This window comes from Melanerpes formicivorus, unplaced genomic scaffold, assembly GCF_026170545.1.
Source record: "Melanerpes formicivorus ecotype bairdi unplaced genomic scaffold, bMelFor1.0.p_v2 SCAF_6, whole genome shotgun sequence".
NCBI classification, from domain to species: Eukaryota; Metazoa; Chordata; class Aves; order Piciformes; family Picidae; genus Melanerpes; species Melanerpes formicivorus.
The window spans coordinates 29358983-29567283 of record NW_027142358.1 but is presented as its reverse complement, the minus strand read 5'-3'; the positions used below and the strand labels follow the sequence as shown (position 1 = coordinate 29567283).

At 53.3% G+C, this 208301-nt stretch overlaps 4 protein-coding genes and 2 long non-coding RNA genes across 35 annotated transcripts; 1 reads left to right on the top strand and 5 right to left on the bottom strand.

The window, feature by feature from the left end:
- Positions 1 to 1217: 1217 nt before the first annotated feature.
- On the bottom strand, positions 1218 to 23491 carry DPYSL4 (dihydropyrimidinase like 4). Of its 2 annotated transcripts, none has more exons than XM_068140268.1 (14): positions 23020 to 23491; positions 19287 to 19375; positions 17583 to 17767; positions 16065 to 16229; positions 13602 to 13663; positions 13426 to 13506; positions 11267 to 11335; positions 11051 to 11171; positions 9888 to 10044; positions 8746 to 8887; positions 7188 to 7358; positions 4499 to 4678; positions 3269 to 3434; positions 1218 to 2282 (listed from the first exon to the last, which is right to left on the bottom strand). In XM_068140268.1, exons 1-14 carry the CDS (start codon positions 23308 to 23310, stop codon positions 2191 to 2193), a joined length of 1971 nt encoding a protein of 656 aa, XP_067996369.1. In that variant the 5' UTR covers positions 23311 to 23491; the 3' UTR covers positions 1218 to 2190. The 2 variants fall into 2 exon arrangements, with proteins under 2 accessions (XP_067996369.1, XP_067996370.1); XM_068140269.1 differs by lacking the exon at positions 23020 to 23491 and adding an exon at positions 22071 to 22155.
- Positions 23492 to 25105: 1614 nt separating this feature from the next.
- Positions 25106 to 134549, bottom strand: JAKMIP3 (Janus kinase and microtubule interacting protein 3). Of its 29 annotated transcripts, XM_068140235.1 has the most exons (27): positions 134472 to 134549; positions 133843 to 134042; positions 103498 to 103643; positions 90439 to 90578; positions 87711 to 87952; positions 84774 to 85271; positions 73655 to 73870; positions 70867 to 70986; positions 68469 to 68615; positions 67282 to 67413; positions 66518 to 66553; positions 66242 to 66301; positions 65006 to 65134; positions 61863 to 61991; positions 60499 to 60582; positions 58906 to 58968; positions 58447 to 58545; positions 57884 to 57982; positions 57735 to 57794; positions 53536 to 53601; positions 52243 to 52311; positions 51859 to 51936; positions 48809 to 49012; positions 47562 to 47627; positions 46571 to 46612; positions 44288 to 45639; positions 25106 to 27872 (listed from the first exon to the last, which is right to left on the bottom strand). In XM_068140235.1, exons 5-26 carry the CDS (start codon positions 87843 to 87845, stop codon positions 45463 to 45465), a joined length of 2709 nt encoding a protein of 902 aa, XP_067996336.1. In that variant the 5' UTR covers positions 87846 to 87952; positions 90439 to 90578; positions 103498 to 103643; positions 133843 to 134042; positions 134472 to 134549; the 3' UTR covers positions 25106 to 27872; positions 44288 to 45462. The 29 variants fall into 29 exon arrangements, with proteins under 29 accessions (XP_067996336.1, XP_067996343.1, XP_067996340.1 ...); XM_068140242.1 differs by lacking the exon at positions 134472 to 134549 and having other exon boundaries at positions 48809 to 48970; positions 133843 to 134253; XM_068140239.1 differs by lacking the exon at positions 134472 to 134549 and having other exon boundaries at positions 57741 to 57794; positions 133843 to 134253.
- Positions 134550 to 141176: 6627 nt separating this feature from the next.
- On the top strand, positions 141177 to 150740 carry BNIP3 (BCL2 interacting protein 3). Its single transcript, XM_068140234.1, has 6 exons — positions 141177 to 141325; positions 144811 to 144988; positions 145958 to 146042; positions 148171 to 148277; positions 148382 to 148531; positions 149811 to 150740. Exons 1-6 carry the CDS (start codon positions 141289 to 141291, stop codon positions 149860 to 149862), a joined length of 609 nt encoding a protein of 202 aa, XP_067996335.1. The 5' UTR covers positions 141177 to 141288; the 3' UTR covers positions 149863 to 150740.
- Positions 150741 to 152631: 1891 nt separating this feature from the next.
- Positions 152632 to 185042, bottom strand: PPP2R2D (protein phosphatase 2 regulatory subunit Bdelta). Its single transcript, XM_068140233.1, has 10 exons — positions 184901 to 185042; positions 184455 to 184547; positions 168024 to 168121; positions 165144 to 165309; positions 162932 to 163044; positions 159698 to 159875; positions 158797 to 158961; positions 156897 to 157066; positions 156722 to 156813; positions 152632 to 154912 (listed from the first exon to the last, which is right to left on the bottom strand). Exons 1-10 carry the CDS (start codon positions 184905 to 184907, stop codon positions 154633 to 154635), a joined length of 1362 nt encoding a protein of 453 aa, XP_067996334.1. The 5' UTR covers positions 184908 to 185042; the 3' UTR covers positions 152632 to 154632.
- Positions 185043 to 190171: 5129 nt separating this feature from the next.
- LOC137442051 (uncharacterized) lies at positions 190172 to 195694 on the bottom strand. The gene is made up of 3 exons (XR_010987573.1): positions 195042 to 195694; positions 192993 to 194878; positions 190172 to 192830 (listed from the first exon to the last, which is right to left on the bottom strand). It is a non-coding gene; the product is annotated as an uncharacterized lncRNA (long non-coding RNA).
- An 8842-nt stretch (positions 195695 to 204536) lies between these two features.
- LOC137441627 (uncharacterized) lies at positions 204537 to 208057 on the bottom strand. Its single transcript, XR_010987455.1, has 3 exons — positions 207922 to 208057; positions 207560 to 207762; positions 204537 to 205027 (listed from the first exon to the last, which is right to left on the bottom strand). It is a non-coding gene; the product is annotated as an uncharacterized lncRNA (long non-coding RNA).
- Positions 208058 to 208301: the final 244 nt, after the last annotated feature.

The following is a 208301-nucleotide window of genomic DNA, read 5'->3' as shown; positions in this document are numbered from 1 at the left end:
CTTCCTGCTTTACCTGGGTGAGTTCAGCTGCAAACATTCAGCCCTCTTGATCCCATGGGTGGTGTCTCCAGAGCTGCTGAAGGGTACAAGTCCAGCTTCCACCAATGGAGCTCCTCTTCCTTGTCCCCTGCTTTCAGACCCAGCTGGAGACCAAAGCCTGACATTGCCAGAGGAGAGGCTGTGTCTCTCAGATGCTACAGCAGCTCTGGTAGCATTTGTGTCACACAGGGGTGGGGGTGGCTTCATCTGCAAACAGGTTTGCCACTGACCCAGCAGCCCCTGGCAGGTATCGGCTGCAGGGTGGGACTGATGCCCAAATCCAGGCACGGTGGGGTTGGAAGGGACCTCTGGAGATCATCCAGTCCAAGCCCCCTGTTAAAGCAGGGACACCCACAGCAGCTTGCCCAAGATCACCATGGCCTGCTGGGGTTGGAATCTCTCCAGACTCCACAACCTCTCTGGGCAGCCTGCTCCAGGGCTCCAGCACCCTCACACCAAACAAGTTTCTCCTCCTGTTCAGAGGGAACCTCCTGGGCTCCAGTTTACGCCCATTGCCCCTTGGTCCCATCACTGGACACCACTGACAAGAGCCTGGCCCCATCCTCTTGCCCCCCACCCATTATCTCTTGCTGAGCATTGATCAATTCCCTCTCAGGGGGACCTGCTCTTCTCCAGGCTCAACAGCCCCAGGTCTCTCAGCCTTTCTCCTCACAGAGATGCTCCAGGCCCCTCAGTATCTCCCCAGCCTCCACTGGACTCACTGCAGTAGTTCCCTGTTTCTCCTGAACAGGGCAGCCCAGAACTGGACCCAGGACTCTTAGATGTGTAGCAGGAAAGTAGAGTGGGAGAAGAACCTTTCTTGACCTGCTGGTTCACTCTTCTTCATGTACCCCAGGACACCATTCTTGGCCACAAGGGCCCATTGGGGCTCATGGGGAACTTGTGCCCCAGCACTTCCAGGTCCTTCTCCACAGAGCTGCTTTCCAGCAGGTCACCCCTTACCTGTACTGGTGCAGAGGCTTATCCCTCCCCAGAAGCAGGATGTTCCTACAGCACTACCACTCATCCTCTTGCCCTCCCCACCAGGCAGTGTGGTCACCTACCTGCTGTGACCTCATTTTGCCAACCTTGGTGCACAAAATCCCCCAAGCAAGACACCACCAAGGTGGACTCAGCTGGCCCAACCACTTCCATCTTTTTCTGGTTTCCATCAAACTTTAATCAAAGCAAGGAACAGAGAGCACATGGCGAGCCACTGCTGGAGGGACATGCATGGCCTGGTGGCACAGAGGGGCACCTCTGCTGCTCTGACCTCAAGCAGAAAGGGGCTGTGAGCACCTGTGTGGGAGGCTGACACACAGCTGGCCTCCAGCTGAGCTGTGGTGCTGCCTGCAGGATGTGCACTTGGGCCTCCAGAAGCTCTAGAAATTGTCCTTAAAAAACATCCCCCCAGGAGAGAGACTCCACAGCTGGCACAGCCCCCAGGGCCAGGGGACTGGGAGCAGCCAGCACCCGTCCTGCAACCCGGCACCGAGGTGGTAGCTACTGCAGGCACAGGTGGACACCATGACTGCTGCAGGCACAGGTGGACACGCTGCTGACCCCACTCACAGGCACAGTGATGGTCACTGCTGGAGCACAGCCTGGTGAGATGGTGGAGACCTGCCTGAGGATGATGGAACCGCTGGAGATGCAGCTCCCAGACCCCACAGACTGGGAGTGTCCATGAGGCAGATGTCCCTGGGACAGGCAGGGCAGCAGGTCCTGCCAGGGGAACACGTCCCAGGGAGGACATGGGCTGCTGCCAGGAGGATGTGTCCCACCCAGAGTGCCCCTTCCATCGTGTCTGGTCCACTGGCCAGAGCCGGGGCTGAGCTCGCTGCCCAGGTAGATCGAGGTGGCCACATGCACAGGGTCAGGGCTTTCCAAGCAGCTACTGGAAACACAAACTGGGAGAGCTGGAGGTGGGAGTGCTACCTCTCAGGGGTTACTCTACTTTCTAGCTATGAGAAGAAGGGGCTGAGGCAGCTGACACAGGCTCGCTGCTCATCCTCAGCTTCCTCAACCCGCTGTCCCCTGCCCGGCTGGCGCGGCCCCAGCAGGACCTGACCATGCCCTGCTGGTGGCGCTGGTGGCAGTGCAGACAGCCACGGTGGCACAGGGGGAGAGCACAGGCCTCAGGCTGCTCCCTCAGGACAGCGAGGTGATGTTGGACCGTCCCCCCGGCGGGGCCATGATCTTCTGGGCCGTGCGCCTGGCAATGTGGTCATCTGCCTGCGAGCCTGGGGGAGCAAGAGGAGAATCACAGAATCAACCAACCAGGCTGGAAGAGACCTCCAAGATCACCAAGTCCAACTGATCACCCAACCCTATCTAATCAACCAGACCACAGCACTAAGTGCCTCACCCAGGCTTAAACACCTCCAGGGACGTCAACCCTACCACCTCCCTGGGCAGCCTGTTCCAATGGGCAATCTCTCTTTCTGTGAAGGTCAAGCCTAAGCCTCCCCCTGCACAGCCTGAGACTGTGTCCTCTTGTTCTGGTGCTGGTTGCCTGGGAGAAGAGACCAACCCCCACCTATCCACAACCTCCCTTCAGGGAGTTGTAGACAGCCAGAAGGTCTCCTCTGAGCCTACTCCTCTCCAGGCTAAGCAACCCCAGCTCCCTCAGCCTCTCCTCACAGGGCTGTGCTCCAAACCCCTCCCCAGCTTTGTTGCCCTTCTCTGGACATATTTGAGCATCTCAAGGTCTTTCTTGAACTGAGGGGCCCAGAACTGGACACAGGACTCAAGGTGTGGCCTGACCAGTGCTGAGTACAGGGGCAGAATGACCTCCCTGCTCCTGCTGGCCACACTGCTCCTCATGCAGGCCAGAGGTGTGGGTGTGCTGGCTGCAGTGCTGTGGGGACTGAGACATCTCCTGCAAGGTGAGGCTGAGAAACCAGGGGCTGTTGAGCCTGGGTAACAGCAGCCTGAGGGCAACTGACTGATGCTCAGCAAGAGCTAAAGGCCCTGTGGGGGGCAAGAGGATGGGGCCAGACTCTTGTCAGTGGTGCCCAGTGACAGGACAAGGGACAGCGGGCACAAACTGGAACCCAGGAGGTTCCACCTGAAGATGAGGAGAGACTGGTTTGGTGTGAGGGTGCTGGGGCCCTGGGGCAGTCTGCATTTCCCCTCTGGGTCGAGAAAGAATGACCTTTGTGTTCCTGTCCTGCTGCTCACACAACCCAGGACTCGACCCAGCCCCAGCCGCCCCCCGGGGCCGTACCGGACAGGCTGAAGCCGGACTGGTGGAGGTTGCGGACGGGCGGCGCCGGAGCCTTGCCGGCGCAGGGGGCGATGCGGGCGGCGGCGCTGGGGGCCCTGGCGCTGGCCAGCACCTCGTGGACCGGTCCGTCGTAGAGCCCCCGCGGAACACCGTGGACCTCGGCCAGCTGCCAGGGGAGCAGGCAGAGAGGCGTCAGGCACGGCAGGGAGCTCAGGGGAAGGCTCAACGCGTGGGGCAGAGAATCACAGAGTTGTCAGGGTTGGAAGGGACCTCAAGGATCACCCAGTGCCAACCCCCCTGCCACAGGCAGGGACACCTCACACTGCAGCAGGTTGCTCACAGCCACATCCAGCCTGGCTGCAAACACCTCCAGGCAGGAGGCTTCCACCACCTCCCTGGGCAGCCTGTGCCAGTCTCTCACCACCCTCATGGGGAAGAACTTCTTCCTGACATCCAATCTCAATCTACCCACTTCTAGTTTTGTTCCATTCCCCCTAGTCCCATCATTCCCTGAGACCCCAAAAAGTCCCTCCCCAGCTTTCTTGTAGCCCCCTTCAGATACTGGAAAGCCACAAGGTGGTCTCCTTGGGTCATGAGTTGTCCTCCTACAGGCTTGTGCCCCAGCTGATGTCACCCAGTGTGGCCATCATGTCCCCCTGAGGGCAAGGTGAGGGTGGCTCTGAGTGCTCAGGGCTGCCAGGGCAGCCAAAGCCCCTAACGGCTTCATTACCATCATCATTTCATCATGGACTTGCTCATGGCTGCTTCTGCTTGCCAGGCAAAGAGTGACAGCCACTTGGCAACCCCAGGGGCACAAGGGACATGTTCTGAAGATGCAAAGGGCTGGGTTGCAAATTCAACCAGCGTGGACTGAGAGATTCATAGAGCAAGGGTCAGAAGGGACCTCGAAGACCCCTCTGGCATTGGCAGGGACACCTTCCACCAGACCAGGCTGCTCAAGGTTATCAAGACAGAGCATTTTCTGCAGCTGCTTCTCTCTCCTGAGACCTTCACCTTCCTCATGTTGCACATTTTGTGATCAAACACCCTGCCTGATGTTCCCAGCCCTCTTTCTGGCCATAGCTCTGGTCAGACCAAGGATGGCACGGGCAGGCTGTTGGGTGGTTGGCACGGTGCTGCTGCCTGTTCCATGAGCAGGTTTGTCCTAACACAACAGTGCAGAGAGACTGTGACCAAAATGAGGGCCCATGGCCAAGAAAATCTCCTTACCCTGTTCCTTGCCTTTATCCTTTTATAAACAAAATCTGGGAATGTCTTCCTAGGAATGAAGCGCCCAGACCCCTGGGTGACACACAGGTTTCCATCCTCAAGGACAACTCTTCCTTGGCTGATGACCACAGTAGGAACTCCATGGCACTCTGTGCCTTCAAATATGTTGTACTCCACGTTCTGGGGAAAGCAAACCAAGAGATCCAAGGTGAGGGCTGGAGAAGATGGTGACAATGAGGCCAGCTATAGCTACAGCCCTGTGTGCTGCTCCTCATTCGCCCTCAGCTGGACCTCACCAGACTTTCATGCTTCAGATTAATGAAGTTCTTCTCACTGGAAGGGAGAAACTAAGCCCTCAGAACACTGTGTGCTTGTCCAGAAGACAAGGGGCAGGCTCCTGGGGCAAACTCATCTTTACAATATAGGAAGAAGAGAATAGGAAGAAGAGAATAGGAAGAAGAGAATAGGAAGAAGAGAATAGGAAGAAGAGAATAGGAAGAAGAGAATAGGAAGAAGAGAATAGGAAGAAGAGAATAGGAAGAAGAGAATAGGAAGAAGAGAATAGGAAGAAGAGAATAGGAAGAAGAGAATAGGAAGAAGAGAATAGGAAGAAGAGAATAGGAAGAAGAGAATAGGAAGAAGAGAATAGGAAGAAGAGAATAGGAAGAAGAGAATAGGAAGAAGAGAATAGGAAGAAGAGAATAGGAAGAAGAGAATAGGAAGAAGAGAATAGGAAGAAGAGAATAGGAAGAAGAGAATAGGAAGAAGAGAATAGGAAGAAGAGAATAGGAAGAAGAGAATAGGAAGAAGAGAATAGGAAGAAGAGAATAGGAAGAAGAGAATAGGAAGAAGAGAATAGGAAGAAGAGAATAGGAAGAAGAGAATAGGAAGAAGAGAATAGGAAGAAGAGAATAGGAAGAAGAGAATAGGAAGAAGAGAATAGGAAGAAGAGAATAGGAAGAAGAGAATAGGAAGAAGAGAATAGGAAGAAGAGAATAGGAAGAAGAGAATAGGAAGAAGAGAATAGGAAGAAGAGAATAGGAAGAAGAGAATAGGAAGAAGAGAATAGGAAGAAGAGAATAGGAAGAAGAGAATAGGAAGAAGAGAATAGGAAGAAGAGAATAGGAAGAAGAGAATAGGAAGAAGAGAATAGGAAGAAGAGAATAGGAAGAAGAGAATAGGAAGAAGAGAATAGGAAGAAGAGAATAGGAAGAAGAGAATAGGACCAGACCAGATTGGATCTCCCTAAGCCCCTGAAGAACCCTGTTTCACTTCTCTACTTGGAGACAGAAGTTCTCACTTCTTCCAAGTCTTCCCCAAGATTTCCACCAGAACAGGTCTGGAAAGTCAGGTCTGTTTGGTGGTGGGCAACACACAATCATGTGGCTTCCTTCCAACGCTCTCCCATGGCCCCCGCTAACAAACTGCCCAAGCCCCAGAGTTCCCAGTGAAAAAATGCAGCATTCTTAAAGAGCAGAAGGGAATTTTCTGTACCAGCAGGAAAGCTGCTGAGGAAACAGCTGAGTGCTACAACCCCAGAGAGAACTTCCTTCAACAGACACCACCCTAGCAAAAAACACCCAAACCCCAGGGCTCAAAATGTTTCTGCAGTGGCTTTGCTCAGCTCTGTCACCAGTATTCCTCACCCCACCTCACCTCTTTCACCTGCAGCTTTCTGTCCCAGAATTATGTGGGACATCAGACTGGGGATGTTCATGGCTTGGAAAATTGTGGCTAAAATGCCTTTGGGATGCACCCAAATGTCTCCTGACCAAGTGACCCCTATGGACAGGCAGTGCCCATGGAGCCTGCCTGGGATGCGTTTGGCTCTTTGGAAGGACAGAGCCACAGAAGGGCTTAGGTTGGAAAAGACCTTTCAGATCATGGAGTCCAATCATTCTCTAGCTCTGCCAAGGCTGGGACTATACCATGTCCCTCAGCACCACAGCTCTGCCTCTTTGAAACACCTCCAGGGATGAGGATTTAGCCAGCTCCCTGGGCAGCCTGGGACAGCCTTTGTCAACCCTTTCAGGGAAGAATTTTCTTCTGAAGTCCAATCTAAACCTTCCCTGGTGCAGCCTGAGGCCATTTCCTCTTGCCCCAGCACCTGTTACAAGGGAGAAGAGACCAACCCCTACCAGGCTCCAACCTCCCTTCAAGGAGTTGCAGAGAGCCAGTAGGTCTCCCCTCGGCCTCCTTTTCTCCAGGGGGAACAACCCCAGCTCCCTCACCAGACCTGTTCTTCACCAGCATCATTGCCCTTCTCTGGGCCTGTTGCAGCCCCTCAGTGTCCTTCTGGGAGTGAGGGGCCCAAAACTTCAAGGTGTAGCCTCCCCACTTCCCACTACAGGGGGACAATCCCTGCCCTGGTCCCTCCTGGCCATGCCAGATGCAGGATGTTGATGTGCTGACCTTTAGCAACAGCTTCCTACCTCACACAAGTCCAGCACTTACATTTCCCAGCCCACAGTGATCCTGCAGCTCCTGTACCAGCTGCAGACTCTCTCAGTGGAATCACAACCACCCAGTTCCAACCCCACCTCTCCACAGCAACCAAAGGAGACTTTCATTTGCTCCTATTTTTAGAGCATCAGCATCTCCTTGCTGCACTCCTGCTGCTTTGCAGGAGCACACTGCTGTGCTCTGGCTCTACAACCAGCCCAAGCAGATGAAAACTGCCATACTTTACCAGGTTGTGAGTCTTTGCCGAGATGATTTTGGTAGCCTTGGGGTTCCACAGGACCAAGTCCGCGTCAGAGCCCACTGCCACGCGCCCCTTCCGGGGGTAGCAGTTGAAGATTTTGGCAGCATTGGTACTGGTCACTGCCACAAAATCGTTCTCATCCATCTTCCCAGGCACCTGGGAAAGAAGAGGGATGAAGGACCAAGGCTGGAGATGCATCCTGCTCCCAGCAGCGGGCAGAGATCCATCCCCAGGCAGGACCTGCACTCTCCCAGCAGCGGGAGAAGAAACCACAGCACCCAAGGCTGTGACCGTGGGAGTGTGAGGATCTACACTGGGGCTGGGCTGCAACTAATGGGGAGAAGGGAGAGGTGGGGCCTGAGCCCTGTCCCTGAGGGATAAATGATGCACCAGATGGGTCTCTGAAGAACAAGGTGTTCACTGGTAGGCTCCAGCTCCCTGGACAGGGGTCTCACATTCGCTAAGCATCACAGAAGAGCATCACAGACTACTTTGGGTGGGAAGGAACCTTGCAAGGTCATCCAGTCCAGCCCCCTGCCATCAGCAGGGACATCTGCAACTAGAGCAGGTTGCTCACAGCCCCTAACAGCCTGACCTGCAATGGTTCCTGGGATGGGACATCTCCCACCTCTCTGGGCAACCTGGGTCAGGCTCTCACCACCCTCAGGGTCAAACATTTCTCCCTTCTCTCTAGTCTGATTCTCCCTCTTTCATTTCAAACCATCACCCCTTGTCCTGTCACACAGGCCCAGCTCAGAAGTCTGTCCCCAGCTTTCTCATGACCCCTTGAAGCACTGCAAGGCCACCAGAAGGTCTCCCAGGAGCCTTCTCTTCTCCAGGCTGAACAACCCCAACTCTCTCAGCTGACCTCACAGCACAGGACTTCCAGCCCTCCCATCACTGCTGTGGCCCTGCATGGCTAAGGATTGTTCAGTGAAGACTGAAAGGGAACCTCAGCAGTACTATTTAGCATCTTCATTTCATATTTTCAGATAAATCCTGTTAGCCTTTGAACAAAGCCTACCCAAGATGGGGGCTTCAGTGGAGCTTGGTTCCCAAGCTCCTGGGCAGTCCTCACAGAGATGCTGCCTCCATGGGATGCAGGCTAGAGCCTTCCAGGGATGCTCCTTGGGAGAGCAGGGTACACCAATGGGCAGAGACACAGGACCTGAAACCCCTAGCCCTGTGGTGGTGCACCACAGCTCTCCTCAGCAGTAAAGCTCCACTGCCCAGGAGTCATGGAGGTGTCACAGGAACCAGTCCCCACTGGTGAGGCCTGAAGCCAGGCAGGCATGGCCACAGCCACCGAGGCAAGAGGAACCCATCTGCCCCTCAAGAGTGACATGCAAGTGACTGCAGGGTGGATGATGCCACAGAGAAGCCTTTGAAGGCACACTGAAGGCATTCCAGTGTCACGTCTCCCCTCCCCAGCAAGCTCCTGTGAGGCAGCAGCCCAGGCACATCACACCTCCTGGTTCCTCAGCATTAAGGAGGACACTGCCCTGCCCCAGCAGCAGCCCTGCTCCCACAGCTCAGTACCTACCACACACTTCTCCCAGATGATGGACAGCCGCTCTTCCACGCCGTTGGTGCCCTCGGGGATGAGGGTGAAGTTGTCCTTGCCCACAGCCTTCTGTGCGGTGGTGAAGGTGCAGTGGGCACTGCCGGTCACCTGCAGGTCCCCGCTGGGCAGAGAGCGGCAGAGGGCTCAGAGGGGTCCTGCAGGCCCCGCTGGACACCGTCTGCCCCCTTCCCCTTCTGGAGGAGGGACTGGGCAGTGAGAACCTGATCTTTATAGACCAAGCCTGGTAGCTACCACCTGGGTTCACCAAAGCAGAGTGAGGCTCTGGTTTAGAGTCCCTTGGCTCCTCACTCAGGATCGTTTGGTAGGGAAAACAGACAATGGATCACAGAATCCTTTGGCTTGGGAAAGACTCACCAAGCCCAGCCATGAACCCAGCACTGCCAGGTCACCACTGCACCATGGCCCTCTGCACCACTTCTCCACAGCTCTGAAACCCCTCCAGGAATGGGAACTCCACCACTGCCCTGGGCAGCCTGGGCCAGGCTTTGACAACCCTTAAGGGGAAGAAATTGTTCCTCATCTTCAGCCTAAACCTTCCTGGGTGCAGCTTGAAGCCACTTCCTCTTGTCCTAGCTCTTGTTCCTTGGGAAAAGAGACCAACCCCCACCTTACACCAACCTCTTTGCAGGGCATGATAGAGGTCTCCCCTCAGCCTCCTTCTCTCCAGACTAAACAACCCCAGGTCCCTCAGCTGCTCCTTACCAGCTCTTCTCCAGACTCTTCACTAGCTTCATGGCCCCTTTCTGGGCATTCACACAAAACATCAGGATGGAAGAGACCTCAAAGACCATCCACCACCTCCATGTCCTTCTTGGAGTGAGGGCCCCAAAACTCAACCCAGTACTCAACAACTGACCTCAGTTCAACACCTGACAGATTATTTTCCTACTTTGATTACACTGTCATCTAGGTGACCCTGCTCTAGCAGGGGGGGTTGGACCAGGTGATGTCCAGAGATCCCTTCCCACCCTCCCCAAGCAGCGATTCCAAGGCTGAGCTGTGTGCCAGCCTCTGCTGTGCCTGCTGCACCCCACAGTGCCCAGGAGAAGAGGAGGGTGTCCCCAGGAATCACAGAATCGTTGGTGCTGACAGGGACTCACCAGGAGAGGAGGGAAGTGAGATGGTCCGGCGTGGTGGGGTCCGGGCTGATGGGGGGGGAGGTGACGAAGGCGGCAGCCTTGGCCCAGTTTTTGCTCCAGTAGTGGGAGCCATCGGTGCCCAGGCTGGCAGTGATGGGCTCCCCGTACACAACCGTGCCTGTGGGCAAGGGACTCGTCAGGGCACACAGACCAGCTGTCCTCCAGCCTCTTCTGACACAAGATTCACAGATTCATGCAATGGCTTGGGTTGGAAGGGGCCCTAAAGACCATCCAGTGATTGCAGGGTGGGTGACCCCACACAGAAGCCTCTGAAGACACACTGAAAGCATTCAGGGGTCACATTTCCCCTCACTAGCCAACTCCCCTGAAGCAGCAGCCTAGACATGCCACACCTGCCATGGGCAGGGACACCTTCCACTACCCCAGGTTGCTCAAGGGACCTCAAGGATCATCCAGTTCCAACCCCCCTGCCATGGGCAGGGACACCTCACACCAGAGCAGGTTGCTCACAGCCACATCCAGCCTGGCCTTCAAAACCTCCAGGCTGGAGGCTTCCACCACCTCCCTGGGCAACCTGTGCCAGTGTCACACCACCCTCATGGGGAACAACTTCTTTCTAACATATAACCTGAATCTACCTACTTCTAGTTTTGTTCCATTCCCCCTAGTCCTATCACTCCCTGACACCCTCAAAAGTCCCTCCCCAGCTTTCTTGTAGCCCCCTTCAGATACTGGAAGGCCACAAAGAGGTCTCCTGGGAGCCTTCTCCAGACTGAACAGCCCCAGCTCCCTCAGTCTGTCCTCACAGGAGAGGAGCTCCAGCCCTCTGATCATCCTCTAATCATCCTGAACCTGAAGCTTGCTCCAGACTCTTTTCCCTTTTATTTCATGACAAATGATCCCAAGTGAATGATTTCTTTCTTTTCTCAGCTGCATCTACTGATATGCAGGTGTCAAAGCTCTGAGCACATCTCAGACCCTTCCAGCTCAGAGCAATTAGCTCTCACACACCACGTGAAGCAGTCTCAACACCAAGTTTTAGCACCCTCAGAAAGTGACAGACCCTGGGTGCTAACGAGTTCTCAGCCCCTGCAGCCAGGATGCTATTCCTGGAGATGTTTCTGCAGGCTCAGCTGGGGTGCAGACATGGACCAGGGCTTTACCTTTCCTCTTGGCTTGAGCTAGGACATCTGCTGCGCCTCTGCTCATGATTTTGGTGATGTACAAGGGGCAGTTGGCCTGCTTGGCGATGGTAATGGCACGGTACACGGCCTCTGCTTCCACCTATGGACACCAAGACACAGCCAGAGAACATCTCAGGGCACCTCTGCTCCAGGGAAAACCCCATGGACATTGTGTGGAAGGGCTGGAGATGTTACCTCCTCGGGGCGACTGAGGACGTGTCCTTCTGGCCCAGTAATCCCAAGCTCCAGCAGCCTCTTCTGCTCCTAGGTGGATGAAGATGAACAAAAGAGCAGTCAGTGGTGTGAGCAGCAAGGTGGAGGACAAAACACCTTGTTCAGAAGGGCTTGAAGGGTGATGGAAACTCATGAACACAACCAGACAACGCCACCTGCTCCTGAGACACGCCATGAACTGCTGCAGCTACTTCCCAGCAGACCCAGCTCATGCTGGGGAAGCACTTCCAGACTGGGAGGTGCTGTGTTCCAACAGTACTTTGGGACCTTCCCCACCCTTCCACCCAGCTACAGTTCTGGAACACCTGGGAAGTCATGGTGGGCTGCTCCTTTGTCTCCCATCTAGACCAATCCCTGCTCAATCTCCAGCACCAGCTGAAGGCTCACAGGTGCTGGCAATGCTCCACCTCCCACCAGGCACTTCCCCCACCTGCTGAAGCCAGCACTTTGACTTCCATCCCAACACTCTGGTCAAACAGAATCACAGAATTATTGAGGCTGGAGAAGACCTCTGAGATCAAGTCCAGCCTCTGACCTAACAACACATCAGCTAAACCCTGCCAGCCAGGGCCACAGCCAACCTTTTCTGAAAGACCTCCAGTGATGGCGACTCCACCACCTCCCAGGGCAGCCCATCCCAGTGTCCAATCAGCCTTTCTGTGAGGAATTGCTTCCTAATATCCAACCTAAACCTCCCCTGGAGCAGCTTCAGGCCATGACCTCTTGTCCTGTCACAAGTTGCCTGGGAGAAGAGCCCGACCCCCACCTGACTACAACTTTCTTTTATGTAGTTGTAGAGGGTGACAAGGTCCCCTCTTAAGTCTCCTCTTCTCCAGGCTCAACATCCCCAGCTCCCTCAGCCCTTCCTCACCAGCCTTTCCCTCCAGCCCTGCCACCAGTCTGGTTGCTCTCCTCTGGACCTGCTCCAGCACCTCAAGATCCTGCCTGAAGTGAGGAGCCCAGAGCTGCACACAGTGCTCAAGATGAGGCCTCACCAGTACCTAGTACAGGGCAGAATTCTATCCCCAGTGCTGCTGGCCACACTGTTCCTGACCCAGGCCAGGATGCCCTTGGCCCTCCATGCCCCCCGGGCACACAGCTGGCTCGTGTTCAGCTGCTGTCACCCAGCACTCCCAGGTGCCTCAGCCAGGCTGCTCTCCAGCCACTCATCCCCCAGCCTGCAGCACTGCATGGGCTTATTGTGGCCAAAGTAGAGGACCCTGCACTTGGCCATGTTTAATCACATACTACTGGCCTCAGCCCATGGACCCAGCCTGTCCAGGTCCCTCTGCAGCATCCTCCTGCCCTCCAGCAGAGCCACACCGTATCCCATCCGCAAATTGACAAGCGGCTGACTCCATCCCCTCAGCCAGGTCATCCATGCAGATGTTGACTGGAACTGGAAGGATCTGGACATGCTGGAGTGTGTCCAGAGAAGGGCCATGAGGATGAGCAGAGGGCTGGAGCTCCTCTCCTATGAGGACATTCGTCATTGGAATGGGTTGCCCAGGGAGGTGGTTGAGTCATCGTCCCTGGAGGTGTTCAAGAGGGGATTGGACGTGGCACTTGGTGCCATGGTCTAGTCATGGGGTCTGTGTTGATAGGTTGGACTCGATGATCCTCGAGGTCCTTTCCAACCTAAGTGATACTGTGATACTGTGACAGACAGAGAGTTGGGGCTGTTCAGTCTGGAGAAGAGAAGGCTCCCAGGAGACCTTCTTGTGGCCTTTCAGTATCTGAAGGGGGCTGGAAGAAAGCTGGGGAGGGACTTTTGAGGGTGTCAGGGACTGATAGGACTGGGGGGGATGGAACAAAACTAGAAATGGGTAGATTCAGATTGGATGTTAGGAAGAAGTTCATCTCCATGAGGGTGGTGAGAGCCTGGCACAGGCTGCCCAGGGAGGTGGTGGAAGCCTCCTGCCTGGAGGTGTTTGCGGCCGGGCTGGATGTGGCTGTGAGCAACCTGCTGCGGTGTGAGGTGTCCCTGGGCATGGAACTGGATGATCCTTGAGGTCCTTACCAACCCCAACAGTTCTGTGGTTCTATGAACCGGGGCCTGTACTGATCCCTGGGGGCCAGCAGTGGTCGGCAGGCACGGCCTGGCCGCGGCACCACTGTACCTCATCGATGATGTCTCCGTTCTCAGCATGCACCTGGGCGATGGCCCCCAGCTCGCGAACGGTGCAGAAGATTTCGTACAGCTGCCAAGACACAGAGGGTTGCCCCACGTCAGCCCCACCGCCGCTCCTGCTCAGCCTGGGGCTGCTGCCTGCCACCCAGCACTGCCTCTTCCTACCTGGGCATCCGTGCACTGAAGCTTGTCTTTGTAGGCCATGAAAACCAGGAAGGAGTTCACACCTGGGGAGAAGGAAACGTCACATCTCTTTATTACAGAGCCATCAGCCAGGTTGGAAGAGACCTCCAAGACCACCAAGTCCAACCAATCACCCAACCCTAACTAATCAACCAGACCATGGCACTAAGTGCCTCATCCACCTCCACGGATATCAACCCCACCACCTCCCCGTCCCAGCTGAGAGCTTGGTGACCTGAGCAGGGGCTGTCTGAACCTGGGGTTTGTGCCACCAAGGCTTACACTAGACAGCAAAGCATATGAGAACTGTCCCCACCTCAAAGATCAAGAGCCATGACAGACAACACACCTCAATCTCTGGATGCAGCTCAAGCAAAGAAACCCCAGAGTCCATTTTGGACTGAGGATCTTCTCAGAGCTGCTCAACACCTAATGTGGGGAGCAAGAGGATGGGGCCAGACTCTTGTCACTGGTGCCCACTGATAGGACAAGGGGCAAAGGGCACAAACTGAAACCCAGGAGGTTCCACCTGAACAGAAGGAGAAACTTGTTTGGTGTGAGGGTGCTGGAGGCCTGGGGCAGGCTGCCCAGAGAGGTTGTGGAGGCTCCTTCTCTGCTTTAACAGGGGGGCTGGACTGGATGATCTCCAGATGATGTCCAACCCTTCCATGCTGGGGTTCTGGGATTTAGATAAAACCATTCAGCATGGGGCTTACAGAACAAAACTCAGCTTTAGGCTTCCCATAGGGATTCCCTTCCTGGCTGCAATTCCTGCACATCCCGAGGCCTCTGCTGGCCAAGGCTGCCTGGAAAGCATCAGGAATTCATGCATCTCATTAACACTAATTCCCATGTTTGGAACCAGATCTTCCCTTCAGATATGCTAACGAGGAGCTCAGTGACTTCAGTGTAATTTGCAGTCTTGTAAGCAAGGGTTTAATTGGTCAATTAGCAGAGAAATGTGCAGTCAGTTTCCTGTTACAGTGCTGAGTGGTTGAAGGGATGGAGCCATCCCAGCTCACCCTGGATGTTTTCCATGTGTGCCTTCACATGGAACACAGTTTGGTTGTGCTTTGCTGGTGCCTCTCTCCACAAAGAGCACAGCAGCAATTCTCCAGCTTTGGCTCCATGCATCATCCTGGATGTGAGGGAGAAATCACAGAGAGTCCCAGAATCCCAGAGTGGGCAGGGTTGGAAGGGACCTCTGGAGATCATCCAGTCCAACCCCCTTGCTAAAGCAGGGCACCCACAGCAGCTTGCCCAGCATCACCATGGCCAGCTGGGGTTGGAAGCTCTCCAGAGAAGGAGACTCCACAACCTCTCTGGGCAGCCTGCTCCAGGGCTCCAGCACCCTCGCAGTAAAATCCTCTCTTTTGTCCCTCAGACAGTTAGGATCACAATGCCCAATCCCATCCCTTTAGTTCCCCAAACGGATTTCCATCACAGGGCTGTGCATTGCACCCAGAGAGGGAGCACATGAGCAAGGGGTTATCAGAGAACCATAGAATCATTATGCTAGGGAAAGACCTCCAAGATCATCAAGTCCAACCTTCAATATGGCACAACCCGGTGACAGAGCCCTATCTAGACCTTTCCCCAGGGTGGCAGAGGATAAGGAGTTCATAGAATCAGAATGCTTTGGGTTGGAAGGGACACTAAAGATCATCTAGTTCCAACCCCCTGCCATGGGCAGGCATACCTTCCACTAGACGAGGTTGCTCCTCATCCAACCTGGCCCTGAACACCTCCAAGGAGGAAGCATCCACAACCTCCCTGGGCAACCTGTTCCAGTGTCTCACTGCCCTCATGGGGATGAACTTCTTCCTAACATCCAATCTGAATCTACCCATCTTTATTTTTGTTTCATCCCCCCCAGTCCTATCACTCCCTGACACCCTCAAAAGTCTCTCCCCAGCTTTCTTGTAGGCCTCATTCAGATGCTGGAAGGCAACAATAAGGTCTCCTCAGAGCCTTCTCTTCTCCAGACTGAGCCCCAGCTCCTTCAGTCTGTCCTCATAGAAGAGGTGCTCCAGCCCTCTGATCATCCTCGTGGCCCTTCTCTGGACACCTCCCAGCACCTCCAGATCCTTCCTGTTCTGGGGGCTCCAGAACCGGACGCAGTACTCCAGGTGGGGTCTCACCAGAGCAGAGTAGAGAGAGAGAATCACCTCCATTGCCCTGCTGGCCACACTTCTCTTGCTGCAGCCCAGCTTCAATCCATTCCCTCTCACCCTATCACAAGCCCTTGTATAAAGTCCCTTCCTGGCTTTCTTCCTGGCACCTCAGCAGCAAAGCAGCGTGTTCCTCCCCACATACCCACTCATCACTGGGTCAGGGGAGCACCAACCATCAGCACTTACCCTGGAGTGAGCTACTCATGTACCTGCACTTATGGGAGAGGGAGGCTGGGGTTTATGGCCAGATTATGGCTCCTGGTGCTCTTACCCTTGTCCTTCACCAGGGCTTCCAGCTCCTCCCTCAGGCTCTCGTGCCAGCGCGGGATGTCGACGTGCAGGGAGTAATCGCAGCAGGCCTGGCTGTCAGCCACCCCCCGCCACTGCTCGTAGGCAGCCAGGAGACTGGTCCCAGTATCTGGGCAGATGTGGTCAACTGGGGAGACACTGCACAGAGTTAGCACAGGATGGGAGAGGCCACAGAAACACCGCGAGACTGCCCTGGCCGCCAGCGCTCCCGTGCCTGCCTTCGCTGCTGCGAAGCGGAGAGCGTTCACACCCACTGGTTTGGTAGTGCTGCCTAAATCAGGACATCATGGAATGGGCTGGCTTGGAAGGGACCTTCAAGATCATCTAGTTTCAACCCCCTGCCATAGATCAGATCCACTAGATCAGGTGGCTCAAGACCCCATCCAGCCTGGCTTTTAACACTGCCAGGCTTGAAGCCTCCCCAGCTTCTCTGGGCAACCTGTTCCAGTGCCTCCCCACCCTCATGGGGAAGAATTTCTTCTTCATGTCTCATCCAAACCCAGCTTCTTCCAGTCTGAAGCCATCACCCCTCACCCTATCACTCCATGCCTTTGTCAAAAGTCCCTCTCCAACTCTCCTGTAGGTTCCCTTCAAGATGCTCTACAACAAAACACAAATGGTGGCATCTTCCTCGCATCTCATCTCCATCCCACTTCTGCTGGACTTGAGATACAGATGGAAGATTTCCAGACAAAGTGAAACAAACAGAACAACCAAACTCCCAGGTGAGCCTTTTCTTTTGTCACAGCCTGCCTGGAGCAGCATTTGAAGGAGGTTGTTCCCCAAAGCACTTCCATGAACGTTTCTGCACAGCTCTCTTGAGCCCCTCGGTCACCTCCCCTCCCCTCATCTTTGTTCCGAGGAGGTCAGCACAGAGCTACACCAGCCGTGGGGAGACTGGTCCCTCACTCACACACCTGGCCTTTAGGAGCAGGAGAAATGCAAAACAAACATCAAAATGATTTCATGGACTTATAGAATGGTTTGGGCTGGAAGAGACCTTGAAGATCATCTTGTCCCAACCCCTCTGCCATGGGCAGGGACACCTCCCACTAGCCCAGGTTGCTCAAGGGCCCCATCCAAGCTGGCCTTGAACAGCTCCAGGGAGGGGACATGAACACAGCAGTGCTCACAGAGCTGGAAAAACTCTTTCAAAATGCTAAAAGCTCCTTGCAAAGGCATTAAAAATACATTAAAAGGTGTCACCAAAAGTTTCCTATTGAAAGTTTTCTTCTTTTCTCTTCTCCTAGGAGGTGAGGCAGAAGCAGCTCTGCATTTGTCATGTGTGTGTGCAGCAGCAGAAGGAGGTTCTGCAAGGGACATGATGCATTTTAATCAGCTCCAAGGCTTTGATTTCCACAGCACAAATCAGCATTTCCCTTCCAAGAGGGTAAATCATGCCTGAGATGTTAAAAGGACCCAGGTCTCCTGCTAAACAATGTGCTACTCAGAAGCCCATTTGAAAGCTCTTCCATCTTACTGATCATGGTGGTGCCTCCTGCCAGGGCTGCTTTTGTGCCTTGGAAGAAGTCATCGGCTGAGGTCATCCCCATGATGGGCATCTGCAGCCTGGTGTGGACGTCGATCCCCCCGGGCATCACCATCTGGCCATAGGCATCAATTGTCTTCACACCACCAGGAACCAGCAGGTTTTCCCCAATTTGCCTGCAAACAGGATCACAGGATGCTGGGAGTTGGAAGCAACCTCCAGAGATTGCTGAGTCCAGAGCAGGACCACAGAATCCAGCACAGGTCACACATTCAGATGGGTCTGGAAAGGCTCCAGAGAGGGAGACTCCACAACCTCCCTGGGTAGCCTGCTCCAGGGCTCTGTGACCCTCACAGTGAGGAAGTTCCTCCTCATGTTGAGGTGGAACCTCCTGAGCTGTAGTTTCTATCCACTGACCCTTGTCCTATCCCAGGGTGCAGCTGAGCAGAGCCTGTCCCCTCCCTCTTGCCACCCAGCCCTCAGATATTGACAGACATCTATTAAATCCCCTCTCAGTCTTCTCTTCTCCAGACTAACCAGCCCCAGGTCTCTCAGCCTCTCCTCACAGGGCAGTGCTCCAGTCCCTTCATCATCCTGCTAGTTCTCCATTGGACTCTCTCCAGCAGATCCCTGTCCCTCTTGAACTGGGGGAGCCCAGAACTGGATGTAATATTCCAGGTGAGATCTCACCAGGGCAGAGTAGAGGGGGAAGAGAACCTCCCTGGATCTGCTGAACACACTCCTCTGAATGCACCCCAGGATTCCAGTGGCCTTCTTGGCCCAAGGGCACATTGCTGTCCCAGACAATGCTCAAGTTCACAGACAACAGCTTGTAAGTGAAGATGCAACACCACCCTAGAATGCTTTGGGTTGCAAAAGGCCTTAAAGATCATCAAGACTGAGCCCCTTGCCATGAGAAGGGACACTTCCTACCAGACCAGATTGCTCAAGGCCCCATCCAGCCTGGCTCAGAACACTTCCAGACTTGGAGCCTCCAAAACTTCTCAGGGCAACCTGTTCCAGTGCCTCACCACCCTCACAGAGAGTTTCTTCCTCATGTCTCATCCAAACCCAGCTTCTTCCACTTTGAAGCCACCCCCCCCTTGTCCCAGCACTCCATGCCTTGGTCAGAAGTCCCTCCCCAGCTCTCTTGTAGCCCCTTTCAGATACTGGAAGGCTGATGTAAGGTTTCCCTGGAGACTTCTCCAGGCTGAACCACCTCAACACACTCTGCCTGGCCTCACAGCACAGAGCTTCCATCCCCTGGATCATCTCTGTGGCCTCCTGCAGACCCACTCCAACAGTTTAATGTCCTTCTTGTGTCTGGGGCTCTAGAGCTGGACACAGAAAGTCCAGGTCAGGTCTCAACTTCTAAGAACTGCTGGAGGATACCAAACCTGGGCCAGGTTCTCCTCCTCTTCTCTCTCCTGCTCCTGATGTACTCCTAAGTGGCTCCTCACCTGCTCCCTGCACAACTTACAACAGAGCACCAACTTCCAGCACGTTCTCTACCCTTCCAGCTGCAGAAAGACACTCAGGTGGCTCCTCCTTGCCACCACGCTGAGCAGCCCTCCTTGCTTTGCAAGAAAGGAGCATATCTCCCAGAGGAGAATGATGGAGAGGAACCTCCTTCAGATCCCACAGCCCCAAGCCACGCTGGGAGGCTCCATCACCACCCCCTAATCTTTAACTTACTTTATGACCCCATCTTCCACGTAGAGGTCTGCATAAAAGGACTGGTCATCGTTGACAACCTTCCCTCCTTTGATCAGCAGCCGGTCACTCTGACGGGAAAAAACACACAGGACAGGACAGGTGAGTTGAGTGAGATGGTACCAGACCCATGCTGAGTTTCCTGAGATCCAGAGCTTCAGGTTTGGTACTTCAGAGACACCAGTTCAGTGCTTTCTGCCACCAGGCAAAGTCCTCATGGAAGAGGAACACTCTATGCAGCGTGGTACCAACCTGGGGGCATGGCCAGCACCAGAGCAGGCCCACCACCCAGCTCTGAGCTGCTCTGGGCTCCAGAGCAGCCCTACCACCCAGCTCTGAGCTGCCCTGGAGACCAAAACAGCCCCACCACCCAGCTCTCAGCTGCCCTGGAGACCAAAACAGCCCCACCACCCAGCTCTGAGCTGCCCTGGAGACCAAAACAGCCCCACCACCCAGCTCTGAGCTGCCCTGGAGACCAAAACAGCCCCACCACCCAGCTCTCAGCTGCCCTGGAGACCAAAACAGCCCCACCACCCAGCTCTCAGCTGCCCTGGGCTCCAGAACAGCCCCACCACCCAGCTCTCAGCTGCCCTGGGCTCCAGAACAGCCCCACCACCCAGCTCTCAGCTGCTCTGGGCTCCAGAACAGCCCCACCACCCAGCTCTCAGCTGCTCTGGGCTCCAGAACAGCCCCACCACCCAGCTCTCAGCTGCTCTGGGCTCCAGAACAGCCCCACCACCCAGCTCTGAGCTGCCCTGGGCTCCAGAACAGCCCCACCACCCAGCTCTGAGCTGCTCTGGGCTCCAGAACAGCCCCACCACCCAGCTCTCAGCTGCTCTGGGCTCCAGAACAGCCCCACCACCAGCTCTGAGCTGCTCTGGGCTCCAGAACAGCCCCACCACCCAGCTCCAGAACAGCTCCATTTTCGAGGTCTGCACAGCCTCGTCTGCTCCTTCCCTGCCTGGCAGGAAGCATACAACCCCCAAGAGGTCCAAGAGTTCCTTCAGAGGAGGTCCAGAGCCTGGCCAAGGTTCCCAGCAGCTTTAGACACTTGCAGGGCAACACCCCACAGCTCAGCCATGCACCTGCCTCCTCCAGCAGCTCTGCTCACGAAGACTTCTGTGTGCATCTCATTAACCTGGTAATTTATTGACATTCATTAGTTTGCACAGTCTTGTGGGAGGCAGCTAATGCTGTAAGGACTTTCCTCACTTCAAAGCAAGCCTCTGGGAGCTTTGTCAGGCTGGCAAGAATCTTTACCCAGACAGACTAGAGAGCAGTGGCACGTATGCAAATGCAGCCTAGTTTTGGAGGATTCTGTTCCTGCTCCCTCGGGCTGCTAGGGGAGTGCTCACCAGTGGCCACACAAAGAGCATGGCCAAAGCTCAGACACACCTGAGGGAGCAGGTGGAGATGACCTACAGCATAGCCCTGTGTGCTGATGGTACACAGCCTGGACAGTGAGGTGGGGTTCTGGGTTAAAGAGCATCACTGGCTTGTTAAGAACCCCCACAGACAGAGTGAAGAGCTGCAGTGTGGCTGGAGAGGTGTCCAGGCTTTCAGTGCATCTGCATTGTTTTCCCTTGTCCCATAAAAACCAATCAAAGCAGCTTCTGGGCTGGCTGCCCCAAGGGAGACCCTGTGGCCCCTCCCCCTGTGGGGCCCATCCTCATCCTTATCCTCACCCCATTCCCATCCTTACCCCTGCCCCACACTCATCCTTATCCTCACCCCATTTCCAACCTCATCCTCTGCCTGTCCCCATCCTCTTACTCACCCACCTTTATCCCATTCTCATCCTCACTCCATCCCCATACACAATCCCATCTCCATCCTCACCACGTTCTCATCCTGTCCCCTTTCCCACCCTCATCCCACTCCCATCCCTGTCCTCAACCCACTCCCATCCCTGTCCTCAACCCATTCTCATCCTCGCTGCACCTCCATCCTCATCTTCACCCTGTCCCCATCCTCTCCTTATCTCCATCCTTTCCCCATTTTCATCCCCATCCCCACCCCATCCCTGCCGCACCTCATCCCCGCACACCGCCGCTCCGGCTCCCGCAGCCCCGGGATGTTTTCGGGGCACTCAGCCATGAGCCAGCAGAACGAGAGGAATCCCCAACCCCGTCTGTCAGGCGGCTGGCAGCGGCAGAGGGAATCCCTCCCACGCCAGCTCGGGAGCTCCCGCTGCTCCCGATCCCGGCAGCGGTACCGGAGCGCGGCAGCGGGCACGACCCAGGCTCCGTGCAGGGAACAGGCGGACAGATGCCATCCTCTCCTCGAACCAACCCGCCGGATTAAAACCCAAAACAAACCAAAACAAAAAAACACAACAAGCGGTTTCGAGCCACGAAAGGAAGCCGGGGCAGCGGGGGCAGTCCCGCAGCCCGGGGAGGGACGGTCGCGCTGGCTCTTTGTCCCGGGAGGGACCCCGGCCACCGGCAGACAAAGCGCCAGGTCCGCCGGGCTGGGGGCCGGGCCGCGGCCAACAAAGGGAGAGGCGGCCCCGCGGGGAGGGGGCTGCACAGCCCCCCGCTGCTCCGGAGGGACGCGGCTCCGGCGGCACTGACCACCCCCGACGGAGGAACCGAGACCGCCGGGAACCCAGACCCCCGGGCGCCCGACCCCCGCTAGGCACAAAACCCCAGCAGCGTGCCCCAGGGGTCCAGCTCCGCTCCGGCTGGGAGAGGCAAGCGAGTCCCGACCCCCACCAGCCTGGTCTCGGCTCGGGCCGTGCCCGCACCCCGCGGGGGTCCCGCTCACCGTGCCGCGGGGGAGGCTCTTCTTGCCCGGCTGCGACATGACCCCACCGCTCCGCCAGCCCGAGCCCTTCTGTCCCGCTGCCAGCGCGTGTGCCCGCCCCTGCGCGGCTCCGCCTGCGTGCGCGCTCCCGCACCGGCGCCGCGCTCCCGGCGCCTAGACAAAGCGGGGACGGCAGGGAGAGACCGGAGCCGGTGAGTTCGGTCCCCTAGCCCCTGCCCGCCCTCGCTGTCTGGTGCCTGTAGCCCGCTGCCCGCTCTCGCTGCCTGGTGGTCGCTCCCGCAGGCCCTGTCCGGTCCCGCAGGCCCTGTCCGCTTCCGTAGCCACCGGCCGGGGGTCGTCGGGGGCCAGTGGAAATTGTGCCCCCACAAGGACATGCGGCCGTTCGCCGCCGCTTCGCCCGTCACTTGCAAGCAGCCGGCCCCCGAGCTGTTCCCGGTACCGGCTCCTTGTTCCCGGCTGCGAGGCTCCCGCGGGGCTGAGATGGAGCGGACGGGATGGGACGGGACGGGACGGGAGGAGACGCGATGCGAGGAGACGGGATTGAGAAGAGACGGGACGAGGTGGAGGGGATGGAAGAGAAGAGAAAGGACCGCACAGGGACGACGGGAGGGGACGGGGCACAAGGGAATGGGAGGAGACGGGACGGGAAAAGACGAGATGGGATGGGGAAGACAGGACTAGAGGGAAAGGAGCACGCGGGATGGGATGAGGAGGAGCGGACTGAACGGGATGGGGAGAGACAGGACTGGAGGGACCTAGACGGGGAGCACAGGACGGCATGGGAAAGGACGGTACGGGAAGGGACAGGACGAGACGGATGGGATTCGAAGAGGTGTGATGGGGAGAGACGGGACGGGATAGGGCCCTTCCTACCTATCCGGCGGGGGCTCGGACAGGACTGCTTCGTGATGGAGGGAAAGTGGATGCCAGTCCCCCGAACCATCCTCACCTGCGGGCAGCCGTCGGGCTGCTTTCCTGGGGCAACAGCTACTGCCGGCAGCGGGACCGCGGCGGGGCCGGGACCTGAACCTGGACCTGGGTCTGGAGCGGGACCACGGCGGTGCCCAGCGGGGGGTGTCCCGGGCTCGGAGGAGCTGAGCGAGGGGAAATCCAGCGTCTTGTTGTCGAAAGCATCCTCCACGCTGCAGAACATCCCCCCGCGCTTCTGCCGCGGCCGCGGGCTGCCCGCGCCCAGTCCCGCGAAGCAGGCGGGCAGAGCCTCCTCCCGCGGCACCGACATCGGCTCCGGGGCGGGAGGGCCCGGGCAGCCCCCACCGCCGCCGCCTCCCTGGTGCTGGTCCCAGTGCTCTCCTCAGATGGCTGGCCCCGGGGACCGCTGCAAAGAACGTTGAAAGCGGCGCAGGCACCCCCGGTCCCGCTGCCACCGGAGAGCCACTTCTCAGCCCGGGAATTGGCACCGGCAGCGCAGCCCCGGCCGCTCCTCCCGCTCCCCACCCCCTCCCCACCGGGGCTGCGGGGTCGGCGCTGGGTCTGGGGGAGGGTTCTGTCCCCCCAGGCGAAGTGTCACCGCCTGGCACTGTCACAGCTCGCCTGGCATCGCTCCCGACAGCGGGGCCACTGCGCCTCGCAGGGCACCGGCTGGGCTTGATCCCAGTGGCGGCTGGAGAAGAGAAGGTTCCAGGGAGACCTTCCAGCGGCCTTGCAGTGCTTAAAAGAGACGAGAAAAAAAGCTAAAGACGGACTTTTGAGCAGGGAGGTTCAGACTGGAGAGAAGGAAGAAATGCTTGAGGGTGGTGGTAGATGCCCCATCCCTGGAACCTTTGCAGGTCAGGTTGTCTGGGGCTGTGAGCAACCTGCTCTGATTGCAGATGTCCCTGCTGACTGCAAGGGGTTAGTCTGGATGAGCTATAAAGTTCCTTTCCCACCCAAACCACTCCATGACTCCACGATTCTCTAATTCAATGGCAGAACGTGCCCTCCAAGCAGGAACAATCCCCCCACCCCTATTGCCATACCTGGCTTCAAGTGGGCTTGATCCCAGCAGTGGCTGAGTGGTGGCAGACTGGCAGAAGCTTAGCTCAGCCCAGCAGGAGGCCCTGGGGCTGTAGGAGTCTTTGTTACTTCCCCATTTAATCTATGTTTTGAGGTAGAAGTTAAGTGGTGAAAAACTACTTCAACTCCAAAAATCAGCACAATCACTAAAATCAAAGGTTTCCCTTTGTCCCATGGCACCTGGGGACACGGTTTAGTGGCCACGGTGGTGTTGGGTTGATGGTTGGACTTGATGACCTTACAGAAGTCTTTTCCAACCCTAAGAATTCTATGATTCTAACCTGGGGAAAGAAGCAACCCAACCTCATTGCCCCTTGGGGAAAGAAGCAACCCAACCTCTCTGCACCTGCAGAAAGAAGCAACCCAACCTCTCTGCCCCTTGGGGAAAGAACCACCCCAACCTCTCTGCCCCCTGGGGAAAGAACCAACCCAACCTCTCTGCCCCCTGGGGAAAGAACCAACCCAACCTCTCTGCCCCCTGGGGAAAGAACCAACCCAACCTCTCTGCCCCTTGGGGAAAGAACCAACCGAACCAATCGAACCTCTCTGCCTCTTGGGGAAAGAACCAACCCAACCTCTCTGCCTCTTGGGGAAAGAACCAACCCAACCTCTCTGCCACCTGGGGAAAGAACCAACCCAACCTCTCTGCCTCTTGGGGAAAGAACCAACCCAACCTCTCTGCCACCTGGGGAAAGAACCAACCCAACCTCTCTGCCTCTTGGGGAAAGAACCAACCCAACCTCTCTGCCACCTGGGGAAAGAACCAACCCAACCTCTCTGCCTCTTGGGGAAAGAACCAACCCAACCTCTCTGCCACCTGGGGAAAGAACCAACCCAACCTCTATTGTCCCCTGGGGAAAGAACCAACCCAACCTCTGTGCCCCCTGGGGAAAGAACCAACCCAACCTCTCTGCAGCCTTGGGGAAAGAACCAACCCAACCTCTCTGCAGCCTTGGGGAGGAAGCAGTCCAGCTTCTCTCAACCTGGGGAAAGAACCAGCGCAGCTCCTCTGATGTCAAGGGTTTAAAAGGTCTCTTTTTATTAAAAGTGGACAATACTTTAGGTATTTTACAAATGAATAGAAAGTCTCTTGCCATATATATATCATATGAATCACCATACAAAAATAGCTGTAAAATTCTGTAACTGCTGAGGCCAGCCCCTCCGTGGGGCTGACTGCTCCCCTCCAGCGCCCAAGCCACCACGGAGCAGTCAGGGCAAGGTCTCTGGGGCTCTCCGAGAGGACAGGGTCACAGCGTGCCAGCCCGGGGGAGACAAAGGTGGTCTCTGGGGTGGGGTTTGCATAAGGTGGCGGCAGCTCCTCTGCCACAGGGGTAGGTCCAGGGTCTATCACACAGGCTCACAAGGCTGCTTCCTGAGCCTAAAGCGAATCCACACCGCTGCCCCTCGCCCGGGGCGGGGGCGGTGGCGCCGGCACCCGGGCTGCGAAGGGAGCTGGCACTAGGCCCCCCTGCAGGAGGTGTGCTTTCTCTTCACGGCCAGGAGGTTTGCTCAGGAGCTGTGTAAGGCACTCGGGGATAGGCTGAAGGCTACGGAGAGTACAAGAGAGGAACACTTTGAGGGACGGCCACAGGTCCTCCGGCAGCTTGGGCGACGAGCGCAGGCCTGGAGCGGCCAGCCTGTGACCGTGGATGAAGCAAGCTGCGGCTCCAGCGGGGTTCGGCTCAGCTGCGCTGTGCCCCCGGGGTGGTGGGACACGGGTGGGAGCGTCCCCACCGCTGTGGGGCTCCATCAGGAAGCCTGCACCTCTGAGGTGATGGATCCACAGGTGCTGCTCCTGGTCTGGGAGGTGAAACGCAGCGGCCGTGATGCATCAGAAGCGCACCTGGGGAGACACTTGGTTTATCTGGCCCCATCGTTATGTGCAGGACAGCTGGGGGCTTCATCACAGGATCCCCAGCTCCCAGCACGCTGGGGTTGGAAGGGACCTCTGGAGATCATCCAGTCCAACCCCCCTGCTAAAGCAGGGTCATACCACAGCAGCTTGCCCAGGATCACAATGTCCAAGCGGGTTTGGAATCTCTCCAGAGGCTCAACAACTCTCTGGGCAGCCTGTTCCAGGGCTCCAGCACCCTCACACCAAAGAACTTTCTCCTCATGTTCTTACAGGTGAGAAACTGGAGTGGTTGGCAGCCACTGACTTGCACCTTGGTGCCTGAGGAGCAGGCACTCACCATTTGGAGCATGGCTGGGGTGCCTCCCCAGGCTGCACACCCCTCCTTCCCTCTGCTGCTTTCCCTCTGCTCTGGGGGCAGGAGAGGCTGCAGGAACCCCCCCAGGTTTGGGTAACAACCCCCACACCATGGACCTGTGGCTGAGACCATATTATGACAAGATGCACAAGAGCCAGAGGTGAGAAGGCAGCCAAGGAGACCTGCCCCAGCCCATCTCATGGTGGCACCAGCTCCAGGAGGCTCCGTGCCACGCTCCAGCACTTGCTGTGCAAACCCACGGCACAAAAACCTCAGTGGGGTCAGAAACAGAGTGGGGGGACTGAAAATGGAGCAACCTCCTCAGGCTGGACTCCAGCAGCACGTTTGGGCAACTACCCAGCTGTGCACTGCTGGGAGAGAAACAGCTCTGGAGACATTCTTGGGGCCACTGCCTTCTCCCCTATGTACAGCTCTTTTTACAGATAAATATTAACATATACACAACACAGTCCCTTATTTACAGCCACACCTGGCCTGTACAGTTAGCTTCTGAATTAAAGGCCATGATGAAGTCTAACTAATGAGGAAATGGAACTCAAGCTCTAGACACACAGGGCTAAACAGTGATGAGATGGACCCTGGACACTTCCAAACACACTGGAGGTCCCCATGCCCATCCCCAGCAGTGCCCTGGGTACCACAAGAGTATTCCCAGTGCCCCAAGATGCTTGGCTGCACCCCAGTCATCCCATTAGGGCCCTTCCAGAGGTGCTGGCATGGCCCATTCCTGCAGATTCCCAGCGAGGGATCAGTCATAGAATCATCACAGAATAGTTTGGGTTGGAAGGGACCTTAAAGACCATCCAGTTCCACCCCTCCTGCCACGGGCAGGAACAACCTGCCACTAGAGCAGGCTGCTCAAGGCCTAGACCAGGTTGTTCATGCCTTTGGCTGCAGCTCCCTCCCTACTGTTCAAAGGTCTTCCAGGGAAACAAAATCGTTTAAGACATGAAGTATTGAAGTAGGACACGAAGTGGAGACATTTTGAGCTTGAAATGCAGGGGTTAAAAGTGCAGCTCCTTGATGTAACCCTGGTGCTGGTGTCTGGGGGAACTGCAGTTTGTTCAATTGCAGAGTCACAGACTGCATCAGGTTGGAAGGGAGACCCTCAAGAGTCACCTTGTCCAATCCCACTGCAGCCAGCAGAGACACCTCCAACCAGAGCAGGCTGCCCAGGGCCACATCAGGCTTGATCTTAAACGTCTCCAGGGATGGGGCCTCAACTACATCCCTGGGCAGCCTGTTCCAGTGTTTCACTACTCTCATGGTGAAGAACTCCCCCCTCATGTCCAAATGATTTCTATAATCCCACCATAAGATGACAGAAATCCACAACCTCTGAGTTAAACACCAGATCACTCCAGCAGCAGTGTAACCCTTCCTGACCAGCTCATCTCCTCACATCTTGGCAGCTCAGCTCCTCTGCTGCTCACTGTCCAGTTGAAAGCAGGTGGTCCATGGACAGGCCTCCAGAGTGTTTGTAACATTTCAGTGTCAGGAGATTCTCTTCACAGCTTTTCAGAACCAGCAGAAGCTTTGGGGGTGGTGCAGGAACCTACAGAAGAAGATAAAGACCAGGATAGGATAGGATAGGATAGGATAGGATAGGATAGAATAGAATAGAATAGAATAGAATAGATCAGACCAGGTTGGAAGAGAACTTCAAGATCATCAAGTCCAACCTATCACCCAACACCAACTAATCAACTAACCCATGGCACCAAGCATCCCATCAAGTCTCCTCCTGAACACCTCCAATGATGGTGACTCCACCACCTCCCTGGGCAGCACATTCCAATGGCCAATCACTCTCTCTATGAAGAATTTCTTCCTCACCTCCAGCCTAAACCTCCCCTGGTGCAGCTTGACACTGTGTCTCCTTGTTCTGGTGCTGCTTGCCTGGGAGAAGAGACCAACCCCCACCTGGCTACAGCCTCCCTTCAGGGAGTCGTACACAGCAAGGTCTCCCCTGAGCCTCCTCTTCTCCAGGCTGAGCAACCCCAGCTCCCTCAGCCTTTCCTCACAGGGCTGTGCTCCAAACCCCTCCCCAGCTTTGTTGCCCTTCTCTGGACACCTTCCAGCAGCTCAACATCTTTCCTAAACTGAGGGGCCCAGAACTGGACACAGGACTCAAGGTGTGACCTATCCAGTGCTGAGTCCAGGGGCAGAATGACCTCCCTGCTCCTGCTGGCCACACTGTTCCTGATGCAGGACAGGATGCCACTGGCCAGAGGGCTGGAGCTCCTCTCCTACAAGGACAGACTGAAAGAGTTGGGGCTGTTCAGTCTGGAGAAGAGAAGGCTCCGAGGTGACCTAATTGTGGCCTTCCAGTATCTGAAGGGGGCCTACAGGAAGGCTGGGGAGGGACTGCTCAGGATCTCAGGCTAGTGCTAGGACTAGGGGGAGTGGAATGAAGCTGGAGGTGGGGAGATTCAGGCTGGATGTGAGGAGGAAGTTCTTCACCATGAGAGTGGTGAAGCCCTGGAATGGGTTGTCCAGGGAGGTGGTTGGGGCCCCAGCCCTGGAGGTGTCTAAGCCCAGGCTGGATGAGGCTCTGGGCAGCCTGATGTAGTGTGGGGTGTCCCTGCCCATGGCAGGGGGGTTGGAACTAGATGATCCTTGTGCTCCCTTCCAACCCTGACTGATACTATGATCTCCTCGCTGTGCCTCAAGGTTACTTGTCAGGGAGATGGGAAATGCCTGGTGATGGATGAAGCCCCAGCATTTGTGCTCCTGAGCCTTCCCTGCTCCTGAAGCACTCCAGCTTGCTGGGAGACCAACCCAGGGTGGGCATCCAGCAAAGATTCAGTTTGCACTGAGATGGAAGGCACCCTCAAAGATCAGCTTGTCCAAGCATCCTGCAGCCAGCACGGACAGCTGCAGCTAGAGCAGGCTGCCCAGGACCACACCAAGTCTGATCTTGAATGGCTCCAGGGATGGGGCCTCAACCACAGCCCTGGGCAGCCTGTTCCAGCATTTCACAACACTCATTGTGAAGAACTTCCTCCTGATGTCCAACCTAAAGCTGCCCTGCTCCAGTTTCAAACCACTGCCCCTCATCCTATCACCACAAACCCTTCTAAACAGTCCCTCCCCAGCCTTCCTGTAGGTCCCTTTCAGACATTGAAATGCTGCTCTAAGGTCTCCCTGGAGCTTTCTCTTCTCCAGGCTGAACAGCCCCAATTCTTTCAGCCTGTCCTTGCCCCAGCTCTCTGATCATCTTGGTGGCCTCCTCTGGATCCACTCCAACAGTTCTATGCCCTTCTTGTGTTGGGGGCCCCAGAGCTGGACAATGATTGATGTGAGGTGGGGGTTGGTCTCTTCTCCCTAGTACCAGGTGATAGAGCAAGAGGAAAATGGCCTGAAATTGTGCCAGGGGAGGTTTAGGCTGGAGATTAAGAACAATTTCTTTCCTGCAAGAGTGGTCAGGCATTGGAAGAGGCTGCCCAGGGAGGTGGTGGAGTCACCATCCCTGAAGGCATTCAAGAAACCTGTGGGCATGGCAGCTGGGGACATGGTTCAGTGGCCATGGTGGTGCTGGGTTGAAGGTTGGACTGGATGATCTGAGAGGGCTTTTCCAACCCAAACAGTTCCATGATTCTATGTGGAGAAGGAGCCTTTGTGAGCCCTGACCTGGGCTGCAGGGCAAGGAGATGTTTAGCTATTCGTGTTTGGTTAGTCTAAGCTGTGCTAAGGGGATTTGCTGGGGGTTTGTTCAAACACCCCACCCTGAGCTCTAAATCCCATTTCACACCCTCTGGCCTGCCCTATGGCCCCAGCAGGATGAGGGGTGGCTGGTGGCTGTGGGGGATGCTCAGCAGATGGGCCATCTGCCCTCATGACCATATGGCTGAGAGAGGCCAGCAGCACCAGCATGGGACATGCAGCTCCTGCAGCTGCTGAGGAGAAGATGAGGAACACTGAGGGAATAACAAAAAGGAGCTAAGCCCAGCAGTGATTCAACTCCTGAGTTAATGCTTTGTGATGTCTTGCACTGCCGACCTTCAGTGGAGCTGATCATCAGCTGAAGCAAGTTGAAAGTGGCTGAAAATGTGGAATAAGGTTTGCCTGGGCACCCAACAAGCTGCAGGGACTGCCCGTGGGAGGCTGCTTCATGGCGTGCCCAGTGTCACAGGCAGGGACCTCAGTGGCTGCCAGAGAATCACTGGGGTTGGAAAAGAACTCCAAGATCACCAAGTCTAAGTCCAGCTGTTAACCCAGCACTGCCAGCTCACCACTAAACCATGTCCCTCAGCACCACATCCTCTCTGGGGATGGGGACTTTCAACACTGCCCTGGGCAGCCTAGGCCAGACCTGGACAATCCTTCAGGGGAAGAAATTGTTCCTCATGTCCAATCTAAACCTCCCCTGGGGCAACTTAAGGCCATTTCCTCTCCTCCCATCACTTGTTCCTTGTGAGAAGACACTGACCCCCACCTGGCTCCAAGCTCCTTTCATGGAGTTGTAGAGAGCCAGAAGGTCTCTTCTCAGCCTCCTTTTCTCCAGGCTGAACAACCCCAGCTCCCTCAGCTCCTCTTGCTGAAAAGCCTAAGATGGGATCAGTTTGGGGTCTAAAATGGTCTTTTCTAGCCTGGAGGTGTCCTGCTTAGGGCCAAAAAGGGTGACCTTATTGCTCTCTACAACTACCTTAAGGGGGGTTGTAGCCAGGCAGAGGTTGGTCTCTTCTCCCAGGCTACCAGCACCAGAACAAGAGGACACAGTCTCAGGCTGCACCAGGGGAGGTTTAGGCTGGAGGTTAGGAGGAAGTTTTACACAGAGAGAGTGATTGGCCATTGGAATGGGCTGCCTGGGGAGGTGGTGGAGTCACCATCCCTGGAGGTGTTCAGGAGGAGACTTGCTGGGGTGCTTGGTGCCATGGGTTAGTTGTTTGGGTGGGTTGGATTGGTTGATGGGTTGGACACGATGATCTTGAAGGTCTCTTCCAACCTGGTCTGGTCTATCCTATCCTATCCTATCCTATCCTATCCTATCCTATCCTATCCTATCCTATCCCATCCCATCCTATCTAAATGGCCAGGAATTAAAAGAATCAACCTGAGCTGGTGGCTTCAGCTCCCAGCAGCCATCAGATGAATGCCTTTCATGAATCTGGGCTCATTCCAGTACCCACCCCAGCCCGGTGCCACACAGTGGCACTGCCAGCTGGTCTTCTGGGCACTGAGGAAACACTCCAGGAGCCATTCCAAGTCAGGTTAGAGCACTCTCAGCAACCTGCCCGACTTTCACACATCCATGCCCACGGCAGGGGTGTTGGTCTGGATGATCTGTAAAGTTCCCCTCCCAGCCAAACCAGTCTGGGATTCTGTGATTTAAGAACTAAGAGCAATTTCTGGAACTCCCAGGGAATGTTTCTGGATTTATGGTCAGGAGAAGATGCCCATACCCAACATTCTGGGGTTTTCCCTCTCCTTTATAACAGCCAAATACACAACTGAAGGGAAACCAGCCAACACTCCCCATCTATCTCGACACCCGTGGTGAGCACACACTGCTCAGCAGAGCCATGCAGGAGCATGAAAGCATTCCACTTCATCAATATTTATAGACCTGCAATCTGAAGCGCTGCTGCTGGGGCCCTGGACCCCCCCCACCCCCCACCCCAAAGCTCTCCAGCATCTCCACAGGGCTGGGGTGAGCCTGGGGCCAGGCTGTGTCGGGGCAGGTTGGGATTTCAGGCGTCGCCTCCCTAATGCGAGCTGCCTGCACCGAGCCTGACCTAGATCTGAGCCTCCCCTCACTGGCAGGAGGCTGAGGCAGGGACTAGCAACCACCACAGCTCATTTTTAACCATTTCTGCTCACTTCAGTATTTCATGCCACAGACAGACCCAGATGTAGGGCAAAGCTGGATGCCTGGCATCAGCAGCAGCACCAGGTCTTGCAGCAGGCCCTTCCACTAAAGCCATGGCCAAGTCACAGAATGACAGAAGCACAGATTGGGTTGGGTTGGACCTCAAAGATCATCTAGTTCCAACCCCCCTACCATGGGCAGGGACACTTTCCACCAGACCAGGCTGCTCAAGGCCCCATTTCAACCTGGCCTTGAACACCTCCAGAGAGGGAACATTTCCCAACACCTTACCACAGACAACTTACCTTCAGTTCAATCATCACTAACCACAGAGCTGCTGACCGTGTCCCCCTGATGCAAGCTCTGCCTGTTGGCTCACAGGTTGCTCAAAGCCTGATCTGAAACACTTCCAGGGCACCCACAACTTCTCTGGGCAACCTGCTCCAGTGCCTCACCACCCTCACAGTAAAGAACTTCTTCCTAATGTCCAACCTAAATCTGCCCTGGGGCACTGCTATGATGACTGCACACATAGGAGCCATTGAGAACCACTCAGCCTAGACAAAGAGTTACTCATGGACCCTTTGGACTTCCAAAAATTCATCTCTAGAAAATGAAGCCTTCAGGTGGCAGCAATAGGTGAAGCCTGGTCTGGATGTGGGCATTGAGTCCTCCATCAGTAAATTTGCAGATGACACCAAGCTGGGGGCAGGAGCTGATCTGTTAGAGGGTAGGAGAGCTCTGCAGAGTGACCTTGCCAGGCTGGACAGATGGGCAGAGTCCAAGGGCAGGAGATTGAACACATCCAAGTGCTGGGTTCTACACACTGGCCACGACAACCCCATGCAGTGCTACAGGCTGGGGTCAGAGTGGCTGGAGAGCAGCCAGGCAGAGAGGGACCTGGGGGTACTGGTTGAGAGTAGGCTGAACAAGAGCCAGCAGTGTGCCCAGGTGGCCAAGAAAGCCAATGGCCTCCTGGCCTGCATTAGGAATAGTGTGGCCAGCAGGAGCAGGGAGGTCATTGTGCCCCTGGACTCAGCACTGGTTAGGCCACACCTTGAGTCCTGTGTCCAGTTCTGGGCCTCTCAGTTTAGGAAGGAGGTTGACTTGCTGGAAGGTGTCCAGAGAAGGGCAACAAAGCTGGGGAGGGGTCTGGAGCACAGCCCTGTGAGGAGAGGCTGAGGGAGCTGGGGTTGCTTAGCCTGGAGAAGAGGAGGCTCAGGGGAGACCTTCTTGCTCTCTCCAACTCCCTGAAGGGAGGTTGTAGCCAGGTGGGGGTTGGTCTCTTCTCCCAGGCAAGCAGCACCAGAACAAGAGGACAGTGTCTGAAGCAGTGCCAGGGGAAGTTTAGGCTTCATCCAAGCTAACCTGGAACACTTCAGAGGGGCAGCCACAGCTTCTCTGGGCAACCTGGTCTACAACAAGTGGTGAGGCACAAGGAGCGAGGCACAAGCCTTCTGTACAGTTTAAAGATCATAGCTACCCAGCACAGCATGGGGAACAGAAAGACCTCCTGGCTCAGCTCCTCTGTGCTGTATCAGCTCTGAAGTGCAGTGGAAATGAATAATTGAAGCAGAAAGATGGAAGAATCATAAATCCATGGCAGCCTGTCAAGAAGCTGGCTGCCCACAAGACTTATTTCCTGTTAGAGCTTAGCAGGTCACAGAAATGAGATGTGCTGCGGCATTATTAGGTGACATTCCCAAGGGAAGGCTCTCCAAGGAGGGGGAGAACCTACTCAAGCTGTAAATGGGGAGCCAGAGCAGAAAACTCAGGCTGACAACCACAGCTCAGGCTGCTCCTGGAGGAAGGGCAGCCCAAGGGCAAGATAGGGGCAACATATGAACCCCCATCTCCGCCCCAGCGAGGAACCCCTGGGGGGGGTCCTCTGGGTTGAAGGCAGCTGCTGAACCTTTCTGCAGCACCACTCTGGGTCCTCAGCCTCCTTGTCATGGCAGCTTTTGGGAAATGTGGCTACAATGAGCCCCTTGAGATCTGTTATAGGATCAATGGACAGCTTCAGGGTTCCAGGGTCACTCTCCTGGTGCAGTTAGTAGAGCCTGAGAAGGTTCTGCTCTGCTGAAACCTCACATGGAGTGCTACGCCCAGCTCTGGTGCCCCCAACACAAGAAGGACATCAAACTGTTGGGGTGGGTCCTGAGGAGGCCACAAAGATGATCAGAGGGCTGGAGCAGCTCCCCTATGCAGACAGGCTGAGAGAGCTGGGGCTGTTCAGCTGGGAGAAGAGAAGGCTCTGGGGAGATGCTAGAGCTGCCTCCCAGTACCTGAAGGGGGCTACAGGAGAGCTGGGGAGGGATTTTTGACACAGCTTGTAGTGACAGGACAAGGGGCAATGGCTTTGAGCTGGAAGAGGGCAGGTTTAGCCTGGAGGTTAGGAAGAAATTCTTGACAGTGAGGGTGGTGAGACACTGGAACAGGTTGCCCAGGGAGGTTGTGGATGCCTCCTCCCTGAAGGTGTTCAAGGCCAGGCTGGATGGGGCCTTGAGCAGCCTGGTCTAGTGGAAGGTGTCCCTGCCCATGGGAGGGGGGTGGAACAAGATGTTCTTTAAGGGCCCTTGCAACCCAACCCATTCTGTGACTCTATGAATCTCTCACATGATAAATCAGCAGCATCAGGAGGCTGTGGTTGCTCTCCTGGTGCAATTAGCAGAGCCTGAGAAGATTGCTTTGATTTGACAACCTGTGACTATGCTACAGCCCTCTTCCCTCCTGACCATCACAGCACTGCCAGCCCATACTGGTGTCTCCTTGGCAGCCACTCTGACACTGCTTCCCTAATTTGTTGTATCCCCAGGGCAGGTTCTTGTTTACCAGGAGAAGGCAGCTGGCCACGGGGGCAGCCTGTCTGCAGAGAGCAGCCACTGACAGAGCATTGCCTTCATCTGCCTCTGCAGATCTGCATGAGGCCATGACAGCTCTTAGTTGCTTGGACATGTTCTCCTTTCCTGGGGGAGGTTTGTCTGGGATGTCTGATGACCTAGAATTGCAGACAGAGCTACAGTCCCTGACAATCCCACAGGCTGCAGACCAGCTGCAGCAGATATGGTGGGCTCAGGGTGAGCAGGGCTGCAGCAACACTTGTAGGTGCTCCAGGTGGGGATGAGGAGCTGACCACACAAGCTGGACAGAACATGTGCATGAGGGAAGCCCTCACATGGCACTGCTGTGGAGCAGATCACAGAATCACCTTAGATGGAAGAGACCTTTAAGATCATCAAGTCCAACCCTTAGCCCAGCACTGCCACTGCTAAACCATGTCCCTTTGGCTTTGAAACTCCTCCAGGGAAGGGGACTCCAGCACTGCCCTGGGCAGCCTGGGCCCCACTCTTGTCAGTGGTGCCCAGTGAGAGGACAATGGGCAACTGGCACAATCTCGAACCCAGGAGGTTCCACCTGAACAGGAGGAGAAACTTGTTTGGTGTGAGGATGCTGAGCCCTGGAGCAGGCTGCCCAGGGAGGTTTTGGAGTCTCCTTCTCTGGAGAGATTCCAACCCCACCTGCCCGCCGTGGTCCTGGCAAGCTGCTGTGGGTGCCCCTGCTTTAGGAGGGGTCTTGGACTGGAAAGATCTCTAGAGATCCCTTCTAGCCCCCACCATGCTGGAATTCTTTCATTCTGTGTTAGCTCAGGATGTGACTCTCCAGGTAACACTGAAGTGGTTTGCTGTGCCCCTTGGCTCTGTAGCAGAAGCAAAAGGATGAGATCCTACCATTTAGGCTCACCTATGCTAGAATATGCTCAAAGATCTCTTAAATTGGGAACATTGTCCCCAAAGGTCTGTCTGCTCCTGGCCTTGCAAATGACTCCTGTGCACATAAAGACTGTGTGTGTACGTGCAGGGAGAGTGCACACAAAGATTCCCTCGCTGCTGTAAGCCTTCCTGGACAAAAAAGCAATCACTTTTTAATAGGTTTTCCAGCTCATTAATTCTTCAGGCTGATACTGAGGTTGGAAGATGATCAAATGTGTCCTTCTTATTTACAGGAACTCAGCAAGAAGCAAATTAAGGGGAAGAAGAGCTCAGATTTGATGACACCAGGATCTGCTGTGCCTGGGAGTGCTTTGGAACATGAGTGATGGAATGAGTGATAGCCTCCAAAAGCAGCTCTGTGACCCAGGCTTGTGCCAAGGCCCCAGTCTGTCCTCAGTGATGCTGAACCTCTGGTTTGGTTAAAATCACTGATTTGGAAGTGTTAGCCAAGGAAAACCCTGCACTGCTGATCAGCTATGGATGTGAAGGCATCACACAGGAGGTGTCTGTTCCAGGAGAGATTCTAGCAAATAGTCAGTTCAGGGAGAAAGGTCTTAGCTAGACCTTAGTTAGGTCTTAGCTAGCCTTAGAAAGGCTTTTGTTCCAAACTCTGGGTGAAGATTTCTGAAAGGAAGATACAGGATGGAAGCTCTTGAGGTCTGGAGGGGAAACAGACATTGCTATGCACAAACTTAGAGGATGTTTAGACTTTGGGAGAGGTCTTCTCTACTTCTCACAGGTATGAGAACACTTGTACAGGCCATGCTGACATCAGACCATGGAATGGTTTGGGTCAGAAGGAACCTTAAGGATCACAGTATCATAGTATCAGTCAGGGTTGGAAGGGACCACAAGGATCATCTAGTTCCAAGCCCCCTGCCATGGGCAGGGACACCCCACACTACATCAGGCTGGACAGAGCCTCATCCAGCCTGGGCTTAAACACCTCCAGGGACGGGGCCTCAACCACCTCCCTGGACAACCCATTCCAGGGCTTCACCACTCTCATGGGGAAGAACTTCCTCCTCACATCCAGCCTGAATCTCCCCACCTCCAGCTTCATTCCATTCCCCCTAGTCCTATCACTACCTGAGATCCTAAGAAGTCCTTCTCCAGCCTTCCTGTAGGCCCCCTTCAGATACTGGAAGGCCACAATGAGGTCTCCTGGGAGCCTTCTCTTCTGCAGACTGAACAGCCCCAACTCCTTCAGTCTGTCCTCATAGGAGAGGTGCTCCAGCCCTCTGCTCATCCTCGTGGCCCTTCTCTGGACACCTTCCAGCACCTCCAGATCCCTCTTGTAATAGGGGCTCCAGAACTGGAGGCAGTACTCCAGGTGGGGTCTCACCAGAGCTGAGTAGAGGGGGAGGATCACCTCCCTTGACCTCCCTCGATTATCTAGTTTCAGTCTCCTGTCATGGGCAGGGACACCTCCCACTAGAGCAGGTTGCTCAAGGCTTCATCCAAATTGGCTTTGAGCACTTCCAGGCTTGGAGCCTCCCCAACTTCTCTGGGCAAGCTGTTCCAGTTCCTAGCCACCCTCACGGGGAAGAATTTCTTCCTCATGTCTTACCCAGCTTCTTCCAGATGGAAGCCATGCCCCTTGTCCTGTCACTGCATTGCCTTTGGTTGAAGTCCCTCACCAGCTCTCCTGTAGCCCACTTCAAGACAGAATCATAGAATCACAGAATGGTAGGGGTTGGAAGGGACCTCTGAAGATACTGCCAGAGCTGGATCACCGAGGTCAGGTCACACCTGAACTCAACCAGATGGGGCTCAAAAGTCTCCAGAGAAGGAGACCCCACAACCTTTCTGGGCAGCTCCAGCACCCTCACAGCAAAGAAGGTTTCCCTCGAGGTGAGGTGGAAGTTCACACTACCACAAAGCAGGAATGTGGGCATCTTAATGGCAGAGAGGATAAAAGATTGCCCTAGATCCTGCCCTTCTGAGCCTGTCCAGGAAGCATGACAAGAACCCAGCCCCACAACCAGACAGATGCTCTGCTGGGAAGGCAAATCTCAGCAGGCTTGCTTCCAAACTGTTCTCCTCTGGGATTCTTCAAACCAGTAACTTGCCATCTTGTTAACAAGGGAGACCTCCCTGTGCTGAAGCTTTCCCAGAGGTGCCCCAAAGCCGCTCTGTGCTGAAGCTCTCCTTGAGCACCAGCAACGTTGTTATTCCTGCCTCAGGACCTCCATCTCATCTCCTCTCATCTCCAAATGCAGACTGACATTGTCATTTCTGTGCATTTCAGGCTGTAACCCCCCCGAGACATCCCAGCAGAGATCCTGCGCTGCGAGACACCGACACACTTCCATAAACCAGGGATTGTGCCCTGCCAGAAACCTCTTCAGAGCCAGTTCCTGCTCCTCACTGACACCAAGGAGGTCAGGGAACCACAGAATGCTTTCAGATGGAACAAACCTTTCAGATCATGGAGTCCAACCATTCTCTAACTCTGCCAAGGCTGGAGCTACACCACGTCCCTCAGCAACACAGCTCTGCCTCTTTGCAACACCTCCAGGGATGGGGATTCAGCCAGCTCCCTGGGCAGCCTGGGCCCAACCTTTGAGAATCCTTTCAGTCAAGAAGTTTCTTCTAGTGTCCAACCTAAACCTCCCCTGGTGCAGCTTGAGGCTATTTCCTCTTGTTCAATCATTTGTTACAAGCGAGAAGAGACCAACTCCCACCTGGCTCCAAGCTCCTGTCAGGGAGTTGTAGGCAGCCAGAAGGCCTCCCCTCAGTCTCCTTTTCTCCAGGCTGAACAAACCCAATTCCCTCAGCCACTCCTCACCAGCCCTGTACTCCAGACCCTTCACCAGCCTTGTTGCCCTTCTCTGGACCTGCTTGAGCCTCTCAATGTCCTTTTTGGAGTGAGAGGCCCAAAACTGAAACCAGTACTCAAGGTGTGACCTCCCCTGTGATGAGTACAGTGGAAAATGTGCAGCTTTTGCCTCATTTCCTCTCCATCCTCCCAGGAACAGTGTTTGCTCAGCTGGAGGCTTGATGGCTCACAGGTACACAGAATGCATTGGATTGGAAGGGACCCTCAAAGGTCAACCTGTCCCCCCCCCTGCAGTCAGCAGGGACACCTTCAACTAGAACACAGTGCCCAGGAGCACATCAAGTGTGACCCTGAATGCTTCCCAGGGATGGCTCCTCAACCACATCCCTGGGCAGCCTGTGTCAGTATTTTACTTCCTGCATTGTGAAGAGCTTCCTCCTGCTGCCCAAGCTCAATCTCCCCTGCTCCAGTTTCTAGTTTCCTCCTTGCATCACTTTAAACAAAGCAGTTTTGGGTCACCCTGCCCAGCAGAGCCTTGCTAATTAATATTCCAATGATGCATCTATCACTGTGAATCTCATTAGCCTTACCTCAGCACCCTGTGCAGAGCCCTGTCTCCAAGCCCTTTCAGAAGGCAGGGATGCGCAGGCAGGAGGCAGCTGATAGGGAACCAGAGGGAAATTGAAGCTCCAGGAGCTCATCATCTCCCCTGGGGATTGTTTGTGCAAAGATGTGCTGCTGACCTTAAAAAGACCTCTCCTGAGACCCGCCAGAAAAGAAGAGCCATTTGAATGTGGAGCCAAGATCATAGAATCACAGAATTGTTAGGGCTGGAAGGGACCTCAAGGAGCATCTTGTTCCAACCCCCTGCAGGGTTGGAGGCAGGGACACCTCACACTGGATCAATGCCCACAGGCAGCCTGGCCTTAAAAACATCCAGGAAGGAGGCTTCCACCACCTCCCTGGGAAACCTGTGCCAGTGTCTCATCACCCTCATGGGGAACTTCTTCCTAACATCTAATCTGAACCTCCCCTCCTCTAGCTTGGATCCATTTCCCCCAGTCCTATCATTCCCTGATACCCTCAAAAGTCCCTCCCCAGCTTTTTTGTAGGTCATTTCAGATACTGGAAGGTCACAAGAGGGTCTCCTGGGGAGCCTTCTCTTCTCCAGACTGAGCCCCAGCTCCTTCAGTCTGTCCTCACAGGATAGGTGCTCCAGCCCTCTGATCATCCTCGTGGCCCTTCTCTGGACACCTTCCAGCACCTCCAGATCCCTCTTGTAAGACGGGCTCCAGAACTGGACACAGTACTCCAGGTGGGGTCTCACCAGAGCTGAGTAGAGGGGGAGGATCACCTCCCTTGCCCTGCTGGCCACACTTCTCCTGATGCAGCCCAGGATCTGATTGGCTTTGCGGACTGCAAGTGCACACAGAGAGCTCCTGTTGAGCTTCTCCTCCACCAGCACCCCCAAGTCTCTCTCCTCAGGGCTGCTTTCCAGCCAGTCCCTGCCCAGCCTGTATTTGTGCCTGGGATTGCCTCGACCCAGCTGCAGGACCCTGCACTTGCTCTTGTTGAACCTCCTGAGGTTGGCTTGTGCCCACCTCTTCTCTTGATGCAGCCCAGGCTTTCTGGGCTGCAAGTGCTCACTGCTGGCTCCTGTGGAGCTTCTCATCCCCCAGCACCCCCAAAACCTTTTCTTCAGGACAAAGTAATTGAAAGCAGAGTAATTACCTGCTCATCACACAGCTTCACCTGGGCTCAACCCACCTTCCTGTCACTGGCAAACCAGACATCATCTTCTCTTAATATTAATGGTGCCAGGGGGGTAATTAAGGTGGAATTCATTAAGGCTGTAATTACACCAAGAGGGAAGCTCTACAGCCGTGAAGCAAACTGGCCCACCACCCAGATGGCATTCCATTGGATTTTGATGTATTATTCACTTGGAATTTGGATTTATGTGTTTGGATTTTTAAATGCATTGATTTGGAACTGATTTGGAATTGATTTGGACTTATTGGGAATTGTATGGAGTTATTTGGATTTTTTAATGGATTTATTGGCATTTTTTAATGGAATTATTCAGATTTTTATGGATTTATTGGCATTTTTTAATGGACTTATTTGAATTTTTAATGGATTTATTTGGATTTCTATGGATTTATTTGAATTTTTATGGATTTATTTGGATTTTTGTGGATTTATTTGGATTTTTTAATATATTTACTAGGATTTTAATGGATTTATTTGAATTTTTATGGATTTATTTGGATTTTTAAATGGATTTATGTGGATTTTTATGGATTTATTGGCATTTTAAAATGGATTTATTTGGATTTTTATGGATTTATTTGGATTTTTAAATGGATTTATGTGGATTTTTATGGATTTATTGGCATTTTAAAATGGATTTATTTGGATTTTTATGGATTTATTTGGATTTTTAAATGGATTTATTTGGATTTTTATGGATTTATTTGGATTTTTAATGGATTTATTTGGATTTTTATGGATTTATTTGGATTTTTAATGGATTTATTTGGATTTTTATGGATTTCTTTGAATTTCTATGGAGTTATTTGGATTTTTTTTAGTGGATTTATTCTGATTTTAATGCATTTATTTGGATTTTTTAATGGATTTATTTGGCTTTGTATGGATTTATTTGGAGTTTATTTGCATTTTTTATTCCTTTGGAATTTTTTGCAGTGCATTTATTTGGGATTTCTAATGGATTTATTTGGATTTTTATGCATCTATTTGGACTTTTATGTATTTATTTGCATTTTTTAATGGATTTATTTGGATTTGAATGGATTTATTTGGATTTTGTACTGGATTTATTTAGACTTTTATGGATTTATTTGGATTTTTAAATGGATTTATTTGGATTTTTATGGATTTATTTGGATCGTTATGGATTTATTTGGAGTTTATTTGCATTTTTTATTCCTTGGGAATTTTTTGAAGTGCATTTATTTGGATTTTTTAAATGGATTTATTTGGATTTTTATGCATTTAGTTGGACTTTAATGGATTTATTTGGATTTTGTAATGTATTCATTTGGATTTTTATGGATTTATTTGGATTTTTATGCATTTATTTGGACTTTTATGGATTTATTTGGATTTTTTAATGGATTTATTTGGATTTTTATGGATTTATTTAGATTTCTATGGATTTATTTTGATTTTTTAGTGGATTTATTTGGACTTAAATGCATTTATTTGGATTTTTTAATGTATTTATTTGGATTTTTAAATGTATTTGGATTTTAATGCATTTATTTGGATTTTTATGGCTTTATTTGGAGGTTTATGGATTTATTAGGATTTTTATGGATTTATTTGAATTTTTTAGCAGATTTATCTGGATCTTAATGCATTTATTTGGATTTTTAAAGGTATTTATTTGGATTTTTAGGGATATTTTTTTGAGTTTTAGTTACTTATTTAGAGTTTATTTGCCTTTTTTATTCCTTTGGAATTTTTTGAAATGTATTTATTAGGATTTTTTAATGGATTTATTTGGATTTTTACGAATTCATTTGGAGTTCATTTGCATTTTTCATTCCTTTGGAATTTTTTGAAGTGCATTTATTTGGATCTTTTAATGGATTTATTTGGATATTTTAATGTATTTGTATTTTTATGGATTTATTAGGATTTTTTTTAATGCATTTGTTTGTATTTTTATGGATTTATTTGAATTTCTATGGATTTATTTGGATTTTTTAGTGGATTTATTTCGATTTTAGTGCATTTATTTGTATTTTTTAATGTATTTATTTGGATTTTTATGGATTTATTTGGAGTTTTTACTGGATTTATTTGGATTTTAATGCATTTATTTGGATTTCTTAATGTATTTATTTGGATTTTTAATGGATTTATTTGGATTTTTATGGATTTATTAGGATCTTTATGGATTTATTAGGATTTCTATGGATTTATTTTGATTTTTTAGTGGATGTATTTGGACTTAAATGCATTTATTTGGATATTTTAATGTATTTATTTGGATTTTAAAATGTATTTGGATTTTAATGCATTTATTTGGATTTTTTAAGGTATTTATTTGGATTTTTATGGATTTATTTGGAGTTTCAGTTATTTATTTAGAGTTTATTTGCATTTTTTATTCCTTTGGAATTTTTTAAAATGCATTTATTAGAATTTTTTAATGGATTTATTTGGATTTTAATGGATTTATTTGGATTTTTAGTTCTTTATTTGGATTTATTTGCACTTTTTATTCCTTTGGAATGCTTTAAAATGCATTTGTTTGGACTTTTTTAATGCATTTATTTGGATTTTTAGTTCTTTATTTGGATTTTTAGTTCTTTATTTGGAATTTATTTGCATTTATTTTGGATTTTTATTTCCTTTCTTTGCATTTGAAACTCCTTTCTTTGCATTTTTAATGCCTGCCTTTGGATTTGTGATGCCTTTATTTGGCATCTCTTTGGATTCGTTGGGACTTTAGTGGATTTATTTGGGAACACACAAGTGCCACCCCTCCCTGGGAGCCTCCAACCCCCCCAGAGTCTGACCAAAACACACAGTAGACAACAAATGAGGACAAAGCAGCTTCCCGAAGCAGCTTAGAAGCTGGGTGAGGCTTTGAGCAACCTGAGCCGGTGGAACAACATAACCCTGCCCACGGCTGGGGGGTTGGACTTTAAGGTCCCTTCCAGCCCTTCCAGCCCAACCCACTCTGTGATCCTGTAAGAGAACAAAGCAGCCCAGGAGGCAGCAGATCCCTCCCCAGCAGGCCCACCGTTCCCGGTTCCCTAGGCTTGTAGCGCCCTCCAGTGGTGCATCTCCCGATCGTTTCTCCCCCCGCCCCACGCTGTGCCCGGCCCCTCCACCCTTAAGATCAGCCCAGCTTGTGGTGCAATTGAAGCCAGGTGCATAATTGATGCAAATGTTTGTTACTGCATCTGGTCGGTGCAGAAAGGTCTAAAAGCATTTGAAGCTGCCACCAGGAGAGGCCAAGCTGTCAGCCCCTGGCTTGGGCAGCAGCACTCTGTGCTGGGCTAGGAACTGGCTGGAAGGTTGAGCCCAGGGGGTGGTGGTGAATGGTGCCACAGCCAGCTGGCAGCCAGGCACCAGTGGTGTCCTCCAGGGATCAGTGCTGGGCCCCATCCTGTTCAATATCTTTATTGATGATCTGGATGAGGGGATTGAGTCCAGCATCAGTAAATTTGCAGATGACACCAAGCTGGGGGCAGGAGTTGATCTATCAGAGGGTAGGAGAGCTCTGCAGAGGGACCTTGACCGGCTGGATAGATGGGCAGAATCCAACAGGATGACATTCAACAAGTCCAAGTGCTGGGTGTTGCACTTTGGCCACAACAACCCCAGGTCCCTCAGCTGCTCCTTACCAAACCTGTTCTCCAGACCCTTCACCAGCTTTGTTGCCCTTCTCTGGACCTGCTCCAGCACCTCATTACCTACCCCTGCCTCAGGCCTGTCTCCAGGTCTTTGTATTACCATCAGAAGTATTTTTACCCAAGCAGGAGCTGAACAGCCAGGTCAGGTTCCATGCTATAGATACAGCTCTACAATCACCATATCATTAATGGCATTCCAGGCAGTCCTACCTGTCAGAGGCTCTGCTTTTCCTGCCAGGTGCTTCCAAGAGAAGTTCCTCCACCACATCCTGCCCCTTGGGACCTTTGCTGCTCTGCAGTGTTGGAGATCTGCAAACAGGAGCTTTCTCCTGACGTTGTCCAGCAGCCCCATGTTTGTGACCTGGCTGCATCTGCTGAGTCCCATGGGTGATTTCTTCTGGGTTTTCCTTGTTTTTCCAGAGGATCCATCTTCCTTCCTGGCTCCTGTGCTGGCTCCCTGGGCTTGGGCTCCTGTGCTCCTTTGCCTGAAGGTGATAAAATCTCTTCCCCCTTGCCGCCTCCCCCAGCCCAGGATGTGTGGATCAGGGATGATGTGGTTTTATATTCACTCTTTTGCAGGTCAAACTTTCTTGCTGGGACAGTGTGAAGCCTTTTGGCATCACCCAGGGGCAGCAAATGATGAGCAGTTGTGCTGTTTTGCTCGTCCTGCTGTGGGCCATGGTCTACTGAGAACTCCAAAAATCCTAAAGCTTGATGTCCTTCACCTTCATCATGTCCTTCATAGTCTTCATGTCCTTCCCAGCTCCATGAAGCTGTTCAATGAAATGTGAGGCCGTGGCACTTTGGGACATGGTTTAATGGCCATGGTGCTGTTGTGTTGATGGCTGGACTCGATGATCTCAGAGGTCTTCTCCAACCCAAACAATTCTCTGATCCTATGTTCTCCAAGCTCACGTGGGTTATTCCACAAACCATGGGACATACCCTGTGTTACGAGGAAATACCTTGGGACAATCAACTCCACCTTCACTCACATCAATCTTTCCACGAGTTACTCCTCTGGAATTCATCCCCAAATCATCATCTTCTTCCAAGACAGATGCTGAAGTAGCTATGAGCAACAGACATCAATGCATGACACACAAACCAGGACATGGTCACTTCTACAGAGAAGCAGTTGACTGCCTGCTTAGCAGGGAACCAAAATCTATTCAGTTGATCTGAATGAAGGTATAGCTCCTGAGGCAGAGCTGAGCTACTTCCAGCAGCAGAGCCAGGGTCCCAGGAAGGAGCCTGTGGCTGTAGGAGAGGGAAGGGGTTTTTGGCTTTCTTCTTCTTCTTCGTGGTTAGCATAGTTCTGGCATTTCAAAGGCCTCAGTCTGAGGTGCCAGCGGCATGGATGTCACCCAGGCAGAAGCTGCCACCTAGCCCAGTTCAGCTTCAGTCTGAAAGGGCCACAGAGATTGCACCTGCCATTGCCAGGAGCAAAATAAGAGAGAGATTTGGGAGTTCTGAGGTGGCAAAGTCTCTTTTTCTGGCTGGGTAGTCAATGCTGTCTTCTCGTCAGCAGCAGTCGAAGCCTTTGTAGCTTCCTCAGAAGGCTGAAATGAGAAGAAATGAAAACATCAAAGAAAAGTTGCTGTGGGCCAAAGCACCACCTGTGACATTTCTCTAAGGGTTAGGTGTGCCAGTGTCTGCTGGATTTGTACAACAAAGGATTTGTGTGATGTTCTGCTGGGACTGACCCAGTGGGGAATGTTCCCCTCAACGCCATCTGTGGTGTGGTAACTTTTGCTGTCTCTGGCAGCACAGGCTGTGGATCCCCTATGGACCTGGGAAAAGAGGGGTTTAGGTAGTATCTAGGGTCCTGTGCCATGAAGCTTGAAGAAACAGGTAGTATCTAGGGTCCTGTGCCATGAAGCTTGGAGAAACAGACATTTATATGTGACATGTCCCTCCTAAACCATTCTGGCTGCTCAACCTGAAGGCAGCACATGGCCAGGTTGGATGGGGCCTGGAGCAGCCTGGTCCGGTGGAAGGTGTCCCTGCCCACGGCAGAGGTTGGAACTAGATGATCTTTAAGGTGCCTTCCAACCCAAACCATTCCATGGCTCTAATGAAAGAGGCTGAGCTTGGCTGTGAGCACATCAGAGCCCCCAGCAGTGCAGGGAGAAGGGCAGTGTATTCCCCATGGATCTCCAGCAAGAATCAGCAGGAACAGCCCCCTGATGCAGTCAGGAGAACAGGCACAGCTGGGGTGTTCACCTTGGGTTGAAGCTCCTTTGCCTTTAACCCTGCTGTGATTTTCTCTTTCCTTCTCCTTCCTTCTGGAGAAGGACATTCCATCCAAAGGTTTTCAGCCTGCTGCTGCCCAGCTTTCACATTTTTATCACAGTTTTAGAGGTTTCAATTTTGGGGGCACTCAGGATACCCCAACCCCCAAGTACTGCCAGACCAAATCTTGAGTAGCCAGGGGAAGGCTCTGATGCTTGACAAGAAGAAGAGGAGACTAGAGGTGATCTGAGGGCTTACCTTTTGCATGTGGCCTGAAGGGCTATGACCAAAGAATGAAAGCTAAAGAGAAAAATAAAAACAAAAATAAAAACTGAAAAGGGGAGGGAGGAGAGGAAAAAATGGAAGAGAAGAAAGAGAATCAGAGTTTACAGTGTGTTCAGCTGAGAAACAAGCTGTGCTTACAGACAGGGCACAACAAAAGTCACACTTGAAAAGAAACATGAAGTGTGAAGTGAGCTCTGAGGCCGTGGAGCTTGGCTCAGCCAGAGCCTCTCTGTCCCTCAGATCGATGAGAGGCATCTCCTGCCCCAGCAGAGCCTGGCCCAGCCACAGCCAAGGGCTTGGCAAAAACAGGGAGGAAACAAAATGAGCTGAATTCTTCTGATACCTCACAAAACCCACCCCAAACTCAACATTGCTAAGGTTTGGGGTCAATCTGAGGTGAAAGTCCGGCTCAGCCCCTGCTCTGCCTGAACAAGCTCTGCAATGGCAAGGTTAGTGCAAAGAGATGGTTTCAGAGGAGGACAACTTGAGGGTAAAACTCAAGAGTCATGGCTTGACTGGAGGCAGCTCAATGGCATAACCATAGTGACAGTGACTACTGTGGTGGCAAGTGAGGAAAGGAGAGGAGAAAAAGCCTCCTTCTCCTCATTCCCTCTGGAGAAGGGTGGTCAGTGCAGTGCTGGAGATGGGAGGGAGGGAGAAAAGATCCTGGCTCCTTCCCCAGAGCACATCTTGACCTCATCTCCCCAGCCCTCCCTTCCCAGGGCAGACAGACCCCCACATCCCTGCCAAGCCCTGAGGTTTGGGCTGTGCTGAAGGAAAACAGAGTGGATTTAGGGTGGAAACCTTTCCTTCTCCAGGGGAATAATGCAAATGCAGAATGGCCTCCTGGGGCACTCTGGTGTTAGCTCCTGCACCACCAACACCAGCGTGTGCTCTGAGCCAGGGTGGCACGGACAGATGGTGATGTGCATGTACAACAACTGTTTCATCTGCATTACCTTACCTTTTCCTCTAACTCTTTTATTTGTCTTTTTTGGCCTTCAATTCTTTCTTCTAGCTCTTTAATTCTCTGTCAGATGTCAAATAAAAACACATTTATTAACCAACCACACACAGAGGCACCCAGCAGACACGTTACTGTGGGAGAGACAAACTGCATGTGCTGGGCTTCTCACAAAGATGACTTGGGGGGTTCAAACTGTGGAGGAGTCCTCTGGGAAGGTCACTATGTGTTGGTAAGACAGAAGGACATGATGGGTGCCATCCAGAGGGACCTGGACAGGCTGGAGAGGTGGGTTGAGGAGAATCTCATGAGGTTTGATAAGGTGAAGTGCAAGGTCCTGCACCTAGGTCAGGGCAATCCTTGATATCAGTACAGGCTGGGGGATGATGAAGTTGAGAGCAGCCCTGCAGGAAAGGACTTGGGGATGCTGGTGGACAAGAAGCTGGACATGAGCCAGCAATGGACACTTGCAGCCCAGCAGGCCAGTGGCATCCTGGCCTGCACCAAAAGCAGCATGGCCAGCAAGTTGAGAGAGAGGTGATTCTGCCACTCTGCTCTGGTGAGACCTCACCTGGAGTACTGCATCCAGCTATGGGACCCCCAGCACAAGAGAGACATGGACCTGATGGAGCAGGTCCAAAGCAGGGCCACAAAGATGATCAGAGGGCTGGAGCACCTCTCTTATGAAGACAGGCTGAAAGAATTGGGGCTGTTCAGCTTAGAGAAGAGAATGCTCCAAGTAGACCTTAGAGCAGCATTTCAGCATCTGAAGGGGACCTACAGGAAGGCTGGGGAGGGACTATTTAGAAGGGTTTGTGGTGATAGGATGAGGGGCAAGGGTTTGAGCCTGGAGCAGGGCAGATTTAGGTTGGGCATCAGGAGGAAGCTCTGCACAATGAGTGTTGTGAAATGCTGGAACAGGTTGCCCAGGGATGTGGTGGAAGGCCCATCCCTGGAGACATTCAATATGAGATTCGATGTGGCCCTGGGCAGCCTGCTCTAGTTGGAGCTGTCCCTGCTGAGTGCAGGGGAGCTGGACAAGACGCTCTTTGAGGGTCCCTTCCAGCGTGACGCATCCGTGCGACAAATCCATTCAAAGGAGGGGGGTTATCCGAGGCACATCCCACTCTGGCCCCAGGACCAGCCACCTGCGGTCAGCTCCGTGAGGAAGGGCTGGTGCTCACAAGTTTACCACTTCCCCCCCTGAGGGAGCATCCCAGCCCACATGCCCCCCTGTCTGTGCCTACCTGCTGCGCGTGCTGGATGAGCTCCATCCTTTCCCGCAGGATTTGGGCGTCCCTCTCTCGGAGCTCGCTCATGACCTGCCTCTTCCACTGCTCTACAGCACTCTTCAGCTTCTCTTTCTCCTCTTCTGAAAGAAGGTCGGAAATTTTGGCTCCAGCTTCTTGCTGCAGGGCATCATAGAGCATGGCTTCTAATTCCAGAATTTGCTAATCAAAGACAATATGAGGCTGTCAGCTTGGCCTTGGCTCTGCTCCCGGCAGCAGTCTTGGCAGGAGCTGAAAATCCCGCCCCAGTAAAGGGGAGGGGGGTGTGGAAGAGGGGTTGGGAGGGGAGCTTCCCACCAGGGCAGGGCAGGAAGCTCAAGCCCAAGGGAAAACACTACAGGGGCTTTCGTGCTGTGGGTTCAGAGCAGCATTTAGGCTGCGGTCACCCCTGGCCCAGCCCCACCTGCCTCTGGAGCAGGGTAGGGGTGAAAGGTTCTCCCTTCTGGAGGTGAGGAGATGGGGGTGGGGGGAAAGGGAAATAAAAGGGAAGAAAAGGAAATGGAAAAAGGAAAAAAAGGAGAAGGGGGGGGGAAAGGGAGGGAAAGGGGTGAAAAGGGAGAGGGGAGAAGGAAAATGGATAAGGGCAGGAAGGAAAAATAGAAAGGGGGGAATCAAGGAGGGGGAAAGGGGGGAGAAAAGGGGGGGAAAGGGGGGAGAAAAAGGGGGGAAAGGGGGGAGAAAAGGGGGGGAAAGGGGGGAGAAAAGGGGGGAAAGGGGGGAGAAAAGGGGGGGAAGGAAAAAAGGAAAAAGGGGAGAAAGGGAAAAAGGAAAAAGGGGGGAAAAGGGAAAAAGGGGGAAAAGGGAAAAAAGGAAAAAGGGGGGAAAAGGGAAAGAGGGAAAAAATGGGGAGGGAAGGGTAAAAAAAAGTAAGAAAGGAAAAAAAGGGGAAAAGGAAACAGGAAAGAAAATGGCTAAGAGGGGAAAGAAAGGAGGAAAAGGAAACAGGGGTGAAAGAAGGGGAAAATGGGGGGAAAAGGATAAAAAAGGGGAAAACCCTGAGAAAATAGGGGAGGAAAAGAAAAAACCACTGATAAAAGTTGCTCTGTGAGTCACAGACATGCTTGAAATCCAGCATTCAGTCTCCCTTCACCTGTCCCAGCTGCTGCAGCAGCAGAGGACACAGCACCAGCTCACCTTCCTGCCAGAGGGGAAGGGCTCCCTGCTGCCTGCTTACAGCACTCACCAACAGCTATCTGAAAAGCCCTCATCTGAAATGTGCCTCCAGCACCTCCCCTGGCAGAGCTGCCAGCTTCAAAGGGCTTTCTGCTCCCTCGCTGGTAGCTGGGCTCTGCTCTTGCAAGTCTCAGGCTGCTGAGCCTTTGCTTCACTGCACCAGAGAACGTCTCTGGCATGCAGACAGATGTGCCCGGCAGATGTGCTGAGATATGGAGACATGCCAGCATTTCCCCAGGGTCACCATGCCTGGCACCTTCCTAGGGCAGCTGACTTGACCACACAAGGTCTTCTGCTTCAAAGCCCAAGATGAACGCTGCTCCTTCACACAAGCTGAAATCTCTTTCAGCAACTTTGATACAGAGCAAGAGACAAAGCAGCAGCTGATGCCACCTCTGCACACCCTCTCCAAAGCTTGTGGTGTCTTGCAGAGCTCTTCATAGCTTCAAGAGACCAGGACTGCAAAGTGTGGTTTGAAGCTTGGAGAGCTCTCCATGGCTTCAAGAGAACAGGACTGCTGCAACAGTGCAGCTAGAACCCCTAAGACAGGAGGCTTGGAACTGTACTGGGTGAACATCCCCCAGGAAGCACAAACTGCTCCTCATCAAGCAGAACTGGTGAATGAGAAGCTCAACAAGAGCCACCAGTGTGCACTTGCAGCCCAGAAAGCCAGTCAGATCCTGGGCTGCATCAAGAGAAGCATAGCCAGCAGGTCAAGGGAGGTGATTCTCCCCCTCTACTCAGCTCTGGGGAGACCCCACCTGGAGTACTGCCTCCAGTTCTGGAGCCCCTAGTACAAGAGGGATCTGGAGGTGCTGGAAGGTGTCCAGAGAAGGGCCACAAGGATGATCAGAGGGCTGGAGCACCTCTCCTATGAGGACAGACTGAAGGAGTTGGGGCTGTTCAGTCTGGAGAAGAGAAGGCTCCCAGGTGACCTCATTGTGGCCTTCCAGTATCTGAAGGGGGCCTACAGGAAGGCTGGGGAGGGACTGCTCAGGATCTCAGGCAGTGATAGGACTAGGGGGAATGGAATGAGGCTGGAGGTGGGGAGATTCAGGCTGGACTTGAGGAGGAAGTTCTTCCCCATGAGAGTGGTGAAGCCCTGGCATGGGTTGTCCAGGGAGGTGGTTGGGGCCCTGTCCCTGGAGGTGTTTAAGCCCAGGCTGGCTGAGGCTCTGGCCAGGCTGATCTAGTGTGGGGTGTCCCTGCCCATGGCAGGGGGGTTGGAACTAGATGATCCTTGTGGTCCCTTCCAACCCTGACTGATTCTATGATACTACTATGAGGAAAGACTAAGAGAGTTGGGGCTGTCCAGTCTGGAGAAGAGAAGGCTCTGAGGAGACCTTCTTGTGGCAAAGAGAAGTTACCAAACCCAGCACTTCCTTACCAGTCATTTACCAAAATACCTCCTACATTACAGTTTGGGGTTTAATGCATCACTATTTAGGTCCTGCAAGGACAATGCCAACAAGAGGAGCTCCATCCACAGGGAACTCAATGTTAGCTTAGGATATAGAGGACTTGTTGCCCAGGGAGGCTGTGGCTGCCCCCTCCATGGAAGTGTTCACGGCCAGGTTTGGTGAGGCCTTGAGCAAACTGGTCTAGGGGAAGGTGTCCCTGCCCATGGCAGGCTCTCTGAAACTAGATGAGCTTTGAGGTCCCTTCCAACACAAACCATTCTGTGAATCTAGAAAAATTCAGCCTGTTTAGTCCTTAGGTGAGTCCATGAGCAGTTCTGTCCACAGCAGAGTTGGTCTCTCAAGATCAGGCTACACTCATTACACAAGGTCACTCATCCAAGAGGTCATAACTCAGCCCAAACTGGTTCTCCTCACCTTGTGTGCTTTGTCCAAGGACTGCTTCCTGAAGTCCAGCTCCTCATCCAGGTAGCCCTTCTGCTTGCTGAACAGCTCCTGAGGACACAAGGAAGAGGTTGGGCAAGTGCAACAGCCACACCCCTGACCCACAGGCTGGGGCTAAACCATGTCCCTCTGCACCACATCTCTGCCTCTTTGAAACACCTCCAGGGATGGGGATTCAACCACCTCCCTGGGCAACCTGGGCCAGTCTCTGAGAACCCTTTCACTCAAGAAGGGCTTCTCATCCAAACCCTTCTGCTTGCTGAAGAGCTTCTGAGGACACAAGGGCAGTGTGGCAGCCACATCCCTGACACACAGCCCAGCCTCTTCCCCTGGTGCATCCACCCCATCCCTTGGTACCTTTTCATTCTCAAGGTCCAGCATCTTCTGCTGCAGTGCAGACTCAGTCACTTCTATCTGCTGGAGCCACTGTGCAGAAAACAGAGAGCAGTGCTGTAGCCTAGGAGCAGAGGCAGCCCAGCCACAGTCAGCCTTCAGGAGACTTCATGGAGGGCCAGCAGTAAATAAAAGGGGGGAACAGCAACTCTGTTTTCACATTGTTTTTCTTTTATAGAGATATTGGTGATGGGAAAAAAGCACTGCAGCAAAGCCTGGTCAGGTACCTGCTCACAGAACCACAGAATGGTTTTGGTTGGAAGAGACCCTTTGAGATCACAGAGCCCAACCATTCTCTGACTTAAACAAGGCTGCAGCTAAACTATTTCCTTGAGCTTCACATCTCTGCCTCCTCTTTGAAACACCTCCAGGGATGGGGATTCAACCACCTCCCTAGGGAATGTGGGCCAGTCTCTGAGAACCCTTTCACTCAAGAAGTTTCTTCTAATCTCCAACCTAAACCTTCCCTGATGCAACTTGAGGCCATTTCCTTTCTACCACTTGCTCCACAGGAGAAGAGACTGACTCCCACCTCACTCCAACCTCTTGTCAGAGAATTGTAGAGAGCCAGAAGGTCTCCCTTCAGCTTCCTTTTCTCCAGACTGAACAACTCCAGGTCCCTCAGCTGCTCCTCACCAGACCTGTTCTCCAGATCCTTCACCAGCTTTGCTGCCCTCCTCTAGACCTGCTCCAGCACCTCAGAGTCCTTCTCGCAGTGAGGGGCCCAAAACTGAACTCAGCACTCAAGGTGTGGCCTTACCAGTGCCCAGTACAGGAGGACAATCCCTGCCCTGGTCCTGCTGGCTACACCATTGCTGATCCAGACCAGGATGCTGGTGGCCTTCTTGGCCACCTAGGCACATGCTGGCTCATCTACAGTCGGTTGTGGACCAGCAGCCCCAGTTCCTTCCTCACCAGGCAGTTCCCAACCACTCTGCCCCCAGGCTGGAGCATTCATGAGGGGATTGTGACCCAAGTGCAGGACCCAGCACCTGGCCTTGTTGAAGCTCATCCCACTGGCCCTGGCCCATTGATTCAGCCTGGCCAGGTTCCTCTGTAGAGCCTTCCTAGCCTCCAGCAGATCCACACTACCACCCAGCCTGGTGTCATCAATAAGCAATGTCTGTGTGGGCTTTAATTGGGCAAAACCTTGTGTAAGTGGACTTCCCTGTGAAGAACCATGGAGCTCTGTGATGCAGCCACATCACCAGCAGCTTCCACACCACACATCCCCTGCTGAGTGATTATCACTGTTACCTTTTCAGCCAAGGTGAGGACCGTCCTTGCTTGGATGACAACCACTTGCTCTTCATTGGTCAGGTTCTGCACCAAAAGCAGAGCATAATTACAACAAGTCCCAGTGCCTCATTAATTAATCCACTACCTGGGTCACTGCTGTATCAAACAAATATGGAATTAAATATGTTTGAGAAAGAAGAAACTGAGGTGAAGACAATCAGCACTGCAACATGAGATTGGTGTAACCATCCAAGTTGAAGTCATCATAGAATGGCCTGGGCTGCAAGGGACCTCCAAAGGTCATCCAGTCCAACCCCCTCTGCAGTCAGCAGGGACATCCTCCACTAGATCAGGTTGCCCAGACCCTTTTCGACCCTCACCTTGAATATCTCCAAGGATGGAGCCTCAGTGACCTCCCTGGGCAAGTTAATTCATCTAAAATTCTCACATTCTCCCCCAAACCCCCCCCCAAAAAGGATCTAAATTTGCCCCCCAGGAATGAACCCCCAGTTGCACAAGTCAAGCCCAAGCAGAGCATGATGTGCCCTTGAGAAGAGAGATGCAGCTCTAAGTCATTAAGCTCCTTCCATGCACAGCAGGTTCATACAGTCCTGATTTTGTGCAGCCAAGCCATGGTTCTGGAGAACAGTTGTGAGGGTGTTGGCCACACAGGCCATGATTGGGTGCTTCTTAAAAAAGAAGAGAAAAGCAAAGCAAGCACTGAAGCTGTGTTTTGCATTTCATCCCCAAACCTGGCCTTGCTCTGACCATATCTTACGTAGGAGAAGTGACTCCTAGCCTGGGACCTGCATTTGTTCAGACCCAGAGCCATCAGCTCTGCTCCCACAGGGCTGGTTGGCAAGAAGGGTCACTATGGTGAACCTCAAACTGATGCACAAGGCTGGGAAAGTGCTGTCTGGCAGGGATGGAAGAAGACAGGAGGGGGCCTACAGGAAGGCTGGGGAGGGACTGCTCAGGATCTCAGGTAGTGATAGGACTAGGGGGAATGGAATGAAGCTGGAGGTGGGGAGATTCAGGCTGGAGGTGAGGAGGAAGTTTTTCCCCATGAGAGTGGTGAAGCCCTGGAATGGGTTGTCCAGGGAGGTGGTTGGGGTGCCATCCCTGGAGGTGTTTAAGCCCAGGCTGGATGAGGCTGTGGCCAGCCTGATCTAGTGTGGGGTGTCCCTGCCCATGGCAGGGGGGTTGGAACAAGATGATCCTTGTGGTCCCTTCCAACCCTGACTGATACTATGATACTATGTTCAAGGCCAGGTTGGATTAGGCCTTATGGAACCTGGCCTAGCGGGAGGTGCTCCTGCCCATGGCAGGGGGGGTGGGAAATAGATGATCTTGAAGGTCCCCTCCAACCCAAACCATTCTGTGATTTTATGGTGCTAAGACCTTTCCAGAGGACACCTGAAATTTGTCTCTTCCATAAATAAGAGCAATTTTTCTTTAGAACAAGATCTGTCACCCTGAAAGTGAACCATCCCCACAGCGTATTAGCTGTGGTGCTTCCTCTTCTCCAAGTTGTTCCCAGTCTGCTTCTCCTGCCTGTGGGGAATCATGGAATCACTGAGTTGTTTGGGTTGGAAGAGACCTTTAAGTTCATCAAATCCAATCATTGACCCAGCACTTCCAGGTCAACACTAAGCCATGTCACTCAGCACCACATCACCAAGACTCTGAAACCCCTCCAGGGATGAGGACTCCACCACTGCCCTGAGCAGCCTGGGCCAAGCCTTGACAGCCCTTAAGTGGAAGAAATTGTTCTTCTTGTCCAACCTAAACCTCCCCTGGGGCAACTTGAGGCCATTTCCTCTTGTCCTGTTGCTTGTTCCTTGGGAGGAGAGACCAAAATCTACCTGGCTCCAAGCTCCTTTCAGGGAGTTGTAGAGAGCCAGAAGGTCTCCCAAAGAAGGAAGAGGAGAGCATCTCCTCAGCCTCCTCTGTCCCTGTCCCCAGGGACCAGAGGGTAGGGAGGATATATCCAACCCTTCTAATCTTGTTTCTGCTCTATGTAAAGGTTCTACTCTCCCAAAGGCTGACCTTACTCCAAGCAAGCTTTAACTTCTGAGAGTTCAGCAGGAAGCAGCTAGAAGCTGCTGAGGGGCTTTCCCAAAATGCAGGTGGGAAAATGCATGGACAAGGATGGAATCCCTTGCACACCGGTGGGGTCCCTTTCCCAGCCTCCCTGAGAGTCAGATGTGCCAGTCTGCAGCCATGGGGCAGAGCCTGTGATGTGAAACATGACAGTAAGGTAAAAACAAGTGACAGAACCATCTGCACTTGGCTTGAAGCTATCTGAGGTGGGAAGAGGCACAACCCTCTTGTGTCACATCTGGCAGTTGGTTGTGGGATATAACAAGGGGAAAAAGTCAGGAGGAAATAACATTATCAAGGAATGGGTTGGGCTGGATGGGACCTCAAAGGTGATCTAGTTCCAATACCCCTGCCATGGGCAGGGACACCTTCCAGTAGAGCAGGTTGCTCAAGGCCTCATCCAGCCTGGCCTTGAACACCTCCAGGTGCTCCACAACCTCCCTGGACACCCTGTTCCAGTATCTTAAATAGCAGAGACCACAAATACATACAAAGAGGAAACCAAAGGGAGCAGAACACAGGAGAAAAGCTCTCAGTTGCTGTTCCTTTTTGTCTCCAAGCTGCCTGTTTGGGATGTTGTCCCAAAACATTCTGCATGGGACTGACCTGATACTACTAATAAAATAGAATTAACATTAATAACTGAAGGCAAGATCACTACAGGGATTGGTGATTAATGAGTATTATCTTTCTACACCTCACCAGGGTCAGTCACAGCTCACTGGTGATTAGGATTCTCTCTTTCTGTTTTTCCAGTCTTTGCACAGAAAAGGTTTTAGGACTCTTCCCCCTGCTGGCAGTGTTGGTGTGGGTGGGCTGAACCATCACACTACACCACCATCACTGGCTGAGCAGTGGTGGAGCTCAGGAATGGCATCAATGTGTTTCAGGTCCTCCACTAACCCCTCACTTGATTTCATGGGGTAGAAACATGCAGATGTCAGAAACTAGGGACAGTGGAGGCACGAGGACCCAACTAGTCTGACTGGGAAAGTGCACAGGAGGTGCTTCCAGGCTGCCCCACGGCCCTGAGGATGGTGGTTTGGCTGGTAACCAAACTGCAGAGAGGCACAAGGCAGAGTTGGGGCAGCTCAGGTGAGGAGCTCTCAGAATGGTGAGGACCTTTCTGCAGACCTGATGATGTTGGTGGTGGTGTCTCCCAGGAAGGATCCTTCATCAGCCAAAGGCTCTGTGAGACTCTGTGCTCCTCTGTCCCTCACAGCCATGGGGCTCAGTGGTTCTGGTGACAGAGGAGAGTACAGAACCAAAATATCCAAGGGCTTATCTATCTTCTACAGCTATGGCTACATGTGGGACTATTTACTTCCACTTGTTGAAGGAGAAATATCTTCATATTGCTTATTATTTCCTCCTTTTTATCATGCTGCTGCTACAGAATCCCCAAGTCCCAGCACAGTGGGGTGGGAAGGGACCTCTGGAAATGAGCCAGTCCGAGCCCCCTGTTACAGCAGAGTTACCCACAGTGGGGTGGGAAGGGACCTCTGGAAATGATCCAGTCCAAGCCCCCTGTTACAGCAGAGTTACCCACAGTGGGGTGGGAAGGGACCTCTGGAAATGATCCAGTCCAAGCCCCCTGTTACAGCAGAGTTACCCACAGTGGGGTGGGAAGGGACCTCTGGAAATGATCCAGTCCAAGCCCCCTGTTACAGCAGAGTTACCCACAGCAGTTTGCCCAGCACCACAACGTCCAGGTGGGTTTGGAAGGTCTCCAGAGGAGGACTCGTTGGTTCATCTCCTGGTTGCTACCAAAGGTCTGTAGGTTATTAGATGAAATCAAACCAGAAATGCAAAAGCAAAGCAAAGCAGAGTGAGCAAATAAAGACACCAGGTGTGAAGAGTGGGCAGAAAAGAAAACCCCAAACACCACAGTTTGGAAAGTTTCCAACTCATTGGCAAATCCAAAGCAATGCTGTGAGCCCACGATCCTGCAGAGGCTGTTAACAAGACCTTGTCAAGCCAGAAGACACTTAGCTCACAGCCCAGCACTGGGAGCAGGGGCAGGCCAGGCTGTGCAGCAGCAACCCAAGGCTTTGCTTGCTTAAGAGGAGGACAAAGATGCACCAAAGCATGCACAATTGATTAAAGGAACATACACTTACGGCGTTATCCCCTAAAATGTCCAACTTTTTCATCAGCTCTGCTACTACTATGTCCTAACAAGAGAGAAAGGGAAAACCAGGAGTCAGAACAGAGGGTCTGGTTTGCTCTGGGGACAGGGAAGTAGGAAACGAGAATCCCTTACTGTTACACCTTCTGCCTCGCAGTAGACTTGGAGAGGGCTTTTCCCCTCCGTGAAGGGACCGTGGTGGAAGTTGATGGCAGGCGACCGTCTTTCTCTCTCCTGAAACAACAGGAGTTGCTGGGTCATCCACCAGGGGGTACTGACCACTGCTTACCCACCAGGGCTTATCCACTATGGGTTACTGACCCTTGGTTACCCACCATGGGTCTTTTTCCCCCCTTTTCTTAGCACTGTTCCCAGCCCTTTTGGCCTTACTCAGGGCCATATTGCTCTTCACAGCAAACATTGGCAAGCTCCCAGCTGCACCGCCCGCAGCTCAGGCAGCCCAGGGCAGGTGGGGAGGACCATGCCTGTAACAGGAGCTCACTTCAAGCTCCAGGATCCTATCTGTGTTGTGCTGGGCCTTTTCCCCCCCTTTTCTTAGCACTGTTCCCAGCCCTTTCGGCCTTGCTCAGGGCCGTGTTGCTCTTCACAGCAAACATGGGCAAGCTCCCAGCTGCACCGCCCGCAGCTCAGGCAGCCCAGGGCAGGTGGGAAGGACCATGCCTGTAACAGGTGCTCACTTCAAGCTCCAGGATCCTGAACTCCAGGAGCTCATTTTGATCCTTCACATCCTGGACATCATGCTTCAGGCGAGCTTCCTCAGCTTCCATCTGCTTTATCTGCAAAACCAAGCACCAAGCTCTCAGCACTGCAGCAGCGTTTCAGGTCCACCACCCACTAACCACGATGGGGAAACACCAGGGTCAGTGTGAGCACCCAGGGGCTGGGCCCACCCCTGGGGTCAACAGGGAAGGGACATGTGGCTTTAGCTTTTCCCCAGAGCTACTGTCCTGACCAGGACATGGTGTGGGGCAAGAGGGAATGCCAGAAATCCACTTGTGGCAGGTTGGTGAGGAGCCCATCATGCGACAGGAATTAATGCCAGCGGAGCTCTGTGATGCAGCTTACAATACTGCTTGCACCTTCTGCATTCCTAAAGCTGCACATGTTCATGGAATAACAAGAGAAGCATTAACCACCTTTTCTACCAGTTCTTGGTTTCTTCTGTACAGTGCTTGCTTCTCCTCGATCCACTTCATGTCCTTGAAAAAGAAATGACCAATGTTGTAAGGGAGGCTGCAGATGGTCAGCAAAGACAGCAGAAAGTGGCTGATGAAATGCCAGAACTACAGAATTTGGTTGGAAAAGACCTTTAAGGTCATCAAGTCCAACCATTAACCCAGCACTACCAGGTCACCACTAAACCATGTCCTTCAGCACCACATCTCCAGCACATAGCCCTCTACAGATGGGGACTCCACCACCTCCCTGGGCAGCCTGTTCCAATGCCTGACCATGCTTGCAGCCAAGAAATTCTTCCTCATCTCCAACCTAAGCCTCTCCTGGCACAATTTCAGACCACTTCCTCTCATTTTATCACCTGATACCAGGGAGAACAGACCAATCCTCCCCTCTCTCCAACTTCCTTTAAGACAGTTGTAGAGGTCCAGAAGGTCTCCCCTTAGCATCCTCTTCTCCAGGCAGAACACCACCAGTTCCCTCAGCTGCTCATCCCCAGATGTGCTCTCTAGAACCTTCAGCAGCTTCATTCCCCTTCTCTGGACCTGCTCCAGCTGCTCAATGTCCTTCTTGGAGTGAGGGGCCCAAAACAGAGCCTAGGATTCAAGGTGTGGCCTCACCACTGCCCAGTACAGGAGGACAATCCCTGCCCTGGTCCTGTGGCCACACTATCCCTGATCCAGGCCAGGATGCTGGTGGCCTTCTTGGCCACTTGGGCACACACTGCCTCATCTTAATTTGGTGTCAGCCAACATCCCCAGTTCCTTTTCTGTCAGGCAACTTTCCAGGCTCTCTGCCCCAAGCCTGGAGCATTCATGGGGTTGTGATCCAAGTGCATCACATAGCACTTGGCTGTGTAAACCTCATACAATAGACCTGAGCCCATCCTGCCAGATCCCCCTGCAGAGCCCCTGACCCTCCAGCAGATCAACAGTGTCACCCAAATTAGTGTCATCTGCAAACTGACTGAGGGTGCCCTCAATCCCCTCATCCAGATCACTGATAAAGATCAGCCACATCAGGTTTGTTCTACAGTATCACAGTAAAACTAAGGTTGGAAGAGACCTCGAGGATCATCGAGTCCAACCTATCAACACAGACCTCATGACCAGACCATGGCACCAAGTGCCACAGCCAAGCCCCTCTTGAACACCTCCAGGGATGCTGACTCCACCACCCCCCTGGGCAGCACATTCCAATGATGGACGACTCTCTTGGTGTAGAACGTTCTCCTCACCTCGAGTCTAAACCTCCCCTGGCACAGCTTGAGACTGTGTCCCCTTGTTCTGGTGATGGTTGCCTGGGAGAAGAGACCAATCCCCTCCTGGCTACAACCACCTTTCAGGTAGTTGTAGAGGGCAATGAGGTCACCCCTGAGCCTCCTCTTCTCCAGGCTACAGATCCAGGAACAGTTGCTCTGTACATCCAGGAATACACAAGAGCATCCCCCGGTACTTATTCCAAGGTGACACAACCACTCTGGTCTCCAGAGCCCCCTCCTGCCCCAGCACAAGGGCTGGGGACAGGGCTGTTGCCCAGCCCCAGGCAATTACCTGCCCCTGCTCAGCCAAAGCCTTCTCCAGGTCTTCTATCTGAGCCTGTGAGCGGTGTATCTCTGCTTGGAGCTGCTCACGTGTCTGTAGGGCAGGAGGAGGGAAAAGGAATGAAAAAGCAGACCATAAATCACCCTTTCCCTAAAAGACAAAAGCTGAAACAGGCACAGAGAATGCAGAGAGCAGCAAATGCTTGTAACAAGTGATTTCTAAAGATCTTTGGCAGAGCAGCTGGGCACATAGCTTTATAAATGAATCACAGAGAGGTGTCTTTGAGATAGGATCATCAGCCTGAGATTTAAGGCTACCATAAGCAGCATCCCATTAGGTGGGCAGTAGGCCAGCAAAACACAAATGACTTCTTAGAATCACAGAATTGTTTGGCTTGGAAAAGGCCTCCCAGTTCATGGAGTCCAAACATCGATCTAAGATCACCATGGCCATTAAACCATGTCCCCAGCTGCCATGTCCACAGGTTTCTTGAACACCTCCCTGGGCAGCCTGTTCCAATCCCTGACCACTCTTGCAGCAAAGAAATTGCTCCTTGTGTCCAACCTAAACCTCACTTCCAATCCCTCTGCCATGGCCAGGGATATCTTCCACTAGACCATGCTGCTCAAGGCCTCACGTGGCCTTGAACATCTCCAAGGAGGAAGCATCCACAACCTGTTCCAGTGTCCCCCCACCCTCACTGTAAAGAACTTCTTCCCAGTCTCCAGTCTAAATCACCCAATCCAGCAGCATGGAGCTGACAGTATTATAGTATCACCAAGGTTGGAAGAGACCTCAAAGATCATCAAGTCCAACCTGTCACCCAGCACCTCATGACTAAACCATGGCACCAAGTGCCACGTCCAATCCCCTCTTGAACACCTCCAGTGATGGTGACTCCACCACCTCCCTGGGCAGCACATTCCAATGACGAATGACTCTCTCAGTGAAGAACTTTCACCTCACCTTGAGCCTAAACTTCCCCTGGTGCAGCTTGAGCCTGTGTCCTCTTGTTCTGGTGCTGGTTGCCTGGGAGAAGAGACCAACCCCTTCCTGGCTGCAACCTCCCTCCAGGTAGTTGTAGAGAGCAAGAAGGTCTCCCCTGAGCCTCCTCTTTTCCAGGCTAAATAATCCCAGCTCCCTTAGCCTCTCCTCACAGGGCTGTGCTCCAGACCCCTCCCCCAGCCTCGTTGCCCTTCTCTGGACACATTCAAGAGTCTCAATGTCCTTCTTAAACTGAGGGGCCCAGAACTGGACACAGGACTCAGAGCTGCCTGGCCCCGCTTTTGCTGGAGCACACCCTGAGCCAGCCCAGCCAGAAGCCCTCCCACCACACAAATCCCTAATTTCCAGGTAATATAAGCCATTTAGACCTTAACTTCTCGTTCTGCATCCAATGTTCCTCCGACCTGTTCTTGCAATAGGGCGTAGGCTCGCTGCAGGGCCTGGTACTCCATCGTCAGCTGCCGAAAGCGCAGCTCCGTCTCTTCCTTGGCCATGCCCTGCAATGGCAGGAACAAAACACTAAAGTAAGAGGGGATGATGTTTGTTTGCTCCAGAAAGGGCCACAATTATTCCTCTCTAAATGCAGCTTGGGAAGCACAGTAGCAAACATCCTGTTGTGTGCCCTCAAGGCTCTGTCTCTTTTGTCACAGAATCACAGAATCACCAAGGTTGGAAAAGACCTCAAAGATCATCAAGTCCAACCTGTCCCCCAGCACCTCATGACTAGACCATGGCACCAAGTGCCATGTCCAATCCCCTCTTGAGCACCTCCAGGGATGGGGACTCCACCACCCACCTGAGCAGCACATTCTAATGGCTAACAACTCTCTCTGGGAAGAACTTTCTCCTCACCTCCAGCCTAAATTCCCCCTGGCACAGCTTGAGACTGTGTCCTCTTGTTCTGGTGCTGGTTGCCTGGGAGAAGAGACCAACCCCCTCCTGGCTACAACCTCCCTTCAGGTAGTTGTAGACAGCAATAAGGTCACCCCTGAGCCTCCTCTTCTCTAGGCTAAGCAACCCCAGCTCCCTCAGCCTCTCCTCACAGGGCTGTGCTCCAGACCCCTCCCCAGCCTTGTTGCCCTTCTCTGGACATGTTCAAGAGTCTCAATGTCCTTCTCAAACTGAGGGGCCCAGAACTGGACACAGGACTCAAGGTGTGGCCTAACTAGTGCTGAGTCCAGGGGCACAATGACTTCCCTGTTCCTGATGGCCATGCTATTTCTGATGTAGGCCAGGATGCCATTGGCCTTCTTGGCCACCTGGGCACACTGCTGGCTCATGTTCAGCCAGCTGTCAATCAGCACCCCCAGGTCCCTCTCTGCCTGGCTGCTCTCCAGCCACTCTGACCCCAGCCTGTAGCTCTGCATGGGGTTGTTGTGGCCAAACTGCAGCACCTGGCAGTTGGATTTGTTGAATGCCATCCTGTTGGACTCTGCCCATCTGTCCAGCCTGTCAAGGGTTCCTCTGCAGAGCCCTTCTTCCCTCTAACAGATCAGCTCGTGCCCTCAGCTTGGTGTGATCTGCAAATTTACTGATGATGGCCCTTGAACATCTCTTGGATTTTCTTACTTCAAGAAAATGCAATACAGGAAGAAAAGGGAATTCTCCCCACCTTCAGAAGATAGAGACCTGGCATCCTTGTAACATCCAATGCCTCAATCTCCTTTCTTACTGCACCAGGCAAAGTCATCAAACCATGGAACTACTCAGGCTGGAAGAGACCTTTGAGATCATCAAGCCCAACCATTCAACTAGAGCTCACAATCCCACCACTACTGCTAGGCCACTGCCACCAAACCATGTCACAGATTTACAGAATCATGAAGCTGTTGAGGCTGGAACAGACCTTGGAGATCATCAAGTCCAACTGCTCACCTAGATCTCACAATCCCACCACTACTGGGACCTTCCAACCCGGCCTTCTATGACTCTATCACTTACTGCTAAGCCACTGCCACTAAACCACGTCTCTCAGCACCACCTCCAGGGGTGGTGATTCCACCACCTCCCTGTTCAGCCTGTTCCAGTGCCTGACCAACCCTGCAGGAAAGAAATTCTTCCTAATCTCCAACCTAAACCACCTCTGGAACAATTTCAGGCCATTTCCTCTCATTCCATCACCTGATATTAGAGAGAAGAGACCAATCCCACCTCACTCCAAGCTCCTTTCAGGGAGCTGTAGAGAGCCAGGTCTCCCCTCAGCCTCTTTGTTTCCCTCAGATGTTCCTCCATCAGACTTGTGTTCAAGGCCCTTCATCTACATCACATTTAATGGTGAAAACCTGACTTGAAACAACAAAAGGCTTCCAGCCTGGAGATAAGCCAAGCCTGACAGCCTCCCTCAATTATTAAAGCACTGATCTTGAGCTGACACTTGTAGAAACAGTGACATCAACATGAAAGAGCCCTTCATCTTCTTCTGTCTCCCCCCAGTACCCTGTTCTGAATGTTTGTGTGTGGGGCTGACAGGAATGTTTCATTTGACACAAAATGAGGTTATGCTGCTGGCAGTGTGCAGCAGCTTCCCACTGCCTGAGCAGGGAGAAGTGTCACTGAATTACAGACTTGCTTGCCAGAGACCACTAAGATCATTGAGTCCAACCATCAACCCAGCACCACCATGGCCATACACCATGGCCCCAGGTGACATGGCCCCAGGTTTCTTGAACACGTCTAGGGATGGTGACTCCACCACCTCCCTGGGCAGCCTGTTCCAGTGCCTGACCACTCTTGCAGCAAAGTAATTGCTCCTAATCTCCAACCTAAACCTGCCCTGGCACATTTTCAGGCCACTTCCTCTTGTTCTATCACCTGATACTAGGAAGAAGAGACTGACCCCACTTCACTCCAACCTCCTTTCAGGTAGTTACAGAGAGCCAGAAGGTCTCCCCTCAGCCTCCTCTTCTCCAGCCTAAACAATCCCAGTTCCCTCAGCTGCTCATCCCCAGCCCTGTTCTCCAGACCCTTCACCAGCATTGTTGCCCTTCTCTGGACCTGCTCCAACACCTCAGTGTCCTCCTTGGAGTGAGGGACCCAAAACTGAACCAAGGCTTAAAGCAAGGAGAGAGCCATTCCTCTGGAGGCTAGGGCCTCATGTGAAGGCTTACTTCCCTTTCCAGCAACACAAATCTTATTGCTCCATGCTGAAGTCCACATGACCAACAGAAGGACCTGAACCACCTCCTCCTCCTTCCCCAAACCACACATGCAACAAACCTGCAGTAAACTTCTTTGTGAAGACATCTTCTGAGGGTTGTCCGACTTCTCAGTCCTTTTGGACCCCCTAAACCACCACAAATCTCCCATTCTTAGGCTGCAACATTTCCAGCTTGGCTACAAGTTGTGAAATGACTGAGGACTTGGGGTCCAGAGATATGACCCAACGTGCCCAGTATGACATTGATGATTTGCTGGTCAGAGGTGACAAATCAGTGGTAGGACAGAGCAGGAGTTTCATTAGCAGTTAGCAGTGAGGTTGCACAGCAAAAGAAAGGAGGGGTTTGACAAATACCTCTTCCAAGTCATCTTCAGGAGTGCAAGGGGTTTGATCTGTCCTGTCAGTTTGGTATGAGATGGAGGAACCATCAGACTCCAGGGAAGCTTCTTCATCATAGCCAAAGAATGTCTCCACCACCGGCTTCTGGCAGAGAGAAGGCATCAGCAGGCACAGCCCTGGCACACCACAGCGCTGCCATGGCTCTGCCAGCACCAGGGGGACAGCAGTGCTGTCAGGCATCTGCCTACACCACCTGGGATCTGAACATAATCCACCTCTGGAGGAACCTCAGTTGCAGGGGATTGGACAATTCTCACTCTATTGCTCCTTGGAGAGCTGGCTGTGGCAGTTTGAGGCTGTGGCAGTTTGAGGCTGTGGCAGTTTGAGGCTGTGGCTAGGAATATTTTCCACAGATGGAGTAGAAATGTAATAGAATGTTCAAAATTACTATTGAATCATAGAATTGTTAGGGTTGGAAGGGACCTCAAGGATCATCCAGTTCCAACCCCCCTGCCATGGCCAGGGACACCTCACACCACAGCAGACTGCTCACAGCCACAGCCAGCCTGGCTGCAAAAACCTCCAGGGATGAGGCTTCCACCACCTCCCTGGGCAACCTGTGCCAGTGTCTCACCACCCTCATGGGGAAGAACTTCTTCCTAACATCCAATCTGAATCTCCCCACTTCTAGTTTTGTTCCATTCCCCCCTGTCCCATGATTATCTAACACCCCACTGGATGCAAAAGACAAGTAATGCTAAGGTGTAAGTAATCCCAGTGGTCTGATCTAACATAAAGTTAGTTGTGTAAACTACCTCCTTCTTCTTTTTGGCTTCCCTGCTCTAGAAGATACTAGCTGGGTGCTTTTGCTTAGCTGTTGCTGACCTTGGCTGCATTTCTTTGTTGTGGCTAATTACTAACAAGCTACTCTCTGTTCTTCTCCCTCTCTCTTTTACCTTGTGTAGGGTGGGGGAAGGGAGCAGGAAGCCATTGGTAACCCCCTGGTTTTGGCCTCCTCATCAGCCTTACTCTCTAGACCCTTCAGCAGCTTTGCTGCTCTTCCACAGGGCAGATCCTCCCAGATCTTCTCTGGGTATCCCCACACGGACTACAAAAGTCCTTGAACTACATGGCCCAAATCTAAGATGAGGACCCACTGTGCAGACCTTTGAGGAGAACATTCCCCTGTGTGTGAACCAGAGGAAGCCAGCATGCCCATCAACAGGTCACCAGACAAGCTTTAGCTTTTACCTTGGGAATTCTTGTCATTTTCTTCCTCTGCTTCCTATACCTCAGCAGTTTGTCACGTTCCTGAAAGAGCCAGACACAGACAGGAGGTTTACCAGGGGGAAAACACAGCTTTCCTCTCTCACCAGAGCTCTCCTCTCCACTATCACTGTGCTCTTCTCTGGTGAGCAGCTTCTGCTGAACATCTACACTGAGGAGAACCCTCTGTGATCCCCTGTATGCTTTGCATGAACAGTAGCTTCAAGCATAGGAAGATGAGGATGAAAATGGCCTTCTTACCATGACACTCTTCACATAGCCAGCAGTTTCCAGGGTCTGATGGAAAAGAATGAAATGAGGTCAGTAAGAGACCAAATTTACACCAATCCCATCCAATCCAACCCAATCCAACCCAATCCCATCCAATCCAACCCAATCCCATCCAATCCAACCCAATCCCATCCAATCCAATCCAACCCAACCCAACCCAATCCAATCCAACCCAATCCAATCCTATCCAAGGTATTTTCTGCAGGAGTGTTGTGATTCCAATGTTTCCTCCTTCCACAGACTGAGAACATGTCCAGTTAGCCCTGGTGCTGCCTCCAGCTGAAGGTGCTCTGCCATTTTCCCTCCCAGGTGCAGGACTTGCCCATCAGAACATCTGCTGGGCATGCTGCCATGGTTCTCTCAGGCAGTGCAGTGGAGATTCATTCATAGATTCATAGACTGGTTTGGGTTGGAAGGGATCTCAAAGATCATCCAGTTCCAACCCTCCTGCCATAAGCAGGGACACCACCCACCACAGCAAGTCACTCAAGACTTCATCCAATCTGGCCTTGAACACCTCCAGAGAGGGGACATTCCCAACCACCCTACCACAGACAACTTACATTCAGTTCAATTACCACCAACCACAGAGATGCTGACCATGTCCTCCTGATGCAAGCTCTGCCTGTTGGCTCACAGAACCCAAACCACCCCTTGCTTGGGCTTCCACTTCTTCTGCTCTGGCCTCAGCTGACCTTGCATGAAAGCATGAGAGCACCAGAATTGTCTCTCACCTTGGAGAGCTCATCAATGATATTCTGCTGTTCAATAACTTGTAGTCTCAGGAAGTCAACTTCTCTTTCTTCCTGGCTGTGGTCAAGGTCATTTAAAGAGCTTGGTCTCCTGATTGATCCAGCTCTTTGTCTCTAAAAGAAGCAAAGAAGGAAATGATCAGAAGGTTTGCCAAGGGACAGGACATGACTCTTCCTCTTAGTGAGGCATCCAGTCTAATGGCTGTTCTGGCAGCCACCCTGCTTGGCTTTTGCTGAGGCTTACATGTAGACTGTAAACACCCTGAGTGCTCCTGCTCCTCAGTGTGCTGCATCAAGCCCATTGCACCACAGAGAGGACACTGGGCAAGGGGGAGGCAGCACACCAAAGACAGGAATTAGCAGCAGAGTCACAGAATGTTAGGGGTTGGAAGGGACCTCCAGAGATCATCCAGTCCAACCCCCCTGCCCAAGCAGGATCACCCAGGGCAGGTCATACAGGAATACATCCAGGGGGGTTTTGAAAGCCTCCAGAGATGGAGACTGCACAACCTCTCTGTGCAGCCTGCTCCAGTGCTCTGTCACCCTCACTGCAAAGAAGTGTCTCCTTGTGTTGAGGTGAAACCTCCTGTGTTCCAGCTTTGCTCTACACACTCCTTGAACACCTCCAGGGAATGGTGACTCCACCACCTCCCTGGGCAGCCTGTTCCAATGCCTGACCACTCTTTCAGTAAAGACGTTTTCTTCCTAATCCACAATCTAAAGCTCCCCTGGAACAATTTCAGGCCATTTCCTCTTGTTCTACCACCTGATACTAAGGAGAAGAGACCAGCCCCCACCTCACTCTAACCTCCTCCTTTCAGGGAGCTACAGAGAGCCAGAAGGTCTCCCCTCAGCCTCCTCTCTAGAATAAACAAGCCCAGCTCCCTCAGCTGCTCCTCACCAGTCCTGTTCTCCAGACCCTTCACCAGCTTTCTTGCCCTTCTCTGGACCCACTGCAGCCCCTCAATGTCCTTCTTGAAGTGAGAGGCCCAGAATGAGCCCAGGATTCAAGGTGCATCCTCACCAGTGCCCAGTACAGGGGCAACATCACTTCAGCCAGCACCAGAAAGGGGCAAGTTCCCTGTTAAACCTGGAAGTCTGGGACAATGCCTGACCTTCCCATCCAGGGAGCAGCACCCCCCTGCTCTCTGGAGCAGGCAGACACTCACCATGGCAAGGTTCTCCTGGGTTACAAACTTCAGTTTATTCTCCATCCGACGCAAGGCATGGGACAGCTCTTCATTCTTCCTGCTAAGGCGCTTGTTCTTGTCCAGGATGGGCTTGTACTGACTCTCAGCTTCTCTGAGACGTTTCAGCTGGAAGAGGAAGGGAGAAGGAACACCCCTGGTGCTGGTAGCTTGCCTCAAAGACATTCAGCATGTTCTCCAACCCTCACACCATCAGCATCTCCTTCTAATGCAAAGCAGAACTGATCAGCAACTCCTGGTATTTTCCATAGGGAAGCAGATTGTTCCTCCCCCATGAGGTGGTCAAGAGAATAGGATAGGATAGGATAGGATAGGATAGGATAAGATAGGATAGGATAGGATAGGATAGGATAGGATAGGATAGGATAGGATAGGATAGGATAGGATAGGATAGGATAGAATAGAATAGAATAGACCAGACCAAACCAGACCAGACCAGGTTGGAAGATACCTTCAAGATCATCAAGTCCAACCTATCATCCAACACCACCTAATCAACTAAACCATGACACCAAGCATCAAGTCTCCTCCTGAACACCTCCAGTGATGGTGACTCCACCACCTCCCTGGGCAGCACATTCCAATGGGTAATCACTCTCTCTGTGCAGAACTTCTTCCTAACCTCCAGCCTAAACCTCCCCTGGTGCAGCTTGAGACTGTGTCCTCTTGTTCTGGTGCTGGGTGTCTGGGAGAAGAGACCAACCCCCACCTGGCTACAACCTCCCTTCAGGTAGTTGTAGACAGCAAGAAGGTCACCCCTGAGCCTCCTCTTCTCCAGGCTAAGCAACCCCAGCTCCCTCAGTCTCTCCTCACAGGGCTGTGCTCCAAACCCCTTCCCATCTTTGTTGCCCTTCTCTGGACACCTTCCAGCAAGTCAACCTCCTTCCTAAACTGAGGGGCCCAGAACTGGACACAGGACTCGAGGTGCAGCCTAACCAGTGCAGTGTACAGGGGCAGAATGACCTCCCTGCTCCTGCTGGCCACACTGTTCCTGATGCAGGCCAGGATGCCATTGGCCCTCCTGGCTGCCTGGGCACACTGCAGGCTCATGTTCAGCCTACCATCGACCAGCACCCCCAGGTCCCTCTCTGCCTGGCTGCTCTCCAGCCACTCTGACCTCAGTCTGGGCCTCTCTCATGATGTGGTCAATCTGGTCCTCCCTCATGAGGTCTTCACTCTGTGCCTCCCTCATGAGATGTTCCATCTGTGCCACAAGTGTGTCAAGTGAGAAGTGTATCCAGGTTATAAATTAATACAATAGTTCAGTTCATGTCACAGACTGATAGAGTCACAGAACGGTTTGGGTTGGGAGGGACCTTGGAGATCATCTAGTTCCAAGCCCCCGCCACGGGGAGGGACACCTTCCACTACAGCAAGTTGCTGAAGGCCTCAGGTCAGCGACAAAAATTCTTTGGTACATAAGAAAAGATGAGTTTGGTGTCAGATACCAGCAGCTACCTGGTGCAGGGAGGAGGTAGCTATTCCTGCAATGATTTCACAGAATCCCTGTATGGTGGGGGTGGAAGGGACCTCTGCAGATCATCCAGTCCAACCCCCATGCTAAAGCAAGGTCATCCACAGCAGCTTTCCCAGGATCACAATGTTCAGGTGGGTTTCTCCTCCAGAGAAGGAGACTGCACAATCTCTCTGAGCAGCCTGCTCCAGGCACCCCCACACCAAACAAGTTTCTCCTCCCATTTAGAGGCTCCTGGGCTCAGATTTATGCCCATTGCCCCTTGGTCCTCTCACTGGACACCACTGAGAAGTCTGGCCTCAAGCTTTTGCGCCCCCCCACATGTGCATTAGCTCTTGCTGAGCACTTAGAAAATCCTCTCTCAGGTTGCTCTTCTCCAGGCTCAACAGCCCCAGGGCTCTCAGCCTTTCCTCCTCACAGAGATGCTCCAGGCCCCTCAGCATCTTTGGGGCCTCCACCGGATTCTCTGCAGTAGTTCCTCATCTCTCTTGAACTGGGGAGCTCAGAACTGGACCCAGGACTGCAGCTGTGGCATCACTAGGGCAGGGTGGGAGGAGAACCTCCCTCCACCTCCTGCCCACACTCTTCTTCATGCACCCCAGAAGACCACTGGCATTTTTGGCAATGAGGGCACATTGCTGGCACATGGGGATCCTGCTGTTCCCCAGCACTCCAAGGTCCTTCCCAATAGAGCTGCTTTCCAGCAGCTCACCCCTCACCAACAGTGGTGAAGGGCCTTATCCCTCCCTAGGTGCAGGACCCTACCTTTGCCTTGGTTGAAGGCTATGAGGTTCCTCTGCACCCTGGGCAGGTTGGAATCCTTTCCAAAGAGCCCAGAGGAGAGGATCTCTCCATTTGGGGGACGAGAGCAGGCTGTGCACTCACCAGCTCGTTCCTCTCCTCGGACAGCAGCGCGTTCCTGTCCTCCAGCTTCCTGATGATGGCGCTCAGCTCGGCGATTTTCAGCTGGAAGCGCCTGGCATCCTTTTCATCCAACTGCTGTTCCTAAAACAAAGATCAACTGCAAATAACTGCTCATCAGTCTGCAGGCAAGGGCAACAGTTTGTCAAAGCTCACACTTTTTTCCTGCTCATCCCCCAATCCAACCATTTCAGAGCGTGGCGGGGCAGGGCGGGGGCTACCCAACCTCAAGGGGCCCCTGAGAGTTGCAGGGAGGAGACCAAGGGGAGGCTGGAGTGGGAATGGAACAAAGAATGCAAATGCAGAAGGATGTAGATGCAGGGATGGAGTCATGGATGGGCAGACTTGGAAATGGAAAGGAGAAGATCCAAAGTGGAGGGAGGAGGCAACGTTCCCCACGTGTGCCACTGCTGGACTGACACAACACCCACTTTGTGAGGGGAGAATGGCATCAGAAGAGTGAAGGACAAAGAGGGCGAAATCCATGCAGTCAATCATGGCAGAAGCTCTTCCTCCACAAAGCTCAGGCCCTTGCCAGGTTCTAAGGGGTCCTAAAGCCCAGGGGGTGGCACTTGGATTGAGAACACTTAAACTGTAAGCAAATAGAATCAGAGGCAGCCGTGTCCTGGTTCAGCAGTTACAGCTATTCACAAACGTGACAGACTTCCTCCCTTCTCTAGGATGACTTCTGGTGTTTGGCAGAGGTTGAGTATCAACTGAGACAGAGAAATTAGTGCCTGCAGTGCTGGTGGCACTTTTGGGAGGTCTAAGCTTCCTCATTCAACGGGTGCAGGAGAGGCTTGGGCCAAAGGATTGGTTTGCTGATGTCTAGGTGTCTACACTTCTGTCCTGGTTTAAGGACACCCAGGACAACTTCTAGTGAGAAAATCGAGGCTGTTGCAGAAGGTATCTTGATGGGAATCAGTGATGGGGAGAATTTGCAAAGGTCAGATGTATGAGGCCAGTTAACTGCAGGGGTTTCACATCAGCAACTCAAGGCAGAAGCAGAAAGTGCTGTGGTCATAGTAAACAAAACCCAAAAGCCATTGAAGAAGGGTGATTACAATGGAATGTTCTGGATTCATTGATTCAGAGTGGTTTAGCTTGGAAGGGACTTTAAAGATCATCCAGTTCCAACCCCTCTGCCATGGGCAGGGACACCTTCCACTAAACCAGGCTGCTCAAGGCCCCACCCAGCCTGGCCATGGACACCCCCAGGGAAGAGCCATGCAGAGCCTCCCTGGGCATCCTGCTGCAGTGTCTCAGCACCCTCCCAGGAATGCTGGGTGCTGCACTATGGAAAAGAAAAAGGAGAGGAGATGTTCCCAGGCAGGTGGCTGACTCTCACTGGAAGGGAGAGCACTCAGCAGCACAAACCCTGAGCCAGCTGTAGGAGGACTGGGGGATCCCCCACACCTTCATGCACTGTATACCTTCCCCTGGGTGAACTGGCCTTGTCCATCTGCTGACAAGAGCCACCCTTGGAGGTCCCAAGGTGGCACACATACATCAGCGGGGCAGGAATGCATTTGCATCGTTTGTTGGCAAAGCTGTGTCAAACCAAGGCGGGTGGCAGTGGCATGGAAGGGTGAAGAGAAGGAAGAGAGAAAGCACAGAAAGATTTCCCCCTGCTAACAGAACCAAACCAACCAGGAAACAAAAGGACCAACGAGCAAGAGCTCTCCCATGCCAGGGCTGGGTTTAGACCCACTGGGGTCTGGCTAACACACTGGGGCATGAAACCTGATGGGTCTGGCTAACAGGTTCACAGAATGCACCAGGCTGGAAGGGACCCTCAAAGGTCATCTTGTCCAACCCCCCTGCACTCAGCAGGGACATCTCCAACCAGACCAGGCTGCACAGGGCCACATCAAGTTTGACCTTGGATGTCCCCAGGGATGGGGCTTTAACCACATCCCTGGACAACCTGTTCTAGTGTCTCACCACTCTCATTGTGAAGGACTTCCTCCTAATGTCCAGCCTGAATTTACCTTGCTCCAGCTTCAAAACACTGCCCTCATCCTATCACCACAGGCCCTTTTGAACAGTCCCTCCTCAGCCTTCCTGTAGATCCCCTTCAGATCCTGAAATGCTGCTCTAAGGCCCCCCTGGAGTCTTCTCTTCTCCAGGCTGAGCAACCCCAACTTTCAGTCTGTTCTCATAGAAGAGGTGCTCCAGACAGACCTGCTCCAACACATCCATGCCCCTCTTGGGTTGGGGGCCCCAGAGCTGGATGCAGTCATCATCCCCCAGCCCAGACTGGGATCCAGGATTGCCCCAATTCCTTCTCCACTGAAGAGTCCACCCATCCAATCCACGTCTCTCTTAGAGAGAAGAATGTTGTGGGGGACTGGGACAAAGGCTTCACAACATTCCAGATAGATGACATCCATTGGCTCTCCCTTGTCCACTGATGTAGTTACACCATCAATGAAAGCCACTAGGTAGGTCAAGAGGGACTTGCCCTTGGTGAAGCCATCCTGGCTTCCTTGGATCACCTCCTTGTGCTTTAGTATAGCTTTTAGGAGGCTCTGGAGCACGAAACCTGTCGGGTCAGGCTAATGAACCGCAACAAGCAGCCTGATGGTCCTGGCTAGCAAACTGAGGCAAGAGCTGGTGCCTCGGGGTGCCCCTGCACGGCCCTGGGAAAGCTGTTGCTCGAGGGTGCACTCATCAGGCTTCTGTCACTTTTGTGCCACCTTGTCCCTCTGTCTGCTCGCTTGGTGAGGTGAAACCAGGTGAAAGTGCTTACGGGGCTTCCCGAATGATCTGAAGCGTCTCCTGCACCACTTGGATAAGGAAGTTCCCGCTTGGGGCTGCTCAGATGCCGATCAGACTCTTTGATCTGGGAAAGTTGTTCATCTAAAGCCTCCTTTTGGAGCTGCAGTCTCTGAGCATGCCCGGCTTGAACCCCTAACTCTCTCTCCAGCACGTAGACTGCTCTGTCTTTAAACTTAATCTCCTCCATCTACAAGGAGAAGAGAACACAATCACACAGAGCATCTCGACACCCCCCAGGGTGGCCAGAGAACAGCCACATGGAGCCAGCACCCCTCCACATGGAAAACACAACAACATCCTCCTGCAAACAGAACAGCAGCGAGTGGTCGACAGTGAGAACGTGGACTGAGTCACTCCACCCTCCTGGGAGTATTGGCCCTTCTTCTGGGGGCCACCCAGAGCAAAAGCTCCCTTTTCAAGCGAGGGTTTTGCCATTGAGATGGTTGGGAATCGTCACAGAACAATGGTTTGGGTTGGAAGGGACCCTGAAGATCATCAAAGGGGGTTGGAACTAGGTGATCTTCAAGGTCCCTTCCAACCCAAACCATTCTACAAGTCTAGTTCCAACCCCCTGGCACAGGCAGGGACACCTTCCCCTAGAGCAGGTTGCTCAAGCCCCTGTGCCTTGAACACTTGCAGGGATGGAGCCCCCCCGGGCACCCTGCTCCAGGGAAATCACCTGGGAGTGCACATGAATACAAATAAAAGCACACAAAATTCTTATGGGCAATAACCCAGGTGCTCAGCTCCCCCTCAGAGCAGCCTGACACCCATTAAATCCTAGCATTCCCAGCACAGTTTGGAGATGTTCACCCAGACATTCTGATCACTTTGCAGCACTTTGGCTTGGCAGACTTGCAAGTTTGGATTCGTAGCTGCAAAAGAAAACTCATTAAAAGCTGCATTTCCTTTTGAATTTCCAAGTGTAGAAGGACTGTGAACCCTTTCAGCTCTTCAGCCAGGAGTCTCCCACAAGAGCAATTTGTTTAATCACTCCCTTGCCACAAAAGGTTTTGCTGAGGCATAATAAACACGATGCAAAAATCATTAGGTGCTTACATGACAGGTGTCAGTTCCCTCCTCTTCTCTCCTGTTAATTGCCTGCCTGCTCCTGCTGGGCTCAGAGCCCTGCTCAGCACCCCTGCATCAGGCATGCTGAACTTGCAGGTGCTCCAGGAATATCTTCTGCAGGGCTTTCCCCAGTGCTAGTGTGGAATTAAAGCCTCCTCTCTGCAGGGGTGAGCAGGTTCACCCACGTGGGTGCTTCCCTCAGAGGGCTGCTGGGGTCAGAGGGGACACCTCACACACCATGGGCTGAGTGCACATAGTGGTTTAAGCCAGGGTGAGACCCTCAGAGTCAGTGGATAGTTTCACAGATTCATAGAATGGTTTGGGTTGGAATGAGCCCTCAAAGGTCATCTTGTCCCCTGCACTCAGCAGGGACATCTCCAGCTACACCGGGATGGTCTGTGCTCTACCTAGAGACCAAGAATTACTGAGCACAGGCCAAAAATCTCCTCCAGGGGCTGTGCTGAAGCAGAGCACTGCTGGAGGATCTGAGGCTCTTCCCAGCTGGCCCTCATGCACATCCATTATACATGAAGACAAAGCATTAATTGCCCTCAGAAGGCTGCCAAATGTGCTCACAGAAAGAGATTGTCGGGGAAGAAAGAAATCATATACCTCCAGAACCTCTGGGTTTGGACACCACAAGATTTGGGGCATGAGATTTTGAGCCCTGACATGTTTGATTTGAATGATCAGCTATTAAAATGCAGCCTGCTTGTGTTAAGAGCATTCTGCCTCACCGGAACCTTGTTTGATGCTTTTGTCTTTGCTGGCGCCGTCTGCAAACCTGGGAGAAGAGTGACCTTGGGTACTGAGAGGTCACTCATGGTGCTTTGCTTCCAGCAACTTCAGACATCACAGGACCACAGAATACCTTTGGTTGGAAGAGACCTCAAAGATCATCCAGTCCAAGCTTCAACCTAGCACTGCAAGGTCACCACTAGAACATGTCCCTAGGCACTAGGTCCACGCAGTGTTTAAACACCTCCAGGGATGGCAACTCCACCACTGCCCTGGGCAGACCATTCCCATGCCTGATAACCATTCCAATGCCTGAATGAAGCTGGAGGTGGGGAGATTCAGGCTGGAGGTGAGGAGGAGGTTCTTCCCCATGAGAGTGGTGAAGCCCTGGAATGGGTTGTCCAGGGAGGTGGTTGAGGCCCCGTCCCTGGGGGTGTTTAAGCCCAGGCTGGATGAGGCTCTGGCCAGGCTGATCTAGTGTGGGGTGTCCCTGCCCGTGGCAGGGGGGTTGGAACTAGATGATCCTTGTGGTCCCTTCCAACCCTGACTGATTCTATGATACTCCTATGATAACTCTTTCAGTGAAGAAATATTTCCTGATGTCCAGCCTAAATGGCCCATCCAAGCACTGGCAGTTTACAGACCCAGTGATGGCACTGGGAAGTGACTTCCCTGGGTGTGTTTGGGTGTGGGGGGGTTGATCAGAGCTGACAGCTGTAAAATAAATTAAATGGGAGAGGACATGGGGAATGATGTCCCTCTGCTGCACTTCAGCCCTCACCCCATCACCCTCAGGCACAGCTCCAGCCAAGGTGCTCCCTGAAGGGCTGCCTGGGGTGGTCCTGCCCTCGGGCTGCCCAAGGTTGGAAGAACTGAGCTGGAAACCCGGGGAGATCCCACATCATCCCTGGGGGAACAGCCAGCCAAAAGACAGCACAGGACAGCCTGTGTGGAATTTTGTGTTTTCAAATCATGCAGAATTTCGATTCTTTTGGTAAAATGGAGCAAGCCCAAGGCTCCCTGGGTGCTGCTCCACGAAAGGAGCTTCCCACAATTTCCACCAAGGCAACAGTGCACTAACTTTGAATGAAACAAAGAGATTCCCACTGAGGTCCTCCTGCTAAAAACCTCACCAGGAAGGAATCTAAAAGGCTGTATGAATGAGAAGGCAGCAGATCAGCACATGGTTGTTTAAAATAAGCAGAATATTAGGGAGCTGAAGCCCTTTTCTGCATGGAAACAAAGACACGGCACAGCACAGACAACACTTTCCAGTGGGAGGAACAAAGGAATGGGAGGAAAAGACAAAACATTTCACAGGGTGTCACCAAAACCCCTAAGCACAACCTTCATAGAAGTGCAAAGGAAGCATCAGCATTCACATCTCCCCTCTCACATCATTACATTCAGGTTCATGGAATGTGCACAACAGCTTGATGTTTGCAGCCTGTTATTAAGGAGCAGCGTGGCAGAACCAGCGCAAATTGAAGGAAGCATTTCACTGGAAAAAACATCATTGTTTAGCACATTTCCTCCTAGATTACAGACAGCAAGCAAAGGGAAAGAGAAGAAACAGGTTGCAACTCACTGGCAGAGGTGCTGGTCCCCCGTGGTGCACCCCAGGCTGCAGCCGTGTGCCAGCCTCATTCTGCGGCGGGTGCAGGACCGCTGGGACTCCTGGCCCGGCTCCTCCTCCCCACCCCTCTCTGATGGCTTCAGACACCAGCAGTGCTCAGGAAAAGGCTGTCAGCAGGTGGGAACCCAGCATCCAACCACCTGAGAGGACGCCCTGTGCCGTGCTGGGGACATTCCCACCTCAGCTCTAGCAGGCGGCTGCGGCTTGGGATGAATATTTATGTGGGAGCAGTAATTAATATCCAGCCCCTGAGCAGAGCTGGTGCCAATTATGCAAACATAATCCCATGCTGAGTTAGATTTGCTGTGCCCTCCTCCTGTCACCAAGCATGGCCTGAAATGCAGCTGGGTTTGAGCCCTCTGATTCTTTTGCCATGCATTATCTCCATCACGATGTCCAACCCAACATGAAGGTTCCCTGGTTGGCAGATTGCTCCTTGTGTCGCTCCCACAGCCTTGATCTGCAGCCACACGCCCCTGGGAGCCTCCTCTGAAGCTGCCAGAACGTGGTGGATAAAAGGCAGTGACGCAAGGAGCCCCTGTCCAGCTGGAGCTGTGACATGACAAGCAAATCTCCCCACGGGCCCCATGTCAGAGCTGGCAATTAGGAGACATGAGGAGCCCTGCCCCGTGCCTGGACCTTCAGGGGTGGAGAGGGACTGTCAGGCCCGTGTCACCCAGGATGACACCGTGAGAACCAGTTGAAAAGAGATGTGATCACCCCTTGAGAGATGGGGTTCATGTGCCTGGGCTGGCAGGGCAGGTGTCTGCCCCACATGTGGTGGTGCTCACTTCACCTCCCTTCTCCTATCATTTTTCTCAAGGCTCCCAAATAAAATCCAACTGCCCCTTTGTGCTGGTGACCCTGGCATGGGAACAGGCTGCTCAGGGAAGTGGTGGAGTCACTACCCCTAGAAGTGTTCCAAGAACATGCAGACATGGCAGTTTAGGATGTGGTTTAGTGGGCATGGTGATGTTGGGTTCACAGTTGGACTCGATGACCTTAAGAGGTCTTTCCCAACCTTAATGATTCTATGAGCACTGATCAGATCTCCTCTCAGGCTGCTCTTCTCCAGGCTCAACAGCCCCAGGGCTCTCAGCCTTTCCTCCTCACAGAGATGCTCCAGGCCCCTCAAGCATCTTCCCACCCTATCATCCTATTCTGCATTCTCCTCTTTTGCTCTACCTTCAGACCCACATCCCATTTCCCTCACAACCAGGACATGCTCAGGTGAGTGTCACCCTCCAGTGCCACTGGTAAATGCCATAAAATGCAATGAAACACATCCCAGCCCTGTCCTACTGATAGCACAAACCTCACAGCCAGCAAGAATAGAATAGAATAGAATAGAATAGAATAGAATAGAATAGAATAGAATAGAATAGAATAGAATAGAATAGAATAGAATAGAATAGAATAATAAACCAGGTTGGAAGAGACCTTCAAGATCATCGTGTCCAACCCATCAACCAATCCAACACCACCTAAACAACAAACCCATGGCACCAAGCACCCCAGCAAGTCTCCTCCTGAACACCTCCAATGACAACGACTCCACCACCTCCCCAGGCAGCCCATTCCAATGGGCAATTACTCTCTCTGTATAGAACTTCTTCCTAACATCCAACCTAAACCTCCCCTGGCGCAGCTTGAGACTGTGTCCTCTTGTTCTGGTGCTGGCTGCCTGGGAGAAGAGACCAACCTCTGCCTGGCTACAGCCTCCCTTCAGTAGTGGTAGAGAGCAATAAGGTCACCCCTGAGCCTCCTCTTCTCCAGGCTAAGCAACCCCAGCTCCCTCAGCCTCTCCTCACAGGGCTGTGCTCCAAATCCCTCCCCAGCTTCGTTGCCCTTCTCTGGACACCTTCCAGCAACTCAACCTCCTTCCTAAACTGAGGGGCCCAGAACTGGACACAGGACTCAAGGGGTGGCCTAACCAGTGCTGAGTCCAGGGGCACAATGACCTCCCTGCTCCTGCTGGCTACACTGTTCCTGATGCAGGCCAGGATGCCATTGGCCCTCTTGGCTACCTGGGCACACTGCAGGCTCATGTTCAGCCTACCATTGACCAGCACCCCCAGGTCCCTCTCTGCCTGGCTGGTCTCCAGCCACTCTGACCCCAGCCTGTAGCACTGCATGGGGTTGCTGTGACCAATGTGCAGAACCTGGCACTTGGATGTGTTCAATCTCCTGCCGCTGGACTCTGCCCATCTGTCCAGCCTGTCAAGGTCCCTCTGCAGAGCCTCTCTACCCTCCAGCAGATCAACTCCTGCCCCCAGCTTGATGTCATCAGCAAATTTACTGATGATGGACTCAATGCCCTCATCCATTTCCAAGGCTTTCCAGATGCCCAGGAATCCCAAGCCCTGGGGGGTTAGGTGCATGGTAGCACACCACCACCATGGTTAGAGCTCATGAAGGAGCAGGCTTCTTGTTTAGCACCCCAGAGGAAAACATTTTGGAGAGCTGGACCAATATACAAGAGGAACAACTCAGAGCCAGGAGGTTTATTAACCCTCTAGGTGAGATCTTGTGTAGCTTTCAAAACGGCAACCCAAATCCTCCAGCAGTCCAGGTTTAGCTGGAATCAACACTGTTGTCACTGAGGGGCAAACTACCAAGGAGGAAAACAAATCCACCCTTGCAAGCAGGAACTATTCACCTTGAATAATTTGTCTGCCTTGCAGGGGAGGGTGGCTGCTGAGAGCCCTCTGTCACACCAAATATGGGCATTTTTCACTGTAGAAGGCAATAAAGAGGAGAATGAAAAGAGTAAATCAATCAGCAAGAAAATGAATATTTAAAAAGTCAGCTGCCTCCACTCTTCCTCTGATGCCCTCCTTTCAAACCTGACAGCTCCACTAATTTACCACTGCCTGAGAGGGAAGTGCCTGCCATCAGGTTCAGAGTGAGAAGATTGATCTCTGTGGGGTGGCAGCCCCACACCAACCTGTGTTGGGCTCAGACGAGCTATTAGAGCAGCTTGTTAAACCTGCTGGCAGTCATCACCTTCAACTGCAAACAAACCCTTTCAAGTCCCTAACAAATCTCATTCCTTTGGTTTTTCTCATTTGTGCCTCAGCCCCTTACATAGGAGGCAAGGGGGAGGGAGGCTGGGGTGGCCAGGGCTGCCCAGCACTTCTCCCTCCTGCCCAGCACTTCTCCATCCTGACCTTTCAGTAATACTTACATGGAAGTTTAGGTCCTCGTTAAGCAAAACTTCATAGATTCATAGAATGGTTTGGGTTGGAAGGGACCTTTAAGATCATCTAATTCCAGCCCCCCTGCTGTGGGCAGAGACACCTTCCCCAAGATCAGGTTGCTCAAGGCCTCACCCAACCTGGCTTGAACACCCCCACACCCTCCCTGGGCCACATGTTCCACTGTCTCACCACCCTCATGGTGAAGAATTTCTTCCTGCTATCTGAGTCCAGGTCATCTCCTGACCATGGGCTGTGTCCCCTGGATGTGTCCACCCTAACCCAGGGGCTGCCCTCAGCAGCAGAGACCATACAGATCCCACCCCACACATGGGTGTAGGGTTAAAATGAAGCAGATCAAAATGAAACAAGACTTACTGAATTGGAAATTGGTTAGGAAGGAGGTGACTGCCACAACCACTCATTGCCATCTGCAAGGAGCTTTCATCATGAACATTTCTTAAGCTCTTGAGCCAGGGAGAGCTTAACTGGGGGAGCTGTACCTCTCTGGAGAGGGTCACCCTCACACTTTGGGGACACAAACAGCACAAGCTGCTTGTGCCATCAGAAACCACGAGGCTGGAATGATTTGAGTATGTAGCTTAGGATCACACATGCTCAGCTCTGCTGTATGGGATCCCAGAATTCCAGCATGGTAGGGGTTGGAAGAGACCTCTGGAGATCATTCAGTCCAACCCCTCTGATAAAGCAGGGGCACCCACAGCAGCTTGCCCAGGATCACCATGGCCAGGTAGCTTTGGAAGCCCTCCAGAAGAGGCTCCACGATCTCTCTGAGCAGCCTGCTTCAGGGCTCCAGCACTCTCACACCAAACAAGTTTCTCCTCCTGTTCAGATGGAACCTCCTGGCTTCCAGTCTGTGCCCTCTGCCCCCTGCCCTGTCACAGGACACCACTGAAAAGAGACTGGCACCTTCTTGACACCTACTCTTACCATACTTATAAATGCTAGTAAGATCCCCTCTCAGGCTGCTCTTCTCCAGGCTCAACAGGCCCATGTCTCTCAGCCTTTCCTCCTCACAGAGATGCTCCAGACCCCTCAGCATCTTTGTTGCCTCCACTGGACTCTCTCCAGTAGTTCCCTGTCCCTCTTGAACTGGGCAGCCCAGAACTGGACACAAAATGCCAGATGTAGTCTCACCAAGGCAGAACAAAGGGGAAGAAGAACCTCCCTTGATCTGCTGGCCACACTCTTCTTGACAGCCCCTGCCTTAGCAGGGTGAAAAAACCTCTGGGTTTCAGTAACAGTTTAAATGTTTGGGGAATTGTCTCACTGTCACAGAAAGCAGAGCTTTTATCACACAGCCAGCTCCAGCCTTGCCCCCAACACAAAAGGTCCCTCTTCTGCACAGTGCCAGCAGCCAGCAGCTCCCCCTGAAATCAATTAGGGTCGAGTCAGAGCTGAGAGCTCTTGAAGCCATTCAGGAAGCACTCAGGGCTTAGTAAAAGGCTGGCATCATGTAATTTAATTAGTGCAGTTAGATAATCTGAGCCTCTCAGGCAGGAATTAACAACAAAAAAAACCTTTGCTTTTCAAAGGCAGTTTAGAAAACATAACCTCAACCCACCCCTTCCCTCCTAACTAAGAAGATATTTATGTTATAGCTCTGACATTAGAAGCCATCAGGCTGGACCTTCCATGGGATACAGGGTTCATTTAGAGTGGTCATCATTAGCATCCTCTCATTCTGACATGAAATCAATGCATCTGGTGATGTAGGTTTGGAGAAGGTGGTACTGAGCTGGCAGGAAGTTTGAACCCCATTGCCAGATCAGTTGGTGGCAAATGATTAAGATATTCTCTTCATGAAAAGAAATTAATCAATGAGGGAAAAAAAAAACACCTTAAACCCTGAAGTCTGAGAGAACAAGGTAGTTAAATAGAGGGTGTGAAACACCCTGAGACCTGGGAGTGCTGGTGGATAAGTTCACCATGAGTCAGCAACGTGCCCCTGTGACCAAGAAAACCAATGGTGTCCTGTGTGGCCAGCAGGTTGAGGGAGGTTCTTATCCACCCAGCACTAGGGAGGCCACAGCTGCAGTCCTGGGGTCCAGTTCTGGGCTCCCCAGTTCAAGAGAGACAGGGAACTACTGGAGAGAGTCCAGGGGAGGCTGTGAAAATGCTGAGGGACCTGGAACATCTCTGTGAGGAGGAAAGGCTGAGAGAGCTGAGACTACAGAGCACAGAGAAGGGCAGCCTGAGAGGGGATCTGATCAATGCTCAGCAAGAGCTGAAGAACCTGTGAAGGGCAGGAGGATAGGGCCAGACTCCTAACAGTGGTGCCCAAGGGCACAAAGTGGAACCCAGGAGTTATGTGAGGCATGGCTGCCATGGCTGTCAAAGCACACTGCCATGCTTTGGCTTGGGGTGAGTCTCCAAGCTGACTGTGCATTTCAAATCTTTGTTCAGGGTTTGGCTAAGAGCCATGGGACAGTGACATAGGTGACTTCACTCTGAGACACTGAGTGCTACAACAAAGCATGGCAAACACAAACAGATGGGGACTTCAAATAAACACTGAGACAAGACCCAGAAGGTGCATCATGAGAGCATGGGTGTTGTGTTTGTCCCATGTCCTTGGGAATGGCAGCAAGAGCCCAGAGATCAGCCCTGGACATCAGCCCTGCACTCACAGGACTGAGAATGATGATGTCTGAGCTGGTGGTGGAGAAAAGGTCTTCCTAAACCCCAGAAAACATTGTTGGCCTGCCAGGCTCTCATGCAGAGACTTCCCTCTTGCAGGGAGTTCTCTCCTTTTCCAAGCTCCATGATCTGATTTAGAATAGAATAAACCAGGTTGGAAGAGACCTTCAAGATCATCGAGTCCAACCTATCATCCAACACCACCTAATCAACTGAACCATGGCACCAAGCACCCTATCCAGTCTCCTCCTGAACACCTCCAGTGATGGTGACTTCACCACCTCACCTGGCAGCCCATTCCAATGGGCAATCACTCTCTCTGTGTAGAACTTCTTCCTAACATCCAGACTAAACCTCCCCTGGCACAGCTTGAGACTGTGTCCTCTTGTTCTGGTGCTGGTTGCCTGGGAGAAGAGACCAACCTCTGCCTGTCTACAACCTTCCTTCAGGTAGTTGTAGACAGCAAGAAGGTCTCCCCTGAGTCTCCTCTTCTCCAGGCTAAGCAACCCCAGCTCCCTCAGCCTCTCCTCATTTAACCTCTCCAACATGTTTTCAAGTGCACTGGAAGACACTCCAAAGCCACAAGCATGGAGGTATGGCCTTTGAGACTCAGTGTGGCGCCTGAGACTCAAACGAGGTGGCTGAAAGCTGATCACCACAAACAAAGACCCGGAGAGGCCCAGATGAGCAATGATGGGTGAGGAACTCCAGTGCCTGGTTCTGGGGGAAAGCCCCTGAGGTGGGCCACATAGAGGAACCTCTTCCTGAGCACCCTGGAAGTGTGAGGGAGTCATTGCCTACAGGGTGCAGGACTCACCATGGCATGCAGAAGAAAGAGCATTTGGGGACTGTGTGAAGCTCACTGTGGGGAGAATTAGCAAAGGCAGGCAGAGGGAGGACCAAGGTGGATCAGCATGGAACAAACAGTGGGGAAGCAGAGGCATAACCTTTTGGTAGATGTTCCCTCACCAACTAGCAGCCCAAGGCCTCTTCCTGATACCTGGAATGGTTTTTATTATGGTGTTACAGGTTGAGGACTAAGAGTCTACCATAGAGAGAAACTTCTCCAGAGTACCACAGAGTCCCAGGGGGCAGGCAGTCCCCAGAGGGTGGTCACAGGAAATTGCAATTGTGTTATTCCATCCCATAATCCTGCATCTCCCTATATAAGGAGAGGTTTTGGCCTGGTTGAGGCCTATGAGCCCTGGTACAGAGCCAGGTGGAGAACTGGGCTGAGGCTGATTCTGATTTGTGGATGCATCTCCTTTGTGCCTCTCTCTTTTTGTACTTTGGGTTACTTTGTAAATAGCATTCTCCATTTAACCTCCAGCTCTCTGTGAGGCTTTTGATTTACTCCTTTGGGGTGAAATCATAGAATTATAGAACGGGCCAGGCCGGAAGAGACCTCCACAGGTGATCCAGTCTGACCTCCCTGCACTCAGCAGGGACAGCCCCAACTAGATCAGGTTGCCCAGGGCCTCATCCAGCCTCACCCTGCATATCTCCAGGGAAGGGACCTTCCTGGGCAAAAAGCCTTTTCTGTCCTTGTGGTCTGGGCAGCTGGTGGCTGGAACCAGGCCAAGAGGCTGCGATTGGATAATCAAAGCTCTTACAAAGCATCCTGACAGCTTTCAAAGAACATTGTGCCACCTCTGCTAGCAGATGTAAACCAGATTTGAGGCAGCTGCAGAGGTCTGAACGCCCATCCTTGTCCCTTCACCTGACCTTTCATTTCCTTCCTGCCAGCACGTGTCAGCAACAGCAGGGAAGGAGGCACCGACACGTACCAGCCTACGGATCTCCCTCTCACACTCCCTCTTGATCCTGCTGATCTCCTCCTGGTGCAGGTGGTACACGCTCCTGATCTCCGCTGCTTTGATTTTGTCAGCCTGGATGACCATGGTTAAAGCCTCTTCCACTTGTTTCTTAGCCCCCTTCAGCTCAGAAATCTCCTGCTGCATTTTGATTTTCTCCACCTCAAAGCCCCTCTTGGCCTCCTCCTTGGCCTCCGACAGCAGCACGGTCTTGACCTTGTCGGGAGCCCCGTCGCGCACCGAGTTGAGCAGGGTTTGCAGCCTCTGGATTTCATTGTCTTTGATTTTTATGACTCTGAGCAGCTCAGATTCGTGCTGCCTCAGGAGTGTCTCTCGAACAGCCTGGAGCTCCTTCATTTTCTCTTCATGGAGTTTGACCTTGAGCTCTGTCACCACCACTGTACTTTTGTGCTGCTCGTGCTCCTTGATTTGCTTCACCTCCTGGTTTTTCTCCCTTTCCAACTTGCTGACCTGCAGGGAAAACCAGAAAGGTGTTTTTAATCAACAACAGCATTAGCACAAACTAATGTTAGCAAAATAGTACAACTAAGGTTGCCCAGGGAGGTCATGGATGCCCCCTCCCTGGAGGTCTTCAAGGCCAGACTGGATGAGGCTTTGAGCAGCCTGGTCTAGTGGAAGGTGTCCCTGCCCAGGGCAAAGGGGTTGGAACTAGATGGTCTTTAAGGTCCCTTCCAACCCAAGCCACTCCCTGGTACTATGATTCCATGATCTCATCTAAACATGGTGGAGATCACTTCACAGCATCAGATGTTAACACCTGTCTGTGCCTTGGAGTGAAAGTCAGTTTCATAGTATCATCCTATCAGTCAGGGTTGGAAGGGACCACAAGGATCATCTAGTTCCAACCCCCTGCCATGGGCAGGGACACCCCACACTAGATCAGGCTGGACAGAGCCTCATCCAGCCTGGCCTTAAACACCTCCAGGGACGGGGCCCCAGCCACCTCCCTGGACAACCCATTCCAGGGTCTCATCACTCTCATGGGGAAGAACTTCCTCCTCAAGTCCAGCCTGATTCTCCCCACCTCCAACTTCATTCCATTCCCCCTAGTCCTATCACTACCTGAGATCCTGAGAAATCCCTCCTCAGCCTTCCTGTAGCCCCCTTCAGATACTGGAAGGCCACAATTAGGTCACCTCAGAGCCTTCTCTTCTGCAGACTGAACAGCCCCAACTCCTTCAGTCTGTCCTCATAGGAGAGGTGCTCCAGCCCTCTGATCATCCTCCTGGCCCTTCTCTGGACACCTTCCAGCACCTCCAGATCCCTCTTGTACTAGGGGCTCCAGAACTGGAGGCAGTACTCCAGATGGGGTCTCCCCAGAGCTGAGTAGAGGGGGAGGATCACCTCCCTTGCCCTGCTGGCCACACTTCTCCTGATGCAGCCCAGGATCTGATTGGCTTTGCGGGCTGCGAGTGCACACTGAGAGCTCCTGTTGAGCTTCTCGTCCACCAGCACCCCCAAGTCTCTCTCCTCAGGGCTGCTTTCCAGCCAGTCACTGCCCAGCCTGGATTTGTGCCTGGGATTGCCTCGACCCAGCTGCAGGACCCTGCACTTGGTCTTGTTGAACCTCATGGGGTTGGCTTGTGCCCAGCCCTCCACCCTGTCAAGCCTCTTTCTCTTGCCTCACAGGGACCCACACATCTGGCATTGTCTTCAGTCTTTTTGACCCCAAAAAAATTACATACTAAACCTGGAGGTGTTCAAGGCCAGATCTGACAAGTCCTTGGGCAGCCTGCTCTAGTGGAAGGTGTCCCTGGCCATGGCAGGGGATTGGAACTAAATGACCTTTAAGGTCCCTTCCAGCCCAAACCATTCTGTGATTCTATGAAACATCTCTTTGTAAAGAGGTCCTGGGTGAAATCTGGGTGGCTGAGCTCTGCCATAGCCTTCACACTGCAGACTTGCAAAGATTTCCTCTCTTGAGGCATTTGTTGTGAGGGAAATAAAAATTACATACCCCCTCCCCCCCAAAAAAAAACCTCCAGGGCAAAGGACATTTTATGGCAAACATTTCCAAACACTGTCACAGTTGTTGCTGGGCTCGAGGTCCAGCAGGTACCTGTGGGGATCTTTAGTGAGGGATTTGTTTAGGAAGGCAGTCAGGAGTGCATCTCTGCCTGCTCTGCCTTTTCTGCCCTGCAATGTTCTACCAGAGCAGCCTGGGCACTACTGGAGGCAGCATTAAGAACTGAATATCCACAGCTTGGATACTGGGGAAAAATGGTGTCTGCTGGGAAAACAAAATGTTCTGGTCAGCTCTGCCCAGTAAAGATCACAGATCAAAGCATCATTCATACCATACAGGCACATACAGCCAGGGGAGGTTGAGGTGGGACATGAAGAACAATTTCTTCCCTAAGAGGGTTGTCAAGGGCTGGCCCAGGCTGCCCACAGCAGTGGGGGAGTCCCCATCCCTGGAGGAGTTTCAGAGCCACAGAGATGTGGTGCTGAGGGACATGGAAGTTGTAGTGAGGTGGGGAACATGGTCCTCTCCCTAGTATCAGGTGATAGAAGGAGAGGAAAGTGAAATTGTTCCAGGGGAGGTTTAGGTTGGAGACTAGGAACTACTTTGTGCTGCAAGGGTGGTCAGGCAGTGGAACAGGCTGCCCAGGGAGACAGTGAAGTCACCATTCCTGCAGGTGTTCAAGAAACCTGGGGACTTTGGTACATTGTTTAGTGGCCATGGTGGAGCTGGGATGATGGTTGGACTTGATTATCTTAATAGTTCTTTTCCCTACAAAACAGTTGTCTGATTCTGTGGCTTAGTGAGCTGGCAGTGCTAGGTTAATGGCTGGATTTGATGACCTCAGAGGCATCCTCCAACAAAGCCAGTCAGAAAGAGCAGAGTGCCCTTGTGACGAAGGAGGGAAGGAAAGCAGAGGTGCACACCTTACTCTTTTCCTGCTGCAGCTCTATCTGGATGTCGGTGAGCTTGGCCCTGAGCTCTTCATTGGCAGCCTGCAAGGCAGCCAAGGCGTCCGGCTTCTCCCCCCGGGCTCGGCTGCTGGAGCCCTTCTTGGACATGGTGAGGCTGCGCCGCAGGGAGGGAGGTCCTGCCCGGAGGCCCCCGGCCCAGCGCTCGCTCCGGCCTTCTTCTCCTTGCCGCCCTCCCTCTACATTTTCTTACTGGCCTGGAAGGAGGGAAACCAAATAACCATGGTCAGAGCAGCAGAGGTGGGCAGGTGATGGAGAGCCACCAAACACGTGGTGGGACACAGGACGCTTCTAGAGCACGGGGTACACATCAGCCACCTCAAGTGGCTCTTCCCTGGGTGAAGGCAGAGCCAGACATTGGCAGGTGTGACAACATTTTGTGTTTCACCTGCAGAGAGCAAAACATTGGAATCAGAAGCTGCAAGTGTTCTGTGTCACTTCACATGCACTGGAAGCCATGTGGTGCAGGGGATGTAGATGTCATAGCATCATCATAGTATCAGGGTTGGAAAGGACCACAAGGATCACCTAGTTCCAATCCCCCTGCCATGGGCAGGGACACCCCACACTAGATCAGGCTGGCCAGAGCCTCATCCAGCCTGGTCCAAGCATCATTCCCTGGTACCATCACAGCTTGGAGACAGCAGCAGCTGGGAAGATTATTTTCTGCATGCTCAGGATACTTTCATATGCTTTACAAAAAAGATCTTTACAAACCCAGAGTTTGGCTTCCTACAAATGCTTTTGCTGGAACAGCTTGCCCAGGGAGGCCGTGGTTGTCCCCTTCCTGGAGGCGTTCAAGGCTAGGTTGGATGAGGCCTTGAGCAACCTGGTCTAGTGGAAGGGACCTTGAAGAACATCTAGTTCCAGCCCAAACTGTTCTGTGAATCCTGAAAACAATAACAAACTCCAGCAGCACGCAGGGATCTCCCAAAGTTCCAACCCACCCCGCTGGCAGGGGGTTGGAACTAGATGATCTTCAAGGTCCCTTTCTACCCAATCTATTCTATGAATCATGAAAAGAGTAAGAAGCTCCAGCAGCAAGCAGGGATCTCCCAAAGGCAGCAGAAGCTTGCCATGCAGGAGGGTGCAGCCATCAGAAAGGTCACCATCAAAACAGCAATTAAAGTCGTAGAGGTTTGCCTAAGCGTGGAAACAGCGTAGGAGTTTTATTCACAGTAAGAGGTTTTGAGTTAAATCTAAGCAAAGAAAACAACCCCAAACCACCCCCCAAGCCCCTGAGACAAACACATTCATTCTATTACACAGGAAGCAACCAGGTGAAAACAGACCCAGCTCCACAGAATTCATGTCTCAATAGGAAATGTGGACTTCATGCCAGGGTATTAATCCCAGCACAACTGCTTAGCACAGACAATTGACAGTGATCACTTCCGGCTTCTCGGTGCAGCAGATGCTAGAGTATCAAGCCTGGTGCTAAAAGCTGCAAGAATTTGTTGATTTCTACTCCAAAGTTCTTCAACATTTTTGCCCAAGACTAACCAGCAACGTTCTGGGATGGGGGAAGGTCAAGAAAGTCTGCAGAGACTGTGCCGAGGTTAAAAACATAGAACCATGAGGGTTGGAGTAGACCTTCAAGAGCACTAAGGCCAACCATAACCCAACTACCATGGCCACTAGGACCATGTCCTGAAGTGCCACATCCACATGATGTTTGAACACCTCCAGGAGACCCCACCACCTCCCTGAGCAGCCTGTTCCTCATCTCCAACCTAAACCTCCCCTGACCCAACACCAGCCCATTTCCTCTCCTCCTGTCTCTAGTTATTTGGGAGAGGCCAACATAGGGCAATGAGGCTGGGGAGAGGCCTTGAGCACAGCCCTATGAGGAGAGGCTGAGGGAGCTGGGGTTGTTTAGCCTGGAGAAGTGGAGGCTCAGGGGAGACCTTATTGCTCTCTACAACTACCTGAAGGGTGGTTGTAGCCAGGAAGGGGCTGGTTTCTTCTGCCAGGCAACCAGCACCAGAACAAGAGGACACAGTCTCAAGCTGCACCAGGGGAAGTTTAGGCTGGAGGTGAGGAGAAAGTTCTTCCCAGAGAGAGTTGTTGGCCATTGGAATGTGCTGCCCAGGGAATGTGGTGGAGTCACCATCCCTGGGTCTTTGAGGTCTCTTCCAACCTTGGTGATTCTGTGAACATCAGCCTCACTCCAAGCTCCGTCCAGGTCGTTGTAGAGAGCAATAAGGTCTCCCCTCAACCTTCTCCTCTCCACAATGTTTTATCATCAATGAAACTCAAAGCTTCTTTACAATCAGTACAGTTGTTGAATACCTAAAATTATAATCAATACCAATTACTGAAAACTCCTGTCCTTGCAGAATCCACATCCCAGCTTCATGTGACTGGCAGGGGTAGGGAGCCTAAGGGCAAGACACAAACTCACCCCAAAGAACTTGGGAACTGCAAAGGTGGTCAGGCTTTGGAACAGGCTGCCCAGGGAAGTGGTGAAGTCACCATCCCTGGGGGTGTTCAAGAAACCTGTGGGCATGGCACTTGGGCACATAGTTTAGTGGCCACAGCGGTGTTAGGTTGGTGGTTGGACTTGAAGGTCTTGGAGGTCTTCTCAATTTGAAATGATTCTATGATTTAGTTGAGTCAGACTACAAAAACACCCCCAAAAGCTCAACTTTGGGCAAATATTTCCAGCCTTCTTAATACCAACCTTGTGAAGCTGGGTAACAATCTTGCTGGGCAGTGACCTTCAGTGCTTTGGTTTATTCATCCTCACTCATGGTCCCGAACACAATGGAGCAGATTGAGTCCCTGTCCGAGCTCAGAAGGAGGCTCAGAAGGTCAGGGCAGCTGGAACCAAAAAATAACAGAACATAATCATGGTAACAGGACAACACAGCAACAGTGAGATCGAAGTGCAGCAGCAACAGTGACACTAGCAATAATAATAGTAACAAACCAATAGAGCAAACAGCTGCATCCACCAGGGAGAAAACTCAATCCCCTCATCCACATCTTCAGTGATGATCTGGATGAGGGCATTGAGCCTGTCATCAGTAAGTTTGCAGATGACACCAAGCTGGGGCAGGAGTTGATCTGTTAGAGGGCAGAAGGGCTCTGCAGAGGGACCTCGACAGGCTGGACAGATGGGCAGAGTCCAGCATGATGACATTCAACAAGTCCAAGTGCCGGGTGCTGCACTTTGGCCACAGCAACCCCAGGCAGTGCTACAGGCTGGGGTCAGAGTGGCTGGAGAGCAGCCAGGCAGAAAGGGACCTGGGGGGACTGGTCGATGGTAGGCTGAACATGAGCCTGCAGTGTGCCCAGGTGGCCAAGAGGGCCAATGGCATCCTGGCCTGCATTAAGAATAGTGTGGCCAGCAGGAGCAGGGAAGTCATTGTGCCCCTGGACTCAGCACTGGTTAGGCCACACCTTGAGTCCTCTGTCCAGTTCTGGGCCCCTCAGTTTAGGAAGGACACTGAGACTCTTGAAGGTGTCCAGAGAAGGGCAATGAGGCTGGGGAGAGGCCTTGAGCACAGCCCTGTGAGGAGAGGCTGAGGGAGCTGGGGTTGCTTAGCCTGGAGAAGAGGAGGCTCAGGGGAGACCTCATTGCTGTCTACAACTATCTGAAGGGAGGTTGTAGCCAGGTGGGGGCTGGTCTCTTCTCCCAGGCAAGCAGCACCAGAACAAGAGGACACAGTCTCAAGCTGTGCCAGGGGAAGTTTAGGCTCGAGGTGCAGAGAAAGTTCATCACAGAGAGAGTTGTTAAGCCATTGAAATGTGCTGCCCAGGGAGGTGGTGGAGTCACCATCCCTGAAGGTGTTCAAGAGGGGATTGGATGTGGCACTTGGTGCCATGGTCTAGTCATGAGGTCTTGGGTGATAGGTTGGACTTGGTGATCTTTGAGGTCTCTTCCAACCTTGGTGATTCTGTGAATCTGTGAAAGAGCAGAGCCTGGGCGATCTATCAACGGTCAGACACTCCAGCAGGTTGCCCAGAGAGTTCTGGATGCCCCCTCCCTGGAGGTGTTCCAGGCCAGGCTGGATGAGGCTTTCAGCACCATGGTCTAGTAGGAGGTGTCCTTGCCCATGATGGAGGGGTTGGAGTAGAGGATCTCTGAGGTCCCTTCCAACCCAAAGCATTCTATGATTGTGGGATGGTCATGTCCTACAGGCACCCAGTGGTGCAGTGTGGGTGAAGGGGCTGACACCAGAAGCACCTTCCAGACTGGAATGCTGAAGCCTTACCAATATGTTCCCAGAGAAAACTCATCTTCATCACCCTGGGAAGCAGCTGCTTACTGGGAGTGCTGGCAACAGACCCACACAGAAATCAGCTGAGGACACTTGCCATTAAATCTTTCAGGATGACAAGAGAAACAGTGGTAAGATATGGATGGAGCCAGGAATAACATCCAAGGATTTAGAGGTCCAGCTAATGGGAGTTTGAACAGCTTGACAGTGTCTGCACAAAGGGGCTAACAGCAACCAGAGCTGCAGAGCCATGGGAAGCTGCTGCTGTGCACCATGCTTCCCAGCACAGGAGCTGTGGGTGTGGCAGAAGAGGTCTCTCAGAGGGAGACCTGCAAGGAATCAGAATCACAGAATAGTGGGGGTTGGAAGGGACCTCCAGGGACCATCCAGCCCAATCCCCCTTCCAAAGCAGGCTCACCTGGGGCAGGTCAAACAGGAATGCATCCAGGTAAGTCTTAAAAGTCTCCAGAGAAGGAGACTCCACAACCTCCCTGGGCAGCCTGCTCCAGCACTCAGCACCCTCACACCAAACAAGTTTCTCCTGCTCTTTACATGGAACCTTCTGGATTCCAGTTTGTGCTTGTTGCCCCTTGTCCTGTCACTGGGCACCACTGACAAGAGTCTGGCCTCATCCTCTTGCATCCCACCCTTTAGCTGAAACCTGAAGCTTGTTGCCTCCCAGGTGCAAAGGGGCCAGGGTGTCCTTGGTGGGGGGTGCTCAGCTTCTTGGAAGCACAGACTGTGTCTATTGGAACTGTTCCACGTGGGCATACATGGCAGGAGAAGCCAGAACCTCTCTGGGCAGTCTGCTCCAGGGCTCTGGCACCCTCACATCTAAGAAGTTTCTCCTCATGTTGAGCTGGATCCTCCTATTCTGCTGTCTCATGGTATAAAAAGGGCTGCCTTCCTTGCAGGTCTGCTCACACACTTTGGGAAGGAAGCTGCAGAGGCAGTGGCTGTGGTGGCCTCACCACATGCATTTAGAAAAGCACGTGGATGGAAGTGCTGGTCAGGATGTGGCTGTGTCTATCAGGGATGCCATAACTGGATTTGTTCCTGGACACATCCCACCTCTCTTTGAACATATCTAGAGTTGCATTTCTTTGAGAAACCTCTTCCAGTGCCTCATGGGCAAGAATTTCTTCCTAATACCTAATCTCAATCCAGCTTCCTCCAGTTTGAAGCCATCACCCCTTGTCCTGTCACAACAGGCCCTGCTCTAAAGACTGTCCCCAGCTTTCTGCTCAGCCCCTTTATGCACTAAAAAGCCACCAGAAGGTCTCCTGGAGCCTTCTCTTCTGCAAGCTGAACAACCCCAACTCTCTCAGCCTGACTTCACAGCAGAGGCCTTGCAGCTCTCACATCATTGCTGTGTCCTCCTCTGACCCCACTCCAACATGAGAAGGGCCACGAGGATGATCAGAGGGCTGGAGCACCTCTCCTATGAGGACAGACTGAAGGAGTTGGGGCTGTTCAGTCTGGAGAAGAGAAGGCTCTGAGGTGACCTCATTGTGGCCTTCCAGTATCTGAAGGGGGCTACAGGAAAGCTGGGGAGGAACTTCTCAGGCTCTCAGGTAGTGATAGGACTAGGGGGAATGGAATGAAGCTGGAGGTGGGGAGATTCAGGCTGGAGGTGAGGAGGAAGTTCTTCCCCATGAGAGTGGTGAAGCCCTGGAATGGGTTGTCCAGGGAGGTGGTTGGGGCCCTGTCCCTGGAGGTGTTTAAGCCCAGGCTGGATGAAGCTCTGGCCAGGCTGATCTAGTGTGGGGTGTCCCTGCCCATGGCAGGGGGGTTGGAACTAGATGATCCTTGTGGTCCCTTCCAACCCTGACTGATACTATGATACTATGTCCATGTGTTGTGTTGAGGACTCCAGAGCTGGCCCCAGCACTTCAGATGGGGTCTCAACAGAGCAGAGGGGCAGAATCCCTTCCCTCTTCCTGCTGCCCATGCTGCTGGGGATCAGCCCAGGACACAGCTAGGGCTGGGATGGGAGCACAGGGTGCTGGCTGATCTCCTGCTTTCCTGCACTGCCAGATCCTTCTCCTCAGTGCTGCTTTCCACTGTTCACTCAGCCTGAATTTGCTCATGGGATTGTCCTGACCCAGGTGCAAAACCTTGTAATTGACTTGGTTGAACTTCACCTCACAAAATCATGGAACAGTTTGGGCTGGAAGGGACCTTAAAGATCACCTCATTACAACCCCCTGCCATGGGCAAGGACATCTCACACTAGACCAGGTTGCTGAAGGCCTCATCCAGCCCGGCCTTGGACACCTCCAAGGAGGCAGCACCCACAGCTCTCTGGGCAACCTGCTCCAGCTTGTGCCTGCTGGGCTGTTATTCCAGGGACAGTAGCTGGAGATGAGGCTGGGTGGGGTAGGACACCTTCTGGGTGTGCAGTGGGACAAGCCCCATTGTTGGGCTCAGTGGCCTGTGTCACTCAAAGAGCCATTCTGGTCACACAGAGGGAGCAGTGTCTGCCGGTGCGAGCCTGCGCCCGGGGAAGCCATCTGGGGGCTGGTGGACACACGCCAGCCTCCAAGTGGCATTTGTCCCAGCCACTGGGAGACACAGATTTCCACCCAAAGGCTTCCAACATCCATCTGCTGGTACAGGACATAGCCAAGGGATGGCTTGTCACGGTCCACCTTTCCTGGGGGACTTGGTGCTCTGCTGTGGGAGCTAGTCAGTGGGGGGCACAGCAAGCAGGGTGGGGTGACAAGAGTGACCATGGAGCCTCAGGAAGTCCTGCCACAGAACCACAGAATCCTGTTGGTTGGAAGAGACCTCCAAGATCATGTAGTCCAACAGTTAACCCAGCACTACCAGGTCACCACTAATCCATGGCCCTTAGCACCACATCTCCATGGCTTTGAAACCCCCTCAGGGATGGGGACTCCAGCACTGCACTGGGCAGCCTGGGGCAGGCCTTGACAACTCTCAACAGGAAGAAATTGTTCCTCATATCATAGAATCATTGGATCAATAAGGTTGGAAAAGACCTCAAAGATCATCAAGTCCAACCTATCACCCAAGACCTCATGACTACTAGACCCAAACTAAACTTCCCTGGTGCAGCTTGAGGCCATTTCCTCTTGTCCCATCACTTGTGACTTGGGAGAAGAGACCAACACCCACCTGGCTCCAAGCTCCTTTCAGGAAGCTGTAGTGCACCACACAGTTTCCCCTCAGGCTCCTTTTCTCCAGGCTGAACCGTCCCAGGTCCCTCAGCTGCTCCTCACCAGACCTGTTCTCCAGACCCTTCACCAGCTTTGTTGCCCTTCTCTGGACATACTCCAGCACCTCAATGTCCTTGGAGTGAGGGACCCAAAACTGAAAACAGGATTTGAAGTGTAATCTCACCAGTGCCCAGTACAGAGGGACAATCCCTGCCCTGCTCCTGCTGGCCACACTGTTGCTGATCCAAGCCAGGATGGGGGTGGCTTTCTTGGCCACCTGGGCACACACTGGCTCATCTTCAGCCACTGTCAACAAGCGCTCCCAGGTCCTTTTCCAGCTACTCTGCCCCAAGCCTGGAGCCCTCATGGGGTTGTTGTGACCCAAGGGGAGAACCCAGCCTTTGGCCTTGTTGAACCTCATCCCACTGCCCTTGGCTGTCCCTGCAGCTAACAGACCAGCTGGGATCAGCACTGCAGTGCAGGGCAGGAGTGGGCAGAGAAGCCACTGCCTATAAAGCCAGTTACACCAGCTATGTTGGCCTTGTATCTTTAGTTTCTATAAGATACATCCTCTTATGAGAACAGCAAGGTCTTTGTGTTTGTGCCTCTGGGAGAACATCTCAGGTGTGTGCTTCCTGCCACGTTTGATACTGAAAGGAGCATCAATAATGCATCCATAGAATAGAATAGAATTAGAATAGAATAGAATAGAATAGAATAGAATAGAATAGAATAGAATAGAATAGAATAGAATAGAATAGAATAGAATAGAATAGAATAGAATAGAATAGAATAGAATAGAATAGAATGGAATGGAACAGAACAGAACAGGTTGGAAGAGACCTTCCAGATCATCGTGTCCAACCCATCAACCAATCCAACACCACCTAATCAACTAACCCATGGCACCAAGCACCCCAGCAAGTCTCCTCCTGAACACCTCCAGTGATGGTGACTCCACCACCTCCCTGGGCAGCCCATTCCAATGGGCAATCACTCTCTCTGTATAGAACTTCTTCCTAACATCCAACCTGAACCTCCCCTGGTGCAGCCTGAGACTGTGTCCTCTTGTTCTGGTGCTGGCTGCCTGGGAGAAGAGACCAACCTCTGCCTGGCTACAACCTCCCTTCAGGTAGTTGTAGAGAGCACTAAGGTCTCCCCTGAGTCTCCTCTTCTCCAGGCTAAGCAGCCCCAGCTCCCTCAGTCTCTCCTCACAGGTCTGTGTTCCAAACCCCTCCCCAGCTTTGTTACACTTCTCTGGACACCTTCCAGCAAGTCAACCTCCTTCCTAAACTGAGGGGCCCAGAACTGGACACAGGACTCGAGGTGTGGCCTAACCAGTGCTGAGTCCAGGGGCAGAATGACCTCCCTGCTCCTGCTGGCCACACTGTTCCTGATGCAGGCCAGGATGCCATTGGCCCTCTTGGCTGCCTGGGCACACTGCAGGCTCATGTTCAGCCTACCATCAACCAGCACCCCCAGGTCCCTCTCTGCCTGGCTGCTCTCCAGCCACTCTGACCCCAGCCTGTAGCTCTACATGGGGTTGCTGTGGCCAATGTGCAGAACCTGGCACTTGGATGTGTTCAATCTCTTGCCCTTGGACTCTGCCCATCTGTCCAGCCTGTCGAGGTCCCTCTGCAGAGCCTCTCTACCCTGCAGCAGATCAACTCCTGCCCCCAGCTTGGTGCTGCCTTCAGCAGGGCTCAACATTCCTGTGCTCCTGACTCCCCCCACCAGCAGCCATCAGGCTAATGGGGAAATGTGTTCTGCAGGAGGTAGCTCCCAAATCTCAAGGTTTCACTGCACTTCACAAGGAATTCAGCAACCCCAGCCCCCAGGACCAAGATTTCAAGCGGAGCACAGCTGAAGCAAAACGCTGTTTGTGCAAACACTGAGCATCTCCAGTGCATGACACAGCCTTCTGAGCACTGAGGCCTTCTGCTTCTGATCAGTCATTAACATTGATTAGCTCAGGCAAATCTCTGAGCTTCTGGTGCATCTCCAGATGTTGTCACAGGATCACAGAATTGTTTGGGTTAGAGGAGAGCTTTAAGATCACCAAGTCCAACCATTAACCCAGCACTGCCAGGGCAGCACCAAACCATGGCCCCCAGCACCACATCTCCATGGCACTGAAACCCTTCCAGGGTTCACCACTGCCCTGGGCAGCCTAGGCCAGGCCTTGAAAACCCTCAAGGGGAAAAAAATGTTCCTCATGTCCAACCTAAACCTCCCCTGGGGCAACTTGAGGCTATTTCCTCTTGTCCTATCACTTATTCCTTGGGAGAAGACACTGACCTCCACCAGGCTCCAACTTCCTTCCAGGGAGTTGTAGAGAGCCAGAAGGTCTTCACTCAGCCTCCTTTTCTCCAGGCTGAGCAACCCTAATTCCCTCAGCTGCTCTTCATCAGACCTGTTCTCCAGACCCTTCACCAGCTTTGTTGCCTCTTCTGGACCTGCTCCAGCCCCTCAGCATCCTTCTGTAGATTTCAAATACCCTCTCTTCTAACTGGTGACACACAGATGACTTGAGCACCAATCTCTTTCAGTCCTACCCCCAGAGCTTTTCTTTCTGCCCAGGTTCTGGCTTCTCCTGCCATGTATGCCCACGTGGAACAGTTCCAGTAGACACAGTCTGTGCTTCCAAGAAGCTGTGCACCCCCCACCCAGTGACGCCCTGGCCCCTCAGTACCTGGGAGGCAACAAACTTCAGGCTTCAGCTAAAGGGTGGGATGCAAGAGGATGAGGCCAGACTCTTGTCAGTGGTGCCCAGTGACAGGACAAAGGGCAACAAGCACAAACTGGAATCCAGAAGGTTCTATGTAAAGAGCAGGAGAAACTTCTTTGGTGTGAGGGTGCTGAGTGCTGGAGCAGGCTGCCCAGGGAGGTTGTGGAGTCTCCTTCTCTGGAGAGAGTCCAACCCTACCTAGCCATTGTCATGCTGGGCAAGCTGCTGTGGGTGCTCCTGCTTTATAGCAGGGGGGTTGGACAGGATGATCTCCAGAGGTCCCTTCCAATCCCTACCACCCTGGAATGCTGTGCTATCAGACTCAAACAAAACATAGCAAGGCCCCCCCAGCCCCCCAGCCCCACCATGCAGCAATGAATCTCTGCAGATGAAGCCTGGCCAAGGTTTGCTCAGGATTAGATCAATTCCAAGCACAGCTTTAACAGACACATGTCAAATCCTGACTGACCTGGATTTTCCCCTGAAAGAGTAATCCTTCCAGATGTGCTTACCTTTAACCCATTGATGGCTGGGCCATGGTTACAAACCCAAGCCAACCCTTGCACCTTTTAAGCTTCACAGAGGGGTAGCTCACACAGGTTCCTCTGCACAGACTCACCATGGGGGTGGATAGCTTCACAGGTTCATAGAATGCTTGAGGTTTGGAAGAGACCTTAAACATCATCTAGTTGCAATCCTCCCCCCTGCCATGGGCATGGACACCTCCCACTGGAACAGTTTGCTTAAGGGCTCATCCAAGGTGGCCTTGAACACCTCCAGGGAGAGGGCATCCACAACCTCCCTGGGCAACCTGTTTGCAGCCCCCCCCCCCCAAAAAGGTATCTAAATCTCACCCACTGCTTTTCCTTTGTGTTTTACATCTTTGTTTGTTTGTTTGTAATGCAAAACACAGCTGGGTGCAGTTAGGTGGCCACTTGAATGGTTCAGGGTGAAACACAAGGGGTTTGGGGCTTTTTCAAACAGGCTTTCTAAAGTTTACTTCAGATTCAGACAAATGGAAAGCTGCTTACTTCCCACTCACTGCTATCAAAACAGGGAATACAAAAAGAAGACTTGAGGAGGGAATTCTTCCCCAGGAGAGTGGGGAGACACTGCAACAGGTTGCCCAGGGAGGCTGTGGATGCTCCCTTCCTGGAGGTGTTCAAGGCCAGACTGGATGAGGCCTTGAGCAGCCTGCTCTGGTGGGAGCTGTCCCTGCCCATGGCAGGGGGGGTTGGGACTGGATGCTCTTTAAGTTCCCTTCTAACCCAAACCACGATTCTGTGATTAGTGTGATTTCAGTACTGAAGATGTAAGTGCTGCTAGATCTCAGTGGGCATTCTAAAGCACACCACCAGCCCAACTTGTACATCTCCTTGCAGAAAGTGAAGTAGTTTATAGATTCAGAGAATGGTTTGGGTTGGAAGGGACCCTGAAGGTAAGGATAAGAATACACCAGGTTGGAAGAGACCTTCGAGATCATTGCGTCCAACCCATCAACCAACACCCTCTAATCAACTAACCCATGGCACCAAGCACCCCATCAAGTCTCCTCCTGAACACCTCCAATGATGGTGACTCCACCACCTCCCTGGGCAGCACATTCCAATGGGCAATCACTCGCTCTGTGTAGAATTTCTTCCTAACATCCAACCTGAACCTCCCCTGGCACAGCTTGAGACTGTGTTCTCTTGTTCTGGTACTGGCTGCCTGGCAGAAGAGACCAACCCCCACCTGGCTACAACCTCCCTTCAGGGAGTTGTAGAGAGCAAGAAGGTCTCCCCTGAGTCTCTTCTCCAGGCTAAGCAGCCCCAGCTCCCTCAGCCTCTCCTCACAGGGCTGTGTTTCAAACCCCTCCCCAGCTTTGTTGCCCTTCTCTGGACATCTTCCAGCAAGTCAACCTCCTTCCTAAACTGAGGGGCCCAGAACTGGACACAGGACTTGAGGTGCAGCCTAACCAGTGCAGTGTACAGGGGCAGAATGACCTCCCTGCTCCTGCTGGCCACACTGTTCCTGATGCAGGCCAGGATGCCATTGGCCCTCTTGGCTGCCTGGGCACACTGCAGGCTCATGTTCAGCCTACCATCAACCAGCACCCCCAGGTCCCTCTCTGCCTGGCTGCTCTCCAGCCACTCTGACCCCAGCCTGTAGCACTGCATGGGGTTGCTGTGGCCAATGTGCAGAACCTGGCACTTGGATGGTTAAGGATCACCCAGTTCTTTAGGAGCAGTGGCTATGATGCAGGAAGTGAATTCTCCTTTCCTCTCAGACACTCCACCACACTTCAAGGCTCAAAATTCCACTGGAGTTACTGGCTGTAACTACAGCCTGTGGAACTTCTTCTCCCAGGCAGCCAGTACCAGAACAAGAGGACACAGTCTTAGGCTGCGCCAGGGGAGGTTCAGGCTGGAGGTCAGGAGGAAGTTTTACACAGAGAGAGTGATTGCCCATTGGAATGGGCTGCCTGGAGAGGTGGTGGAATTGCCATCACTGGAGGTGTTCAGGAGGAGACTTGACAGGGTGCTTGGTGCCATGGGTTAGTTGGTTGGGTGGTGTTGGATGATAGGTTGGACACAATGATCTTGAAGGTCTCTTCCAACCTGGTTTATTCTATTCTAATTTCACAGATTCATGGAATGGTTTGGGTTGGAAGGGACCTTGAAGATCACCCTGTTCCAAGGTCCCTTCTGAGCTAAACCATTCTATGACTCAATAAATTCCCAGTGAAAGTGGAGTAACTGGGAATAATCCCAGTGATCTGGAGAGGGTTATTAGCAATGCCTCTCAGCCTTAATTCCCTGGGCTTAACATTGTGCCATTCCATTACCTTGATCACAAACCAACTGTTTGATTCATGCCAGCCACCTTCCCAAGGAATTCCTGTCCCTGTAATTAACCACAATCAGCTGTCACCCAGATGGCATCCCATGCTGTAGGAGCACTGGATGGAAATGCTCCTAGCCTGTTATTAACAGCCACAGCTAACAATTTAATGCTACATCTCCAGCCCCTCTCCTGCATGAACACACAACACAGCTGGAGCTGGGTGGAGAAGGCAGTGCTGAACTGTAACACTGCTAGGGAAGATCTGCAGCTCTTGGGGTTTATTCAATTTATGTATCAGCTGGAAAATAACAGCCTCTGCTGTGGCAACACAAACATTGTGGCAGGCACTGCAGAATTAAGACTAATTTGCTGAATGACTCATCCTCATCAAAGCCAGCTTTGGGGAGCTGGGCAGCATGGAAGGACCATGAAGGGAGGAGCAGCCTTGCTTCAGGCTGACCATGGCTGCTCAGAAAAGACTTTTCCCTGTGACAGTTTATTCACAGAATCATGGAATGGTTTGGGCTGGAAGGGACCTCCAAAGGTCATCAAGTCCACCCCCCCCGCACTCAGCAGGGACATGCGCACTTGCAGCCCGCAAAGCCAATCAGATCCTGGGCTGCATCAGAAATGTGGCCAGCAGGTCAAGGGAGGTGATCCTCCCCCTCTGCTCAGCTCTGGGGAGACCCCACCTGCAGTACTGCCTCCAGATCTGGAGCCCCTATTACAAGAGGGATCTGGAGGTGCTGGAAGGTGTCCAGAGAAGGGCCACGAGGATGAGCAGAGGGCTGGAGCACCTCTCCTGTGAGGACAGACTGAAGGAGTTGGGGCTGTTCAGTCTGGAGAAGAGAAGGCTCCCAGGTGACCTCATTGTGGCCTTCCAGTATCTGAAGGGGGCTACAAGAAGGCTGGGGAGGGACTTCTGAGGATCTCAGGTAGTGATAGGACTAGGGGGAATGGAATGAAGCTGGAGGTGGGGAGATTCAGGCTGGATGTGAGGAGGAAGTTCTTCCCCATGAGAGTGGTGAAGCCCTGGAATGGATTGTCCAGGGAGGTGGTTGGGGCCCTGTCCCTGGAGGTGTTTAAGCCCAGGCTGGCTGAGGCTCTGGCCAGCCTGATCTAGTGTGGGGTGTCCCTGCCCATGGCAGGGGGATTGGAACTAGATGATCCTTGTGGTCCCTTCCAACCCTGACTGATACTATGATACTATGACCTCCAACTGGAGCAGGCTGCCCAGGGCCACATCAAGTCTCATCTTGAATGTCTCTAGGAATGGGACCTCCACCACTGTCCTGGGCAACCTGGGCCAGTGTTCCACCACCCTCAGACCAAAGAACATCTACCTAATGCCCAGCTTCTTAAGAATTTCATAGAGAAGGTGACTGCACGCCCTGGAAAGGCACCCTTCCCTTTCAGCAGGAGCTGCGGAAGTGCAGCAGCACCTGAAGGATGGTTAACTGACAGCTTTAATGCAACCTGCAGTGCCACAGGGCTGGAGGAGATGGGAGAGAAAAGTTTACACTTCACTCAAGCTGTGCCAGGGGAGGTTCAGGATGGATGTTAGGAAGTTCTTCACAGAAAGAGAGATTGGCCATTGGAATGTGCTGCCCAGGGAGGTGGTGGAGTCACCATCACTGGAGGTGTTTAAGAGGAGACTGGATGGGGTGCTTGGTGCCATGGGTTAGTTGATTAGATGGTGTTGGGTGATAGGTTAGACTTGGTGATCTCAAAGGTCTTTTCCAACCTGGTTAATTCTATTCTATTCTATTCTATTCTATTCTATTCTATTCTATTCTATTCTATTCTATTCTATTCTATTCTATTCTATTCTATTCTATCCTATCCTATCCTATCCTATCCTAACAGCAACAGACAAGAATTTGAGTAGGAAATTGATTAACCTTCCAAAGAAAAGAGTCCCAAGTCATTATAGAGCCATCATGCTCTTAGAAGAAGCTGCTCCTTCAGCCCAGCAACACTGAGGAGCAGATGGATTGTGGTCTGATTTTTTCATTATTAAACCTCTCAGTTTAAATAGCCATTGATTGACAGTTGCTGAGACTCCCCTCCCCAACTTCAGCCCCTCTCTGACTCTTTAATAGTCAGCAGGTCAAGGAATCACAGAGTCCTTTTGGCTGGAAAAAAGTCTTTAAGATCATGGAACCCAACCATTCTCTAACTCTACCCAGGCTGGGGCTAAACCATGTCCCCCAGCACCACATCTCTGCCTCTCTGAAACACCTCCAGGGATGGGGATTCAACCACCTCCCTGGGCAGCCTCTGCCAGTCTTTGAGAACCCTTTCAATGGAGAAGTTACTTCTAATCTCCAACATAAACCCCCCCTGGGGCATCTTGAGACCTTTTCCTCTTGTGCTGTCACTTCACTTGTTCCTTGGAGAAGAGACAACCCCCACCTGGCTCCAATATCCTGCCAGGGAGTTGTAGAGATCCAGCAGGTCTACCCTCAGCCTCCCTTTCTTCAGGCTGAACAACCCCAGCTCCCTCAGCTGCTCCTCACCAGCCCTGTTCTCCAGACCCTTCATCAGCTTTACTGCCTTTCTCTGGACCTGCTCCAGCCCCTCAGTGTCCTTCTCAGAGTGAGAGGCCCAAAACTGAACCCAGTACTCAAGGTGTGGCCTCACCAGTGCTGACTACAGGGGGACAATCACTTCCCTTAGCCCATAAACTGATTTAGAATGGAAGCAGAAGTAAGGCCAAGCTGCCAGACTCAGTGGAGATCAATGGTGCTGCTGCTTTAGGGGGTGGCTGCAGGACTCACCGAAGGTGACAGTGATGGGGACTAAAACCATTCCTCTCTCACAAGCATCCACTTGGTGAGGCCAGTCCTGGGAGGGGCTGCAGGTCCAAAATCTCATGGAATCACGTGTGAGGCCTCCAGCATGACCTCAGACAGAATGCTGATCCCTGGGAAAGACCAAGAGAGCTCTGGGTGAGTTCTGGTGCAAGGGAGGTCTCTTGAATTACCATAACTGACAAGACAGGGAGCTGCTTGTCACACAGGGCTAGCCTCTGGCAGGAACATCCAAGAGATGCCCTTGGGAGAACATCCATTTGGGGATGACAGAGGAGCTCAGGAGAGAGAAGCTGTTCAACTCTCACCCTGCCATCAGCTGAGGTTTCATGCTGAAAACCACCCAATGGGGCTGCTTAATGTGTGGAGTGGGCAGCACTGAATTGCAGAAGCACAGAATATGGCTGGAGGAGACCTCCCAGTCCATCTAGGCCAACCTTTGACCCAGCACTGCAAGCTCACCACAAATGAACACTTGGTGTGAGAAATGGGTGGGAAGAGCCTGTTGAAGACAACAGTTTGTATCTGCTGGCATACAATCAGCTGCAATCAGTTGAGGTACATGGAGTTCTACTGCATGACAACATCACAGCATGGGGAAGGGAAACAAAAGCCAGGTCTGGAGATCATTATGTGCTTTGAGGGTTAGGAACTCAGAGTTTAGAATTTCAGAATTTAGAATCAACCAGGTTGGAAGAGACCTTCAAGATCATCAAGTCCAACCCATCACCCAGCACCACCTAATCAACTAACCCATGGCACCAAGCACCCCATCCAGTCTCCTCCTGAACACCTCCAGTGATGGTGACTCCACCACCTCCCTGGGCAGCACATTCCAATGGGCAATCACTCTCTCTGTGTAGAACTTCTTCCTAACATCCAGCCTAAACCTCCCCTGGCACAGCTTGAGACTGTGTCCTCTTGTTCTGGTGCTGGCTGCCTGGGAGAAGAGACCAACCCCCTCCTAGCTACAACCTCCCTTCAGGGAGTTGTAGAGAGCAATAAGGTCTCCCCTGAGTCTCCTCTTCTCCAGGCTAAGCAGCCCCAGCTCCCTCAGCCTCTCCTCACAGGGCTGTGCTCCAAATCCCTCCCCAGCTTTGTTGCCCTTCTCTGGACACCTTCCAGCAACTCAACCTCCTTCCTAAACTGAGGGGCCCAGAACTGGCCCCAGGACTCAAGGTGTGGCCTAACCAGTGCTGAGTCCAGGGGCAGAATGACCTCCCTGCTCCTGCTGGCCACACTGTTCCTGATGCAGGCCAGGATGCCATTGGCCCTCCTGGCTGCCTGGGCACACTGCAGGCTCATGTTCAGCCTACCATCGACCAGTACCCCCAGGTCCCTCTCTGTCTGGCTGCTCTCCAGCCACTCTGACCCCAGCCTGTAGCACTGCATGGGGTTGCTGTGGCCAATGTGCAGAACCCAGCACTTGGATGTGTTCAATCTCCTGCCCTTGGACTCTGCCCATCTGTCCAGCCTGTCCAGGTCCCTCTGCAGAGCCTCTCTACCCTCCAGCAGATCAACTCCTGCCCCCAGCTCGGTGTCATCAGCAAATTTACTGATGATGGACTCAATGCCCTCATCCAGATCATCAATAAAGATGTTAAAGAGCACAGGGCCCAGCACTGATCCCTTGGGGCACACCACTAGTGCCTGACTGCCAGCTGGATGTGGCACCATTCACCACCACTCTCTGGTCTCGGCCCTCCAGCCAGTTCCTTGTGCTCCTTCCTGAAGGAAGGTGGCAATTCACCAGACCAGAGCTCTGCAGGGTTCAGGTAGAGCATGGCCATGGTGTTCATTCATGGCGTTGCCCAATCCCTCATTAGAAACTGGGAGACAGGACAGCAGCATAAGGTTTTGTCTCCTTCAAGGAGAGAGTTGCAGAGACACAAACATAAGAGAGCTCCAAGTCATAGATGGATACAAGATACAATCCAAGAGGGCTCCTACTTCAGCTCTGGTTCAAAAGCCAAGGTCTTCACAGGTCAGAGCAGCAGCTCCCAGCTGGAGAAGCACAAACTTCTGAAGTTACTAACATCAAGTCTTCACCCTTCTCCTCTACAATGGCACAGGCTGCCCAGGGAGGGGGTGGAGTCACCATCCCTGGAGGTGTTCAATCCAAAACATGAGCAAATGTGGCACTGTGGCACATGGGGTAATGGTGTTGGGTAGAAGGTTGGACTTGATGGGTCCTAGAGGTCTTTTCCAACCTCAGAGATTCTATGGTTCTCTGAACTGGGGCATCACATCTGCAGCAAACTCATTTACTGTGGGTCAAGTTACTTAAGAAGCTTAGAAAATTGTTCTAGACATGGATGGGCCCAGAGTCACCCCTGAAAGCAAGCAGAACTCTGATGACAACCAGAAACAACTCCTGAGCATCCAGCTGCAGGTCAGCAGCCCAAGCAGACAGGGCTTCCCTCCACAGCACCTCTGTGTCCCAGCCCCACAGTGTGGGCAAGTTCTCTGGGAGAGAAACACTGAAGGAGACACTGAGGAGGAGAAGCAAAGCAAAGTTGCCCTTCTCAGCCTGGCTGAGGAGATCTAGCTGGGGTGTTCAGCTCCTAAGGCTTGGCTACAAAGCACCAAATCTCTTTCTTTGTTTTGAAGAGAAGAAGAGAGATTGAATTTGCTGAAACTGACTACTGCTGGGAAGGACCTCTGGGGAGAAAGACCTGAGGATGCTGGTATGACACAAGCAGCTGCCCAAGGGGGTGGTGGAGTCACCACCCCTGGAGGTGTCCAAAAAAGCTGTGGACATGGCACTTGGGGACATGGTTTAGTGGCCATGGTGGTGTTGGTTAGTGGTTGGACTGGATGATCTCAGAGGGCTTTGCCAACCCAAACAGTTCTACAGTTCTGTGACACAAGCCTCTCATCCTGGAGGCTGCTGCCATGCCCAGGACTTGTAGATGTGGTGGAGTTACTCTGCTGCTGCCCTTGTCAAGGTGATTTCTGCTGGGGGTGTCTGAACATTAACCAGATGTAGAGGGCTGAGAATCTTTAAGCTATAATCTGATTTTTGAAAGCTGATTTGATCTCTGATGCTGCCTCAACCCCATTTGCCTGGTGTGCAGACATCCATCTCTGCAGCTCCGATACAGGGGAGGGGGGAGGTGTGTGCTTCAGGCTTCCTCTCACTGTGGGGAAATCAGAGCCATTCTTAACTGCATCAAGATTTCAAGGGGAATCAGGGAGTGAGGGTTGTCTCACCCTAACTGTGGAGGAATTCTTCAGAGTGAGGGTGGTGAGACTGGAACAGGTGGCCCAGGGGGGCTGTGGATGCCCCCTCCCTGGAGGTGTTCAAGTTGAGGTTGGATGAGGCCTTGAGCAAGCTGGTCTAGTGGGAGGTGTTCCTGCCCAGGGCAGGGGAGGTGGAACTAGATGATCTTAAAGGTCCCTTCCCTTATCTTGGGAGAACATCCTCCTGTGCAGGTGTTCCCCTCTCAGACCTGTTTAGATGGCTTGGCAAAGTGCTCTGTGAGAGAGCACTGTGAGGGCAAACCTTCTCCTAGACAACTCCATCCACAGATGGGAAACAGCTGCAGCCAGGCTTTTCCCTCCTGTGGAATCTGGGTCAGCTGGGATTTGAAGTCAGGATTTTCCTACCTTTCATCCTTTTGCACTTGCTCCTTCTGAGCCAGTTGCTTCTCCCATGGGTTGTGCTACACTGATCTTTAGCTAAGAGGATGTGTCTGTCCATCTGGCTCCTGACTTTCTGAGTGTTGCTCATACCCACAGGGAGCAGAGACACTCGATTCTGCCCAGGGGAGGCCAGCTGAGGGGCCTGGGGGCACAAGAAATGTAAAGTCCTGCAGCTGAGGGAGAACAGCCCCATGCACCAGTACAAGTTGAGGGATGAGCTCTGGGCAAAAGCTCCTGGGAGGCCTGTTGGACAACAGAATGACCAGGAACCAGCAATGTGCCCTCACAGCTGAGCAGGCAAATGCTCTGCTGGGATGCACCACAAAGAGTGAGGCCAGCAAGTCAAGGGAGGTTCTCCTCCCTCTCTACTCTGCCCTGATGAGGCCACATTTGGAGTACTGGGTCCAGTTCTGGGCTCCCTGGTTCCAGTAGGACTGGGAACTACTGGAGAGAGTCCACTGGAGGCTACAAAGATGCTGAGTGGGATTGAAGGAGGAAAGGCTGAGAGAATTGAGGCTTTTCAGTCTGCAATAGAGCAGACTTGGGGGGTGTGGTGCCTTACCAATGCTGATCAGTACTGAAAGGGTGGGTGTCAGGAGGATGGGACCAGGCTATTTTTTAGTGGTGTCCAGTGACAGGAGAGGGGGCAATGGGCACAAACTTGAACATAAGAAGTTCCATCTAAACATGAGGAGGAACTTTTTTCAGGGTGTTGGAGCCCTGGAGCAGGCTGCCCAGAGAGATGGTGAAGTCTCCACCTCTGGAGGGATTCCAAACCTGCCTGGATGTGCTCCTGTGTAACCTTCTCTAGGTGAAACTGTCTTGGCAGGGGGCTGGACTGAATGATCTCCAGAGGTCACTTCCAACCCCCACCCTGTGATTCTGTGAATGCTGCCTGCTGGGGCCTATGTGCCTGAGACTGAACACATCCAAGTGCCAGGTGCTGCACATTGGCCACAGCAACCCCATGCAGAGCTACAGGCTGGGGTCAGAGTGGCTGGAGAGCAGCCAGGCAGAGAGGGACCTGGGGGTGCTGGTTGATGGTAGGCTGAACATGAGCCTGCAGTGTGCCCGGCAGCCAAGAGGGCCAATGGCATCCTGGCCTGCATCAGGAACAGTGTGGCCAGCAGGAGCAGGGAGGTCATTGTGCCCCTGGACTCAGCACTGGTTAGGCCACACCTTGAGTCCTGCGTCCAGTTCTGGGCCTCTCAGTTTAAGAAGGAGGTTGACTTGCTGGAAGGTGTCCAGAGAAGGGCAACAAAGTTGGTGAGGGGTCTGGAGCACAGCCTTGTGATGAGAGGCTGAGGGAGCTGGGGTTGCTTAGCCTGGAGAAAAGAAGGCTCAGGGGAGACCTTCTTGTTGTCTACAACTACCTGAAGGGAGGTTGTAGACAGGCAGAGGTTGATCTCTTCTCCCAGGCAACCAGCATCAGAACAAGAGGACACAGTCTCAGGCTGCACCAGGGGAGGTTTAGGCTGGAGGTTAGGAAGAAGTTCTATACAGAAAGAGTGACTGCCCATTGGAATGGGCTGCCCAGGGAGGTGGTGGAGTCACCATCACTGGAGGTGTTCAGGAGGAGACTTGCTGGGGTGCTTGGTGCCATGGGTTAGTTTTTAGGTGGGTTGGATTGGTTGATGGGTTGGATGCGATGATCTGGAAGGTCTCTTCCAACCTGGTTGATTCTATTCTATTCTATTCTATTCTATTCTATTCTATTCTATTCTATTCTATTCTATTCTATATGTGCAGCACAACCAACAGCAGCAGCTGAGGATGCTCTGCTTCAACCTAACCTGAGCTCTGAGCTTGAGCAAGTCTGGACAAAGGATAGGTGAGAGATGTGCAAACAGACTGAGATAGTGAAGTTGTAAGAGAAACCTATGTGAAAGATGTGCTGATGCTCCTGTGAGGAGCAGGCAGAAAGCTTCTCAGCCTGACATTCTTCCCTGTGGGGGTGGTGAGGCACTGGAACAAGCTGCTCAAAGATGTTGTGGAGGCTTCAAGCCTGGAAAGTGTTCCAAGCCAAGCTGGATGGGGCCTTGTGCAACCTGGTCTAGTGGCAGATGTCCCTGCCCATAGCAGGGGGTCAGAACTAGATGATCTTTAAGGTCCCTTTCAAACCAAACCATTCCATGATTCTATGACCTGGACCTGAGCAAAGCCTTCGACACTGTCCCACACCACATCCTGGTCTCCAGGCTGGTGACACATGGGTTTGATGGGTGGACCACTAGATGGATAAGGAACTGGCTTGCTGGTGGCACCCAAAGAGTGGCTGTCAATGGCTCCATGTCCCAGTGGAGGCCAGGGACAAGCAGAGTCCCTCAGGGATCAGTCCTGGGACCTGTCTTGTTCAACATCTTTGTGGGTGCCATGGACAGTGGCATTGAGTGCACCCTCAGCAAGTTTGCTGATGACACCAAGATGTGTGGGGCAGCAGACAGCTGGAGGGAAGGGAGGCCATCCAGAGGGACCTTGACAGGCTGGAGAGCTGGGCACAAGCCAACCTCATGAAGTTCAACAAGAGCAAGTGCAGGGTCCTGCATCTGGGTCGAGGCAATCCCAGGCACAAATCCAGGCTGGGCAGGGACTGGCTGGAAAGCAGCCCTGAGGAGAGAGACTTGGGGGTGCTGGTGGAGGAGAAGCTCAACAGGAGCTCTCAATGTGCACTTGCAGCCCGCAAAGCCAATCAGATCCTGGGCTGCATCAGGAGAAGTGTGGCCAGCAGGGCAAGGGAGGTGATCCTCCCCCTCTACTCAGCTCTGGGGAGACCCCACCTGGAGTACTGTGTCCAGTTCTGGAGCCCCTATTACAAGAGGGATATGGAGGTGCTGGAAGGTGTCCAGAGAAGGGCCACAAGGATGATCAGAGGGCTGGAGCACCTCTCCTGTGAGGACAGACTGAAGGAGTTGGGGCTGTTCAGTCTGGAGAAGAGAAGGCTCCCAGGTGACCTCATTGTGGCCTTCCAGTATCTGAAGGGGGCCTACAGGAAGCCTGGGGAAGGACTTCTCAGGATCTCAGGTAGTGATAGGACTAGGGGGAATGGAATGAAGCTGGAGGTGGGGAGATGAAGGCTGGAGGTGAGGAGGAAGTTCTTCCCCATGAGAGTGGTGAAACCCTGGAATGGGTTGTCCAGGGAGGTGGTTGGGGCCCTGTCCCTGGAGGTGTTTAAGCCCAGGCTGGCTGAGGCTCTGGCCAGCCTGATCTAGTGTTGGGTGTCCCTGCCCCTGGCAGGGGGGTTGGAACTAGATGATCCTTGTGGTCCCTTCCAACCCTGACTGATTCTATGACATGTGAGCTGCCTTTGAGCCAGCAGATGTATGGCCTCAGTGAAAGCCTTGTGTAAAACAAGTGGAAGGGAGAACCTGAATCCATTTCAGTGTCTGCTTAAGGGCTGGCCAAGCAGGTAATTAACAGCTTAAGAAGATTTAGTTGCATGAGGTGTGAAAAAAATCCAGTCAGGGATAGAGGAAAAAAAAAAAGAAGAGGAAGAATCACCATGAAAAGAGGGAGAGTCAGAGCTGTGAGCTCCAAGGAGCATAGCTTGGTCTTGTACAAGGACCAATGTTGGATATTCTGTAATGCAAGAGTAAAGGGTGGGACAGCAACATCTGCTGATGACTGAGGATTATTTAGGTCAGCTGAGATGCAGGAGGAAGACAAAGCAAGGAACAAAAACAAAGAAGAGAAACAATCAAACAATAACCTCAAAAATAGAAGACCAGGTAACCAGGCAACATGAAATCCACGCTGGGAAAGGAGCAGATGAGCTCTGCTTAAAACTCCAGTTTGCAGCCAGAGGTTTGGAAGGCAAGATCAAGTCATCACTGAGGACTCAGTTATGGGCACAGCCAGGTAAATCCACAGAATGGTTTGGGTTGAAGGGGACCTTAAAGGTCAACTTGTTTCAACCCCCCTGCCATGGACAAGGACACCTGCACCTAGACCAGGTTGCTCAAGGCCTCATCCAACCTGCCCTGGAATGCCTCCAAGGAGGGAGCACCCACAACATCCCTGGCAATATGGAATGGAATGGAATGGAATGGAATGGAATGGAATGGAATGGAATGGAATGGAATGGAATGGAGTAGACCAGGTTGGAAGAGACCTTTGAGATCATCAAGTCCACCTTATCATCCAACACCATCTCATCAACTAAACCATGGCACCAAGCACCCCATCCAGGCTCTTCCTAAACACCTCCAGTGATGGTGACTCCACCACCTCCCTGGGCAGCACATTCCAATGGCCAATGTCTCTGTGTAGAACTTCTTCCTAACCTCCAGCCTAAGCCTCCCCTGGTGCAGCTTGAGACTGTGTCCTCTTGTTCTGGTGCTGGGTGCCTGGGAGAAGAGGCCAGCCCCCACTTGGCTAAAACCTTCTTTCAGGCAGTTGTAGAGAGCAAGAAGGTCTCTCCTGAGCCTCCTCTTCTCCAGGCTAAGCAACCCCAGCTCCCTCAGCCTCTCCTCACAGGGCTGTGTTCCAAACCCCTCCCCAGCTTTGTTGCCCTTCTCTGGACACCTTCCAGCATCTCAACATCCTTCCTAAACTGAGGGGCCCAGAACTGGCCCCAGGACTCAAGGGGTGGCCTAACCAGTGCAGTGTATGTCCCAGTATCTCACAACAGGAGATGGCACATGGGACAAAAAGCATCATAATGCTGCAGGGAGGGAAGTGGGGGGGCACCTCCTGTTACACTCATACTCATCTCACAGCAGCACAGTTGGTACCACCAGGCCATAAAAGAAGCAGGATGTGTGGATCTGCTGAGGAGGCACTAAGCAGGCAGTTATAAGATGACTGCTATTAGCTAGAGCAGGATGTTCCTTCACTTCTCCACACTAATGCATGAAGCAGAAGACACCCTATAGGGCACTGGCAGGAGGGGAGCTACAGGATTTTCCCTTTCATTTTGTATAGAACCCTGGAATTGTTTTGGTTGGAAAAGCCCTCTAAGATCAGAGAGTCCAACCATCAACCCAACACCACCATGGTCACTAACCCATGTCCCCAGGTGCCATGTCCACATGATTCTTGAACACCTCCAGGGCTGGCGACTCCACCACCTCCCTGGGCAGCCTGTTCCAATGCCTGACCACTCTTGCAGCAAAGAAATTGTTCCTAACATCCAACCACACCACAAGCCCTGGCAGCAGCTCTGTGCCATGCCTGCCTCCTAACCCATGAATAGAATAGAATAGAATAGAATAGAATAGAATAGAATAGAATAGAATATAGAATAGAATAGACCAGACCAAACCAGACCAGACCAGAAGAGACCTTTGAGATCACCAAGTCCAACCTATCATCCAACACCACCTAATCAACTAAACCATGGCACCAAGCACCCCATCCAGTTTCTTCCTAAACACCTCCAGGGATGGTGACTCCACCACCTCCCTGGGAAGCCCATTCCAATGGGCAATCATTCCTTCTATGAAGAATTTCTTCCTAACCTCCAGCCTAAACCTCCCCTGGCACAGCTTGAGACTGTGTCCTCTTGTTCTGGTGCTGGTTGCCTGGGAGAAGAGACCAACCCCCACCTGGCTACAACCTCCCTTCAGGTAGTTGGAGACAGCAATAAGGTCTCCTCTGAGCCTCCTCTTCTCCAGGCTCCTAAATCATAGAATGGTTTGGGTTGGAAGGGACCTCCACAGGTCATCCAGTCCAACCCCCAAGTGGCTCCTTTCTTGTCCTTGGAGAGGGTTTCAAAGCCTGAAGTGAGCCTCCCTCTTAAACACACAAACAGTCTACAAGGACTGGGGCCCATCATGGGCATGGAGGGGGTGGGTAGGAGTGGGCTACTGGTGACCTGGCAGTGCTGGGTGAACAGTTGGTCTCCATGACCTTGAAGGTCATTTCCAACCTCACTGATTCAGTGATTTTATGATCATCTCAGGGTTCCCCTGGCCAGGCTCAAACAAGTGTCAACAGTCACAGCATCTAAAAACATTTGTGCTCAAACCTGAACTGCTCAACCCAGACCCAGGCTGGATGCACATTTCCATTTCAGGCTGTAGAGCTCCATAAAGGGAGGGACAGTGGGAACAGCAACACTTTACAGGCATTCTAAGGTGATTTTGTTTTGCCAGGCTGACAGAAAGGAGGACCATGTGCACCAAAGCAGGCTCAGCAGTTTACCTCAACATTGTCCTGGGTTGGAAGGGACAGTATCACAGTATAACTAAGGTTGGAAGAGACCTCGAGGATCATCGAGTCCAACCTATCAACACAGACCTCATGACTAGACCATGGCACCAAGTGCCACATCCAATCCCCTCTTGAACGCCTCCAGGGATGGTGACTCCACCACCTCCCTGGGTAGCACATTCCAAAGGCTAACAACTCTCTCTGGGAAGAACTTTCTCCTCACCTCAAGTCTAAACCTCCCTTGGCACAGCTTGAGACTGTGTCCCCTTGTTCTGGTGCTGGTTGCCTGGGAGAAGAGACCAACCCCCTCCCGGCTACAACCTCCTTTCAGGTAGTTGTAGAGGGCAATGAGATCACCCCTGAGCCTCCTCTTCTCCAGGCTAAACAACCCCAGCTCCCTCAGCCTCTCCACACAGGGCTGTGCTCAAGGCCTCTCCCCAGCCTTATTGCCCTTCTCTGGACATGTTCAAGTGTTTCGACGTCCTTCTTAAACTGAGGGGCCCAGAACTGGACACAGTACTCAAGGTGCGGCCTAACCAAAGCAGAGTCCAGGGGCACAATGACCTCCCTGCTCCTGCTGGCCACACTATTCCTAATGCAGGCCAGGATGCCATTGGCCTTCTTGGCCACCTGGGCACACTGCTGGCTCATATTCAGGCAGCTGTCAATCTGTACCCCCAGGTCCCTCTCTGTTTGGGAGCTCTCCAGCCACTCCAACCCCAGCCTGTAGCTCTGCATGGGATTGCCGTAGCCAAAGTGCAGCACTGGGCACTTGGACTTGTTGAATGCCATCCCATTGGACTCTGCCCATCTGTCCAGTCTGTCAAGGTCCCTCTGCAGAGCCTTTCTACCCTCTAACTGACTAACATCTGCTCCTAGGACCTTAAAGATCATCTAGTTCCAACTCCCTACCAGGGGCAGGGACACCTCCCACTAGACCAGGTTGCTCAAGGCCCCATCCAGCCTGGCTTGGAACACTTCCAGGCTTGGAGCCTCACCAGCTTCTCTGGGCAACCTGTTCCAGTGTCTCATGGGCAAGGATCCCCTCCTCATGGTTCATGAATCAAGCTTCTTCCAGTTAGGAAATTCCCAAATAGGAAATCAGGGTTTCCATCAAAGAGTTTTCCAAACACCCACTCTGGACCTGGATGGTTACAGCCTCATCACACCAGTATCACAGTATCACAGTATCACTGAGGTTGGAAGAGACCTGGAGGATCATCAAGTCCAACCTGTCACCACAGACCTCATGACTAAACCATGGCACCAAGTGCCACATCCAGTCTCCTCTTGAACACCTCCAGGGATGGGGACTCCACCACCTCCCCGGGCAGCACATTCCAATGACGAACCACTGCTCTTTTGCCTCCAAAACACAGGAGCCCAGAGAGACTCTGCTGCTCCCTAAGCTGGTGCAGTCTCAGGAAGGCAGCTCCTGCTCCTGCCCTTGGCAGACACCAACTCACCCTTGTGGTGAAACAGTGGGGTTTGAGCTGGGCTGGTTCCTGTGCAGCAGCTAAACCACAGCCCCTAAAGCAGCTGCTGAGGATTGTTTGATCTTTAGAAACCTACATGGAGAAGATTTCTTCAGTGACAGCATCTGAAGTTCCATGCTGTGGCAGATGCTCTTGTTCCTAAAACACAACTCTGCAATTCAGAATCATAGAAAGGACCTCAAAGATCAGCAAGGTCCAACCTTCTACCCAGCACCTTCATCACTACTAACCCAAGTGCAACATCTACTCCTTTTATGAATACCTCCAGGGATGCTGACTCCACCACCTCCCTGGGCAGCCTGTTCCAGTGCCTGACCACTCTTGTAGCAAAGAAATTGCTCCTAATCTCCAACCTAAACCTCCCCTAGCACAATTTCAGGCCATTTCCTCTTGTCCTATCATTTGTCACCTGGGAGAAGAGAGCAACCCACCTCCTGGCTCCAACCTCCTTGCAGGGAGTCGTAGTGAGCCAGGTCTCTCCTCAGCCTCCTTTCCTCCAGGCTGAGCAACCCCCAGTTCCCTCAGAGCTCCTCACCAGATCTGTTCTCCAGACCTTTCTCCAGCTTCATTGCCTTGCTCTGGATCTGCTCCAGCCCCTCAATGTCCTTCTTGGAGTCAGAGGCCAAAACTGAAACCAGGATTTGAGGTGTGGCCTCACCAGTCTCCAGCACAGGGGGGAAAATGACATCCATAGCCCTGCTGGCTGCACCATTGCTGATCCAAGCCAGGCTGTTGGTGGCCTTCTTGGCACCTGGGCACACTGCTGGCTCATGTTTAGCTGCTATCAACCAGCACACCCAGGTCCCTTTCTGCTGGGCAGTCTCCAGCCACTCTGCCTGAATCCTGGAGCATTTCTGGGGTTGCTGTGACCCAGCACTTGGCCTTGTTGAACTTCATATAGCTGACCACCACCAGATCTCTCTGCAGAGCCTTCCTACCCTCCAGCAGGAAAAGGCTCCTGCTTAAATGCCCTGTCACCTTTAAATGGAAGGAGCCACACATGGGATGACCACCTTGGTGGGGCAAGGGCCAGAGTGGCCCTTCTCTGCCTGGAGAATTCACCTCTCAGCAGCACTGCCACAAAGCCAGAGGTGCTTTCAGATGTAAATCACCCCCTTTCAGCAGCGATGGGTGAATGCTGCCGTGGCCCTGCCGGCAGGCAACCTCACCGGCTCTCCTTCCCAGGCCACAAATCCCTCCTCCCCTGCTGCTCTCCATCGCTGACACCCCAGTTCTGGAGAGCTGAGGAGATGAAACGGCTTCAGACGGCAACCAGCCTTTGATTGTGCCTCTGAAGCAGGGTACAGGAGTATAAATAAAGCTGTTACAACTCCAGCCAGTGAAGAGGGGAGCAAAGCCTGGAAAAGCACCAGGGCTTGGGGACAGAGGTTGACCAACATGAGCAGAACATCCTCAGGACACGGGGAGGCCACTCGAACAGTGCTGCTGCTCTGCAAGGGGGAGTGGAGGAAGCAATGCACCTGGTTACCCACCCCCTCACCCTTCAGCTGCAAGGAACACAAACAGATTTCCCTCCCCAGCAAGAAGAAAGCCTTCCAGGCACGCCGGCCACCTCCTCCCCACTACGTCCGCTCCCATCTCCCGCTGTCCCCCCATCCCCACCCTGGCAGGGCAGGACTCCCTGACCTGCAGTGCCAACGCCGCGCAGGGGCCAGGGGCAGGTGCAGCTCTGCAGGCAGAACAAGCCCCTGCAGGAGCAGGGACAGCCACAGCCCCCGTTCTGAGGCACAGCTCGGGGCACCGCCGCGATCTGCCCAGCCTTTGCCTCAGCAGAGCCATGCAAGCCCGGCCCCGCAAGGCAGGAGCCTAACCACCCCCCCGCAGCCCCACCTGAGCCCAGCTCACGCTTCATGGGATTCCGGTGCTGGGGAAGGGGCCGAGCAGGCTTTCCTCACCTCTGCCTCAACTCCAGCGGCACGGCGGCTCCCGGCTGTCACAGCTCCAGCTCCGAGGGGGCTGTGACTCAGCACAGGGAGCAGCTTTTCGTTTTTCAGATGGAACTTACCAAGCCGTGCCAGCCTTACGGGGAGGATCTGCTTCCCGCATCCACTCCTCCTCTGCTCCCTCCCGAGATACTCCCCCCCGATCCCTCCCCTCTGCTTACGTTGTGACGGCAGGAAATGGGTTCTTTGGGGGGGGAAACAATCAGATGCCAGCCCGAGTGGCACTGAGGGTGGGTGAGGAAAAAAAACCCATCCCCAAGCTCTGCCTGAGCTGCAGCTCACGGAAAAGGTGGTGCCTGGTGAACAGCCCAGGAGCTGCGCTGCTCTCAGGCAGGCAGCCCTCCTCTGCCAGCAGCTGGGAGCTGCTGAAGCACAGTGCCAGAGCATCCTCCTGCCCCAGGGACTGCATTTAGCTTGGATACTGTGTCCAGTTCTGGAGCCCCTATTACAAGAGGGATGTGGAGGTGCTGGAAGGTGTCTAGGGAAGGGCCATGAGGATGAGCAGAGGGCTGGAGCACCTCTCCTGTGAGGACAGAATGAGGGACTTGGGGCTGTTCAGTCTGGAGAAGAGAAGGCTCCCAGATGACCTCATTGTGGCCTTCCAGTATCTGAAGGGGGCTACAGGAAGGCTGGGGAAGGACTTCTCAGGATCTCAGGTAGTGATAGGACTAGGGGGAATGGAATGAAGCTGGAGGTGGGGAGATTCAGGCTGGATGTGAGAAGGAAGTTCTTCCCCATGAAAGTGGTGAAGCCCTGGAATGGGTTGTCCAGGGAGGTGGTTGGGGCCCCGTCCCTGGAGGTGTTTAAGCCCAGGCTGGATGAGACTCTGGCCAGCCTGATGTAGTGTGGGGTGTCCCTGCCCACGGCAGGGGGGTTGGAACTAGATGATCCTTGTGGTCCCTTCCAGCCCTGACTGATACTATGATACCAGCAAATATTTCTTTACTGGAAAGAGTGGAACAGGCTGCTCAGGGAGGTGGTGGAGTCCCCAGCCCTGGAGATGCTCACAAAATGAGATGTGCCACTTGGGGAGGTGGTGCAGGGCTCATGCAGGTGTTGGGTAGAAGGTTGGGCTTGATGATCTGAAGAGGTTCTATGAAGGTCTATGAGAAGGCTCCAGGCAGGCTGCTAGAGGGGGGAGCCAGGCAGCTGCCCACTGAGAGCATCCCTCCAGCCCTTCCACCATCACAGAGCAGGTTTCCAATGAGGAAAAGCTTCCAACTTCCCTAAGGTCTGTAGGTTCCCAGAAGCCTGCTGCTGCCCTGAGGCTGGGCCCTTGCAGAGCTGGCACTCCTGCCCTAGGACCCACATCCAATAGTGGGTCAGAGATGTGGCACCAGTGCCACAGGGTGTGATGATGGACAAGGTGGGCAGCAAGAGTCATAGAATGGTTTAGGTTAGAAGGGATCTTAAAGATCATCCAGTTCCAACCCCCTGCCATGGGCAGGGACACCTTCCACTAGCCCAGGCTGCTCAAGGCCTCATCCAGCCTGGCCTTGAACACCTCCAGGGAGAGGACATCCACACCCTCCCTGGGCAACTTGTTCCAGTGTCTCACCAAGATGCTGTTGAGGAACATCTGCCCACACAGCACACCAAGAGGCAGTACAGCTGCACCACCACCAGGCTGGTACCCAGGAGTGTCACTGCCATGAGAAGTGCCAGGTGGTGATGGGCAGGACCTTACTGGGATGGGACAGCCTGGCTGGGAACAGGGTACTGCAGGGCATATGCCAAGCACCCAGTGCCACATGGGGCAGCACATCTTCAGGAATGGAAGACCCACCTACAGCCCAGTAAATCTACTGTTTGGCACCAGCAGCTGGAGATCTCTTTTTAGGAGGAAATTCTTTGCAGGGAGGGTGGTGAGATGCTGGAACAGGTTGCCCAGGGGGCTGGGTGCCCCCTCCCCTGGAGGTGTTCAAGGCCAGGCTGGATGAAGCCTTGAGCAACCTGGTCTAGAGGAAGGTGTCCCTGCCCATGGCAAGGGGGGTGGTCCCTTCCAACCCAGACCATTTTAGGACTCTGTGGATCTTCCCAACACCCAGCAAGAGCTAAAGGGTGGGTGGCAAGAGGACGAGGCCAGACTCTGAGCAGATGGAAGCACTGGCCTGGAGCTGGTGCAGTCATCAGTGACAAATGAGGAAGGAAAGGTAGAGCTGGGAGTTTTAGTGTGGATGAGATGAGTGAATGAGGGAGAAAAGAGAAGAATAAAACATTGATGGTGTGCAGGAAGCCAGCACTTGAATCAAAAAAATCAAATCAAATCAATATCAGCCCAAAGTGCTGCAGACTCACAACTTAAAATAGCAAAACTCCAAACCCCCAGAGAGACCTCAGGAGCTCTCTGAACACTCTGTGCTGCCCTGCTGGCTGTCCTCCTGCTGCAGAAGGTCCTGCTCACAGCTGGTCAACACACTGACCCTTCCTCAAAGCTGTGGGAGACACCAGCCTGACCTCTCCCCCAGGGAAGGAACCCCCCCAGAATCACCTTAATCTGCACTGATGTGATGATGCCACTGGTGATGTCTCTGAAAGAGACAGACAGAAGGAAGCAAATGATGGGTGTTAGGAGTTCTTTACCATGAGGGTGAGGGAGCACTGGAACAAGTTGCCCAGGGAGGTTGTTGAGGCCCCATCCCTGGAGATATCCAAGGTGAGGCTAGAGAAGACTCCAAGCAACCTCATCTACTGGAGCATATCCCTGCTGACTGCAGGGGGGTTGGACTAGATGGCCACAGAAGGTTCCCTTCCAACCCAAACCGTTCCATGATGGACAGCATTCCATCAGGGCTCAGGAAGCTTCAGCTTGGCCTTGTATCACAGTCTGACTTGCTCAACCTCAACATTTCATCTTCCATCAAACCTAAGACAAACCCCTTCCCATCTCTGGACCACAGTGAGGGTGGTAAAACACGGAACAGGTTGCCCAGAGATGTGGTGGAGGGCCCCACCCCTGGAGGCATTCAAGGTCAAACTTGACGGAGCTCTGAGCAACCTTTATTTAGAATAAACCAAACCATCAAGTCTCCTCCTGAACACCTCCAGTGATGGTGACTCCACCACCTCCCCAGGCAACCCATTCCAATGGGCAATTACTCTCTCTGTGTAGAATTTCTTCCTAACATCCAACCTGAACCTCCCCTGGCGCAGCCTGAGACTGTGTCCTCTTGTTCTGGTGCTGGTTACCTGGGAGAAGAGACCAACCTCTGCCTGGCTACAACCTCCCTTCAGGGAGTTGTAGAGAGTAATAAGGTCACCCCTGAGTCTCCTCTTCTCCAGGCTAAGCAACCCCAGCTCCCTCAGTCTCTCCTCACAGGGCTGTGTTCCAAGCCCCTCACCAACTTTGTTGCCCTTCTCTGGACACCTTCCAACAAGTCAACCTCCTTCCTAAACTGAGGGGCCCAGAACTGGACACAGGACTTGAGGTGCAGCCTAACCAGTGCAGTGTACAGGGGCAGAATGACCTCCCTGCTCCTGCTGGCCACACTGTTCCTGATGCAGGCCAGGATGCCATTGGCCCTCTTGGCTGCTTGGGCACACTGCAGGCTCATGTTCAGCCTGCCATCGACCAGCACCCCCAGGTCCCTCTCTGCCTGGCTGCTCTCCAGCCACTCTGACCCTCTGGCTACGGTGGTGTCAGGTCAGTGGCTGAACTCAGTGAGCTTAGAGGGCTTTTCCAACCCAGACAACTCCACAATGCTATACTAGAGATGACCTCATGCTTCCCTGCTGGAGGAGAAGCCTCCACACACCATATTCCTCCCTGGAGGGACAGCTCGGAGGACACGGCCCGGGCGACAGATCCACAAGAGCTGCAGAAGGCTGGCTCAGCCTGTCTGCAGTGGTGGCATGGCTCTCAGACTGGATTCAAGGAGAGATCTCTTGCTTTGCTGGCAAACAGGCTCCTAGCCAAAGAGATTTGGAAAACAAATATATCCTGAGGAGCAAGTTCCCCACGCAGCAGCTTCCCAAAAGCCCGAGCCCAGCAGAACGCTCACGTCCCTGCTGATGGCAGCAGCTGCAGTTGCTATGGAGCTCCAGCCCTTGATGTGCTCTGCTGTATTCCAGACCATCTCCTGCCTGCCTGCTAGCAGGCTGTGATTGCAGCCCTGCCCTCTGCTTCCTCTTCTCATTTTCTCCCTTCTTTTTCTTCCCTGAGCAGAAAGGCAGCAGCCGTGCTGCAGCCTCACAGGATGGTTTGGATCCCTAAGGTCCCTTCTAGCCCTCCAGTTCCAACCTCCTGCCATGGGCAGGGACAGCTTTCACCAGACCAGGTTGCTCAAAGCCCCATCCAACCAGGCTTGGAAGGCCTTCCAGGCTTGGAGCCTCCACAGCTTCTCTGGGCAACCTGTTCTAGTTCCTCACCATGCTCACAGGCAAGAATCTCTTCCTCATGTCTCATCCTCAATCCACCTTCTCCCAGTCTGAAGCCACCAATCCTCACCATGCTCACAGGCAAGAATCTCTTCCTCATGTCTCATCCTCAATCCAGCTCCTCCCAGGCTGAAGCCACCACTCCTCACCCTGCTCATGGGCAAGAATCTCTTCCTCATGTCTCATCCTCAATCCAGCTCCTCCCAGTTTGAAGCCACCACTCCTCACCCTGCTCATGGGCAAGAATCTCTTCCTCATGTCTCATCCTCAATCCAGCTCCTCCCAGTCTGAAGCCACCACCCCTCACCCTATCACTCCATGCCTTTGGTGCCTTTGTCAAAAGTCCCTCCCCAGCTCTCCCATAGTCCCCTCCAGATACTGGAAGGTTGCTCTGAGGTCTTCCTGGAGCCTTTTATTCTCCAGGCTGAACAACCCCAACTCTCTAAGCCTGGCCTCACAGCAGAAGGCTTCCAGCCCTCCCATCACTGCTGTGGCCTCCTCTGGCCCTGCTCCAACAGGTCCCTGCTGTGCTGAGGACTCCAGAGCTGGCCCCAGCACTGCAGGGGTGTGTGGGGAGGGTGTCTAAGCAGAGCAGAGGAGCAGAATTCCACCTGCTGCCCACACTGCTGGGGATCAGCCCAGGACAGGGCTGGGGCTGAGCTTGGAGCACAGAATTCTGCAAATCCTCCAGAAGCCAACTGCAGCTCTCTGAGGAGGCTCTGCAGCCCTGCCAAATGGGCCATTTCACATACAGCTTTGGCTCTGGAAGCTCCTTTCTGGTCCTCCTCCCATGAATGAGACAGCCACATGTTGCTGAAGAGCAAAGTGCTCCTGATGTACAGCACAAAGGCAGTGTTGGGAAGCAGCAACCAAAGCTGTCATGAGCTGTAGAAGACTTGAACAGTGTTCTCATCTCCAGGGGCAAGCTGGGGCTGTTCAGGTCTTCACTTCCCATTTCTCATGTTCCAGCAGGCTTTGCAGGCAGATGGCAAGCAGGACACAACCCCAATCCAGAAACCAGTCTGAACTTCCACATGAAAACACACCAGCCATGAAGTAACTGCTGCCAAACCCACCTGCATGTCTGGTGGAACAAAACTGCGTTGGGCAGCAAGCAGAGGGAAATCAGCCAGAGGCTGGGCTGATCCCCAGCAGTGTGGGCAGCAGGTGAAGGGAGGGGATTCTGCCCTTCTGCTGAGACCTCACCTGCAGTGCTGGGGCCAGCTGTGGAGTCCTCAGCATAGCAGAGACATGGACCTGTTGGAGTGGGAGCAGAGGAAGCCACAGTGATGATGGGAGGGCTGAGAGAGTTGGGGCTGTTCAACCTGGAGAAGAGAAGGCTCCAGGGAGAACTCCTGGAAGCCTTCCAGCATTTGAAGTGGGCTACAGGACAGCTGAGGAGGAAAAAGATGTGGAGTGGCAGGACAAGGGGTGATGGCTTCAGCTTGGAAGAAGCTGGATTGAGATGAGACAGGAGGAAGAAATTCTCCCTGAGGGTGGGGGCACTAGAACTAGTTGCCCAGAGCAGCTGTGGAAGCTCCAAGCCTGGCAGTGTTGAAAGCCAGGTTGGATAAGGCTTTGTGCAGCCTGGTCTAGTGGAAGGTGTCCCTGCCCATGGCAGGAGGATGGAATTAGATGGTCTTTAAGGTCCCTTCCAAGCCAACCCACTCTCTAATTCTGTGACTGTTTCTCCATATGTTTTAGGATGTGCCTGAGCTGAGTTCAGGCACAGGGACTGCAGCACAGGGGTTAAAATGATGATCTAGAAAGAAGATGGTTCCAAGGCTCTTAAATAGGTGCTAAAATGATGATCTAGAAAGAAGATGGTTCCAATGGTCTTAAATCACTCCAGTCCTAGGAACAGCAGCATTTAAAGAAGGGCTGAAGAGCTAATGGGGGCTAAGGGCAATGAAGCTGGTGAAGGGTCTGGAGAACAGGCCTGGTGAGGAGCAGCTGAGGGAACTGAGGTTGTTCAGCTTGAAGAAGAGGAGGCTGAGGGGAGACCTTGCTGCTCCCTACAACTCCCTGAGAGGAGCTTGGGGTTAGGTTGGTGTTGGCCTCTTCTCCCCAGCAACTAACAAAAGGACAAGAGGAAACAGCCTCCAGCTGCACCGGGAGGGGGGGGGGGGGGGGTTAGGTTGGCTATCAAGAAGAAACTCTTCACTGAAAGAGGGGGCAGGCATTGGAACCTGGAGGTGGCACTTCAGGACAAGGCACAGTGGTCATGGACGTGCTGGGGGAAGGTTGGACTTGCTGCTCTTGGAGGTCTTTTCCCACCTCAATGATTCTATGAAATGGAGAGAGGCAGCACTGAGCCTGGGGGCTGACTGGTGGCAGCAGCAACATCTTCACAGCTTCCAGGACAGTTGTCATTAGTGACTGAGCTCCCTGCTTTCACTCAGTGCTGGCACCCAGAACACCTTCAAACCCTGTTCCAGATATGCAACTGTTGCTGTAACAAACCCTCCCATCCTTTGCCCCCTGCCTTTCACTCAGGATTTGGAGTCCTACCCAGACATCTCTGTCTGGGGAGACATTCCTTCCCAGGAGGTACATCTCCTCCTGAGCTGACTAACACCACCTGATACCACTGTCTGTTGATTGATGGAGAAACAGAAGCAGAGGAAAACAAAACATTCCTGGCTGTATAATATTCTTCAGTGTCAAATGCAGTTGCAGAGAGACTTCTTTTTAAGTGACAGGGAAGATATTTTTAGCAGGAGCACCCATTTCTCCTGAGGTTCACTTGTTTATTCATCACACTGAGTTACATCAGCAACTCCCCCCTCCCTCCCTCATAACTCTTACTGCTCTTACAGGAAAATACATCCAAACATTCCTGATAGCATCAGGGGATGGAAAGCAGCTCCTGGACTGAGCTGGACAACCAAACCAGGCCAGGTAGTGATGCACAGCCCCTGCCAGCAGCTCCTGAACTGAGCTGGACAACCAAACCAGGCCAGGTAGTGATGCACAGCCCCTGCCAGCAGCTCCTGGACTGAGCTGGACAATCAAACCAGGCTAAGTACTGATGCACAGCCCCTGCCAGCAGCTCCTGGACTGAGGGGGACAACCAAACCAGGCCAGGTACTGATGCACAGCCCCTGCCAGCAGCTCCTGGACTGAGGGGGACAACCAAACCAGGCCAGGTACTGATGCACAGCCCCTGCCAGCAGCGCCTGGACTGAGGGGGACAACCAAACCAGGCCAGGTACTGATGCACAGCCCCTGCCAGCAGCTCCTGGACTGAGGGGGACAACCAAACCAGGCCAGGTACTGATGCACAGCCCCTGCCAGCAGCTCCTGGACTGAGCTGGACAACCAAACCAGGCCAGGTAGTGATGCCCAGCCCCTGCCAGCAGCTCCTGGACTGAGCTGGACAATCAAACCAGGCCAGGTACTGATGCACAGCCCCTGCCAGCAGCTCCTGGACTAAGGGGGACAACCAAACTGATGCCCACCCCATGCCAACACCAATAACCAGACCAATGTCAATGAGCAAGCTGCTTGTTGAGAGCCATTCTGGATGTCCCAGCAGCACACCTTGCTGCTCTAAGTCTGCTCCCATTGAGACTCCAACCTCTAGCTTTAGCTGACAGAGGAAATTTCTTACATCTTGTTTTGCCACATGAACCCACAGACAATACCCAACTTCTTATCTAGGAAAGGAAGTGCAGCAAGGGGCCATGAAGGCCTTGCTCCTCACTCTTGATGTTCCTCATGAGAGGTTACTGGTGAGGCTGGAGAGCAGACAAGCCTTGCTGTAAGACCAGCTGCTGACCCCAAAGCCAGCTCCTGTCCAAGGCTAGCTTCATCTCCTTACCACACATCCCTCTCTAGTGCCAGATTCAGAGTCATGGAATGGGTTAGGTAGGAAGTGCCTTTTGAAGATCATCCAGTTCCAACCCCCCTGCCCTGGGCTGGGACAGCTCCCACTAGCCCAGGTTGCTCAAAACCTCATCCAAACTGGCCTGCAACACCTCCAGGTGGGGGCATCCATTACTTCCCTGAGCAACTTGTTCCAGTGTCTCACCACCCTCACTGCCTTCACCTCTGCAGACTGAACAGCCCCAACTCCTTCAGTCTGTCCTCACAGGAGAGGTGCTCCAGCCCTCTGTTTGTCCTCGTGGCCCTTCTCTGGACACCTTCCAGCACCTCCAGATCCCTCTTGTAGTAGAGGCTCCAGAACTGGAGGCAGGACTCCAGGTGGGGTCTCACCACAGCTGAGTAGAGGGGGAACAAATGAACAAATGAAGTCAGACTCACAAAACCCCAAACATGCTTTGAGGGAAGAGCAGCACAGGTACCTTGTTCTGCTCCAGCTCTTGATGAGCCTCACACCCAAACTCAGTTCCTTTGCCCTTCCTCTGTGCTCCTTGCTTTGCCTGTCCCAGCCCACTCAGACATCCTCACCCACTGCTGACTTCACAGCAACAATTCTAGGAACACACCAAGCATTCCTCTCCTTTCCACTCCACCTCAGATCCCAAATCTATGCCATTTTCCAGGTTCCTTGCTTCTCCACTATGTTTTGGCTTCACCTGTGATTACAAAAGCACATCAGGCCCAAACCATAAAGCTAGACTTTAGTGACACACAGATATTTCACTAAGAGGGGAGTAAGAGTGGCCATGGAGGTGTTAGGTGGAGGTGTTGGGCAGGAGGTTGGACTTGATGACCTTAGAGGTCTTTTCCAACCTTATTGATTCTATGAGGTTCAACAAGAGCAAATGCAGGGTCCTGCAGCTGGGTCGAGGCAATCCCAGGCACAAATCCAGGCTGGGCAGGGACTGGCTGGAAAGCAGCCCTGAGGAGAGAGACTTGGGGGTGCTGGTGGAGGAGAAGCTCAACAGGAGCTCTCAATGTGCATTTGCAGCCCAGAAAGCCAATCAGATCCTGGGCTGCATCAGGAGAAGTGTGGCTAGCAGGGCAAGGGAGGTGATCCTCCCCCTCTACTCAGCTCTGGGGAGACCCCACCTGGAGTACTGCCTCCAGTTCTGGAGCCCCTATTACAAGAAGGATATGGAGGTGCTGGAAGGTGTCCAGAGAAGGGCCATAAGGATGAGCAGAGGGCTGGAGCACCTCTCCTATGGGGACAGACTGAAGGAGTTGGGGCTGTTCAGTCTGCAGAAGAGAAGGCTCCAAGGTGACCTCATTGTGGCCTTCCAGTATCTGAAGGGGGCCTACAGGAAGGCTGGGGTGGGACTGCTCAGGATCTCAGGTAGTGATAGGACTAGGGGGAATGGAATGAAGCTGGAGGTGGGGAGATTCAGGCTGGATGTGAGGAGGAAGTTCTTCCCCCTGGGAGTGGTGAAGCCCTGGAATGGGTTGTCCAGGGAGGTGGTTGAGGCCCCATCCCAGGCTGGATGAGGCTCTGGCCAGGCTGATGTAGTGTGGGGTGTCCCTGCCCATGGCAGGGGGATTGGAACTAGATGATCCTTGTGGTCCCTTCCAACCCTGAATGATACTATGAGACTATTATGAAAAAAAAATACCAACCCAAAGCAAACAACAGAGCTGTGCCCAGGGGGAACTGCCCGTGCCCAGGGGAAGCTGCCTGCACCCAGGGGGAGATGCCCGTGGCCAGGAGGAGCTCCCTGCGGCCAGGGGGAGCTCCCTGCACCGGGGAGGAGCTGCCTGGCCAAGCTCCCCCAGACAGCTCTGCCCAAACCAGGTCATTGCTCCTCAGCCTGCTGGGCTAATTGGCAGCGTAACGAGGGCCGCCCGCCAGCACACAACCAGGTTTTCCACTCCTGCTAAGCCTGAGTGTGGCCTAAGGGGGAGGAAAACATAATGAGATTTCCCTGCTGCTGCTCCAAACCAGTGAAGCTCAGAGCTCTGGGCAGTGATGCCTTTGTCCTCATGAACGGGTGGCAGCAAGATGTGGAACTGGAATTGCAGCACTTGGGATCACAGAATTGTCAGGGTTGGAAGGGACCTCGAGGACCATCCAGTTCCATCCCCCCTGCCATGGGCAGGGACACCTCACACCACAGCAGGTTGCTCACAGCCACATCCAGCCTGGCTGCAAACACCTCCAGGGATGAGGCTTCCACCACCTCCCTGGGCAACCTGTGCCAGGGCCTCACTCACAGTGAAGAACTTCTTCCTAACATCCAATCTGAACCTACCCATTTCTATTTGTTTTCCATCTCCACTTGCAAAGCCAGGAGCCAGCTCCATGCTCAGTCAGGGAAGCAGAGAAAACCAAAGCTTTGGGTTCCAAAGATTGCTTGGTTTTCTTCTCTAAATAAATGTTGCTGTCTGTCATCTGAGGCTGCAAAGCATCAGCCCCAAATCATCAGCTCCCCTGCACCAGCCCCATGTCCATCTGAATAACAAGTGCAGCCAGCCTGAGCCTGGTCCCAACTGGAAGCCAGGAGGTTTCACCTGAACTCCAGGAGAAGCTTCGAGGGTGCTGGCCAGAGCCCTGCAGCAGGCTGCCCACAGAGACTGGAGAGTCTCCTTCTCTGGAGAGAATCCAAACCCACCTGGATATTGTCATCATGGCCAAGCTGCTGTGGGTAACCCTGCTGTAGCAGGATGATCTCCAAAGGTCCTTTCCAGCCCCTGCCATTGTATGACCCTTCACAACCAGGTGGGGGTTGGTCTCTTCTCCCAGGCAACCAGCACCAGAACAAGAGGACACAGTCTCAAGCTGTGCCAGGGGAGGTTTAGGCTGGATGTTAGGAGGAAGTTCTTCACAGAAAGAGAGATTGGCTGTTGGAATGTGCTGCCCAGGGATGTGGTGGAGTCACCATCACTGGAGGTGTTTAGGAAGAGACTGGATGGGGTGCTTGGTGCCATGGGTTAGTTGATTAGATGGTGCTGGATGACAGGTTGGACTCAATGATCTCAAAGGTCTTTTCCAGCCTGGTTAATTCTATTCTAGCCTCTGTACACAGAAGCTCCTGATGCCCTGCATGAAACACTGGGGACAAGCAGAAGGAGAACATTTCAAACCATATAATAAACCCTTCCAGAGGCAATGTAAATAACTCACCCACCCCAGCATGACAGGACTGGCCTAGCCCTACAGGGCCAGAATCTGCAGGCACCCACCAGAGCAAGGGGTAGTCTCCCACAGCTCCTAGCAGCCCTTTGAGTTAAAGCCATTGAAAGCAAACATCTGCATGGAGGCAGAATCAAAGAATGGCCTAGGCTGGAAGAGACCTCAGAAATCATTGACTCCAACCTCCCTGCCATGGGCAGGGACACCTTCCACTAGACCAGGCTGCTCAAGGCCTCATCCAACCTGACCTTGAATACTCCCTGGAAGGGGGCAGCCACAACCTTCCAGGGCAACCCATCCCAGGGTCTCACCACTCTCACACCAAAGAACTTCCTCCAAAGATCAAATATCAGATGTTTGCAACAACACACTCCACAAAACTTCTCCCAAAGACAGATGGTGGAAGAGAGGGTATGGAACTGAAAAGCTGAGATCCACATTTCTTTTGCCTGTAGCTTCCTGAGCCTCCTTTGAATGCAAAGCAGACATCTGGAAGTGTCTGGTGATCATCACTGAGGTGATAGCAGCCACAGAACATTTACTTCCTGAGTTCCCCACGCCCAAGGCTTCATCCCATTCCCAGACAAGGGAAAGGTTCTGTGGAAAGCAGGGGGAAGAGCTGATGGATGAGTGTGGTCTCCTTCCACAGAATGGCAGAGGCTGGAAGGGACCTCTGAATATCAAGCCCAACTCCCCTGCCAAGGTAAGCTCACCTGGAGGCCACACAGAAACACATCCAGCTGGGTTTGGAATCCCTCCAGAGATGGAGACTCCACCACTTTTCCCTCTCAGCCTTCTCTAGACTAAACACCCCAGGTCTGTCAGTCTTTCTTCACAGGAGAGACATTCAAGTCCTTTCATCACCCTTTTAGCCTCCATTGGATCTCTCCAACAGGTCCCTGTGTCCCTTGAATTGGGGAGCCCAAAACCGGACACAGTATTCCAGGTGTGGTCTCACCAGGACAGAGCAAGGGGGCAGGAGAACCTCCCTAGCCCTGCTGGCCACACTTTTCTTCATGCACCCCAGGATACCATTGGCCCTTTTGGCCACAAGGGCACATTGCTGTCCCATGGATCATTTGCTGGCCACTAGGACTCCAAGCTCTTTCTCCATGGAGCTGCTTTCCAGCAGGACAACCCCTAGTCTGTACTGGTGCCTGCTGTTATTCCTCCCCAGGTGCAGGCCTGCTCACTTGTCTTTACTGCACTTCATGAGCTGAAGTCTTTTTGCAATCAAAAGCCCAAGCTGAATCATTTCCATCCACACTGATTTTTCTGAGGGTCTGAAGAGAGGAGTCAGGATTGCCCCAGGCTGAGCAGCACCTCACCCCAGCACAGCCTTGCACAGCTAATGCTGCTTGCAATGGACAGCAGCCACTTCAAGTGGGATAAATCCTGCCTAGGCACTGTGACAACATCAGCTTGTGCAATATCCAACACCATTTGGCTAGCCAGGCCAGATCCAGCGTGGTAGTGCTGGGACAACTCAATCCCAGTTGGGAAAGCTCATGGGGCATCACCCTCCAAAACCCAGCCCCCTAGCTCAGCTGGGAAGCCTGGCAGTGAAATGCTGGACCTGAAACCAGCCCCAGGAGAAAATCAGGACCCAAAAAGGACAGCAAACACATTCTGTATCTTAGACTCTTGCTTTCACCCATGTGCCATGAGAAATAAGGTCCCTGTTTGCACATGACCTTGTCAAGGTCAAACCACTGTGGCATTGCTGGTAGAGCTCAAACCCCCCACAGCACAACTCCACATCCTGCTCCCTGCATGTCTGTTTCAGGAAGAAAATGGTGTCCTCCAGACATTTGCTACAGCCTTTCATTTTGCTCTCAGATGCTGCTTTTGTGAAGTAGAGAAGAGAGGGTCATGCTGGAGGACACAGGAAGCCATGCAGTTGAGCTTGATTGAACTCAGTGACTAACAAGTCCCTAATCACATGTTCCTGGAAATAATCATTTGTGGCTTCACACACAACTGAAGAGTTTATCAGGATGTTACTCTCCATTAGGATAATTTCCACAGAACTGTGTCAAACCCACAGAATCCCAGAATGCCAGGTTGGAAGGGCCCCCAAGGATCATCTGGCCCAACCTTTCTAGGTAACAGCAGAGCTGAAATGAGCTGGCCCAGCACCCTGTCCAGCTGAGTCTTCAAACTGCCCAATGCCTTGTTGCCTTTCTCTGGACATGTTCAAGAGTCTCAATGTCCTTCCTAAACTGAGGGGCTCAGAACTGGACACAGGACTCAAGGTGTGGCCTAACCAGTGCTGAGTCCAGGGGCACAATGACCTCCCTGCTCCTGCTGGCCACACTGTTCCTGATGCAGGCCAGGATGCCATTGGCCTTCTTGGCCACCTGTGCACACTGCAGGCTCATGTTCAGCCTACTGTTAACCAGTACCCCCAGGTCCCTCTCTGTTTGGCAGCTCTCAGCCACTCTGACCCCAGCCTGTAGCTCTGCATGGGGTTGCTGTGGCCAAAGTGCAGCACCCTGCACTTGGACTTGTTGAATGCCAACCTGTTGGACTCTGCCCATCTGTCCAGCCTGTTGAGGTCCCTCTGCAGAGCCCTTCTGCCCTCTAACAGATCAACTCCTGCTCCCAACTTGGTGTCATCTGCAAACTCACTGATGACTGGCTCAATCCCCTCATCCAGATCATCAATCAAGACATTGAACAGGATGGGGCCCAGCACTGATCCCTTGCTACATTCATCTCCTGACTCCACTCCCAGTTTGAGCCATCTGCAACAAAGAGCCACAATTCAGAGAGGCACAAAATAGCAAAGCCAAGTTTTATTCTTCACACAAGTTGAGAGAGCACTTGGAAACTTTCTGAAACCTCACCAAGTAGGAGGTGTTGACAACTGCCATTTGCAGAGCATGGAATAAAGGAGAGATCTCTAGGCACACAGCTCCACAAATATATCCCAGACTAGTGATTTTTGAGACAACCAACAGGCCTTGAACATGTTCTGAAGTCATCTTAAAGTGAGGAGCTATTTTTTCTGTCAGGGCCCTAGTGACAAATGCAGCTTCCTCTAGTCAAGGCATCCTTCTGTTGTCACACCAGTGTCATCTGCCTTTCAATTCCCTGCAAAACCTTAGCTTTCTACCAGCTGGGTATTTCCAGGTGGAGAACAAGCAGCTACTAGTCAAAGGTGACAAAAGAGTCAACACAAAATAGAAAGGCCACTGCCAAAGTGATTCTGCCACTCTGCTTGCTCTGGTGAGGCCTCACCTGGAATACAGTGTTCAGCTCTAGAGCCCTCAACACAGGAAGGACACAGACCTGATGGAGCAGGTCCAGAGGAGGGCCACCAAAATGATCAGGTTGAAACACCTCTGCTACAAGAACAGGCTGAGGGAGCTGGGGTTGTTCAGCCTGGAGAGAAGAAGGCTCCAGGGAGACCTAATAGCAGCCTTCCAGTACCTGAAGGGGTACAAGAAGGCTGCAGAGGGACTGCTCACAAAGGCCTGCAATGGTAGGACAAGGGACAATGGTTTGAAGTCAGAGAAGAGCAGATTTAGATTGGATGTTAAGAATGAGTTCTGCACCATGAGGGAGGGGGAACACTGGAACAGGTTGCCCAAGGATGTAGTTGAGGTCCCATCCCTGGAGACATTCAAGGTCAGGCTTAACAAGGCTCTGAGCAACCTGATCTGGTGGAGGCTGTCCCCGCTGAGTGCAGGGGGTTTGGACTAGGTGACCTTTGGAGGTCCCTTCCAACCCAACCCACTCCATGATTCTATGATTAAGACAGCCCCAACACCAAACTTCCCATTTCTGAGCACACTTTATACCCCTACCATGCATTTAAACACAGAATCATAGAACTGTTTGGATTGGAAGGGACCTTAAAGAACATCTAGTTCAAACCCCAATGCCATGGGCAGGGACACCTTCCACTAGCCCAGGTTGCTCAAGGCCTCATGCAATGTGGCTTTAGCCACCTCAAGGGAGGGGACAGCCACAACCTCCCTGGGCAACCTGTTCCAGTGTCTTACCACTCTCACTGTAAAGATTTTCTTCCTGATCCCCAGTCTAAACCTTCCCTCTTCCAGCTCCAAGATGCTGGCCCTCGTCCTATCACTACATAGAGAGAAGAGCAAAGGTGTAGGATAGGTGGTGGGTTAAGGATGTTGTATGTCAGCACTCAGCTTAGACTGACAGCAGAGCATTCTCCTGCCAGGGAATGATTTTATACTGTACACATTCCTCTGGAAGTGCCTGACAGGAAAAACAGCCCCAAAAATATCAATCTGACCCAAATGTGAGAAACAACAGACAACATTCAGCCTGATCCCAGTGCAGGAAAGAGAGAGGAAGCCATCTGACCCAAAGCATTTGTTTTCTAACATCTCTCTGCATTTTAAACAGTGCCAGCAGAGGCACAGCCAGATCAGCCTGAAGCAGAAGGTATCCTGAGGAGGTAAACAACATTTCAAACCACCATGGCAGCAAGCAGCTGGAAAAAATGTGAACTGTTTTAATCTAACAGGTTAAACAGCACAGAAAAGGAATACTTCAGGACACAGAGCTCAGAAGACAGGAACTGTACAACAGAAGCCAGATGTCATTCATAGATTCCCAGAATGGTTTGGGTTGGAAGGGACCTTCAAGATCATCTAGCTCCAAACCCCTGCTGTGGGCAGGGACACCTTCCAGTAGACCAGGTTGCTCAAGGCCTCATCCAGCCTAGCCTTAAACACCTCCAGGGAGAATGCATCCATAACTTCCCTGGGCAACTTGTTCCAGTGTCTGCTCACCCTCACTGTGAAGAATTTCTTCCTTATCTCCAGTCTAAACCTGTCCTCTTTCAGCTCAAAGCTATCACCTCTCATAGTATCATAGTATCAGTCAGGGTTGGAAGGGACAACAAGGATCATCTAGTTCCAACCCCCCTGCCATGGGCAGGGACACCCCACACTAGATCAGCCTGGCCAGAGCCTCATCCAGCCTGGGCTTAAACACTTTCAGGGACGGGGCCTCGACCACCTCCCTGGACAACCCATTCCAGGGCTTCACCACTCTCATGGGGAAGAACTTCCTCCTCACCTCCAGCCTGAATCTCCCCACCTCCAGCTTCATTCCATTCCCCCTCTCATCCTATCATAACTCATATTACACCAAAACACCACTTACAGCTGCAAAAAAGGATTCACCAGCAACCACAGGCCCTGACATTTCAACTCAGGCCCATGAAGGAGATTCTGTGAAGATCCTGGAGACGCCCACGGAGGTAGTGTGTGTCCCCTCCCTGGAGCTGTTCAAGACCAGGGTGGATAGGGCCTTGAGCAACATGGTCTAGTGGGAAGTGTCCCAGCCCATGTCAGGGGTTTGGAACTAGATGATCCTTAAGGTCCCTTCCAACCCAAACCATCCTCTGAATAAACAGAGCAGGAAGGGGCAGCCCAGGGAGCCAATGGAAGGCAGAGGCAGATCAGGACAGGCTCGCTGACCTCCTAAGGCAACGACGCGATGCTTATTAACCACACCAGAGAGAAACTGAGCATCAAGGTGGGGGAAAGCCCCAAAGAGAATGAAAAGCAGGACAGCTGGCAATGGACTCTGCACAGCCTTTAGGTAGATGACTCAGGTGCAGCCAAGATAAATACAGGACAAGGGACACACTGAGGTCTGATAAGCACACAGAGGGACTGACCTCATAGGCAGGCTCCATCGCGACGCGCCCCAGGGCAGCACCGCTCCTTCCACACGCTGCACTTCATTGCAAAACCTGTAGGCTCTTCCCAGCAGACAGATCTGAAAGGATTTTCACCACTCACGCTGCAAAAGGCTCAAAAATATAGACAAAAAAGAACAGAATCCATCCCTGCTGCTGCACCAGATCAGATTTGCCATCTGTCCTCGGAGGAGCGGACGAGGAACGATTCGTCAGTCCGGGGAAGCGTTTAGAGAGGGAGGAGGGAAAAAAAAACCACATCAAAAACAATCAACCACAGAGTAAAATCTGCTCACCATGCACAGCCCCCAGGGAGAGGAGACTCAGAGCAGCCTAAGGGAGGGAGGAAAGGCTGGAGCTGCGTTGCCCAGGTTGGCTGCGGATGCCGGGGGCTGCTCTGTCCATCCTGCTCCCTCCGGGGAGGATGAGCTCACAGCCAAGCCCCAGCAGCCGCCCCTCAGCCATTGCAGTGTCACTGCAGCTTGCAGCTGAGCGCAGGCACGTCACCACCAGCTCCTCACAACCAAAAGCCCTCCCTTTCAGCAATCCCAGTCAAGCTTTCTGCTCCCAAACCAGCTCAGCTCCAGGGCAGGCAGCTCCCCTCGTACCTGGATGCTGCTAGAAGGGCTGGCATCTTCGGCTGGATTATGGAGCCAAGGATTTGCAGCCAGCACAGGCAGGAGCTGCTGAACTCCTCCTGCAGCAGCAGCTAAACTGCTGGAAAAAGCAGAGATCTGAAAGATACTCAGATCTAAAAATAGCCATCAGCCTTTGCACTTGCTCCTGGCAAAGGAGATGGAGCCAAGTTACATGGGAATCCTTCCATGTGAGGGCAGGGCCAGGCATCGGAGCTGGTCTCCTACAGGACTGTCCCTGCTGAATACCCCCATGCCCTGAAACGACATGGAGATGGTGGGGAGCAGACAGGGGTCTTTACAGACTCCTGCAAGGAACAGGCTGCTCAGGGCAGTGGTGGGGGGCCTATCCCTGGAGGGGTTTCAAAGGTGTGCAGATGTGGTGCTGAGGGGCACCAAATGTGGTGACCTGGCAGCGCTGGGTTAATGGTTGGACTCAACCAGCTTAAAGGTCTGTTCCAACCTTAATGGTTCCATGATAAAGTAGGACTTAAGAAATGAAGCACTGCAGATATGAAAGGATGTCTTTAACCCTTGACTTGCTGTCACCCACTGCTTCTCATAGCTGAGAAATGGCTCATTTCTACTATTCATTCCCCCCTACTGCCCCCAGCGCTGCCCCTGGCACCAGAAATTAACTGCAAATACAGATCAAATGAAGGCATTTAGTTGCAAGGTACTCAACAGCCTCATACTGCAAAACAACCTAGAAATAAAATGGATCTGGGGCTGATCTATTTGTCTGGAATCTCTTCCTGACAGCAAAGACTAGGAACTGTTCCCAGGGAATGTCAGTGAGCAATCTGAGCACAGGGCTGGAGAGCAGAAACCTTCCCTGAAGCATCTTCCCAGTTTGGGGGAAGGAGAGTGTGGTTTGGTTTTCTCTTTCCTTTAAACAATACCTACAGATCTGGAACTTTCCATTTCAAACCCTGCTTTTCCCTGTGTCCAAAGCCCCCAGCTGCTGCTGGGTGCAAAGCCAAGAATTCCATCCAGCTTCCTAGAAGCTCCTTCCTGGTTCTATGGTTAACCACTGCTGTGCTTCTCATTCCCCTGCTCCACACTCAATTATCCTGTCACAAAGGTCCAGGTGACAAAAGCACACCTAGGGGCACTTTGAGGGAACCAGGAGAACAAATTTACTTTGTAGCAAAACCCAGGACAAAGACAGAACCAGATTTCTAGTGCCAGAAAGCTACAAGAACAAAATCTCTTGGCTTTGGCTACTAAAGTCACAGGCCCCAGATCTTCCCTTGTTCTGCCCATCCACACTGTGCTGCACTGTGGGACACAGCCAGATTGCTCACACACCTCCTTTCACACCATGCCAGCACGGTGGGGCTTGGAATGGACTTCTGGAGACCATCCAGTCCAACCCCCCTGCTACAGCAGAGAAACCCACAGCAGCTTGCCCAGGATCACAATGGCCAGGTGGGGTTGGAATCTCTCCAGAGAAGGAGACTCCACAACCTCTCTGGGCAGCCTGTTCCAGGGCTCCAGCACCCTCACACCAAACAAGTTTCTCCTTATCTTCATGTGGAACCTCCTGGGTTCCAGTTTGTGCCCATTAACCACTCTGGGCCCATCCTCCTGCTCCCCACAGGTCCTTTAGCTCTTGCTGAGCACTTAGAAAATCCTCTCTCAGGCTGCTCTTCTCCAGGCTAAACAGACAAAGGTCTCTCAGCCTTTCCTCCACACAGAGATGCTCCAGGCCCCTCAGCATCTTTGGAGGCTCCCCTGGACTCTCTGCAGTAGTTCCCCATCTCTCTTGAACTGGGGAGCCCAGAAGTGGGCTCAGTACTCCAGCTGTGACCTTACCAAGGCAGAGTAGAGGGGAAGGAGAACCTCCTTTAACTTGCTGGCCACAGTCTTCTTCATACACCCCAGGAAACCATGGGCTTTCTCAGCCACAAGGGCACGCTGCTGGCTCATGGGCAACTTGTCCAGAAGCACTCTTAAGTCCTTCTCCACAGAGCTGCTTTCCATCAGGTCACCCCCTCACCTGTACTTGTGCAAAGGGTTATTCCCTCCCAGGGGCAGGACTCTACATTTCCTGTCACTGAACACAGACAGAGGTGCTCTACCAACTCCAGGAAGATTCATCTTCAGCTTGGACAAGAACTCAGCACTATCCCTTGCTCCTTGATCAGACAACCATTTGTTGAAGTGAGGCCACCTCACCATGGCTCAGCCCTCCCCAGCATGAGCAGACCACCAAATGAGACACATCCCATGCAGCTGCCCAGTTCCACGCAGGAGCCGTCTCCCTCGCGATGCAAGGCCAGGCTGTGGCTCTGCCCAGAGCTGTGCAAACAGCAGCTTTGGAAGCCCTGGATGAGCACAGCTGTTTCTATTCATAGAGCTGAATTGCACCATTTTGTGGCAGTTTGTCAGTGCAACAAGGAACAGGGGGAGCAGTGTTGGACGCGCTGGAAAGCAAGAGGCCATCGGCCACTGACATCACTCAGAGCATTGAGTTTTGTTTTCAGCTGCCAAGTGTTGGGGTCAAAAACATTCTTCTGGCAACTTCCATCTGACTGAGCTGGAGCCACCAGTGTCCCACACAAAAATACTCATGAACTTCAACAACCTAAGGCAGAAAGCAAACAAGAGCTGGAGAAAATGTTTGTGCTCCCCTTTAACACCTCGAGTCCCACCATTCACCCAGCACTGCCAGGTCACCCCTGAAACATGTCCCCCAGCACCACATCTCACAACACCTCCAGGGATGGCAGCTTCACTACTGCTGTGTTCCAGGGCTTGACAACCCTGCTGGGGAAGAAACTGTTCTACACATACAACCTAAACCTCCCCTGGGGCAACCTGAAGCCATTTCTTCTTGTCCTATCACTTGCTACTAGACTGCCACCCACCTGGATCCAACCTCCTTTCAGATGCAGAAGGTCTCCCCTCAGTGGCTGTTGACTTGCTGGAGCGTGTCCAGAGAAGGGCAACAAAGTTGGTGAGGGGCTTGGAACACAGCCCTGTGAGGAGAGGCTGAGGGAGCTGGGGCTGCTTAGCCTGGAGAAGAGGAGGCTCAGGGGAGACCTTCTTGCTCTCTACAACTACCTGAAGGGAGGTTGTGGACAGGCAGAGGTTGGTCTCTTCTCCCAGGCAGCCAGCACCAGAACAAGAGGACACAGTCTCAGGCTGCGCCAGGGGAGGTTCAGGCTGGAGGTCAGGAGGAAGTTTTACACAGAGAGAGTGATTGCCCATTGGAATGGGCTGCCAGGTGAGGTGGTGGAGTCACCCTCACTGGAGGTGTTCAGGAGGAGACTTGACAGGGTGCTTGGTGCCATGGGTTAGTTGGTTGGGTGGTGTTGGATGATAGGTTGGACACAATGATCTTGAAGGTCTCTTCCAACCTGGTCTATTCTATTCTATTCTATTCTAAACATACTTCAACAAGCCTCCTTTCCTCCAGGTTGAACACCCCCAGTTCCCTCAGCTGCTCCTCATAAGACTTCACCTCCAGACCCTTCACCAGCTTCATTGCCCTTCTCTGGACACACCACAGCACCTCAATGTCCTTCCTGGAGAGAGGGAGCCAAAGCTGAACCCAATATTTGAGGCACAGCCTCAGCAGTGCCCAGTTCAGGAGGGCAATCCCTGCCCTGGTCTTGTTGGCCACAGCAGCAGCTTAGGCTGTCCATGGAGTAATTCAATCCAGTGTGAGCACTATTTTGGTGTGTAAATCTCAGCTACAAAGAATTGAAACCAGCAGAGCATGGATCTATCACAGCTCCTCACGTCAACAGCCTGGATAAGCACGAGCAGCTCAGAAATGAGCTCAGCTTGGTGGTTAATGATGAACAACATTCCAGGAAAGGCACAGCATAAACATATACATCCTGGGGTGATCTCCAGAGGCAGCCAGGTGGTTAATAACTAAGCCATCAGGTGATAAAAACCCTCAGGAGAACAAGGAGTTCTCAGCTTTCAGCTGCTTCTAAGGACAGAATCACAGTCACAGGTTTGGGGTGGAAGGGACCTTGAAGATCATCAAGTTTCTGTGCTTTGTGGACGTGAGCAAACCTGGCAGCAGCATGCAGCTGAGGAGGCTTGTTGTGAAAGCCATGAGCTTCAGCATGTCTTGAGCCTGTGACATCAACCTGCTTGGTGACCAAGAGGAAATGGCCTGAAATTGCACCAGGCTCAGGGCAGGGCTGCACAGCCAGGGGCTGCTTCTAGCAGGGAGAAGCTGATGGGGAGAGTTCTGTCAAGGGCTGAGCTGCACAAAGGTTCTGCCTGAGTCTTGCTCCTGGCCACATCCAGAACACTGCCATAGCTTGTGCCACACCTTGGGCTGCAGCTGCAGGGAGGAGCCCCCAGGATGGGGGACCCTTAACTGCCCATCAAGGGATTGCAGCCCATGGATGGCATCTGCAGGAGAAAGCTGAGGGATCAGCAGGGCCAAGCTTCTTCTCCACTGGATAGCATCCCAGGAGGATTCTGTCCCTTCTGCCTTCCATCCCCATCCCTGTGTTCCTCAATCCAATTCCAGAATCTGGCTCCTGAATCTAGTTCCCATCTGCTGCTGAGTCCAGTCTGGGACTTGCCCAGTGCCTGCCCCCAGCATCAGTGGTGCCAGTGGTGCAATCATTGCCCCCAGGGCTTGGGTTCCATACTGGTTTGTGTCTCTGTGTCTCTATTTCATGGGATTGTTCTTCTCTACACCCCAGCTGGTTGAGTTTCTTTCCTAGCCCACCAGTCTCTCCCCGTTCTCCCCTCTCACTCCCATTCGGGAAGGCAGAAGCCTTCACGGAGAGCCTCTGGTGGCCAGCAGAGCCTTGTCCCAGGAGAGTACCACACCCCCACAACAGCATGTGCTCAACACTGACTGCAAAGCTGAAGCTGACCGCAAGTTAGACTTCACCTCCACCTCCAGCATCACCTCCTCTGGTCCCTAAGGGGGCAGGTCCCTGTCTGTGACTGAAGGGAGCAGATCGATACCTGATCGGTGGGAGCCGGGGGGTGAACGGTTTGCAGCCGGCAGGCAGCACCGAGCGGAGCGCAGGCTTCGGGCGCGCTGCTCACACGGGGCAGGCCGGAGGCTGCCGCTCCCCCACCTGCCCCTGCGGCGCTGAGGCAGCGCCTCCCGAGCTGCGCGGGGTGCGATGCGCACGGCAGCCTCTCCGTGGCGCTGTTGCGGTGCTTTCACGCCACGCCGTCAAGCCGATAAAGCGGCTGGGGTCTCGCCCGGGGAGCCGGGCAGCCTGCAATCGCGTCGCAGAGTCCCAGCACCGTGGGGCTTGGAGGGCATCTCTAGGGATCATCCGGTCCAACCCCCCTGCTGAAGCAGGGGCACCCACAGCAGCCTATCTAGGATCATAGTGGCCAGCTGGGGTTGGAATGTCTCCACAGATGGAAACTCCACGACCTCTCTGGGCAGCCTGTGCCAGGGCTCCAGCACCCTCACACCAAAGAAGCGTCTCCTCCTCTTCAGATGGAACCTTTTATGGTTAAGTTTGTGCCCACTGCCCCTTGTGCCCCTCACTGGGCATCGCTGAAAAAAAGCCTGTTCCCATCCTCCTGACTCCCCCCCTTGGAGTATCGATCAGCACTGATGAGATCCTCCCCCTCAGGCTGCTCTTTTCCAGCCCCAACTCTCTGAGCCTTTCCTCATGGCTGAGATGTTTCAGTCCCCTCAGCACCTTTGTGGCCCTTTGCTGTGCCCTCTCCAGCGAGTGCCTGTCCTTCCTGATGGTGTGGTGCTGAGCTTTCTGTTCCTTCAACACTGCTGCACCCCTGCCAGGGTGGCGTTCACACGGGGAGGACCAGAGCACCCCTGGAACGTTGAACTTGCCCTTCCGTTCCGTGTCGCGGGCTGCCTGCACTTCCTCCCCAGAGCGCGGGGTGAAGGGAGGGCTGCTGCACAGCAGAGAGCAGCAGAGAGCTGCAGGATGGGCGCCAAGCCCAAGGCTGCCTCCAGCCTCCTGAGCCGCGGAACCATGGAATGGTTAGGGTTGGAAGGGACCCGAGAGATCATCCACTCCCCTGCCACGGCCAGGGACACCTTAAACCACGTCCCCCAGCTGCCACGTCCACAGGTTTCTTGAACACCTCCAGGGATGGAGACTCCACCACCACCACCTCGGGCAGCCTGTTCCAGTGCCTGACCACTCTGCCCATGCGGAAACATCCTGAGGGGCTTGGGGGGAGGCAGAATGAGGCACGCCGAGGAACCGTGACGGATCACCAGGGACTTGGAGAAACCATGATGGTGGTGTAAGAGACGCCGGCAGACCATCTGGGGCCTGGAAGGACCATGATGGTGATGCGAGGGACTCTGAGGACCGCGAGACTGAGACACCAACAGCCAGCGGAAAACACCTCAGGCAGCCCGCGGCGCCCGCCCCGCGGCGGCAGCCAATGGGAGTGGAGCGTCTTAAGACGTCACGATGGCACGCCCCGCGGCGGCAGCCAATGGAAGTGGAGCGTCTTTAGACGTCACGACGGCACGCCCCGCCGCGGCGGCCAATGGAAGATGGGCGCTGCTTGACGTCACGACGGCACGCCCCCTAGCAGCGGCCAATGGGAGCGGGCCGGCGTCTGACGTCGCGGCGGCAGGTCCCGCAGCGGCGGGGGTGGGTGGTCAGTCCGTGCGTGTCCAGCGGCGGTTGGAGGGCGGTCAGCGGCCTGTCAGGGGCCTGTCAGCGCGCTGTCAGTGCGCGTCTAGCCGGGGGCGGGCGGGCGGTCGTCAGTCGGTGCGTGCGTGCGTACGCGCGGCCGCAGCACAGCGGGGTTTGCCTGTGGCTCCGTGGGGCGGCAGAGCAGCGGAGAAGGCGCCATGTCGCGGAGCAGCCCGCAGGAGGAGAATTTGCAGGGTAAGAGGCCCGCCTGTGGCCGCGGTGCTGCCCGGCCTCCTTCCCTCCCTCCTTCCCGCGGGGCCCGTTGGCCTGTGCGGCCTCGGGCGGCGCTGCGGCGGGCGGGCCTGGGGCCTGTCGGGGGCGCTGGCGGTGTCTGTGTGGCCGCCGCCGGGGCCCTGGGGCGGGCGGTTTCCTCTCGCCGCCCGCTCTCGGCCTCCTCCTGGGCGTTTTGCGGAGGGCCGAGCCTCCGGGCGGCGTCTCGCAGCCGTTAACCGCCGTGTGTGCCAGCCGCCCCGAGGGGATCGCTCCCTGGGCGGGGAGTCCGGCGGCGGGGACGGGCTCTGGGGCCTGGCCTCGGCGTTGCTCTTCGCTCCGTTCCGCCGCCGCGGGCCATCAGCAGCCGCTCCGCCTGCGGCTGCCGGGGCTCTCCCGGCCCGTGGGCCGCGATCGGGCGGCAGCCTGGAGGGAGCTGCTCGTTAAACCTCCCAATAACAGAGAAACGATGAGTGGGGTGGAAACCCCGGTTCAATTTAACAAGCCGTGGTGCCGGGGTTGTGCAGCGGGTTGGCGAGTCTGGCTGGCTTACCCGAGATCCTCCTGAGATCCCTGTGCTGTGGGCAACCCTTCCTGGCCAGGAGGAGTCCTCTGTGGGCACTTTGGGATGTGCCTTTGAGGGGACATCAGGGTCAGTCGCATGTCAGTGGACAATCAGAGCAAATTTACGTGGCAAGGGAAGTGCCTGTGTGTAACTAGAGACAGTGATCTGAGTGCTTGGAAGGGACATTCTTGCCTTGCCCTGGAGTTTTGCTATAAATCCGTGGAGAGATGAAGCTTTCCTGAGCTGACTGAGTACTTTTAAATGCTAAACTGTCCTTCCCACAGCGTGAACCCCGGGTTGGAATGTGATAGAGGCTCAGTCCCTTCAGAATCCTTCCCCAGGTTGTGGTCTGCTTGGTTTGCCCTGCCAGGTCACACCTGCCCTTATCTGGTTATGCTTCCAGCTTCACAGAAACAACAGCTTCCTTTTAAGTGGTAGTACAGCAGCACACTCCAAGTGCAGTGGCACAGCCTTGCTCTCAAGAGCATCCAAAAGGGAAAGGGAACTGTGTAAAGCACCTGCAGTGTGTGATTCCTTTGTTAAGAGTCTTCATCTTCTCTCTGGTTTATGGTGTCCTGGACCCAGAGTTGGGCTGCTTTAGGAAAGCAGTTCCTGGAGTCATAGAGTGTTAGGGGCTGGAAGGGACCTCTAGAGATCATCAAGTCCAACTGCCCTGCCAAAGCAGGCTCACCTAGGACAGGCCACACAGGAAGGGCATCCAGATGGGTCTCCAGAAAAAAGAGACTCCCCAGCCTCTCTGGGCAGCTTGCCTCAGGGCTCTAGCTCTGTCACACCCAAGTTTCTCCCCATGTTGAAGTGGAACCTCCTGGGCTCCAGTTTCTGCCTCTTGTTCCTTGTGTAATTCCTTTTTGTGGTGCTGGTGAGGGCTGGGGTGTGAGTGAGCCTCAAGCAGCAGGAGCAAATAGTGTAAGACCATGTGTGCAGGTCACTGTGCAGCCCCCAGAGATGTGGAGGAGCAGAAGCTGAGATTGGGATCACAGAATGTCAGTTTGGAAGGGACCCAAAGGATCATCTGGTCCAACCTTTCCAGGGATATGGCAAGGAGCCAGGGCAGGTAGAGCAGGAGCTGGCTGATGTTCTGGAGGCAGACACTAAACTCTTAAGCTGGGCACTGTCTCAGCTGGAATTCTGGAGGTTGTGATCATTGTTGGGGCTTTGAGAAATGTTGAGGAGAAGAGCAGAGAGAGTTTTGGCCATGAACACATACCCAGACACGTGGGGTCATGGGGAGGGGAAGAGTCACATGGAGGGAAAGAAGAACACAAACAAAGTTGTGGAGTGAGAGGCCATCAGAAGAATGTTCCTTGGTAACCCAGGAGGTTTCCAGCCCAGAGAGTTTGTGGCTTTTTAGCTGGGAGAGATTCATGTCACCAATGGAGGTGGAGCAGGTTGGCTTTCTGGTGTTTTCATCTCATTTGTGACCCTGCCATCCCTTCCCAAGTGGAATATCTCCCTTCAGCAGAGCTATCTGCTCCACCTTCCCCTCTCCCACACACCTTCAAGGCTGCTCTTTTACTAATCCCTTCTGTGTAAAGTGCTTTATTGCTCAGCTCTCTCCCAGCTTCTCTTCCTCTAGAGCAGGAACAGCCCAAGCACCCCTGTCTGTGCCCCTGCCTTTCCTTCAGCACCCTTCCTGCTGTGCTCTGCCCACTCTGGGGGGCCCTGAACTCACTGTTTCAGTTCCTCTGAACAATTCTGGGGTGGGCACAGTCCCCCTACCAACTCCTGCTGTTTGTTTCTCATAGCAAGAGGGGTAAATTCCACAGATCCTGGTGGAACTCAAACATTATCTGTCCCTTGAGGTGATTTAGAAAGGACACAACAGGCTTGTGTGCCTGGTCCCTTGAGGTGGTTTTGTGCCTGGACTACTGCTGCCCCAGGAGAGAATTGTTATTCAGCACACTTCCCAACCCAACAAAGCAGCAAGGAGCATGTGACCCTGGGTGTTAAATGTCCTACAAGCAGCCAACACATGATCTGCTGGTTGCCACATACCCTCCTTGTTGCTTCACTCTGGCATCTACACATGTTTGCTGGCAAAAGGCTGAACAAAACAAGGGTGGTGGCCTTCTCAGCCTCAAATATTGCCTGTAAACGAATAAATACATAGCAGGGAGAGACCTTGGGGTGATGTGGTTTGGCTGCCAGCTGTCTTGAATAAAAAACATAAAATAGACCCTGAAATGAAGAAAATTTCAAGGCCTGGAGAGCAGCTTTCCTTCAGCTCTGGGAGGCTTCCCAGCTGGCTAACACAATCCCTTCCCTCTGGCCTCCCATGTTTCTGAGGTGGGGTGGCAGTGGGGTGTCATCTTTGTAGCCTTTTGCTGCACTCCCTCCACAAATGCCAGCACTTGAGGAGAGGGTGCAACAAAGAGCTCCAGAGGTGCTGAGGAGACTGAAACATCTCTGTGATGAAGAAAGGCTGGGAGAGATGGGGCTTTTTTGTCTGGAAAAGAGCAGCCTGAGGGGGAGATCTCATCAATGCTGAGAGGGTGGGTGTCAGGAAGATGGGACCAGGCTTGTTTCAGTGCTGCCCAGTGACAGGACAAGGAGTAACAGCCACAAACCTGAGCATGGGAAGTTCCATCTGAACATGAGGAGGAACTGCTTCAATTGAAGGGTGGCAGACCCCTGGAGCAGGCTGTCCAGAGAGGTTGTAGAGTTCCTCTGCAGACATTCAGACACCATCTGGGTGTGTTCTTGTGTGACCTTCTCTGTGTGAACCTGCCTTGGCAGGGGCTTGAACTCCCTGATCTGCAGAGGTCCCTTCCAACCCCTGCCATTCTGTGTCTCACTGGGGAGTGACAGCAGGCTCATGCTTTACCTGCTTCTGATACAAATGCTCTTGACTGACTCTGGTCCTGGTTTTGGTGACCCTGAGCAGGTTCCTGGGTGGAACTCCACTTCAGCAGCAATGGCAGTGGCAGCAGTGTCACCCCCACGGGTCAGGAGCAGGTGCCAGCCTCCATTTCTATCCACAATGGTGACATGGAGAAGATCCTGCTGGATGCTCAGCACGAGTCTGGGAGGAGCAGCTCAAGAGAGAGTTCACATTGTGACAGGTAAGGAGATGCTGTGGGGTGGCAGAGTGAAGGGCACCAGTGCACACAACCAGTGTTGAGCACAAGGGGCAGGGACATCTGCAGGAAAGCTTCTGCAGGTCTGTGCATGTGCAGCTGCTTGCAGGAGAGAGCTGAGAAGCAAAGCCACAGATCAGGTCTGTTCCAGGTGAGACCAGGACAGGGCACACACCTGCAGAGAGCCAAGTGTCACATGTAACACACTGACATTAAATGCTGGAGCAATGCTTGGCTAGAAGCTTATCCTGAAGTTCGAGGAGAGAGGACTCTGGAAGAGCTCCCCCATCTCATGAAGGTGCTGTCCTGGGGTTTGAGCTGTCACTGGGAAGGGTTAGTCCTTGGGCAGGGGGTGTCAGTGGTGTCCTTAAGTGTGTCACCAACAAGGAAGTAAGGGAAGGGTGATCAAGAGCAGCTTGTGTTTGCAACAAGTTCTTGGGGAGCTGCTGAAGACTTCTGCATCTGGAGTGCAAAGCACAGCAGGAGTTTCTAGGTGAGCACCACCAAACAACTGTCAGTGTTCTTAATTCACTGCTTTGGGGTTGCTGGGCTCTGAAGGCTGCAGCCCAAAGTTTGTTTTGAAAGACACAGTGAGCTACAGGACACAAAATAGGAAGCAGAACTTCCTTTTCTGGTTGAAGTCAAATGAAGCCCCACTTCTGCTCATTGCTGGCTGCTCCTTGTTAGCCAGGTAGCACAGGCCTCATACAGCTGAGAGCAGCTCTGAGCAACAGCATCCTTGGCAGGTTGCTGCAAAACCAGAGGTGGATTTGGTGTGGTGGCTGGGTTCTGTCACCACTGAGAGATTCATCTCTTCAGTTGTGGGCAGGGGACTGCAGCTCTTGTGAGGACAGCACAGGTGAGCCTCCTGGACCAGCTTCCAGTGCAGAGCCCAAAGCATCTCATAAACCACTCAGCTGATTCTTTCTTACTTGGGCTTCTCTTTGAATCCAGCCCTCCTCGTTCCCAGACACCTCAGGACAGCCACAGAGCTCTGGAGCTAGAGAGCCACAGCAGTGGGGAGAAGAACAGCTTCCAGGTGAGTCTCCTCTGGCTTTGGGAGAAAGAATTTCTCACTCCTGGTGTTTGGAAGACAGCACTGGGAAAGAGGGGAGAGAGAGGGGTCTGAGATAACTCAGAAAGGTCTGTGCAGAATCAACAAGTTCCCCATGAGGCAGCAGTGTGCCCTTCTGGCCAGGAAGGCATGTGGGCTTCTGGGGTGCATGAAGAAAGGTATGGCCAGCAGGTCAAGGGAGGTTCTCCTCTCCCTCTACTCTGCCCTACTGAGGCCTCATCTAGAGTACTGGGTCTGGCTCTGGGCTCCCCAGTTCAAGAGACACAGGGAACTGCTGGAGAGAGTCCAGGGGAGGCTGGAGAAATGCTAAGGGTCATGGAGTATCACTGTGAGGAGCAAAGGCTGAGAGCCCTGGGGCTGTTGAGCCTGGAGAAGAGCAGCCCCAGAGGGGATCTGATCAGCACTCAGAGCTAAAGGACCTGTGGGGGCCAAGAGGCTGGGGCCAGACTCCTGTCAGTGGTGCCCAAGCAGGACAGGGAGCACAAACTGGAAGCCAGGAGGTTCCACCTGAAGATAAGGAGAAACTTGTTTGGTGTGAGGGTGCTGGAGCCCTGGAACAGGCTGCCCAGAGAGGTTGTGGAGTCTCCTTCTCTGGAGCACCCCTCACTCTTGGGATCCTGGGCAAGCTGCTGTGGGTTCCCCTGCTTTAGCAGGGGGGGGTTGGACTGGATGATCTCCAAGGGTCCCTTCTAGCCTCAGCACTCTGGGTTTTGGGGGTTCTCTGTGATTTAGATCAGCTCAATAGATTGCTGGTAAGAAATTGTGCTGTGCTTCCAGCAGCCCCTTCAGACACTGCAAGCTACTTTAGGCTTGGAGAAGAAACACTCCAAAGTTAGAAGCCCGTCAGAGAGTTGCCTGGACAGCTTTATCTCCCCTCCCACGTGGGTCTGTGTGCCTCTGGACCTGTTTGACTTCTGCAGTCAGCTGCTATTTTTATCTCAAGAGCTTGGCTCCATTTCATGCACACATATTGAGCAAGGAGCTCTGTTCTGACTCAGCAGTTGTGCTGTGATTCACTTGAAGACTACCCCACTGTCGGTCTGGGTGGGGTTTTGGGGTGGGCTTTCTGCACACCTGGCTGCAGACAGATCTGGGCTCACTTCATTGATGTTCCCACAGCTGCCCCAGAAGGCTTTAACAGACTAAAATGTGCTTCCCTTGGCTTAGTCAAAGCTCTCCAGCTCCTGATCCAGTTTAGAAGGCAGGCAGAAAGTGTCTTAGGCCTAGTGTCCATCTGATGGGTGAGCTGGAGATACTTTCAGGCCCTCTATTTGGGATTGAATGCAAGGTTTGTAGGATTCATAGAATGGTTTGGGTTGGAAGGGACCTTCAAGACCATCTAGTTCCAACCCTCTTGCTGTGGGCAGGGGCACCTTCCAGTAGACCAGGCTGATCAAGGCCTTATCCAACCTGGCTTTGAATCCCAGGTTCTGGGATTTCATTTCCAGGGTAGTCTTTACTGGGACAAAGAGAGGATGTGCAATATCATAGTATCAGTCAGGGTTGGAAGGGACCACAAGGATCATCTAGTTCCAACCCCCCTGCCATGGGCAGGGACACCCCACACTAGATCAGGCTGCCCAGAGCCTCATCCAGCCTGGGCTTAAACACCTCCAGGGATGGCACCCCAACCACCTCCCTGGACAACCCATTCCAGGGCTTCACCACTCTCATGGGGAAGAACTTCCTCCTCACCTCCAGCCTGAATCTCCCCACCTCCAGCTTCATTCCATTCCCCCTAGTCCTGTCACTACCTGAGATCCTGAGCAGTCCCTCCCCAGCCCTCCTGTAGCCCCCTTCAGATACTGGAAGGCCACAATGAGGTCACCTTGGAGTCTTCTCTTCTGCAGACTGAACAGCCCCAACTCCCTCAGTCTGTCCTCATTATGGTGTTTTCCACTCACATCCAGCCTGGGAGGTGGATCTCCCTCTTCCCCCTGGCTTCATCTGAGACCTAAATGCTTTAGTAGGGGTGATGGTGGGAAGGGATGGGAGAAGTGAGCATCAGAGAGAGCCAGAGGTGCAGAAGAGCTTTGCCTTGCAGTGGTGACTGCTGTAGCTCTGCAAACTGTTGATAACAGCTCTGTTTCAGTCTGAAGAAGACTTTCTGGAAAGGAGGAAAGAAGTGGAGAGGCTCCTGAGGAGAAATGCAGACTGGATATGGGACTGGTCCAGCAGGCCAGAGAACATCCCACCCAAGTGAGTGCTCTCCCTGCCCCAGGGTGGACTTGGCTGGAGGTTTGGCTTCCACAAGCCCCAGTGGATCTCAGGTAACACTGAGCGTGTCTCCTTCCCACCCCCAGGGAGTTCCTCTTCAAGCACCCCCGGCGCACAGCCACCCTCAGCATGAGGAACACCAGTGTGATGAAGAAGGGTGGCATATTCTCAGCTGAGTTCCTCAAGGTCTTTCTTCCATCCCTGCTGCTTTCTCACATCCTTGCCATTGGCCTAGGGTAAGTCCCCTTCCGACACCCCGAACAGGCAGAGTTCTGCCTGTGTTGCCTGGAGCTTAATTCTGATCCTCAGTCCATCTTGGAGCAGCAGCCTTTTCTTCAGGGAAAGGAGACAGACAGGAAGGGCTTTGAACTTCTCTGGTGGTGCTGAATGCCAAAGCAAACAGTCACAGACTTGTTTGGGTTGGAAGAGATCTTTAAGATGATGGAGTCCAACCATTAGTCCAGCACTGCCAGGTCGCCACTAAATCATGGTCCTCAGCACCACCTCTGCCTCCTTTAAACACCTGCAGGGATGGGGAGTCAACCACCTCCTGGGGCAGCCTGGGACAGTCTTTGACAACCCCTTCAGGGAAGAAGTTTCTTTTCATATCCAACCTAAATCTTCCCTGGTGCAACTTGAGGCCATTTCCTCTTGTGCTGTTTCTTCTTCCATGGGAGAAGAGACCACCCCCCCACCTGGCTCCAACCTCCTTTCAGGGGGTTGTAGAGCGCCAGAAGATCTCCCATCAGCCTCCTTTTCTCCAGCCTAAACACCCCCAGGTCCTTCAGCTGCTCCTGACCAGACACTTCACCAGTTCCATAGCAGTGCAGGGTATCAGTTAAAGCCATACCTTAAAAGAATGGCTTCCTTAGCTGAAGGAGATGTGTGGAAAGAAGATGCAGTGTAGGGAGCAGTGCACATGTGCCAAGGGGGACATCATGTCCAGAGAAAGAGCAAGAAGTAGGTGAAGGTGCTGGTTAAAGGAAAGGGTCCTGGATTTCAGAGGTGTTTAACAACTGGGTAAATGAGATAAGCAATGGAAAGAGGCAATAGAAACCTGGCTTGGAGCCCTGAGGCGGTGTCATCTTGATACCCCCTTAGAGATTGCTTCAGGGACACCTTAGAGCAGGCTTCCAGTACCTGAAGGGGACTACAGGAGAGCTAGAGAGACACTTTGGACAAAGGCATGGAGTGGCAGGACGAGGGGTGATGGCTTCAGAGTGGAAAAAGCTGGACTGAGATGAGACAGGAGGAGGAAGAAGTTCTGCCCCATGAGGGTGGTGAGATGCTGGAACAGGTTGCCCAGAGCTGTGGAGGCTCCAAGACTGGCAGCGTTCAAAGCCAGGTTGGATGGGGACCTTGAGCAGCCTGAGTCTAGTGGAAGGTGCCCATGGCAGGGGGTTGGCACTAGAGGGTTTTTAAGGTCATTTCCAACCCAAACCATTCCCTGAGCCCTGATGTGCCATAGCTTGTCTGGAGTTGAGCCCTCCCTGACCTTGTGTTCCTCATCCTCAGGGTTTACATTGGGAGACGCCTCACGACCACAGCCTCCAGCAGCTCCTTCTGAAGGCACCTGGAGTTGAGTGTGAAAGCACAGCAGTGCTGAGGAGGTGACAGTAGGAGGCTCTGAGCTGCTCTGGCTTTGTGGGAAGAGCAGAGACAGTCGAGCTGATGTATCATAGAAGTCTTCTGAGCTGGTTCATCACGCTGCTTTTGGTGCATCCACATCCCTGCTGCCGCTTCGTAGTGAAAGACCTTGGGGAACTGAAGGGACAAGAGGCTTCACCCCACCCCAGCTCTAGCCTAGCACTTGTGACCCAGGCCCTGTTCCTCTGAGCTCCTGTGCTCCATGGCTGTGAGCAGTCCTCGCTGCTGCTGCTGCCACCACCACCACAAGGGACTAACCCAGAGCTACCTCTGGCCTTAGCTGTCATGGAGAGGAGTCCAGAGGAGCTTCGGCCTCGCTCCAGGCATCTCTTGCTTACGTAGATCATATAGGGTAGTCCAGAGGAGCTTCAGCCTCTTCCCTGTGTAGACTTTGCTCAGCTCCCCTTCTCCTCCATGGAAGATGGGAATGTTGGACACAGCTGGGAGAAACCATCTGAGTGAAGCTTTTCTTGGGTGTCCCTAGTTCAGAGCTTGAACTAGTGAAACCCAGCTTGAAATCTGGCTTTGGTGCCCCACAAACAGCTTCTCCTGCAAAGATGTTGACTTCAGAAGAGTTCCTCCTCCTCTAGCCACCTGCAGACTGTTGCTTCCCAGCCTTTTTATCTGTAGAGTGACAAAGTTGCACCCCCTTGGCCTCCCCCTTGTACAGAGCCACCGCAGTGCACGCTCCCGGTTTGCACCCACCCCGAGCTCTCACCTTATTTAACTAAGAGCAGCAGGCAAGGGCTTGCCAAAGCTCTGTGTTTTATATATTTAAATAAAAGGGTTCCTGGTAGAGTCTGAGCTTCCTCCTTCCCTTTTCTCTGTCAGCTGGGCAAAGGGGCTGACAGGGCTCCTCTAACCCGGGCTTCATGCTTGGTTATTTGGGTGCACTGCAGTCAGGGGGGGTGAGAGTGGTTGGATAGAGGAGGGGAGAGTAGGGGAGGCTGTCCACCTCAACTTCAGCCAGGCTTTGGCCACTGTCTCCCAGAACATCCTCTTGGGGAAGCTTAGGAAGGTCAGAAGAATGGAAAAGTGCAGTGGGGTGGGAAGTGGCATAAGGACAGAGCTCAGGGGGTTGTGATCTGTGGGGCTAGTGGTGGTCCCAAAGGATCAGGACTGGATCCAGTCATCTTTAACATCTTCATCACCAACCTGGAGGAAAGGACAGAGCCTCCTACTCAGTTTTCTGATGGTACCAAACCAGGAGGAGCAGCTGAGCCCCTGCCAGGCTCTGCTGCCATTCATCCAGGCATGGCCAGGCAGGCTGGAGACCTGGGTGAGAAACCTCCTGCAGTTCAACAAGGGTGTGTGGAAGGGTCCTAGTCCTGGGGAGGGAGAAGCACCTGCACCAGTACAGGTGAGGGGATGCAGCTCCACAAAGAAGGACCTGGGAGTACTGGTGGACAACAAGGTCACCATACATGAGCCAGCAAGATGCACTTTTGGCCAAGAAGGCTCATGATGGTCTGAGTGCATGAAGAGTGCAGCCAGCAGGTCAAGGGAGGTTCTCCACCTCTGCTCTGCTGGAGTGGTGTATCCAGTCCTCCCACCTCTCCCAGCCTTCAGGGAGCTGCTTCTGGAGCTGCTCCAGCAGCTGGGGACTACCCCAGAAATGAGAACCTTCAAGATCATCAGGCTCAAGCAATAACCTAGTGCTGAGAGCTACCACAGATGCTGACCTGACACTTTACACTCCAAGCTCCAGAGTCCTGTGGAGGGGGCATCATTAACTCTGGTTTCCATCAACACACAATGTTCACCCCAGCCCAGTTCACTGGGTACTGGGGATCCTTCCCAGCACAGCCAGCCTCACAAACCTCACCTCCAATTTCTGGAGCACACAACCTCCACTCTTCCCCTGATGCCCTCAAAACCAGCAGTGAAGTTGGTAGGAACTGGCTGACAGCTTCCCCACCCTGCAGGAGCAGCAGCACATCTGGACAGTGTAGGCTGCTTACACCTCACCCATCCCTGTGCTCAGGGGTTTCATGCAGCAAAGCCAAGCACTGGATCTCCAGCCTGTTGTCCCCCAGCCCCACCACCATTCCTCATCAGATGTTCACAGTATGGTGTGGGATGGAAGAGATGTCTCTGGAGACCACCCCATCCAACCCTCCTTCTAAAGCAGGGGCACCCACAGCAGCTTGCCCAGCATCACAGTGTCCAGCTGGGCTTGGAATCTCTCCAGAGGAGGAGACTCCACAACCTCTCTGGGCAGCCTGCTCCAGGGCTCCAGCACCCTCCCACCAAAGATGTTTCTCCTCTTGTTTAGATGGAACTTCTTATGTTCCACCTGCAAGGAGGTTAAGCATGCAGGGTGAGCAGTGCAGCTGCTCCCAGGAGTCAAGGGAAGTATCTGAAAACACAACCATTTGATCCAAGGGACAGTTTTTAGATACGAGGCAGTGATCAAAACCGGTTTAATGGGAAGTGGTACAAGCAAGCAACTCGTGTTTGAGAGCATGGATTCCACCAAACCTTTTTCTCTTTGCACTCAGATTCCACTCACATTGCCTGAAAAGAAAGAAACCAGAACTAGACAGCACTGATAAATCCACTGAGCAGCAGCAGAGAACCTTCAGAACCAACTCCAGCCCCCAAGGACCCTTCCCGAGGGGGAGGCCTCAGCCAAGCCTCTCCTCCCAGGCAGAGCAGGGGTTGTCAAAACACAGAGAGCAAGGCCAAGTAAACATTTAAAATTTATTAATTCAACTTTTTTTTTTTGGTCAAAATAACTGAACAGTATGTACAGTCCCGGAGTGAGCTGGAGGAGGAGGTGGGCGAGGAAGGGGGTCGCCGCGGTGACCCAGCAGCTCCACACCTCCCCCGGTTTCACGGCTTCCCAACCAAGGTACAGCAGATTGGGTTGTGGTTGAACCGTTGCTTGTGGAACCTGGGCGAGTTGGAGCCCGCTGCGGGGTGGCACTTGCTGGGCATCCACCAAGGGGAGGAGGGATGGAGGTGTTTTGCTCCTCCCCTGCAGGTGTAAGGTGTTGAGCAAGGGACCCCTGGGTTTCGGACAGAGTCCCTCATCTGCAGGCACATGTCAGAGTGCGACACCTAACTAGCGGGGCGCTGCAAGGAGCAGCCTCTGGCCCCGAGCGGCACGAGGAGGAGGAGGTTGGTGCATTTTAGGCCTCTTTGGAAAACAAAAATCAGTAATAACGAGAAGAATTGAAAAAAAAAAAAACCAACCCCAACAAGAAGAACAAAGTACCTAAGGCTTAAAAAACAAACGTTAGCAAGGACGGAGTTGGAGCCACCACGAGCTCCCAGCGGCCGGTGCTGGTCAGGCTGGAAGGTGCTTGGCATCGTCGAGGGTTTTGCGTCTTCTCCCTGCCGGCTGAAGCCCGCCGTGACAACCCAACGGTCACGGCCGAGCGCTCAGCATCGCCCCCATCGCCCCCACCGAGGCTCCCAAGGTTAACAAACAGTAATGCACGTGAGGTCTGGCTCTACCTAACCGTCAGAGGCATCAAAACAAGCTGGGGGCGGGGGGAGGGGGGGGAGAGGTTACCTTCAAAAGAAGCAAAATCTGCCAAGGGTTGTGCTCTCCCTTCTCTGCAAGGTGGCCAACGCTTTCTGCTTAAGGCTGTGGATGGTCTGTGCCAGGGACCTTTCCAACCTCCTGCTGGGGACAGAGAGAGCGTTTTGACACAAAAAAAAAACCCCAACCCCAAAGAGCCCAGCACTGAAGGGACAAAGGGCTCTGGGAAAACTCCCAAGGCAAGAGTTTGAAACACTACACACCAAAAAAAAAAGTGTGGGGCTTTAAGCAGCCTCTCCCCAACCCCCCCCCCAAAAAAAAAACATAATTAAACAATAAAAAACAGGAATACAAAACCTCCAAGGACTGGGGCAAAGCCTGGTGGGTCTTGCTCCTGGAGAACTTGCCCAACCTGGCTCCATGCAGTAGAAAAATAAAAAGACTGGATACATCCCTTTGGATTTAAAAACACTTTTGGAGAGCTCCTTCTTTTATTTAAGTGGTTTGGGTTTAGTTTTGTTTTTGTTTTGTTTTGTTTCTTTGTCTTTGTTTCCCTTCACCCCCCCTCCCCTCTCCCCTACCCCCACCCACCCCCCAGAAGGTGTGGTTATAGATACAGTTGGTGAGTAAATAAGTCATGGAAAAAAACCTGTCTATCAACCCAACTCAAGACCTACCTAAGTGCTCCAAGGTAAAAACACCTAAGCCTAGACACCAGGCCAGAGGAGGAATGTTCACAGGCATCAAGCACGATATATGTTCTGAAAGGCCCAAATATTACAGCAGAGAGAAGAGCAAGAGAGAGAGAGAGAGAGAAAGAGAGAGAAAGGACATTTTGATGACCACTTTGTCTTCATGGGTGTTCAATTTTTCTGTTGGTTTTTGGTCTATAAACTGAAAAGGAAGGCTCAGACTTGAAATAAATACATTTGAGTGGCGGCCTTCTTGAGCACTGTCCATCGATTCTGCCTCCTGAGGGTTCCTCCCAGAGAACTGCCAGCGACAACTCCCTACCCCCGGGCGAAGGCAGAACCATCCCAGGAGCTCAACAAACCAGGCCAGATCCTCTCCTTTAGCTAAAGGGAAGTTAAGTGCATCAATGTTCTTCACTGGTAGGACAACAAGGCCTTCTCTTGGACAGATAAACAACTGAGCTTAACTATGTAAGACGACGACTGTGTCCCGGAGTAAAAGTCATCTCTAGTTAATTTTGTCCTGGAATATATACAAGTTATTGGTGGCAGCCACAGCAATGATGTTCTCCATGGGGTGCCACGCCGTATGGAGGATCTTCTTGTTGAAGTCCAGACTGTCAACGCTTATCTCATCCTTCTTCCTTTTGCCCCCCGTGCAGACCTTGCGCGGCTTGAGGATGGCACGAGGTTTGCTGCTCTCCCGGGAAGCCTCCAGGGTGATGTCCCGCCGCGTGTTGCGATCGAACATCCTGAAGAAGTTGTTGTAAGATCCAGTCATGATAGCGCTGTTTGGAAGCAGAGGGAAGGTTGAGCTCGTGAGGTTGGAGAGTTGGGTGGAGCTGAGAGAACTGGGCCCCCCCCCCCCCCCCAGGAAATTCGAGGTATAGAGGCCTATGCAGCCTACGTAGAGCCCGTGGGAGCCTCTATATACATCATGGGAGCCTCTATATAGACCTTGGGAGCCTCTATAGTGGCCTATGGAGCTTATATTGAGCTAATGGGACCATCCATAGAGCCTGTGGGAGCCTCTATAGAGGTCTAAGGAGCCTCTATATTGACCAAGGTTTCCTTCATAGAGGCCTATGCAGCCTCTACAGAGGCTAATGGAGCCTCTACATAGACCAGGCCTCTGTAGAGCCCTTGGGAGCCTCTCTAGAGGCCTATGGAGCCTCTATACACACAGTGGGAGCCTCTCTAGAGGCCTATGGAGCCTCTGTATAGACAGTGGGAGCCTCTCTAGAGGCCTATGAAGCCTCTGTATAGACAGTGGGAGCCTCTCTAGAGGCCTATGGAGCCTCTATATAGACAGTGGGAGCCTCTCTAGAGGCCTATGGAGCCTCTATATAGACAGTGGGAGCCTCTCTAGAGGCCTATGGAGCCTCTATATAGACAGTGGGAGCCTCTCTAGAGGCCTATGGAGCCTCTATATAGACAGTGGGAGCCTCTCTAGAGGCCTATGGAGCCTCTGTATAGACAGTGGGAGCCTCTCTAGAGGCCTATGGAGCCTCTATAGACAGTGGGAGCCTCTCTAGAGGCCTATGGAGCCTCTATAGACAGTGGGAGCCTCTCTAGAGGCCTATGGAGCCTCTATATAGACAGTGGGAGCCTCTCTAGAGGCCTATGGAGCCTCTAGAGGAGCCTATGGCACCTCTGTAGAGCCCTAAACTCTTTTCAGTGGTGCTCAGTGATAGGACAAGGGACAATGGGCACTAACTTGAACACAAGAAGTTCCATTTAAAGATGAGAAGAAACTTAATTTAAGGGTGGCAGATCCCTGCAGCAGGCTGCCCAGAGAGGTTGTGGAATTTCTATCTCTGGAGAGATTCCAAACCCACTTGGACATGTTCCTGTGTGACCTTCTCTAGGTGAACCTGCCTTGGCAGAGGGATTGGGCTTGACCTTTGGTGGTTCCTTCCAAGAAAGACAAGTGTAGGGTCCTGCCCCTGCAGAGGTGTCCCTGCCCATGGCAGTGGGGTTGGAACTAGATGATCCTTGTCCCTTCCAACCCTGACTGATACTATGATAGTATGAATAACCCCCTGCACCAGTATGGCTGAGGGGTGACCTGCTGGAAAGCAGCTCTGTGGAGAAGGAGAAGCTCCAGAGCCAGTTGACAGGAACATAACTAATTACACCCTTTCAGTTAAGCACTGCTTGTAGCTTTCAAAGCTAGAGACCAAATTCCTAATGATGAGGGAGAAAAAACCAAGCAACCCCAAGGGCCAACCTGTACCTTAAAGGGGCCTGCAAGAAAGCTGGTGAGGGACTTTTTACAAGGGCTTGTAGTCACAGGGCAAGGGGCAATGGCAATGAGCTGGAAGAGAGATTTTGACTGCATTAGGGAGAAAAATCTTGACAGTGAGGATGGTGAGGCACTGGAACAGGTTTTGCCCAGGGAGGCTGTGGATGGCCCCTCCCTGGAGGCGTTCAAGGCCAGGCTGGATGAGTCCTTGAGCAACCTGGGCTGGTGGGAGGTGCCCCACGGCAGGGGGGTGTAACCAGATGACCCTGAAGGTCCCTTCCAACCCAACCCAATCTATGAATCTATGAACACCAGAGGCCAACCCCCCAAGGGCCAAGCAACCCCCAGGCACCTGTCAGAACCGTTCCAGCAGCATTCAAACTTGTCGAAGATGCAATCGTTCTCGTAGAGGGAACACAGCTTGCTCCGGAGATACTCGTGAACCTTCCAGGAACACAAACACTGCTGTCAGGTACCAAGGAAAGGAAGAGAAGGGCAAAAGGGCTAAGGGAACTGGAACACCGTACTTGGTATGTCTCCACGGGCCTGTTCTCCATGTTGAGGTCCCAGACTTTAACAGAAAGGTAGTCTCTGGTCATCATGTAGCGCCCGCTGTGGCTGAATTTTACATCAGAGATGGAGGATATAATTTCTGAAAAAAATGATCTGCTGCTAGGATCCTCGGGTTCCTCAAAGACTGCAGACAGAAGACACAATTGCAAATGAAACCAACACCAGGTTTTGCACAGCTGCAACATCTTCTGGAAAACTTTTCAAGGCAACAGACTGGCTTCTCGCGAATTACACCTGCTGTTAAACGCTTCCATTCGGAGAGCATCGTTTTGAGCACTGCTATTCCCCTTGGACATCAGGTTGGGAGATGCCTGTCTCCAACATGAGCTGGAGCACAGCATCAGCAAACTACAGTTCACACATTTTGGGGATCAAAGGGGAAAAAAGAAAGAGTTAACAACCAGCAGATGGGGACAGCAAGCATCACAGCTGGTCTACAAACCACGGTGAGCAGGACTAGGTGAGGACAGCAACACCCCAAGCACAGCATCTTAACACATGAGCCAGGCCTCCTGAGACTACTGCTCCACACACTTCTCTCTAGATCCAAACACAGTGGTACCACACAATCTACTGCCATGAAATATCCATTTCCATACTCAAAATCCAATCTGCATGCTTTTGGGGCTGTTCAGTCTGCAGAAGAGAAGGCTCCGAGGTGACCTCATTGTGGCCTTCCAGTATCTGCAGGGGGCCTACAGGAAGGCTGGGGAAGGACTTTTCAGGATCTCAGGTAGTGATAGGACTAGGGGGAATGGAATGAAGCTGGAGGTGGGGAGATTCAGGCTGGATGTGAGGAGGAGGTTCTTCACCATGAGACTGGTGAAACCCTGGAATGGGTTGTCCAGGGAGGTGGTCGAGGCCCCGTCCCTGGAGGTGTTTAAGCCCAGGCTGGGTGAGGCTCTGTCCAGCCTGATCTAGTGTGGGGTGTCCCTGCCCATGGCAGGGGGGTTGGAACTAGATGCTCCTTGTGGTCCCTTCCAACCCTGACTGATAGGATGATACTATGAAGCTACCCACAACCATTTGTTTCAGTTTTGAGGGGCCACCTTCAACAGGATGGTCCTCAGTGACAAGCAGTTAAGTGTTTCCAAGTAATTTAGTCATGAGATGAAGTGCCTGAGCACTCCACACCTCCTGTTGCACAAAGGTTTCCCCCCACTAGGAAGAAAACCTCACCTGCTCTACAGAAGGCTTACCTGCAAGGATCAGTGTGGTGGGTCACCCCACAGGACTAGTTAAAACCATAATAAACCCTACCCAGTCTTGTGGTTTGTGAGTAATGGTTGCAAACTGGAAGAAGATGGATGTGAGGAAGAAATTCTTCCTCATGAGTTTGGTGAGGCACTGGAACAGCTTGCCCAGAGAAGTTGTGGAGGCTCTAAGCCTGACAGTGTTCAAAGCCAGGCTGGATGGAGCCTTGAGCAGCCTGGTCTAGTGGAAGGTGTCCCTGCCCATGGCAGGGGTTTGGAGGTAGATCTCTCTAAGGTACCTTCAAACTCAAACTATAATTATGAATTCAGCTGCCCTGAACTGGCATTTGGTAAGCAGATACCTTAGAGGATCAGAGAAGCACCAAGCCTGCCTCTGGCCACAAGACAGAGCTCACTGGCGCCCAAAGCACTTGTTCCCACCAGTTTATAATGCATGAAGCAGTAAACAGGAGCAGAGTCAGATGGTCAGCTGCCTCATGCTACACTTCTGCTTGTGGACAGCCTGGAACAAGACAATTCAAATGGTCCTTTCTACCCAGCTCCCACCCCTCACCCACAAGCAGAACTCTCTCAGCAGCACCTGCACACTGTGTCTGGCAGAAGCAGAAAGCAAGGAAGCCAAGGGAGGGTCCCCACTTACATTTGGAATGCCTGTCGCAGAGGGCTGAGGAGCGCATGTCGCAGAGCCGGATGGTGCCCTTGCTGCTGCTGTAGACAAAGACGTTACAGTGGTGGGGGTGGAACTCTGCAGCAGTGATCACTTCTGTCAGCTCCTCCATGTTGGCAGGCTTGATATCTACAATATCTGGGAAGGGGTTGGTGAAGGCAGCTAACGTTGCACAGCCAAGGCTCATCGACGAAAAATGATCGCGGTCAAGGGAGGTTCTCCTCCACCTCTACTCTGCCCTGGTGAGACCACAGCTGGAGTACTGGGTCCAGTTCTGGGCTCCCCAGGGAGAGGCAGGGAACTGCTGGAGAAAATCCATGGGAGGCTATGAGGATGATGAAGGGATTTGAACACCTGCCTGATGAGGAAAGGCTGAGAGACATGAGGCTGTTCAGCCTGGAGAAAAGCTGCCTGAGAGGGCATCTGATCAACGCTCAGCAACAACTAAAAGCACCAGGGGCCAGGCTCGGCCAGGCTCTTGTCAGTGGTGCCCAGAGACAAGACAAAGGGCAATGGGTACAAACTGGAACCCAGGAGGTTCCACCTGAAGAGCAGGAGAAACTTGTTTGGTGTGAAGGTGCTGGAGCACTGGAGCAGGCTGCCCAGAGAGGTTGTGGAGTCTCCTTCTCTGGAGAGATTCCAACCTCAGCTGGCCATTGTGATCTTGGGCAAGCTGCTGTGAGTGCCCCTGCTCATCAGGGAGGGTTGGACTGGATGATCTCTAGAGGTGCCTTCCAACTTCCACCATGTTGGAATCCTGTATTTCAATCCCTAGCTTCCACGCCCTGCTCTCACCAGTGACATTAAAGTGATCTCTTTTACACATCCCCAGCTCAGCCACAGCCCAGTGCCCCAGAGAACAAACCAAGGATACTAAAACTTCTATCTGTGATTTCTAAATGCCAGAGGTTAATTCGTAGGTCATCTGCAGACAGGTAAGTTTCATGATCACTATTTACTGAAATAGAGTTTATGTGGTAGGTGTGTGCATTTGCAAATATCCTTCTGGGGCTTGCTTCTACCATGAGGTCCATGGGCTTCAGTATCGGCACCTGGGACGGGAGAAAGCAGAGTCAGTGCTGGCCTCAAGCAGATTTCTGAGTCAGAAGGTATCAATTAACTGCACACCACGGGGCCCTGCCTCGATTTTGTGACTCAGCACTTGTCAAATCCACTGAACAAGGGAAAGGAGCAAGCATTCTATGAAGGTTGACCTTGCAAACTACCAACCCAAAACCTCAGGCCCTGCCTTCCGCAGAAGTCAGCTCTCAAAACACAGCAGCTCTGGACCTGATCCAGCAGGAACATGTGGTATGTTTGTAGTGGTATCTGAGGAGGACATTGAAACAAGTACTAAAAAACAATCCCCAGACCTTAGGGGAGTGCTTACAGGCCAGGTGGCCAAAACCAGCCCCCACTTGTTCAGTGAACAGTGATTTCAGGCTGTCCTGTTCCCACAGCCAGCTGAGCTAATGGGTGACCTGCTTTGTCAGAGTCAAGTGGACCAAATGTCCCTCTAGCTCCTCCTCCTCATTGAGCTGCAAGTGCCTGGTTTGAGGTTGCCCAAGTGCACCCCAGGCTGTTTCAGCACACACAACTTGAGAACACTGCCTTACATCATCCAGCCAAGAGAGAAGGTATGACAGTGTCCCAGATAACTTGCTCTTCCTGGAACAACCAGCAATGAACCCAGCTCTGTGATCACTCTCTCTGTGTTTATATCTCACAGCCTGTTTACATCCAGCTGTAATGATTTCAGTTAATCCATTCCTTTTTACCAGGCAATTTTCCTCTCTGTCCTCATGAGAGCTTCTGGTGTGCTTGGGAAATCAAAGAGAAGCTCATCTGTGCAATCAGAAGTGGTGCTTGGACATGCCATAGGCTCTGAGCAAGGCTGCATCTCCCCAGTGCTGCTTCCCCTCCTCTGCTTCTTCACAAACACATGGGGATTGTGTTTCTGCAGCACCACAGGCAAGCCAAGCCCATCAAGCCCAAGGCACACACACTTTACATCTCTAAAACCTGATCACTTCAGCAGATGGAGCTAACTCCAGGCAAGGTTTGCTTCCTTTCTGCTCATGGTTGCTCAGGATTGGTTCAGCCCAGCAGTCCCTCTTGGAAGATCACAGAATGGTTTGGGTTGGAAGGGACCTTAAAGATCTCCCACTTCCAGCCCTCTGCCATGGGCAGGCACAGCTCCTACTAAACCAGGTTGCACAGGGAGCCATCCAACCTGGCTTTCAACACTTCCAGGCTTATAGCCTACACAGCTTCTCTGGACAACCTGTTCCAGTGACTCACCAGCCACACAGGGAAGAATTTCCTCCTGATCTAAACCAAACCCTGCCTGATCCAAGATGCAGTGCCTGGTGAGGCCTGCAGGATAGGGCCTTCCCTGTCCCATGGCTCTGTGTAGCTTGCTTCCACGCAGCCTGATGACTCCTAAACATGCTTAAGGAACATGCTAACACCCTCCTGCAGTGGCAGAGCCAGCAGCACCTTGTGACATCACCAGGCCACACTCTGGACTCTTCATGTTTCTAGCTGGGTAAGTCTACTCCTACATGAGGGTAAAGACTAGACTCCAAAATTCCATCTGCACCTCCATCCAGCCACTGGGCTGAGGCACTGAACTCTCATTTAGTTCCTTGGTTGGAGATGTTTTCATTGAACACTCAGATCTTGGTTCCCACACTGGCCAGGGGAAGAGGAAAATCTACTTCCAGTGTGGTTATGTGTTCAGCTCAGTATTCAGCTTGAGCACAAGGAGGGCAAAGAACCCCAAGAAAACCCCACAACATCTGGTCTCTGCAAGTCTCAGGAAAAGCACTGGCTCTGCAAGGAGCCAGAACCTCCCTTCCAGTCCTGCTCATGGGAACAACAAAAAACACCAGCAAGCAAAATCCCAGTCCCACCTGATTTGATTTCTTGAGCTCCTTCTTTCAATGATGCCAAATGTGGCACACTGACCCTACCACCACACCCCTATGCAAATGGAAAAGTGTCCAGGCTCTTCAAATAGGCATTAGGTTTTCCACATGCTTCCATCTAACACAACCACCTTCTCTCTACCCAGCTGCCCACTGCTTCACTCCTGCTCTTAATAAAAAACCCAAGAGACTGAACAAGGTGAAGGTGAGCAAGGTTAGAAAGGAATTCATCCCCATGAGGCTGGTGAGGCACTGGAACAGCTTGGTTGGAGACACTGTGGAGGCTTCAAGCCTGGCAGTGTTGAAAGCCAGGCTGGATGGAGCCTTGAGCAACCTGATCTAGTGGAAGGTGTCTCTGCCCATGGCAGGGGGGTGGAATTAGATGATCTTCAAGGTGGTTTTGTGAATATTGATGGGGGGAAAAAAATAAACATTATGAATACAATCAAAGCCAAGTTCTTCCTAAAGTGGCATTTGCCTTGAGGCAAGGAGGACTCACCCTGCCAGTGCCAGAGAGCAGCACTCAGGGGATGTAAATGTTAACCTGGGCACCTAACTTGTCCTCACCGGTGACTGGCACAGGCCCTGCAGCACTGTCCTCTGCTGGGAAGAGAACTCAGTCTGTAAGAGGTCTTGGAAATGATTCTGCTCTCCTTTGTGTTGCACTTAAGACTATTTTAAGGCTAAGTCTGTGCTTTCCATAAAAAGAGCAGAGAGCAGTGTAGCCCCAGCCAGAGAGACTCCAAAATGCCAGCTCTTCAGGCTGGAACAGCCACCTTTCCTCACTGACAAGAAACCAGTGCACCTTCTTACAGCTTGAATGCAGCGAGGGGGATGAAACAAAACTCAACTGGCTCATTAAAAAACAACCAAACCAACATACTGGAAGTGGATCTGGAATTCAGGCTAAGCTATTCCAAGGAAAAGAGCAACCACCAAAAGAATTGGGAAGTTAATAGTACGATGTAACAGAACACAGGACTCGTGGAAGTCTGCCCCAGGTTTTGCCTCAGAACCTTCTTTAGTAGTTATTTACATAGTGAATTGTCTCCATTTGGCAGGAAGTGACCCTGATCAAGGCAGCATTTTATTAAATCACATGTCAGTGAAACATTTTGGTAGTGGATAGATAGAAGGACATGCAAATAAAAGGTGGAAGTATTCAAAGAGAGACATACCCGCAGTGCTGTGATTCTGAAAGGATCCCTAAGTCTTCCATCTTCATCTTTTAAATTGTAACCTTCAGCTCTTTTATCCCTTTCACTTATTTTCCATAATTTAATAGTTTTATCTAAAAGCAGAAATTCACATGCTTGAGAATGAATTCAATTCAAAAAGGAAACCACTCAAGGGGGGGGAGTGGGGTGGGAAGGGGTCAGCAGAGTGGATATTATCGATCCATCTGGGTTCCCACTGCTTGGGGCCCTGTAAGAACAATGCAATACAGGGCACAGCCCTCCCTGTGTGTGTTTAAGCTCCCTGCCTTCAGCTATGTTCTTGAACAGAATTCATGCATGAAAAATAAACCAGAAATGGAGCAGACATGCACCTGGAGGGTAGAGATGGGAAATACCAGTAAATGGAGAAGGAAAAAAAAAAGCTGGGTTCCATTTGAACTCTGCTGTAATGTTTGGCTTGAACACAAGTTTCTGCCTGCACAAAGTGACCCTTCCAAGGAAGGATTCCCACACTAATTACCAAAATCCATCAGCAGGCCCTGTGTCACTATCTAAATTGGCTCTAACAGACAAATGCTAGGGGAAAAACCCCAACAAAGCCATGAATTCCTTACACTACCTCCCTCCAGGAAACCCAGCTTTGTCCCAGGTGTCTGCTACGAGGCAGCCAAGGGCAGTGAGTGATTAAAATAACTTCTTTTTAGGGTGCCACATCCAAAAAGCAGGGAGTAATTAAAATAATGGTTATTTCAGGGTTCCATGTCCAGAGGCAGGCTCTTGCCAGGGAAAATCTTTCCCAGGGCAGAAGATATGCACCGAGAGTCAGTCCTTAGTTAGCTGAAAACAAACCTCTCCTCCCCATCCTATCTATTTTTAAAGCATGTGAGGTGGCATGGTTTAAACACTGCTTAGAGTTTGGTAAGTATGGTCTCAAAATAGGGTTATTTTTGTGTCAAAGTCCTGCAGACAGAAATCATGATACTATGATAAGATATCACAGCCCTTCATGCAGTCATTGAAGTACAAAGCAAAAAGAGAGCCAAACTGTTAGGAATAAATGCATTCCTCTGAAAAGGAATGCAAGTTTTTCCATGAGCAGCTCTGCATTCACATTTCCAGCTTGCTCTGTGATGCCTCAAAGTGGAACAGCCCTAACAGCTAACCACCACCACTAACACCCTGGAGGAAATAAAACCCAAGTGCATCAAATCTTGCAATTGCCATTTTTTGTACTGCTTTGATGTATTCTCAGGCAGAGAGGGGAAATGGTATCAATAAAGCCCTCTAGAGTGACTCCACCAGCTGCTTTTCAGAGCACAGGTGGTGGTGGGGTTGGCAAAGCACAAGGAGCCTTGCAACCAGAGTGCCTCAACTCCAAACTGGGTTTAGTAATTTTGTTATTTCTTTTTGAATTAAAAATTCCCCACAAAGAAAGAAAGCTTTCAATAATCTGTGTGAATCAAGCCAAGCTCACACTTCTGCTAGAGCTTGGCACAGTGGCAATCTCCCTGGAGGTGTTCAAGGCCAGGCTGGATGAGGCCTTGAGCAACCTGGTCTAGTGGAAAGTGTCCCTGCCCATGGCAGGGTGGGAGTTGGAACTAGATGATCGTTAGGGTCCCTTCCAACCCAAACCATCCTATGAATCTATAAATCTGTTTATACAAAACCTATCATGGAATCATTAAGGTTGGAAGGGACCTCTAAGATCATCAAGTCCAACCTTCTACCCAAGCCCTCCATTTTCAGGAACAGAGGCACTACAACTATCCTAGGGAGGGCAGAGACCTTACTGTGAAATACTGACAGTCCTGACTCTTCTCCTAAGGAACAAGCAATAAGAAAAGAGGACATGGACTCAAGTTGCACCAGGGGAGGTTTAGGTTGGACATGAATCAGACTCAAAAAATCATTAAGGTTAGAAAAGACCTCTAAGATCAAGTCCAACCATCTAACTCAACACTTCCACGACCACTAAAGCATGTCCCAAACCCACATGGCGTAAATGGAGAGAGCATGGGCAGTATGTGTGTGGAACAGAGCCCTGTTCTGCTGCTGCTCCATTACTTTCACATCCATAAATCAGTAATTTACAGAGCAATGACAATTAAAACACATCTGCAGACAATGAAGGAAGAAAAGGCAAACCAAACCCCCACAGGTGAGCTGCTAACACCCACACGGCATCACGAGTTCCAAAGCCAAGCGTCCTTACCGTTTGTAGACAGCAGGAAGTGAGCAGCGTTCTGTTGTGGTAACCACCTAATTTTATTGATTTTCTCCTCAATTTCTAGACTTTTCAAGTAGTCAAACTCAGGCTCGTGACTCTGAAAGGTACTGTAAACATTGTACTCCCCCCGGGAATGAGGACGGCTCTTGTTCTGCAGGGAGACACAGAGAGGTTTGGAAGCGGAGGTTACTCAGGTCACTAAGAACTGCACATATAAACCAGCTACTAAAATTAGCAATTAGGAAGTAAACTCTGCACAGATTTTGATGGATTTTACACTGTTATTTGATACTGCACCCAGTTTAGCAGCAGAAGAGTGCAGAGACTCCTTGCAAAATACATCTTTCCATACAGCAGGCGTGTACCCCTGGAACACAGCAGGGGAAAGCGCTGCAGAGGCAAGCTGTCCAACAAGGAGATCCTATGGGGGCTTAGAAGGTGGATTCAAAAGAGCTGAAGTTAGCTGGCTCCTAACCCACCAATTCCATGTGATCAGAATCCTAGCACTGTTTTGGTTGGAAAAGACCATCATCAAGTCCAACCATTCCCTAACCCTGCCAAGGCTGGGGCTAAACCACATCCCTCAGTATCACATCTCTGAGGTTTTTACACACCTCCAGGGCTGGGGATTCAACCACCTCCCTGGGCAGCCTGGGCCAGAATCTGAGAACCCTTTCAGTCAAGAATGTTCTTCTCACATCCAACCTAAACCTCCTTGGGTGCAACTTGAGGCCATTTCCTCTTTCTTATTGCTTGTTCCTTGGGAGAAGAGCCCACACCCCACCTGGCTCCAACCTCCTTTCAGGGAGTTGTAGAGAGCAATGAGGTTTCCCCTCAGCCTCCTTTTCTATAGGCTGAACAACCCCAATACCCTCAGCTGCTCCTCACCAGACCTGTTCTCCAGACTCTTCACCAATACCACAGCCCTTCTCTGGACCTGCTCCAGCACCTTAGTGTGTTTCCTGGAGTGAGGGGCCCAAAACCTGACCTAGTACTCCAAGTGTGACTTCACCAGCACTGGGTCCAGGGGGACTTGGTCTAGGTTTTTTTCCTCCACTACAAAACTCTGCAGGTTTACACATGGCAAATGGCCCTTGTGCTCAGCTCTTCCCTGCAGGTTGCAGGTGCTCCTAAGGAGCCAGTTGAACATTCTTGTGAGAAGAGTCTGTTGTTTCCCTTTAACACTGAGGAAATTAAATGACAGCTGGGGTTTGACTTACAGAACAACTGAGCACTAACAGCTGAAAGCCAACCAATAATAGTTCCACTCCAAACAAGCATCAGGACAGTCAGAGATCCTGAGCAGGTGGACAATTTTGACCTTGATCTCTCCATGCCTGACTTCAGTGAGCAGAGTAAATGATAAATGAGCTAGAAGCTGTCTAGGTGTAGCAGTGTCACATTGCAGCTGCTTTTCCAGCAGAAGCATTTTCATTTCATTACCTCTCCAAATCCTTAAACTCGAAGTGGTTAAGTCAAAATGTTTTATAAACAGACTCACAGTGAGGTGGAAATGCAAAAGACCCTGCAAGGAGGTTGGAGCCAGGTGGGGGGTTGGTCTTTTCTCCCTGGTAACAAGTGACAGGAGAAGAAGAAATAGCCTCAGACTGCACCAGGGGAGGTTTAGGTTGGATGATAGAAGAAACTTTTTCAGTGACAGGGCTCTCAAAGACTGGAACAGGCTGCTCAGGGAGGTGGCTGAATCCCCATCCATGAAAGTGTTTCAAAGAGGCAGAGATGTGGTGCTGAGGGACCACCAACACAAGCACCAGCCTTGGCAGAGTCAGATAATAGCTGGAACTCCATGATCTTAAAGGTCTTTTCCAACCAAACCCATTCTATGATTCTACCATGTTAAAATATGGGATGGCTGTTTGGTAACTGAGCATTATCTCAGCATCTAAAGGTTAGTGTTCTTGGTGTACAAGCAAGCTGAATTCAAATCCCATCATCAGTTTTGGTACTTCTGATTCAGGAGAAGGCTGAAAAAAAAAATCAAAGGCTGCAATTTTCATCAGCTCTTCAAAGGAAAGGAGAAAGCTGTTCTTCAGTGCTGGAGGAGAGGGTGAGCACTGACATGTCAAATAGGGATTTTGAGGAACACAATCCCAGATTTCTCCCAGACACCACTGCTATTTTTCAGCATTTAAGGCACTTTACCAAGGCCCTGTCTCTGGGTATCAAAAGCTCAGTGATGCATCTGCACTGATAAACCTTCCAGCACTGTCACCCAACTGAATCCCACTGAGAGAACCAGCTGAAAAGCTGGGGAACTCTAGAGGGAGCTGGGGAACTAACTCTACACTGAATTCCCATTCAGGGCTTCCTGAACTGCAAGTGTTCCTGGAGAAGCGGCTGCTCCTGCTGGTTGGGACTCACAGGATTCCAAACCACAGCAGAGCTTCGTTCTTCAGTTTCTGAACCACCCTGCAGCTCAACTTGCATCCTTTTACAAAATGTTTTGATATTCTCTTCAAAAGCATCATCACTTGGCTTAGGTCACCCTGACCAACAGTGAAGTTTAGGAGAGAGCCCAAAGGCAGTTAGCTGTGCAAAATCATCCTGAGCATACCAGGGACAGAAGTAAAGAAGCTGGAACACAGATCAAGGATATATATATATATCTCAAGTGCTAGGGACACATAGAAAGAATCCACTTGTACTTTTAGGACCTTTTCTGTTTTGAAGAGGGGTAACCACCCTCAAACTAACCCACCAGCTCTAGCCCATAACATTTAGAAATGGGCCAGCTCTGGGTCTTCTGAGGAAACCACCCCACTAGGTGAAGTTGAGGGCATGAGGAGGTGAGGCTGTGCAACACAAGAAGAGTGGAGTAACAGCACTTCTGTTTTTCAAGGCACTGACCTCTTGTTCCCTTTGAAATATAACCACTCTGCCACCTTTGTCTCCCGTTGCAAGAAGATCACCGGAGTAATTAAATTCAACTGTTGAAATAATATCAGCTGTAAACAGAACAGAAATAAAACAACAGTCACATGGAAAGCCAATCAAGATGTCCCAAGACTTCAGGAAAAAAACAAACCACCACCACAACTTGTTTCAATGCAACAACACAACTCATTCATTTACATCAGCAGTACCCAGAAACTAAGCCACGTTTCAAAGCCCAAAGTTATTTTCAACCTAAACCTCAATTCTCAGTTCCGGCTTTTGAGGACCATCAATCACAGGCTTCATCAGGTTGGAAGAGGCCCTCAAAGGCCATCTTGCTCAACATCCCTGCAGTGAGCAGGGACACCTCCAACTAGATCAGGTTTGCCCAGGGCCACACTGAGTCTGATCCTGAATGTCTCTAGGGATGGGGCCTCAACCGCATCCCTGGACAACCTGTAAGAGTTGGCACATGAGAATGGGTTATCAAAGCAACATCCTAACTGTGTGCTCTCCCTGCTGAAAGGGGTAATGGAGATAGGGCTGTGGATCTCCTGAAAGTAGGACTTACATCAAAAGAGGTTCGTTTGGGGTATGAGTATGGAGCAGCAGTGCAGCCTGTAGTGACCCCAGTAAGGCTGAGGAATAGCTGCCTTGCTCCTGAGCTAAGCACGCATGTAATTAGTTCAGGAGTCTGAAGTGGGCACTCCCCCTCTGCCTAACAGGAAAAAACAACCCCAAACACAAACCAAAACCAGCAACACCCCCAAAACAAACAAACAAGACCACCAAAAACCAAGGAAGGAAGGAAAATTCTTCCAGCTGAACTTCCTGAACCAAGCCTGTGCAGCTGGAAGAGCAGGAGAGCAAAGGAAAAGCCTGCAGGATCTCCACTTTAAAGTGACTCCAGTGCCCTTGGGACTGAACCTTGCAAACAACCAGCATTTCTTCACCACAATTAATCTCTGGAGGTGGCAATAAAGAAGTAATTGCCATCAAACAATCCCCAACCAAGGAGCAGGGAGATAAGGGGATATAAAGGTCTGTCACAGGCCTTAGGCAGATGGTAACAAACCAACAAACCACTGGGCATGAGGCTGTAAGCAAACATTCATCCCTCCTGCTGCTGCTGGCCAGGCAAACATTTCAGTAGGCGATGCAGGGATAAAAATGGCGAGCTCTGATGTCTGGGTTATCAATTAGTATCAGTCTGCAATTGGAGACTAGATGAAAACAGCTTTCCTGGATTGATTTCCATGTACTAGACCCTTAGCAGGCAGGTGATTAGGAGGTCTAATGAGTTTTCCCAATATATAATTCATATTTGAGCTTTCATTAACAAATGCACTTCAAACAGGTTTCTTCCATCCCAGTGTGATGGGAAAAAAAATATTAAACAAGAATGATAAATGTTCCTACAGACCTAGCCTAGCCTGCAAAATAAGAACACAGCTTAGAATCACAGTATTGTTTCAGTTAGAAGAGACCTCTAAGATCGAGTCTAACCTGCAACCCAACACAACCCTGGCCACCAAGCCATGTCCCCAAGTGCCACATCCATGTGTTTCTTGAACACCTCTTCCTACAGACCCACCCCAGCCTTCACAACACCATCACTAATCTGCTTCTAGACACATCTGCTTTTATCTTCACCCTTCTTCACAAGCTGATGAAAAGATCCTGTTTGGGTCAAGAACAGGGCAATAGCAGATCCCAAATCCACAACAGGCCCAAACCACTGGAACAAACCCCACACCACCATACTGGGAACCTCAGTCTTTATTCATGGACTCAACAGAACCACAGAATACACCAGACCAGGTTGGAAGAGACCTTTGAGATCATTGTGTCCAACCTATCATCCAACACCACCTAATCAACTAACCCATGGCACCAAGCACCCCATCCAGTCTCCTCCTGAACACCTCCAGTGATGGTGACTCCACCACCTCACCAGGCAGCCCATTCCAATGGGCAATCACTCTCTCTGTGTAGAATTTCTTCCTAACATCCAGCCTAAACCTCCCCTGGCACAGCTTGAGACTGTGACCTCTTGATCTGGTGCTGGTTGCCTGGGAGAAGAGACCAACCTCCACCCGTCCACAACCTCCCTTCAGGTAGTTGTTGACAGCAATAAGGTCTCCCCTGAGCCTCCTCTTCTCCAGGCTAAGCAACCCCAGCTCCCTCAGTCTCTCCTCACAGGGCTGTGTTCCAAACCCCTCCCCAGCTTTGTTGCCCTACTCTGGACACCTTCCAGCAAGTCAACCTCCTTCCTAAACTGAGGGGCCCAGAACTGGACACAGGACTCAAGGTGTGGCCTAACCAGTGCAGTGTACAGGGGCACAATGACCTCCCTGCTCCTGCTGGCCACACTGTTCCTGATGCAGGCCAGGATGCCATTGGCCCTCTTGGCTGCCTGGGCACACTGCAGGCTCATGTTCAGCCTGCCATCGACCAGTACCCCAGGTCCCTCTCTGCCTGGTTAGAATAGAATAGTTTGGATTGGAAGGGACCTTCAAGATCATCTTGTTCCAACCACCCTGGCATAGGCAGGGACACCTCCCACTAGACCAAGTTGCGCAAGGCCTCATCCAACCCGGTCTCGAACACCTCCAGGGAGGGGGCATGCACAGCCTCCCTGGGAAACCTCTTTCAGTGTCTCACCATGGTAAAGAATTTCTTCCTCATCTCTGGTCTAGTGCTTGTCTCTTCCAGCTCAAAGCCATTGCCCCTCGTCCTATCACTACAAGTCCTCATAAAAAGTCACTCCCCAGCTCTCCTGTAGCCCTCTTAAGGCACTGGAAGGCTGCTCTAAGATACATTGATCTAAGTCAAACAGCTGTATTTCCAGCTGCTAACTGCCTCTTCAGCTCATCCCCTTCTTGTTTCAGTGCTCCTCACCTGACCTCACACAACCAACAGTGCCCAGCACCTCACAACTTCTCAAGCTGCCAACCACAGTGCTCTCTCAAAGTTGACCCTTCACTCTTGACCCCCTTCCAAGTAATTAAGTAACAAACTCTTTGGCTATTCACTCTGAACACACTCAAAAATCAATCCCCTTCTTCACACCAATTCCACATTTTGCAGCCCCATTCCTGGTCTGGGTAACAGACTGTGCACAGAGTGGTGAAAACACAACCCCTCACACAACCCTTCCCTCCTCTGCAACCGCTCAAATCCATTTCCAGCAGTGAGAACCTACCTACAGAAAAGAGCAAGTGGTGGGGAAGTCTCACTAGCACTAAATCATCTCTTACATAAGACATTGCTTTGGAATTAGCTTCTGGGAGTACAACACTGACAGAATCCTGATCCAGTAGCCAAAAGCCCAGGTTTGAAGTGACACCAGCCTCGTCACTTTGCACGTGAACCTCTGCTCCTCTCCTCCCAGGCCAAAGAAAACTCAGATCAGTGAGGCACTAAAACCAGATGATCAATGGTAATGCTGTCCCTTCCTATACCAGAAACTCAAGAGATGATGGACAGATGGTTTAGGTGGCTAAAAAGGGATCAGTTTGTAGCTCCCTCACTGCCAAGTGAGTCCTGCTCAGGATTTATACCCCACATGAAGTGGTTTGGGTTGAAAGGGACCTTAAAGATCATCCAGTTTCAATCTCCATCTCAAGGTGAATCCAAGATGGCCTTGAACACTCCAGGGAGGGGGCATCCACAACCTGTTCCAGTGTCCCTCACTGTAAAGAATTTCTTCCTCCTCTCCAGTCTTAATCTCCCCTCTTTCAGCTCAAAGCCACTGCCCCTACAAACCCTTGCAAGATGTCCCTCCCCAGCTTCAATGTAAGCCCCCTTCAGGTAAAGGGGGAACGATCCCCTTTCAGGCTGCTCTTCTCCAGGCTAAGGAATCCCCAGAACAGTTCCACTCAGCATTTTCAACACTACACAATCACAAAGCAGCTAAAAGAAAGAAAATGACAACATTAGAAGTATCCCACCCCCATCCCAAACCACTCACTCTGCTCTACATAAAAATCAGAGAATCCCAGAATGGTTTGGGCTGGAGGGGACCTTAAAGATCATCTAGTTCCAACACCCTGCCATGGGCAGGGACACCTTCCTTTAGACCCTTCCTATCCAAGTTTGTTCTATTTCCATACCAGTCTGAAACTTCCAGCACAGCCTAAAGCAAGCCTCTGCAGGTCCTGAGCCACCACATCAGCTCTGGGATTTTTAAAGGGTTTTTATTATCTGCCAAATGGTTTTTTTCTTATGTGTACAGGTCTCATTGCCCAACAAAGAATTTCAGCCTTTTCATGCAATTGGTGGAGAAAACCTCTAAAAGTAAGTCCTACCATCCACCCATCCACCACCATGGCCATTAAACCATATCCCCAAGTGCCATGTCCACACATTTCTTGAACACCTCCAGGGATGGTGACTCCACCACCTCCCTGAGCAGCCTGTTCCAATGCCTGACCACTCCTGCAGGAAAGGAATTGTTTCTAATCTCCAGCCTAAACCTCCCCTGGCACAACTTTAGGTCATTTCCTCTCATTCCATCACCTGGTATTAGAGAGAACAGACCAATCAGGGACTTTTCTCCATGCCAGCAAAATCACTTACAATGAAAAGGTCCAGCAGGGTTAGAAAAGACAATGTGCCATGGGCTTTGCTCAGGTGCAACACCCTCATGCACACCTCACATACAGAAGACACCTTGGTGATGATTTTTCCAGAACCAGGGAGTTTTATGCAACTTTCCCTCCATTTCTGCTGAGTGTGGTCTCTACTCTCTAGCAACCAGCACCAGAACAAGAGGACACAGTCTCACGCTGCACCAGGGGAAGTTTAGGCTGGAGGTGAGGAGAAAGTTCTTCCCAGAGAGAGTTGTTAGCTGTTGGAATCTAGAGTCGTTCGCCATTGGAATGTGCTGCCCAGGGAGGTGGTGGAGTCACCGTCCCTGGAGGTGTTCAAGAGGGGATTGGATGTGGCACTTGGTGCCATGGTCTAGTCATGAGGTCTGTGGTAACAGGTTGGACTCGATGACCTTTGAAGTCTCTTCCAACCATAGTGATACTGTGACTCACTGTGTACCGGCCTCGTAAACCTTCCCCTGTAAGCCCTGGAGAGCAGCAGGACCTGTGGCTTTACAGGGACATGATCCTCTGGCTATACTTCTTTCCAGACAGGGAAAGGCAATGTTTGGTCTCACTTCTGAGAGGAGTTCATGGTAGTCTTAGGTTGAAGGTTGGACTCAGTGACCCTCAAGGTCTCTTCCAACTGAAACAATTCTATGATTGTAAGCTACAGTCCACAGGCAGAGCAGGAACCTCCTCACTGCTTTCAGAGCTGTATCACAAAGTCAAAAGGATCTTAAAGTTCCACAAGGGCCAAAGTTTCCTGTGTTAATTCTGGGGAGCACACCAGAAGACAGACCAGCTTGTGTTAAGATTGTGAGATGGCAGCAAGCTTATACCTGCCAACTAATTCAGTGCCACGAATGATTCCTACCAGCTTCTTCAAACTGACACCGGTATCAATGTCTGGGCTCTCAGTAGGTAATGGAGAGTGCAAGGAGATCCAGAAGAGCTAAATTAGCTACCATGAACTTTTCCTCTCTAAGCTGGCTGCACATTGCTCCTCAGTTAAAATCCACCAGCTGGAAAGACAATTCCCCACCCAGTCCAACCACCCTGCTAACACAGGAGAATCCACAGCAGCTTGCCCAGGATCACAATGGCCAGGTGGGGTTGGAGACTCCATGACCTCTCTGAGAAGGCTGCTCCAGGGCTTCAGCACCTTCACACCCAACAAGTTTCTCCTCCTCTTCAGGTGGAACCTCCTGGATTCCAGTCAGTGCCCATTGCCCCTTGTCCTGTCACTGTGCATCACTGACAAGAGGCTGGCCCCATGCCCTTGCCAAGCACTGACAACCTCCCCTCTCAGGCTGCTGCTCCCCAAGCTCCCCAGGTTTCTCAACCTCTTCTCCTCACAGAGATGCTCCAGGCCCCTCAGTATCTTTGGAATCTCCACTGAACTCTCTTCAGTAGTTCCTTGTCTTTCTAGAACCAGGCAGCAAATAACTGGACCCAGTACTGCAGATGTGGCCTCACCAGGACAGAGGTTGTTCAGAACAAACAACTCCCTTTTGCAGCAGCCAGTGACAAGAAGGCATTGAGGTAGAGCTGGTGACAAATGTGCTCAGTCAGGGCCCACACAGAGAACAAGGAGGAATCATCCCTTCAGAGCAACCAACTGAAGACTCACATTGAGTCAGATTAAAAAAAGTATAAAGGAGCAAGTGAGAGTAGCAGGGGAGAGAAAAAGAGAGACCTGTTAGAGGGGGCAGATTACCAGAGAGAGTGGAGAAATGTAGAGGCTAACAGCTGCTGAACAGTAAATAACAGAAAGAGGGGCTTCAAAAGCAAATAATGTCTGAGCTTAACAAGTTAGAGACACACAGGGCTCAGAACTGTTCATGACCTGACCCACAGCAACTGGCAGAGCACTCCCCACACATCACCAGGGGGATCTGTCTGTGAGGAGGAGAGAGGGGGAGCAGTGGTGTGAAGTTTGACAGTTCTCCAGTTTGGATGGCTCCAGTCCCCACAGCAGGCAACAGCAGACAGCTGCTAGCAGGCACAGGGCTCTCAACCAGAGGCTGCCCTCCCTTTCTACATGTTGGGGCAGGATAACACCATCAGGATTCCAGTCACTGCACATTTTGGCTCTAGCACCGACTTCCAGGCTTTGGCCTCTCCCTTCCCTCTCAGTTCTGTGCCTTGTGCTGATGCAAGCTGGGTGAAGGAGGATTCTCTACACCATGGCTGACAGAACAGCCAGTGCAACAGTGGAATTTACTCTGCAGTGAGGATGGACTGGGATTGGCATTGCTCTCACTGCTCCTAAAATGCTTCCTAAACATTGCTTCTTAATTTAGCAGTTGACAGAAATCAGTTTCTATCTCTGAACTGCACTGGAAGGGGTAAGCTAATCTTGGAAGCTGTCCATAATCACCAGAAACACATCCACAGAAGATGTGGATTCTGCAGGACACACCACTTAATACACTCCAGTTTTCAGATGTCCACTTTTAGTGTTTGTTTGAAGAGTTAACAGAAATGAGATGGGTCAGAAGAATACACTACAGGCCAGTTTTGCTCTGAGCAGCTTACACTGCCCAGCACTCTGCCAATCTCAAGTATCCACCAGGTCTCACAACTCTGGACGTCCTGAGACTCCAACAATGGCTTGAATTGCCTTCAAGTACCTGCTAGGGGTTACCCAAGTCCAAAATAACTCTGCTTTTGGAAGTCAATTCAATTATTGAACAGATGTAAGGTCAGCCAAGGGCACGACCAGGGCAACCTGAGCTGCTCCCACAGAGGAGCAGCACAGCTGCAGAAGCAGCAAAAGCTGACTGAAGTGAGCTCTGCTGGGGACAAGCTGTGGCAAACCACAAACAAGAGTGTTGCTCTCAGGACTGGCAGCTCCTGCATGTCCTGGAGCTCTCCTGGAGCCCAGCCACTTGGCTTCTCCCAGGAGCCAGTGCACAGGCCGTGCTGTTCAGAGCACTGGGACAAACGGGTGGGGAAAGGAGAAACAGACAGTGGCAAACAGTTCCCAAGCCCTGTTCCCAAGGGCAGGCTGCCCAGCAAACCTCCACCTGACCAAAGACTTCAACTGATTTAAGTCACCTAAAAGTGTGCATCTCAAAGACAAGTAGTGCAACTCCCTCATTTGTTTGCATTTGCATTTTGTTTGACAGCAGCACAACGTGATTTAATGCTGGAAACCACAGACTGCATCAGGTTGGAAGGGTCCCTCAAAGGTCACCTTGGCCAAAGCCCTTGCAGCCAGGAGGTACATCTCCAACTAGAGCAGGCTGCCCAGGGCCACATCAAGTCTCATCTTGAATGTCTCCAGGGATGGGGACATTCCTCCCTGGGCAACCTGTTCCAGTGTCTCACCACTCTCATTGTAAAGAGCTTCCTCCTAATGGCCAACCTAAATCTCCTCTGCTCCAGTTTCAAACCACTGCCCCTCATCCTACCACTAGAACCCCTTCTAAACAGACCATCCCATACTTAGGCCACACCTTGAGTCCTGTGTCCAGGTCTGGGCCCCTCAGTTTAGGAAAGATGTTGACTTGCTGGAAGGTGTCCAGAGAAGGGCAACAAAGCTGGGAGGGGTTTGGAGCACAGCCCTGTGAGGAGAGGCTGAGGGAGCTGGGGTTGCTTAGCCTGAAGAGGAGATTCGGGGGAGACCTTATTGCTGTCTACAACTCCCTGAAGGAAGGTTGTAGCCAGGTGAGGGTTGGTCTCTTCTCCCAGGCAACCAGCACCAGAACAAGAGGACACAGTCTCAGGCTGCACCAGGGGAGGTTTAGGCTGGAGGTTAGGCAGAAGTTCTACAGAGAGAGAGTGATTGCCCATTGGAATGTGCTGCCCAGGGAGGTGGTGGAGTCACCATCATTGGAGGTGTTTAGGAGGAGACTTGATGGGGTGCTTGGTGTCATGGTTTAGTTGATTAGGTGGTGTTGGATGATAGGTTGGACTTGATGACCTCGAAGGTCTCTTCCAACCTGGTCTATTCTATTCTGTCCCCAGTCTTCCTGTAAGTCCCCTTCAGATAACTGAAATGCTGCTCTAATGTCTTCCTGGAGTCTTCTCCAGGCTGAAAAAAAATGAATTCTCTCAGTCTGTCCCCATGGGAGAGGTGCTCCAGCCCCCTGATCATCTCAGTGGCTTCCTCTGGACCTCCTCCAGCAGCTCCTTCAAAGTATGTTAATATTCCTTTGAATTATGTCCAAAAACCCCAAATGTCCTCACTGAGTTTGGACTGCAGGCAGAGGTCTGGGTGTATTAGCCCAAAGAAAGGGCAGAGCAGCAGCAGCAGGAGGAGCAGTGAGGCTGAAGTTCAGTGAGGCAGAACCTTACCTTCATGCTTGATGCCAACGCCTGCTGTGCCTTTTCTTAGGAGCAGCGACAAATGATGGAAGCTATTTATAATGTAGATGACACAACCTGGTATTCTGGGTGCAAAGCTGTTGCCTCAGAGCTATTTTTTAACCTCTGGAATAGTAATTCCAAGGAGCTCTCTCCTACTGGAGTCTATTTAATGAAGGCATGTTATTCTGTTAGGTTTAATTGTCATGCTTGCCATTGTACTTTTATCAGTAGCTAATAAAAGGCTTAACACAATGGGTAAATAAAACTCTTCCTCCCAGTTGCAGCTTTCACACTTTCCTCTCCTTTTTCTAATTTAAATGAGATAGATTTTGTCATTTTTGGTGAAGTTCTTCCCTCAGATGTTAAAATAACTATTGGCATGGTAATGAGAGTGTGGGAACCTCATCAAAGCCCTCCTGGGTCAGGATGTTGACAACCTGCTGTGGTCACGGCCCAGGGGTGTGCAGAGACATGAAGAGCAGCAGCTTATTACTTAGTCCCTGGCAGATGTAAAGCCCTGTTCCAAGCCCTGCACTGCCACTGCTCCATGGTTTACATCCCTCTGCAAGAGACAGTCACAGTTTTGCCAGGGTGACCACTGGGCAGGCAGCAGCACTCCTGCAGATGCACATGGTAATCTAAACATCACACAGGATCCCAGTGAGGTGGGGCTAGAAGGGACCTCTGGAAATCCTCCAGTCCAAACCCCCTGCTAAAGCAGGGCACCAACATTCAGCTTGCCCAGGATCACAGTGGCCAGGTGGGACTGAAATGTCTCCAGAGAAGGAGACTCCACAACTTCTCTGGCAGCCTACTCCAGGGCTCCAGCACCCTCACAAGTTTCTCCTCCTCTTCAGATGAAACCTCCTGGGTTCCAATTTGTGCCTCTTGCCCCTTGTCCTGTTCACTGGGCACCACTGACAAGAGTCTGGCTTTACCCTCCTGTCCCCTCAGGTCCTTCAGGTCTCACTGAGCATCAAGTAGATGGTCTCTCAGGCTGCTCTTCTCCAGGCTCAGCAGCCCCAGGTCTCTCAGCTTTTCTGCCTCACAGAGATGCTCCAGGACTCTCAGCATCTTTGGAGCCACTACTGGACTCGCTCCTGTAGCTCGCTGTCTCTCTAGAACTGGGGAGCCCAGAACTGGACCCAGGACTCCAGCTGTGGTGTCACAAGTGCAAAGCAGAGGGAGAGGAGAACCTCCCTTGACCTGCTGGTCACACTTTTCTTCATGCATCCCAGGAAAGCACTGGCCTTCTTGGCCATGAGAGCACACTGCAGGCTCATGAGGAACAACTCCACCAGCACTCATCCAGCTACAACCAGCCCTTGCTCTTCCTTTTTTAGCCCAGTGGCTGCTTAGTATTTTAAAAGCTTTTTCCTCACCTTAAATACTGTGACCACTTTTACGAGGCCTGCAGCAGCTATCCACTTGTAAATCCAGGTTTCCTCACCACAAGGAGTCACAGTCTGATGATTGAGAGGGAGAGAAACTTCCCAAAGGTCACTACTGCTGCACTTCTCACACCCAGCACTTCACCTGAACTCTCTCCAGAGTTACACATAAGTTAACCTACAGGCAGTGATATCTACTTCCCAGGGAGAGAACACCCTGGGGTTTTGCTGTCTTGATAAAACACTCCCAACAGTGGAGATGTGGTGAACCATCAAAGCACCAAGACACACTGCTACATATCACCACAAACCACAGAGGGAGCAGCACCATGCCTTGGGGAGGGCAAAGAGTGGGCATCTGAAGTCCTGTTTTGGCAAAACCTTGGTTTTCAAAGGGAGAATCCAACAAACCCCCTCCAGCTTAAAAGGCAAACTTCTGCCCCATTCCAGCAGTCCCTGACAACTTCATGGCTAACCAGTTATTGATGCTGAAAGGAAAAATGCATATGGCTTCAGAATGGACTCATTATTCCCACATTTTCTAGTTCTTAGAGAAAAAGGACAACCTTAAGGCTAGTGACCAATTCTGTCATTTCTTCCACACAATTTTAGCCACATACCCCACAGCTGAACCTCTCTTGGAGTACCTCCCTTGAAAAGGCTGCAGTCATGGCAGAGTTTGTATAGAGTCATAGCACCACAGACTGGTTTGGGCCAGAAGGGACCTTCCAGGGTTGTCCAGTCCAACCTCCCTGCAGTCAGCAGAGACATCTGCAACTAGAGCAGGCTGCTCACAGCCCCAAACAACCTGACCTGCAATGGTTCCAGGGATGGGGCATCTCCTGTCTCTGACCTGCAATGGTTCCAGGGATGGGGCATCTCCTGTCTCTGACCTGCAATGGTTCCAGGGATGGGGCATCTCCTGTCTCTGACCTGCAATGGTTCCAGGGATGGGGCATCTCCTGTCTCTGACCTGCAATGGTTCCAGGGATGGGGCATGTCCCGTCTCTGACCTGCACTGGTTCCAGGGATGGGGCATCTCCCACCTCTCTGGGCAACTCGAGACGCTCTCACCACCCTCAGTGTCAAACATTTCTCCCTTCTCTCCAGTCTGAATCATCACCCCTTGTCCTGTCACAACAGGCCCTGCTCAGAAGTCTGTCCCCAGCTTTCTGGTTGGGCCCTTTAAGCACTGCCAAGGCCACCAGAAGGTCTCCCTGGAGCCTTCTCTTCTCCAGGCTGAACAAGCCCAACTCTCTCAAGCTGCACCAGGGGAGGTTTAGGCTGGATGTTAGGAAGAAGGTCCTCACAGAGATTGGCCTTTGGAATGTGCTGCCCAGGGAGGTGGTGGAGTCACCATCACTGGAGGTGTTTAGGAAGAGACTGGATGGGGTGCTTGGTGCCATGGTTTAGTTGATTAGGTGGTGTTGGATGATAGGTTGGACTTGATGATCTCAAAGGTCTCTTCGAACCTGGTTAATTCTGTTCTATTCTTAGCCTGCAGGGCCCCACAGCAAGGGGCTTCCAGCCCTCCCACCATTGCTGTGGGCTTGTTCCTTTAAAAGCAGTAAGACCAGGCCTGTTAAACTCCTGAGCACCACATGACAACAGTTTAAAAACACTGATTTGCAGAGAGGATCTCACAGCAAGAGTGTTTTCTAGCCACTTGTGTTTGGCCATAAGAACAATCACAGCATTATTTAAGGCAGGCTTAGGTTGGATGTTAGGAACAGTTTCTTTTCCTGCAAGAGTGGTCAGGCATTGGAACAAGCTGCCCAGGGAGGTGGTGGAGGCACCATCCCTGGAAGTGTTTAAGAAACATAGCCATGGCACTCAGGGACATGATGTAAAGGCCATGGTGCTGTTGGGTAGAGGGCTGGACTCTACCTCAGAGATCTGTTCCAACCAAAACGATTCCAGGATTGTGGTCCAACATGTTTTTCTTGGATCCTGGTTTTCTCCTCTACTCAGATTCTGCATTTTGACAAACTTCTGATGGAATTACTTAGCACTGTGAGCAGCTTTAAAAGGGGAAGCAGAGAGGTTGCTGAAGTGATGATAACAAGGTATCTGCTAGTTTATCCCTGCTGCCAGCACCAATTAACGCTTGGAGGACTTAAAAAATTCCAGTATTTGCTTTGATCTTTTGGCAGAGAGACAAAATTGCTCAACAAGTAGAAAATCCAGCACAACAAGACAAGCATCCTGAAAGTCAAGGACAGCTTTGGAAGAAGAGAAGCTTTGCTCCTGGGAAACAGAATGCTAAAATGGTTTGAGCTGGAAGGGACCTTAAAGATCACCTAGCTCAAAATCCCCTGCCAGGGGCAGGGACACCTTCCACTAGACCAGGCTGCTCAAGGCCTCATCCAGCCTGAACTTAAACACCTCTAGGGAGGGAGCATGCACAGCTTCCCTGGGCAACCTGTTCCAGCCTTGCAGAGGTTCATCCTCAATTATCAGGGGCTTCCAAGGAGCTTGTGTCTACCACATCCAGGACTGATGTGTGAGGCAAGGGTTCTCCATCCAGCTGCTTTACAAAAGCTTCTAATTACATCACTTAAAGCAGGTGAAGAGTGATAAAGCTCCACAAGGAAAGTGGAACATGCCTCTTTTAGTGGAATCACCACACTCCTACAGCTTCTTCTACCTGAAACAGGAAGATATCTCCAAGTCTGGATTCAGAAAGTTACTTTCTACCAAAAAAGGTAATCCAAGAACAAGAAGTCTCAGGCACTCAGGATGGATTGTGTAGTCACACAGTTTGACACTAAGAACAAAATGACAACCTTTCCCCCCCCCCTTTTTTTGGTAATGAAGCCTGCTGCTATCCTCAGTACCAAATCTTTCACAGAATCCCAGCAAGGTGGAGGTTGGAAGGGCCCTCTGGAGATCATCCACTCCAATCTCCCCAACAAAGCAGGGGCACACGCTGCAGCTTGCCCAGCATCACAATGGCCAGGTGGGTCTGGAAGCTCTCCAGAGAAGGAGACTCTACTCCCTCTGGGCAGTCTGCTCCAGGGCTCCAGCAACCTCACACCAAGCAAGTTTCTCCTTCTGTTCAGATGGAATCTCCTGGGTTCCAATTTGGGCACGCTGTCCCCTGTACTGTCACAGGGCACCACTGACAAGAGTCTGGCTTCACCCTCTTGCCCCCCACAGGTCCTTTAGCTCTTGCTGAGCACTGATCAGATCCCCTCTCAGGCTGCTCTTCTGCAGGCTCAACACCCCCAGGTCTCTCAGCCTTTCCTCCTCCCAGAGATGCTCCAGGCCCCTCAGGATCTTTGGAGCTTCCAACCGTCCCTCTCCAGGAGGTCTTTGTTTCCCTAAATATTTCACTCCCTGATTTATCCTCCCCTGCTCCTCCTGGAATCCAATTAAACTTTCCTGCTTTACAAAATAACCTATTCCAGTAACTGGAATAGTCTCCTGATCTTTCAATGGCCAGACTGGCCCTATGAACACTGCTCCTCTATTGATTCAAACAGAGCATTGTCCAGATCTCAAACATTACTCACTGCAGAAAGTGACTACACAGAGGAGACAAAAGAGGAAACAAAGCCATTTTCTGTATTAATGACCCAGTTAGAAAAAATCCTGGGAACAGGGCTGGCAGTAGCAATCACCACAGTGGTGTATCAGAGCCACGGTAATGTTTTTATTTAAGCAAGCCCCATGAATATATAAATGTGTTTTGCAATTGCACTTCAAACAGCAGTGACTCGGTGGCTGGCTGTCAGGGTTCATAATTTCAGCTGCTGAATGAATTGTCTGCAAGAATATTTAGCCAAGCTCTGCCTTTAAAGCACTGGACAACAGCTTTATGTTGTCAGATTCAGTGTGCCTCTACAGAACTTCATTTTCACAACAGAGCACCAAAACACAATTAGAGAAATACCAACTCCTCCCCGTGACAAAGATGAGCCTGAAGTTCACAGTGGCTCCGTGCAGCATTGGCCATGTTGAGGCAACAGCTACCCATCAAACAGGTTTAGAGGAGAGGTTTGGTAGGAGGTGGTTTAAAGGAATAGCAGAATGTTTCCCTAACTGGGCTCCAAAACCTAGCAAAGCATTGAAGGCCAGGCTGGATGAGGCTTTGAGCAACCTGGGCTAGTGAAAGGTGGCCCTGCCCATGGCACGGGGGAGTGAAGGAGATGATCCCTCCCAGTCCAAACCATTCTATGGTTCTGTGACTCTGTATTGCTGACTCCAACTCAGGAAGTTATTAGCAAATAAATTCTTTTCTTGATTTAATTGCAGGCTCAGGGGAAGAAAACGAGGGAAAGCCCACAAACCAAAAATAAAGACACAAAACCTGCAATTAGTTCTCATACCCCAGCAGGAAACTGGGACTCTTAACAGCAATTCTACAGAGCCAGGTGCTGATGATTACTTCTATTTATTGCCCTATGAAGAAAATTAAATTCCTCCTAGGTAGAAAGCACCACACACAATCTGAAGCACCCCCTCCACCAGAAGCTGTGCTAGTAAGGCACATCCAGGGAAAAAAATCAGTGTGTTTTCATCACTGTTTTCCCTTAGCTCTCCCAGTTACTCCAAATGGACAGCTTGCTCCTAACTGAAGAGCTCTGCCTTGGTGTCTCAGCAGTAACACAAGTTCCTCCTCAAACAGCCTTGTCACTTAAATAATTAACTGGGTTTGGGACATATCAATGCTTCAAAAACTCACAAGCTTCCCAGCTCTACACAAATTCCTGCTGCTCAGCAATTGATGTGGAGGTGAAGTGCTTGTGGAGGTCTGGGGAGGGGGTTTCTGGTAATACAGAGAACTTCTTTTTAGTCCAAAGCTTAACATAAAGACTCAAAAAGCCAATGAAACACATTTTCCTGAGAATTCTGGCAACTTCAGAGCAGCAAAAGCTACCAAAATATATTTAGGGCTCAAAAAAAAGAAGGAAACAACTGAGGCTGAGCACTGGTTTCTGGAAGCTGTTCTCAAGTTTGTCCTGCCCCTAGCCATTCTTTTCAGGCAAATGCCAAACAAGTGGCATGAAAATGAAAACACTGTCAGCAGAACTTCCCTGCAGCAGACACCAAGAGAAAATATTTACTGCATCCAGTGAAAAAAAAAAAAACCCAAACCAAACCCAACAATAAACCCAAACCACACTCTACAAGTTATTTCACTTAATAAATAAAGACTTTTTCAGTGAAGGCAGCAAAAACCTTCCCAAGTGAACAGCACGGAATTGTTTCCACACCCAAGACTTCAAACCCTCTTTTCTAAACAATATTGCCAGCCTGAACAATGTGAATACAGAAAATAGGGGGGGGGGGGGGGGGGGGGAACCAAACCACAAACCCAACAAACTCTTCTCCCCACCCCCACCCTCCCAAACTTCACATTGTTTCTACATGCTACAGAAAAACCTCTTTTTCCCCACTTAGACCATCCCTGATTTTCCTACTCATTGCAAACCATGCTGTGCTTGGGAAGCTCCAGAGAAGGGGAAAAGCGTGCCCATTCTCCCCTCCTTGCACAGCCCTATTTATAGCTTCCAAATGTTAACAAGCAGGAATAAAATCTCTCCACAGCTGCAGGAAGCCCCTTTTAAACTCCACTTTTCAAATCAAGGCCGAACGACAGACCTGCACGCTTTCCCTGCTGCTCTCTTTGCCTCACACTCAAACCTGACAAGCCTGACAGACTCCGTTGGTGGATTTTTCTCTTCCCCCCCCCCTCCCCCTCCTGTTTTATCACTGTCATTACCTTTTCTCCCCTAGTGATGAGAACTAAAGAAGAGGAGGAAGCCACCGTGTCTTGTCTATTATGCTGCCCCTGAAAGCAAAAAGCACCTGGGCCTGGAAGCAGAGGCGCTAGCTTAGTCATTGCCACACACACCCCAGCCTCCCAGCCTCGGGCACGGACTGGAGAGATCTTGCAGCTCTGCCGTTCCCAGCCTCGGCTCCTTCATCGCGGGCGTGACACAGATGTTGAGAGACGGGAGAGAAAAAAACCACCAAACCCGCGGGTGTTGGTGGCCGCGGCTCCGGCAGAGCGAGAGCCAAGAGACGGGAAACCACCGGCGCCCGCGGGAGCCTGGAGTATGGCAGAGGCTGCTCGACCGCCGTGGCCCTCCCCTTACCTTCCGCCACGTCCTCGTCGATAGCTCCCTTCACCTGCGAGAAGCACCACTGGAAGTCGTTGCTGCCGCCGCCGCCTCCACCTCCTGCCACCCCTGCGGAGCGAGCAGCAGGCGGTGAGCGGAGGGACACCTCGCAGAGCCCCCGGCCGCGGCCCAGCCCCTTCCCCGCCGGGGCCCGCTCCGCCGCCGCACAGCCCGGGCCAGGCCCCGGCCAGGCCCCACCGCCCCGGCCCCACGCCCCGGCGCTGCCCAGCGCCCCGCGGGGCAGTCCCGCTCCCCGCTGACCCTTCGCCCGGTGCCAAACGGGGCGCTGCCTTCCGCCTCCCCCCTCGGCTCGGCGCGGCCCGGCCTTGCCGCGCCGGCTCCCGCGACACGCTCCCGCTCCCCGGCCAGCACAGCGAAGCCGGAGCCGGAGCCGCGGCAGCCCGCGGGCAGCGCTGCCTCACCTGCCATGTCGCACGGTAGCGGTGGGGCGGGGGGCCGCGGGGGCGGAAGGCGCCGGCCGGGAGCGGGTCTCAGCAGCTGCCGCCGCACGGAGCTGCCGCCGCGGGAGGTTTCGGGGTTTCAAAATGGCGCCCATTGCCGGTCGGCCTGATCCGGTGACGTCATCGCTCCGGCTCCCCTCAGCCAGGGGGCGGTGGGGCCGTGCCGAGCGGTGTCGTGCCGTGCCGTGCCGTGCCGAGCCGAGCGGAGCCGCGGCCCCTGGGCCAGGGGCGATCCTGGCGGTGGGGAGGGCTCGGTGCTCGGAGGGGAGGCGGAGGAGCCTCTGCGCCCGCGGCGGGCGGCTGGGGAGGGAGCAGGAGACTCCAAACTCGCTGTTCCTAATGCACCTCTACACTAAGAGCCGGGAGCGCCATGGCGGCTGCGAGCCTGGCTGGGGACGGCGGTGGAAATAACCCGATCGAATCGCAGGATATAACCGGCTGGAAGAGACGCTCTAGCTCATCCCGTCCAAAGCGTGTCCCGAAGGGCCAGGTCCCCACGTGTGCTGGGTACCCCCAGGGAGGGTGGCTCCACCACTGCCCTGGGCAGCCCATTCCAATGTTTGATAACTCTTTCAGTGAAGAAATATTTCCTAACATCCAGCCTGCACCTCCCCTGGTGCAACCATTTCCTCTAGTCCTGTTGCTTGCCATCGAGCAGAGGCTGGCCCCCTCCTCACTCCAACCTCCCTTCAGGTGGTTGTAGAGATTGAGGTCTCCCCTCAGCCTCCTCAGGAGTGAGCAACCCCAGCTCCCTCCGACGCTCCTCCTCGGCCATGTGCCCCAGGCCCTTCACGAGTCTCCTTGCCCTCCTCTGAACACACTCCACCACCTCAATGTCCTTGTAGTGAGGCGCCCAGAACCGAACGCAGCACTCGCGGTGTGGCCTCACCAGTGCTGAGTACAGGGGGATGTGATCACCTCCCTGTCCCTGCTGGCCACAGTGCTTCTGATACAACTGAGGCTGCCGCTGGCTTGCTTGGCCACCTGAGCACACTGTTGACTCAGCTGACAATGAAACACCCGCAGATCCTTCTCCAAGTTGCAGCTTTCCAACCGTGCATCCCCGGGTCTGTAGCCTACCGTGGGGCTCTTGTCACCCAATTAGCCTTGACCCATTGGTCTAACCTGTCCAGATCCCACTGTAAAGCTTCCCTATCCTCTAGCAAATCAACACAGCCACCCACCCAGCTTGGTGGTGTCTGCAACCCTACTGAGGATGCACTCAATCCCCTCATCCAGATCGTTGCTAGAGATACTGAGGATAATGGGCTCAGTACCGAACCCTGGGGGACACCACGCGTGGCTGGGCACCTGCCAGATTTAGCACAGCTGACAACTGGCCTGCCAGCCATTTTTGTACCCAGCGCAGAGTGCACTTAGCCAAGCCTTGTGCCATGAGTTGCTGAAGGAGAATGCTGTGGGAGAGAGTGTCAACGGATTTGCTAAAGTCCAGACAGATAATGTTCATGGCCCTTCCCTCATCTACTAGGTGAGTCACCTTGTTGTAGAAGGGGATCAGATTAGACAGGACCTGCCTTTCCTAAACCCTTGCTGATTGCGCCTGATTGCCTGGCTGTCTTGTAAGTGCTGTGTGATGGACTCAGGATGCCCTGCTCCATAACCTTTCCTGGCACTGAGGTCAGACTGGCAGGCCTGTAGTTCCATGGATCATCCTTCCAGCCCCTCCTATAGATGGGTGTTACATTAGTTTGGTGATTACTTGTGCCAGCCCCTTATGCACCTCTGGGTGGATCCTCTGTGGTTCCATAAACTTGTGCATATCTAAATGGCACTGCAGGGCGATCATCTTTCCACCTGGACTGTGGGGGCTGCTTTCTGCTCCCCAGGCGCTGTCTTTGAGTTCCAGGGGTTGAACCCTCAAGGATCAATTGGTATCACTGCCAAATACTGAGGCAAAATAGTCATTCAGCAGCTCAGCCTTTTCCTTGTCTTTGGCCACCGGGTCCCCTCCTGCATCCAACAGTGGGTGGACATTATCCCTAGCTATTCTTTTACTGTTATAAAACCACTTGTAATGACTTTTAATCTTTAATGACACTGGCCAGATTGAGTTCTAGCTGAACTTTGGCCTAATTTTCTCCCTACATATCCTTGCACTCTTCCTGAGTTGCCTGCCCCTTCTTCCATAGCCAGTAGACTTTCCTATTCACAGGATCACAGGATGTTAGGGTTTGGAAGGGACCTCCAGATCGCACAGGAATGCATCCAGATGGGTCTTGAAAGTCTCCAGAGAAAGAGATTCCACAACCTCTGTAGAGCGATTGTTCCAGTGCTCCATGACCCTCACAGTGAAAAAGTTTCTCATGTTGAGGTGGAACCTCCTGTGCTATAGTTTATATCCATTACCCCTTGTCCTGTCACAAGGTGCAACAGAGAAGAGCCTGTCCCCTCCCTCTTGACACCCAGCCCTCAGATATTTTTTCCCAAGCTCTCTGCTTAGCCAGGCTGGTCTCTACCTACAGGTTCATTTTCTGGTGCAGGGGACAGCTTGTTCCTCTGCCTTGAAGATTTCCCTCTTGAGGTAGCTTCTTACTTAATGTTTTTTATCCCCCACCCCCAATACCTAATTGTGAGGATTCCTGGATGCTTCTGGCTTGCTGGCCCTTTGAGCGGCAGAGCTGGGGCAGTGTGAGGGGACATTGGAAGGAGAGGGGCTGGGCCTGGCCTTCTAAGGGGACTGGGGAAGGCCCCAGAGGACTGAGGGGACTTCATGGAAGATGAGGGCTGGGCTAGGAGCCATTTAGGGAGCAAAAATGTACCTTGTTGAGGTAGGCAGCCAGTGGGGTCTGTCCCCTTGGCTGGGTGCTAGGAGCCCAGGTGGGGACAGAGCTGTGATGGTGCAAGGAAACACAGCTGGTGTCTTCTACATACACTATCATTGTGTGCACCTGGCTCCAGAGAGCCTTTAAGATTCAGTGTTTAGTGCTGCAAGGATGAATGTTCCTGACTTGCAAGCGGGGAGTGTTGCTAATCCTGTCTTTAGCTTTGGCCTCATCTGCTAATTTTGTTTGTGCCTCCTAAATCAGCACGCTTAGAGGTGTGAAGATGCTGGTGAGGTACTTTTTAGGGTGTCACATAGTGACAGGACTAGGGGGAATGGAACAAAACTAGAAGTGTGTAGATTGAGATTGGATGTTAGGAAGAAGTTGTTCCCCATGAGGGTGGTGAGAGACTGGCACAGGTTGCCCAGGGAAGTGGTGGAAGCCTCATCCCTGGAGGGCTGGATGTGGCTCTGAGCAACCTGATCTGGTGTGAGGTGTCCCTGCCCATGGCAGGGGGGTTGGAACTGGATGATCCTTGATGTCCCTGCCAACCCTGCCAATTCTATGGTTCTAAAATGCACTTTCTCCTCTTAATGCCAAAGAACAGAATTATTATCTATTTTAAATTTCTTTTGTAGAATGGGCCTTGTGCTTTGAGATCTAAGCTCAGCAGGAAGCAAATGCTGGCTTCATTTTGCAACGGCACTGAAAGGGGAGGTTTTTATGTCACGCTTTGCTTGAGGCTACTCAAGTCTTGATGACAGCTCTCGGTCATTAATCAGGTCTATGGCCTGAGCTTCGAGGAATGGTTTCTTTTTATAGTTTCAACTTCTCATGTAGAAGCTAAATAAACAAATCAGCTGAAATGGAGTTTTCTGACCAGCTTTTTGCCTGTGTCATAAGTTGCCTTGGTGGTGAGCTGGGAGTGTAGTGGCAACGTTTTATACATAGATACAACTGTGGAAAGTGGATGGTGTGGGGTTTGTTGCAGGGGGTTGGGTCTCTTGTGGAGAAGGACAACAAGGCTGGTGAGAGGCCTTGAGCACAAGCCCTATGAGGAGAGGCTGAGGGAGCTGGGATTGTTTAGCCTGGAGAAGAGGAGGCTCAGGGGTGACCTCATTGCCCTCTACAACTACCTGAAAGGTGGTTGTAGGCAGGAAGGGGGTGGTTGTAGGCAGGAAGGGGTTGGTCTCTTCTCCCAGGCAACCAGCACCAGAACAAGAGGACACAGTCTCAGGCTGCACCAGGGGAGGTTTAGACTCGAGGGGAGGAGAAAGTTCTTCACTGAGAGAGTTGTTAGCTGCTGGAATGTGCTGCCCAGGGAGGTGGTGGAGTCACCATCCCTGGAGGTGTTCAAGAGGAGATTGGATGTGGCACTTGGTGCCATGGTCTGGTCATGAGGTCTGTGGTGACAGGTTGGACTCAATGATCCTCAAGGTCTCTTCCAACCTTGGCGATACTGTGATACTGTTTCTGACCCAGATGGAATCTTTTTTTCAGCTTGTGAAGAAGGGTGAAGATAAAAGCAGATGTGTCTAGAAGCAGATTAGTGATGATGTTTTGAAGGCTGGGGTGGGTCTGTAGGAAGAGGTGTTCAAGAAACACATGGATGTGGCACTTGGGGACATGGCTTGGTGGCCACGGTGGTTGGACTCAATAATGTTAGATGTCTCTTCTAGCTGATACACTTCTATGATTCTAAGATTTCTTCTTATTTTAAAGGCTGGGTGAGGTCTGTGACAGGACAAAGGGCAACAACCACAAATTGGAACCCAGGAAGTTCCAGTTGAAGAGGACAAGAAATTTGCTTGGTGTGAGTATGCTGGAGCCCTAGAGCAGGCTGCCCTCAGAGGTTGTGGAGTCTCCTTCTCTGGAGAGATTCCAAACCCAGCCATTTTTATACTGGGCAAGCTGCTGTGGGGGCCCCTGCTTTTAGCAGGGGGGTTGGACTGAACTTCAGAGGTCCCTTCCACTTCCCACCATGCTTGGATTCTTGGATTCTCAGCTGCAAGCTGGTGTCAGGCAAGTGTCTGCGTGTGAGGACCCAGGGCAGAGGCTGTTACACCAGCAGCAGGACGAGGGTGGGTGTTGTGCTTTGGTTTCAGTGCCAGAATGGAAGCATAAAGCGTTGGCTGTGGTGGCTGTTCCACGTCACTGCTGCAGTGTCATGGATTTGGGAGCTGCGCGCAGGAGAAAGGGACGTTGTGCTCCTGCCACACGTAGCGAGAAAAGCTCCTGACTTCCAAACCTTGGCTGGAAATAGAATCTTACCCAGCCAGCTGCTGCATGCACCCTGACATATGGAGGGTGAAGCCCTGGTGCCAGCTCCTCAGCAGTTGTTGCTCCTTCTATTTTCCATGATTAAACAAAGCCCTGAGCTCTGCTGATTGCGGAGTAGCTGCCTTTCACTGCTCCTGCTCTGAAAACAAAACCTGCTGGAGGGGTGTTTGTGTTTTTAAAAGCACATAGAACGTCCAACTGGTTGGCAGATGGAGTCAGGTTTCAGCACTAGATAAATATCACATGCTAATTGACATCGAAATATCGGATCCTTCTGAGGTGAGAAGAGCAACAGACTTTTTTTCCCATACAAATTTTGTCAAGTCTTCCAACAGTGAGGGAGAATCGGTGGTTTGGAGCATGGTAGGGGTGGTGGTTTGGCCCTGGCTGGGGGCTAGATGCCCACCAAAGCCACTCTATCACTCCCCTTCTTAGATAGACAGGGGAGAGGGGCAAGTATAACAAGGGGCCCATGAGTCAAGACAGAAACAATTTAACAGAGAGGATGCAAATCAAAGCTGAGGGCAGGTGCAGAACCAAACAGATGTTATTCTCTACTCCCCATCAGCATATGATGTTGGGTCACTCCCGGGAAGCAGGGCTCCAATACACACAGTGGCTACTCACCAGGACAGACACCATCAATGAATGTTCCCACACTTCCTTCTTTCAATTAGCTTTTATATCTGAGCTGACTTCATGTGGCATGGAAAATCCCTTTGGACACTTTGGGTCACCAAGCCCAGCTGTGTCTCCTCCCAAGATCATGCCCACCCCTCAGCATACTCCTGGCACAGGGGGATGCTGGAAGAGGTGCTGGAAGAGGGGTGCTTGACTCAGCAGTCACCAAAACACTGATTCTACTAGACCAGGGTGCTCGAGGCCCTATCCACCCTTATACTGAACACCTCTAGGGAGAGGCCATTCATAGCCTCCCCAGGTTCCAGTGTCTCATGCACCCTCAGTTATTCATGTCCTAAAACTAGCAGCTCAGCCTTTCTCCTGGCATCCTGCTCTCCACCCTGCACCAACCCTGGCAGCACTGTCCCCTTCCTAGCTGCCAACAGTGTGTGTCCCGTGCAGAAACCCCTGTGACATGCTGTGGCCACTCTTGCCAGCATGGCCCCAGCTGCTCCCAGCTCTGCCTGTGACAGCTCTTCCAGGAAACAGCAGCACAATCCCTTTTTCCTGGTACCTGCTTGCTGCCACCAGGCATTGCTTAACATGCTGTGGATAGCTTCCATGGGAAGGAGATGGCATCAGAGAGGCTCTGTTTAGAGCTGCAGAGACAAAGTGTGCCCTGCTGGGTCAGAGCCTCCTGGCCTACTTACCTTCTGTGGAATTCATATATGATTTGGAAAGGGAAAAATGAGAAGGGAAGAATATGCCATGCAAGGAAAGCCTCAGAGACCTGGCTTTGAACAGCCTTAAGAATGGAAGGCTCAGGGGAGACCATCTTAACATGGACCAGAACATAAAAGGTGGCAACCTGGATGATGGCAAATCCCTTTGTAGAAGGAATCCCAAGGAGTGGGCTGACTGGAATAGGTCACTGCAGAGGAAAGTCCCTTTAGACTCCACAAGAGAGTGTTTCCCCATGAGAACAACCAGGAAACTGGAAGCGTCCCCCAAGAGAGGAAAGAGAGTTCCATACAATGGACATTTTCATGACTCAACTTGACATAATAATGGGACAAGGGATTTCAGCCAAAAGCACTGAATGCTCCGGGACACCACTTCCTCAGCCTGCACCCTCTCAAGGGCCAGGGAATGCTCGTTCCTGTTAGCTGCCTAAAGCAGCCCGCCCAGCCCTGCTTACAGGCAGCTTGGGCTGCTGCTGGGGACGGAAGGGGACAGAGGGCTCCATGGTTCCTCGCACAGGCCCCGACAACAGGGCCGTTATGCTGGCAGGCTGCCACGTAGGCAGAGACCCAGGCCCTGAGCTACAGGTGGGTCGCCTTGCCTGCGCTACGACTAAGCGGCTTTGCTGCGTCCTCTGGGAAAAAGAAGGGGCAAGCTGCGCTCCCTCTCCGCTCCGGGCCTGCAAGAAGCCTGCTCTGTTACTGGCCGGAGCCCGTCTTTCCCTCCTGGGAAGCCTAAGCTAAGCTGCAGCACTTTGAAAAGGGACCCAAAGGAGAAGCACACTCAGGCACACAAAGTCAAGCTGGGGCGGGAGGGGGGCGGCACCTACACACACCCCCCTTCCCAGGAGAGGGAGCAAGCTGCGGGCAGCCATTGGCTGGGCAGCCAGCCTTACCCCACGGCAGGAGAAGAGAGCCCCAGACCTGGCCCGCCCGGCTGCGTGCAGGCCAGAGGGGCCTCAACGCGCCAAGGGCCTTCAAAGGTCGGGCAAAGACCGTGGCACGCCCCAAGTACAGGGGGCCACGCTGGCCAGGCCACCAGCAGCCAAAAGCCGCCGCGGCCACAGGAAGGGCCCTCCCCTGCTTACAGGGGGGGCTCGGGGTCCAGGGAGCTTCATTCCCCCCGACGGGTGTGGAGATGCTGGCATGCACCCTGCTTACAGGGCTGCCGCTCTCTCCAGGCAGCCAAAGGAGCAAGGCGGCACAAGGCCAAGGACGCTAAAAGCAAAGGACCTGGCCCTGCTTACAGGGAGGTCGCCCAGCGCAAAGCCAGCCACGGCACCCTAAAGGTGCCAGCAAAGTCCTGGCGTTACCACAGCCCTGGTCACAGGGAGGTCCCGTTGCCCAGAGCGCCTTTCTCGTGTGCCTTTCGCCAGCACCACGCAGCTCCTCTTCTCGTTGCCTCTTGGCCTCGCCGTTCCACGCCGTTCCATGCCCTCCACGCCGTTCTTTCCTCACAGACGGCTGCTGCCAAGGAAGGAGGACACAGTTAGGCCTGGACAGCGCCAATTTCTCCCCGCCTGAGGGAAACAGGAATCCTTACACCCCGACAGGGAGCTCCCCAAGGCCACACCCGGCCGGCCACCCAGCCGCACCCCCCGCCCACCCCCGCAAAGCCAGAGTTCTTACTTCAGCTTCTCTGACGACGGCCTTCTGCTCGGCGCTGGATGTGGCCTCTGAGGCGGGCGCCCTGGGCAAGTCCAGCTGGGCGTGCAAAGCAGCGGCCAAAGAGGCTGCACAACCCTGCTTACAGGGGGCAGGAGCCGCTGTTGACGTTGCAAAGCGCCTGGGATGCCAGGGCACTGAGCGGCCCTGACTTACAGGGCGGCCCTGATCCCAAAGGCCCACGGAGGCTCCTTCTCTCCGCTTCAGGGGCATCCTGACCCACGCCCGCTAACGGGGAGGGCGCCCCACACAGGCTGCCAGCTGAGCGCAAAGGCTCTCCGACCCAGAACCCGGTTACGGGCGGGTCGACACCCAGGGAGTCATGAGCTGGGCCCGGACCCGCAGCTACAGGAAGGAGACTCAGCAGCCAGGCAAGGGAGCTTGACGGCCAAAGGCCAGGGGGCGGGGGCCCCGGCCCCAAAACCAGGGGGGGGCACACTCTCAGCCCCACACACCCTGGCCCCACGCCTCTGAAAGGCCAGGGCCAGACATACCCCCCTGATTACAGGGGGGGTCCCTCCTTGAACCTCCCGCCGAGCACTGGGAACACACAGCCCTGCTTACAGGGCGGCCCCCCTCGGCTCGGCACTCCCAATAAAGCTCCGGCCTGCGCCCCACTTACGGGCTGGCCCTCCTGGCTGCAGCGCAACACCACCTCTTCAGGAGCCCAGGGAGCAACCTCGAGGTCACCCCAGCCAAAAGCAGCGCCCTAGGCGGCACCGCACCCTCCAGCACAACACTTCCTCAGCCTGCACCCTCTCAAGGGCCAGGGAATGCTCGTTCCTGTTAGCTGCCTAAAGCAGCCCGCCCAGCCCTGCTTACAGGCAGCTTGGGCTGCTGCTGGGGACGGAAGGGGACAGAGGGCTCCATGGTTCCTCGCACAGGCCCCGACAACAGGGCCGTTATGCTGGCAGGCTGCCACGTAGGCAGAGACCCAGGCCCTGAGCTACAGGTGGGTCGCCTTGCCTGCGCTACGACTAAGCGGCTTTGCTGCGTCCTCTGGGAAAAAGAAGGGGCAAGCTGCGCTCCCTCTCCGCTCCGGGCCTGCAAGAAGCCTGCTCTGTTACTGGCCGGAGCCCGTCTTTCCCTCCTGGGAAGCCTAAGCTAAGCTGCAGCACTTTGAAAAGGGACCCAAAGGAGAAGCACACTCAGGCACACAAAGTCAAGCTGGGGCGGGAGGGGGGCGGCACCTACATACCCCCCCCTTCCCAGGAGAGGGAGCAAGCTGCGGGCAGCCATTGGCTGGGCAGCCAGCCTTACCCCACGGCAGGAGAAGAGAGCCCCAGACCTGGCCCGCCCGGCTGCGTGCAGGCCAGAGGGGCCTCAACGCGCCAAGGGCCTTCAAAGGTCGGGCAAAGACCGTGGCACGCCCCAAGTACAGGGGGCCACGCTGGCCAGGCCACCAGCAGCCAAAAGCCGCTGCGGCCACAGGAAGGGCCCTCCCCTGCTTACAGGGGGGGCTCGGGGTCCAGGGAGCTTCATTCCCCCCGACAGGTGTGGAGATGCTGGCATGCACCCTGCTTACAGGGCTGCCGCTCTCTCCAGGCAGCCAAAGGAGCAAGGCGGCACAAGGCCAAGGACGCTAAAAGCAAAGGACCTGGCCCTGCTTACAGGGAGGTCGCCCAGCGCAAAGCCAGCCACGGCACCCTAAAGGTGCCAGCAAAGTCCTGGCGTTACCACAGCCCTGGTCACAGGGAGGTCCCGTTGCCCAGAGCGCCTTTCTCGTGTGCCTTTCGCCAGCACCACGCAGCTCCTCTTCTCGTTGCCTCTTGGCCTCGCCGTTCCACGCCGTTCCATGCCCTCCACGCCGTTCCATGCCCTCCACGCCGTTCTTTCCTCACAGACGGCTGCTGCCAAGGAAGGAGGACACAGTTAGGCCTGGACAGTGCCAATTTCTCCCCGCCTGAGGGAAACAGGAATCCTTACACCCCGGCAGGGAGCTCCCCAAGGCCACCACCCGGCCAGCCACCCACCCGCACCCCCCGCCCACCCCCGCAAAGCCAGAGTTCTTACTTCAGCTTCTCTGACGACGGCCTTCTGCTCGGCGCTGGATGTGGCCTCTGAGGCGGGCGCCCTGGGCAAGTCCAGCTGGGCGTGCAAAGCAGCGGCCAAAGAGGCTGCACAACCCTGCTTACAAGGGGCAGGAGCCGCTGTTGACGTTGCAAAGCGCCTGGGATGCCAGGGCACTGAGTGGCCCTGACTTACAGGGCGGCCCTGATCCCAAAGGCCCACGGAGGCTCCTTCTCTCCGCTTCAGGGGCATCCTGACCCACGCCCGCTAACGGGGAGGGCGCCCCACACAGGCTGCCAGCTGAGCGCAAAGGCTCTCCGACCCGGAACCCGGTTACGGGCGGGTCGACACCCAGGGAGTCATGAGCTGGGCCCGGACCCGCAGCTACAGGAAGGAGACTCAGCAGCCAGGCAAGGGAGCTTGACGGCCAAAGGCCGGGGGGCGGGGGCCCTGGCCCCAAAACCAGGGGGGGGCACACTCTCAGCCCCACACACCCTGGCCCCACGCCTCTGAAAGGCCAGGGCCAGACATACCCCCCTGATTACAGGGGGGGTCCCTCCTTGAACCTCCCGCCGAGCACTGGGAACACACAGCCCTGCTTACAGGGCGGCCCCCCTCGGCTCGGCACTCCCAAAAAAGCTCTGGCCTGCGCCCCACTTACGGGCCGGCCCTCCTGGCTGCAGCGCAACACCACCTCTTCAGGAGCCCAGGGAGCAACCTCGAGGTCACCCCAGCCAAAAGCAGCGCCCTAGGCGGCACCGCACCCTCCAGCACAACACTTCCTCAGCCTGCACCCTCTCAAGGGCCAGGGAATGCTCGTTCCTGTTAGCTGCCTAAAGCAGCCCGCCCAGCCCTGCTTACAGGCAGCTTGGGCTGCTGCTGGGGACGGAAGGGGACAGAGGGCTCCATGGTTCCTCGCACAGGCCCCGACAACAGGGCCGTTATGCTGGCAGGCTGCCACGTAGGCAGAGACCCAGGCCCTGAGCTACAGGTGGGTCGCCTTGCCTGCGCTACGACTAAGCGGCTTTGCTGCGTCCTCTGGGAAAAAGAAGGGGCAAGCTGCGCTCCCTCTCCGCTCCGGGCCTGCAAGAAGCCTGCTCTGTTACTGGCCGGAGCCCGTCTTTCCCTCCTGGGAAGCCTAAGCTAAGCTGCAGCACTTTGAAAAGGGACCCAAAGGAGAAGCACACTCAGGCACACAAAGTCAAGCTGGGGCGGGAGGGGGGCGGCACCTACATACCCCCCCCTTCCCAGGAGAGGGAGCAAGCTGCGGGCAGCCATTGGCTGGGCAACCAGCCTTACCCCACGGCAGGAGAAGAGAGCCCCAGACCTGGCCCGCCCGGCTGCGTGCAGGCCAGAGGGGCCTCAACGCGCCAAGGGCCTTCAAAGGTCGGGCAAAGACCGTGGCACGCCCCAAGTACAGGGGGCCACGCTGGCCAGGCCACCAGCAGCCAAAAGCCGCTGCGGCCACAGGAAGGGCCCTCCCCTGCTTACAGGGGGGGCTCGGGGTCCAGGGAGCTTCATTCCCCCCGACGGGTGTGGAGATGCTGGCATGCACCCTGCTTACAGGGCTGCCGCTCTCTCCAGGCAGCCAAAGGAGCAAGGCGGCACAAGGCCAAGGACGCTAAAAGCAAAGGACCTGGCCCTGCTTACAGGGAGGTCGCCCAGCGCAAAGCCAGCCACGGCACCCTAAAGGTGCCAGCAAAGTCCTGGCGTTACCACAGCCCTGGTCACAGGGAGGTCCCGTTGCCCAGAGCGCCTTTCTCGTGTGCCTTTCGCCAGCACCACGCAGCTCCTCTTCTCGTTGCCTCTTGGCCTCGCCGTTCCACGCCGTTCCATGCCCTCCACGCCGTTCCATGCCCTCCACGCCGTTCTTTCCTCACAGACGGCTGCTGCCAAGGAAGGAGGACACAGTTAGGCCTGGACAGCGCCAATTTCTCCCCGCCTGAGGGAAACAGGAATCCTTACACCCCGGCAGGGAGCTCCCCAAGGCCACCACCCGGCCAGCCACCCACCCGCACCCCCCGCCCACCCCCGCAAAGCCAGAGTTCTTACTTCAGCTTCTCTGACGACGGCCTTCTGCTCGGCGCTGGATGTGGCCTCTGAGGCGGGCGCCCTGGGCAAGTCCAGCTGGGCGTGCAAAGCAGCGGCCAAAGAGGCTGCACAACCCTGCTTACAGGGGGCAGGAGCCGCTGTTGACGTTGCAAAGCGCCTGGGATGCCAGGGCACTGAGTGGCCCTGACTTACAGGGCGGCCCTGATCCCAAAGGCCCACGGAGGCTCCTTCTCTCCGCTTCAGGGGCATCCTGACCCACGCCCGCTAACGGGGAGGGCGCCCCACACAGGCTGCCAGCTGAGCGCAAAGGCTCTCCGACCCAGAACCCGGTTACGGGCGGGTCGACACCCAGGGAGTCATGAGCTGGGCCCGGACCCGCAGCTACAGGAAGGAGACTCAGCAGCCAGGCAAGGGAGCTTGACGGCCAAAGGCCAGGGGGCGGGGGCCCCGGCCCCAAAACCAGGGGGGGGCACACTCTCAGCCCCACACACCCTGGCCCCACGCCTCTGAAAGGCCAGGGCCAGAGATACCCCCCTGATTACAGGGGGGGTCCCTCCTTGAACCTCCCGCCGAGCACTGGGAACACACAGCCCTGCTTACAGGGCGGCCCCCCTCGGCTCGGCACTCCCAAAAAAGCTCCGGCCTGCGCCCCACTTACGGGCCGGCCCTCCTGGCTGCAGCGCAACACCACCTCTTCAGGAGCCCAGGGAGCAACCTCGAGGTCACCCCAGCCAAAAGCAGCGCCCTAGGCGGCACCGCACCCTCCAGCACAACACTTCCTCAGCCTGCACCCTCTCAAGGGCCAGGGAATGCTCGTTCCTGTTAGCTGCCTAAAGCAGCCCGCCCAGCCCTGCTTACAGGCAGCTTGGGCTGCTGCTGGGGACGGAAGGGGACAGAGGGCTCCATGGTTCCTCGCACAGGCCCCGACAACAGGGCCGTTATGCTGGCAGGCTGCCACGTAGGCAGAGACCCAGGCCCTGAGCTACAGGTGGGTCGCCTTGCCTGCGCTACGACTAAGCGGCTTTGCTGCGTCCTCTGGGAAAAAGAAGGGGCAAGCTGCGCTCCCTCTCTGCTCCGGGCCTGCAAGAAGCCTGCTCTGTTACTGGCCGGAGCCCGTCTTTCCCTCCTGGGAAGCCTAAGCTAAGCTGCAGCACTTTGAAAAGGGACCCAAAGGAGAAGCACACTCAGGCACACAAAGTCAAGCTGGGGCGGGAGGGGGGCGGCACCTACACACACCCCCCTTCCCAGGAGAGGGAGCAAGCTGCGGGCAGCCATTGGCTGGGCAGCCAGCCTTACCCCACGGCAGGAGAAGAGAGCCCCAGACCTGGCCCGCCTGGCTGCGTGCAGGCCAGAGGGGCCTCAACGCGCCAAGGGCCTTCAAAGGTCGGGCAAAGACCGTGGCACGCCCCAAGTACAGGGGGCCACGCTGGCCAGGCCACCAGCAGCCAAAAGCCGCTGCGGCCACAGGAAGGGCCCTCCCCTGCTTACAGGGGGGGCTCGGGGTCCAGGGAGCTTCATTCCCCCCGACAGGTGTGGAGATGCTGGCATGCACCCTGCTTACAGGGCTGCCGCTCTCTCCAGGCAGCCAAAGGAGCAAGGCGGCACAAGGCCAAGGACGCTAAAAGCAAAGGACCTGGCCCTGCTTACAGGGAGGTCGCCCAGCGCAAAGCCAGCCACGGCACCCTAAAGGTGCCAGCAAAGTCCTGGCGTTACCACAGCCCTGGTCACAGGGAGGTCCCGTTGCCCAGAGCGCCTTTCTCGTGTGCCTTTCGCCAGCACCACGCAGCTCCTCTTCTCGTTGCCTCTTGGCCTCGCCGTTCCACGCCGTTCCATGCCCTCCACGCCGTTCTTTCCTCACAGACGGCTGCTGCCAAGGAAGGAGGACACAGTTAGGCCTGGACAGCGCCAATTTCTCCCCGCCTGAGGGAAACAGGAATCCTTACACCCCGGCAGGGAGCTCCCCAAGGCCACCACCCGGCCGGCCACCCAGCCGCACCCCCCGCCCAGCCCCGCAAAGCCAGAGTTCTTACTTCAGCTTCTCTGACGACGGCCTTCTGCTCGGCGCTGGATGTGGCCTCTGAGGCGGGCGCCCTGGGCAAGTCCAGCTGGGCGTGCAAAGCAGCGGCCAAAGAGGCTGCACAACCCTGCTTACAGGGGGCAGGAGCCGCTGTTGACGTTGCAAAGCGCCTGGGATGCCAGGGCACTGAGCGGCCCTGACTTACAGGGCGGCCCTGATCCCAAAGGCCCACGGAGGCTCCTTCTCTCCGCTTCAGGGGCATTCTGACCCACGCCCGCTAACGGGGAGGGCGCCCCACACAGGCTGCCAGCTGAGCGCAAAGGCTCTCCGACCCGGAACCCGGTTACGGGCGGGTCGACACCCAGGGAGTCATGAGCTAGGCCCGGACCCGCAGCTACAGGAAGGAGACTCAGCAGCCAGGCAAGGGAGCTTGACGGCCAAAGGCCGGGGGGCGGGGGCCCCGGCCCCAAAACCAGGGGGGGGCACACTCTCAGCCCCACACACCCTGGCCCCACGCCTCTGAAAGGCCAGGGCCAGACATACCCCCCTGATTACAGGGGGGGTCCCTCCTTGAACCTCCCGCCGAGCACTGGGAACACACAGCCCTGCTTACAGGGCGGCCCCCCTCGGCTCGGCACTCCCAAAAAAGCTCCGGCCTGCGCCCCACTTACGGGCCGGCCCTCCTGGCTGCAGCGCAACACCACCTCTTCAGGAGCCCAGGGAGCAACCTCGAGGTCACCCCAGCCAAAAGCAGCGCCCTAGGCGGCACCGCACCCTCCAGCACAACACTTCCTCAGCCTGCACCCTCTCAAGGGCCAGGGAATGCTCGTTCCTGTTAGCTGCCTAAAGCAGCCCGCCCAGCCCTGCTTACAGGCAGCTTGGGCTGCTGCTGGGGACGGAAGGGGACAGAGGGCTCCATGGTTCCTCGCACAGGCCCCGACAACAGGGCCGTTATGCTGGCAGGCTGCCACGTAGGCAGAGACCCAGGCCCTGAGCTACAGGTGGGTCGCCTTGCCTGCGCTACGACTAAGCGGCTTTGCTGCGTCCTCTGGGAAAAAGAAGGGGCAAGCTGCGCTCCCTCTCCGCTCCGGGCCTGCAAGAAGCCTGCTCTGTTACTGGCCGGAGCCCGTCTTTCCCTCCTGGGAAGCCTAAGCTAAGCTGCAGCACTTTGAAAAGGGACCCAAAGGAGAAGCACACTCAGGCACACAAAGTCAAGCTGGGGCGGGAGGGGGGCGGCACCTACATACCCCCCCCTTCCCAGGAGAGGGAGCAAGCTGCGGGCAGCCATTGGCTGGGCAGCCAGCCTTACCCCACGGCAGGAGAAGAGAGCCCCAGACCTGGCCCGCCCGGCTGCGTGCAGGCCAGAGGGGCCTCAACGCGCCAAGGGCCTTCAAAGGTCGGGCAAAGACCGTGGCACGCCCCAAGTACAGGGGGCCACGCTGGCCAGGCCACCAGCAGCCAAAAGCCGCTGCGGCCACAGGAAGGGCCCTCCCCTGCTTACAGGGGGGGCTCGGGGTCCAGGGAGCTTCATTCCCCCCGACAGGTGTGGAGATGCTGGCATGCACCCTGCTTACAGGGCTGCCGCTCTCTCCAGGCAGCCAAAGGAGCAAGGCGGCACAAGGCCAAGGACGCTAAAAGCAAAGGACCTGGCCCTGCTTACAGGGAGGTCGCCCAGCGCAAAGCCAGCCACGGCACCCTAAAGGTGCCAGCAAAGTCCTGGCGTTACCACAGCCCTGGTCACAGGGAGGTCCCGTTGCCCAGAGCGCCTTTCTCGTGTGCCTTTCGCCAGCACCACGCAGCTCCTCTTCTCGTTGCCTCTTGGCCTCGCCGTTCCATGCCCTCCACGCCGTTCTTTCCTCACAGACGGCTGCTGCCAAGGAAGGAGGACACAGTTAGGCCTGGACAGCGCCAATTTCTCCCCGCCTGAGGGAAACAGGAATCCTTACACCCCGGCAGGGAGCTCCCCAAGGCCACCACCCGGCCGGCCACCCAGCCGCACCCCCCGCCCACCCCCGCAAAGCCAGAGTTCTTACTTCAGCTTCTCTGACGACGGCCTTCTGCTCGGCGTTGGATGTGGCCTCTGAGGCGGGCGCCCTGGGCAAGTCCAGCTGGGCGTGCAAAGCAGCGGCCAAAGAGGCTGCACAACCCTGCTTACAGGGGGCAGGAGCCGCTGTTGACGTTGCAAAGCGCCTGGGATGCCAGGGCACTGAGCGGCCCTGACTTACAGGGCGGCCCTGATCCCAAAGGCCCACGGAGGCTCCTTCTCTCCGCTTCAGGGGCATCCTGACCCACGCCCGCTAACGGGGAGGGCGCCCCACACAGGCTGCCAGCTGAGCGCAAAGGCTCTCCGACCCAGAACCCGGTTACGGGCGGGTCGACACCCAGGGAGTCATGAGCTGGGCCCGGACCCGCAGCTACAGGAAGGAGACTCAGCAGCCAGGCAAGGGAGCTTGACGGCCAAAGGCCAGGGGGCGGGGGCCCCGGCCCCAAAACCAGGGGGGGGCACACTCTCAGCCCCACACACCCTGGCCCCACGCCTCTGAAAGGCCAGGGCCAGAGATACCCCCCTGATTACAGGGGGGGTCCCTCCTTGAACCTCCCGCCGAGCACTGGGAACACACAGCCCTGCTTACAGGGCGGCCCCCCTCGGCTCGGCACTCCCAAAAAAGCTCCGGCCTGCGCCCCACTTACGGGCCGGCCCTCCTGGCTGCAGCGCAACACCACCTCTTCAGGAGCCCAGGGAGCAACCTCGAGGTCACCCCAGCCAAAAGCAGCGCCCTAGGCGGCACCGCACCCTCCAGCACAACACTTCCTCAGCCTGCACCCTCTCAAGGGCCAGGGAATGCTCGTTCCTGTTAGCTGCCTAAAGCAGCCCGCCCAGCCCTGCTTACAGGCAGCTTGGGCTGCTGCTGGGGACGGAAGGGGACAGAGGGCTCCATGGTTCCTCGCACAGGCCCCGACAACAGGGCCGTTATGCTGGCAGGCTGCCACGTAGGCAGAGACCCAGGCCCTGAGCTACAGGTGGGTCGCCTTGCCTGCGCTACGACTAAGCGGCTTTGCTGCGTCCTCTGGGAAAAAGAAGGGGCAAGCTGCGCTCCCTCTCCGCTCCGGGCCTGCAAGAAGCCTGCTCTGTTACTGGCCGGAGCCCGTCTTTCCCTCCTGGGAAGCCTAAGCTAAGCTGCAGCACTTTGAAAAGGGACCCAAAGGAGAAGCACACTCAGGCACACAAAGTCAAGCTGGGGCGGGAGGGGGGCGGCACCTACATACCCCCCCCTTCCCAGGAGAGGGAGCAAGCTGCGGGCAGCCATTGGCTGGGCAGCCAGCCTTACCCCACGGCAGGAGAAGAGAGCCCCAGACCTGGCCCGCCCGGCTGCGTGCAGGCCAGAGGGGCCTCAACGCGCCAAGGGCCTTCAAAGGTCGGGCAAAGACCGTGGCACGCCCCAAGTACAGGGGGCCACGCTGGCCAGGCCACCAGCAGCCAAAAGCCGCTGCGGCCACAGGAAGGGCCCTCCCCTGCTTACAGGGGGGGCTCGGGGTCCAGGGAGCTTCATTCCCCCCGACAGGTGTGGAGATGCTGGCATGCACCCTGCTTACAGGGCTGCCGCTCTCTCCAGGCAGCCAAAGGAGCAAGGCGGCACAAGGCCAAGGACGCTAAAAGCAAAGGACCTGGCCCTGCTTACAGGGAGGTCGCCCAGCGCAAAGCCAGCCACGGCACCCTAAAGGTGCCAGCAAAGTCCTGGCGTTACCACAGCCCTGGTCACAGGGAGGTCCCGTTGCCCAGAGCGCCTTTCTCGTGTGCCTTTCGCCAGCACCACGCAGCTCCTCTTCTCGTTGCCTCTTGGCCTCGCCGTTCCATGCCCTCCACGCCGTTCTTTCCTCACAGACGGCTGCTGCCAAGGAAGGAGGACACAGTTAGGCCTGGACAGCGCCAATTTCTCCCCGCCTGAGGGAAACAGGAATCCTTACACCCCGGCAGGGAGCTCCCCAAGGCCACCACCCGGCCGGCCACCCAGCCGCACCCCCCGCCCACCCCCGCAAAGCCAGAGTTCTTACTTCAGCTTCTCTGACGACGGCCTTCTGCTCGGCGCTGGATGTGGCCTCTGAGGCGGGCGCCCTGGGCAAGTCCAGCTGGGCGTGCAAAGCAGCGGCCAAAGAGGCTGCACAACCCTGCTTACAGGGGGCAGGAGCCGCTGTTGACGTTGCAAAGCGCCTGGGATGCCAGGGCACTGAGCGGCCCTGACTTACAGGGCGGCCCTGATCCCAAAGGCCCACGGAGGCTCCTTCTCTCCGCTTCAGGGGCATCCTGACCCACGCCCGCTAACGGGGAGGGCGCCCCACACAGGCTGCCAGCTGAGCGCAAAGGCTCTCCGACCCAGAACCCGGTTACGGGCGGGTCGACACCCAGGGAGTCATGAGCTGGGCCCGGACCCGCAGCTACAGGAAGGAGACTCAGCAGCCAGGCAAGGGAGCTTGACGGCCAAAGGCCAGGGGGCGGGGGCCCCGGCCCCAAAACCAGGGGGGGGCACACTCTCAGCCCCACACACCCTGGCCCCACGCCTCTGAAAGGCCAGGGCCAGAGATACCCCCCTGATTACAGGGGGGGTCCCTCCTTGAACCTCCCGCCGAGCACTGGGAACACACAGCCCTGCTTACAGGGCGGCCCCCCTCGGCTCGGCACTCCCAAAAAAGCTCCGGCCTGCGCCCCACTTACGGGCCGGCCCTCCTGGCTGCAGCGCAACACCACCTCTTCAGGAGCCCAGGGAGCAACCTCGAGGTCACCCCAGCCAAAAGCAGCGCCCTAGGCGGCACCGCACCCTCCAGCACAACACTTCCTCAGCCTGCACCCTCTCAAGGGCCAGGGAATGCTCGTTCCTGTTAGCTGCCTAAAGCAGCCCGCCCAGCCCTGCTTACAGGCAGCTTGGGCTGCTGCTGGGGACGGAAGGGGACAGAGGGCTCCATGGTTCCTCGCACAGGCCCCGACAACAGGGCCGTTATGCTGGCAGGCTGCCACGTAGGCAGAGACCCAGGCCCTGAGCTACAGGTGGGTCGCCTTGCCTGCGCTACGACTAAGCGGCTTTGCTGCGTCCTCTGGGAAAAAGAAGGGGCAAGCTGCGCTCCCTCTCTGCTCCGGGCCTGCAAGAAGCCTGCTCTGTTACTGGCCGGAGCCCGTCTTTCCCTCCTGGGAAGCCTAAGCTAAGCTGCAGCACTTTGAAAAGGGACCCAAAGGAGAAGCACACTCAGGCACACAAAGTCAAGCTGGGGCGGGAGGGGGGCGGCACCTACACACACCCCCCTTCCCAGGAGAGGGAGCAAGCTGCGGGCAGCCATTGGCTGGGCAGCCAGCCTTACCCCACGGCAGGAGAAGAGAGCCCCAGACCTGGCCCGCCTGGCTGCGTGCAGGCCAGAGGGGCCTCAACGCGCCAAGGGCCTTCAAAGGTCGGGCAAAGACCGTGGCACGCCCCAAGTACAGGGGGCCACGCTGGCCAGGCCACCAGCAGCCAAAAGCCGCTGCGGCCACAGGAAGGGCCCTCCCCTGCTTACAGGGGGGGCTCGGGGTCCAGGGAGCTTCATTCCCCCCGACAGGTGTGGAGATGCTGGCATGCACCCTGCTTACAGGGCTGCCGCTCTCTCCAGGCAGCCAAAGGAGCAAGGCGGCACAAGGCCAAGGACGCTAAAAGCAAAGGACCTGGCCCTGCTTACAGGGAGGTCGCCCAGCGCAAAGCCAGCCACGGCACCCTAAAGGTGCCAGCAAAGTCCTGGCGTTACCACAGCCCTGGTCACAGGGAGGTCCCGTTGCCCAGAGCGCCTTTCTCGTGTGCCTTTCGCCAGCACCACGCAGCTCCTCTTCTCATTGCCTCTTGGCCTCGCCGTTCCACGCCGTTCCATGCCCTCCACGCCGTTCTTTCCTCACAGACGGCTGCTGCCAAGGAAGGAGGACACAGTTAGGCCTGGACAGCGCCAATTTCTCCCCGCCTGAGGGAAACAGGAATCCTTACACCCCGGCAGGGAGCTCCCCAAGCCACCACCCGGCCGGCCACCCAGCCGCACCCCCCGCCCAGCCCCGCAAAGCCAGAGTTCTTACTTCAGCTTCTCTGACGACGGCCTTCTGCTCGGCGCTGGATGTGGCCTCTGAGGCGGGCGCCCTGGGCAAGTCCAGCTGGGCGTGCAAAGCAGCGGCCAAAGAGGCTGCACAACCCTGCTTACAGGGGGCAGGAGCCGCTGTTGACGTTGCAAAGCGCCTGGGATGCCAGGGCACTGAGCGGCCCTGACTTACAGGGCGGCCCTGATCCCAAAGGTCCACGGAGGCTCCTTCTCTCCGCTTCAGGGGCATCCTGACCCACGCCCGCTAACGGGGAGGGCGCCCCACACAGGCTGCCAGCTGAGCGCAAAGGCTCTCCGACCCGGAACCCGGTTACGGGCGGGTCGACACCCAGGGAGTCATGAGCTAGGCCCGGACCCGCAGCTACAGGAAGGAGACTCAGCAGCCAGGCAAGGGAGCTTGACGGCCAAAGGCCAGGGGGCGGGGGCCCCGGCCCCAAAACCAGGGGGGGGCACACTCTCAGCCCCACACACCCTGGCCCCACGCCTCTGAAAGGCCAGGGCCAGACATACCCCCCTGATTACAGGGGGGGTCCCTCCTTGAACCTCCCGCCGAGCACTGGGAACACACAGCCCTGCTTACAGGGCGGCCCCCCTCGGCTCGGCACTCCCAAAAAAGCTCCGGCCTGCGCCCCACTTACGGGCCGGCCCTCCTGGCTGCAGCGCAACACCACCTCTTCAGGAGCCCAGGGAGCAACCTCGAGGTCACCCCAGCCAAAAGCAGCGCCCTAGGCATCACCGCACCCTCCAGCACAACACTTCCTCAGCCTGCACCCTCTCAAGGGCCAGGGAATGCTCGTTCCTGTTAGCTGCCTAAAGCAGCCCGCCCAGCCCTGCTTACAGGCAGCTTGGGCTGCTGCTGGGGACGGAAGGGGACAGAGGGCTCCATGGTTCCTCGCACAGGCCCCGACAACAGGGCCGTTATGCTGGCAGGCTGCCACGTAGGCAGAGACCCAGGCCCTGAGCTACAGGTGGGTCGCCTTGCCTGCGCTACGACTAAGCGGCTTTGCTGCGTCCTCTGGGAAAAAGAAGGGGCAAGCTGCGCTCCCTCTCCGCTCCGGGCCTGCAAGAAGCCTGCTCTGTTACTGGCCGGAGCCCGTCTTTCCCTCCTGGGAAGCCTAAGCTAAGCTGCAGCACTTTGAAAAGGGACCCAAAGGAGAAGCACACTCAGGCACACAAAGTCAAGCTGGGGCGGGAGGGCGTTTTCCCTCATGAATGTTCATCTTCTCACCTTTGCATTACCTCAGGTTTTCCCTCGAAAATAGTCTTTATTTTGCCTCCCAAAGATTTCCCCTCCACAATGTCCCTTAGATACTCTTACTTACCTCATGTTTTCCCTCATGAGTGTTCATGCTCTCACTTTTGCATTACCTCACCTTTTCCCTCCAGAAATCTTTATTTTTCCTTTCAGACTTTCCCCTCCATCACACCTGTGTCTTCATATTTACTTCAGGTTTTGTCTCCACAATGTCTCTTAGATACACTCTTATTCACCATATCTTTTCCCACGTAAATATTCACCTTCTCCACTTTGCATTACCTCAGGTGAATTTCCGTCCACACATCATCTGTATTTTGCCTCCCCAGATTTTCCCTTCACAATGTCACTTTGATACACTTTTATTTACCAAATATTTCCCCCTCAAAACGTTTATGTTCTCCCATACAGGTTTACATTCACGTTACCTTTATGCCCTTTTAATTACCTCAGCTTTTGCATCCATGTCACTAGACACTTATTTACCTCTCTCTTTCCCCCTCATGAATGTTCATGTTCTCCCTTTTGCATTACCTCTTCTTTTCCCTCCAAAATCTTTATTTTCACTCTTAAGAGATTTGCCCTCCATGATGACACCTGTGTAGTCAGCATATTTACCTCAGGTTTTGCTTCCACAATGTCACTTACATACACTCTTATTTACCTCATCTTGTCCCAACAAAATAATCACCTTCTCCCCTTTGCATTACCTCAGGTTTTCCCTCCAAAAATCTTGGGTTTGCCTCCCAAAGATTTTCCCTCCATTGTGTCACCATTGTGTCTTTGTATTTACCTCGTTTTCCCTCATGAATGTTCATCTTCTCCCCTTTCTATTACCTCACCTTTTCCCTCCACAAATCTTTATTTTCACTCTTAAGAGATTTGCCCTCCATTATGAGACCTCCACACATCATCTTTATTTTGCCTCCCCAGATTTTCCCTCTGCAGTGCCACTTTGATACACTCTTATTTACCCCACATTTCCCCCTCAAAGCGTTCCTGTTCTCCCATGCAGTTTTACCTTCGTGTTGCCTTAATGCCCTCTTGCTTACCTCAGCTTTTGCACCCCTGTCACTTGCCCACACTCTTCCTTACCTCTCTTTTTCCTGCCTCAGCGTTCATCTCCTGCCCTGCAGCTTACCCCAGGGGTTACCTCCAGCTCTCCTGCGGCCCCTTCTTACTGAGCTCAGCTTTCTGCTCCAGATTCTTCGTTTTGTCTCCACCTATTCCCTCAGCGCTGTCCTCCAAAGCTTCTCTTTCAATTGAGCACCTCAGGACTTCCTCCCAAAACCTTCGTTCTGTGGGATGAGGGAAAACAAATAATAAACAAAAGTTCCAGCTGCCTAGGAGAGGTGCAGCGACTTGTGCACGGGCACACGACATCAATTTCCTTTCTCTTTCAGTTGTTTCAGCTCTCCTCTAACAGAGCTTCCTTCCCCCTGTTCCCTTTAGCATACCTCGGGCCGTCCCTCGCCAGTGGTGCTGAAGCGCCTCCGAGGGCAGGGAGCAGCTCCGCCCGCGAGCTCCAGGCTCCCGCAGAGCTCTGCCGAGGCGGCGCAGCTCCAGCTTTAGAGCGCGCGGACCCCCCCGCACCCTCCGACGGCCGCATTGTGATGTCCACGGAGCCCCCCCCCCCCCAACGGCCGCACTGTGACGCCCACGGAGCCCCCCGACAGCCGCACTGTGACGCCCACGGAGTCCCCCGACAGCCGCACTGTGACGCCCACGGAGCCCCCCGACAGCCGCACTGTGACGCCCACGGAGTCCCCCGACAGCCGCACTGTGACGCCCACGGAGCCCCCCGACAGCCGCACTGTGACGCCCACGGAGCCCCCCG

Bases quoted from the DNA above. Each gene is read 5' to 3' on its own strand.
- DPYSL4 (XM_068140268.1), bottom strand. From the start codon at position 23,310: ATGTCGGTGCCGCGGGAGGAGGCTCTGCCCGCCTGCTTCGCGGGACTG. The intron at 13,507-13,601 runs GTAGGAAGAGGC...GTGTCTTGGCAG, and splicing joins TTCAGTGCACGGATGCCCAG to CTGTACGAAATCTTCTGCAC. The intron at 7,359-8,745 runs GTAGGTACTGAG...CTTCTTTCCCAG, and splicing joins TCATCTGGGAGAAGTGTGTG to GTGCCTGGGAAGATGGATGA.
- JAKMIP3 (XM_068140235.1), bottom strand. From the start codon at position 87,845: ATGTCCAAGAAGGGCTCCAGCAGCCGAGCCCGGGGGGAGAAGCCGGAC. The intron at 85,272-87,710 runs GTGTGCACCTCT...TTTTCCCTGCAG, and splicing joins TGCAGCAGGAAAAGAGTAAG to GTCAGCAAGTTGGAAAGGGA. The intron at 52,312-53,535 runs GTAACAGTGATA...TTTTCTGCACAG, and splicing joins TCCTCACCTTGGCTGAAAAG to TGGCTCCAGCAGATAGAAGT.
- BNIP3 (XM_068140234.1), top strand. From the start codon at position 141,289: ATGTCGCGGAGCAGCCCGCAGGAGGAGAATTTGCAGG. The intron at 146,043-148,170 runs GTGAGTCTCCTC...GCTCTGTTTCAG, and splicing joins GGGAGAAGAACAGCTTCCAG to TCTGAAGAAGACTTTCTGGA. The intron at 148,532-149,810 runs GTAAGTCCCCTT...CCTCATCCTCAG, and splicing joins ATCCTTGCCATTGGCCTAGG to GGTTTACATTGGGAGACGCC.
- PPP2R2D (XM_068140233.1), bottom strand. The intron at 157,067-158,796 runs GTAAGTGGGGAC...TTCTGTCTGCAG, and splicing joins CTGCGACAGGCATTCCAAAT to TCTTTGAGGAACCCGAGGAT. The intron at 154,913-156,721 runs GTGCCTGGGGGT...GCTTCCAAACAG, and splicing joins TGCTGGAACGGTTCTGACAG to CGCTATCATGACTGGATCTT.